A 224329-nucleotide genomic window follows, 5' to 3' on the forward strand; every position below is an offset into this window, starting at 1 on the left:
TCAATCTGATGGAGGCAATTCCTCAACTGATGTTCCCTCATCCCAAATGACTCTAGCCTGGGCCAAGCTGACAAAAAACCAAGTAGTACACCCCCTCTTCTAGATCCTGCCTACAGACTCTCTGGCACAGGTCAGAGGTCAGATGGCATCCTGGTCCTTGGTGGTGAGAGAGGACTAGGGTCTGGTGAGGAGAGAAGATCCTGCCTGGCATGGCTCCACTACCTAATGGTACTAGTGTCCATGTAGGCCAGACCCCCAGCACCCCAAGGCAGGATGGGCTGACTCTGCAAACATCTCCTGGGAACTGTCGAAGGTGATGGAGACTTCAGACTTTATTCTGAAAGCTCATCACTTGCCCCAGGTGACAATTCTTAGGCCTTAATAAGAACTAATAGTCTTAGGCACCTGGCGCCTGGGTCCCTTTCTGCTTCGTTATATGACCCTTCCTCCCATCCCATCGGCCACTTTGAATTTCTTGAGTTCATAGGACCCCTGGAATAGGTACTCTGATTAAGACAGAAACGCAGAGAGAGGTGAAACTTCCTCAAAGCCATACAGCAGGTGAGTGGAGGAGCAGAGTGGTAGGCATGGATGGGGGTCCAGACAGAAAACCACACCCAGACAGAAGGAAGCGGGGCACCAGAGAGTTGAGGTGAACCTGTGGGTAGGAGCTGTGTAGGGGATGCTTTTTTTTTTTTTTTTTTTTTAAGATTTCTACTTTTTTTTTTTAAGTTTTTATTATTTATTTTTTTAATGTGTGAATGTTGTGTCTGCATATACACCTGCGCGCCAAAAGAGGGCACCAGATCTCATTACAGATGGTTGTGAGCCACCATGTGGTTGCTGGGAATTGAACTGAGGACCTCTGGAAACAGTGCTCTTAACCACTGAGCCATCTCATCAGCCCCATGGGATGCTTATTTTTTAGTTTTATGTTTTCCTTCTCTCTCTCTCTCTCTCTCTCGACAGGTCTTGTTTTTGTTGTTTTTTGGTTTTTTTCAAGACAGGGTTTCTCTGTGTAGTTTTGGTGCCTGTCCTGGATCTTGCTCTGTAGACCAGGCTGGCCTCGAACCCACAGAGACCTGTCAGCTTCTGAATGCTTAGATTAAAGGCCTGTGTTAGTACACCCTGTGAGAGGTTTATTTTGGTTTGAGGGACAGCATCTCCTAAACAGAGTCCTGAACACTGAATGAGGCTTTCTTTGGAGGGTGCTGATCTGCCCCAGCACGTGTGAGCAACCCAGCTTCTCTGAAGGGTAGGTACCATATGCAGTGGGTGGTAATAACAGACTCAGGACCAGAGGCTACTTCCTAAACTTTACCCAGGTGCACCCTGGTGGTGACCCCGGCTCTTGGAGATTCATCTGCTGCGTGGGCAGAGGCTTTCCACTCGGCCAGGAGAGGTCTCTTCCCTTTCTGGCTGCTGGGTGTTTTGTCTGGTTCCTTCATCCTGTATCCACTCAGGGCTGGCCCTGGGTGGGCTGAAGACTTCCTGCCTGCTCGGCACTGAGGGAGTGGCAGAGAGAGGGCTCCTGCGACATCCCAGCTGGCCTGGGGTCTGCAGTCCCAGATTGGCCTCTGGGAGGGGCTCCCGACATGTTTCTTTAGATGTGTAATTGGAATCGCATGGACTTGGTAATTAGGGGAGGCAGCAAAGTGTTCTAGAAATGACTGTAATTATAGTTACAAACCAGCAGCTAAGCCAGGAGTTTCGGCGATCACCTGGGGGAACTGGCTGAGGGAGAGGGGAGATTTGGCTACTGAGCATCTCCTGTGGGCCAGATGCCTACTATGAGTGTCAGGAGCCAGACACCAGGCCCCTCCGCAGATCTCCAGGGGCTCCAGACACTCCTACAGGCCCGGAGACCATCTGGCTTCTGGCCACAGTATGACAGAGGGGAGAAGCCTGGAGAAGAGTGAGGGCTTGGCCAAAGTCACAGAGGCGTCAATAGCAGAACCAGGGTGGAACCCAGATGTCCCCTCAGCTAGAGAGAGAGCCTCACAACTTTGGTTTCTATTCTATGCCAAACTCTCTCTCCTTTCCTGATACCTCTCTCTCCCCACCAAGCTTGGCTTCCTCCTTGTCCCCTCTCAAGGGTATGGAGACTCTTGCTTCAGCTCTGAGGTATCACTTTCTCCAGGAAGCCTTCCCTGTCTCCCGACTGAGTACCATCCCTTGGGTGGGCTGTCTCCTTGAGTTTCCTGCAGGGGGCTGTGCCAGCTTGTGTGAACCTGAGAACTGGAAATTGTTTTCGGGGATTTTGTGAGCAGGTTGTTAAACACAGCTACTGTTAATAATTAAGTTACGTAAACTTATAATTAAATATATTTATATGCACTGGAAACATCATTTTCTAACTTACCACATTTTCCAATTATCTGTGCTCATAGGTTATTTGTACCTATTATGTCTGGTGGTGGAGACCCACCGAAGGCGGTGTGAGCCCACTTAGTGTTTAGTGGTGTTAGACCGGGGTCTCCTTGCCTGACGTGGTAGGAATGTTCACACTGCAGCCCCCACCCCACCCTTCCCACGCCTGATCCCAGAGAGAAGGTCGTTGAAGTCTCCAGCTTCCATTGGCTCACCTTTGACCTTGTATTCTCATAGTAGGCCTGGCACCTAGCAGGGGTTCAGAGGATTACAACAAGAGATGGGAGAGTTGTCTCTGGAGGTGCCATCAGGACTGGCTCTGGGTCCCGCCCTGCCCCTGGGGTTCTCAAGGGAGCACAGGTGAGTCCCGTGGAGGGGGTCTGTGTGTTAGGTAGGTCCTGGCATGGTGGGAGAGCTGCTTTTCCAGGCAAGGGCTGCAGGGCCCTGGATAGCCAGGTAGGTGTGGGAGGTTTTGGCAGGACTCACTGGCAGCTGGGCCCAGGAAAGGTCCTGCCTCTTCCTGCCCCAAATGGTCTGGGCAAGGTGCCACCTTCCAGAACCCCTCTTCACCAGGCCACAGCAGGAAAATGGGTGGAAAGGCTTTGGAGGTGGGCCAGCTGCCAGCATCATCTCAGGGGTGAAGGCTGCCTATGGTGCACAGGACAGGCTGAGCAGCTCCACAGTGGAAACATCCACTTGGGTACCCAGGCACAAAATTCCAAGGGGTCCCTCAACCAGAGGTAAGCACAGAACTCAGTGAAGGCAAGAGGGACAGACAGCTTGTTCACCAAGCAAGTCCCTTTTGTAAACTTGGGGACTAGCGTAGAGCATGTGCACAGGAGTGGTTCAGGAAATGTCGACCAAACCAGGAAAACAAGAACTAAACTCAGAAAAAGACTGGGCCTCAGGCTTGAACCCACTGTCACATTCATCTGACTTCACTTGGGGATTTAACTTTTTTTCTTTTCTTTTCTTTGTGTGTGTGTGTGTGTGTGTGTGTGTGTGTGTTTTGAGACAGGGTCTCATTATGTAGCTCCAGCTATTCTGGAAATCACTATATAGACCAAGCTGACCTTGAACTCACGGAGCTCCATATGCCTCTGCCTCCTGAGCGCTGGGATTAAAGGCATGTGCCCTGTACTTGGCTTACCCATTGGGGCTTTTGAGGGAACACAGGCAGGAAGGGTAGGCCCTAGGCTGGTGGGGGAGACGGTACCCCTACCACCCTCCTCCTCCTCCTCCTCCTCCTCAGACCACAGCCTCTTGGTAGCAGTTAAAGCTGCTGGCTGCCTGAACTAGGGGGATGGTAGAGAGGATAGGTCAAACCCAGCTTCACATGTTCTAGCCAGAAAGGCACAGTGGCGGGTAGCAGGTATGTAAGTGTAGGAAGGGTACAGTTGCAGAGAATGGATGGGTGGTGGTGTGAGAGGTAAGCTTGGCCCCCATGAGGCCCATGGGGTTTCGATGTGGGGGAACCAGGATTTCTGATCTTTCCTGACTTCTCAGCTAGAAGCCTTCGCCTCCTTCTGGAACTGGCTTTAAAGAGCCCCCTGGGACTATGTCTATGGAGACCTCAGCTATCTTCTCTGCCTCTCTATTCTCCTCCCTCTTTGAAGTAAGGAGCATTACACAGGCTGAGGAATGTTGTTTGACAATGGAGCTCATGTCCCACATTCACCCCAACCCTGTGTCCCCATCTTCATCTGCAGAACAGAGTTAGTGCAATTCCATCTTCCACATAGGGCTTCTGGGAGAAGCGAACGAATGAGCTAATTTTATATAAATCATTTAGAAAGCTGACTGGCCTAAGGGAACAGCCCCAAACAAGCAAACTACTATCCCAACTGTTTTGACCAAGTCCCTCACCTCCTACCTGAGTGGAACTGACCCAGGGCTTTTCCTCTCCCATTTTTTGCTGCCCTCTAGTGGAACACATCAGTATCGTCGGGGGAACACTGGTAACTTGTCTGCAGAAGCAATTTCTTTCTTCAGATTTCAATGGAAATTTGCCATTTAAGAAATGGTTGATTTTTGTATAGACTCAAGAACTCTGTTCTTTTCAACTGTAGGTTTCCAGAGGTTTTTTTTTTTTTTTTTTTTTTTTTTTTTTTTTTTTTTTTTTTTTTTTTGTAGTAAAATTGCAACAAAGAGATAGCCTTGATCCTTTTCCTTTTCCTTTTTTTTCCTTTTCCTTCTTGACATTAACAATTGACCACTGGTAAGTTTTACTGGTGGAATCGCCTGCATCCTAACCTAACTCACTTCTGTCAGCATCCTTACCCGCCATTTAAGATCCTCCAAACTCGGGAATAGCCTGCCAGGTCCTCTCAAGTTCTTTTCTTTGTATTTTTGAGAAAGGGTTTCTCTGTATAGCCCCGGCAGTCCCAGAACTCTACACCAGGCTGGTCTCAAACTCACAGAGCTCCGCCTGCCTCTGCCTCTTGAGTGCTGGGATTAAAGGTGTGTGCCACCGCCGCCTAACTCGTTCTTATCCTTTGTCCTACAACAATAATACAGCGACCTTGTGTGTTTGACTCCTGGCCTGTCAGTCAGTCTACTTTGTGCTGGAGCAGCAATTCTTGACACGGGGTATAGAGTAGAAGTCCTTCTTCCAGAGCTGGAAGGTTTGGAGCCCGAGGGTGAGGGCTCACGTCTGCAGAAGGACTTCTCGAAGCACCATGCCTTGGTGGAAGTGGAAGCGCAAGCATGGATGGGGAGGAGCAAGAGGAGCTGAACTCTGATAACAAAAGAGCCCTCAAGGCCTAACCACTGTTATCATTGTCATTATTTAGAGATGGGGGTCTCAGCTCCCTAACTACCTCTTACAGCCTTCATCTCCCATCACTGCTGCGTTAGGGATTAAGTTTCCAATGCAGAAATTATTTTTTTTGTGATGGCTAATCTTTTAAAAAATGTTTTTAGCATATGTTAATTATATATAATAATGGGCTTCATTATGACATTTCACATATGTACATATTCACATAAAAATCATTCCCATTACACTCTTATTCCCTCCCATTCCTACTAATCCCGTGTGTGTGTGTGTGTGTGTGTGTGTGTGTGTGTCCCAATGAGTTTCATTGGGGTTGTTTACAGGAGCATGGACGCCTTACCAGTGACTATAGCACTGACGAAAATGTCTCTCCCTTTCCATCAATTGTTAACCTCGTATAAATCCTTGGGGAGGGATGGGATCTCAGAAGCCCTAACCCCATGACAGGATGTCAGTGGACTCAGTCTTGTGCAGCTGATGACGTGCAGTGTCAGTTCAAGTGTACAACAGCCCTGTCACACCTGGAAGTCACCATCTCACACTTCTCCCCACCCCCAACTCTTCTTTCAGATCTCCCGTTTTCTCTGTCCCTTCTTGGGCAATGTTCTCTGAAGTGTGTGTGTGGGGGGCTGGTGTAGATGTCCTGTTTATGGCTCGACATTCAGGTACCTTGACCAGCTGTGTATTTTTAGCAACATTATTCTATGGGCAAAACCACAGTTGTTTGGAAGGCAAGTTTGACAGACACATCATGTCCACTTAGCCAAACAATAGCAGCAGCTTCTTCGCTCTGACCTCCTCAGTCACTGGCTTTTGATTGGGTTTAAAGTACCAGATGTGGAGTCCCCCCTCTGCAGGGGCCATGGCCGACATGCTACTATTGCACAGTGGGCTCATCTTGCCTGGCTGGTCGGTACTGTTGCAGGCAGGGTCCACAGCTGAGTAAGACTAGCGATGATAATTCTCCTTCAGCAGCCAGTGTTGCCCCAGTGTTCTGGCCCAAGGAAGGCTAGTCAGCAGGAAGGAAGCTCCCAGTCCAGTTCTAGCTAGATTTCTGTATTCCCTGGGGTAAAGGAGCAAGGCACTTTAGGGGTACACTCATCCACATCACAGCTTTTCCTCTGGCACCTGGTTCAGAACCTGTACACAGTAGGTGCTCAGTGAGTAGCTATGGATCGATAATGAACTCATTACAACCAGGTGAGAAGAGAAAGGGCCACCACGAAAGATGGGGGGCGGGGGAGGGGCGGGGAGGCTCTGTGCTGGATACTGGGCCTGCGAAGCTCTGTCCCCACCCCCCACCCCCCGCCCCGGTCCCTGGAGAGATGACGGGGGAGCTTGGTTATTCCTGAGTAAATCTGGGACCATGTGCTCGTGTACCTAAGGACAACAAGGTTAATGGCCACTCTTGATACCAGCTAAGATCCCGCCACACCTGCCCCGGGTTTCTGCACCTCCTCCCACGCAGTCCTTCTTTCAAAACCCACACCTCTCAGTCCATTCAGGTTCCACCCCTCCTCCTCAGCTACTCCCCCCCCACCTCGTCAGTACCCCAGCAACCCCTACATCCAATGAGGAAGCCTCTGGGCCCCGAGCTCCGCCCCCTCCACCTGCATCTGCAGCTTGTGTGGGGCTTCGTTCAGCAGCGTCTGCTTTGCAAAGCTTTAAGCTCTGTTGAGTACCATTCCGGCCCGCCCCGGGCGGTGCTGGAGGCGACGGCCTCCGGAGAGCGTGTGCAAATGTATACTTTGAGGTGTGGCAGGTTCCCCCACCTCCGGTTTCAGGATCGCCCTTTCTGGAGGTGACTTGGCCTCATGCATGCTCTCTCCAGCCGCAGGAGCTGGAGCTGGGAGCAGCTGCTCCAGGCAGCCCTCTCCAACTCCTCTTGACCCTCGCTCAGGGCATCACACATCTGGTAAGTGGGGGTTTGGGACTGCTAGGGTCGGCTTTGAGTCTACTTAGCTTTTACCGTGGGTCTAGACAGAGAAGACGATTTAGATTAAAAACAATCAAAACAAAAAACAAAGTGCGCTCTGGAACAGAGTTTTCTCTCCGATGTCCTTATCTGGTCCCGGGGAAGAACTCTGAAATAGCCTACCCTTCCTTATGGCTGTCTCCCGAACCAACAGCTTTCAGATCCCAGCTGCAGAGCATCGGAGCCCAACTCTGTTATTGTGGACATTGGCTCCACCCGGTGGCGAGAAATTGAATTTCAGCAGATCATTGTGAAAGTGAAGGAGGCAGGTAGCTGAACCCATGGCTGATATGTAAAATTAAATTAAATTATTAAAAAAAAAAAAGACAGGAGCAAACGTTTTTTGTCTCTGCCTCAGTCCTTGCTACAGACATGGCTGAAGGCTGACTCACTCCATCCCTCCATCTGGATCTGAAGGGGGCTGGCTACTGTGCTCCCGTTTCCAATGTCTGCTTTTCAAAGCCACCCCGCCCCCTTTCAGGGCACTGTCCTTGTGCCACGCAGAAATCTCTCCCGTCAACTCGTACCAATATCACCTGCTTACAAGGTAGAGCCTGCAGCCACGGAACAAGTACCAGCAACTTCTCTGTGTTCACGATGGAACCCAGGGCACGTGGCCCTCCCCTTTAGCTAGGACCTACTCTCTCAGGAGGAAAGAAATGGCCATGCCAGTGAGGATCACTTGTTTTGGGTTCTGTGCCCTTTGCAGCTTAAGCAGTAAAGAAGTACTCTGTCAGGGGACGGAGAGGTGGCTTATTGGTTAAGAGTGCTTCTCACTCTTCCAGAGGACCTGCATTGGTTCCTGGCACCCCCATGGGTGGCTCGCAATTGTTTGTAATTCCAGCTCAGTGGCCTCTTCTGGCCTCCTTAGGCACCCCTACATATTGGCATACAGAGACATATACATAAAAAATAAGTCTCAAAAAAGTAGTACTCTTGTCACATGAAGTAACATGACACTGCTTCTGGGTCCCTGTTTTGACTTGCCAAATCCTCTGCACCAAAGTATTGCTGAGGCATACGTGTGTATGTGTCTAAGGGCATGGTGTGTATGTATATGTATATGTGTATGTGGTGTGTATGGGTGTGTGGCATGTGTAAGGACACAGTATGTGTGTGGTGTGTGTGCACATACAGTTTGTGTGTGCACATACAGCATGTGTGTGTGGTGTGTGAAGGTATAGTGTGTGTGTGTGTGTGTGTGTGTGTGTGTGTGTGTGTGTGTGTGCACAGGGCTCTGGGTCTGCTCACTAAGGAGCTCACTACTGGGCATCCTCAGAGGCCCACGCCAGCATGATAATTGGAAAAGAAATGCTTGGCCCTAACATGAGAATCCTGCCCAAATGAAAACCAATAAATTTGTAATAAAACATCCAACTGTAACATTTTATCAACCTCATTAATTCTTAAATTTAGTATCCATAAACGTTTCATTACAATTGGAGGAATGTGTGGGCTAGGCTTCTCTCTCTTTGGGAAGTTCCAATTACAAAGCAGCTACTTCTAGCTGAATAGTTTCAAGAGAAAAATTATAACTATCTTAAAAAAAAAAACCACAACAACTTTGGAGCAAATTTTAGTATTTTAGCACATGCCTTGATGGGGAGGGAAGTGGTCCAGAGTTCAAATGTCCAGGGTTCCAGGGGTGCTGAGCCACCAGCATCTAAGGTGAAAAGGGGACCATGGCTGTGAAGGAGACAGGCGGGACCAGCAGGGTCTGGGGACAGGTAGAGTGGCTGCCCTGCATACTGGCAGCAGCACACTGCTGTAACCCTTCACCTCTCAAGCTGGGGAGCAAGGAGATGCTGCACAGGGCAGGTGAATGAAGATCAGTGCTCAGGAGGTCAACCCATGGGAAATTCAGCTGGGTAAGTTCCCATAGGCTGCCGCGGTGGCCGGGGCCCTGGGGCTGATCCTTAGAAGTGTCACTTGCAGAGTTCCTAGCTGGGAACATGCTCTGGTGAGGACTGTGGCTGAAAATCAGAACTTTGCTGGTACTGGGAGGCAGTGACCACCATCTTAGCTACTGGTGTGTGTGTGTGTGTGTGTGTGTGGTTGGTTGGTCACCCTTTGCCTGTAGATGTCTTGGGGACTTGGGGAAACATCAAAGGGTTATTAATTCTTGCTTTGTGGATGTTGTCACTAATGCCTACATTCTGTTCTTTATCTTTTTTTAGCTGTCACAATGTCCCTGTCACACACTTGTTCTCAACTCCAACAGAAGTTGCTTCCTCAAAGAGTCTTGTTAGGGCTTTGTAATAAATCGACATTTCCTGCCTCCCCTATCTTATTTGGAACAGTGATTCAGATATTTGAGTTCATGTTTCCTGAGCTACCATTTGCTGAGACCCCAAATAAAGTCCTTTGGCGTTTCCAGTCTCTGTGTTTGAATCAATTGACAGTTTCCAGGTTGTATCTCTCCCCCACTCCCCTTAACTTCCAAATCCTCACTCACCCCCAAATTTCTGTCAACTGCATTTTTTTTCCGAGACAGTGTTTCTCTGTGTAGCTTTGTACCTTTTCCTGGATCTTAGTCTGTAGACCAGGCTGGCCTCGAACTCACAAAGATCCGCCTGCCTCTGCCTCCCAAGTGCTGGGATTACAGGCATGCGCCACCACTGCCCAGCTGTCAACTGTATTTTATACCTCCTTTCATTTCAATTTTTCTAGACAGAGGAGTAGATCAGGGTCCACTAAGAAATAGTTCCAAAGGCTGTAGATGTAGCTCAGTGTAGAGAGCTTGTTTAGCGTGGGCAGGACCTCAGGTTTGGTCCCCACTACCACAAGAAAGAGAGACAAAGTCCCATGAGGCACAAGGTACTCATAGGGAGTCCCGGGTACTTATGGGACTAAGGCAGGATGATCATGTGAGCCGGGGTTTTGAGGTCCCTTCTCAGAAGAAAGAGAAGAAGCAGAAACAGCAGGTAATATGTAAGAGTGGAAGAGTCGCCAAAGTGGGGCTTTTTCCTTTCAGACGCGAACCGGTCAGTTGTTATAAGCCCCCTTCCCGGGCAGGAAGGCCATGCTTCATTCTTTCCTCAGGAAAGCCTCTCTACTCTCAAGGGGCCACGTGACTGTCTGCCCTAGATGTTTGCCTCATCTTGCTGTGGTGAACACCATGACCAAAAGCAACCTGGAGAAGAAAGGGTTTATTGTGTCTTACAGGTTAGAGTCCGTCATGGAGGGAAGTCGGGCAGGAGCCCAGGCAGGAACCTGGAGGCAGGAACTGAAGCAGCCATGGAGGAATGCTGCTATCTGGCTTCTTCAGTCGGCTTTTTATACAAACTAGGATCAGTTACCCAGGGGTGGTACTGCCCGCAGTGGACTGGCTCCTCCCACATCAACCATCCAACAAGAAAATGCCCCCGAGGACCTGTGCACAGGCCAATCCAATGGAGGAAATGCCTTAATTGAGTTTTCCCAGGTGACTTAGTATTTGTCAAGCTGACAAAAGCTAAAGGCGCTTGCTGTCCAAGCATGAGGGGCGGAGTTCAGATCCCCAGCACTCACACAAAAGGAAAAAAAGGCAGGTGTGATGGTGTGTATCTATTGCCCAAGTGTGGGGAGGTGAAGCCCCCCAGGGACTTGCTGGCCAGTTGAGCCTAAACAGTGAGTTGCAGGTTCACCGAGAGACCGTGTTTCAAAACAAACAACAAAATCAAACCTGGAGATGCATTTGAGGAATACATATGGTTGTCAGCCTCTGGTCTCCATTTGTGCTGTGCATACATGTGTACACACAGACTTATTCAACACACACACACACACACACACACACACACACACACACACACACACACACACACACACACACACACGGGAACTGAGTGGCAATAATAGTACAAAGGGTTTAACAGCCATATGCTGCTGCTTAGGGTTAGTAAAGCCATGCTCATCTCCAGGGCTTGTTTCTTGTTATACATCTCTGGGTCCACTCCTTTCCCTGAGTAATAACTTGTTCAGTAAGAGGGTTGCTGGGTGGGGGATGTGTGTTGGGGAGCTGATTGTGTGACTTAGTGAAATGCCTGGAGCTGGACCCATGGAAGCAAACAGGGAAAGAGACACATCCCCCCTCCCAGATTTATTTTATCTTTAATTATGATTATGTGTCTGAGTGGGTTATGTGTATATGAGTGTAGGTGCCCAAGGAGGCCAGAAGAAGGCGTTGGATCCCCTGGAGCTTGAGTTACAGGCAATTATGGGTGCTGGGAACAGAACTCCGGCTCTCTATAAGAGCAGGATGTGGGGGCTGAAAAGATGGCTCAGTGGTTAAGGGCACTGACTGCTCTCCCAAAGGACCCGGGTTCAAATCCCAGCACCCACATGGCAGCTAACAACTGTCTGTAACTCAAAGATTTGACCTGCAGGCAAACACCAATGCACATAAAATAAAAGTAAATAATAATAATAATAATAATAATAATAATAATAATAATAATAGCAGGATGTGCTCTTAACCACAGAGCCACCTCTCTAGCCCTGAGATACACGGCTTTCATTTACAGTGGGTCCAAACACCACGTCCAGACACAGTGGATGGTCATCAGATCAATGAGGTTACATATGCTACCTTGAGAACTTGTGATCTTTAAATCCTTGCCACGACCTTGAAAGGCAGGCCTGATTCGATCCATTTTGGAGATGAAAACATTACTTCTCACATGGCCCAAGTGGCTTTTCCGAGTCCACACAGTTACTCAGTGGTTGAACTATGATTTGAACCCAAGTCCATCTGGCCCCAAAAACCCCTTGTCTGTTTCATCAAACAAAACTGTGTGAGTATGTCTGCAGTCTGCTCAGCACCTTTATGCAGTGGAGGGATGCTCTCTTCTCTCTTCTTATAGGGCTCCTGAGGCCCCATCAACCACAGGGTGCTGTCTGGCCCAGACAGCAGGACCTGGGCTTGCAGACCTATCCTATTAGATGCCAGAACCCTGCCCACTGTGATTGGGCAAAGGGCTGTGCATGTGACCCAAGCTGGCCAATCAGTTTCTCAGTGAGGTAGATCCTGGGCACTGGGGAGGGTGGTCCTTCTCTGTCTGCTGAGGGAGTTCCCAGGACCCTGAGGTGGGGTGGGGGATTCCTGTGTTTCTTCTGGCTCTGTGCACTTCCTGCAGAAGGTGGCCAACAAGGAAGAAAGAACCAGAAGCGGGAACACAGGCTGAGCATTCGAGCCAGCAACTTCCTTCGGGGTGCTCGCTTCTGCCCTTGAACTTTTCAAATTGATTTCAATGAATTTTTTTTTTTTTTATGGATTCATTTTTGTCTCAGCCAGTTTCAGCTGGATTTCTGCCATGTGTTCCACAAAGAATTCTAACACGATTCTATAATTAAAAGTGTTATAAACACAGGAGCTCTTCGCCGGTGCAAAGGGAAAGGTAGCTGGAATTAGGAAAGGAACCTAGGTGGAGTAGAGGACACAGAGGAGGGATTTACCAAAAAGCCAGGAGTACAGCTGGGAACTGGGAGCCATGGGGCGAGAACGAGAGCCCTGACAGTGACCGGTGGAGCTTTGTATAGCTCTCCACTCCGTTCCTCATCTCTGGCTTCATTTTCTCCCAACTCCCTCTCCCCCCAGTAAGAACTTAAGAAATTTCTCGAAGGGACATGGGGGATAGAGCTCAGTTGGGACAATGCTTGCTTACCATGCACACAGACTTGAGTTCCATCCCCAGCACTCAGTGAACCAATGTGCCTGAATCCGGATCCTTGGGCGGTAGAAGCAAGAGGGTCAGGAGTTGGAGGTCATCCTCTGGTACACAAGTTCAAGACTAGCCTGGGTTAGAGACCCTGCCTCATAAACAAAACCAAAAAGTTCTGGAAGGGCCCATGACTGACCCAGCCATGCTGATTCCCTTGCCGTTAGAACTGTCCCTTCCAGGGAGGGAGGTAACTTGGGGCTGACTTTTGTGGCTCTGGAGTCTTTGGCATAGAAGTGGTGCTTCCCAGGAGAGAATGGCTGACAGAATGTCTACCACACAATGAAAGCACTGGTCATATTTTCTTTGTCAGCCACTGTGATACCTGCAGGGGTTCCTGGGGTCCAGACAGGTTTCCATCTCTAAGTTCTGGAGTGACAGAATGATAGCCCAGGAGCCTGACAGGGTCAGATCATCGGCTTTACTCTCAGGGAGACAGCAGGAGCCCGGGCACGTGTTCTTCACTCCCATTCTTCTCGAAGGTGGCCTAGCTTCCTGAGGCCGCTAGCTGACACACATTTGGTGCTTACCAAATCGCCACTCTTGCTAGGTTCCGAGTAGCTAGGTGATGTCACACAGCTAAGTTGTGGCCAGTGAGATGCGTGGCCTTGTGTGGGGCTTCAGGGTAGGCTGCTAAAGCGAGCTAGCTGTGTGGGAAGGGTCCCTTTGGCCTGGGCTGTCTCCCTTTCCTTTCCCTTCTTCCCCTCTGCCCCTCCCCCATCCTGTCCTCTCTCTCTTCTTCCCTTACCCCTCCCTCTTGCTTTCAACAGGTCTCCCTTTGTAGCCCAGGCTGGCCTTCTTTACTATTTCCTCTTTCCCTGGTCTATAACATGGTGAGGGTTCTGGCAGCATGGTGGACTGTGGGATGGCCTTGGGGATGCAGACTAGTACTCACATGGGGAAGTGGGTTTGGGGAGGACCCCTCACCAGTCCAGGATGGTCTATTTTTGGACTTCTTTTAAGCCAGAGACAATATATTCCTATCTTCTTAAAGTCTGTGATTTGGATTTTCTTTTAATCTACCCACATCTTATCCAATAATGCTACTTTCTTAATAGTCCTGTTGGTTGGTGTGTGTGTGTGTGTGTGTGTGTGTGTGTGTGTGTGTGTGTGTGTGTTAATTTTTCCATAAATAGGAGGAAATATTTGCCAAAGACCCCACAGCTGGACAGTGGTGGTTCTGTTAGACTCATGAATGTTTTGCCCTTTCTTACTGCACATTGGTATCACACTGTCTGGGCAGTAGGTCGAAGGCCTGGTCTCTGCCTAAATGGTGGGTTTCTGAGGGAGGGACTGGCTCTGATCTCAAAGACCTGGTGTTTGAGTATTCTGTCTGGGGACATGCCACATATGTCTGGGCTGTGGGTTTCTTATTAACAGAGTGTCATCATCAGGTGGAAGCCATTCAATGTCCCCCTGTGCATGCTGAGCTGATTGTAGTGTCCTGGATGTCCCCCAAGGAGGGGAGTGACATGGGTGACTGGTGCCACACGACTCTCAAGACTGCCACCTTCATTCCTGCCAGGCTCGGGATGGGATTCAAACAGCAGAAATGAAGCATCCTGGACCCCTGAAGAGGGTGTGCCATGCGACTGCAAAGTCTCAAAGACGGCCTGGCCTAGGGCTTGCTTAGTTCGTACGGGTTAGGGGGCTGGCATCTTTACATCTTTCTAGAAATTGGTTCTTTTGGGTGTTCAGAATGGCTGTTCAGTCTCTGGGGCAGGTGCTCAGGTTGCTAGTGTCTGTGAAGGGTGACAGAGTGACTTCAAACTCCCTGGGACGGCACCTGGGTGTGGGGATTGGCAGCTGTAGCAGCAACCTGTTGGCTGCAGACACTGCATGTCTGGAAGAGCAGGTGTAAGGATAGGAGAGGAGATGCTGATGGCCAGCACAGTTCTGTGTTGGAAAGAGCCTCGTTTCCAGGCCATCATGGGTGTGGTCTGTGCTGTTCCTCATTACTACCTGCGGCCATCTGTGCTGGTGGGTGTTTTCTGCTCTGCTGTACTATCCTGTCTGGCTGCCCACCTTCTTCCCATCCTGGCACCTAGAATTTTTAGCTCCAGTAAATGGACCACTAAAGATTTCACGACACTTGCAGCAATCTAGTGAAAACCAAGGCAGGGCTTTGGACTGGTAGAAACACCTCTTTCTGTGGAAGGAAGAGCTGAAAATATACTTGATCACCTCGGTCCTTTCTCTTGTGCGGTTGCTTGAGTGGGGCAGTAAATCTTCAAGATGCTGCTCCCTTACCTGATGGTAACTTTTGTGCTGTTGCCTCCTGGACTAAACCAACAGAGGATCATTTCAAAGTGTATTGGAGTGACCAAACCTTAGATAAACATTCCTCTCAAGCAAAAAGCAAAGAGAAAGGAATAAGGCATCCACTTCCTTCTGTGCTGTTAGTGGCGTGTGCATCGATCCTGGGAACAGTCTGTACTCTACTATCTGGACATCAAAATGTCACAGAGGTAGTTCTTTGCTCCCTCCACTTTGCCAGTGTTCATGGAGATCCATCCTTACCAAGTCAAGCTTTGTGTGTAGTGTCTTAGTGTTCGTCAGGTATAGGCCGGTGCAGGCTCAGCTGTTGTCCTTAAATGGACCACTCCTGGTGATTATGAATAGTTTTGAGTCTCACCTCCTCCAAGATGATTGCATTTTTACTTTTTACAGCTTCCTTTAAAATGCTGAATTGATGAACTTTGCTCTTTTGTGCAGTGAAGGATGACTTTGGACAATTGTTGACGCTTGCTTTACCTAGAATAAAGGTAATGGGCTGTAGTTACGGGACGCTGCTCCTACTTTTTGCTTCCACGGTCTGCTTGAAAAACTGGTTTCATTAATATAGAGACTAAGTTTATCACTTTTTAAACTTCAATTTTAATTTTTGAGACCACGTAGCCCTAGCTGACACAGAACTCGACTGTGTAGAACAGACTGGCCTCAAACTCATAGAGATCTGAAATACGATTCTGGAATATAGTCTCTGAAAGTTTGCTGTTCCGAAGTCTTTAGGGACTTGCTAACTTGAAGTGTTACAAAGAGAGCTAGACTTGATCTAAGTTGGTCCGAGTCCTCACGAGGGCAAAGGGCTTCCTAAGAATTGCTACCTGTTGGGCAAGAAAGGAACCCACACATAATGGGCATGGAAGTAGCTTCAGTGCATTTTATAGACGTCCTTCTTCCATGCGCCCATAAGAGAAACAAATCTTAAGTGGTCTTCCCATCAACTGTGGTAAACCTGCCTTGCTGGTGTGGTGGCTCATTGTGAGTTCAAGGCCAGCCTAGTTTACATAGGAAATTCCCAGCCAGCTAGGGCTACAGTGAGACTGTGTCTTAAAACAAAACAAAAACCAATAAATAAGTATCCCAAACAAAACAAAGACCTAACAGCAACTCACGTGAACTGCGAAATTCCCATTTTACCAGTAATACTGGCAGTATTTCAGTTGCCACAGATTTTACCCTGGGAGACAGTAACTGCACTGTGTCTGTTTCTTCTGGATATTTCTCAGAAAAATTCGAGAACTGTAGTGGAGAGGGAACTCGGGGTGGTGGCTGGCTTTGGTTAGCGGAGATTTTGTAACCCTCGCAGAAGCTTATTTAATCTCTTTTCTTCTCAGTAGCTAGACGCTTAGAGTAGTCCAAGTCTGTGGAATTAAACCTCTAGGGGCCAAAAATGTGACACATCTGGGAACAATTTTTTTAACCAATACTGTGAGACCCATACCTTGTGGTGTGCCCGCCCCTCTGTGTTCTCCTCCCTTCCACACTGCCGGAAACAGTGACACCCATTCATTGTCCCATATGTTTGTTTTTGAAATGTTTCTTGTGACACCTACCTTAATTGTACTTATTTTCTTGTTGTAAATAAGCCTGTCTTCCTATCTGGATTGTGTGCGTGTGTGCATGTCATACCAATTAACACCTTGGCAGTTGTAATCATTTCTTCTATTTTGTTTTGTACAAAGGGGGACATTTTTAAAAGCTAGAATCGTGGAAAGAAAGAAAAAAGTCTCTGGGGAGCTTCAGGCTTCTTCGGTATGGGTTGTTAAATATATCCACACGTTCGTGACACTCGCTTTCAAAGGTGGAGCCCAGTTCCTCTGTTTTAGAATAGGTCTGGCTTGGTGAGTTACTGCAGACACACCAGAGTAGGAGTGATGATCTGTTACCCCAGAGCAGCCTTCAGCTCTCTCTTTCAAGACTTTTGTTCTGGCCGGGAAATGGCTACCACATTGGGAAGGACACACAGCCACCCTAGAGGTGAGAAACTGAGGCCCAGGGCCCACAGCTAAGGAAAGCCAGGGGCTACTGCCAACAGCCAGTGAAAAGGCCTGCAGAAGGGCCAGGTTAAGCATAGCCTGCTCAGATGCTGGCCCCGAAGCTCTAGCTAAGCCTGGGGTGACAGGGACCCCTCACGGGGAGCTCTGAGCTAGTGCTGTATATCTTAGGCTGCTCCTGGTCGGCCACTGGTGGAAGATACAGGACGCAACCAGCGTTTCTTGTTTTAAAGCCACTAACCTTCTGAATAAGTTGCCACACATCATGAAGCACCAATCCAGCCTTGTCTGGAAGTGATGCTGGATTTCTAGAAAGAGATGTGAGGAAGCTCATTCCCGGAAGGCTCCAGAAAACTCTCCCTTGGTTCTCATCTACCTCCGCTGAACCCCAGGCTCACTCTGTGATGCTGCTGTGAGCTCCACCTATACCCACTTCAGGAGTTACCTCCACAGCAGAGGGGCTGGCTGGGAGGTCTCAGGCTTGAGCTCAGGTCAGAGCAGCTACCAAGGACAGGATCTGAACATCTCCCATTCCCTGGCAATCCAGACTCCCTCCCTGGGCAGGGGCTGGTTTTAAAAGCGCGCTTGGATGGCCCTTTCCTTCATTCTAGTATAATCAGAGAGGATCACATGACTGCCTTTCTTTGTGAAGCTCATGCCACAGTTATTCCTGGCTGACGTCATTGCAGACTCGAGGCCATTAGTGATGCAAAACCAGCCCTCTCTAGCCTGGTGTTATCAGCAAGTGTGTGGCTGGTAGGGCAGCGGTCTCTCCCTCAGGGAGTATGACAGTTGCTCATGACAAAAAGCTCATTTTTTTCTGTTTTTTTTTTTTTTTTAAAATGACTGATTTATGTTATTGGAATCTTGGGTCAAGTAGCTTTGTAGGGACAACTGTCACTGCCGCTTGTGACCCATGGCCTGATAAACACGAGAGAAGGGGTTGGGAGGACACAGTTCTTTGTGTTTGCAAGCTTAGAGATAGCTCTGTAGAGGTAGAATTTACATACCATTAATTTACCTGTTTGTCTTTTTGCTTTTTGTTATTTTTGAGACAGAGTCTCCCTCCCTACATTGTCCAGGATAGCCTATCATTATGTAGCCCAGGCTACCCTTGAGCTTGCGATTCTCCTGCCTCCGCTTTCCTAGTGCTGGGATTATAGAGATGCATCTCCATAGACTCATTTAAGGTACACAACTACTGTTTTTTTTCTTTAAAAACGACTTAGTTATTATTTTCTGCATGTGAATTTTTTTTTTTTTAAGATTTATTATGTATACAGCATGTATGCCTGCAGGCCAGAAGAGGGCGCCAGATCTCATTACAGATGGTTGTGAGCCACCATGTGGTTGCTGGGAATTGAACTGAGGACCTCTGGAAGAGCAGTCGGTGCTCTTAACCTCTGAGCCATCTCTCCAGCCCCACGTGTGAATGTGTTGCCTGCATGTATATATGGTTCCATGTTTGTGCATCGTGGTCTCAGAGGTCAGAAGAAGGGACTGGATCCCCTGGGACTGGAGTTACATATGGTCGTGAGCTGCCGTGAGCATGCCATCGAGGCTCTTAACTTCTGAGACATCTCTCCAGACCCTTCAATGATTTTCTTATATCCATGCTTTATAGCCATCAGGATATCAGTGTGAAACCATTTTCATCTTCAGTACCCTAAAACCCCCAATATTCTTTATGCATTACCCCCAGATTCTCCTAAGTCCCCAGCCTTAAGCAGCCATCAGCTTACTCGGTCTTTTATTGTGTGTTTTATTTGGTGTGTGTGTGTGTGTGTGTGTGTGTGTGTGTGTGTAGGCCAGAAGTCTATATCAGATGTCTTTTTTTGTTGTTGTTTGTTTATTTTTTGAGACAAGTTTTCTCTGTGTAGCTTTGCGCCTTTCCTGGAACTCGCTTTGTAGACCAGGCTGGCCTGGAACTCACAGAGATCCACCTGGCTCTGCCTCCCGAGTGCTGGGATAAAAGGCATGCGCCACCACCGCCCTGCCCAGATGTCTTTCCTGATCACTGTTTACTTTACCTTTTGAGACAGTGTCACTTACCGAACTTGGGGCTTACCAGTTTGGCTCAGCTGGCTGGACAGGAAGTGCTAGCCATCCTGTTTCTGTTTTCCCGGTGCTAAGGTTACAGGTACCTGCAGACAGGACCCAGCTTTTTACACAGTTGCTGGGGATTAGAACTCAGGTCTCTTATGTTGTGTGGCAAGCACCTTACCAACTGAATCATCTCCCCAGCCCCTGTGTGTGTTTTTATAGATCTTTTGTCAGCAGATAAGAAAGGGAAGAGCCGGGCTGCGGCACACGCCTTTAATCCCAGCACTCGGGAGGCAGAGCCAGGAGGATTTCTGTGAGTTCGAGGCCAACCTGGGCTACCAAGTGAGTTCCAGGAAAGGCTCAAAGCTACACAGGAAAACCCTGCCTTGAAAAACAAAACAAAAAACAAAAAACAAAAACAAAAAAAAAAAAAAGAAAGAAAGGGAAATTGTGTTCTTCAATATAAAATAGTCTAGTGCAGACGGCTGTCAGGGAGTATTGCACATGGAAGGTGTGTAGGTGTGTTTTTGATGAATTCACTTTTATCAGGTGGGCTTTGTTCTGCTGATTTAACAGCTCTCTTGGTAACTGAGGGGTGCGTTCTGGGAAGTGGTGGGTACAGGGTGTGTGGAGGGTCTAGGAGGGTAGGTATGGGTTTGGTTTGGTAGATGGATGAGTTGAAAGCCTCGCATGTGGAGGAGGAACTGACCTGCAGAGCTTGTGGTAGCTAATCTGCTAAGGTCTGGGCGTCGATCTATCATAGCTTGGCCATAGATCTTAGCTCACTGGACTCAGATTCCTCTGAGTCAGCATTACTGACCCTGAGGACTTGGTTGAGGGATAATGAGGAATCAGGTTTTAAGGTGAAATTCCTCTGCTTCTTCAAATCTCTCCAAGGACGGAGGAGATTAAAGCTTCCCTTTTTACCCCCAGCCTTGGCCTCTAACATCAGCTGGAAACCTCAGCAGAAATCTGCTGTGGCTGGGGGCCACAGGGGAAGGCCCATCCCTTGATTGGTCCCTTGTGGCTCCATGGGGACCCAGAGACCTGATCCCGGCTGTACTCTAGTGACACATGGTAGTTATCTGCCCCTTCCTAGACCTCATTTTTCTTATCTGTACAATGGGAGCTGACAGAAATGACCCTGTGACATCAGGTAACCCAGACAGCAATTTCTGGTTTGCAGGGTGTGCCCTCATAATGCCAACTGTCCTTAGTCATAGCCCAGGTCCAGCTCTCAGCAACATAGGGAAGGGAGGCTTGAGAGCCAAGTTCCAGGCCAGGAGCAACTCGGACTTGAATCCCTACTGTGTTGCTAGTTAGCGTTGTGACTCTGGGCTAGTAGCCATTTTGGCTGAGCCTCAGTTTCCTCTTCTGTAACTTAGGCAAAGGTTATGAACCTACCTGGTAAGGGAGCTGTGGGGATGAACCATGCAAACTGCCTTGCACGTGGCAAGCATCCAATCTATCCCACAGACACAGGTGAGCCGTAGGGTCCTGGCCAAGGCTGAGCAAGCCAAGTGCTCTTTCTATCTTTAATGCCATCTTCCTTGGGGTGCTGATCCCTGGGTTCCTGAATCCAGGCCTCTAGGTTTCTGTTAGATGGCTCATCTGCTACTCACAGAAAGCATGTTTAAAGAGCTTTGAAAGAAATCCAGGTCCAAGTATCTGGAAGTCAGAGTACAAGAAGCCTGTGGGACAGCTGGACCTTTAGGCAGCTGGACCACGCCCATGTCCTGCTTACTGGGGCCCATCCTTCCTTTAGTAGAGTCCCAGAGAGGTGAAGACAGAGACCCATTTGCAAATCCATTCTCCAGGGAGTCACTGCCTGTGTGTGGCCTTGGTTTCTCCTCACCCTTGTCCTGAGTCATACTGTTGCCATGGAATCACTGGAAAGAACTTTCTATGAAGGTGGTCTCCTCCTGCCTCCATGGGCCCTGGCTGCCTCTGTCCCCTGACCCAGCTCCAGCCTGCCTTACCTGCTCCCTATTGCCTCCTACCTGGCCTCTCCACTTCTCTCTGCTGTTTCCTGCTAGCCTGGACTTCCCTTATTTTGTTCAGAAGAAGGGCAGTGAGTTTCTGCCCTGAGGAGAGGCATGGGAATTCACACCTAGACAGCCTAGCCCAGGACACTCAGCTGTTCTGATGAAAGCTGAGACTGTGTTAATGGGCCCAGTCAGCTGAGAGTCAGGTGACTGCCAACCTGAATCAGTGAGACGTGACAGACTGTTGTCCTTGCTGGGACCCAATGTAATGAATTTCTGCCCCTTCCCTGCCATATGCTAGTGACAACACAGAGCTTTTCAGGGTCACAGAGTTCCAGTTACCTGCCCCCACACTCAGATTCACATTCCCCTCCCTCTCCCCCTCCCTCCCTTCCCCCTCCTCCCAATCCCTCCCATTTCTTGAGATAGACTTTCATATATCTCGGTCTGGCCTCAAATTCACAGCCATGGATGACTGTGAGCCTCTCAGGCATGTATCATTCACTGTACCTGGTGCCTCCTGCCTTTTCTTTGCAGATGTGTTCTCAGCCCACAGTGACAATCCAATCTCCTTCTCACAGTACCTCAGGAGGGCAAAAGCTGCACCAAAACTTAGCTTGAATTTAACTCACTGAGTTGGAGTTTTCTTTTTAAAGACTCTCTGTTTTTCATAAGAAAAATAACCTGTTAGAAAAAAAAAAACACAAATTTTTATTAGTCTTTTCATGGAATAACATTCAGTAAAATGAAAAACAAACAAACAAACACACAGACAGACAAACAAACCAAGAGCTAGGCATGGCGACCACACTTTCAATCCCAGCACTTAGGAGACAGAGGCATGTAGATCTCTGTAAGTTCGAGGTCAGCCTGATCTACAAAGCGAGTTCCAGGCTAGCCAGGGCTACACGGTGAGACCCTATTCAAATTGATGACAAGGATATATGTAGCTCAGTGCGTCTTGATATACGTAAGCATGAGCTGAAGAAAGAACATGCTGAGTTGGATGTGGTAGAGTGTACATGCCTATAATCCCAGTACTTGGGAGGAAGAGAAAGGTGGGTCGCCTAGGTGGGCAACACCGTAATTCCGATCCCGTTGAAAACAAAAGAAGAAAGAACATTTCCGGCACAGTGGTGCGTGCTTATAATCCCAGGACTTAGGACACCGAGGCAACAGGATCTCAAAACCAAGATGAAAACAATAAAGCAATACTTGCTAGTCAGAGCATTTTCAGAGAACTTGGAGTATGTTTTGCTTGACAAGGAGGGAAAAAAAAGAATTTCCAAGATCAGGGAACTGTTCAAGATCAGCTAATAATCAACCATTTGTAAGTTCTGGGGCCATGAGAAAGATATCTAAGGCCATGGGGTCAGCCCCTCCTGACCTGTGATCTCTGGCTATCTCTCATCTTACAGGATGTTTGTCAGTACCCGGACCCCACCTAGGGGCCAGCAGAAGGCCTTGCTTCTGTAAAACTGCAGGCAATGCTAACAAGCCCAGCTAGTGCCGAGGGCCTGGAGGCCGAGGGCCTGGAGCTGAGGTTGGAATCCAGGCAGGGTGGAGAAGTAGCTGCTGGTCAGGAGGCCTAAGCCTCCTTTTCCTCCCCTGAAGGTAGAGAGCAAACTTGCCTTTAAAGGTATCTGGAGGATAGTGGTCTCAGGGACCCAGAAGGTGGACACTGAGGTCAGAGGCCTGGAGCCTCCTGCCTGTGTTTGCTTAGCTTGACTACAGACCTTTCAGACAGAAAGTTGGAAAGTTCTTCTCTGAGTTAGGGAGGGGTGGTGTGGGCCCAGCCCTTCGGAGAGGGAGGGGGGAGGTCAGCGCTCCATCTTCTCTCTTGGCCTTGAGCTAGTGGTTATAAGTGTGGCTCTGGAGGTTAGGGGTGGAGGTAGGTGCTCAGCAAGAAGTGGCAGTCGTGGGGACAGTATGCTGGCCAAAGGGCTTTCCTTACGCTCAGTGCTGGTCAAAAGCGGCCAACCTTTCTTGAGCCCTACCTGGCAGACTCCGATGCTGACCACTGGAGGGGGAGCTAGTATCTCTACTAACAGTCCTCGCCCCTTTAAAGAGATTCCTTCCCCCAGTGACAATGGTTGGCTAAACCTGTACCACTTCTGGAAGGAGAATGGCACACACAGAATCCACTATCACCACATGCAGAATTTCCAGAAGTACGGCCCCATTTACAGGTAAGCCTGGCAGAGGGCAGAGGCAGGTATGATGGGAGGCACAGGGCTCCAGGCAGGCTGCTCATTGTTCCTCAAAAGTTCTGCTTGGGGTCTTAGACTCATGTCTGCCTTCTTTCTACCTTCGCAGTTCCTTGTGGGGAGGGGTGTGAGCAAATGCACCCCCCAGCGCCTCCATTCACTTACTATTCCCCAGATACCCTAAAAGACAAGTTGGCTATCTCTCCCTTCAGGAGAGAAGTAGGTTTAGGTCACCTAACTCCTGGCTAAGCTTCCACCCTGCTTCTGTGCCAACCTCAGCTCCAGGCCCTTTGTGACTCTGCAGTAGCTGGTTTTGTTTCCTAAGCATCTTCTAGGAGCAATCACCTTGCAGTCCATGGCTTCTGAAATCTCAGGGTCTGTGGCCTATCCTAGCTCAACAATACTTGTGGTCAGAAGTCTGTAAGCTACTTGTGGGTTTTCTCTAGGAGCTGCTTTGAGAGATGGGAGGTGCTGCAGCCGGAGGCGAGCGTTGAGGGCAGAGCATTTTACCTTCACGACAGGATCCTTACTCTGTTTTCAAGCTGTCCCTTCAGAGCACCTTATTATCAGCTGTTTTCTCAGTCACTTTCGTCTGAGCGTTGTGCTGTGTCCTTTGAAGTTAGTGTTATTACCCCCACCCTGTCCCCATTTTCTGGAAAGAGAAGGGACTTACCCAGGTCCTCAGGTCATCAGGCTGAAGCCGGTACTGGAAATCCAGTTGTGCAACACCTTGCTCCACGGTCGGAGTGATGCTGTAATTTATAGACTGGAAGGCAGCAAACCGAATAAAAGGGACTTCGGGCACAGCCCTCATGGCCCCCTCTCCCCGCCACATACTGTGAAGGCTCTTTGCGGTCTTTGGAGAACCGTTGAGAAGATGCAGGGAAGCCTGAATGAATAATTTGAGATCACATCCACCCTTCACTTATATGGTACTTGAGTAATACTAAGAATGTGACTGCTGTATATGTCCTGTGAAGCTGTTTCCCCAATGCATTGAAATTCCTCTTCTCTCTTCAAGACAATGTAAAACAGCAGTTCAGTAGTCCGGGGTGTATGGACAGCTACGTTTTGAAGACAGGCTATAAGTGAGCCTCCCTGCCCTTAGATACAATGTTCTCATGAGCATCTCTCTTTCAGGGATTCTGTTGATGTCAGATCATTGCCTTGGGCTCAAGTCTCAGAAGTGAGACTAATGATCCTGACGGCATTTCAAGGCCTTTCGGGCTGTAGCAAGTATGGGATTGGATAGTGGAAGCTGGAAAAACACTGAAGGGAGTTCTCTAGAGGCCATGAACAAACCAAGGAAGGCCATGGCTTGTGAAGGTGGGCCTGGACTTAGACTCTGACAAATGCAGTGCTCTCCAAGGGGGTTGGGGAAAAGGAGGAGAGGAAGGAGAAATTAGGAGAGGAGAAGACACACACACACACACACACACACACACACACTCACACACACATACACACTCACACACACATACACACTCACACACATATACACACACATACACACACATACACACACTCACATACACACATACACACACATACGTACACACATACACACACACACACACACATACACACACACATACACACATACATACACACATACACATACATACACACACACACACTCACACACATACACACACACACACACACACACACATACACACACACTCACACACACATACACACACATACGTACACACATACACACACACTCACACACATACACACACACATACACACATACATACACACATACACACACACACACACACACACACACACACACACACACACACACACACACACACACACACACACGGCATGTGAAGTAGGGTGATGAAATGATCAAAGAGGGAAGGAGCCCGAGACAGGAAAGAGGAAAGAGAGATGAAAGGACAGAGATAGAGAGATAGAGAGATAGAGAGATAGAGAGGGGGAGGGAGGGAGCAGAGAAGGGGGGAGAGGGAGAGACAGGGCAGCTAGGAGGGAGGAGAGAAAGAGAGAGGAAGAGGAGCTCGGAGTGGAAAAGGAAGAGGAATGAAGGAAGGGTGTCAGGAAGGGGAGAGCACAACCTGACTCGTGTCTTATGTTTGTAAGACACTTGTTTCCTTAACATCTAAATTCAGTGAATCTTTCTTAGGCAAAAGGTGGGTATAAATGAGAGGCATACTCTCCTGTGGCTTTGTAGAAGTTGCTTGTGTGTGTGTGTATGAAAGAGGTGAGGAGAGAGAGAGAGGAGGGAGGGAGGGAGGGAGAGAGAGAGAGAGAGAGAGAGAGAGAGAGAGAGAGAGAGGGCGAGCGATGTAGAGTATTGCCTGAGAACTTGGGGAGTTAGATTCTGCCTGACATCAGGAACATCTGCAAGCTGGCTTCTTCTGGGGTCACTCTCCCCAGCTGTTAGACCAATCCTCTCGCCTAGTCACCGAGTCATCTTTTGCATGTCTCTGGTAGAATCTGTTTTTTCTTAGGAGGACACCGGGTCGTATGTACACTTGGGTGTCATTGGAGGCTGTCTGCAAAGCGTTCTGTGGTCCCTGTCACCCATCATCTTCATCCATACTTGGGCCTTGATATTTTGAATGCAGTTCCGCTTGAACAAAGATTTAGTTGAAGTTTGTCATTAGGTGTACATGTGTCTCTGTAGGGGGAGATGGGTGCACAAGGGTGCAGTTGCCCCTGGAGGCCAGGAGAGGGTGCTGGATCCCCTCGAGCTATCCAACATGGGCGCTGGGAGCCCAGCAAGAGTGGGATATGCTCTTAACTCTTGAGTCATCTCCTCAGCCCTGAAGTCTTACCTTAAGGGTCCCGTCTGACTCCCAGAGCAGGGTGTCTACTCTGAATTACAGTTCTACAAGGGTCCCCTAGCCTGGAACATGGGGGAAGCAGGACATTCACTGCAGGCTGACACGGAAGTGTGCCATGACTCCAAGCCCAGCAGGACAAGAAGATTCAGCATGGAATATACATGATTGTAAATAGAAGGTTTGGGATGGGGGTGGGGCTGGTCCTGGGGTATGCTGTGTGATGCAGGGTAGTGTCCATGAAGCTGTCCCTCAGGATGAGTCACAATGGTCATAGATACATGGGTCATGTTTGGCTCTTCAGCAGCTCCGTGGGACAGATGGCACATTCATCTCCACTTCATAGATGAAACTGAGGCTCAGGAAAGTGAAGGTCCCAGCCAGAAAGCTGTGTACCGGTTGTGTGGAGAGGCCTGGCTGCCCGGGATTTTCATGGCCACGTCAAGCCCAACATCAGCCTCTTTCTTGTCTTTCTAGGGAGAAGCTTGGCAACATGGAGTCGGTTTATATTTTGGACCCTGAAGACGCAGCGTTGCTCTTTTCATGCGAGGGTCCCTACCCAGAACGCTACCTTGTGCCCCCCTGGGTTGCCTATCACCAGTATTACCAGAGACCCATTGGGGTCCTGTTTAAGTGAGTTCTGAGTGAGCCTTGTGTGTGTGGAAGGTGTTGGAGGAGAGTGACAGGGAGAGAAGGGGAGAGAGTGGGTCTTCTCATCTTCCTGTTCCATAAGGTGATGGTGGTGGTGGTGGTGGTGGTGGTGGTGATAGAGAATTGTCCTGCCAGCTTCCAGGGAAATGACAGGCTGAGGTTCTTCATGAACAGCGAAGGACTTTGCAAAGTTCTTACTAATTGCTTTAAGCATGAAGTACCACTTTGTCAAGAACCCGCTGAGTACCAGGCCTTGTGCCAGGTGTTGGCAGTACAGTGGCAAATGAAGTGGGGTCCTGACAGCCTGAAGGAGCTGTGAGAAGCAGCAGAATTCATCACTGAAATGCAGATGCTGTTTTCTACCAAATTGCTTATTGAAAAAATTATTTATAAATGGCCGGGGTCAAGCCTGAGCTTGGGCTCAAGTCCTGAATCGGGGAAGGGGTGTTTGCCCAAGGGAAACTTCTGACCACCAAGTGGATTACACTCAAGTGGCCTTGAGTAGCTTGAGTCATCTTTATTTACACTTAAACAAAGTTTTTTTTGTTTTTTTGTTTTTTGTTTTTTTTTAACCAGGGTTACATGAATAGCTTTACTATTGGCTTCTATTTTTGACTTTTAAGAAATACATCATAATTTAAGGAATTCATCGTGATCATTATGAAAGCCCCATTGTTCCCCTTTCTGATTCCCCAAATACACTTTTGCACCTCCACATAGCCTTATTCTAGACACAAAGTTCAGCATTTTTGCAGGCTTAACTAAATATCGAGACAGACACATCCTGCTCTCACAGCACTTATGTCAGCTGGCAGCTACTTGTGGTTTCAAAGTTTAAAAGTAATAGATGTGGGCACAATGCTTTAAGGGCAATATTCAAACCCAAACAGTTCTTTCATGTCTGCAAGATATGCTTTTATACAGTTCCCCTTTTCTACAAGAGGGTCCCATGTCTCAATCTCTCTGTAAAAGGCAGATGTTGATAAAGCACTCTTTTCCCATCTCACTCTACCATACTTCTTCCACGAATATAAGCTCCTGTGTATAGTAAAGATGGATCTATCCATCCCAAATTTTGCATTGCATTTTTTCCTCTTGGAGCATGCCAGATCCTACCAGTGATTCTAAACTTGGTGTCCAGGGAACTTACTCTCAACAGTTGGCACTATGTGTATTCCTGAGGCTTTCTCCCTAGTCTGTGTATGCAGGCCCTGCTCTCCTTTCCAGAATGTGAGACATGGTTAATGTTCCAGGTTGTGTTTTCTCATATGTACCTAACTGTCTCTATTGAGTCAAAAAAGTCCCCAGGATTGGGAATTGTAGTTAGTAATTCTAGATAAGAGATCTGAGAAGCATCAGCCCCCTGCTGAATCTTAGGGGAAAATATTTGAGAAAGAGCAGAATTTCCAGGGAAAATGACAGCGATTGCATGTGTGATCGACAAAGTAAAACTAAAAGCTGCTCAAAGAACCAGCAATCTCACGAGAGAGAAAAGGCCTGCAAGCTGTGTGAATTCTGCAAATTCCTGCGCTGTTCCCTGGACTACTGGTCCTTGCCAAGTGAGAGTCTGTTTCCACAGGTGCCGTGCCCTGAGGAAACCCACTGGACAGGTAGTCATATGCTGATCGGAGACTAGGCTCCATGGTTCCTGACAATATGTGTGTACACACACACAGACACACAGACACACACAGACACACAGACACACACACACACACACACACACACACACACACACACACACACACACACAGAGTTTCTTTACATAGTCAAGAACTTCTTAGAAGTTACTATGTAGACCAGGCTGGCCTCAAACTACAGACATCAACCTGCCTCTGACTCCCTTAAAGATTAAAAACATGTGCCATCACATCCAACATCATTGAAAACTGTGACTAGATCAAGGGCTGGGTTTCAGGCTTGGGGGCTCCCCCAGCAGTGAAGACATCTATGGGAGGGCAAGGTAGGTCAGGGGCATGAGTGTACAACATTCTTCGCCCCCAAACTGTAAACTTTTCTTTAAGAAGTTTTTATTCTCATTTTTAAAATTCATGTATGTGTGTGTATATCCATGTGAGTGTATATGCCATGTGTATATAGGTTGCTCTGGAGGCTAGAAGAGGGCATCGGGTCCTCTGGACTTGTTGTAAGTTGCCCTACAGGGGTGCTGGGAAACTAAATGTGTTTCCTCTGCAAGAGCAGTAAGCCATCATGCCAGCTCACAACAACATTCTTAGGAAACAAACTCCCAAATCAGGAAAAGAGCTTTGCATAAGTTGATTTTTATGTGTGTTATGAATTGTGTTTTTTATATAAAAATTACATTTATGTGTGTACATACATGTGTATGTGTGTGTGTGGACCATTGCACATGTGTGGAAGTCAAAGAGTCATGTCTCTCCTTACACCATGTGGGTCCTGGGACTTGAACTCAGGCCTTCAGGCGTCGTGGTAAACACCTTTACCTGCTGAGACTTTGTGTTGTTCCTAAACTCAGGGTTTTAATGAAATGATTCTGAGTAGCTGGCATCCCCAACACAGCGAATACTCAGACACTTTGGAAGGGTCAGTCAGCTTCACCTGTGTGGGAATGAGAAAGATGTCGGAGAGGGGCCCTCAGGGGCAAAGTTGTGCAAGGAGCAGAAGGCAGCGGAATGTGTGGAAGATGGACTGGGGGCCACTGAGAGTTACTTCAAGGGAGAGGAGAGTTTCCGGTTCTTGGTGGAGGTCAGTGGCGGTGACAGCGGTCAGAGTGGAGGGCAGTCAGGCTTTTGGTCTCTGTCTCCATCTTTCTTCCTCTCTAGGCCGGGCAGGGCAGGGAGGGAGTAGGAGACAACACTAAGTCTCCCCCAGTGGAGAAGCCGTCTATGGGAGGGCAAGGTAGGTCGAGGCCATGAGTGTACAACATTCTTCGCCTCCAGACTCTAAACTTTTCTTTAAGGAGTTTTTATTCTCATTTTCTAAAATTCACGCATGTGTGTGTATGTCTGTGTGAGTGTATATGCCATGTGTAGATAGGTGTCCCTGGAGGCTAGAAGAGGGCATCGGGTCCTCTGGACTTGTTGTAAGTGGTTGTGAATTGTAGTGGGGTGGTGGGGAGATGGTGATGCTGCCCGCTCTGAAAGCTAGAGAGTCCAGCTAGAGCCTCTGTGCCAGGCCTGGGGTCTGTGACCATGAGGTGGGACATGTGTTTCTCTAGGAGTTCGGAGGCTTGGAAGAAAGATCGAATTGTCCTAAACCAGGAGGTGATGGCACCTGAAGCCATCAAGAACTTTGTGCCCATTCTGGAAGGTGTCGCTCAGGACTTCGTCAACGTCTTGCACAGACGCATCAAGCAGCAGAACTCAGGAAACTTCTCGGGGGACATCAGTGATGACCTGTTCCGCTTTGCCTTCGAGTGTAAGGGTTTTGCACGTGGCTGGCCAGGGAGCCAGACAGTTGTGTTGATCAGCTTCTTGAACATGCCCAAAACATAGGTCCTCCATGCCACCATCCTCCAAAAGCCAGAGCTAGCTATGCCTGGTCCTTCCTACTGCAAGTCCCCCTCTCCTGGAAACAGACCTCTGAAGTTGAGCAGGAGGGAGGAAGCCTTCATGGTTGATCTGAGCTGGGTGTTAAGGACACCTAGACGTTATCCAGACTGGGTAACAGTGCATGCATATGGCTTAGTGGCGGTCATGGGACACCTATAGATTTGGGGTACCCTGGGCTTGGTATGAAGCTGGCATTCAAATTCTTCATGTGGTAGGTGAGAAAACTTGAAGGTGATTGTGATCTTTTAGCCCCAGCCAGATTGAGTCCTGGGTGACTCAGAGACTGATATCCCAAGTATCCCAGCTCATGTGTGATGTTGTGAATCCAGACAATTACAAGGGGGAAATCCCCCTTGGACAATTCCATCCTGGCTCAGGTGAAGTAATACATGCTTCCCCCAAAAGCATCCTTTTCAGGACCTCCCCTACATCCATCTGAGGGACCTGAATGCCAGCCAGAAGGGCAGTCTTCTTTCATCCCTTGGGGCTCAGGTCTCAATTTCTTTGCTGGAGGAAGCTAAGGATGAAGGAGCATTCCTGGGTGTGGTGGGCATGGGTGGAGAGGATTCTGGGAGCTGAGGCTCTCTGGGAGCTGGGTTGGAAGGGATCCTCAGCCTCAGCTTCCACCACAGCCATCACCAGTGTCGTATTTGGGGAGCGCCTGGGGATGTTGGAGGAGATCGTGGACCCCGAGCCCCAGCGGTTCATCGATGCCGTCTACAAGATGTTCCACACCAGTGTCCCCATGCTCAACCTGCCTCCAGAACTCTTTCGATTCTTCAGAACTAAGACCTGGAAGGACCATGCGGCCGCCTGGGATGTGATTTTCAATAAAGGTAAGGACTCCTCTGGCAGTGCTGAGGAAGGGGACTCACCTAACAGAGAGTGCATCTTGCTGGGTGCCTGGCCTCAGGCTGCCTCTTTGTTTCAAGATTAGTCAATGGGCACTAACTGACCATTGAGGAAAATCTCTGGTGAGCAGGGATGAGTGTCAGGACTGGAGGTTGACTTGGAGTTTTTTTTTTTTTTTTTTTTTTTTTTCCCCCTGGAGAAGGGGCAGTAAAGATGTCCAAGATGTTCCTTAAAAGAGCTCATGACTAGGGGCTGGAGAGATGGCTCAGCAGTTAAGGACACTTGTCTTAGAGCGGATAAGAGTTTGAATTCCAGGACTCACATTAGGAGACTCACAACTCCCTGTAACTCCAGTTCCAGGGGATTTGATGTACTCTTCCACAGGCCCCTACACACACACACACACACACACACACACACACACACACACACACACGCATGCATGTGTGCACACACATGATAAATACACATGTATACTTCATTTTTAAAAAAGCACTTAAAAAAACCTTTTTAAAAAGGTGCTATCTATAGAGTTGAGGGCTAGCGTCTGAGCCATAGTTGTCTGGGTGACAGGAGGCTTGAGGAGAGGGCCCGGTGTGTTGAGAAGGGAGGGTTGGATGGATAAAGCTGACTGGGGTGTGATGGAATCAAATGTCACCTTGGTCATCAGTTCCTATGTAATCTCAGGCAAGCAACCATCTCTGCCCAGTTGGTAAAGCTTGCAAATGTGGAGCACTGAGTTCAATTCCCAGGACTCATATTAATTCATAGTGGTGCTTGCTTGTACCACAGTTCCCCAGGGTTGGGAGGCTGAGACATGTGGGTTCCTGGGGTTCACTTGCCAGATACCCTAGACACCTGGTGAGCTCCAGGCTAATAAGAGACCCCACCTCAAAGAAACAAGGTGGATGGTGCCTGAGGAGCAATAGCTGAGGTTGTATCACACCTCCACATCCATGTGTGCAGGTGCACACATGGGTACGCTCGCTCTCTCTGGTGCTCTCTCTCTCTCTCTCTCTCTGGTTCTCTCTCTCTGGTGCTCTCTCTCTCTCTCTCTAGTTCTGTCTCTTTCTGTCTCTATCTCTGTCTCTGTCTCTGTCTTGCTCTCTCTCTCTCTCTCTCACACACACACACACACACACACACACACACACACAAACACAGTGGGGATGATCAAGAATTAAGTGACAAGGGCTGGAGAGATGGCCCAGTTGTTAAGAGTACTGGCTGCTCTTCCAGAGGCCTCTGGTTCAATTCCCAGTCTACATGGTAGCTCACAACTGTGTGTAACTCCAGTCCCAGGGGATCCAACACCCTCCTCTGGCCTTCATGGGCATTGCATTCACATGGTTCACAAACATACGTTACGCAGGCAAAACACGAATACACACAAAGTGAGAAGAATGTAAGAGGAAGTAAATGACAAAACAGATATGAAGGGGCTAGCGCAAACTAGAGGCTTAGTAAAATGGCTGTCTACCAAGAGGGGTTCTGGAATACTCAGCCCCTGGCACCCTCCTGCCTCCCACCTGCAGGGAGCCTCACTCTGGTCTTCCTCCCGCCCCACAGCGGATGAATACACCCAGAACTTCTACTGGGATTTAAGGCAGAAGCAAGACTTTGGCAAGTACCCTGGTGTCCTTTATAGCCTCCTGGGAGGCAACAAGCTGCCCTTCAAGAACATCCAGGCCAACATTACAGAAATGCTGGCAGGAGGGGTGGACACGGTAAGTGCTGTGGGGCCCAGCCTCCTTGGTGCCCACATGCTCCCTTCCCCACCGGAACTGCTGTTCAATACGGGGCGGGGGGGGGGGGGGGGTTGGGGGGGGGGGGCTGTCGGGGGAGGCTGGGCACTCCTGTATGATATACTTCTCTCTCTTGGTGCCAGGCCCTAAACAGTAGTCTCTTAAAGGGTGAGGTCAAAGTTCTGTCGTGAACCAAACACCGTTCACCACCCATAGGGCAGGATCTGAGACATTCATCTGTGACAGAGAGGGAAGAACAGGTTCAGTTACTCACCTGCATAGAGTTTTGGCTGTTTTTGAGATGGGGGCTTCTGTAGCCCAGAGTGGCTTTGAACTGACTATGTAGTTGAGGATGACCTTGAACTCTTGATCCTTCTGCCTCCACTCCCTAAATTTGGGGATTATAGGAGTGCTATTACCATGTTCCATTGAATAAAAATTTGACTTTTTTTTTTGAGCTGAGGATCGAACCCGGGGCCTTACGCTTGCTAGGCAAGCACTCTACCACTGAGCTAAATCCCCAACCCAAAAATTTGACTTATTTTTTTTATGTGTGTGAGTGTTTTGCCTGCATGTATGTCTGTACCATGTGAATGCCTGGTACCTTCATAGGATAGAAGACGGTGTCAGGTCCCTTGGAACTGGCATTACAGCTGCAGGCCACCCTAGCGGTTGCTAAAATTGAATCCAGGTCCTCTTAACTGCTGGGCCATCTCTCCTGCCCCATGTTTAACTTTATGCTCAGACCCAACCCAAGGCTTCTTGCGTGCTAGACAAGCATTCTACCAACCGAGCTACATTTCCAGAGCCTCTGTATGTTGGTTGTTGTTTTAGACAAGGTCTCACTCTAGTGTAAGTGGGTCTGGAATTCACTCTGTAGCGCAGGCTGGCCCTGAACTCACACCAATCCTCCTGCCTTGGGCTCCCAAGTGCTGAATTATGGTGTTCTCAGCCAAGAGACAGGAGTCTGTTAGTCTTGGGACTAACCAAGTTTACCCATGGTAATGGAACAGCACAGATGAGCGGCCCAGCAACAGACACTTGTTTTCTCAGTTTGAGGCTGGAACCAATATCAAGGTGTGGGCATGACTGGCTCATCCTGAGGCTTGACTCCTTGGCTTGAAGGTGGCCATCTCCCTGGTGTCTACACATGGGCATCCCTCATGACTTCTTCCTCTTCTTTGGACATCAGTAACTGGACTAAAGCCCACACCCACGTCCCCCTTTTACCCCACAGTCTCCTTAGAGGGCGTATCCAAATGTAGTCACTTTATGAGATATTAAGAGTTTGGATGAGACATGTGGTTTTGGGGCTGGAGGCAGGGTGATAACATGACTGTCATGTGTCACAGTGCTAGATGGCAGAGGCGTGCACAACGTTTGACCACTTGGAGAGTCGAAAGGAGAATTGTTGTTTGTGGGGGTGGCATTCGTGTTGGTCATGAGATTCCTCTCAGGGAGGTAGTTTTGATCCCAATTGTGGTAACTGGGGTGGGGTAGCCCCATCATGAGGTGATCTGCTTGCAAGATTCCGTTCTTGGAATCTTGACACCATAGAATTTCCTCTTATCTTGGTGTTTTCAGCCTCCAGGAAAAGAGATAGCACAGGCCAACTCAAGACTGATTGACCTTGTGTACCAGCTTTTACAGATGTTCTTTGAGTGATCAGATGATGTTTTTTGAGCAGAGTTGAGCAAGAATCTGACTCAGAGTTGAAGGTTGCAAAAAGACAGTAATGTGGATGGAGATAGTGAGGGTCAGCTTGTGGGCGGATTCTCCACCCCACCTCCCTTGAAAGATGCCAAACTTTTATCCTAGGTTCTGTTGCCCTTTGGGCAACTGAAGAGTTTGTTTTTTAGGCCCTGTGACACTATGAGGTGTGTCACTATCATCTTTTTGTTTTAGGTGAATAGTGGCACAGAGAGATGGGTCTGAGGCACACAGCTAGTGGAGGGGAATGAACTACCTTGTTTGACAACTATCCCTGGGCATCTGCTTTGTAGCAGGCCTCGGAGGCTCTGAGATAAACACACATGTGACCGATGTGTTCAAGGACTCTGTATATGCTTTGTGGGTAGGCAAAGGAATTTGAGGAGGAGGAGGAGGAGGAGGAGGAGGAGGAGGAGGAGGAGGAGGAACTGCCAATGTCTACAGCTCTGTGTGACTAGGGCACTGGCCATGTTTTGAAGAGGTTGTAGGAGAGATGCTAGGGTGGCTGTAGGCAGGTGGTCATGGGTCAGGCTGGAGCCTCTGGCTCCTGTTGAGGTTATATTGTTAATCCTGCATCAACTGCAGCAAAGATGGAGAACAGATCTGTGGTCTGGTTTCAGGGTGGTTGAGCCTTATTTTCTACTGCTGGGATGAATGCTGAGGTCCAGCCTGCTGTCAGTGAGTGGGTGGGTGTTTTCACAGTCACTTGGGTTGATTAACTTTTTTGTTGTTGTTGTTTTATTTCTTTTTTGTTTGTTTGTTTTGTTTTTTTTCAAGACAGGGTTTCTCTGTGTAGTTTTGGTACCTGTCTATCCTGGAACTCACTCTGTAGACCAGGCTGGCCTCGAACTCAGAGATCCTCCTGCCTCAGTCTCCCAAAGTGTTGGGATTAAAGGCCTGTGCCACTATGCCTTTGACATGGACGGACAAACCTTACAAAGGCATAAATGTGGTTTCTGGAAGCCTCTGGAGCCTGCTAGAAGAGGACAGTGGCTATGCAACTGACCTTCTATTGGTTAGGAGATAAATGAGAGCTGGTGACATGCAGGATGAAGGCAGAGGCAAATCCTGCTCTGAATTCCATTCCTTGCCATTAGCTGTGTTTTGAGACAGTGTGTCAGGTAGCCCAGGCTGGCCTTGAACTTGTGTAGCTGAGGATGACATTGAAATCCTGTCTCCCAAATGCACTAACACACACAATTTATATGGTGCTGGGGATTGAACTCCAGACCTTGTGCATGTTAGGCAAGCAGTCTAATTGACTACATCACAAGCTCCCTAACTGGACACCAAGAAAAACTTCTTTTTTCTTTTGGTTTTTCGAGACAGGGTTTCCCTGTGTAGCTTTGCGCCTTTCCTGGAACTCACTTGGTAGCCCAGGCTGGCCTCGAACTCACAGAGATCCACCTGGCTCTGCCTCCTGAGTGCTGGGATTAAAGGTGTGTGTGCTCTTAAACGCTGGCCTTTCAAAGGTTTTGCAAATAGTCTTGGATATGGGAGGTTGAGAGTAAAAGAGAGAGAAGTTCTTTAACATGGGTGATAGACACTGAGGTGCCTTGAAGTGACGGCCTTCCTGGCTTTTGCAATCCGCGTATTCCTACCAGACATCCATGACCCTGCAGTGGAACCTTTATGAGATGGCGCACAACTTGAAGGTGCAGGAGAAGCTGCGGGCAGAGGTTCTGGCTGCCCGGCGCCAGGCCCAGGGAGACATGGCCAAGATGGTGCAGTTGGTCCCACTCCTAAAAGCCAGCATCAAGGAGACACTGAGGCAAGTCCAGTACAGCCACGCCTTCCCACCCCCAGCCTCCCTGGGGAAGGGTTCCAAGGATGGGCTAGTAGAGATTAGAAATCGGAATTAAGAAGTTTGGAAGAGACAGTAAGACTGGGGAACTGGAGCTAGATCCATGTCCTGCCTTAGTTTCTCCCTGGGGTGCTGCAGTGAGGGGCTGAAATGCTCAGCTGGTGTGGGAGCCAGGGTGGGGGATATGTCCTGGTTCCAGGATCTGGGGACTATTTATCTCTGAGGGTTCTCTTTCTGCAGACTCCACCCCATCTCCGTGACCTTGCAGAGATATCTTGTGAATGACCTGGTACTTCGTAATTACAGGATTCCTGCCAAGGTAGGACTAAGGGGCTCTGCTAGTCAGATGGAGAAGAGGAGGGAGCAGGCTTCATCCAGGAAGATGGTAGTGACAGGGGGCTGCTATCTGAGCCTTTCTTCCTGATGCTGGGGTGCACTGGTGGAGCACTCAGATGCAGCAGTCTCAGTTTGTGTGAACAGCAATGGTGGTGGGCATGGTGCATAATGAATGAATGCTGGAGTCCAGGGTTACAAGATTAGCCTGACTGTATTTCTGGGTTGAGAGTAAGGCAAGGGTTGAGAAAAGCATAGGAAAACCCCATGGGTTATTCCTTGTTTTGTGTCTTCAGCCTTCATCAAGGCTTACAGAGGGGCAGGGCCCTTGTTTGAAGCTACAGTGGGCAGAGGGCCCTGCCCTGTCCTGTCCTGGGTAGCTGGGCAGCCAGCCAGGCTTGGAGTCAGGGTTCCAAGGAAGCCGGGCAAGGGCTGCACTCAGGACAGTGGGGAGCTGGAACTGCTCAGGATTTCTTGTTCCTAGATGTTGGTGCAGGTGGCTAACTATGCCATGGGCCGAGAACCTAGCTTCTTCCCCAACCCAAACAAGTATGACCCAACTCGTTGGCTGGAAAAAAGCAAAAATACCACCCACTTCCGTTACTTGGGCTTTGGCTGGGGTGTTCGACAGTGTCTGGGACGGCGGATTGCAGAGCTGGAAATGACCATCTTCCTAATCAACGTGAGTGGGGCTCTGGGACACGTCAGCACCCTGGGATTTCCACGGCCCCAATGCAGTCATCAACCCTCCTCCTTCCGTCTCAGAATCCAGGGAGTGCAGGACCAGGGCTCATCCATCTCCCACAACTCTCAGCTGCCTCCTCATTTGGATGAACCCACTTATTACCTATTGACATCCCCTGAGCATCAATCTGTCCCCACTCAGGAGGTGAGGTGGAAGAGGTTGCTCAACAGACTACTTGTTAAGGTCAAAGCCACGGAACAGAGCATGCAGGGCCCATTTAGACACAGTGAAAGGCTGAATAGTTTGTGGCATGTTCTTTAGATCATGTGTGACCTAGGGGAGACAAATTCTCCTTTCCATTTTCCAAACCTACCTCCTTCTTCTTCAGGTGCTGGAGAACTTCAGAATTGAAGTCCAAAGTCTCCATGATGTAGGAACCAAGTTCAATCTCATCCTAATGCCTGAGAAGCCCATCTTGTTCAACTTCCAGCCTCTCAAGCAGGACCTGGGCACAACCATGATCAAATAGGGTGGCACTGTCTGAACTGTAGGCTGGAGTTACATGGGGAGATGGCCCAATGGGGGCCTTTGGGCAGGTGTCTCAGTATTTCCAGAAACACCTGTTCCTTTGGGGTAGTTCTCAGCCACCTGCCTCGGTTAGCTGGGTCCTCCTCTCCTTCACTCCCTCTCCTTCTTTACTTATCCATAAAGTTAATAAACAGATGAACTCTGGGGAGTGTTTTCATTCCTATCAGAGACCTAAGGCATTCATTACACCCATGGAGATTAGCCCTGATCCCTGGTCAACAGTGGGATGAGGAACATTTAGAAAGATGAGAAGCTGTTATACAGCCCAACTGTGACCCCCACACATACTACCATTAAGGAGCTAGCAGAATCTAAGACTGCCAAGGGATCCAAATGAGGTCTGTCAGGAGAGGCTAGTACCATCAGGCCAGCAGTTACCAAAATGGACCCAGGGAGCTCTGCTGTGAGGATAGAGTGGCCAGAGACATGTGGGTAATTCCTGTCCTCCTGGTGGAACCGCATGGAAGGTGAGGCTGGTGTGGGGTTCTGCTTGGCTGATTGCAGTAGCGGTCCCTTGTGGGGTTGTAAGGACTTTCTCCTAAGGCTCCTACATCTTGGGCATGGCCATGGCTGAGGCCTGTGGTGAAACATCCAGTTAGTAAGAGGCTGAAGTGAGGTGATGGGGGAGCCTGAAGACAGAAGGCCAATAGGCTTCCCACCCTTTGCTGCCCATCCTGTGGGCACACCCCAGGTCTATTTTCTTGCTACAGGGGGATGTATTCTAAGAGTGCAGGATGCGGTCTAGCTGAGAGTTTGGTTTATATGATGTCTGTCCCTGTCCAGGTCTATCAAGTCCCTCTGGTTCTATATCTTGCCATGAGCAGGTACCAGATTCTTGTGGCCCTTGGCTACCCAAGTCTAAGTCCTATAGATAAGTGTTGAGGCTAGGCCATCTCTGAACAGCAGCCAAGCTGACCTGGTCCTTTCTAGGAAGGCTGAAAATTCTAGGTCCACTCTTGGGCCTTTTGCTTCTCCCTAGTCCATGACCCTCCTCCCATGTCTCTCTGTCCTTCATGCCGCCTTTCTATCCTCTCAAAGATGAGTCAAAATGTCAGTGCTGCAAAGGTCCTCTTTGCCAAGACAGAGAGCTCTGCATGGGATAGATGAAGAATCTGGAGTTCAGAGAGCTTTTCAGTCACCCAGAGTCACCCAAAATGCTCATGGCCAGAACCCAGGCTAGCTGGGACCCCAGCCCTCATAACTTCCTGCCTCTGACTACATTTGTACACCATATCATCAGCTCTGCCAGCTATGATGGGATATTCGAGTGGTGTCATAGGAAGGCTTTAAGTCTTTCTGTTCCCAGGAGACTCTGAAGACATAAGCCTGAGTAAAAGGATATCAGAAAGGAAAAGGTGTTGGGGACTGAGGGGCCTCTCTCCTGTCTTGCATAGAACTTGGCTTCAGGCCCCTTATTTCTGGTCTCCATGGTCTCTCTCCTCAGCACTCTCTGGGGATCATCATAGCTTTGGCTATGTAAGTACAAGGTGGTCCTAGAGAGTCCAGGACCCAAGCTGGGGGTGAAAAGAGCAGCTGATTCATTGCCAGCTGCCCTGCTTCAGGAAGGAGTCAAATGCTTATTAAGTTGTAGCATTTACTAAAGACATCTTTGGGGTGGGGATGACTCCCCAGCACATGGGGAAGGAGGCCAGCTCCAGGCTCAGGTCTTCTGCGGGTGAGAGGTCTCGATCTGGGAGTTTGAGAATCTGTTGAGCTTTGTGTCTGAGCTGGGCAGTGAGGGTTCCAGTTTGGAGGACTGCTGGGGATCCTTGGCCACTCCAGCATTCTGTGACATACAATATATAGGGCAGATAAGTACATCTCTGTTCCCAGGGTACACTGCCTCAGGGCATCTTGCCTGGCAAGTCATGCTTCTGAGGATCCAAACCCAGTAGGCTGTGGTGTCTGAATAACCTTGGAGCCCATTTTATCACTGCTGGTAATGCCCAATTTCTCTGGGTCCCTAGGACTAGATGACCTGGCAGAGGTAGTCCTATGCTCCCTGGAACCCTTCAGGTTCTGACTAGGGGCGGTGGAGCTTTGGCTGCAAAGTGCTGATAGAGGGGCAGAGAGATGGCTCAGAGGTTAAGAGCACCTACTGTTCTTCCAGAGGTCCTGAGTTCAATTCCCAGCACACACATGGTGGCTCACAACCATCTGTAATGAGATCTGGCACCCTCTTCTGTGTACATAATAAATAAGTAAATCTAAAAAAAAATGCTTAAAAAAAGTGCTGATAGATAGAAAGTAGGAGAATCAGAATCTTTGCTGTAGGATATGAAGTCCCCAGAGCTGAGCTTGCGGGGGTGAGGGAGGGGGGGCTGTGGGTGGTCTGCTTGTTCCTGGGAAGTAGGCAACATGCATCTACACCCAGTATTGATGTCATCTAGGAAGGAAGCTAAACAGAAATCTATTGCACTAGAAATTGGGTGGGAAGAGGTTCAAGGTATTCTGCCCTTGTGTGATGTCAGAGTAGAGCCAGAACATTCTAGAAATGCCTGTGTAGGCCATTTCTCATCCACAGTTATGTCCTCCTTGAGGTTCAGCACAACCAATGGGAAATGGAACATGTTGGAAGGCATTCCTATCCTTTCGGCTGAGTGAGAGAATGGAGGTCACTTGAGGATCCAGTTTGCTGACAGTAGGGACCTCAGCTCAAGACTTGGCATTCTTAGCTTAAGATCTATCCCCCAAGTTTTTTTCAGGGCCCAGTGATTTGGGTGTGGAATGGATCCCCAGGAACTTCTGTGTCAGGGTCACTCACAGGCTGGTCTATGATAATGGAGTGTGATGGGTGTCCAAAGCCATGTTGTTGCTCCTGAAGCCGTATGGCCAAGTTTTGCTTCTCTTGTGCCCAGCGGCGAGCTGAGTCCTCCAGCTGCAGACATGGAGAGGGGCGTTTGGAAAACCAGCTGTCAGCCCAGCTCCTCCCCCAGAGCTAGGACAAACAGAGTTTGGGCCTGTCCTCTGGGAAAATGCCAAACTCTGGCAGTAGTAGAGGTAAGGGGCCAAACAGGCAGCCTAAGACACAGACAGATCTCCTCTGCAGTCCGTATGGAGTCCACACTGGGCCTTCATTCACTCTGGTCACAGACTAAGGCTGCCCTGGTTACATAATGGGCCCTAATTCTGTAGCCACACACTGAGCCTTGACCCTACTTGTATACTAAGCCTTGCTCCTGGCCAGAGGCTGAACAGTGAGCCTGGTCCAGCCTGATCAACCCCAGCATCTCACCTACCTGGTTTTCCAGGGACAAGATCCGATTCTGAGCTTGTTCTAGCTTGGTGAGGAGGTTAAACTTGTCTGAAGTAGCACCAAGGAGATCCTGTGGGAGCAGACACTCATGAGATCCAAGGAAGCACAAGGTACTGCGGGAAAAACCAGCCAGGTATGGGTCAGCTGCAGATACAGAGCCTCTCTCCCGGGCCAGGGCCTCTTCCTTAAGGCCTGCTGCATAGGGCTTGATGTGCAATTTCCCCATGTTGTTTCCCACTCAAGTTAGGAGAATCTGATGTTAAAAGAATTATTTTTTAGGTGGAATCACATATATTCCAGGCTGGTCTTGAACTCACTATGTAATGAGAATAACCTTGGCTTCTGATCCTCCTGCCTCAATCTCCAGAGTGCTGGGGTTACAGGCATGCACAGGTTTATGCAGTGCTGGGGATTGAACACAGGGCTTCATATATGCTAGACAAGCACTCTATCAACTAAGCTACACCCCCAACTCACACCTAATGTTTTAACATACCAACTGCTTATGTAAAATGCACTAATGAGCTGCCTTTAATACCCAGAAGGTGGTTGAGCTGGGAGTCTTTCTGTAGATGAAGGCTCAGTAAAACAAAGGATGCCCATCTTTTTCATGCTTTACCTGTCTGTCCATGCACTGGGACATTCCATACAGAACTAACTTCCTGGAGGACGAGAACCACTCACCTGCGTCCTCTTGCCACCATAACTCCAAATACTGACTTTGGGTTTGTGTACAGCAGGACACTTGAAACAGCCTAGGCAGTGGAGTAGCCCCCGGGACACCCACCTGTGCTGGCAAGGTCTCTGTGCACTTGGAGTGGCCTGGGCCATTTGTGTCTCGTAGCCTCTCTGCCAAGTCTCCACCTGCTCCCAACTCCCTGGGATCCACCTGGGATGGGGAAAAGGGTTCTCCAAGGCTGAACCACCCCAGAAGGTTCTGAGAGGCCCAAGGTGGGAGGCGGGTGTCCAAGTGGGAGCAAGCCAGGTGGCAGGTGGAGTCAGGGTTCAGAGGTCAAGGGTGAGCCAGGGCCTTGTTCTCTCCCAGGGTGCTGCTAGATGAGGGCAAGACATTCATCTTAGGGTCACAAGAGCAAGGAGTGCAAAGTGTGAGTATGAGTGTTTCCAGTGGCCCTGGGTGCTGGGAAGCCCAGACTCTGGGCTGGATCTTCAACCTGGCCCAGGCTGGGGGTGATGGTGCGGTACACGCTGACCAGTGGTGGCAGGCTCAAGAGGCCCGTGTTGGCAGCTCTTACCGGCAAGGCCTGCTGCTGCAGAATGATGGGGGCTGACTGCTGGCGGTTCTTTTCCAACTCTGCCCGCAGCCTTGTGTTTTCTGCCAGCAGCATGGAGTAAAGATCAACAGCCACGTTCTCTCCCGTGGGGCCCGTGGAAATGCCAGAGGCCGTGAACGTGGGGAAGGCTGTGAACATGGCCACAGGTGCTTGTGAGATGGGTTTTCTTGCCCCTAAGGCCCCATTTGCCCCAGCATTTTGCCCTATTCTGCTCTCAAGCTAACAATGGCTCCCCTTTGCGGGTGGAGTCAGGTCCACATCCCTCAGGCTGTATTCGCAGGCTGTTTAGAATCTTCCTCCATTGTTTCCCCTGTGTGCCTCTCTACTCATTCGTCCTTGTATTTGTCTCTCTGGTCACTCTCTGGTCCTTGGACCTGGTTGTTGCCCTCCATAGACTCTAGCCCACATTCCAGGTGACTTAAGGAGCCCTGAGACTTCCATTGTTTTCTGAAAACTTTCAGACTCCCAGTGCCTAGCCCTCTGTGAAGACGGAGCCCAGGCATACCGAGGTGCTTGGGGGAGTCTCCACATGGCCAGGGAGACAACTGACCTGATATGGCATCATCTTAGTCTTTCCTGCCTATCAGAGCTGTCTTTGATCGACACTTGTGGATAGCTGTGGCTTACACCAATGGTGTTGTCTTTTTGCTTTGTGGAGGCAGAACAGAAAAGATGCCAGAAGGTGAGGAAGCTGAGGACTTGGGTATTGTGGCCTAGAAGGCCCTTCATATGGGGAAGTCCCTCTCTGCTCCTGTGGTTCATGGGGCCTCAACCCTAGGGGTCTGGTCTCTTCCTACTTGGCTCACTCAGTGCCCTTGTGTCCTCAGGGGCTTCCTGGCAGAAGGAGGGCACCATGGCATCTCTCAGTACCCCTCTTCCTGAGAGAGGAGAGGAGTACTCGTCTCCAGCTCACAGACACAGTAGAGCACTGCCCCCTCTTCAAGTTCTTGTGAAACTGGGGGTGTGTGAGGCTCCAGGATGAGACAAAAAGCTGGAACGTCATTTACTCTGAGATCTACCTTGGGGAGCAGATCCACCCACGTTGGGATTCCTCTGGGGCCTGTTTGCTGGTGCTGGCTCCTTCTTCTCACGGAGCCTTTCTTCCAATACTTGCTCCATTTTCTCAATCACCTGGTGACAGAGACCAAGGCTGGGCTGGCCTGACAGCTCCACAGCTGCAGCCCCTCCTCTGCAGATGACCCCAGCACCTACCTTCTCCTGGTGCCGTACAGTGTCCTCCAGGGCCTTCATCTTCTGCAGCTTGTCCTGGTACCGCTTCAGCTGAGCAGCCTGTGGCTGCTGGGCCTGGTACAGAAGCAGCAACTCCTTCTCTCGATCATTCTTCTGCAGGTGGAGGTGAAGGGGTACCTGGGAGTTACCCCAGCCACAAGGGTACATGTGGGATCCTACCGAGCCCTGCACTGCCGGCCACCTCCCCACTGTGTGCTTTCTTTCTTTCTTTCTTTCTTTCTTTCTTTCTTTCTTTCTTTCTTTCTTTCTTTCTTTCTTTCTTTCTTTCTTATCTGCTCTGGAATACTTCTCAGGACTTTGCTCGGCCCCACTGACCCTCTGGCCCTCAAGCCTTGGCTCACCCGAATCAGCTCATTCTGCAGGTGCTGCACCCTGTCTCGCAGCCTCTTTATATCCAGTTCACTCAGCAGTAGACTCTGCTTCATGGACACTGCTGGGGTGGGAAGAAGCTCGCTTGAGAGTAGATGGAGGCAAGGGTACCCCAGCTCTGGGGCTTGACGCAAGACTGTATTTTCTGTTTCCCCTCCTAAGTTGTACAGTGGGAAGGGGCAGGAGGGATGGAGGGACTCATGGGACACACAACATCTGGAGAAAGCTCCCTAGCACCCTGACAATGAGCAGTGTGAGCCCCAGGCTATGCTCAGCCCCAGAGCCTGGGCCCCAACAGGTGTCCAAAGGCTCACCCAGGCTCTCCTCTTCAGCTCTGCTCTGCTCTTCTTCCATGCTCTGCTGGGTCAGTTGGCTCCTCAGCATACGGTTCTCCTCCTCCAGGATGCCGGCTTGCTTCCTCAGTGCCAGGATGTCCTCTGCCATTTTCTGCAAGGCCCGCCGGTAGTTGTTCATCTCCTAGGATCCCAGAATCCTCAGATGAACTCTTACCCCATGCCCAAACCCCCAGGATCCCATTCTACATCTGCACCCACAGTAAGCCACTTTTTTTTGGTTTGTCTGTTTATTTTACTTTTTCTTCGAGACAGGGTTTCTCTGTGTAGCTTTGCGCCTTTCCTGGATCTCGCACTGTAGACCAGGCTGGCCTCGAACTCAGAGATCTGCCTGGCTCTGCCTCCCGAGTGCTGGGAGGTGTGTGCCACCCTGCAACAGTGAGCCACTCTTAACTCTGTGAGCAGTGTCAGCCTTGTGCCCCAAGCCTTAGAGATTGCTCAGAAGAGTGGTTGGACATGGCCCCCATCTCTCCTGGAAACATTAGGACAGCCACAGTAATGTGTCTCCTCAGGGACCACACAGATTCATATGACACCAAGGGATCCTAGGGTTCAGGAATCAGGTAAAGAAGCCTGCAGGCAACAGACTCAAAGGATGGAGCCACATTTCCAGTTTCCAGTTCTGAGTAAACCCTATCTACTTCTTCACCTTCTCCCTCCTTAAGCTTCCCCCTCTAACCCAACTCCTTCCCAGGAGGAGTCTCAGACTGTCCAGTGAAGCTACCTGGGGGCTGACCTACCATCAGCTTCCCAAACCGCTCAGCATCCAAGAAGAGATACCAAGCAGACTCTGGAGACTCGGGTAAGATCTCAGGGTTAAGGTCAGGATCCAGATACAAGATGGGGGAGATGCAGGAGGTGGGGGCAGGAAGCTGACTTAGGTTTGGAAACTCAGTAATCATAGTGTTGATGTTCACTGGGCTTCCTCACACCCCAAGCCTCCTGCTAAGAGCTTTGTGTGCCTGCATTCAATCTCCAACAAGCCTATGGGATAGGTACTATTAATTGCCCCCACTTAACAGAGGAGGAAACTGAGGACAAGCCCCAGAGAAGCGAGCAGCCTCAGTGTCGAGAATAATGGGCAGTAAAGTCAGGGTCTGAAATTGAAGCCTACTGGTACTTGAGTCTGTTTTTTGTTATTGATGTGTTTTTTTTTTTTAAACAAAACTAAAATCTGCCCATGTGTGTATAGAACAATTGAGCTACATTTTTTTGTTTTGTGCATTTTATGTGTGTGCGGGTGTGCCTGCTTGCGTACATGTGTGTGTTCAGCCTTGGATGTCAAGCTCATGAATGAGATCCACTCCTTGGAAAGGGGCAATTTCTCATTGGCCTGGGCTCATCCATTAGGCTAGATTGGTTGGTCAGTGAGTCCTAAGGGTCCTTCTATCTTCACTTCCCTCATGCTGGGATGATAAACATTCAGTTACCAGGCCTGACATTTACATGGGTGCCGGGCATCAAACTCAAGATCCTGCGCTTGCAAGGCAAGCAAGCACTTTACCTACTGAGCCATATCTGGAGCCCTGGGTTTGCTTGCCAATCGGATTCTGTACTGTGGTTACAAGTTTCAAGTACACAGTGCCTTAAGACAAAATATATTTAAGAGAGAGAGAGAGAGAGAGAGAGAGAGAGAGAGAGAGAGAGAGACAGAGAGAGAGAGAGAGAGAGAGAGAGACAGAGAGAGAGAGAGAGAGAGAGAGAGAGAGAGAGAGAGAGAGAGAGAGAACTCCAAGATTCAAGCCAGAAAGGTCCTGGAAGAGCAGGGCTCAGAGCTGGGCTTGGGGGTGAAGAGGGAGGAGACCAGCGTGCTCTCTGAGTTGCCTGTGGACTTCCAGGCTGTGGGAAACCTTGCTCCTGTGGGTCAGTCTCACAGGCCTAGCCTGATTCTCAGGCCCCAGAAAGGACAACTCTACAGCCAACTCTCCCCTGGTCTCCTGCTGCCTGGTGGGGGAAGGTGTGAGCCAGTTACATCCTAGCTGTGGTCTCCCACCTGCTGCGTGGTGGGGCGCAGTTCTGGGGGAGGGGTCCCCAGCCAGCAGGATCTCATCAGACACCACTTGTCATCTGTCATGCTGTCTCATCTTCTGGCTATGGTCCCTCTGTCTCCTTAGCCTCTGCTGCGGCTTCCTCAGGTCTGCACCCATCTGGATCCTCAGCCGGGGTGCTAACTGGGACCCTGGACCTGGGACCACACACACACTCATGCACACTCATGCACACTCATATACACACTCATGCACATGCACATACTTGGAGTCAGAGACATGTGTGGAGCTCATGACCCCCTGGAGGCCTGGGTGTTGCTGTGAGCACAGGTTGGGCTTGGCACATGTTGGCGGTGTGTGTGTGTGTGTGTGTGTGTGATGACACTATTCTCAGTCTGTCTCGTCTCTGCTTCAATGGCTGTTACACTCAATAGACCTTTTCCCCCTTTCCTTCTTACTACCTAGGCCTTCTGGCTCCCCTTCTGCTGGGTGGCCTTCACTTTATGGCACGTCCCGTGACTGATTGAACCCAGGGCCCAGGGGTTGGCTGGAGGAAGTCTCTGCTATTTCAGAAGAGAGGATCATCTCCTTCCTTCCCTAGCTGCTTCAACCTCTTATCACGATTCCCTGATTACGACAGCCCCAATGGGGTTAGTGGCTTCTAAGGTGATTGCCGTAACACACACACATTCCTACGTACATGTTCAAGAATGCACCATTCAGCAGTTTGTAGTCTTACACTACGGCTTCTCTAGTGTCTGGTCTAGTTGTATGGAGTGTCCTAGAATTAATTGTCCTGGTACAGAGAGAAGGCCACACTCTATTGTGAAATGAAGAGATCACGTGGGAAGTTAACACAATCTTAAACTTCACTGGGATGGGATGTGAGCATGCACATATGAGGAATTTTGGGCAAGAGGTTGCCAATCCCTTGGTCCATCCCATAGGGTCTGGTCAGCCCGCTTCTCATTCAGGGAATTATCATTTTTAAGATTCCACCGTTCCCCATTTCTGCAGCTCTGGGATATGAGGGAATTAAGCATGGCTCTGTTAGGTATACCCTCCCCCATAGATGAAGAAAACAGAGATCATAAAACAACAAAGTAGAGGGCAGAGGGAGAGGCTGGCTTCTGGTGAGGTGGCCCCCTGCCTCAGCCAGCAGGTCCTTCTAGAGGAGGGTCAGTGGGTCCTGGGGGCTCCACCCCTTGAAGACTAGCCTCATCTTCCTCCCTCGGCTCTTAGCCAAGCCCTGCCTGTTCCCTGGGAGTGGGGCCTCCCTAGGGAGACAGTGTGGGCTCCTGGCTCATCCTCCCTACTCCAGCCGGTGCTGTTCCTGTGGGAATCTCAGCTGCCCCCCCCCCCCCATTTGCATGGCCACGCAGGGACCTTGGCAGCACAGCTGGGCTGGTAGACCACAAGGCTCAAGCTGGCAGCCCTGACCTCTGGCCACAGAGGTCTGCAGCCAGGCTACTCTCAGGGCCACGGTCTACGTCACATTCCAGCCTTGAAAACACACAGGACACCATGCTTCAGATTCTCCTTATGATCTTGCTCTCTAGTTACCTCTTGGGGGGAGGACAGGCACGTCCTCAGAGGCCCTGACTCAAATTCCACTATGCCTGACCCCAGGACCCTTTGCACTCTCCTTACCCACTGACACCCTCCACTAGGATCCCAACCCTCAGAGCCTGCCAGAGTGAGAAATGTCAGAGCACCACGTTCTAGTTTTCCCCTGCCCAGGAGTATTGGCGGACTTTGCCACAGCCACAGCATCCTGTGGGGGAAAATGTCAGAGCACCACGTTCTAGTTTTCCCCTGCCCAGGAGTATTGGCGGACTTTGCCACAGCCACAGCATCCTGTGGGGGAAAATGTCAGAGCACCATGTTCTAGTTTTCCCCTGCCCAGGAGTATTGGCGGACTTTGCCACAGCCACAGCATCCTGTGGGCTCAGCAATGGGGACACTTAAGCTTCAGTGTCCTCATTTGTGGGATGAAAAATCAGCCCCAAGAACTAGTACAATATGAGGGCAATAGAAAGGTTAGCCCTGGCCCTGGCACTAGGGTGCCTAGAGATAGTAGCTCTCTTCCCGGAACCACTTTAAGGTGCTTGAAAGCATTCCAGAATGGCCCTGGGCACTGGGCCCAGAAATTCTTATATAATGAGTCCCAGTTTACTGGACTGAAGCCCATTTCCACAGAGGAGGAGGGTGGGGGCTCTCTGAGCCCAAGGGAGATGTTTAGACTCTGGTCAGAACTTATGCTGAAGTCTGAAGCACATCACCCAATGGGGGGACCCTACACACACCTGGCTGCCACCAATTATGTAGTCCGAAGGGCCCTTGTACCATCACTATACTGATAGGGAAACTGAGGCTGGAAGTGGTGTGCCCCAGAGACTATCACAAAGCATCACGATAATTCCCTTGGGTGGTCAAGGCTTGCTGAGGGCCACTGTGTACAGTTCTGGGCCACGTGGATCCTTGAGCAGAGCTAAGCTAGACTGTTGTCTCTGCCCACAGATGTTCACCTCTCCACCGAGGGGCTGGTAGACGCTTGCCATGTCTGTGGTAGGAGGGGCTTCCTGTTCCCAGCTTAGGAAGCCTGGAAAGCTTCCTGGAGGCAGCAAGGACCCAAGCTTCTCTGAGGATATGGGTGGTACCTGGAGGGAGGGGCTTCCAAGCCCAGGAGAAGTCGTGGAGAGGGGAGAAAGGGTGGAGGAGAGCAGCAGAGAAAGCTGGAAAAGTAGCCTGGCCTCTGCTGCAGGAAACTGAGGCAAAGGAGGTGGTGGGTGGCGAGGAGCACTCAAGACAGGGGGAGGGGAATGGGGGGTGTCGAGGGGAAGACAAGCAGGATGAGTCAGGTGTCCAAGCCGAGACCATAGGACTACCTGAAGAATGCTGGGGCTGTGGACAGTAGTATGAGGCTGAGCAGGGATCTGGGTTCACTAGGCTTGCTTAACCACCGCCCAGCCTCAGCCCCCAGGGCCCCTGCTCGTGGGCACAGGATACTGGTGTGTGGTTTGCCTTTGCTGCCGCCAGAGGGCAGCCGCCTCCTGCCGATGCTCAGTTTTCAGTCTGTCCCAAGAAGAGGACAAGGCTTCCCGAGAAGCCCTGGGGCTAGTCTTGCAGAGAAAGCTTGAGTATTAGAGGGTTTTGCCACCTAGCCCCACCAGCACACACGTCCCTTCTCCAGATGATCCAGCTGTCCTTCTAAGATCCACCCTGTTTATGATGGGTGTCCTCTGCTGAGAACCATCTATAGAAACCAGAGAGGTGCAGTGACTTGCCTGAAGTCACACAGCAATTCTTGAACCTCAGCAGGGTCCTTTGTTAGCTCTAGGGCAGATTATGGGCCTGAGGCATGGGGTAGGGCTTCGAACAAGACCTATAATGAAGCTAGCTCAACTTCTCCCACAGCTGCAGACTCTTGACGCTAACCCTGGTGCACACAGCTGGGAAGGAGGGGTGGTGGGTTAGAAAGCATTACCCACACATACCCAAATCTTTGCCAAGAGAGAAAATTCTTCTACCCAAGTAGTATGTTCTGTGAACACTCAGCCCAGATGGAAACCTAGAGGTCCCAGGTGCCTGCGTGGATGGACGCTCTCCCCTAACGCTTAACCCTGAACTCAATTCTAAACGTAAGGGCTTTGGGTAGCCAGATTCTTGCCTCGTTTCCCCTAGTTGTAACCAGTCCGAAGGGGAGGCCATTCCACTCTCCTTGCTGAGGAAGAAGCCAATCCAGGGGAGGAAGGGCTGGATGGTCTTTTGCTTCATTCCTAAGGGACACAGGTACAACTGGATGGCTGTGAAGAGCGTGTTCTGTGGAACTCAAGGAGCGAGGAGGCCTGGCTGGAGAGGACCTGAGTGCTGCCATGGCCTGACTCTCTCCAGCTAACCACCATGGCTCCCAGCTCCCAGGCATCTATTCTGCTCTACACTGCCAGCTCCTCCTCCAGGCACTCTTCCGTTCTCCAGTGCTGGTCCTCTCAGCCTTCTGCTCTGATGGAACAAGAAGGCGGCTGAAAATGCCTTACTTTTCCTCTCCTGGAGAGGTGGAGTCTACGTGGGCCTGAGTCAGGCCTCTCCCTACCTACCCTAGGCAATCTGGCCCTGGCCTTGGAGACCCCTAGGAGGTGGGAAATGCTTGAAACTCCGTCTCCTCCTCTTTTTCCTTTCTTTCTCTTTCTTTCTTTCCTTCTTTCTTTCTTCTTTTTCTTTCTCTCTCTCTCCCTTCCTTCCTTCCTTCCTCTCTCTCTCTCTCTCTCTCTCTCTCTCTCTCTCTCTCTCTCTGTGTGTGTGTATGTGTGTGTGTGTGTGTGTGTGTGTGTGTGTGTGTTTGTCTGCCTCATAAAGCCCATTGTTTTCCCAGAGAGAAGCCCAGCAAACCAGGGGAAGAAGGAGCCATGAGAACAGCCCCACGTCATTCCCGTTGAGGGCACATTTGACCAGCAGCCACCTCTGACCCACACCCAGTGTGGCACTGCTGACTTCCAGGGAGCCCCCCCCCCCCCCAACAGCTACCCCGAGGCCTGATAGACTTCTCTGCCTTTCTGCCTCTGTCAGGTAGCCACTGCTCCTAAGACCCTTGCCATTTTTGACACATTAGCGCTCCTGTGGGTCCCTCAGGATGCCAGAGACCTTCTTTGCTAACTTTGTATTTATAATACTTTAAAAAGGAATGAATCTCATTTCTTTGAAATAAAATGGGGCCCTTCAGCTTGTACAAACCGATCTTGAGAGCAAGGAACTGGGAGTCCACTCCAAGGAACCAGGATGGGGGATAGATGGTCTGAGATTGGCTGAAAGAAGCTAGTGATGTCCCAGGGGTTGAAGTGCAGTGTGGCTAGGCAGCCCCTGTACTCACAGGAACATCTGGTTCCACTGGAGTCCTGATGCCTCTGTCCTTCGTCCACCCAGAAAAACAAAAACTCCCTACACACCGTGGGTAGGATAATTACCATAGAACCAAGTGGCCTCAGAAGCTCTATTCACTTCCACCACCAGAGGGCAGGCAAGGGACCTTGAACAGCCCATTGCCTGGGTGGAAACACTGAAGCTGGGAGCTGGAGATCAGACACTAGGTGGTGGCCTACAGGAGGACTGTAATCCAGGACTCAGAGGGCCGCACTGGGGAGGGCTGGGGCTAGGACCAGCTCTGCAGCGGGGCTTGGGCTGGAGGTGAGAAAATCCTTGGTGGAGGAACAGCCTCAGTGAGTCCCTTTTCTACCTGTGGGTCGCTTTCACTATCTGGAGCGTCCCTAGCTTCCCAATCTGAACTCAGCTCTGTTAGGTTCGGGAGGTCCCTGTCCTTGGAGAGCTGCCAGGAGCAGTGTGGGTACTTGCTGTGCAGAGGATGCCACTCACCTCTGGAAGTACAACTGAGAAGCAAGAGGCAAGAGAGGCATCTCTGGCCAGGCAAAGGCCAGGACCACGAAGTTGGAGCCAGAGCTAGTGCAGACATGAGGGTCAGACATCCAGCCTTCTGTTTTTACCCTTTGCTCTGAGGTCCCCCTCAACTTCGCCCAGTCTTTAAGGTCCTACTCTGGCCCCCTTCCTCCAGGAAGCTCCTGGCAACTAAAGGGTCAGAGCCTGGTCTCTGTAGGGTCAGAGCCTGGCCTCTGTAAGGTCAGAGCCTGGCCTCTGTGGGGTCAGAGCCTGGTCTCTGTAGGGTCAGAGCCTGGCCTCTGTGGAGTTAGAGCCTGGCCTCTGTGGGGTCAGAGCCTGGCCTCTGTGGGGTCAGAGCCTGGCCTCTGTGGGGTCAGAGCCTGGCCTCTGTAAGGTCAGAGCTTGGTCTCTGTAGGGTCAGAGCCTGGCCTCTATAGGGTTAGGGCCTGGCCTCTGTAGGGTTAGAGTCTTGCCTCTGTGGCAGAAGTGGGACTTGAGTGGATAATATGGGGTTTTGGCTGTGAGTATAACTGGATCACGGGCTGGAGGCTGCAAGTGCCAGGACTTCATAGCACACAGGTGGACTTAATATCACACAGGTGGATTACATATCACACAGACTCATTTCACACAGGGGGACTCATAGCACACAGGCGGATCACATATCATATAGGTGGACTCATATCACACAGGCAGACTCATAGCACACAGAGGGACTCATCACGCAGGCGGACCACATAGCACACAGGTGGACTCATATCACACAGGCGGATCACATATCACACAGGCGGATCACATATCACACAGAGGGACTCATAGCACACAGGCGGACTCATATCACACAGGGGACCTCATATCACACAGGTAGGCTCCATATCACACAGGGGGACCTCATATCACACAGGTGGGCTGCATATCACACAGGCAGACTCATAGCACACAGGTGGACCATGCCACAGAGCTGGAGCATGCCTGGCTTGCCCATCCTGCCCAACTAACCAGGGTGGGTTGTGTCTAAGGGTGCCAGCCCCAGGAGTTCTGCTGAAGCACAGAGAGCAGATGGGAGCCACAGTGGGATCTAGACTAGAGGGCTGCTCATTCCTCCAATCATTTCCCTTGACTGACAGCTGGGCCTCTGCACCACGACAAACCCATGCAAAGTGCTACTGCAAATAGCCTCCCCTGATCTATGAAGGGTGCCCTCCTGGGGGCAGGGACACAGTGGCTTCTTTATTCAGCCCAAGGTTAGTTACAGCCCAGGAACAAAAGAAGTGCGTTTTCTCTGTCCTGCTCTTTTCCTTCCCAAGCAGCAAAGAAAGCTTTTGTGCCTGCCTTCCTGAAGCTCCAAGGGGCTACACGGCCTTGGCCTGCATCTGACTCCAGCCCCTGTCTAATTAGCCCCCACAGGAGCCAGGCTGCCTGAGCAGGCCAGGCCAGGACCATGGGGCTGGGGCTGGAATGGGCACAGAGGTGTGTGGAGCTTTCTGCAAGATGCCATCTAGCTTCCTGCGCCCTCCTTCTCCAGGAAGACCCTGGCCACCTAAAAGCCAGCATCCATCTTCCTCTGAGATGTGCCTCTGCTGAGAGCAACTCGGATCTGACCTGGCCCTTGTCCTCAGGCCGGGGAAGTCTAGGGCTCAGGGTGCTTAGGGGGCTGCCGAGGGCACAGAGCTCTCCCCCAGAGTGATTCTGATCAAGTCACAAGGAATCCTTCCCTGCCTGTCACCTCTGTTTGTTTTCCCTGCTTTCAGAGAGAGGCTGTCTCTGATTGTGTTCACAGGGTGGGGCCAGTACCCGGTTTTCCCTCTGTCTTTCCCTGCTGCTGTCCCCTACTGCCGGGAGCCTGTGCTGCCTTCTGGACCGGAGCTCTGGGGTTCTGATCACATGCTTTGGCAGCTGGGGTTAGAGTGAGAAAGACCACCATCATTAACCCCACTCCACCGTGCCAAGCCCTGGCCTGCGGCTAGTCGGCATCCTCTTGGATGCCCCTTCTGATGTCTCCACATTTTCCCCAAAGCCCACACCTGAGTCTGGCAGCACAGATTGAGGTCTGAGGCTAGATCTTCAAGATACCATAGCTAGGATTCAAGTCAACTGGAGACAGTGATCACTTAAAGGGATTTCTCCATCAAAGCCCCATTTTCCTCCCTCCTGGGTTTTGAATGTGGGCTCTAGCGGCCTGGGTTGGGACTGGAGATCCCATCCGAGAAGAGGACCATCTAGAAGTGGTGGCCTGGCCCTCCCCTACCTTGCCTCCTACTCACATAGACTCTGGGAATGCCTTTGCTGGTTGCCTGGCAACATACCCCTACACACCTGCAGCCTGGAGGAGCTGACCCATCTCGCGGAGCCAGAGGGTATGGGGCAGACTTACAGAACAGCTTTCAACTAGGCCCAGGGCAACCTTGGGGGCTGGAGGGGCTGGAGGGGCTGGGGCCCCTGGCTCCCCCATCTGTGTTGATAGCAGTTCCGTTCCCCAGGATGGGTCCTCAGGGACTGTTGCTACAACAAATGTCTGCTTGGTGACTGGGCCCAACCCTGAAGCTAGCGGGAGATAAACTATGGGGCCTCTTTCGTTTGTTCTGGGGTGGGGGACACTTGGCTAGGGTGATGGAATCAGGCTAGGCTCACTCCTTGGTCAGGGAATTGCAAGGAAATGACAGGCCTGGAGAGAGCCGAGGGGGTCCTTCAGGATCTTAGGCTTCTGATGCCACTACGTAGAGACCCTCCCCTCACCCTGTTCTCCCAGTCTGATTGTCCCCTTTCTGTCTCCACTTTGTCCGCTTCTCAAGCCTCTTTTTTCCCATCAGCCCCAACCCTTGCCTCCCTGAATCTCCCTGTACTTTCCCCCAGTCGCCTAAGCTGGGCTCACCCTCCTCCCACACCACACCCATGGCCCCAGGATCCACCAGCTCTGCTTTCCTGATGGTCTGGACAAATTCCTTTCCCTTTAGTTCAGCGCAGACATGGGTGGATGTTTTTGAAAGGAACTCTCTAGGAAGCAAAGGGAAACAAACCCAAACACCCCAGCCCAGCACCTAGAAACGCAGTGTCACGAGGCAGGGCTATCTACTGCAGCCACCCGAGGCTGGCTGCAGATCCCTCCCTGGGGCAAGAGCCTGGTTACACAGACCCCCTCCTAGAGCATGGGACAGGGTGGCGGTGGTGTTGCTGGTTAGCCTGTCTATCCCCTGACATGTGTGGCTTAAAGGTTTTTATGCTAGTATCCCATCAGGAACCAACAAGATGCCTTGGCAGGAACAGGGACTTCATAAAGATGTAGTACGAGTTTAATGAAGGAACAGAGGACTGTTAGGGTTCTCTGGAACCTCAGGGTGGCACAGAATTGTCTCTGAGACACCCCTACTTCAGAATCTCTATTCTTAGGGGCCTCTGTCTTCTGTCAATATTGCTGGCATATACTAGAATGAGGGAAGACTTTTTCTGGTGTGCCGGCTTCATTTTTCTTAGTGCAACGGGGATGGGCGAAGACATTGGACAATCCACCCCCTTGGTAGTCAAGTTGGCCTGGTGAGGTGGGAAGACCATGGGCCCTGCTACTAATTCACTTAGACAGGTCACTCAACACCTCTGGGCCTCAGGTCCGTTCTGTGAGATGGGCATCACTGCACCCCTCAAGTGGGGCTGTCGGTGGACTGACTACATGAAGGTGTGAAGCTCTGGGTACACTCCATGGCACCAAGGAGTGGTTCCTGAAATAGCATTTCTCTTTTGTGGGACTCATGAGGGACTCTGGAGGGCCCAATACTTCCCAACAGGGAAGTGAATATGAGGCTTGGTGTATGGTCACGTGCCTCCCTGACAGTAAGTCACCCAGCAGGCACTAAATACAGGCTCAAAACCACCCCTACCCTTCCTCTTGGCTTCTCCCCTCCTGGCTGCTGCCTCCTGCTGTGCACCTCTGTCCTCCTACAAATCCAGGGCCAGAAGCCCAGGAGAAGGGCACTGTGCCACTGATGGCTACCCCCTCTCCAGCCAGCCTTCAGCTGTTGTCCCTGAGGGGCCCTGGACCCCTTGTCTGCCTCACTGCCAATCGATCGAATGTTCTGCCATCCTCGGGCGTGCCATGAATTTTTCATCAAAAGCCTGTAGACTTTGGGAAACGCACAATTAGAAGCACCATCAATAATGTACCACGTGGAGGCATCCACAGGACGTAGCCAGGCCCCAGACGTGACTGTCTTCCAGTCTGCTCTGGCAGGAGGCAGGGGGCCCTGAGTGTACCCTCAGGGGGCCCAACTCTGGATACAGAGCAAGTGCAGCTGTTGTGAGAGAAACAACCACACCCTTGGCTGCTGGAACCAGCTCCTGGGAGCCCAGGCCAGCCACAGGAAGACTAGTCTGATTTGGGGTGTTTTGTCAGTTAAAGGAACACTGAAGAGTACCCTGAGCTCATTCCTTGACCCACATAGCATGGTAAAATGCAGTTACAGGAAGACTCTGGGTGGGTTGCATTTGTTTTTGTGGACCTAAGGAGTGGTTTTCTGGGATCCTAGGAAGTAGGGCAGGGGCGAGGTTAGGTTGAAGAAGCAAGGGCAGGGAGACTGGAGATGCTGGTGGTGCCTCCCACAGCCAGCTCAGCCCTCTAAGAACTCCAAGGTCAGAAGGCTGTGCTGTAGCAGGGATGTAGCGAGGCACACCTGTAATTCTAGCACTTGAGAGGTAGTGGGCAGGGGGAAAGGTGGAGGCTACCTGGACTACACAGAATTCCAGGCCAGCCTGAAATACGAAATGGGATCCTATCTTAGCTCAGTCTATTCAGATAGAGCAGTTCAATGATGCCACCTCGTCTCAGTTCTCTGGGTGGAATGCTGGAGCCACCAGGCCATAGCCTGGCCTGCCCCATCCACCCAGAGGAGCTGTCCAACTCTAGGCCCCTGGGCTGCCCCTTGCTCAACTGAGTTGAATGTGGCTTCTTTGGCCTTCCTAGTCCTGTGACCCAAGTGTCCCTGTTCTTAGAGCAGGGACCTGTCAAATGCTGTGGGGAGCAGAGCTGGAACCAGGTTGGAAGTCCTGTCTCTCGGCTCCTAGGATGCCTGTGCTCTCTGATCACTGGGTGTGAGAAGGGGGCTTCCTTTGCAGGGCTAGGATCCAGCCCGCTGGGGTCAGGTTGGGGAAAGGGCTACAAGGACCTTAGGCCAAGTTTGGCTCAGCAGGGTGGGAATCTGGGGAGGCGGGGGGGACAGGAAACCACGCTTTTGTCTTTGGTGATCCTGGATTGACCTTCCCTGAGTTGTAGGAAGAGGGTTGCTTGTCTCTGCTCTGCAGCCCATCTGAGGGGGAGGCAGGCCCAGCAGCTCTCGATAAGGACACATGAAAAGCACAGATGGTACCAACAAGTGCAAATTAATTGAGCAAAGCCTGTGTACACAGGCGCTGTGAACAGGCGGCTGATGGGGGTGGGGGGAGGGGCTGAGGGGGGAGAGGGCAGGGAGCAGGGAGAAGCCTTAACGAGCACTTATCGATGCCTCACTGGATCCACAGCCCAGAGCACAGTTATTGACAAAGCCTGTCTATAAATCTCCCAGCCATGTCTCCAGAAGCCTTAATTATGGGGCCTCATTACCCTTCACACCTCTAGGCTCGAGGGGACCATCGTGGACAGGGGTGGCTGACAACACTGTGGCTGACCTGTGACAGCCTTGCTGAGCCTTTCTGTGAAAGGTGCCCAGCTGGGATGACTGGAACAGTTTAGGGATAGGTATCCAGCGGAGCAGGTGGGATTCAGCCTCCTAGGCTAAAGCCAGAGAGCTTTAAACTCCTGATCCAGTTTGTCCAGTTACTGTGGACTCCAGGGAATATCTCCTCTCTCTGTGCCACATCCATAGCTATTCTGGAAAGCATGAGTCCTGGGGCCAGAGGGCAGATATACCTGTTCTGAGTCTGCTCCTCCTGGCTCCCAGGCAGAGGGTGCCTCCTTTCAATGGACCCTTCCAAGACTGGCTAACAGATGCTCAGTGGAGCCAGGTTTCACTCACATCCACTGTAGCACCAGCTGCCCATGACAGCTGAGCTCTTCCCTGCCACCTTAGCTCACCCACCAATCCACATACATACCACCAGGCTCAAGGGGATCTTCGGATCACCAAAGAGCCCAGATATTTGGCCAGGGCTCCTTCCCCCAGGCAGAGAGCAGGCAGATACCACCAGGATCCCTCACTTCCACAGCCCCTGACCCAGGCTTTCTCTCTGGCCAGATGCCTCCCTGGAGACAATAGGTAGGAAACAACAACCACACAGCTTCACAAGAATAATCCAAGGTGAAGGGGTAAAAAAAATAGCCCCCAGTTAAATCCTGGGCAGCAAGGTCTCCCAAAGAGAATGTGCAAAGGAACTAATGAGTGGCTGACCATCCCCGCAGGAACACAGCTGCCATCCCCCAGGTCAGGTAGGATGTGGCCCTACACCAAATCATAACTCAAAACATGTATGTATGTATGTATATAATATATGTATAGATCGTGTATATATCACATATGAGACATATATGTATAACTTGACTCTACTTCTTGGTCTGAATTTTATAGATGATAGTATCTGTCACAGTGTTAGAAGGTTGGATATGCTTGCTCCACAGGCTTCCTTAGAGAGATCCATGGAGTACTGCCCGAGGTGTCCTGTCTGGGTTGGGGATGGGGCATGTCCCACTCACCTCCCGGGCTGTCCCATCCTTTACCTGGACTGCCTTTTGAGGGCTATGAGTCTACCACCCATGTGTCTTCAGGTAGCTCACCTTTCCTGCCTCCAGCCCAGGCCCCAGTTGTCTCAGCCTCGTGCCACTGAAAGCCCCCGTTTCCTCTGGGCTATCCACGGCTTCACATAGTGCTTCAGTTTTTGGTGTCCTGGGCAATGCTTCTAGAAATCTTGTGTCCACCTTGGCCTGTTGTGGTTCCAGCCCAGGACTCAAGGGTCCCTTGAGAGCTCCCTCTTACCTGGCCTGTCACCCAGCCTCTTCTGGCCACCATCCCCCTCATGCCTCACCTTCCCTACCCCTGAGAGTCTTCCTGCAGCAACCCTTCCAGTGTTACCCCTGCTAAGGTGTGAGGGTTAATCTGAGTGTCAACTTGACAGGATCTAGAGTCACCTAGGAGATGCACCTCTGGCACGTCTGCGAGGCAACTTCTAGATTGGGTTAATTGAGACGGAATCCCCCTAATGATGTCACCATCCCTTGAGCGGAGCATTCATCTCTTTCTGACTCCTCACTGGGGGTGTCATGTGACTTGCTGCTTCCTGTCCTTGTTGTCATCAACTGTATCCTCAAACTACACCTTCCTGCCTAAAGTTGCCTTTGTCAGGCATTTGACCACAGCAATGGGAAAATAACTAGTGTGTTAGGTCCCGCCTCCTTCCCAGGCAGTGACACCCGGGGCCCTTGTGTAAGCACTGCAAGTGAGGGAGGGGCTTAATGGGCATCTTAGTCAGGTGACTACTGCTGTGATAAGACATCAGGACCAAAAGCAACCGGGGAGGAAAGGGTTTATTTCGGCTTATATCATCCAGGAAACCAGAGCAGGAACTCAAGGCAGCAACTTGGACCCTGGAGCTGATGCAGAGGCCATGAAGGAATGCTACTTATGGCTTGCTCAACCTTCTTTCTTATATGACTCAGACGACCTGCCCAGCGGTCACTGCCCACTGTGGAGTGGGTCTTCCCACATCAATCATTAGTCAAGACAATATTCCCCAGTCTTGCCTACAGGCCAATCCTATGGAGGCATTTTCACAATTAAGATTTCTTCTTCCCAGCTCTGTCTAGATTTATGTCAAATTGACCAAAAGCCAGCCAGCATAATGGGGTAGCTTGTTTTGCCTGGGGATACCCTCCTTGGGGTATCAAGGAATGGTCCCTGACCATCTCAGGCCCAGGTCAATGTTATCAAGCTGGCTTGGTGTCCTGCCTCTGTGCCAACCTCTTCCTTCCCAGCGGCAGGTTCCCCTAAGTCAGGCAATCAGAGTGGAGAGTGCAGAGTGGGGATGAATAGATGTTCCAATTGAGCAGCTGACAATTGTCATATAGGTCTTGGAGAGCAAGAGACAAAGCCTGGTCCTCCAGATCCCTTCCCCAACTGTCCCCTGCACCTAGTGCCAGGGGCTTTTCATAACCCATAAAGCCCTTTCCAGGCACCCAAGACTCACACAGCCAACCTGTGGGGCATTATCCTTATTTAACAGTTAAAAGGATAGAGATTGCTTGGAGCTCTGGCTGGAGGCCAAGCAGGCAGCAGACACCCTGGGTCGGCAAGCTGCTGGCAGGGTATTTGATGTTTGGTGGGGTTCAGGGAGCTGTTAGATATGAGTAGGATATTCTGGGTTCTGGTGAGGGCTTAGGTCCAGACTTCAGAGCCTTAGGGACTCCCCAGGCCGAGCTGGGGGGGGGGGGGCAGTGGAGGACCGAGAAAGATGGCAAGCGGATTTGGACATCTGTGCTTTGCACAGGCTGTGTCTCAAGCAGGAGGGGGTCCGATGAGAAGGGGGCTCATCTGGACTCAGTTCCCAGGTTTCCTGAGTGTCCCCCATCCCATAAAGAAGGGGGACAAGGGGAATGCTTTCATCTTCAGCCTCACAGCCCACCACCAGCCAAGTAGAGATCAAGAGGGGTCTCTCCACCAAGCCTGATGTGGAAGCTGAGATGCCTCCAGTCCCCCTAAAACAGCCACTTGAGGTCCCTGAGTGCAGTCCCCGAAGCCCACTATGCTGTGGAAGATTTGCATATCTGAGAGCAAAAATAATTCTGTGGCTGGCTTAGCAGCACAAGGCTGGAGCCCCCTTTTGTCTGTTTGAGTAAGAGCTGGCTAAGGGCGGAAAGATAATTAGTCCCCTGTGGGCAGTGCCCCCCCTTGAAGATTTAAAGATGCAGCCTATATACCCTGTGCACACTCCCGCAGTCTGCTGTCTACGGGATGTCTGCATCGGCAGGAGCCGATAAATGGGCATTTTATCTGATTAAACTGGGAGTGAACTGGCTGTTCTCTATTATCTGTAGGTTTGATTGGATACTTAGCACTGTGTGTGTGTGTGTGTGTGTGTGTGTGTGTGTGTGTGTGTGTGTGTGTGATTTTCCGGTCTGCATCAAGAGAAAATTGGATTGTACTGAATAGCATTTAATCTGAGTTCACAGGCACACACCCTAATAGAGTCATGGAGCTGAAAGGAGGGACTGGGGACAGGTGGATCCTTAGCCCTGGACAACAGGGGCTTCTGCATGGGGACTTCTGTGCGTGAAGGCAGCCCTCCTTTTCAGTCCTGTTCTGGTCCTCCTCAGAACACAGCCCTTCCTGCCTGGTGAGGAGTAAGTAGGACCACCAGATGTGCCCACCCAGAACCTGGGCCGCCTCAGCCCTGGGAATTCCCTCCTGCCGCTGGTCCCATGCTCCATAAGGTAGCAATGTACCCTTATGCACACAAAACAGGTTGTGGGCTGAAACAAAATGGAGTGAGAAGAAAAGGGGGCCTGGGAACTGTGTCCTCCCCACTACCACACTCACTGCTAGGGAATCCAAGCATCGTTTGAGGGCTGGCACAGAGTGCATTGGGTAAGGCAGGGGACAGAAGCTATTCCATAGTTGGTTGCTTCACCCCATTTGTAACTGAACATTGAGGTGTGGGGGCCTCTCCTGCTTTCATGTGCTCTGGCCTGGGAGGGAAGAGGAGCACACAGCAGCTCTCTATCCCAGATGGGCTGGAGGAGGAGGATGTGTGTCAGGATCCAGACCTCTGTGTTCAGAGTCGCTAGGCCTGGCTGGCTCTGGCTGCTATGGGATCAGGCTCTGAGCTAGAGCCCCGGATCTGAGTTTGTCGAGCCTGGTGGTGGGCCTAGTAGGTGACAAGATGGGGGTGGGGTAGCTACCTGCACAACAGTGAGTTGAAATAAAAATTAAATGAGCTATGACTAAAAGTTTGGGGGCTGAAGTTTAGTCTGTATGAACACATATTATGCTTGGCATTGTATGCTTATTAGCATGAGTATGAGGAGAGCTGGCGGCTTGCAGAAAGGGACTGGTCCCAGTGCCCAGGTCAGCAAATCTCATCCCAGCTATCCATGGGTCTAGTACACGTGCCTCTTTGAGAATTGCTGACTGAGCCTTAGGAACCAATGACCTCACTTCTCTACCTTGTTTCCTGTGGATGCCACACCCTTGCCTGCCCACCTCCAGTTAAGCAAGGGCAGGATGGACCATGGATTGGAGTGTCAGGCAGTGCTGGCATCTTGCTGAGAGCAAAGTTAGAGGCTGATCCACTTGCTCCAGCGTCATTAAGCATGGTGGAGGGCATGCTATCAAGCCCAGGCCCTTACCTGATCCAGAGAGGGGAAGGCCAGCGGGGGTGACTGCCAGGTACAAGTCTCCCCATGTCCCCCTCATTCAGAGCTCTCTCTGAGGGTAATTTCTCCTGCCTCTGAGGGCCCTTGGCCTGGGTGACCTCTCCTCCTCAGCAGCTCTCAAACAGATCTTTCAGATACTTGGGCCAGGTCCTGAGCTGGCCAAGCCATACCAAGCCAGCAGCTTTTCACTCCTCTGCCTTATACCTGGAAGACTTCCTCTCTCCCTCTGAGTGGGCTCTGTTCTCTCCATCTCACAGACAGATAAAGAATGGATGAGCTTGGAAGGCCTGATGGGGGCTTTTGGGGAGATCTTTGCCAGGTGCAGGGCAGCAGATTCCTCTTACAGGAACAAACTGACCATCTCTTTGCAACCAGTGAAGCCAGATCCATCACAATTTTCACACTGCAACCATTCACACTTGGCTTCTGTTCTCCTTCTCTGCTGTCACAGTGACATCTGCCCCCACCCTGAGGCGTATGAAGTGTGCCCTGCCTGACAAGCTAGTGGGGTTAAGGCTAGATTCCATCCTGAGAGAAGACTGTTTCCTGGTTCCTGTCATCCCCCACCCCCCATTTCCTGTGTGTCCCTCTGCTCGCCTGGGGCTTCTGAGCACAGGTATCCTTGGATGGAATTACCTTTATGTGACTATCACTTGAGGACGAGCTTCTGGAGAGAGGCCTGGGGGAGCTGTGCTGTCTGAAATATCCCATGAGCACACTCATCATTACCAGGTCTCCTGGCTGGTAGACGGCTCTTTAGAGTCCCCGTGCACTGCAGCCCGCTCTCAAAAGTGCTCTCAGAGACCTCAAAAGGTAAGTGGGAAAGACTGATTCCTTACTTTAACATCAGAGCAGTGATTTCTCAAAAGTCACATAACTCTTGGCAGCAACCCGCTAGAACTGCCTAAGGTAGTGATGGGTTCCTTGGAGTGAGGTCGCAAGACCTGGCACCAAGAAGGTGCTAGAAAAGCTGGCTGAATGAATGAATACACATGCTAGACCTTGAGGAGGTGAGAAGCAGCTGAGGGACATGGGGGAGGGGAGATCTTGAAGTTTCCAGTCCCAGAATGCGTGAAATCCCTTCTGGACTCCTCGAGCCTGCTTGTACTGGGTTCAAGTCATCTTTCCCTCTTGGTCCCGGAGGTCCCTCCTTTTGCGCAGCCTTTCCCAGGCTGACACACTTCTCTGGGCCTCTGTAGGTTCTCCCTGGCAAATCACTGCAGAGACTTCTCCAGGCCACCCCCAGTGTCTTTAGGTCCAAGAGAGGGTATAAATGGCAGTTCCGTGTATGTCCTCAATAACCATCCCTGGGCTTAGGAGGGAACCATGAAGCTATTTGATATTTGGCCCTCTGGAGGATGTGTGACTTCACCCACTGTTTGATACAGTCACTGTAGGGCAGAGAATGCTGGGCCTTTGGGTATCTAGGAGTCAGCCTAGTGGTGTGGGTGTGGCTTTCACCTAAGTGAAGGTCTTCTGCCTCCCTGGTTAGTTGGATCAAACCCCTCCAGTGGGCAATAGCTTTCAAAGCTGGACAGCACCGGGTTTCCACCCAGCTCTAGGGATGGAGGTTGGGAGTGAGTGGGAGCGGGGGAGGGGAGCTGGCCAGCAGGGAGCCTTGCTCAGCCTACTTGCTCCCAGCACACACCCACCGAGAGACAATAAATCGACAAACACTTAATCTCTCTGCAAATTGAAATGCAGCCGTAAATATCTGGTGCATCCCAGTAGCTGAGTTATGAGTCTCGTTTATTAATCTCTTTAGTCTCAGGTGATGGATGGAGAAGGAGAATGGCCCGCCTGAGACGCGGGGTAAGGGGGTGCGGGGGGGGGGGTGGGGTGCGGGGGAGCACGAGAAACTGCGGGCAGGGGTCTGGTGACAGGCTTTCTGGAGTTAGAGTCACTGGGATGGGGGGGAGCCCTGGAGATTTGTGTTGGTTCTTTTCAGCCCTCAAAGGGTCCTACAGCCTGAACCCTGGGGCTGTTTTCATTGCCCTACTGTCCACACGCTTGTTAATCTTCCCCTCAGCCTCAAGAGGGCGCAAGGAGACAATATTCTTTTCTTTTAACAATGAGGAAACCAGGATCAGAGAGGTGGAATGATTTCTCTAGTCTCACACAGCTCTGGAGGTAGACTTGAGACAACCTGTAAGAGCTGTGGGTGTCAGGAGGAGCTGAGTCTGAACGAGAGACAACAGGCCCCCACGTGGGATGACAGCTCCACTCCTCCCTTTCCAGCCTCTCTTTCCTCCTTTCTTCTCTCTGCCTCTCCCGTTCCTCCAAGGCTTGGTAATTCTCCCCCACCTCCCACTGTCTATGCACGCCTCTCCCTCCCTCTCTTTCCTCTCTCCTCTCTTTCTCTTTCCCTCCACCTCTTCGGTGTGTGTGTGTGTGTGTGTGTGTGTGTGTGTGTGTGTGTGTGTGCCTGCAGTCTGAACTGAGGAGGAAGCGGAGGGAGGCACAGGAAAGAGAAGAAGCTGCTGAGGTCTCAGCCAGCTGGGGACTTTTGCACATTCTGTGCATTTATTTTTAGAACCCCTTCCTCTTGATGCCAGCACACAGGGCTCCTGGCTAGGAAGAGCAGAAGCTCAGGGCCCTGAGATGACCTCCAGCCTGGAAGAGCAGGGCCTGGAGGGGCCTTTGTAAGTGCACGGCGGACATGCACCTAGAGGTCCGGGGCAGAGAACTGGGTATGTAGGGTGAGAAGAGCAGAATGACCAGACAATGAGAGACAGAGAAGCTGGGGGGCAGTAGAGACTGAGGTGAGAGGGATGGAGAAACAGCTTTGTGGAGGGGAAGAAGAAGATGGCTGGTAGCTTGGGCATTGGAATCTGAAGGACACTCAGCCAGGTCTATTTGACACTGAGGTGAGCTGGGTGGCTCATGCTCTTGGTTGTCCCTCTCCTCTGTTCTTTGTCTCCATGGTTCTGCAGGGTTTGGGTCCCCAGGCAGAGGTGGTAGTGGTAACAATGGCAGATGTCCTCTCAGGGCCTGGGGATCTTCCTCTTGACCCCTGTGATACCTCTGTGGTACTCACTCAGCCCAGGGTACCTTGGGTTGAGGCTCTCTTTCCATGGAGGTTTCTCTTCTTGTTACCTGTGTCAATAGAGTCTAGGGGAACACTGTGTCTCCCTCTGGTGACCACAAAGGTCTCCTGCTTAGGGTGCATCACCTGCCACCAGGTGGTGCTGAGGGAGCCAAAGTCAGCTTTGAACCTCGCTCACCTGGGTGGGGTCTGGGGCCCAGATGGAGGCTCCAGCTACATCACAGAGAGAACTAGGGCTCATCTGCTCCAATGTCTTCTGCTGGCAGAAGCAGGAACTGGGTCCCAGAGAGGAGGGCTGAGTTCAAGGTTACTTCAAGGAGCAATGAGAGAGGGAGACAGAGAGAGAGAAAAAGAGAGAGAGAGAGAGAGAGAGAGAGAGAGAGAGAGAGAGAGAGAGAGAGAGCAGGGCCCAGCATGGAGCTGCCCTGTGGCCGTGGACTAGGGAAGGAGGCAGAAGATAAGAGGGACTCAGAAGGAGGCAGGCTTGGAGCAGGGGCATTTCCACGGCATGGAGATGGCCAGGCTAGATTTGCCCAGAGTGAATAGGGAGATTGGTTGCCTTTGGGGCATGCAAAGCAGGAACAAAGGCTTCGGTTCACAGGCATCTTTGCAACATGACCAGCCTCCCTTCTCAAGGCTTCGCTGGTCTCCTTTGCCCAAGGGAGCAGCTCTCCCATGTTACAGACAACCAGGGCACAGGGACATGAAGTGACAGAGCCGGGCAGGTGCAGCAGACACCCCTCTGTGCCAGCCAGGGAGGGTGGCCTTGGCCTGGGGAGCCTGACCTCCTGGGCTGAGCTGCACCCCTTCAGCTGTGTGCCTCAGGTGAAGCCCCCGTGGCCTTCCTCTCCACGTGCACACAGGGCCCTCTCAGGGGGAGCTGCCCTGTCACTCCTAAGAGCGGTTTAAACAGGACAAGGACAGCCAGTGACTTAAAGAGACCTTGGGGTCGAGGAGCCTTGTAGTCTTAGGAAAGGAAAAGAAAAGCTTGGGTTTGGGGGTGGGGCAGGGACGAGGGGATGGGAGGAGGGAAGGGAAAGGCTTTCAGAGAGAGAATGAAAGAAATGAGTTATTCCAGCGTGGGGAGCTTAGAAAAGTCCACTGAATCTTTTAACAACCCTGTCAATTATTCATTTTCTAGTGTGCGGGCCCTCTGGTTGGCCTCAGAGCTGCTGTGAGCAGGGCAGATGGAGGGAGGGATGCGAAAAGAAATAGAGAGGAAGGGAGGGAGAGAGTGGGGGTAATATCAGAAAGAACTGGGAATATGCAAAGACAATGGCATGCATGTGTATATGTGTGTGCATGTGTATGTGGGGGGGGCAGGGAGAAAGAGAGAGAGCAAGTGAGAAATGGTGGGGTGGAGGGCAGTGGAAGGGAACAACCCTGCTTGAACCTCTGCGTGGAAAAGACACTGAACCTTGTCTAAAGCCTGGTCCTCCTCCTTCAGGAAGCCTTCCTAGGTCCTCTCTCCTTCTCCCCTCCTGCAGGAAGGTCCTTTGTCTGGATCATGTCCCCTGCTTGGCCATGTCTAACATGTTCAAGCTTGTCTGCTCTGTGAGACTGACAGTCTGTGGCTGTTCCTTTGTGAAGGGGGATCTCCAGTTTTCAGGCCTCAGTCCCCTCTTTTGCCCCCATGTCCTCACTGGATGTAGGATGGGGCACTCACTAGCCTGATTCATCCTAAGCTTCTGACTAGTCTCATGGGTCTTTGTGAGTGGAACTCCGCCCCTCTGAAGACTGAACAGCCCCCCTCAGCTCACCTGCTGTGGTGGTGGCATCAGGAACACTAGCTAGCTAGAGTGAGGTGGCTCAGCTGTTTATGGGATAAGGAAAAGATGCTGGCAAAGTGGGTCTTGGGAGAACTGTCCCTTTCAGAATGATCCAGGAGCTCAACATTTCCAAAGAAATGTATGTTCTGGGCTGCTGCTCATCAGGGATGCCATTAATTCCCTTATCTCTGCCACGGGTCCTCCTGTCGATCTCAGTGGTCCCACCCAGCACTGAGCTTTCTCCTGCTCTGAGAAAATGACTGCATTAGAGCTAGGTGTCTGGGGATGGGAAGAAATGGCTGGGCTTAGTAGGAGTCCCAGCTGGGGTCTGTGTGCTGTGAGGGGCAGGGAGCATTGCACACGAGACCACAGACCACATCCCCTCTACCTGCTCCTCTGTCCCCAAGGAGCATCTTCCCAGAGAATGTTCAATTTTCAGTGCTCCCAAGTAGACTCGGGAGGGAGCCAGAGATAAAGTGGATTTGAGACTCTGGGGAACGCTTGGCGACACTAGACAGAGACCGAGGCGCCACGGAAGTCAGGTGATGCAGAGAGGCCCAGCCAAGGCCACAGAAGAGAGCAGAGGGGGCCATTCATTCATCCTCGGGACACTGCACAACAACTGCTGGGCCTCAAGGCACCCTGCCTCACTCACAGGCTCTGCTGATGACACTCTCTGATACAAGTCCCAAGTCACATACCACATGATTGTGTCACTGCTGCTCGGGTGCCTTGGGGCTCCTCAGGTATCTGCTGCTATAAGTCAGTGCCTTGAACCTCAGGTGCTGTGCCTGTGCTCTGTCCCACAAACATGCCTCCCTGCCCTAGAGTGCTGGGTGACGTCATCGTACATCAGCGCCTATTGCTATGCAGCCACACTCCTGGGCTCCATGGCTGTGTTCTGTTGCTTGTCACTGCGTCTCTTGGTTACATGAGTTCATCCACTGCTATGTAATTTCCTTTGGTTGCCATGGAACAGTGACCCATGGCTGCACAGCTGCCTGTGATTGGCATGGAACTGTAGACTGTTGCTACCCAACCGTGTTCTGTTACTTGCAACAGGGGTTTCTCTCGGCCACGGGAAGGTGTATGGCTGGGTCCTGCCCTCATCTTTCTGAGCTCTGGCCTGTCGGTGTGTAGGATAGCAGCTAGGAGAAAGTGATGGCACAGGGGCTGGGGAGAGAGCAGGAGCAGCCAGAGAGTCCTGGTGCTGTGTTGGAGGGCCGAATCAGGCATGGGAAGATAAAGGCTGAGGTCAAGAGTCACGAAGGAGGGTTCGAGGTTAGCATGGGTCTGGAGTAGAGCGGAAAGGGCAGGAAAGAAGGCCAGGGCTACTGCCTTTTACAGGGCATGGAAGGTGGGTTAGCTCACCACAGGCCTCTGCAGCCACCCAGAATTTTCTAGATGCTACATAGCATGGATTGACAAGGCCAGGGAGCCTTGAGCAGGTATCATATTACTTCTGGACCAGGTCATAGACACCGTGGGTAAAATGAAAACAGGTCACAAATGGTGGTTAATCTTGTTAAGAAATTTTTTTTCTAAAGGCTGATCTTAACTTCTCAGGCTGTGTCTAATCCCCCTCATTTGGTTGAATCCTTAAGAAAAAGTCAAAACTAACTGGCTGTCTATCTGTGTGATACCATCCTTCCTGACATTTAAAGTCAAGTCCTCAAATGTCCACCCATCAGATCCATCCTACCCTGAAAGGCCCTTTTCCTCCTTCTCTCCCATTCATTATTATTCTCAATCAATTTCATAGATGCAATGAGCCTCCAGTCCATTCCATCCCTTTCTATGTCTCCCACCACAGACAAATGCACATCATTAAGTTATGCGTGTTTACCATTGCATATGAGCCTGGCTCTCAGACTTGCTGCCCTCAGCTTAGATCTTACCAGAGAGCCCCTACCGTTCCCAGCTGTGGGGTGGGGCTTGGCACTGCTAACTCCTTGCTCACACTATGTCCAGGCTGTTCAGGTAGGGTCTGTAGCTCTGCTGTCAGAGGTAGTGTGACTAAGGGTGAACTCTGCCCTCTGGGGTTGGGTAGGGCCGAGGCTTGGTTGGCTCACCCCAAGGCAGTGGAACTCACTGACACTGTTTGGTGGTAACTAGGGTGGGCCACCTTTCACCTTCTCCTTCCTTCCCATCTGCCCTTTCCTGTAGTGGCCCTTCACTTTTACTCACTGCCCTAGCTTTTTAAAACCAACTTCCTTTACTGCTTTGGGTCGGGTTGTGCAGGTTGACAGGAATTAGTTTACTGCTGTTCCGAATCTCCCCAGGCCAAGAGACCTGTATCTTTATTTTCAATGCAACTGATGTTTGGGCTAAAGGTTGCTCCTGAGTCCTCTTCTCTACAGGGCAAAGGCGGAGTGTGTAGACCAGAAGTGTTTCCAAGAGCTGTTGCCCAGACAGGAAGGCTCCACTATTGGGGAGGGTGCTCCATGTGGGGGCCTCTTGGGTACACCCAACAGACAGCAGCCTTTCCTATTGTCTGATGGGACACGTTTCAGAAAGGTGCCAAGTGCCAAGGGTGGATGAGGAGACTGCCAGTAGAGAAGGGCAAGTCCTCGGGAGGAGACCTGAGGATTAGGTTGGTGGCTTTGCCTGGGGCCTTTCCTTGGGGTCTTTGGAGCAGCATTTGCTCATGGGATCCACTGTGGAGGGCTGTAGGAAGCCACATATGGACTCTCTCATGGTCACTGACTGGGGTGGTGATGCCTCCACTGGGGACTTCAGAGAGATTGTCTTTTGAATATATACTCTTTTGCTGTCTGTACCAAGAGCCTGAGACTCAGAAGAGACCCATCCTGAGGCCAGGCACCAAGATCAAAAACAGGTACCTTGCCTGAAAATAGTGTCCTTTTTTTTTTTTTTTTAAGTGCATCTCAACTACCACTTTAACAAATTACAGGTAGTTTCTTGGGGGCTTTCCATGGCCTGGGGGACATACTCTGAGCTGGACATGACTGAGCAAGCATTACAGGAATTCTCATAAATCCCATGAGAGCCCACAGGTGAAGAAACTGTGAAAGGGAGTCACACCTTCCTCCCACCAGCTCGTCTTTGGGGGTAACTCGCATGCAGAGTGTGCCAAAGGGGTGGTCCACTTGCCACCTGGGGGTGAACTCAGGGGTGGCTCCATCCCTATTGCCCCAGGACAGTACACGTTCTCCCTGTCCTAGGGAGAGGCACTCACCATGTCACGAAATGTCTGAGGCTCCTCTGCTTCCTGAGAGGAATCTGAGGAGCTCATGGACCAGGACTCACGGATGGCACCCAGATTCTCATCTAGGATCTTGGGGTTCAGAGTGGGCAGAGCCTTGCTTTTGTTTGGTGTCAAGAATTTTTCTGGCCTCTGGAAAAAAATGGAGACTTTGAACCGGGCCTTCCATGGTGCCTGCTAAACTCCAATCTTCCTGGCATCGCTCAGCAGGCCCTGCACACCTGCCCTCTCTACACTCCCTGCCACCTGCCCCTTGCTTACTGGGTCCCAGACACAGTGTCCTGCAGCTCCTCCAACAAGCTAAGTGATTCCCTGCCTCGGGACCTTTGCATCTGCTTCTTTCTCTACCCAGGGATCCTTACACAATTGCCCCTTGCCATCATTTGGGTCTGGCACATGTATAATCTTTTTGGAGTAGCCTTGCCCTTTGACACAGAGACCACACTCCCACTCCAAAGTAACCCCATCGTTCATAGCAGACCGTTTTACAGTGTTCACAGCAATTACTCTATGAAAACACCTTTCAGACAGTGGGTTTGCTTATTGACGCTCCCTGCCTTTTCCCAGTGTTCACACCAAGACTGAGGTTTCATGTAAGCAAGGGCGCTATTATCCCCAGCTTCTTTCTCACGGTAGCTGCTCAACAGATGTTCATAGGTGCTCACTCAGTGAGTCCGCCACCACCGGCCTCCATACCCAGTATAGTGATAACTTCTACAATGTCCCGCTCTTTTCTCCCCCTTCCCATCTCACCTCTACCATCACTCAGTTTGATCAACTCCTTAGAGGGTCTCTCTGTACTTTGGTGAACCCTTCTTCCTCATGACCCTCTTTCCTCTCCCTCCTCCTCCTTTGGGAAGCCCTGTGCCTCTGTCCTCTCCTGGCCAAGGGTTTTCTGGGGTTTTCTAGTCCAGCATTGGCTACCTGTGCTTTCACATTGCTCTGCGGTTTTGGGCTAGTTTGCTATTTTTGTTTTTCCTAATAAAACTTCATGTTCCTTGGACTTAGGGACATGTGTCAGCGGTCTTTTTGTGGGGGTGGTCACTTTAAGACTTGTTTGGGGGTCTGTGAAATGGCCCCACAGGTGCTTGCTGCCAAGTCTGAAGATGTGAGTTTGATCCCTGGGACCCAGACAGTGGAAGGAGAGGGTCCTCTCCCGTCCCCTGACCTCCACATATGCACCATGGCACATGTTGACATGTACACACACACACACAATAGATGAAAGTGTACTGATTGCTTTTAATTAAGGAAGTGTTATTTGAAACCCATTGTTAGCCCTACCATTCTCCAGTTAGTTCTACGGTCTCCTGGTTTTCAGAGGCCTCAATGTTGGAATCCTCACTCAGCCTCAGTGCAGACCTATTTATTCACTGGATGGTGTCTTGCTAGAAGCAAACAGAGCCACGGGCACAATGCCAAACAGGAGGGATGTGCTCGGGGCTCTGGGTGCCCCAGTGTCTAACAACTGGAGTGAGGAGGGTGCCTGTGTACCTCACTTAGTAGACACTACATGGAAACCTACATACCTGGACTACATAAACTGAAGGCTCTGCACTCCAACACTGAGGTGTTTGCAATGGTTTCTTTATGTGTCATACAGTTTGGGGTTCAGAGATGCATTATAACACAGGGCTTCTATGTCAGCAGAGTTGGGGGCACTCACACACATGTGGAATCACCTGGGACATTCTAGGCCCCAATCTCTCTCTTTTGAGTGGGTATAAAGTAGGTAATTTCTAAGAGAAACATCTATAAATGCTCTTGGCATGGAAGAGGGATGCATTTGGTAACCTGAGGCTGACTTCAGCAGGCCATTTAAATCTGTGAACTCCAGTCCAGCTTCCTGCCTCATCTTCTCCTGTTTGAAGGAGGGTAGGATTCACTTAGATGTTTCCCAAATGACACCGAGTCTTCTATGGCCTGGAAGTGCCCAGCGCAGTATCCCACTCACACAGTTTGGGGTTTTCTAAGTGAGTGTTTGGGTAAGTATCACATCCGTCTCCTACTCAGAAATTTTGAACACTTGGGGATGGGAAGTTAGTTCAGAGGTTAAGAGCACTGGCTGTTCTTCCAGAGGATATAGGTTCTATTCCTGACTCCCAGCAACCACGATCTGTTAACAGCCCTCTTCAGACTTCTCCGGATACTAGGCATGCATGTGGTACATAGGAATATATGCAGGCAAAATATTCATACACATAAAAAAATCTTTTTTAAAGTGCTGAACATCAGACTGACTACAGGGATAGCTATGGAATGCTTATTGGGCAAAATGATGATGGGTGGGAGGTAGAAAAATAAGGAATCACCAGCTGGGGCAAAAACCACCTCCCTAGTGACCAGGTGGGTCCAAGCTCGGGTGAGATGCTGATTCAGGACCTGTAATGACATTTCTCCTCATTTCCAGGCAGAAAGCCAATCTCAATGCCCTGGATTTCATAGACTGCCATCTAATCCAGTTAGAGGAGGAAGGAGGAGTAATGAAATCAAAAGAGGTCTCCAGAGGTGGCCCAGTCATTACAGAAAGCAGGGACAATTGCCAAGGGAGTCACCTCCCCCACTGCCTGTCTCCTTGCTGTCCACCCTGTATGGTCCCAGGACCAGCTAGGCCAACTCGGTGATGTGGAACTGATGTTTTGGGGTCAGAGTTACACACTCACCAGATATTTTTAGGCAGATTCTGATACTATGTATAAATTCCTTTAATTTCATAACAGACAAATTAAAAATGAGACTCCCAGTCCAGAACAGTGACTTCATCTCACCAGTGTCTGCTGGGCAGGGGAGTATTCTGAGGAGGAGGGAAGGCAGGCCGCCGAGAAGGAGGGGGCAGAAGAGAGGCAAGCCTCCTGGGTGAACTGCCTATTCAGGCCTTGTTTGGCTCTGCTAACTCCATTCTTTTCTGTCTGCTCACCCCACAAGCTTGTTTATTTGCTTTTCTATTTGGCAGGCCTGCTGGGGCAGCATGGGGCTGACAAGTGGCCCCTCAGTCTGTAGCTCCGTGGTGGTAGCAGATCCTGCTTCATTAGGACCGTAATTGGGGACTGACTTTGAAAGCTCAAAGAGATGCATGGCCATGCACCAGCTCAGACACAGCACCCAACCCAGCCCCTGTGCTGTGCCAGCCAGCGGCTGCACACCACGTGAGAAACATGGTGGGAGGAGATGTCCAGCAGGCACTCTTACCAGCAGAGTGGGGTCTGTTGAGACAGGCTGGGCCAATGGCATTCCAAGCTGGCAGCATTTGAGGTCACCTGTCTCCCCTCCCTACCCTCAACACCTCTGCTGCCCTCCTCCCTACTCCAAACCCTAGATCCCTGGTCATGCAAAATGCAACAGCTCCTGCTTGCCCTGGCAATTACAAAGCAACCCGGCTGCAGCTGCTGTCCCTGGTGCTGAAAGTGCCCGCCTTCCGGCCAGCCCGCCTCTCGCCCCGCCTTGAGCTTTCTTGGTGGGGGACACAGGCTCTTAATTCAATTAGCTGGCCCTGAACCCTCCCCAGGGAGCCTGGAGCGGAAACTGACAAATTCTGTTTAACAAAGACATTTGTCCCCCCGCCCTGCCAGGCGAAGGGCTCTGCTCTCCTGTATCCCGCTCATTAGGTATCTAACAAAGTGCGTCCCAAGAAATCTGCTTCCAATCGCTAGTAATTCAGGAGGCCTGATACAATTTTCTCCCTGATAAGGGTGGCTCGCCCGCTGGCAAGCACCATAATGAGCCCTGTGCAGCGGCTCCCTGATCAGTCACTGCTTTGTCATTTCCTGTGGGCTGCAGTTGTAGGTTCTTATCTCTTCAGCTGTAGGCGAGGCTCAGACAGCAGGCCCTTCAAGAGGGCTTGTCTCCCATGCATAGGGCCAGCCTCATTTATGGCATCCCGAGGGCTGTTGCAGCTGTGGCAGGTTTGAGTATCTAGGTCGCTCTCCCAGCCAAAAAGGGCCCATGTGTTAATACTCAACGGATCCATGATCTATCCCTCAGAAAATGGTGTCAACACCCCCCAAAAGCAAGGGCCAAGAATGGGGGTGGTAAAGATTTTATTTTTTTAAATTCTGTTGGGGTGTTATGATTAAAGAGAGCCATGCCTGTGGCTTAGTGGGTTGGCTGTGGGTTCATTCACTCTTACGGGCCAGAAACCATTTTTTTAACCTTCATTTCATCAGCCTCTGTTTACATCTGGACAGAACCACACACTACTGCTGCTCAAGGATTTTCTATCATTGCCCATCACTTTTTGGCCAAGTCTAAACCTTGTGTCCTGGCACCCACCCAGTCCTTCCACAATCTGGGCCGCACTTACAAGTCCAGGGTCACTGTTACTACAGCGTCCCTATGTCCCACAGCCTTCATGTCGTTGTACATACTGATCTCTGATACACCTCTGCTTTCCCAATTCCCAAGCCACTATCTGAAGTAGGACTCCAACCATGCCTCTGGGTGACACTTCCCCTAACCCTGTATTCTCAGTGTAGCATCTCACGCTGGATGCTCAGGTGGTGATGATCTGTTGGAGTGCTTTATTGCTAGGTACAGGAGAGGGCCCAAATAAGTAGGGCCCTAATGAAATTATACGTGTGTGATCTCGCCTGGGCCAGGGATCCATTTGGCTTGGCTGGAAGACTAGGCTAGTGCAGTCTGGTTTTGTGTTGGGAGTCCCTAGGCCAGCTCTCACTTTTTTAGAAGTTTTTCTAGAAGCCTCTACTCTCTCTCTTTCTTCCTCTCGCGTCTTCAACCAACAAATTATGCATTGAACTCGTAAGGAAAGCGGCACAGAGGACATTCCAAACCTCCAGTTTCCTCAGCCTGCCCAACATCCTGACTTAGGACATTACTTCCTGAGAGGTATTTCAGGCTCATGTTCTCAAGGCAACAATGGCACCGAGGCTGGTGATAAATTTGAGATGAGTCTATATCAGGCCTCCTGAATTGCTTGCACCAGAAGCAGCCTGGATCTTGGTCTCAGAGTCAGAAGCAGGTCTTTATGTATCCATTTCTTCTATAGCTCCAGCTCCAGTCAGGGAAATTCAGCAAATTTGACCTCTGGAGAGATTACCACCTTTTTTATTTCTTCATTCTCAGAAAATTTTCTGTGAGAGCTGAGAGATGGCTCAGGAGGTAAAGGTGTTTACCATCAAGTCTGACAACCTGCATTATAGCAGACTCCTGAAAGTTGTCCTCAAACCTCCGCATGCATGCCTGCTGTGGAACACAATCATGCACACACACACACACACACACACACACACACACACACACACACACGCACACACACACACACACACCCCAAATGTATGGTGGAAATTGCTGTGAAAACAAATGAGGGGCTGGTGATGTTTATCTTCAGCCCTTGACAAGGCTTTTGATGTCTGCATGAGCAGAAAGCTGGTAGAGCAGCTGTCATGAGGGGCAGGTGCTGAGTGATGGATTAGTGGGGTTCTGGTATTCCCTTATCCCAATGCCCTGCCCCCATCTTTCAACTCAGTATGCTTGTCAGCAGCTCTGGTGCACAGTGCTGAGAGCTCCCTTCCAGAGTGCTTGCAGGATCCTGCTCTGGGTCTCAGCACAGACCCCAGCTCTCTCCTCAGCACCCATTACCTTCCTGAGAATGCAGGATTACAACTCCCATTACAGATGAGAAAAGGAAAGCTCAGAGAAGATCCAAACCCAGGTCTGAAGATGTGTACTGTGTGTGTCTTGACTGTAATTGTTGGTGACTTGGACCCTGAGATAGCAGACAGGGAGGATTCTCAGTGTGTCATAAAATCAACATCTAGAGTGACCTTAAGCCTAGAAAATGAGCTGAGATGAAGGTGAGGTACCACAAGCATATTTTAGCACGTCTAAGCATGAAAGAGCAAAAGCACCAGGTGAGGGTGGGCTGTCCTGCTCAGGTGCTGTAGACTGGACTCCATACTTCAGTGGCCCTTACTGCCTCAGAAGGATTCAAACTAGCAGCCTCCAACTGCACGAAAGGAGAGCATGTGTTTAGCAAAGGAGTGATGGCCTTGTGCCACCCAGTACTGCCAATGGCCCTTCACTGTCTTGGAGGTCATTTTAAGAGAAGAGTGGTCAAGAATTGATAAACAGGAGTCAGAAGTGAAGTGTGTGAAGGGCCCGTCAAGGGGGAGGGCTGCTTTAGCCTGGGGAGGGTAAATAAACTGTTGTGGCAGATGCATGCATGTAATCCCAGCCCTCAGAAAGCTGAAGCAGTAGGATCATAAATTTGAGGCAGCCTGGGATACTTACTGAGACACTCAGTGTTTCAAAAATAGGAAAAGAAACACCAAAATTTGCAGATGCTGGGAGGCCTGATGTGAACATGGAGCTGAGCTCCCTGGAGATGGGCTGGGGAAGGAGAAGACAGGCCAGTGGGAGGGAACAGAGAGAGGATGAAAGAGGTTTACAAGGAGCTATAGAGACCAGAGAAAGTTCCTGTCAGGAAGTGAAGGAGCTCCTGTCACAAGAAGCAGGCTTGGGCTGGAGAGATGGCTCAGAGGTTAAGAGCACCAACTGCTCTTCCGTAGGTCCTGAGTTCAATATCCAGCAACCACATGGTGGCTCACAACCATCTGTAATGAAACCTGGCGCCCTCTTATGAATACATAATAAATAAATAAATCTTAAAAAAAAGGAGCAAGCCAATAGACTCTATAGAACCGTGTGTGTGTGTGTGTGTGTGTGTGTGTGTGTGTGTGTGTGTGTGTGTGTGTGTGTGTTGGAAGAAGTACTAGAATCCCTCCTCTCTGAGGTAGGCTGTATGAAAAGAGTAACATGGGAGACAAGAGACTGTGGTGTCCATATCATCCTCAGAGCATACAGCACCCATGAAGGCAACTCCAGAGAAATGAAAAGCAGGTGGGAAGCTTGGGAGAAGGGTGATGAGCTCTGCCCCAGATCTTGTACCTGCGACCCAAGGATCAGGGTGGCCTTGGGGAAACCGAGGCTTTCTTTTATCCCCTGTACCTGGACCTCCAGATTGGACCTGAGCCAGTAAGGGAAGGATGCTGTGAGAAAGAGAGGCGGGACAGTGCTTTCTGTCTCCTGCTGTCTGGACTGAGTAAGGACAGAGAGCACAAGGGACCTCAGGGAAATGCTGCAAGGGGAAGTGTTCCTTCTCTGGGCTCCTCTCCTCCTATGATGGTGTTTTCAGAGATGGACTCCTTGAGGGTGGGAATAGAATCTTCCAAAGGACAGGCTACAGAGGACAGAGCCTTGGATACCGGCTGTCCAGGCAGATGAGTTTGGTGGGGAGATGGAGGCAGTTTTGGGTCAAGATTTCTCTAAGGACCAACCCAAAGCAATCACATGGGGCTTTCAAAAATTAATTCAAGGCTTGTCTGATTATACTTGTCCTCTGCCTTGTTTCTATGGTCATCTGGCTGACTTCATTCTGGGCTGGTAGCCAGAGAAGACTTTGTAATGAAGGCACCAGGAGGGCCCTTTTGTAGCCTCAACTGTTGCCCTACCATACTTCCAGGGAGAGGGAAAGGGAATGGAGGGCCAATGGGACTGTGTCTGCCACCTGTCTCTTAGAGCAAGACCTCAAATGCACCTCCTTGCATGTGATTCCAGGCATCCAGTGGCTTCCAAGTCTTCCCCATGTCCTTGGATATTGCAGGCTGAGCAGGGGTGGCCACACACATGAGAAGCCTGATCTCTGCCTGCCCGATGTCCCTCGACCCTGGTCAGCCACTGAATCTTGAATCCTAACCCTAAGAGGGGGAAATGTCCCTGAGACCAAGGTGTTTGCGTGGTCCAGTCCTGCCTCACTTCTAGGGAAGTGCATTTCCTGCAGAGGTGAGAATGGGCCCGATGAACACCTACTTTGTGCATGCCAGGGAGATCTGCTCATCTTGGGCTGCTCTTCAAAGAGGCTGCTAGGGAGCTGGAGGGCACCCAGGATGTGGTGGGATTATTAAAAGTAGGCAGGCTGCCTCGCCTGGAGAAGCAAAGCCTTTTGGGGGTGAAAAACAACACATTCCCCTCTTCAAAGCGAAAAGGCTGAGATCAAAGGGAGAAGGCAGGAGGCCAAAGGTCGACTCCTGTCTGTCTGTGGAGTGGCCAATGGAGTGTCTATGTCCTCCAAAGTCTACCTTCCTAACTTCCTGGAAAAGAGGACCCAGTGCATGTATTCTAGTTAATGTACCTGCACGTTTTGCTCAGGTACTCTCTCCTCCACATACAACTCCAGCTTCAGACAGATCACCAGAGGCAGCAAGCATCCACAGAGAAGCAATACATCAGGGTAACCACAACCCCACACCCCCGCCACTGACAATCCCCTCTGAAGCATAATATCCCAAGCTAGAGATAATGCTTGCTAATCACTGAGCCGACAGGCTGTGTTAGCTGATCAACCTGCCAGCATGCCTGCTGGCTGATGATGCCATCCATGCAGAAGGTTTGCTGGGGTGTGCTGCAGCCACAGAGGGCAGAGCTAGGAGCATAGGACAAAGTGAGACCCCAGAAACAGGAGATCTCAGTGTGAGGGAAGTTTCTGTCTCTCAGAGTCAGCTGCTGTGTCGTGGGGAGGGGCTGCTGCTAAGGAGACCTGTCCTATCAAAGCAGGAGAGAGGATAGGATGACTACGGTACTGGATGTGGCCAAGGATGTTCCCGTCAGGGGGAACTCTGCTGTCTCCTTTTGGATATCTCATCACACTCTTGTCCCTGAGCTCTGAGAGTGGGTGGTACATACGGTGGGTATGGCAGACTGAGCTTGCCAAGTGTCTAAGGAATAGACCAGTTTGTGCTGAACCTTCAACCCTCAGGCTGGGAGCACTTCCTCTTTATGCCCCTCCTGGCCATGTGCAAGGAGTTACCCAAGGATGGACTGGTCAGTTGTGTTGGCCAGGTGTCCCAAGACATCTACCACCTCAAGCCCCTCTAGGCAGCTGGAATGCACACAGGACTTTGGCACTTTGTTCCTGGTGGTGACTCTTGGAGATTTCAGGCTGTGCTGGCAGGAATTAATGGGTGGTCCTTGTTCTGATTCTGCCATCACTGGCCCATAAACTGCACATGGAGAAGCATATCATGGACCACAAAGCTGAAGTCTCCTCTAAGGTGGAACATTGGATGGAAGGATCCTGGCCTCTCGTAGTAGCTAAGCTCCAACTTCACTCAGATTGTTTACCCAGGAATGCCAAGTAGCCTTTCCAGGGACTCTGGGTTTGAACATCTCAAGGGTCATTAGGCTGTATGCCACTAACCAGTATCTACTCATGAACCTGTGTGTTCATTCTAGTCTCTGTCTCCTGATGTCTATAAAGGGAAGGACTTTTTCTTTTTTCTTGGTCTTGCTTAATATACTATCCCTTAACCCCAGCACATAAGGGTTGATGCATATTGTTTGCAAGTGTGTAAGAATAATGATGGGGGGCTGGAGAGATGGCTCAGAGGTTAAGAGCACTGACTGCTCTTCTAGAGGTCCTGAGTTCAATTCCCAGCAACCACATGGTGTCTCACAACCATCTGGAAGGAGATCTGGTGCCCTCTTCTGACCTTTAGTCATACATGCTGTATACAAAATAAATAAATATATCTTTAAAAAAAAAGAATAATGATGGGGATACAGGGAGATTTACCTGAAGTACCACCTGACCCCTTCACCAATTCTCAACACTCTTCTTTTAACTCTTAGTGGGACGAAGGCAAAAGAGTTAGTGTCTATACTAGGTGAGGGTCATGTTCAAAATTAGTTGAATTAAATTAATGTACCTTGAGGAACATGGGCTTTATAGCCCCCAGGACATGCCCTCACTTCAATCCACAAGGTCACATGGTGAAATTCTTCACCTGCCCAGTGTCTGGCATGTAGGAAATTCTCTAGATGTGTATAGCATGACAGATGTCATATACTCCTTATATCTGTATAGCATAGAGATGGCTGTCATTGCTGCAAGGTCCTGATAATGAGTCCACTCACACCAGCATTACCACAGTCACTTCCCTAAATCAATCTTCAACATTGTAGAGTCAAAGTGAGTCACTTATTGGTCAGTACTCAGATGGAGTCACCAAGGAACAGCTGAGCTACAGAGAGATTATGTGTGTGTCAACACAGGTGTGAAAATTTCTGTCATTTTACATCTGTCATTTTACTGTGGGTGTGTGTGTACTTATGCATGAGGGTGTAGAAATGTGTAGAACCTCTGTGTACAAATTCTTGGCTGCTGGGTCTGCAGTTCTGCTAGTACAATTTTTTTTTTTCTGGTGCACACCTAATCTTGGTCTCTTTTCTTTTCCTTTCTTCTTAGAAATCCATTACTAAAAGGCTCCCCCCCCCACCTCCAGGGGAAGGGGGCTAAGGAAAGGGGAAGCTAAAATCACAAGGCCCAGATCAAAACACTCAGCAGCTAAATGAATTCGGCAGCGTTTTCCCGCATGACTTGGAGGGATAATTTAGTGAGGCCGCCAGCTGGAAGGAAAGGGATTAATTCTGCACTTAGCGCAGTTCCAGTGAATAATTCATCACTGGAGACCTTTGTGCCCAGCCTCTGGGCAACAGGGGACATGTCCTACCCACCTGCCTGTTGCCTGTCTGTCCCCGTCATTCTCCTAGCCAGGGATACCTAGCTCTCTCTCCTTCCTCTGGTTGCAGAGTGCATGTGTCTTGGGGCAAGGCAGGAGGCAGAGGGAGATGGCAAGAGACTAGCAGTGGCTACTGACAGATCCTAGACCCTGAGATGGCCCCAGAAGCCTGGCATACTCTTCTCCTTTCTTAGGATTAAAAAAAAAACAAACAATTAAAATAGTTATGATAGATGACGCATGTGTGTGTTATGAGTTTGTGTGTGTGTGTGTGTGTGTGTGTGTGTGCTCACACAACTTTGTGGCATCAGTTCTCCCCACATTTATATAAGGTCTGAGGATCCAGCTCAAGTTGTCAGGCTTGAGCCATCTCAGCAGTCCTGGGTCTCTGTGGTGTCTCTCAATGGGTTTTCTTATTTTTACATTTGATTTAGCGGTGAGTACAGGTGTGGGTGCCATGAGCAGAGGTTAGAGAGATCTGGAGGGAATGATGGTGAACACCACACTGGGCCTTTTGTGCTGTCATTGTCCCAGATATTCTCCTCATACCACACACCATGGAATTCCCATGTTCTTCATGGATAAGGACATAAGGCTCTGAACTACCTTATAGCTGTTAGATTTTTTCCCTGTCCTGAGAAGCTAACAACAGTAGATTAGCCCTTGATCAGCTCTTGAAAATATCCTGGGTTCAAGGTCAGATTGCCCACACCCTAGTCCCAGAGAGGGAAGAGAAGAGGTTTCAGTGGGTGGCTTTCAGCTACACTAGATCCATGACCTGCATCAAAGCCTAAGTGGAAGTGGATAAAGGAGCAGTGGCCAACCCCCAGGCAGGGCTTGCCTGGCAACCTTTCCACTTGGACCGACTCTGCCGTGGCAAGCAGGATCCCAAAACGGGTCCCCAAGCCGCTACACCTTAATATTTAGAATTGCCAAATAGAGAGCCATCACTTCCATGATTCTATTGGGTTGTATGACACAGCAGACCCTGAGACGAGATGATGATCCAGCTCTTTTAAAAGCACAGAGTCTTCTCTGGATGCGACAGAAGCGAAAGTCAGAATTTCAGAGTGTGCTGGGGACTAGCTGTGCCTGCTGGCATCACAGTACAGGGACCGTGGTAAGAAGGCATGTGGGCGGTCTCCAGGAGCTGAGAGCACCCTGGCTAGCAGCCAGCAAGGAATCTGGGCCACCATTCCTACATCACAAGGAACTTGGTCCTGCCTGTACCCCCAAAAGAACCCCTGTCATCTTCACAACACTCTGACCCCCAGTTAAGCAGGTGTGGGTTAGGTTAGGTTGCGTCAGAGGTAGACTGCTGGGCCTTTGTGGCCCTTTGTTCTTGCCTCTTCCTGATCACAGCACTCTGACTGACTTCCTGGGGCCTCAGACCCCCTCAGAAGTTCCCAACTAAGCCAGAAGACTCTTCCTTCTCCCTGGCCCCAGATGCTGAAAGTCAGCCCCTGATAAGGACATTGTCACTCACTTGAGGCTTATGGGAGCTGACACATGTCTGACCTTTCCAGGCCCCCACTCTTACCTCAGAGGAAAGAAGTTGGAAGGAGAGATTCACTGTGGGGGGCCCTCCACTGATGGTTTTTAGGTGGGTGTCCTAGGGAAGAGAAGGGGCAGTGAGTCTACATGGCCAGGCCAGTGCAGGCAAGACCTCTCAGGTCCAGCTCTTGTTCTGACTTCTCCGGGAAGAAGGAGGGTACAGAGGAGTGTGGGAGGGATGCCAGAGCTGGCCTTCTGCCTCTGTTCCAGCAACGCCTCCACTCGGCCCTTCTCACTCCGTTCAACACCTGACTGGCACCTCCACGCTCGTCTTCTGGCAGAGCAGAAGTTCCTGCTTGCTGTTATGTCAGAAGTATTTAGGGAAATGGTGGCACAGAAATAGACAATGATGCTGGGTGTGGTGGCACATGCCTGTCGTCCCAGCACTTGGTAAGGGGAGACAGGAGGATCAAGAGCTCCAAGTCATCACTGGCTATATAGCAAGTTTGAGGCCAGAGACCCTGTCATATGTACATATACATATATGTGCATATATGTATGTGTATATATATGATGATAAAAACAGTAATGATAAAACTATTTTCTTCCAGTGAGGATTGAACCTTTGGCCTCTTGCAAGCTCACATACTAGGCAAGTGCTGCTCTTCCACTAAAGCTACATCCCAAGCCTTGTTTGTTTTTTTTTTTTTTATTTTTTTTATTTTGAGACAAGGTCCCCACACTGGTCTCAAAGTCATTCTGTAGCCCAGACAAGCCTCAACGTTTCCATCCTCCTGCCTCAGCTTCTGGGGTAGCCAAGATTTACAGGCCTGCACCACCAGGCCTGACATTGAGAATCTATTCTAAGTGCTTTATGTATTTCCTGACCAACTTCCATAGCAACCCTGTAAGCATGCTTCTCTCTCTCTCTCTCTCTCTCTCTCTCTCTCTCTCTCTCTCTCTCTGTGTGTGTGTGTGTGTGTGTGTGTGTGTGTGCACGTGTGTTTATGTGCGTGTGTATTATAGACAAGGAAAGTAAGACATGGATGCTACTATTTTTCCTACAGAAGGGAGTACAGTCACATGTGAGCTGGCAAGTGGTGAACCAGAATTTAAGCTCTGTCAGTCTGCCCCCAGAGCACGAGTATACCCCTCTGCTTATTGTGTTCTGGACGTGTGGACAGAGATGACAATGAGGTCTAGAGAGGTTGTCATCTGTCCCAGGTCCTATAGGAAGATGGAGTAGGGGAATCCTTGGGCTCAACTCTGGGAAAGCCTTACCCTTACTCCCTGGGGCCCCAGGTTTGCTTTCCAGGGGCTCACCCTGGTTTGTCTCTCAAGCTCTCTCAGGTAAGACCTCAATCTTTGGTGTTCCTCATACCTACAGGCTTCCCTAGTGGGCACCCCCACAGAGGTTGTTAAGAAGCCACATTCAGCTGGTGGTGGCACATGTCTTTAATCCCAGCACTCCAGAGGCAGAGGCGGGAAGATCTGAGTTCAAGGCCAGCCTGGTCAACAGAGCAAGTTCCAGGGTAGCCAGGGCTACACAGAGAGACCCTTCTTGATGCCTCCCTTCCCCCCACCGTGTGCCCAAAGAAGGCATATTACCTTCTATAGGTGTGGCCATGGGGCAGGAATAGGGTGGTGCCATGTAGGGGACCAACTAACGGTCAGGACTTACAGTGATGGGGAGCCGCTCCACACGCAGCCCTTTCAAGTCTTTTCCTGCCAACATCTTGTGGTAGAGACGAGATTTTAGTGGTAGCACGGAGACACCCAGGGGCTGCTTGAGGGTCCATGGTTCACTGCTCTTCACTGTGGGAGGAAGGACCAACTGAAGCTCCTGTTAAAAACTTCCTGTTCCTACCGCCCAGATTCTTAGATGGGTTTGTAGGCATTCCCTGGGCTGCATTCTTGGTGCTGGACATGCAGCTCTCTAGGCTCTCAATGCCCCTTGTTCCCTGCCTCCTGTTTCTCTTGCACACATGCACTGCCTCTTTGTTTCTTCAGTGAGCTCTAAGCAGATTCTATATCCATAGCTATTTTTCTGGATGGTCCTGTCTCTGTCCTCTGGGGTGTGTGTGTGTGTGTGTGTGTGTGTGTGTGTGTGTGTGTGTCTTAATTTAGATTATGGGATCTGGACTTGGGATCCACTGGTCCCTCTACCATTCTCCAGTACACTCTCTTCTCACTGATGGATACTAATGATGTCCAGGTAGGAACAAGCCCACATTTCCTGGCCTGTGCTCTGCAGCTGCCCTATGGCCATGGATTTAAACTAGACCTTCTTCTATTCTTCCGCCTGTACTGGGGGCTTCCTGGCTCCTGGAGGCCCTTGGGCAGTCCTTACAAGAGGCATTGGCAGGTGGGCCAAGCATCCCTTAATAGAACTCTCCTAATGAATTCTGCCCTGATGGGTCACTGGGCACTTACTTGAGGCAGAAGGGTAATACTCTAGCACCAGGGCTGTGTCCTCTGAGAAACTAGTGGCTCCATCTCGGCCTTGGAAGAGGAAGGACTGGTTCCATAAGGGCTGCTCTGGGGGTCCCCCAGGCTTGGACAGCTGGAAGAATGTGGGAACAGGTGTGGCATTATACCTTCTTCCAGATTTGGTTGCATATATATATGTATATATGTATATATGTATATACATATATATCACTTACATGCCACAAGTATTTGTCCCAGTTATAGAAAGTCAAGAAATAGTGAATAAAAGGAAGGGGAAACACCTATATTCTTACATTAAGACAACCACTCAGAGCTCCCATCCACTCCGGAACTCCCATCTGGACCAGAGGTGAGTGCCTGGGGTTGTAGTCAGAGAGGCAACCACCTCTGCATCCTACCCCTGGGCACCAGCCATCCCTGGAGGACCTGCCCAACTTGACCATTCGTCAGGCCCTTCGGGAAGGCTCCCCTTTTCCAAGACTGCAGGCAGACCCTGCAATCTCCACACCCTGCCCCCACACCCATTTGCACGAGACCCCAGCCACTTCCTGAGACTCAGAGTCCAGCCCCCCAGCTCCTATCTGGCCAGCACTCTCATCTGGACCAGAGCTCCCATCTGGCCCAGAGCTTCCATCTGGACCAGAGAGAGGCTCCCTAAATCTGTCAGCTCTGTCTGGACCAAGTACACTGATAAGACCAAGAACGAATCCACAAGGAGATGGGCAGATGCCAAGGCAGAAGTACATACAACAAAATAAAGAGCAATACAGCATCACCAGAACCTAGCCCTTCTCCAACAGCTAGACCTGAACCTCACAGAATGGAAGAATCAGAAGAAAACAACCTTATAAGTAACATCATGAAGAGGCTAGGACGTTATATAGAAGAAATAAAAAAATAAAGTGGAGGAACAGACAAACAAAAAATGGGAAGAACACTATAAAAAACTAGAGGAAAGGACAAATAAAGCAGAAGAAAACAATAAGTCCCTGAAAGAAAATCATGAAAAAGCAATGAAACAGATGAGGGAAACAGTCCAAGACCTGAAAAGGGAAATAGAAAAAATGAAGAAGACACTAGCAGAGGGAATACTAGAAATAAAAAATCTGAGTAAATGAACAGGAACTTCAGATGCAAGTATAACCAAAAGAATGCAAGAGATGGAACAGAGGGTCTTTGATGTTGAAGATACAGTAGAAGAAATAGATTCATCAGTCAAAGAAAACACTAAAACCAATAAAATCATGAACCAAAATGTCCAAGAAATTTGGGACACCATGAAAAGACCAAACCTACGAATAATAGGGATAGAGGAAGGAGAAGTATACCAACTCAAAGGCACAGAAAATATATTTAACAAGATCATAGAAGAAAACTTTCCCAACTTAAAGAAGGAAACGCCTATGAAGATTAAGAAGCCTATAGAACACCAAACAGACTAGACCCCCCAAAAAAGTCCCCTCACCACATAATAATTAAACAACTAAACGTACAGAATAAAGAAAGAATATTAAGGGCAGCAAAGGAAAAAGGCCAAGTGACTTATAAAGGCAAATCCATCAGAATAACACCCGATTTCTCAATGGAGACTTTGAAAGCCAGAAGGACCTTGACAGATAAAATGCAGACACTAAGAGACCATGGATGCCAGCCTAGACTAATATACCCAGCAAAACTTTCAATCATCATAGATGGAGTGAACAAGACCTTCCAAGACAAAACCAGATTTAAACAATACTTATCTACAAACCCAGCCCTACAGAAAGCAAGGAAAATTCCAACCTAAGGAAATCAGATACACCCATGAAAACACAGGCAACAGATAACACCACAGCAGTAAACCCCAAAGAAGAGAAGAACACACACACTACCACCAAAAAATAAAAATAATAACAGGAATGAACAATGACTGGTCATTAATATCCCTTAATATCAATGGACTTAATTCACCTATAAAAAGACACAGACTGACAGAATGGATACGAAAACAGGATCCATCTTTCTGCTGCATACAAGAAACACACCTCAAATTCAAAGATAGACACCTCCTAAGAATAAAAGGCTGGGAAAAGACATTCCAATCAAATGGTTTTAAGAAGCAAGCTGGTGTAGCCATCCTAATATCCAGCAAAATAGACTTCAAACTAAAATCAATCAAAAGAGATGATGAAGGACATGACATACTCATTGCAGGAAAGATCCACCAAGATGAAGTCTCAATTCTGAACATTTATGCCCCAAACACAAGGGCACCCACATATGTCAAAGAAACATTACTAAAGCTTAAATCACATATAAAACCTCACACATTAATAGCGGGAGACTTCCAACACCCCACTTTCACCTCTGGACAGATCGGCCAAATTGAAACTTAACAGAGAAATAATTGTCTTAACTGATGTTATGGCTCAAATGGATTTAATCGATATCTACAGAATATTCCACCCGAACAAAAAAGAATATACCTTCTTCTCAGCACCCCATGGAACCTTCTCTAAAATCGACCACATACTTGGCCACAAAGCAAATCTCAACAGATACAAAACAATTGGAATAACCTCCTGTGTTTAAAGTTAGATTTCAACAACAACAACAAAAAACTACAGAAATCCTGCAATCTCATGGAAACTGAATAATGCTCAACTGAATCACCAGTGGGTCAAGGAAGAAATAAAGAAAGAAATTAAAGACTTCCTAGAGATCAATGAAAATGAATACACCACATACCCAAACTTATGGGACACTATGAAAGCAATGCTAAGAGGGAAATTCATAGCACTAAATGCCCACATAAAGAAGCTGGAGAAATCTCATGCTAGTGACTTGACAGCACACCTGAAAGCTCTTGAACAGGAAGAAGCAAAGTCTCCCAGGAGGAACAGATGCCAGGAAATTATCAAATTGAGAGCTGAAATCAATAAAATAGAAATAAAGAGAACAATACAAAGGATTAATGAAACAAGGAGTTGGTTCTTTGAGAAGATCAACAAGATAGACAAGCTCTTATCCAAACTAACCAAAAGACAGAGAGAGAGCATCCAAATTAACAAAATCAGAAATGAAAAGGGGGACATAACAACAGACAATGAGGAAATCCAGAGAATCATCAGGTCATACTTCAAAAATCTCTACTCCACAAAACTGGAAAATCTAAAAGAAATGGATAATTTTCTGGATAGGTACCACATACCTAAGTTAAATCAAGACCAGATAAACCATTTAAATAGTCCAATAACCTCTAAGGAAATATAATCAGTCATTAAAAGTCTCCCAACCAAAAAAAGCCCAGGACCAGATGGTTTCAGTGTAGAATTCTACCAGATCTTCAAAGAAGACTTAATACCAATACTCTTTAAATTGTTCCACACAATAGAAGCAGAAGGAATATTACAAAACTCCTTCTATGAGGCTACAATTAACCTGATTCCTAAACCAAAAAAAGATGCAACAAAGAAAGAGAACTACAGACCGATCTCCCTCATGAACATTGATGCAAAAATACTCAATAAAATACTGGCAAACAGACTTCAAGAACACATCAAAACAATTATCCACCATGATCAAGTAGGCTTCATCCCAGGGATGCAAGGGTGTTTCAACATACGAAAGTCCGTCAATGTAATACACCATATAAACAAACTCAAAGGAAAAAAAAACCCACATGATCATCTCACTAGACGCAGAAAAGGCATTTGACAAAATCCAACACCCCTTCATGATAAAGGTCTTGGAGTGATCAGGATTACAGGGAACATACCTAAACATAATAAAGGCAATCTACAGCAAGCCAACAGCCAACATCAAATTAAATGGAGAGAAACTCAAAGCAATACCACTAAAATCAGGAACAAGGCAAGGCTGTCCCCTCTCCCCATACTTATTCAATATAGTACTTGAAGTTTTAGCCAGAGCTATAAGACAACATAAGGAGATTAAGGGGATACAAATTGGATAGGAAGAAGTCAAGCTTTCCCTATTTGCAGATGACATGATAGTATATATGAGTGACCCCAAAAATTCAACCAAGGTACTAATACAGCTAATAAAAACCTTCAGCAACATAGCAGGATACAAGATCAACTCAAAAAAAAAATCAGTAGCCCTCCTATATACAATAGACAAACAGGCTGAGAAGGAAATCAGAGATACATCACCCTTTACAATAGCCACAAATGATATAAAATACCTTGGGGTTACTCTAACAATGCATGTGAAGGACCTATATGACAAGAACTTTAAGTCCCTGAAAAAAGAAATTGAAGAAGATGTCAGAAAATGGAAAGATCTCCCATGCTCATGGATAGGCAGGATTAACATAGTAAAAATGGCGATCTTACCAAAAGCAATCTACAGATTCAACGCAATCCCCATCAAATTACCAACACAATTCTTCACAGATCTGGAAAGAATAATACTCAACTTCATATGGAAAAAACAAAAAACCCATGATAGCCAAAAGAATTCTGTACAATAAAACAACTTCTGGAGGCATCATGATCCCCGACCTCAAGCTCTACTATAGAGCTACCGTAATAAAAACAGCTTGGTACTGGCATAACAACCAACATGTGGACCAATGGAATCAAATTGAAGACCCTGACATTAACCTGCACACCTATGAACATATAGTTTTTGACAAAGAAGCCAAAAATGTACAATGGAAAAAAGAAAGCATCTTCAACAAATGGTTCTGGCATAACTGGATGTCAATGTGTAGAAGGCTGCAAATAGATCAATATCTGTCACCGTGCACAAAACTTATGTCCAAGTGGATCAAAGACCTCAACATAAATCCAGTTACTCTGAACCTGATAGAAGAGAAAGTAGGAAGTAGTCTTGAATGCATTGTCACCGGAGATCCCTTTCTAAATATAACACCAGTAGCACAGACACAGAGAGAAACAATCAATCAATGGGACCTGTTGAAACTGAGAAGCTTTTGTAGAGCAAAGGACACAGTCAACAAGACAAAGTGACAGCCTACAGAATGGGAAAAGGTCTTTACCAACCCCACATCTGACAGAGGGCTGATATCCAGAATATATAAAGAACTCAAGAAATTAGACATCAAAATGCCCAACAGTCCAATTAAGAAATGGGCTATAGAACTAAACAGAGAATTCTCAACAGAGGAAGTTCAAATGGCTGAAAGACATTTAAGGAATTGCTCAACATCCCTAATTATCCAGGAAATGCAAATGAAAACAACTCTGAGATACCACCTTACACCTGTCATAATGGCTAAGATCAAAAACACAGAAGACAGCCTATGCTGGAGAGGATGTGGAGCAAGGGGAACTCTCCTCCACTGCTGGTGGGAATGCAAGCTTGTACAGCCACTTTGGAAATCAATATGGCGCTTCCTTAGAAAATTGGGAATCCATCTCCCCCAAGACCCAGCTGTAGCACTCTTGGGCATATACCCAAGGAATGCTCAATCATACCACAAGGGCATTTGCTCAGCTATGTTCATATCAGCATTGTTTGTAATAGCCAGAACCTGGAAACAACCTAGATGCCCTTCAACTGAAGAATGGATAAAGAACATATGGTTCATATACACAATGGAGTACTACTCTGCAGAGAAAAACAATGACATCATGAGGTTTGCAGGCAAATGGATGGATCTAGAAAAAATCATCCTGAGTGAGGTAACCCAGACTCAGAAGGACAAACATGGTATGTACTCACTCATAGTAGAATACTAGATGTAAAACAAAGATGACTAGACTGCTACACAACTTCAGGGAGGCTACCTAGAAAATGGGACCCTAGGAAAGACACAGGGATCACCCAATGACAGAGAAATGGATGAGATCTATATGAACAACCTGGACGACAGTGGGAGTAATGAAGGGCAACGTTTGAGGGAAAGAAAGCTTAGGGGAGCAGGAGATCCCAGCTGGATCAAGAACAGAAAGGGAGAACGAGGAATAACAGACCATGATAAATGAAGACCACATGAGAACAGGAATAGGCAGAGTGCTGGAGAGGTCCCCAGAAATCCACAATAATACATCCTCTGTAGACTGCTGGCAATGGTCGAGAGAAAGCCTGATCTGACCTAGTCTGGTGATCAGATGGCCAAACACCCTAACAGTCATGCTGGAACTCTCATTCAATAACTGATGGAAGTGGATGCAGAGATCCTCAGCCAGGCCCCAGGTGAAGCTCCAGGAGTCCAACTGTCGAGAAAGAGGAGGGACTGCAAGAGCAAGAATTGTTGAGACCAAGATTGGAGAGGCACAGGGACAAATAGCCAAACGAATGGAAGCACATGAAGTATGAACCAAAGGCTGTGGAGCCCCCAGCTGGATCAGGCCCTCTGGATACGTGAGACAATTGAATATCTTGAACGGTTTGGGAGGCATCCAGGCTGTGGGACCGGGACCTGTCCTTAGTGCATGAGCTGGCTGTTTGGAACCTTGGGTTTACACAGGGACACTTTGCTCAGCCTGGAAATAGAGGACTGGACCTGCCTGTATTGAATCCATCATGTTTAAATGAATCACCAGGGGAGTCTTGGCCCTGGAGGAGATGGGAATGGAGGGGAGGGGATGGGAGGGAAGGTGGGGGCGGGGGTGGGAGCGGGAGCGGGGAGGACAGGGGAACCCATGGCTGTAGTGGATAGGCATCTACATGGCTGATGTGTAAAATTAAAACACAAATATAATTTTTAAAAAAGTTAAAAAAAGGAAAAAAAAGACAACCGCTCAAGCTGGGCAGTGGTAGTGCATGCCTTTAATCCCAGCACTTGGGTGGCAGAGGCAGGCAGATCTCTGAGTTTGAGGCCAGCCTGTCTACAGGGCAACACAGAGAAACCCTGTACTGAAAAAACAAAAGCCAGCCACTCCATACCACCGTGTTCCCAATTTCTGTGCATATTTTATGCATATAATTGCCACCCTGCCCTTTTCCACTTACAATCAAAACGTAAGCACAACCACAGTCTCAAGAAACTCTCATTACTTGTGACTTTAGTAACTTCAAGATATTCTGCATGTGATGGCATAGACCTATAATCCCAGCACTTGAGAGTTCGAGGCAGGAGGATTAAGGATAACTTGGGCTATATAAAAGCTGAAGGATGCCTCAGCTATATAGCAAGTTTGAGGCTAGCCTGGATTATGTAAGACCCTTTTAAAAATCAAAATGGAGCCCACCTTCCCCAGAAGATGAGTTGTCATGCCCAACTGACCTGATTTTTCTTTTTTTAAAAGTTTTTAATGTGTGTGTGTGTGTGTGTGTGTGTGTGTGTGTGTGTGTGTGTGCCACAACACATATGCAGAGGCTGAAGAACAATTTGCTTGAATCAGCTCTCTTCTTCCATCATATGGTCAAGTATGGCACCATATTGTCAAGTGTGGCAGCAAATGCCTTAACCCCCTGAGCCATTTTGCTCTGCCATTTTCTGATTTCTTCCCCCTGACAAAACTGTGCTGGATGCTCTTTGCCACATACTCCTGTATCCCAGATGATTTTCTCAGTACAAACAGCTAAAGTACTGCTCAGTGAAATTCTTTTCATGCTCTAACGTACTGGCTAGATGTGTGTGGTGTTTTCACAGTGTTGTACCAACATCCACAGCCCCTTTCTATTCCATACAAGTTACCCCAGCCCCGTTCAGAAGGCCACACAGGTCTTCAGATTCCAGAACCTGGCTTTATCTGGCCTCAGGCCGTTGGGGACTCAGGTGATGTGAAGACACTGTCAGGCAGCAGCTGGAGCACACACATGGCTTGGAAGATGAAACGTGACAGCATTGACTAATGCCCAGATGAGGGAGACTCTGGGTAGTCCAAAACCCTCAAAGGAAGCAGGCCTAGAGGAGAATCTGAAGGAAGATGTGACAACGTGAAAGAAGAGGAAAGGGGCTTCTAGGTGGGAAAATGACCAGCCAGGCCACAGAGTGTGAAGGTGGTACCCAACTCAGCCCCGTGAGGGACCCTGGAAGGGGGTGGGGGAATTCATGGAAAATTCACATAAATGGCAAGGTGGGAAAACAGCCTAGAACTCTTAGTATGAAGCCCTGCGTGGTCTCAGCATGGTCTGCCTTGCCTCTGCCCTGTGAGGGGCCTGTCAGCCACAGCGGCAGTGGTCCTACCTCCTGCTCCCCTGAGGGGATTAGCAATCACAGGAAAAGGTCAGCACAAACACTCCAGGAGTTACTGAGGCTAGATGGAGACGTCTGCTCCTCCTGATTGGCTGGGGCCCTCACACCTGTCACACTTAATGGGCTTGCTGGTGTCCTAAGGAGTCTTGCCCAAGGCTCGGCTGAATCTTTCCCTGTCCCCAAGGAGATGGTTTGTGGTCAACTCAGGGACAGATGAACACTAGGAGAGCGCTGGAGTCATGGACACATCCCCAGACACCGTGATGGAAGCTTGGGGATAGCCACCTGGCGAGCACTCTAGGCCCCAGAAGCCAGTTGTGAGTTCTGTGGAGCTTGGTATTGATTTATCAGGATTGATCCCCACACTATGACACTCCCATATACTGGGTATCAGAGGAGGGTATCCACATTGCCTAGACCAGCTGCCAGGCCCCACGGCCCTCAGAGAGGAGGTACTGTGACTTGGTTTCCTGGGGCCTCATTTGTTGCCCCTATCCTGGGAAAGGGTTATCTGATGGATACTAGCTGTCTGCAGTGGGACTTATTAACAGATCTACATGGAGTCTACATGGCAAGAGGTGGTAAGTGGCTGCTTGCCCAGTGAGGGACATCCTTTTCCCTGAATGGGTTCCCAGAGTAAGTCCTCCAGGAGAAAGCCTTTCATACCCAGAGTTTGGGAGGGTGAACCATACATATTCTCTTTCTCCCTCTCTCTTACAAAAATGAGTGTGTGTAGGACTCAAGGTTAAATAACAATCTATTATCAGCCCTGTGAAGCTGAGCGTGCTGTGGCTGGTCTGCATGCTGTGCAGGGGTGAGGGGGGGGGGTGGGCATAGGGTAGACATAGCCTGAAGATGCTAATCGGAAAGGCTATGGTGGACTTTGGAATTAAGGAATATGATTAACCCTCAGCTGTGATCTTCAGAAAAGCCATTAACCCTCTGCCACTGAGGCAGACCTGCCTTCCCTGGGGACAGAGCCTTCAATCCATGGGCCCTTGTCCTGTCTCCTCCTCCTGTTTCCTCTGGGCTCACCCTCACCCTCACCCACTGCTGTCTGTCCTGCCTAGGCACAATGGAGTCATGCTGAAAGCAAGGGCTGCTGGCGGCCGGTGCTGGCTGGGGCTTCCAACAAGCTAGGACCCTTGGCTCAGGGCCCAGGGACCACTTTAAGCTTATTGTTTGGATCACAGTGGGTCCCTTCCCCTCTCTGGAACCTAGTATATTTTTTTCTTTTTCTTTTTTCTTAAATGCTTTGTGCTTCACCCGTTGAAAGCCTTTTGCAAGGTTGAAGGAGACAATGGATATTTTTCTAGTACGCAAAAGTTCAGGTTGACTTAACTTAGCAAATGTTGCCTGGGACACCACGACAGACACTTGTATGTAGGGTACTGCAGGGATTATGGGAGAGCTAGAGGCCGACTCCGTCCCTTTAGAGTATACACATGCATGTGAGCAAAACCCACTCACTGCTGCCATCATGCTGAGGCCTGAGCAAGTTATCGTGGTAGCAATTAGGATACACGAGGAGAAAGCCACACCTCTTATCTGGGGCAGAGGGTTGAGGTCAAGGTTGGAGGGGAGAGAGGACAGATGCAGAGAACGGTGAGTCTTCCCTGAAGCTGGGTGAGAATTGAAGCGATGAGGTCTGTGTCTGGATGAACAGCACATAGCTAATGGGGGCTTGGTCCCGTGTGTGGGAGGTTTGAAGGGGCCAAGGGAAGCCTGTGGTTCAGGGCAGGGCATGCCTTACTTGCTTCTCAGAGAACAAATTAGCAAGGCTGGAACAGGAAGGCTGCTGCAATGGCCTAGGCAAGAAAGGTAGCCTTGAGTGAGTCCAGGGTGATGGGAAAGACGGAGAGAGCTTGGGAAGACTGGCTGTGGGGATGGGACAGGGAGAAATGATGGGCACAGGTGGCTCTTTCCATCCATTTGTTTCCTTCTTGGGAGTTATGTCCCAGCTCTGCAGGTTGTGAGAGTTGTAGGAGCAAGCAGGTGGGTCCAGCATCCAAATCTACACCCAACCAGACGGGTTTGACCCATCGCTTGACTGATCAGAGCTCAGGTTTTGCTGTCCTCACCAGGGGGAGGAGTGGAACAGACTGGAGTGACCTGATGCATTCTGTCCTCCTTGCTTCACAGCCAAAAAGTAGAGAGCCCTCTTATGCAGGTGCCTCCTTTCTTCATACCTGCTGGCTTGGGCTATCAGCGAGCCAGAACCACACACCCCTCAGTGATTGGCTCAAGGAAGTGCTTGTGACCTGATTCTGGCCAATGAGACCAGAAGGAAGGTTGGTGGGAAACTTAGTGGGAGGGGTTAGTTGCCAGTGTCTCATAAAAACCTAGCTCTTTACTAGCCTTTGATCGGATCTGGGCCAGAAACCTAGAACATTTTGCTCCCAGGAGCAGTTAGTTGCCCAAATGGTCGTTGCTGGGTGTTAGAAGTCATGTCCTTAAAGGTGATTACTGTGTGGCATCTAATGCTGAGACTACTTGTGATGTACAGCAGTAGATGGGTCCATCTGAGCTGGGGTTTCTGTAGGGTTCACCACAGACATCAGGTGTAATGATAAGGCTGGCCTCAGGCAGCGTATTTATCATAAAGTGTGTGAAGCTCTGCAGGGGACAGAATGGACTCTTAGCCTGCCTTTTCATTCTAACAGCCTAGTCAATAGGTCTGGAGGAATCATACAGTTTGTCAAAGGTCATACAGCTAGCAAGCTACAGAGCTAGATGCCACCCTAGGTCTGCTGGGTCTAGTAGCCCCTGCGCAGGGGTTTGTGGGAAACTCACAGTGCTCCAAGATGTCAAAGAGGACCAGACTTAGAAATTATCTGGTTCAGTCCCCAGTCCATCAACTGTAAAGATGAGAGATGAGGCTCAGGAGGGGCAGGGCAGGGGACTGTGTGCTCTCTAGGCCCAGGGTTCCTGACCAGATTCCCTTCATTTCCCAGCCTGTTCCTCTCTTGTTTTCCCTGCTGGCCCCTGGGCATCTCCGCACAGGCTACATGCAGCTTCACACTTCACCCAGCTGCCGCCATACTGGGTGACCTATAGCAAGTGCCTTGCTGTTGCTGGGCTCTGGCCTTGAGTCTCACTTGTGAGAAAAGTGCTGGGGAGGTCTGTCGTGAGGAGTGCTTCCCCATTCGTGTGGAGTTAGGCAGTGGAGATAGCCACTGGTCAGGCCTGGAGAGGCTCACTCATTAAAGCAGGCAGTACCTCCTGCCCCTTGGGACGGCTGCTGATTGGTTCATAATTTCCCGTGCAAATGCAGGGCCGTGTGTGAGATGACTCTGGGGAAATCAGGCTGAGGATTGGTTTGGTTTTGAAGCTGTTCCCCATGATTCCCCTTTATCCCACACTTCCCTGCCTACCACCACCCCTGCCTGTGTCTGAGCCTTCTTCAAAATCCTGCCTTTAAATGAAAGCCAGGGCTCCAATAGCGTGTCTTGTTCTAATTTTAGTGGGCAGATGACAGGAGGGACTTCCAAGAACACCCTGTCTTCCAAGCCTCCTCCATTATGTGCAGCAAGCTCCCAGTGGCATGCAGTCTGGAGGAGGTTAATCTGGCCATTTCCTGGGCCCAGCCATGACTTGTGCACCGTTTTCCCCCATCCTTAAACATATGCCTTCCTGCCCATCCCCAACATGCATACACCTTGTGTTATACCATATACTATACAATACAGGTGTTTTCACTGCCCTGGACCAACCCTTTCATAGCAAAGCATCAAGACCAATGCAATGGTGAAAGGGCTCAGTGCTAGAGACTTCGGTCAAGGCTTGCCACCTGAGTTTGATCTCTGGAACCTAAATGAAGCCAGTTCCACAAAGCTGTCGTCTGACCTCTACATGCGTGCTGTGGTATAGAATGAATTAAAACGGAAAAAGAAACCAAAAAGTGATGACAAAGGTGGCATAGTGTCACATGCCTATTTTACCAGGGCTGGGAGGGTAAGGCAGGCAGATGGAGTCTATAAGGGGACCCTGTCTCAAAAACAAGGTGAAGGGTCAAGACTTGCCTTCCCTAGCCATCCAGACATCAACATTCCTCTTCTCTGATTAAAAATGTATTACGGGGGTTGAGAAAATGGCCAATTCTGTAAAGACCTTGCTAAAGAGCTGAGCTCTGTTCTCAGTACACATATAAAAAAGCAGGCAAGGTGGTGAGCACCTGGAATCCCAGCACGGAGAGGCAGAGACAGGAGGGTCCCTGGGACTTGCTGGCTAGCCAGTCTAGCTGAGTCAGTGAGCGCCAGATTCAGTGAGACACTCTGTCTCAAAAAATAAGGCGAAGAAAGGCTGGCAAGATACTTCAGTGGGTAAAGGTGTCTGCTGCCAAGACTGATAACCTGAGTTGGGACCCCTGGAACCCATATGGTGGAAAGAGAGAACGGTCCTGTAAGTTGACCTCTTGACTTCCATACTTGTTCTGTGGCATGTGAGCACACATTCCTCCAAATCTCAAAAATACAAAAACAATAAGTAGAAAACCCTGGATATATTGACCTCTGTTCTACACACACACACACACACACACACACACACACACACACACACACACAAACATGCACGTCAAACATGCACGTCCACACAATATCCCAAGTGTTTCATGCCTGCAAGTCAGAAGTAGCCTCCTGCTCTCTCATCTCCCCAGCCCTTGATAGCATTATTGTAGACCTTGTCCCCATGGCTGTTGATTTAAGGTGCCCCATGGCAGGTGGAATCCATACTATTTGTCCTTTGTGTCTCCTCTTCCTGGCCTGTCACAGCTCTGGTAGTCCCTGCTGGCTTGTTACTAGATTAGACATGATCTGGGCAGATATTTAGTATCTCTGGGAGTCTCAAGGGCAGGTTCTGTGTAGCACACAGGAGCAGATTCTGGGCAGCGGTGAGATGTAGCAAATGCCTCTCAGTGGTCAGCTGAGCTGCAGCTGACGTCATGAAGAATGAATGTGTCTGTTTCTAGTATACTCCAGTGAGGGGCCGTGGTTGGGAAGGAGCCATACCTGAGGACACCCGTTCTGACTGACCCGAGGCACATCAAAGTTCATTGGTGATGAGATAGGGACAGAAATCTGGGTGAGGGGCAGCCCCACAGAAGCAGGGTCCCGCCTGGCCTGGCTGGCCCTGGAGAGGCAAGGAGACAGGAGTTGGCACTTTCTGACCTGTGGCCAGCCTGGCAGCTGGGACTCACACTTGAACTCTGGGTTTGAGGTGTCGGGGAGAGTACAGGGACCCATCTCATTTAAGCCAGGACCTTGTAACAAGCACGCTGGTGGTCTCTGGCCCCAAGCCTTGGGAAGGCTCATCTTAGTCAGGAGATAACAGCTGTAGCTCTCAGGCTCCCTTAGCAGTGACTTGAGGTGACCTTGGCTGACCTTATCTGAATTCCTCTTGACTTGTGGGAATCCTAGCTTATGCTTAAAGGATAAAGAGCCTACGGGGTAAAGTGCACACATGCGTGCAGTTTGGGCCCATTGGTATATTATCACCGCAGCAGGACATCGATAATCTGCACACCTCCAATAGGAAAGTGAAGTTTTGGGGGTATAAAAACTCCTCAGAGCTGTAGATGAGTCAGGTGGTCAGCTTGGGTAGTGACAGGCAGACAGCTGACTTCAAGACATGTGCTGTCACAGAGAGCACACGTTGCCTGAAGAACAGCCCCTTCTTTAGGTTAAACTATCCTGATTCCTTTCCTGAGGATTGACTCTAAAGGAGGTCTGGAAACAGTGGGGGACAAGTTGGGACTGGGGCAGACACCTCCAGGAGGCTGAGAGAGGACACTCCCAGGTAGGACTAATGTACCAAGGTGGCATTAGGTCATCTACTTTGGGGACCAGCAGCAGCAGGAACCTTGGAACCTTGAACCTGACAGGGAAAGGGGACCATGAGATGGTGAGCTTGGGATGGGAGGTTTGTCTGAGGGGGCATAGGTGCCCCTGGGCAGGGAAAGGGGCCTCCCTTGGGCTCCCTAACACCAGCTCCTCCCTGCTCTTTGGCCCTACATGCTCGGGAATCTCAGGGGAGAACCTCACTTTCCCTTTCCAGGGCTCAGGATCTTCTGGAAGAGAAAGACAAAATCTGCTATGGGAAGCTCACTAGAGCCTCAAGTCAAGGTGTGTGGGGAGCTTAGAGGGAACTTAGGGGAGCAGAAATTTCCCCATCCCAGCTCTCTGCCCTCCCCTCCCTCCTAACCTGCACCCACTTACTTAAATTCAGTATAGTTGGGAACCACCCGAACGATCACCACCATGGGGTTGGGGCTGTTGACCAAGGGTTCATTGACTCCCCGAAGGAAGACCTGGAAAAGAGAAGAGGAAGCAGGTGAAGGCTCATGGCTTATGGCTCTCCCTGAGCCACAGTCAGCCCCCCTCCCATCCTACCTCTGACAGCTCTCCCATCCCTACACCTGCCATGATCACATGATCATCATGCCGCTACCATCCCTGGGACCTGCTCCTCCCTGTCCCTGCTTCCCTTGCTTCTTGCTCTGCTCAAGGCTTCTCTACTTCAGGAAGTCACCCTCTGGGTCTGACTGGGGCAGGTGCCCCTGGTTTTCCAGGGGCATTCCTGGAATTCAGCTGCCCTGAGGGACAAGGTGTACAAGCACGAGTGCAGGCCTGGGAGGAGGTCCAGACAATTACTGGGGCAAAACTCTGGTCATGGGTCCTCCCAGGTTACAAGCGGGGGTTCTCTGATTAGACTGTGGTATGAAAGGACATGCTGTAAACAGGACACTAAGCCCAGGAATGGTTTCCCTAATTGTGCTGAGTTTCCCAGCCCATTGTCAGAGGTCGGATGGGGCACTTTTTGATTTGAACAGTCCGGGTGCCTATTCACCGCAGGGCTTTTCCCAGCAAATGATGGGTGAGAAGGCAAGCCTCAGTGTCAGCATTGCCTGGGCAGCCCTTATTTCACAGTCTTGCTATGTTGCCAAAGCTTGTAGGTGTTGGCCTGTCTGCTCCTCTGCCCACATCCCCTGCCAGCCCGCAGATCCCTCTTTCTCCTGTGGTCTTTTCCTCTCCTAACTTCTTGCTTCTGCTGTAGCACATACCAGTTCCTCTCCCTGGGCCTCCCCACCCCCATCCTCTGCCAGTTTATCCTGACAGCTGCTTCTCCTACTCTAAGTTCTGTGGCACCATCCCTGGTCCCATTTTCTTGGTTTCTGCATTTCTCCTCTGTAGCCATCAATCATCAGAATTGGAGCTTCTCAGCTCTTATTTACTTTCTAATTGATATGACTGGCATGCGCAGAAACACACATCCTGTTCACTGTTGTATTCCCCCGCTTTTAACACAGAACCTGGCCCGGGGGTTGGGGGAGTCAACAATGTTTGTGGCATTAAAGAGGGAAAGGGAGAATGACAGAGAGGTGCTTCTGTGCTTCTGGGTGTTAAGGAGAAGGATGGAAGAATAGAGAGTCCTGGGGACAGAGTGGGAGAGACATGGTGGCCTTAGGGAGGGTGAAGTTGGACTGGCCTCAAATGATGGCTAGTCCTAAGGAAAAAAGGCAAGAAGGGCAGGGCCCCTGGACACACCTGGGGGGTCATTCCCTCGATAGGTCTGCCCCAGCTGGGGAACCTGGGCCAGACTCAGACCCTCTTTAGGCCTCAGTTTCCCAACCTGTGCATTGAGAGTCTGGGTCTTTTAGCTCTGACATCCAGAGGGAAAAGAAGTCCAGGGGTGGGGCTTGCTCTGGATATCTCCCTCACTTCATGACCATCCTCTAAGGCCTTTCTGTCTGGGCCCATCTCTGCTGGCCTGCTGGTGGCTAACTCCACGAAGGTGTGAACTGATAAGCATTTAAATCATTCTTAGTGCCTTTTGGCTCTCAGTGGGGCCTCCCAGTGAGCCTCTGATGTCAGTGGAGAGCTGGCATGCTCTATTGCTCACAGGAACGCCAACAGGTATGAAGGCTGAAGGCAATGGTCTAGGTGTGTCTGTAGGGGATGGACAAGTTACACCCGTTGTGTGCTGACTCTGTCCAGGTGTGAATGAGACAGTTGTACCACACCCGCTCGTGACAGCCTGGTGAGTAGCTGAAGCAATTTCTTTTCTCACTGTGTCTCTTGGTCTACCATCAGTAACAGACAGGTGCTCCTGTGGCTGTACCTGCGACATATTCGGGAGGAAGGTCTGTGCCGATCGGGGTGTGGGTGAGTGGGCTGCTGGGGGCAGGGAAGCTCAGACTCGATAAGACAAGCCGGAAGACTGAGGCAGGGGTGGGCCAGGTCCACAGTGCCGGGGATGTGGACCCTTCCCTGGATGAAGCTTGTGGACAGCAAAGCCATCTTGACTTTACTCTTCCTTGTTCCATATGTTGGAGTGACTGGCTGTTCTAGAAAGGAGCCAGATGGAAGAGAGGGAAGAGATACCAGCTGACACCCAAGGGGTAGCTGCAGGGAAAGCAGAGAGGTTGTCCAGGATCTCTGGGCTCTTAAATCAGACTCATTTGGGTCTCAGTGTCCCTGGATGTGACATGGGACTAGAGATCAGCTATTACCCTGCCAGGCTCATGGTGCCCCATGGCAAGGGATCAGACCAGGTCTGCTGGGGTAGGAGAAGGGTAGAGTCAGAGTCCTGTGGATCACACACAGGCTTCTGTGGACGTGAATCTGTTGCCTGGGCCACGTCTGCCTCCAGCATCAATCATTCCTCCTGAAGCTGTCCTTGGTCTGAAAGGTGAAAGATCATGGTATGGCCCATGCTTGGTCTGCCCAATGGATGAGGTGTTGGGAGAATGAGTGAGTGAATGAGGTTGAAAATGTTCAAGCAGTAGACCAGCCAAACTCCAGGAAGGGTCAGGGAGATGACAGGCTTGTCTGGGAGTCTTAGGCCCTAGGTCATGGGTCATAACCCCAACAGGGAAGAACAGGACTGAACACAGTCAGGAGCTGGACCATGGCATGGAAGATGGACTTTTTTTGCTCCTAGGAGTGCAAAATCCAAGGGAGCCTATGTTGCTCCCGGAAATACACAGCAGGCACGTGAGGAACATAGATATCACTCAGTCCCTTCTTCCCCCATCCAAGGGTAATATAGGAAGGAGAGACCTGGGCACTTTTGTCCCAATCAGGGATTGTCTTCACAAACTCGACTATTTTGTTGATGTTTTTAATATTTTAAAAAATTTATTCTTATTGTGTGTGTATAGTATGTTTGTGTGTGGGAGATGTGCTTGTGCCATGGTGTATGTGTGCGTGCATGTGTGTGTGTGTGTGTGTGTGTGTGTGTGTGTGTGTGTGTGTAGGCCACAGGACAACCTTGTGGAGTCAGTTTTCTGTGTGTATTTCAGGGATTGAACTTAGGTCATCAGCTTTGCCCAGTAAACACTTTACCCACTGAGCCATCTCGCTGGCCCCACTGTGGCTGATTTAGAAAGGTCTCGTTGCTTTTGCCCTTTTTGATTCCTTCCCGAAGCACCTCTGCTCCATCCTCTCGGGCCATTCAGAGGCAATCAAGGGCTCCACCTGTCCCCACAGTCCCCCAGTCTCCCAGTGCTGGTACCTCCAGAGCTGTATGGTCACAGCCAATGTATTGGGGTAGTAAGCTGCCCTTCCGAACCACGGTGGCATAGAGGCGGGTCTTGGCCGTGGCGTCATCAGCTTTCTCAGACTGCATGGGGTGAAGACAGGGTGGAGACAGAAGATACACAGGAAGGAGAATGTCTGAGGGGCAGAGCCTGGTCATAAATCCAGCCCTGTGTGGACACTTGCTTATCATTACACCACTGGGACTCCAGCTGTAATTAAAGCTCATGGTCCCTGGGAGCCCTTCCAAGAAGATCAGCCAATAAATCTCCCCTTTTCCGTTTGAATATTTCATTGCCCTCGCAAGGACTACTGCCCGCCTGCACTCTTGGTGACAGTATGATAAGGGGGCCTGGGGTCTAAGTGGTTAGAGGTCTAGGAGCCTGGCAGATGTTCCAGAAGACAGATCTAGGGCTACCTCCAGGATCTCTTGGGGTCTTTGCTTTCCTGCCTGCCCTGATGCCCCTTCTGTCGTCCTGGAGCCCGGGGAGGATAATGATCTCTGGCACCATAGTTGAAGAGTTGCTTGGCAGGAAGGTGAATGCCAAGGCCTAGGGGAAGGAGTAGGGATGGGAGCTATACACACCGAGTTTTTCCCATGTGCCAGCACGTTACCCATCACCACACTGGAGCCTGTCCAGAGGTGTCTCGTTTTGCCTTTGCTAGGGAGCAATGGAGGTCTGGAGTAAAGTGGCTTCCTATGGGCGCACAGCTAGTAAGAGGCAGACCTGGGACAGGGGCCCAGACAACCTTCTCTCACATTGCCCTTTTCTTTGGAAGGAAAGGTTCTGAAGTGGATGTTGGAGAAGAGCAAAGGGATGCTTCTGCACCTCTGTGGCCCAGGCCCAGGCACTCAGGAGGTGCTTAATAAATAACTGAGCAGTGAGAGTGACTCCCCCTTCACCAGTCAGCACTAAGGAGTCTAGTCCAAGGTTGAGAGGCTGGAATTTCTACTTCTAGGTTGGTGTTCAGTTGTCCCCCTGACAGGGTTCATTCTGAAGAATATTTTGCCTACCAAATTTATACTCCATATCTCTGGCTTGGAAGAAGCATGACCTGGGCCCACCCTCAACTCTATTCTCAGAGACCATTTGGGGATATCAAAGCACTTACTTCCCATCAGATCTCCCCTACCCAGCCAGAGGTTAACTCACAGCCCAGGGCTTGCTTGGGCTTACCTTTTTAAACTCAAAGTGGTATGGATGGAATACACGCAGGTATTTAATGGGGATTTCATAGGACACCAGCTCCTCCTTCTTATTGTTGTCCATCACCTTGAGGATGACACCTGGAGAGAGTGGGGATGGGGAAGTGATGGGAGACAGTGAGAGGCGAGGAACATTGCTGAGCCAGCCAGATAACGGAACACATGGAGGAAAGCGTGCCTTTCCTTGTGTGGCCATTTTCATAGAATTAAACACTCCACTTCTGGAGGGAGGAGGGAGGCTCGTAAAAACTCAGGAAAACTATGCAATAAAAAGGCTCAGAAAATTTCAACACTCACAAGCCCCTCTCTAAAATGACAACAGCAGTCCACAATTACTGGTAGAAGGAGACTCTGGAGGAGCTGCCTGCAGGCGGGGGCCAGAAGCTCCACAGATGTAGCTTTTGTGAGTGGCCTCCCATGCTGAGGGTGAGCTTTCCAGTGATACCGCTGCCTTTGAGTCACCCATGCTCATGTGACGGCACTGGACAGTTTTTGTCAAGTTGGCGCAAACTAGGGTCATGTGGGAAGAAGGACCACCAGTTGGGGAACTGCCTCCATCATACTGAATTGTAGGCATGTCTTTGGGACATGTCCTTAATTGCCAATTGATAGAGGGGGCTCAGGCCACTGCGGGTAGTGCCATTCTTAGGCAGATAGGCGTGGTCTGTATAAGGAAAGTAGTGAGCAAGCCGGTAAGCAAGTTCCTCTATCGATTTTGTCTAAGCTACTGTCTTGAGTTCCTGCCTTGGTTTCCCCTGATGATGGACTGTAAAATTTCTTCCCCAAGTTGTTATTGGCCAATGTTTTATTACAGCAAAGGGGAAGGGAACTAATAGAATAACTTCTTCCTTAAAGTAACCTAAATAAACCTTCTGGTCCATCAAGCTAGACTCGAGAGGAATCATTAGTTTGTCATGGTACACCACCTGGGAGTAAACACATTGGTTTCCCCAGGGAAAGTCGCACAACACATGTACATGTAGAGAACACATATGTGCATATAACCCCCCAGGCATTACGTACATGTAGGAAACACACATGTGCCTATAAAACCCCTGGCATTATCTGCATTTCTATCCACGGCAAGACTCCATGCCATGTGCTGTTAGAAGCTCCAAAAGTGAAGAACCTCTGAGCCCCAGAATGGTCACATAGGACCAAGGCCAGTCCCATGAGGCAATAGACATATGTGAGCACAGTCTTACAGGCAAGCAGTAATAGTGCCACCTGCAGGACTAAGACCCCTTCCCTTAGTCATTGGCACTCACACCAGCTCTTCAGGTGGGACAGAAAGGAGTGTGTCCTATATGTTTCAGGGAGGGAAACAGAGGCCCAGTAAAGAGAAACAATCTACTCAAGAAAGCTCTCAATATAAGAACCTATAAAAGTCTACTCCGTGGGGCTGGAGAGATGGCTCAGTGTCAAGAGTACTAGCAGCTCTCCAGAGGACCTGGGTTCAACTTCAGCACCCACATGGCAGCTCACAACATAGGAAACTCCAGTTCCAGATCTGATGTCCCCTTCTGGCCTCCACAGACACTGCATGCATGTGATGCACAGACAAAACACCCACACTCATAAAACAAAAACAATAACTAAAAAAGCCTAGTCCAAGTAAATTCAGTACTTTTGGGAGGGAGGTTGAAATTTATTTATTTTCATTTTTTTTTTTTTTTTGGAACGAGTGTTTGCCTACATGTATGCATGTGCACCATTTGAGAGCCTTGTGCCTGCAAAGGCCAGAAGAGGGTGTCAGATTCCCTGGAACTGGAATGTGGTGTGGTAGTTTGAATATAATTGGCCCCCTTTAAATTCATAGGGTGTGGCACTATTAGGAGGTGTGGCTATGTTGGAGTACGTATGACCTTGTTGGAGGAAGTGTGTCACTGTGGAGTCAGGTTTTGGGGTCTCATATATACTCAAGCCATGACCAGTGTCTCAGTTCACTTCCTGTTGCCTTTGGATCAAGATGTAGAATTCTCAGCTCCTTTTCTAGCACCATGTCTGCCTGCATGCCATCGTGTCCCACCATGATGATAATATGGACTAAACCTATGAACTGTGAGCCACCCCAATTAAATGTTTTTCTCTATAATAGTTGCCGTGGTCATGGTGTCTCTTTATAGCAATAGAAACTCCAACTAAGACAGTAGTTGGTACCGAGGACTAGGGTATTGCTGTGATAGGCCTGATAATGTTTTTATTTGAAAGAATATGGATCTTGGGGCTGTGGATTAGAAAAACAGTTGAATTCTTTAAGTGCTGCTTAATGGGCCATACTGGTGGGATATAGAAGACAGTGGTGTTGAGTGTGATTTGATGAGCTGTGGGGGCACAGCTCAAGATGTTTCAGAGGAGAAGAATATTAATATATGGAGAATAATATTAATATGTGGCCTAGAGAGAGTTCTTATGATATTTTGGTGAAGAATGTGCCTGCTTTTTGACCTTGTCTGAAGAGTGACTGGGGCTAAAGTGAAGAGTTTTGGATTAATTCCATTGGCAGAGGAAATCTCAAAACAGCCTAGTATAGACTCTGTCGTGTGGTTATTAGTGGTAACTCTAATGAAGACTTATAATGGCAGGTCTCTGAGTTTGAGGCCAGCCTGGTCTACAGATCCAGTTTCAGGACAGCCAAGCTTAGGCAGTGAAAGAAACAGAAAGCTGTTCAAGATGTAACTGAACAAGGGAGCCATGTTCCAGCCCCAGCAAGCAGCAGAACCTAGCAGCTTCAGCCCTGTGGTTCTGGCTTTAAGGATAGAAGAGAGAGGTAATGGAATATTCCTCCATTATTCCTCAGCAACTAAGGAGAGCCGCTAAGGCCAAGCATGTGTCAGGGGTATCTCTGAATGGAGGCCTAGAGAGGCCATTGCATGAAGCTCTGAAGTTGAAGCCTGGATTGCCTTGGAGACCTGAAGATGTTGGAGATGCCAGAGCTGTGGGATACCTGCTGAGGAGAGCTGCAGGCAGGGAGTGGAGCTGGCCCAAGAGAGGGACGTGGGCTGCAGTGAATGAGGCTGAAAGGGGTTTAAGTTCTGGAGAGCATTTTGACATCAGACACGGAGATGCAGAGTTTGGAGTTTGCCCAGCTGGGTTTTGGTCTTGCTTTGGTTTAGTATTTCCTCATTGTGCTCCCTTCCCTGCATTTTGGAATGATAATGTATATCCTGTGCCTTTTAAATTTTTAATTTTGATTTTATAAGGGGATTACAGTTAAGAGACTGCATGAATCTCAGAAGAGTCTTTGAACTTTGGACTTTAAAACATTGTTGAGACTGTGATAGACTGTGGAGATTTTTGAAGTTGGATTAAATGCATTTTGCCTTATGATATTGTTACAAGTTTAAGGAGGTCAGTGAGTGGAACTTGGTATTTTGAAAGTAATTGACCCTATAAGCTCATAGTGGGTGGCACTGTTAGGAGATATGGCTTTGTTGGAGTAGGTATGGCCTTGTTGGAGGAAGCGTGTCATTGTGGAGGCAGGTTTTGAGGTCTCATATATGCTCAAGCCATGCCCAGTGTCCCAGTTCACTTCCTGTTGCCTTTGGATCAAGATGTACAATTCTCAGCTTTTTCTCCAGCACCATGTATGCCTGTATGCCACCATCTCCCATCATGATGATAATGGACTAAGCTTCTGAAACTGTAAGCAAGTCATTCCAATTAAATGTTTTCCTCTTTAAGAGTTGCCATGGTCATGGTGTCTCTTTATAGCAATAGAAACTCTAACTAAGCCACCGCAGATGTGAGCTGCCAAGTGGCTGCTGGGAACTGAATCTAGGTCCTCTGCAATAGCAGCAGGTGCTTTTAAACACTGAGATATGTTTTCCAGTCTCTACTCCAAAGAAATTAGAATGAAGATCAACATACCATTTAGTAAACACTTCCCAGAAGACCACATTGTCTCCTAAAATCAGGATAAACTTTAAGGAGAAAGCCAGCATCCTGGAAATGATCATGGTGCCCACTCATGAACACCTGCTGTGTTCCAGGCATGGTGATAAGTATACAGCTATTATTCCTATGAATTCTTATGGTAATCATCATCACCTTTCTCTCTAAAATATGATCGGTGGCACTCAGAGGGGCCATGGAACTGGATCAGCAGCACAAGCTAGGAGGTGGGCGGCAGTAGGCTGGATTCAGTGACTTGATGCATTTTTCCATTCTTGGAAATCTGTGATTCTTTTTTTTTTTTTTTTTGAGAAGAAGGAAGAGATGGGGAATGAGGAAAGAGAAGAAGGATAAAGGAATGGGGAGGGAAGATAGAGCTAGAAGAAGGAGAAGCTAAAAGAGATACAGAGGAAGATGGGCTAGGGAGGACAGGAGTATGCTTGAGGGCTGCCCTTCCCGAAAGCACATTTAAGCAACATGGACAGCTGCTGCCCCAGCCCTGTCACCCCTCCCACTCGCAGTGGGGTGACTAGAGGGTATGAAACATTCTTTCTTTCTCAGTATTCTTCCTTACAGCCACCCTGAACACACACAGAGGGGAAGCCACTTGCCAAGAGTGGGCTTCACGGGACGCATACCCAGAAGGAAAGAGACACTGGAAAGTCCTGCAATTGACCAGAAGAAAGTATAACACCTCCAGGATTGGAAGTGAGCAGGTCCATGTTCTCTTATCTTCTGGCCTCTAGGAAGTCATTTAGCCCCTCTGGGCTTCTGTATAACATTAATACTTTATTACCAAACAGAAAAGAAAGAAATCTTATCCAATTCCTAATGTTTCTGAGGAAAGACTTATGAGTGAGGACCTCTCTCCCCACTCCCCCTGCCCTGCCCTGGCTCTCACCAGTTCCCCCTTGCTAACCATCTGCAGCTCTTCACACACTCACCCATCCCTGAGCAGAACTGGGAAGATTCTGCAGGGGGTCCCAGAACTCCCAGCCAAGATCCGACAACAGTAGCCCAGGAAGCTGTGAACACATACCCACTCCCCTTGGACTCTGAGTTCCCCAAACTAATCAGGATTTCATGAGACCCAGCATCTACCTATCTTGAGACACCGTTTTTGTAGGAAGCTGGCCTTGGGCTGTAACTAGGGGAATGGACACTCACACCTTCCATGATCTTGTCTTCTTGTTTCAAACATGCTTCATCAGCTTCCTGTTTGGGCACTGAGCCCTTCGGCTTCCCACCACTCCTTTCGTGTGGCCAACAAGCCATTCTGGCTGCCCGCCCACTTTGGCCTTGACCCAGGGTCTAAAAGTGCCCTTTGCTTTTCATTACATGTTCTTCAGCTACCTCCCCGCCCGAGTCCTCTTGCCTCTTGGCCTGGCCCCCAATTCCCTACCCGCTGAGGATATCACCACAGCAACCAGTTCCAACTAGGTTCCAACAAGCGGCTTCAATCTGTAAAGAGGTGCCTGCCAATATTCTCGGATTCATGTGGCCTCCTCACCCTCCTGTTCCTCTTGTCTCTGCTGCAATTGTCCTGCCTCTGGCTACACAAAAGACTCAGGACTACTGACCTCATCACACCCTTCCTCATCTCACCCCAGTTGTGCATGGCAGAAGGCAGGGTCCATCACTACTAACTCACACACGCACACACACATACACACACGCACGCGCGCACACACACGCACACACACACAGAGAGAGAGAGAGAGAGAGAGAGAGAGAGAGAGAGAGAGAGAGAGAACAACACAGACAGCAATACTATGCAATAGCGTTCACATAAACACACAAGCCAGCACACAGACCCCCACAAAGGTGTGAGTGTACAAGCACATATGTGTATCCGTGTGAAATCCCAGGGTGTTTTTTTTTCTTCTCTTCCATATCTTCTCAAACCATCCCCACAGCTCCACTTCTTCCTTTTTACAGGAAGGAAACTACAGCTAGCCTTCTCCCTGTACGTGGGAACCCAATGTGTTACCTCTCTCCCGCCCCCCTCCCCCAGTTTCTTGATAGTCAGCTTTTGCCTCTGTGAGGTGAACAAGGAGGACAGTAAATCTACCTGCAAGAAGTGGGGATGCTGATCTGACTAGCTGAGTTCAGGGACACGGCAGGGGACCTCTGCTCTGTGCTGCCAGTGCTCCAGGCTGCCCAGTGTCAGTGTTCCCAAGCTGCCTAGTGTCAGTGTTCCCAGGCTGCCCAGTGTCAGTGCTCCAGGCTGCCCAGTGTCAGTGCTCCCAGGCTGCCCAGTGTCAGTGCTCCCAGACTGCCCAGTGTCAGTGCTCCCAGACTGTCCAGTGTCAGTGCTCCAGGCTGCCCAGTGTCAGTGTTCCCAGGCTGCACAGTGCCAGTGCTCCAGGCTGCCCAGTGCCAGTGCTCCCAAGCTGCCCAGTGTCAGTGCTCCCAGGCTGCCCAGTGTGAATGCTCCCAGGCTGCCCAGTGTTAGTGCTCCCAAGCAGTTCTGGCATCGGCAGTCAGTACTTCAGTATGCCCAGCCCAACCTCTCACTTGGGGGTAGACATTAGATGGTCTCACAGTGAGAAACACACAGGCCTCACTTGCAAGTGTGTGTACTGGTACCTGGTCCAAGACGAAGGGAGGACTAGCCAGGGGCAAAGATCCCATCTAGCTAGAGGCATTAATCAAACAAGCCCCAACTCAGCTAGAACCTGGAGCTCCAGAGATCTGAGATGCCTGGTCTGTCAATGCTTACCCAGCACGTGTGTTATTTCAATTCCCTAGACTCGGTATTCTCTTCCAAGTAGCATAGCTCCTCTTAGGAGGAGGTGACTCTAATGACGGACGCGTGGGGACACGCCACAAGACTATAACGTGCCATTTCAGTGGGACATGGCAGTAATAACAACCATGAAAATAATAACAATCGTCATAAAAAATGATAAGCTCACATTGTCTGGAAAATTCATTTATGTGGAACAACTCATTTTTCTAGCAGGCTGGGGAGATGAGGCGTGATAAGATTATGATTCCTTTTTTTAAATGCTTTTATCGGAGTCCAGGGAGGCGCTCATGTGATCTCCAGCTGTGTTGGGAGGAGGTTGCTTTTGCCTTCCCTGGCTGTGGGGCCGTGTTTACTGCACCTCCCACATACCAGCCCCCAGCCCCCAGTCTCACCTTCTCGTCCTGCATCCTCTGCCTGGATCTCCACTTTCACTGTGTCCCCCCAGATGGGTGCTCTGGTGGGTTCTGAGGTCACAGAGGTCACTGCTTTGGGGCTGGGAGCGGTGGCTTCCTCTGATGTGGTTTTTCTGGAGAGGAGGGGCAATTGAGTTAGAGGGAGGCCCAATGAATGCCAGGCCTCTCCCCTCAGCTGTCCTGCTGGGTGACCACACCATCTCACTGGCCACTACGGAGGCCTTTGCTTAGGCGCAGGAGCCAGAAGCTCGAAGTGAAAGCAGAGCAGATGTCACATCTGTCTGATTTCCTGCCCCTTGCCAAAGAGGGCTCCTGGCAGGTGCCTATATGAGAAACCCCATCTGGACTCTCTTCTCTGGAGGTCTGTTCAATGGGAGAATGCTTCTGGGTAACAGTTGTCCCTGTACCACCCACCTAAGCTGCTCGCTCCTGGCTTTCATTTCTCTAAGTGTGTGGCCCAGAGTTTCAGGCTGGCCCCGACGCCTCAGTTCTGAACCCCTTCAGTGGGGTATACTATTTCCCTACCCACAGAATTCTGGGGTGGACACTGGAAGCTGGGCATAGCGCAGGAGAGAGAGAGATTCGTGGTCCTTGAGCACTCAGGCTCTCAGGGCAGGAGAAGCACAGTATAGCCCATAGGTGTGGGAGACGAGTCTTCCTGAGACCCAGGGTCCCTAGACAGCTCAATGAAAGAGTTAATATCCGTGTGTTATTTTCAGCCTGTAAATGGTATTGCTACAGTGACTGCCGCAATTATGGGTGAGCAGTCTTCAACCCCAGCCTTTAGGAGGAGAGCTACACCACACACCCAGCAGGGGAGGTCTGGTGCACCTCCCCCTCTGTCATGCCTTTGTCCTATCTCTGTGGCCCTGGCTTACTGAGGGTGCCCCAAGAGCTCTTCCTGACACTCTACGTCCATCCATCTGTCCATTCTCTCTCTTAATAGCTACACTGGCAAAGCCAGAGACTTGCGAGCTCCCAGGCTTTGCCATGAGCCCACCGCACTGATGCAAATGCACAGAGACGCTTCAGCCTCCCGCACTGGGGCTCTGTACCTCTGACAGAGGCAGAGGAAGACAGCAGAGTGGCGGTGGAAACGTGGGTGAACTAAGGACACGGGAAGGAAAGCAGGCCCTCCTCCATGGCACACATCACAAATCTGCCCCCGCACAGGCTCTTCCTTGGGGGCCTCTTAGGGATTTTCAAGTGACTCCATGTGCGTAGAAAATATCAAGCCAAGGGAGTGGACTTGTGGCCAGTGACAGGGCTGAGATCAGAACCCATGACCTGTCTCTTGACAGCCCATCTTCTCCCTCCAGCTCCTGCCCTCTCTCCTCCTCTATTCATGCTTTAGGGGTTTTGCAGGAACAAGTCAGAGTTAAAAGATGTGGCAAGTTGGAGCTTTCCCTTAGGACCAGAAAGAGTTAATTCTCCCCCAGCCTAGCCAAGGGGTGGTCAGGGTAGGTGAGTGAGATGAAGGAAAAGGGGGAGGGAGGCCCAGGGGAGAAGGTAGGGGGCAGTGGAGGAAGCTTTTAGCAGGTGGGAGAGTCTGTCAGGGTAATGGCTTTTCCTGGCACAGCTGACTGACTCCTTGGGGCCTTGATGAGAATCTAGAACTGGAGTTGGGGGTGGAGAGAGCACTCTGATTCCTCCCAGAGTGGAAGCAGGGGACCAGTTGACTCCTGAGTCCCAGTCCCAGTCCCAGTCCTGCACTGGGATCTTGGCACTTGGCCCCAGGCTAGCAGCTCAGGTCTCCTGGTACAATTTCAGGGCCCAGGGCCCTCTCTAAGACCGACATCCCTTTCAGCTGTCTACAAGGCTCCTCCCTCCCTATCTCCAAAGGCTTGCCCTTGCTGAACAGCCTGACAGCTGCAGCCAGGGGCTGGAGGGACGGGTGCCTGTTTTCTCAGGGCTTAGAGCTAGCTCAGTCTCGGCAGGATGGGACTGGGCCTGGGTGAAGAGGAGGAATGCAGGTACTTTGGGCCCCAAGCTATAGGAAAATGTAACCCCTGCCCTCAAAGGCCCGCAGGTCCCCAGGATAGAAGAGGAGTGTTTCTGACAAACTCCAGGCCTCTAAGCCCGTATTACCTGAATATCCCATCCCAGCACATGCGAGGGGCCAAGTGCAAGCACAGCTGTGAGTGGGAGGCATTGAGAAGCTACTTGCTTTTTGGTTTTTGTTTTTCTTGTTTTGTTTGTTTGTTTGTTTTCCTTCAAGGTCATGACTAAGGGAAAATGCAGTGCCTGCTTCCCACCGGCTACTGCTGCGGAGTGGAGATGTGGAAAATGAGCAGACATGGATGGAGGCCGAGAGCGCATCTGCACCCTCCCCTCCCCCACCCTGCCACAGAGAGAGAGAGAGAGAGAGAGAGAGAGAGAGAGAGAGAGAGAGAGAGACATGTGTGTACATACATGTTGTTTCAGTTTGCATGCCCCACTATATCCAGTCTCTCCCCGCCACCTGCATTTGTGTATGTGCATGTGTGTGCATGTATGGATGAGTGTGCACATAGGAATATGGAGGGCAGAAGTTGACTGTAGGTATCTTCCTCTTTCTCTCTCCGTCTTTTTTGAGACGGGATCTCTCAGGAAAGATTTGGCTAGACTAGCCGGCATCCTCCTGTCTCAGTATCCCCAGCACTGGGGTTACAGGCAGTATGGCTTTTTACATGAGTGCTGGGGATTGATCTGAACTCAGGTCCTCATGCTTGCTCAGCGTTACAGACTGAACCATGTCTCTGGTACCTCTTCACCTTCTCCATCCCTGTGCTTACTTCCATGGCTGGCTGTTAGCCTCCAGCTGCCTCTGCTGTCTTTCAGAACCATCTGAACCTATCTCCCCATGTGCCCCACAGTCCTGTGGACCTCCCAGTCCTTTTAGAACCTCAAAGCAAACTGCACGGGGAGTGTTGTCCGTGTCCGCACCCCTGCGGCCCCCCCCCCCCCCCCCGCGCTTATCCAGAATGTCTATCCCAGGACAGCCCACCAGGAGAGCAAAGCAAAGGGGAGGGCCCCAATTCAGTCTGTTCTGGAGACCTAGAAAGCTCTTAGGAGGAAGAGGCCTAAAGCAGAAACACCCGGAGGGAGGCACTGTAGCAGGCCCTGAGAAGGATAAATGAAGGACAGATCTTTAGATGGGTGCATGGCAGACTAAAGGTCCTGCTAGCTTTCAGAGAGGCCCACTATGACTCTGTTGATGGCTCTCCTGGAGGACCCAGAGGGAGGTGGGAGACAGGTTCAGGCTAGGTGTCCTTGAGGTCAACTACCAGGTATGTGGTTGGGCCTGACTATCTTGAGAAGACCAGGCAACCCTTGCCCCCACCACGCCAGGCTCCTTCAAGTCAGCCTCAGAGCCAAGGACACCGGGTTCCTCAAGTTCTAGGGGGCAAGTGGCAGCCAGACTCCCAGGCCTCAAGTCTACCGTCCTCCTGGAACGCACTTATCAGCCTGAAGACCTCTCTCCAGTCTTCTGCAACAGGGGTAGGAGCTACAGAGCCAGCCTCTGCAGAGTGGGTCAACGGTTGCATTCCTGTCTCTGAGCTCACCTACCAGGGCTAGCAAGGGAAGATGTCTGGAAAAGGCAGGGATCACAGAGATGTCCCCAGGAAGAGGACCTTTCCATGGGGAAGGCTTGCAGACTTGTAGGAAGTCAGGAGCTGGCTCGTGGCAAGTCACAGGAGGGGCAGGCTTGGGCAGTCAGGCTTTTGGGCCTCCTGAATGAGTCCTTTCTGGAGTTTTCTTTATTCCAGGCCCACCTTCAGGGTCCTTTGAGGTCACATAAAGGAAGGGACAGCCATGATTCTTGTGGCCTCGGCTAAGCCACATGGAACTCCGAGGCAAGAAGCTATGCCCAGGGAATCATTAAAGAGGAGAGGGGCTGATCTGAGACAGGTAGAGTCCAATCCAAAGCCCCTTCTCTTTCCTCTCTCATTTCAGACCCAGCCCAACAGCCAGACCCCCATTTCATGTATTCCCTCCTCTGACTCCAATGCTGTTCAAGTCCTTGTGGGCTCCAGGCTAACCAGAGTCTGTCACTTAGGGCATAAATGGAGCTGTTATCTTCTGCAAAGTGATGGGCTCTCATCCTGAGTTTCATTGATTAATTACAGACTAATGAACCATCACTAATTGCTGATGATATAACAACAACACCTGGAGGGTCTCTGTGGTTGGTTTTTGTCAACTTGACATAAACTTAGACATATCTGAGAAGAGGGAATCTTAATTGAGGAATCTCCTCCATCAGATTGCTCTATGGAACACTTTCTTGATTGCTAACTGATGTAGGAGGGCCCAGTCCACTGTGGGCAGTGTCATCCTTGGGCCTGGAATATATAAGAAATGTAGCTGGAAGCCACAGAAAGCAAGCCAGTAAGAATCATTCTACCATTGGTTTCTGCTTAAGCACCTGCCTTGAGTTCCTGCCTTGGCTTCCCTCATGATGGACTGTAACCTGGAAGCTGAAATAAACCCTTTGTTTTCCAAGTTGCCTTTGGTCATAGTGTTTATGGCAACATGGAAGCAAACTAGGAGACCTTTCATCCACAGGATGACTCTGGAACTAGGAAAGTACAAGCTGAGGTCAGGGATCCCCTACCAACAGGAAACTAACTCTGCCATCTATAGGAAGTGACTTAGCTTTAGGAACAGAAAGGAAATGTGGTTAAGACAAAAAGGTCTTTAAAGTTCAAGTTGGGTGTTGTGGTGCATCTCTGAGAGTCCACACTTGGGAAGGGATTGCCATAAGTTTGAGGACAGTCTGGTCTATATAGTAAGTTCTAGGCCACCCAGTGCTCCATAGTCAGACTCCACCTTAAAAAGCCAAAAATTAAAAAAAAAAATGGGACTTTGACTCTCCACCTCATTCCTTTCCACTTTAGCTGTTCTTAGAGGAACCCTTCATGGGGGTGGAGATGTCATCTCTTTTCAGAATTCAGTTAGCTGGGTGGACCTTCCCATGTGGTTCAAGAGGGAACCGTGGTCCACAGAACAGAATGTCTGAGGTAAATTTATAGTCAACCCTATGTACTGGGCATTGTCATATCCTCTCTCTTCTGGAAAAGGAACTTCCCTGTTTCCCAAAGATGCTCTCTGAGGCTGGGTACAGCACTGGGCCAAAGACAGCATGCTGCCTGCCTCACCTGCAAGCCTCAGGGGGCACCTATCCTAGGTCATCATGGTGAGGCTCTCAGAAGTCACCTTCTTAGGATAAGGAGGCACCAAAATCCTGTGTGGGCAAATGACGGTCCCTGTGACAAGCTGGGGTTCTGAGTGAGACAACTTGAGAAGGTCTCATGTCTTGAGATCCTCTCAACAGATCAATCATTGACAGTCCGCTCTCCTAGCATCCCCTTGCCTCTATAAGCAGCCTCAGTACAGGGGGACCCAGGCCAAACACTGAGGTGAACTTCCCAACCTTAGAATTCTTCCTGAGTGTTCAGATTTATTATTCCCAGGTCTGAGGTCTGGGGTATCTCCTTGCCCAAATGCTGGGGACTGGAGCCTGCTCAGATGTTCTCTGGGAAGACTGTGGACAGAGGACAAAGGGGTGGAGACAGTGTCACCTTACCAGCTCCTTCCTCCCATGTACACTACTGACTTCAGGAGCAGGGACCTGACAGGCCATGTCAGATGCTCATATCTTACTTCCCAGTCTTGGCCAGTGGGTCCCAACTTCTAGTGAATGAGGACAAGAGATGATTGTGGGAAGGCATATGGAGGTAGCTTTTTTCCTGAAGCTCTGCTGGGCACCCTTGGCTCAAATGCTGGGACCCTGCCTGTACTGCTTCAGCTCCTAGCTCTGCCCTGGAAGCAGAAGGCAAACTCAGATCCCAAGGGCTGTCCCAGTTGACTGTTCTTAAAGTTGGGGGGAAACAAAGCCTGGCTATAGGGACTGGACCTCTTCAGGGGTCCAGCCCAGATCCTGGCTTCTCTGTTCTCACAGGGCCTCATAGCTAGATCTTGGCTCTGGTTTTGCAAGACACGCAGACCACCTTCTGAGTCTCCAGCCACAGTTCTGAGCTAGTCTTTGGACCAAACTCCTCCAACACCTTCACAGCACCCAGAACACTGTCCTCAGGTCTTGAGATGCTTGGGAAGACTGGGTCACATCTACCAGCCCCTCCCTCATTCTCTTAGCCCCCTTCCTGTGGAAAGAGGAGAGGAATTTTACCCTTTATCCTTTCCAGAGATAAACCCCACAGCTTTCTGAGGATTCTGGGCTGGTCCCACTAAAGGCCAGAGGAGGTGGATTGGGGTTCAGGTGCACAGCTGTTGATTTGAGTCTTGGCTCCTGGCTCCACTGCTGTGGATCCAGACTTGTTCTTAAACATTTCTTCCACTAAGGTGCCCTGTAGCTAATGGTACCAGACAGGGTGAGGAAGCTCTGTCCACATGTCCATTCACTGGGCTGAGGGGAGGCACAAGTTGGACCCAGAACTTCTAGCGCTTTCAGGGTGCAGTGTGAGGATGCCTGAGGAGGAAGAGACTCCAAGGAGAGAAGGTGTGCATAGCAGAGGCCACAGTGGAGCTGGAAGCAGTATTTGCAGGTGTGGAGGCTAGAGGAAAGCCAGAGGCAGAAAAGGGTGTCTGGCCATCCTGGAAATGAGAAAAAGGGAGGCTTCAAAGAGGGATGCCTGCTCACACAAGCCAAGGACAGCTAGGGGAGACTCTTCTGGGAGGAGAAGACTAGTCAGCACAGCTGGACGTGGCATTGCATCTAAGCTGCTTGGGGAGGGGAGAGCTATGAGGGACCACTGCAGAGTCTAGCTGACCAGGCCTGTTTGGCCTGCATTGTAAGCTCTGGGTTTCACACAGAAATCTAGATTTCAACACAGTGTAGACAAGCCCCAATTCCCCCAAATCAGAAATCAGCAGGCAAGTTGTTGGGGTGGGAGGGGGTGCTCTGATGGAGCCAGGGCCCTTGGCTTTGCCAGGCTCTGCTACACCCTATTACATCACACACCAATGACCTCAGGGTTCTGTCACAGGTCTGGCCCTGAAAGTATGAACTTTGGCATTGTTAGTGAAGTCCCTTCTGATGGAAGCTGTGTGGCTGGGAGGAGGGTGACAGACACAGGGAGGAGGCAAGGACAGGTGGAGCTGAAGTGGGACCCAGAGGCCTCTGCCAGGTGGCTTCCCTCTGTCTGCTATGCACTACACCACAAGACACCCATTTCTGAAGCCCACAGGGCCCAGCTAGGGCAGAGAGAATTCAAAGTTTAGAGGGGGAAGCCCAAGCTCTCAGCAGCCCATGATGTCTGGGGAGGGAGTAGCTTGGTAGGGACTCTCTGCACATGCTCAGTAAAAAAAGCATCATGTGCCATGGACTCCAGAAAGAGTCCCCCTGCTCTGCTACTTGCCCTCTTCCCAGGCAGCATTGCTTCTGCTGGGCAGCATTGCCCCCTTGGCTGTTTCTCAGGAGACTGGTGACCCGGAGAGGGCTCATACTGTCAGGGCTGAACGTTCCATTTCAGAACGAAGCCTCAGGGGCCTTGTGCTGAGCTGATGGGGGAACATCTGGAAAGACTGTAGTGTCTGGCTGGGGTGGGGGTGTCCCAGGCAAGCCCCACTTTAACCACTGACACCAGCTGTGTTTACAGTTCTGGGACACTGGGAGGTTCTCACAGAACAAAAATTTGGAGGCTCTTAGCCTCGAGAGTAGAACCATATGGAGCAGGTGTGGGCAGGAAATTGGGCTACAGGACCAAGGCCTTCCAGAATGATGGAGTCCCAGGGCCCATCAGGATCTGTTCCCCAGCCTTGTCTCTTTCCCCAGGGGCATCCTTCTGGAAGACAAGGATCTCTACTAGAGTCGGTGGTCAGATAGGAATTGTTACCTTTATCTGCGCTATTTCAGGGCCAGCCAAGAACCTCAGTCCAGTCCTTCCTTCTCCAGGGCCTCAGATTTGTTGGCTACTTGGAAGGGACAATATCACTTCCCTCCCAGGGCCCCGCTGTTAGGAGTGTATAGGGAACTGGATTGCTGGTGAGCTTAAAACAGGACAAAGTTACACATGGGGGCCACTTTCTTCTTGGAACTGTCCCCCAAGTATGGTCACTGTTAGTGTTCATTTTGCTAAGCTCAACCCTCTGGTTGAGGCGAAGGTCACCTATGAGTTATCCTGGACTTCTGCCTTCTCTGCTTAGATTCTTCTCCTCTGTGGCCCTTTGGCTATAGGCAGGCGGGTAGGTCCAGAGCACAGGTGGTCGCTGCATCACTTTGGAAGGCTGTTAGGGCCTTGATGCCAACATTCCTCCTCTAAGAGGGGGAACTACTGCAGAAAAGGTCAGTTCAGCTGGGAGATAGGAAGGACTTTGGATTTTAGAATCCTGGATCCTCGCCTGGGGACCTATTCGCTGTGTGACCTCAAGGATCCTAGAAATGCTCTGAGCTGCAAGATGTCCATATGTAAGATGAGGCCTGGAACCTACACACGCTCTGGGCACATATGCCTTGAACACGCGGTTCTTTAACTTGCCTCTTACTGGAATCTTTACTCTCTACTTCCAATATCCTTTCTAATCAGTCACAAGGGACAGAGCTATCTGTGACCAAGATCAGGCTCAATGTGGACCAGGGTCAGGGCTCACTCCTGACTATGACTGTCTGACTCTGACCTATTTCTCACCCTGAGCTCAGCTAAGCCAGGCCTGGCCACATGCACAGAGGAACCACCCAGGCTGGCTCTGCCCCACTCATTAGCTCAGGGCAGCAGGCAGCCCAGGCAGCAGCTGGCAGCACTGGCAGTCCTTCCTCAGACTTTGGCCAGGGGTCAGAAGCCACAGGCTATCTCCTGGTGCTCCCCCATCCGGCCCGCTGGGTTACCCCCACCTGTCAGGACCATTGCCTTCCTGGTGCCTGCTGGGCTGTGACTGACAGGTTCCTCTGTGCCAGGCTGGGAGATAGGTTCTGGACACTGGACAAGTTAGGGGAGACCTGGGGCCTGGGCACTGGCCCAGCAGACCTGGGCGTGGAATCTGCCTTGTGCAATACAGTTAGGCTCTAAAGAACAGACAGTTTCCCAGGCTAGACAGCAAGCCAGGCTACCAGACTTGGACCAACATGGAGGCTGGTGCTCATATCCTGGTCCATGGAAAGACTGACTTTGAAGACCAGAGACTGATTTGCAGTCACACTGGAAGGCAGGGGCAGTGGGCCAGACTCTGGGTCTTCCTGATTTCTTTCCACTGGCCTGGGGCTTTTTTTCTGGTGGGTTTCATGTGCCCAGTGTGAGTGCTGGCTGAGGACTCCTTACTCTGTTTTGCATTGGACCTGCCAGCATTGCCCATTGCCTGACTACTATCTTCAAGGCTCTCTAAACATTCCCACATGAGGCATTCAGGCATGGAGAAGTGAAGCAACTTTCCCAAAGTTACACAAAGTGAGAACAGCATCCATCCATCCATCCATCCATCCATCCATCCATCCATCCATCCATCTATCCATTCATTCATCCAGCAATTACTAGCTTCCAGCTTTCTACATTTCATAGGTTTTGTAGTGGGGGAAGGAACAGTGAACAAGAGACCTGGTGGTTGCTCCTGGAATCAGTGGGACCTGCCAAACAGCAAGTGAATAATCACATAAAGTTAGAGCTGTATCACTGTGGAAGTCTGTAGTACTGTGGGGGTATGCAATGGGGAGATGCTGGCCTGGGAGATCAGGGGTCTCTTCTTGGAGGAGGTGAGGTTGGAAGAGGAGTGTAAAGGCTTGTGATGGTAGGGTCAGTGTTTCCTCAAGAACTGGAGGACTCCCATTATGGCTGGAGTAAAGATAGAGAAGCAGGGTCATGCTGCTAGGAAGCTGGAAGCGCCAATGAGTGAAGACTCAGCCAAGCTAGGCTGGAGTTCTCTTCATCCTGGGAACAGTAGGGAACTATGGGATCACTTTGGTACTTTGATGCTACAGTAGCAAAGGGAAACCTGCCCTAGAAGGAAATTGCCAAAGTGGCAATGTTCGCTGTACCTAGAGCAGGTGAGAAAACAATACTAAGTGGTGGAGAGATGGAGAGATGTGGCCAAATTCAAGAGATAAGGCCAAATTCTTAGAAGCAGATTGAATGGGGTGGGATGTGATTCCTGATGCCAGGATGGTCACAAGATGACATGGAGAATACTGGGGATGAATGGCCTTGGAGGAAACTAAGGTGGGCCAACATTTAATGCTCTTTAGAAGACATGAGGGCAAGGCCAGGGAGAAAGTGAGAGTAGGGTATCTTGGAAGCCAAGAGAAGAAAAGCTCTAAGGACAGTGAGTGGTCACTAGAGACCAGTGCTACTGGGGGACCACACAGATGAGATGACCTTGGATGTAGTTGAGGTACAGTCCCCACACAGATGAGATGACCCTTGGATGTAGTTGAGGTACAGTCCCCACACAGATGAGATGACCTTTGGATGTAGTTGAGGTACAGTCCCCACACAGATGAGATGACCCTTGGATGTAGTTGAGGAACAGTGCCCACAAGGGACTCAAGAGAGAATTGTTGCTATGTGGTAGTGAGTGGGATTGGAAGGCAGCTTGAATAGAGACTGGCAGAACCATAAAACAAGCCACTGGACCTGTTGGACCAGACAGCTGTGGTGACTGGACTGGCTGGGGCTAGTGTCTACAGAGGGATGAGATGGCCTGAACCCTTTGTAGCTCCTGATAATGACAGATGAGCGACTAGTTTGGGCCTTCATGCCCCACCCTACCACCTCAACTATAAACCTGCCTGCTGGGAAAGCAATAAAGCCAAAGATGACAGAAAGAATTTGAGACACAAACCCCAGGATCCCCACCCTGGTCTGAGGTGGACCAGTATGGACAGGCAGAACACAGTACGCCAAGCTGGATGACTAGACTCAGGACACCAGAAAACATGGTAAATGCTTAGAGTAAGAAGTTATATATTCTGGCCTTATTTAGGTATAATTGAAAAGTAAAAATTTATATTAGACGTGTATACCAGGATTTGACATACTCATCTACTATGAGTGATACCATGCAATCAAGCTAACACATCCACCACTTCACAGTTGTCCTTTTGTGTATGTGGTGAGAATGCTTAAGACTCGCCACATTTAAAGTCTACAATATAATATTAACTACAGTTGCTGTACTGTATAGAAGATTCCCAAATGTATTCACCTTATAAATGGATGTTTGGACTCTCAGACTGACGTCTGTTTTCTACATCCCTAGACCCTGGTACTACTCTTTTCCTCTCTGTTTTGTGAGTTCAGTGAGATTCCACATTAAAAGAAATAATGTGATATTGGTCTTTCTGTGCCTGGCTTATTCGCTTAGCATTATGTCTTCCATGTTAGAGGAAGTTACCTATGATATGTAATTTCCCCATTCAATGATGGGTAGATGTTTAAGTTCATTCTATATCTTCATGTGATGATGCTATAACAATACAGGAATACAGATATTGCTTTCCGATACTGACTTCATTTCCTCTGGAAATGTATACAGATGTAGGATTGATGGTTCTATACGAATCCTATTTTTAACATTTGAGGAGCTTCCACAGTGCTTCCCACTGTATGAATTTGCATTTCTAGTCATGGTTTAGAGAGATTTCCTTCTTCCCACATCCTCACCAATATTTGCAATTTTTGTTGCACTTAATTAATTTTGTGTATCTGAGTATTCCCAGGGTGGAGCAGCACATATGCTGTGGTGCATGTGTGGTCAGAGTACAACTTGTGGGAATCAGTCCTCTCCTACATGCGGGTTCCAGGATTGAACTCAGGTCATCAGACTTGGAGATGAACACTTTTACCTTCTGAGTCATCTCAAGTGCCCCAATGCTGGCTACTTCTTGTCTTTCTGATAACAGCCAACTGAACAGGTATGGGTGGGGATGGCCTACAGTTCTGATTTGGATGCTTGTGGTGATTAGTAATGTTGAACACCTTTTCCTACACCTGTCACGCAATTGTATGCTTTTTCTTTTTCTTTTTTGAAACAGTTTCATGCAGTGTGGGCTAGCCTTGAATTTACTGTGTAGCCAAGGATGATGACCTTGAACTTGTGATCTTCCTCAGTGGCCAAGTGCTGATATTACAGGTGTGCCATCATGCTAGCTTTATGTGGTGTGGTGCAGCACCCAGGGCTTGGCATATGTTAGGCAAGTACTCTACCACAAAGCTATGCTTCCAGCCCTCTTTGCCTGTTTTACTTTCCTTGGATTTTATTGCTGTTTGTTTGTTTTGAGAAGGAGTCTCACTGTGTAGCCCTGGCTGTCCTAGAACTCACTCTGTAGCCCAGGCTGGCCTGAACTCTCTGAGATCTGCCTGCCTCTGCCTCCTGGTAGCTGGGATCAAAGGCGTGTGCTATCATAGCAGGGCCCTTTTAAAATCAAGTTGGTTTTCTGGTACCAGGGTGTGTGAGCTCTCCATATGCTCTGGGCATTGACTCCTCGTTAGATGTGTGGTTTGCACGTGTGTTAGACCATTCTGCTTCTTTAAGTCAATGGTGGTTTTCCTTTGCGACACAGCTTTTCAGCTTCTTGTCACCCACTTATTTATTTTGCTTTCATTGCTTATACTTTTGATGTCAAATAAAAAGAAATCATTGCCAAGACCAATGTAAGGATCCTAGGGAAAACTGTTTACTTCTAGATTTTAACAGTTTCAGATTTTACATTCAAATGTTTATAATTAAAAAAAAACATACATTGAAATATGCATATGAGAAAAGACTTTAGTGGACTTTGCTACTGCATACTTTGTTGTTCTATATTGTAATCAGATGTGGGAAGACTGTGTGATTCTTCCCAGGGTCTAGAGCCAGCTCCAGGGCTTGGACAGTTCTTGGTTCTCCCTCTGCGATTCCTACCTGGGGCTGGGGGTTAGCACTGAAAGCCATCTCTGGGTCCTGACAGCTGGGCCTCCATTCCCAGAAGCCCTCCCTTCTCCTTCCATTTGCATCTCATTAGCACCACTTGGAGTGGCTGGCAGCTCAGCCTGGAGCTCTGGGACCAGGCTGTAGCCTGGCACAGGCCCTGCTCCCATCATGAAAAGGGAAATAGGCATGCACGCCTCCCACTTTCGACCCTACATGCTGTGCCCTAGGGTCAGAGGGACTAGGATGTTCTCAGCTCTTTACACTCCCATCCAGGCTCGTGTTCCCTAGACTCCCCTCCCTTGTGTGTTCCTATGGCAACAGGGTGATGGTGCAGGGGTCTTGGAACAACACAGTCATCCAGCTACCCTCCCCTCCACAGCCCAGGCTGGATTGGTGACAAGCAGGGCCTCAATCTCCTGAGATGATCAGTGATAATTGGTTTATGGAAATAGCTGAGAAGCTGAGGTACATTCCCAATAGAAACCAGCCTCCCGCCAAGCCAGCTTTCTGCCACCTGTCCTTTCCTGGTTAAGAAATGGAGTTGGGGGAGGGGAGGGCAAGAAGCTGGGCTGGGGCTGGTGGGGTTTTTCTGGGCAAACCAGGCAAGAGCTTCACCTGTTGTTCTTCAGCACAGCCTCTATGCCTTGTGGGAGAGGGCGTGTGAGAAGGGTTGCTTGTCATCCTAGCCAAGCTTTGCATCCTCGGCCCCTTAGTCTGTGACCGTGTTGGGTGCACTGTTGGAGAAATGGGAGAATGAGACCCGGGGGTCTGCAAGAAGCCTCCATTTTGGGAACAGACAAGAAACATACGTGTTACCGTTGCTAGGGGATCTACTCTGGTAGATCTGGCTGTCTAGAGGAGGAGGTCTGAGGAATGCTTTGAACGCATGAAGATTTAGTGGCTGTGCACACGAGGGCTGGGGCCGGCATTCTCCAAAGGGACTGACTGAGCAGTGGGCAGGAAGTGCCTGGAGCAGGCAGGGGTGCAGGCAGAGGGGTGTCAGGCAGAACTGTGGGAGGTGGCTGAAGCTAATTTCCCTCCAGTGGGAAAGCTGGCTGGCTATAGTGTTGCTTCATGTGCTCTTGGAGGGGACCTGAGGCTCATGAAGTGGGGGCAGCAGACAGGGCATGTATGGAGGGGGGGAGGGAGGGAGGGAGGGAGAGAGAGAGAGAGAGAGAGAGAGAGAGAGAGAGAGAGAGAGAGAGAGAGATGGGCCCACAGCGGGTGGCTGTAAGCAGCACAACCTCTTGAACCCCCAAAAGCCAGGAGAGGCAGACTCCAAGTCTTTCTGTGACAGGAGAGTAAGGAAGGACTTCAGAAAGCTGCCTAAAGATTAAAGTAGGCAGAGAAAGACTGGAAGCCATTCCCCACCCAGGCTTCAGGTAACAAGCAGCATCCCAGAAAAAAAGCCCATTCTATATAAGGTGGGAGGTAAATGACCAGAGGAAGGGAACGATCCCATGCTGAGTTTTTCATGTTTGCCTCCAGCTCACTAGCCCATTCCCACTCTTAGGGGCTGTTTCTATTTCTAAGCATGTGGCCCTAGTTTAATTTTTCCCCCTAAGACAAACTGGAACTCAAATCTGTGCTTAGGACATCTCCCCAACCATCCCCACCCCACACTGAGCCCAGCATAGACACTATAGATGAGGCCCTGCCCTTGTGAGGTCAGGCCCTGCTCAGCCCTGGCAGCAATTACCACACAGCAGGGGACAGAGCAGGCCTCTCTTTTGTACAGCCTTAGCATGACATCTCTGGGTACCACAGTTCCTTCGGGAGCTCAGTTTCCAAATGTTCATCAGATGGTTTCTGTTCACAGACCCCAGCCCACCCCTACCCCAGCTTCTGCAGCAACTTACACTGCCACATAGGGCCACGGCTCAGAGCCGTCCTTGCTGGCAGGAAGGTTGGTAGCTCCATGCAGAGTGACCGTGACAATCTCCTTATTATAGGGAGCCAGGTAGTTGGTGTCAGGATCTGGGTCCAGGGAGATATCCAGGGGGCCCCCTGGTTCTTCAGGAACCTGTGGGGAGAGCCAGAGCTAAGTGGACTCTTCGGATAAGCTGCTCTCTACTATCACCCATAACCTCTACCAAGACTTTGGAAGAGACAAAAGTCAGGAAGAAATTCCATAAAAACCACTGAGGGTGGGGCACATTTATGATCCTAGCCCTTAAGAGGTAAAGGCAGGAGGACCAGAAAGATCAGAAGTTCAAGGTCATCTTCAGCTACTCCAATTTGAAGCCAGCCTCGGTTACATGAGACCTTGTTGCAAAACAACTCATGATTGTTCAGTGAATTGGCTCACCCTTTGCTGTGTAAGCCTGATGACCTGAGCTGGATTCCAGAAACCCATGGTGGAAAGAGAAAACTGACTTCTAAAATAGTTTCCTTCTGATTTGCACTCACACACATACACAATAACAGTAAATAAAACACAAAAGGTCAAATTGAAAAAATACAAATTTTATGTTTTAAGTAAGTCTGTGATTTTGTGTTGAACTGTGCTCACATAGTCTTGGCTGCGAGAGCCTGCGTACAGCCTGTGGGCTGTAGGCTGGGTGGGCCTGACTGTCTATTCCTCCCAGTACCTTTTCCTCTCTGTAACATCACCCTGCTTCCTGAACTACGGAACAGTAGCCTAGGAAGCCATTTTCTCCCTTGCTCTGTCTCTCACACTGCGTATCCTCCAGGGTCTCCCTTGCTTCTTTCCTGGCCTTTGGTGTGTCCCCTACTGCAGCAGAAGTCAGGCCACCCTAGCTGGCAAGCACAGACCCTCCAGAAGCTTCTGCAGGTGCCTCTGTCTGTAACTCCTCAGTGCCACCTGCGCCTCAGGTCCTAGTGGCTGCCACCTTACTTCTTTCCTCCACCTCACCTCAGGTCACCTGTGTCATCTCATACCTGTCCTACAGGACACCGAGGACTGGGGCCAGGCAGGAACCACCACTCTGCTCCATTCTCCTGCCTCCTCGCATGGGAAAAGGAAACAGCGTAGCTTACCCTGGGAACATTTATGAATGCCACTTAATCAGATTCTCAGAGCCATGGTACTACATGGGTGACCACAGCAGGAGCCACAAACAACCCCCTTATTCATCCCCGGCTCCCCAGCCCTTGTCCTGGTATTCCCTTTGCCTGGGCAGCTTTTTCCAGAAGACTCTGAACCCCGAATCCCTACCATATCCCTCACTTGCTGTAGGCTGTGGTCCCTGCCTCACAAGTTGTCTCATTAGGAGGTGAGAACAGGGCTTCCCAGCCCTAGACATGCCAGTTCGGTAGAGACCTCCTCTGCCTGTGACTGAGGAGTGAACCCGCTCCCTCCCCCAGCAGGGCCTGTCACCATCTGCAGAGGTGTTGATGAGAGTTGCCCGCCCCCCTGCATGGCAAGTGTGGGTGGGAGGGAGGGGAGCCCTGCTAGGTGGGGGAGGGGGAGCATTCACTGACTCCTCTAGATCAGAGGACTTCCAGCACCCTGCTTCCAATGTGTGCCCTGCCTGCCACACCCTTCGGTCATCCGGGACTTGCTTTCCTGTGTTCTGATTGTTCGGGGGTAACAGAAGCTCACAAGCCAAGAGACTTAGGTCACAGCACCTTTGTCCCTTCTGAGATGCTTCCTCTCGGAGCCTGTCTCCCTGCACACCAGTGGGAATGTCTAGAATGATTTGCGGTTCAGCTTTCCCAAGGCTTGGCGTGTCTAAGGTTCCGTGAAGTTAGGCTAGGAGAGGGGAGTAACTTCCTTTGTACTGCCAGATGGACATCCTTGCTGCTGTGAGGACACAAGCCTGCCATGGGTGGGCACCGCGGGGCCACAGAAGTCAAGGCTCCTTCCCATGGCAGTTGTCTAAGGGTCTCTATGACTCCTTGGCAACCCTGGAGGCCACAAGGCCACGGCTACGTGCAGGGACTGGCTATCTTCCTTCCCCATCTACTCCATGCCTGCCTCTCAGGACAGCCTTCCAGGAGACACAGCTTACAGAAGCGCTGTTTGTGCTTTGTTTTGTGTGCTTGAGGCCAGCTGCTAGACAGACATCTCATGGTGAGGCCTGCAGGCATGGAACCCAAGGGCATGCTGGGCCTAGGACCAGGGAGGATGGGCCCGAGGTATGGCCTGTAGGGGGCAGACACGAGATGAGCCAGGGCTGCCAACCTTCATTTTGCCTCATTCCTTCCTAGTGGTGTCCTTGCATCAGGACCAGAGTCTCTGCCCCTGCTCATAGAGAGAGAGAGGGAATTATGGGTAAAGGTGCTGATCCTGGGCAGAGAATCTTTTTCCACGAGAGCAGAGCTCCAAGCCCGTCACAGCCTTTCAGGCCCCACTTACTCTCACCCATGCAACACTGTTAAGACACAGATATCAGCAGACTACAGTCTCACAGACCACACACAAGGCGCTGGTGGTAAGCACAAGTCTGCCAGTTTCCAAGCCGAGTTCCCTTAGGACTCAGGCCCTGGGAAGGCTTGGAAGCTGCTAATCCCAACATCTTGTCCATCCATGCAAGTAAACTTGTCCTCCACAGGTCAGGAGCAGCCTGCAGATGTCCCAGAATGTTCATTGCTTGGGACAGTGTTGGGTGTGTGAGGAAGGAGAGGGTCGTGAGTAGGTGATGGGACCAGTAGCAGATGAGTCACAACTCCAGCAGGCTTCAGGTGGTTCTACTGGGGAGAGGGTAGAATGAGATTCACTCCATCCTATCTGCTCTTCCAGCAATCTGGGGAGCCATGGGAAGCTAAGAAGCCTGTATCTCTCTCCCAGAAAGGTCCACATCTGAAAGCACACCAGCTAAAGAGGGTGAGCTGGGCCCTCAAGAGGGATGCTGGGCTGAGAGGGTCTTGTGACCCTGATATGCCATTTGGGCAAATTATTAGACTCTAGTGAATGTTGGGCTTAAAAAACGGTCTCTCAGGCCGGTGAGATGGCTCAGCAGGCTAAAGTTATTCTTGCTGCGTAAGCCTGACGACCTGAGTCGGATCCCTGTAACCCATATAAAAAGCCAGGTGAGGTGTCATGCATCTGTAATCTTAACACTGCTGAGGCAAGATGGAGGATGGCGACAAGAAAACTGCCCAGGCACTCACAGGTCACTACCCTGCATGTGGGATGGACAGAAACCACAAGAGAGCTCTTGCTTCAGAACAAGGTAGGAGAATGCCAGTTTCTAAAAGTTATCCTCTGAACTCTACACACACCACACACACCACTATCACCACCACCACCACCACCACCAACAACAACAACAACAACAAAACAAACAAACAAAACCCCAGTATTTCACAATCCTCCTAATTTTGATGACCCACCTTGCCTGGGTATTAGGAGAGCTGGTAAAACCCCTTTATGTTGAAGACAAGGACTCAGGATATGAGACCTCTCCACTCTTTTCATGCTTCTTCATGCTGACACGTTTCCTGGGTTACTGTGCCTGCCCCTAGGGCTTGCAGCCTCAGGATTGACTGGAAATAGCAAGGACTTGGAGTGTCTGACGCAAGAGCACCTTTTCACACCGTGACCCAGGGCTGAGGTGCAGCTCAGTGGGAGAGCGCATACTGAGCATGTACAAAGCCTGAGGCTGGATCCTTAGCAACACACACACACACACACACACACACACACACACACACACACACACACTTAAAAAGTCAGAAACCATAGGGAAGATAACTGATAGGTTTGACTACAGTTTTTAAAAATTCAGGCTGGGGAGAGAGCTTGCTGGTTCTCGGAGAGCCTGCCTGGCATGCACAAGACCTTTGCATTCAATCTTCAGCACGGGGAGGGAAGCCTTACAGTGTGGATTATAAGCAGGCTTGGTGGCTCCTGCCTGGGATCCCATCACTTAGGAGGCAGAGGAAGGGGGATCACCACACATCTGAAGGATTGCCTGGTCTACATGAGTTCTGGGCCAGCTAGGGCCGCATAGTGAGACCCTGTATCAGAAAGCAAAGGAAAAAGAGATGACGAGAGAAAGCTGCATCAGTAAAACAGAATTAACGTTTCTAAGAAACAAAGAGCACTGAAATTTAGAAATATTACCCCAGGAAAAAGGTCAGGCACCGAGGAATGGCAAAAGAAGTTAAAATGAGGGGGCTGGGCATGGCTCAGTGGGTAAAGTGCTTGCTAGCACAACTTTATTGAGCACCTACTATATGCCAGGTATGGTTCTGAGCACTAGGTATACAGGAATAATCAACAAGAAAATAAAAAGGGGCAAAAATATAGAAAAATCGAAAACAAGCATGTGGGGCAGAATTCAGATCCCCAGCACCCACATGAAATCTAGGCACATGGCAGCCTGACTCTGTGATCCCAGTGCTGGTAGGGTTAGGGTGGGGGATATAGAAAGGCATCCTAGATCCCTGGAGCTCAATGGCCAGCCATTCAGTGAGCTCCAGGTTCACTGAGAGACCCTGACTCAAAAATTACAAGGAGCGGGGGTGATAAAGGAAGACATTCGATGTCTGCTTCTAGCCTCCGTGCATGCACACATGCACACATACCTGCACACACACATGCACACACATTAAGGAAATACGAATATATGATAGTGTAGGGCAGGCATCCTTAGCATGCCCCACTGCCTCTGGTCTGTCCTGACAGATAAATGACACAGTCCTAGGTTTGGCTGGTTGAGAGGTAAGCGAGCCCTTATGTTGAACTGTTGGCGTTTCATGGCTCTGGTCCCCTCCCTGGCAGGTCTCTGCTGCTCTCCCACAACTCTTTATTGAGATCCTATCTGTCTTGTGCACTGTTCTGAGTGTTGGGGATACAGCAGCAACCAAAACAGGCTCCTCCCCAAACCCCTTCTTTGCAGAAGGTCAAGCTCTGTGTTCAAGGTGAAGGCGAGGATGAGGCGAGAGAAGAAGGGAGAGCCATACAACCAAGGATGGTAATGGTGGCTGATGGTCAACATCAGTGGGCGCTCAGGCAATGGCGGGCCAAGTCGGCCTTTGAGAACACTGCATTTCATCTCTGACAGCCTCAGGGAACTGAAGCCCAGAGAAGGGATCTTTTGGTCAGCATCGGAGGATGAGGTCACACAGCTGTTACAAGCTCTGCCCCAGCCTTACCTTTGTCCTTTGTCGTCCCATCCTCTTGGGGGCAGGATTGTTCACTTAACAATCTTGGGGGTTGGGGTCAGCACTGGGTCTTGGCAGGTGATCACTCAGTCATCGGTTGGCCCTGTCAGACAGCTGGCCCAGGTGCCTTGAGTCTTTGCCCATCAGTGTGGTCCCATGAGTGCCACACACTGGCTTTGGGGGCTAGACCGGGAAGGGGAAGGATGAGTGAGTGTATGCAATCTGGATCTTCCTCAGAAGTGAGAGATTTTGTGGGTGGAGATGCTTGGGGGTATTTGGGCCATGACCAGCTAAGCAGGGAGTTGATTCCTGGCACCCTTAGGAGGGTGAAGTGGGGTGATCCTTGCTTTGCCCAGTCCTGGGAAAGTACAGAGTTTTCCATTCAGTCTGATCTCCTAGGCAACACTGTATGACATCACAGGGCAGAATCAGTCACACAGATGCAATACAGCAGGGTGGAGTCAAAAGCCCTCCTCTCTTTCCTCAGAACTGCCTGGAGTCCAGTTCCCGCTTTCCGGTTCCTGCTGCCTGTGACTGGCCCACCGCACTGTGTGCCCAGTCCCTTGTAGTTCCTAGAACAGCCTACGAGACCTAGTCACTGCCCTCAGAGAAGTCGCCATAAAGTTCTATTGCTCTTGAATCAGTAGCCATCTAGCCTCTTTGGGTATTTAGAATCTTCCTTCTGCCTAATAAGCACAGCTGGGGAGATGGCTCAGTGGATAAAGTACTTGCCTTGTGAGCCTGAGGACCTGAGTTCAGATCCCTAGCACCCATGTAAAAATCAGGGCACGGCTGCATGCATCTGTAATCAGCACTGGGAAACAGTGGTAGGTGGACCCTGAACTCGCTGGCTATCCTAGATGGTGAGGCCCAGATGCCATGAGAGAAACCACCTCTGGCTGAGACTGAGACGCCGCTCATCTGCACCCCAGATCCTTTCTTCCTTTTCCACTGTTCTGTGCTTCCACAGGTGACCCTTGGCGATGACCACACTGGCTTCTAGTTGGGCTGGGCTTCCTTGAGGTGCCTGCAGGGATCTGGGGAACTTCATCCCTGCACCCAAGGCCACTCAGGCTGCTGTCCCAGAAAGCTGCCCTTTGGGCTGAGTTCATGTTCCCAACTCTTGCCCTTCAAGCCTGGGGTCACAAGGTTGCTTGATCTGACAATCCCCCTCTTGTTCCTCTTAAACCCGGGGCAGCTGAGTCCATCTTGTAGGTCTGTGCTCACACTTGACATCCTACAATCCCCGCCGTCATCATCCTCTCCCAGGCATCTTTGTATACCCCAGCATTTAATGGACACGTACTGAGTGGGGGCTCTTCCCAGCAGCTGTATAACTGGCTCAGTTAAGCCTCACATTATGATCCTTGGAAACAACCTTTGCCACTCTCTTCGTCAAATGAAGAGGAGATGCTCTGAGGAAATCGACCTGCCTAAGGTCACCCGGCTCTGAAGATAGAGCTGGAATTTGAATCCAGGCCGGCTGGCTGGGAAGTCTGTAAGCACAGCCAGCAAGCCCTGTAGCCTCTCCCTGTTCTTTGGGAGAAGGAGATGCATTCTCCTTACTTCTCTTTCAAAATCAGGGAACTGTGGAGAGCGCTGTTAAGACCAGACACAGCTATCTGTGGGTTGTTTTTGTTGTGAAGGTTTGGTGCTGGCAATTGACCCTAGGCCTTGGTAGACAAGCCCTCTGATATGGAACCACTCCTCGGCTCTTCCTAACCTTTTGAATAGGGCAGGCAGATGGCTCAGGACTGCCAGCTAGATGGTGACATCAAAAAAGAACAAGCTGGTGTGTCTTGGAAGCTCATCTGAACAGAGTGGCCTGGCATCTGGAGGAGGCTGTTGGTACCCAACACTAACAGATCGTTTGTCCCTGTCCCCCAGCAGGTAGGTGCAGGACCACTGAGCTGTGGCTGGTAGTCTTAATGTGGCCCTGGTCCAGTTTGGGTCAAGCCCTGTGGATGCTGGCTGCAATGAGAGGACCTATTGGCTGTTTAGGCCACAGTTAGCAGGGGAGGGTCTAAGAGACTGCTTCCGTCTCCCTTCAGTCCCTCAGTATGCAAAGGGAACCTCAGTAAATGGCACCTGGGCTGAACTGGTGTATTCATGTTTTATTCCAGGCCATCTTGGTGACAACTTCTGTGGCTGTCTTGTGGCCCCTTGTTCTAGTGGCCTCTAGTCCCCAGGACAATTAGGCCAAGCACTACAAGTGAGCAGGAGAAACTTTAGCTAGAAAACATACGATATCTTGAAATCAGTGGGGCCCTGTTTGCTCTAGCCGCTCTGACCTTAGTAACCTCAGTGTCCTCATCACTAAGCAGCTGTGTTGACTGACTCAATGTAGAGGGACAGAGAGTATTAGACAAGAAAGTGGAGGCCAGGAGGAACTGGGCAGCCCAGAGAAGATTTCCCTCTCATTTCTACAAGTTTATGTGATAGAGGGCAGCCACGGCCCCTGGCTTTGCCTCCAGCAGACACAGGGGTGACCTCAAAGAGAGTGGTATTCATATCGGCTGGTTCTGCCTCCATCTGCTTAGCAGGCACATTGATTGATCGCCCCATTGGAAGATTCTTCTCAGTGTTGAGTAACCAGAGCTCCCATCGAGGGCAGCTCAGGTCCCACTGTCAACTCATAAATCACTTTGCTAAAGATGCAGCGTGGCTTTTGAACATTTTTCTTTTAAAAGAATCGATAACTCGTTAACAAGTGATTGAATAAAGGGTAAGCAAGGAAGCTATCCTCAATTCCCTTCCATTAGGAAGGGGCAGAGGTGGTAGGTAACCTGCCAAGGTGGAAGGTGTCTATTTAGCAGGAGGCTTTTGTGGATCAACCAGTCTTCAGCATACTTTTGTGTCCTCTCAGCCCCACCTCTTCCACCAGTCTGGCCTGCATGCCCCAAGAATGTCTGTCCACCTCTCTCCCTCCACCCCTATGCTCCAGCCTCCCCTGAGTAGGCAATGTTTCTTCAGCCTTTGGGACCATATGTATGCTGCTCTATCTGTCTGACAGTCTTTGCCGGCTGAAATCATAGACAGTTAACCACCACCAAATCTTCCCTGAAACATGACCCCACTTTCATGTTTTTCCCACATAATTGTATCAGATCCACAACCCATAGACATCCCCACCAGAGCTCATGACCCACTATTTACTTCTCTAGGACAGGGTCTGACTACCTTGAGGGCAGGAACTATGTCTGGGGAAGCTAGGTCTCAGGGGCAGCACAGCAGAAAGTCTGTATCAGGTAGGTGCTCAGTGAGGGAGGAGATACATTAGCATTGAACACCCCCCACTTCTACATTAGCCTGGGATAGTGATGCCTGTTTCTCTAGTGTGGTACCCCTTGGTGCCTCTCTCCCCACAAGAGTGGAGAGCATTTGCAAATCTCAGAATGACTAACATTCAGTGGATACCTAGAATATCACAGAATAGTTCTATGTGCTTTGTATAGATTAATCCTCTCTCTAGTTCCTATGTATTTGTTGGTGTTGTTTTGAGACAAGTCCTTGCTATGTAGCCCTGGCGGGCCTAGAACTCCCTATATAGTCCAGGCCAGCCTCAAACTTGTGGTGCTTGTCTTGCTGCTGCTTCCTGAGTGCTGGGATTATAGGTGTGTGCCACCCATGCTGGCCCTGTAGTTCTCATTTGAAAGACAAGGGAGCTAGAGCTAGAAATGTAGCTCGATTGCTAGAGTGTTCGCCTAGCATATACAGCTGCATAAAACTGGGCAAGGTGGCACATTCCTGTGATCCCACCACTTAGGCCAAGGAGGATATGAAGTTCAAGGCTACACAGCATGCTTAAGCCTAGGCTGCGTTACATGTTAAAAGGAGGAAAAGGAGGGAGAGGAAGAGGAGGAGGAGGAGGAGGAGGAGGAGGAGGAGGAAGAGGAGGAGGAGGAAGAGGAGGAGGGAGAGGAGGAGGAGGAAGAGGAGGGAGAGGAGGAGGAGGAGGGAGAGGAGGAGGAGGAAGAGGAGGGAGAAGAGGAGGAGGAGGAAGAGGAGGAGGAGGAGGAGGGAGAGGAGGAGGAGGAGGAGGAGGGAGAGGAGGAGGAGGAGGAGGAGGAGGGAGAGGAGGAGGAGGGTATTGAAGCCACACTAAAGAATTTGCATTCATCACAGCACCCTCCCTTACTGAAGTGCTTATAGGCAACCTGGGATTAGTGGGGCGTTAGAGCGCAGAGCACCCACCCCAGGATAAGTCTAAAGGCTGGCACTGCAGCCAGGCTACAACAGAAGGTCTGAGGAGCTCCAATTAGAGGAAACTGCTTATTCAGGCAGCCTGAGCCTGGAATGGCTCTCTCTTAGACCTCCAGCCCAACACTGGCTACTCCTGACCGTGTTGCCTGCTGCCTCCGCTAGAGAGCAGAGCCTTTGGCCCTAATCTCATTTGAGGCCATGAAATCACATTTGCAGTGTGTTAATGCAGCATGGAGCTGGCCCAGCTGTCTTGTCTCCTGGCAGAGAGAGGAGTCTAGAAAGCCATCTCGCTGGGAGGGAAGTCTCTTCAGGAACATCAGGAGACAGAAAGCAATTACTCTATAAGAGGAAGATTAAAATAATGTCTACACTCGCCATGCTCACCCAATTCAGCACCATTCAGCAGCAATGACTTGCGGCACGCTTTCTGCTGTGGGGAGATGGGGGAAGGCATAACCAGGCCCTCACCTGCCCCCAGCTCACCACCTCCCCAGTAGTCTCCAAGTCCCCCAAAGAAACCACCATCTCCAAAGCCCCGTGTCTTTGCCCAGCTGTCCTCTGCTTAGAACATAGCCTCCAGCATTGTCTCTGCCAGTAACCTGCCTGAGGATCCAGCTTCCCGGGCTCCTGTTCTGTGCTTCTATGTACTTCACAACTGATCTATACTTCTGTCAGGGCATCTTCCCCAGTCCTTATGACCCAGGAATGGAGCTGCATGGGTGAAGTCCCACAGCCGAAGGTCAGCAGAACTAGAACTTTCCATTACCTACCTTCCTACTTTACTATTGTGACTATATATATATATGTTCACGTCCATTGATTCAATCTTTGATTAAAAGGTTTCTTCTAAGTCTCATTAAAAATATAGTAAATGTATATTATTAAATTAAATATATATTTTAAAATATGTTTTTAAACCTTTGGAAAAAGTTTCTAGGGTTGGCATGCTTGACGTGCTCAAGGACTGGGCTCAATTTCTGGCGCCTTGAGAATACTAAAATAAAATTGCATCTGCACTGACTGTATGGACTTTTTGAGTTTCCAAACAATACAGTGCAACTATCTACATAGTACCAGTGTTGCGTTAGGTACTGCAAGAAATCTAGAGATGAGTTAAAGAACCAAGTGCTGCTGCATACACTTGTAATCTGAACATTTAGAAGGCTGAGACAGGGGGATCATTAGTTTGAAGCCAGCCTGGGATGTCTAGTAAGACCCTATCTCTTAATAATAATAACAAATTTAATTATTATATTACATATTGTAATGTATTATATTTAATTATTATAAAGAAAGATTCTACAGGTTCTGTGCAAACACCATACCATTTTACATAAAGAACTTGGGCATCTACAGATTTGGGCTTTGAGGGGTCCTTGGAACCAGTTCTCAGGATACCAAGGGCAACGGTATCAAGCTTCTCTTCTGTTTGTTTAGCTCCAGAGGAAGCTGATTTGTGCACCCTCCTTACCGGATAACTTTGTGCTCACTATGTTGCTCTTGTCTGCCTGAGGGTTCTGAGAGGCTAGACCTGGCTCAGGACCAGGGATCAACAAAGCCTGCCTCCTGCAGGTGGCAGGTCAGGGTCCTTCAGGACTAAAGCCAGGGGACCTTCCAAGTTGTCTATTTTTAAGGAGTTTGGGGGAGCCTGTCTCCTCCAAGAAGCCTCCCAGGACTGCAGGGAAGCCAGCATGTCACTCAGTCTCCACAATCCTCTTTCGAAGGAGGTATTATGGCCCTTCTACAGACGAGGAAACAGAAAAGTAACATGACTCCCTCAGGAAGGGGAGGAGGCGGTGAATTGGAACTCAAGCCTGAGTCTAAAGTCTGGCGGTGGCACTTTGTTGGTGTAAACACACACATTCTTCAGGCGGCATATCGGAGGGTTTACTCATGTGCTGGGAATTTTTATGCAACGTTTCTTCTAAGTCTCATGAGCCAGTTCTAGTGAGCCACGAGGTTTGTCCTGAACTCTGCACTCTGACAAGCCCAACTTCACTCCAGCCTGATTCTCAAACCACTCAGTGCCCCTCCCTGTGGGGGTCAGCTGTACACTGGGTAACCTGTCTTGGCTGCTCTTGGTGTGATATATCATATCATATCATATCATATCATATCATATCATGCCACCAGGAAGCAAACTACTTCGTTATGATCCTATCCCAAGGGCTAAGAAAGTAATTAGGGCTCCCTTTCAAGGGACTGAGGTGGAGCTTGCAAACTGTGAGTCTGCCTGGGCAGGGTGCAGCTGGTCGTCCCCTCACCCCTACCCTGGTGCTGACTGCTAGAGCAGAAAGTCTGGAACATGCTATGGAGAGCAGGATTCCAGCGTGGCCTTTGCTGCTGACTCTGCAGGACCTTGCCTCCTCCAGGGCTTAGTTCCCTCCACAGAAAGTGTACACTGTCAAGGCCACCCTGTGCACTGTCTAAGACCAAGGTGACGCTCTAATGCAATGGTTTTCCACCTGTGGGTCGAAATCCCTTGGGTTGAACGACATTTTCACAGGGGTTGCATATCAGATATTCTGCACATCAGATATATTTACATTATGACTCATAACAGCAGCAAAATTACAGTTATGAAGTAGCAATGAAATCATTTTATGGTTGGGGGTCATCACAACATGAGGAACTGTATGAAAGGGTCGCAGCACTAGGAAGATTGAGAACCACTGCTCTAACGGGCTTTGTGGATGCCCAGTGAGTTCTGCCTTTGTCAGCCTGGCTCAGAGTAGCCTCCAAGACAGAAATCCCAGACTTCCTGGAGATGCCACCTCCTCTTCATCCCCTTAGCATACCTGCAACTCTCTAGTTCCTGACTTCTCTCTACCAGCCAGCCAGGCCTTGCCCAACTCTATGTCCTGCCTCTCCACCGTGCTCTTTCTGAGTGCTCCATCAGAACCCTCTTTCTTCCGCCCCATCTGTCCTTGAGGCAAGGCTCAACCATCTCCCCATGTCTGTGAGGGGCTTTATTTACACTGTGCAAGCCTCACACCCTCCTCATCGATAGGCACCACTGTACCCATTGTTCGGCTGAGGACTATGAGGCCCAAGGAGGTCAGTGACTCCATCTGAGTTGTAACTGTTCAGATGGAGCTGGGAACTGAGGTTCAACGTCTTCTGAATCCTTCAAATGCCGCTTTTCTGCAGTCACCTGAGTCCTTGGGGTTCACTTAGAGATATTGTGGGTTTGGAAGGTCACTGCCAGTGCCTCCTATGTCGCTGCTGGGCCTACCAGGGTGTTTCCCCAAGGGCTGGACACACAGAAATCCAGTCTGCTGCTTGGGAGTGTGAACAGAATGAATGACTGGGTGGGCAGATGGATGAATGAATGGCTGAGGTTGGACCACAGTCACACAAGGCAGGCTGTAGGCACCACATGGAGAAAGGACACCCCTATGCATGCTCCATTTATCCTGGAAAAGGGACTGATCTCTGCTGGACCGGGCCTCTGCTGGCCCTGAAACTTTGCAAACCCAACCCAGGCTGAGGGTGGCTGTGCTGACCTCTGCCTGGGAGGCCAACCCTCACTGAGACCAAAGCAACCAGGCTGTCAGCTTTCCATACTGCCTGCCCCCATTTGCTGTCAGAGTTGTATTAAATACCAGTTTCACACAGCGCTTTAATCTCACCTCATACATCACACATGCCATGTCCCCAAGCCTCTTAGTCACTTGGGAGAGATTGTGTTTGGGGGATTTGTACAGAGATGAGGCCAGGAGGCATGAGTCTAGATGTGGAGGCATGTGTGTGTTTCTTGTGAACTTGTCTTTGTGAGAGGTTGTGGAGTGTTTCTGTATACCTATAAACACTATGTACATGTTTCTGTGAGCCCAAACATCTGTGAAGGTGACTGCAGGAGATGAGAGGTGGGGCCACCTCTCTCTCTCTCTCTCTCTCTCTCTCTCTCATGTAGGCATCCAGGAGGTGTGAGTCAGCACTAGTCCTTGCTGGTGGGTGAGGGGAGAGGCATCGAGGAGGCGGGCCAGCAGGGCCATCTGCTCTGCTCTGTTCCCTTACAACAATCTGCTAAGGGAACTACTTCCCAGACTAGCACCCCTAGCACCCAGACTGGCCCTCTCTCCACCCCGCAGTCTGGTATCTGACCCAGGGATGTGGGACTCACAAGTCCATAGCACCCCTCTTTGGGGAGACTGGTAATGAAGACCCAGGCTAGAAGGAGCACTCTTGTTTTCTAGGTGCAGAAATGGAAGCCTGTACTACCTGCTTGTTCAGCACAGGTTTCCCTGTGAGCTTGCTACTGGAACAGCTGGCTTTCCCTAAAACACCTTCTGCAGCGCATACTGGCCATCTCACTTCCATTTAAATCTTCCCAGCAGCAGCGGACATAGGAGTTGTTCTTACCCATTTCACAGGTGGGGAAGTGGAGGCTGAGAAAGTCCTGTAACTTGGACAAGGTCAAGATGCTGCTAGATAAACCAGAGGTTAACCTGCATCCAGGTCATTTTGACCCATGTGCCTGCCTGTCATCGAAAGCTGGCTGCTCTGTCCACTCGGCTGATAGATCAGGGGCCCCACAACAGGAATCCAGGCCTATAGAGACAGCTTGAAGATCAGGCAGGGTGAAGGCAGAGGTGCAGGCTTGTGCAGGGACATGAATACAGGACCCCTACAACTTATGCATCTTTGAGTCTCATCCAGGATCATTGGGTGGGACCCCTGGGTCCTCCCTAGAGGATTCCTTGAATAGGAACTATTTCATTGCTGGTGGCCAACAGGCCATTATGGGAAAAGTCAGGCCCTGGCTCCTCCCATTGGTGTGTGTGTGTGTGTGTGTGTGTGTGTGTGTGTGTGTGTGTGTGTGTGTTGGGGGAGGGGTGGAAGTGCTCTCTGTCCCATCCTCCCCAGGGCCAGAACCGGCTACTCCACTGCTCTGCCAGCAGCGGACTTACTGCCATAGAGACAGGCAGCAGCCCTCCCTGGGTGGTGACAGCATTCTCTGAGAACGCCTCGACAGTGCCTTTGTTCCTCAGAAATAAAAGAAAATCGAGCTACAAAGGGAAACCTCAGGTAGCTTTTAGCAGGGCTCAGCTGCCTGGGGCAGAGTGTGTTTAAGCTGGAGGCACTTGTCACTGGAGCTTGAGGGGAGCCCCTCAGACCCCGCCCAGCCCCTATGTAGTAAGAGGGGCGGGAGGATGGAAGTCCCGTGATCACGTTTACTTAAGAAAAAAGCTCTTTCAAATAATGGCAGAGGAGGGAAAAAAAAAAATCAATGAAAATTGATAGAGAATGTAAAACAGGGCTGTGTCTGTGTGTGTGTGTGTGTGTGTGTGTGTGTGTGTGTGTGTGTGGAGAGAGAGAGAGAGAGAGAGAGAGAGAGAGAGAGAGAGAGAGAGAGAGAGAGAGAATGAGAATATGAGAATTTGTGCTGGGGCCCAAACTGACCTGCTTGGGGCTCCAGGCCCAGGAAGGTGGGGGCGGGGAGTCAATCCCTGGCACGTGCCTGCAGAGGGGCGCTGGTGGCTGGGGGAGGGGTGGCAGCTGAGTCTCTAACTCGAGTTAAGAGAGAGATTAATATATTCAATCTGCTCCAGGGTAATTGAGGGAACAATTGGAGTGTTTTTCTAAAGCCCATAAAGCTGCCTCATTTGCAAGGAAGAGCTAGCTGCCTTGCTGCAGTCTGCAGATTTGACGGAGGCAGAAGAGGCTGAGAAGGGACAGGCTTTGGGATCCCAGTACGAGCAGACTGGGGGGGGGGTGGGTGGGTCAGTCGCAGCAGCCAGGGCAAGGGGCTTGGCAGTCCAGTTCTAACCTGCTCTCTCCGCTGCACCTTCCAACGCTTCCTTTTTGTACTTCCAGAATTATTTCCTCAACCCCATCTCCCAACCTGTGAAATGGGCCACAGCATTCCTCTGTACCAGGGCTGTGGCAGGTGGCAACTTTGAACGGCCAGGGAAGCGGGCTGGCACTGCGGGACGGGGGCGTGAACAAAGAGGTGCCCAGGTTTCCCTCCCCACCCTCCGGGCCAGACCCCTGAGAGTGAATGGGCAGTAAAGAGTGGAGTTAATGAAATCCGCATCGTGGGCCTCTCCCGCTTGAACCACTCCAGTCTCCAGGGCAATGGGAATAGCACATGCAACAGCAAGCAATAAAAGGCATAATGAATTTCAAAGCAGCTAGGAGAAGGAGAGTGAAGATCGGCAGGGCTCTGGCCTGCAGCTGGAGGGTTCCTGGGCTAGCGGAAGTGCTGGCCGCTCTAGCCGGAATCGGGACTAGGAACAAACAGGCTGAAGAGGGGTGGGGAGAGGGAGCGAACAAAGGGAAAGGAACAGTGACTCCACGGACGTGTAGGGACAGAGGGGAGGGGTGAGGTAGCAGGCCACTCCGCTCGCTCCGTGGCGGCTCGGTTCGCCTCCACTTCTCCTTAATAAAAGCCCCCAGCTTGTTAGCGCCTGAGCCACGGTCAGAATCCACAGGCTTAGAAGCCTGGTGCTTCGCATTTGGTGATTGCTTTACTAGCTTTTTTTCCCTTTCTTCCTTTCCCTGTTCCTCCGGGGCAATACTACTACTACTACTACTACTAAAATAAATAAAATAAAAAGGTGTTTTAAATGGAAGAAATAAAAAAAAAAATTGAAAGCGTCTTTTAAAAGGCTCCAGGGAAACAGAATCATTTCCACGAAACAAAACTGTGATTGTTTGGGAGAGGAGACTGCGGGAGGATCCCACCACACCCTCTTCCCCTCTTCCTCGGGAACCACGGGGTCTGGCAGGAGGAAATTGAGGTTTGCAGTGGCAGGAATCCCAAGGTGGCCCCCAGAGCTGCTAGCAAGGAATTAAACTCATGTTTCCAGAAACTCCATCCCTGGGAATTTCCAGCCCAAAGTTTCCCTCTTCGACAGCCCTGCCCGCGGGACGAAGTCCCTGAACTTTCAGGGATGCAGTGGCCTTTGAGGGACTAATGGCTCAGGACCCAAAGTCCCTTCCCTCCCCCACCCCCCCAGGGGTATAATTTGGGGGAGTTGGTCAGAGCTCAGACTTGCCTGCCCTTTCTACCCCTTCCCCCCAGAGCTCCTTTGTCTGGCACTGCACAGACCATCTACCGCTTTTCTGATCACTGCCCCTTCTTCTGGGCAAGGACCATGATTAGTCATATGATCTCAAAGCTGCCAGAAGGTGAATCTGGGCAGTACCAGGTGTGGGCAGACATCTAAGGAAGCCCCTGTGCCCTGGGGGAGGGTGACAGCCAGCGGCTGCAGAGAGAGAACCTGAGGTAGCTTCTGCCTGTGTGCACCCAGGATCCTCCTATGTGAGTCAGAACACCCGCGAGGGACCTCCACCTTCAGCCTCTGGCTGTCCATGTTGGAAATATTCATGTCGACAGTTCCTGCTAACCGCCCCCACCTCCAGGGAAATATTAGCTCAGAGCTACTGCATTTGGTGTGACCCGTTAGAGAGAAGTGACCTGTGCACCATGGCCAGGAAGCAGAAGGATTCAGACTCAGTCAGCAGACATTCACACTGAGCCCTGGTCCTGGTCACTCACTGAGCCCTCTCCCTGCCACCCAGTTAGATACCTGCCTTCCCTTCACCCCATTGTTCTGTTCCCCCCACCCCCATGCCCTTCATCTGCTGTGGCTTGGGAAAAAATGGCACACACTATGTAAAGCAAAAAACACTCATGAAACTAAAGGTCTAAATTGAATAGATTGTTGAGACACCTGGGACCAAAGGGCTGAGAATAGCCTGGAAGGAATGAAATCCATGCTGGTAAGGCTTCCTGAAGGAAATGGCCTCTGTCTCTGGAGCCCAGAAATCCGTTCCTAGACTTGAATTGAATTTTGCTGCAGTTGTGCTGGGACCCCAAAATGAAATTCTCTGTTGTCCCTTCTCCTATTCACTGCCTACCTCTCTCCAGTTCCTTCTCTTCCTCTTCAGTTCTCAACTAGAAAGCCAAGGGAAGCCCCCTTCTCCTGGGTTAAGTCCCCCCTTCCTTATGACATCCTCTTATCTGGACATCCTTCTCCCTATCCACAAGGCAGGGAGACAGTATGGCTATGAGGGCCCCTATGGTTCTAGGCCACAGGTCCAAAGAACCACTGGGCTCCACTAGCCTTTTGTGTCCTGCCTAGGCCTCCAAGTGACAAGAGGAGACCCTGCCTTCCTCAGCCTGAGCTGCTGGCCTGTCTAACTACAAGCATGTCCCCTGTTCACAAGGAGCCCTCCATTGTCTGTGGCACTGTCATTAGGGCTGTGATTGCTGACCCCCCACCCCCACCTAAGGAGAGCGATTTTCCTCTCCCTTGAAAGCTATTTTCTTGTCTTGGTAGAAGCAGACATCTGACACTTTAAGAGGGAGTGTGGCGCAGAGATGATGGCTTTAAATAACAGAAATTAGAGCTGCTGAGGTCCAGGCAGCCATCTCGCCAGCCCCCTCCCCACAGCAGTCCCAACCTCTTTCACCCCCATTTTCCACCATAGCCTGAATGCACTGTCCATGTGGCCCAGGCTTGCCAGGCCGTGCTGGAACCCGAAGAACAGAGACAGCTTGTTCCTGGGTTCCGAGCCTCCTCCCTAGATAGTACTGTTACACTGCGGGGTGGGGCCCAGGCTCTGGACACAGGGAGCTTTCAGATTCACCTAGGCTACCCATCTCATTTCACAACAGAACGGAATGGAGCTGAGCACAGAGGGGGGCAGGAAGGTGTGGTAACTGATTCAGAAGTGAATGGACAAAGATTAGAGGGGGCCATGGAGTAGGCCAGGAGGCCTGGGCAAGAGCGGCTGCTCCTGGGTCCCTGTGACATGCTGCCTGCTTACTTTACCTAAAATCCCTTCCTTACAGACCCCTCCCGTGCCTCCCTTTTGCCTTCAGAATTGAACACCCCCTCTGTTCTTTGCCCTTTGTTTTAGTCCCTCTCACTTCTTCTCCATTAGACATCTCCATGACCAACTCAGTCTACCTCCCGGGCACTGCTCAGTGCCAGCCTAGATTGTGTGCAAGAGAGAGAGAGACAGGGACAGACAGATAGACAGACAGACACACACACAGAGACAGACAGACAGACACACACACAGGGGGGGGCAGGATAACTGTGCCTTTGGAGTGCCACCTCAACTTGTCCCTCTGCTGCCAGCTGAATCATCCCCTGCTCTTTGCTAGCTTATACTAGACCTCACTCCTGGAACCTTCTCCCCTAAGCCTAAAATTGCCACCCCTAAACCTCACCCACCTTGTGTAGATCTGACACAGCCAAATATGGAATGGAGGGATAACTAGGGAGATGAGTGGAGAAGGGACGGGAGACTCCTCTCAAATGACACATCTTCTGAGAAAGCCTTTCCTGGACTTATACTCCCTCTTCAGAACATTCCTGCCAACCTTGAGGACCATGTGTGACACCCGTATTGTATCCAACTGTATTGTATCTAGCACACTCCATGCTTAGGGGCTGACCTAGCCTTGGATTCCACAAGCTACTGTGTTCTGATTCCCAGTAAATGTTGAGATTTAGTGGAATCCAGAATCCTGGGTGTGTTTTCTCCATCCGTGAAATGAACTACTGCTTGCTCTGTGAATTCTCAACTGGACATGATGCCTGGATGCAGAACATGGCCATAGTGGGAGACCTCCCCCAAATAGACTAGCACCCTTCACCTGAGCCTTATGCTGCCAGTGTCCTGGTTCCCAGCTAAGTTCTTCCTGGTCACTGTTGGAGCTGGATGGGCTCACAGAAAAGATTTCTGCCCTGTAACTCAGGACCTCCCTCAAAGTCTGCTGAGAATGTAGGAGATTGAGGTTGGGGACCTTAGGGCTTCAGACAGCTGGTTTAAGCCAGAGGCTGTGTCCTGAGCAGGGACCCAGGAGTACCCACCTGTAGCTCTGGATGTAGTGACATCGGTTCTGGCTGGCTGAGCTCCACAAGGCAGTTTGAGACAGAAGACCTAGGGGCTCGGTGCACATGGAAGGCCACACTGTAAGTCAGGCCCCCACAGTGACGGGCTGTGGGGTCCTCACTAGCTCGGAGAAGAGCCAGGTTGCCACAGTAGCGATACAGGTCCTCATGCTCCTGTGCTGTGAGGTTCATTCGGGGCTCATCTGGTCGTGGATAGATGGGAAAGATAGCCTCACCCACCCTCTGGGCCACATGTCCTGAAGATCCATCCAGCCTCAGTGCTTCTATGCGCAGATGTGCATCATTCTGCCCATCATTCTTGCAGAACCCTGGGTGGAGAACATGGGTTTGAATATGGCCTCTGGGGTCCCCCTTCCTCTTTCAGGGAGTAAGAAGGACATCCAGGGTCCTGGGGCAACTTGAGCTCCATCCAGGTCTACTTGACTAGGATTTCTCTTGTGGGTGACCCCTCACTCAAGGTTCTTTCCCTTTACCTATGCTTCCTGTGAACTCACTAGAGTGAGGAAGGAAAGGCTTATAGCCTAAGGGAATTATTCTGGGTCCTGACACCACTGTGGATCAGGGTAGAGTTTGGCCAGTCCCTGATTTATGGCCAACCATAGTCTTGGACTTACACCAGGAAGCATACCTGGATAACTCTCATTCATTCCAAGCCTGAATCTTCTAAATCACTCAGCTATTTTTGACTTAGAATTCCTGCCTCTTTGTACCCAGTCTGGAAGCTCCCAGAAGGCAAGACCAGGGTCTCCTATCCATCTGTGTCTGTCCATTCTCCATTCCTATAACCAGCAGGTGCTTAGGGGACTTCTAGCATTATTCCATGTTCACTGCAAAGACTAAACGTGCTTTGGGTTTACTTCTTTCAAATTCATACCTCCCCTTTAGTTCCTCTTCACCCTTCCCCACTGTGAGAACAGTGTCAGCATCCCATGGTACACTGAAGGAAGCAGGGCTTTTACAGGGCCAGTATTTGCCCAAGGTCATACAGTCACACGGGCAGAGCTTGGAAATCCATCCAGAACTCTGCACATGGCTCTCCCAGGTCCCTTGGAGCTTCCCAGGGTTCTGACGAGGTCTAGGGCAGAAGTCCCAAGGACCCTGCTTCCTCCCCAACCCGACACCTCTTTGTACCTTTGGGCAAAGTAAAGATAAATTTGTTCCTGGTGAAGGTGAGGCTCTGGTCAGTATCCTGCTGCTCAATGACCTCAGTGACAGCAGAGCAGGCTGGGAGGGGGTCCCCATCATTGACTTGCAACTGCACTCCAGCCCCAGAGCCTGCCTGTAGTGGATTCTCAGCTGACAGCCTCAGGGCATATCTGCCCTCCTCATTAAACCCCACACTCAAGACCTCAAACTCCAGGTCCAGTGTCATCTCTTCAGCCTTCAGCCTCTGGCTCATCAAGGATGCAGGGAGGTGGAGATCAGGACCTCTGAAGGCCATGGCTTCAGCCAGGGTCAGAACTCCAGGCAGAGCTCTGTCCTCTCTGGCTCACAGTCCCATCCTAGTCTGAAAGCAGACAGATTGGGCCATTAGGGGCCACACCCCACCCTTCTCTGTTTGTTTGAGAAGGATCCAGGCAACAAGCCAGGAAACAGCCTGAACTGGGGGAACAAAAGCAGCAATGATTTCTTCCCATTTAGCATTTGATCTTCCAGCAAATATTTATTGAGAACCTACTGTATATGAGGCACTGTCTTAGGCATCTTGAATACAGCAGTGAACCGAACACACATTTCTGTCCTCCGCCCCCCACCCCTGCCGAAGCCTGTCCTCTGGTGAAGGCAGCAGGCTGAGAAGACAAACATGACACTTGGAAACAAATGGCCAGGGCTGGGAAGCTAGTTCAGTCTTGCTGTAAGTTACTTGCTGTACATGCACGAGAACCCGAGTTTGATTCCCAGAACCTATGTAAGCTGGGAATGGTGGTGCATGCTTATTACCTCAGCACCAGGAAGGTCTATATAGGTAGATCCCTGGAGCTGGACTGTCAGCCTAGAAGAATCAGTGAGTTCTTGTCTCAAAGAATTCTGTATAAGGTTCCTGAGGAATAATGCCCGAAGTTGATGGCTGGCCTCTACATGTGTACCTGAACATACGTGTGTACTCATAAACACACACATATACTCTTAAACCTATACACACAGTATATGCACACATACACACACCACCACCACCATCACCTCAAGTTCTCAAGTATAAGAGGAGATGATATATTCTATGCATTCTATAGAAAAATGAGGGGCATGTGGGTATGTGGTATTCAGAACTCTCTACTTCTCGGGAGCATGTCTCTACATGAGAGTCCTTAGTGTGGATGTGGGAGAGGCCTCAGGGCAGGGGAGTGTCCAATCAGTATGTGTTTCTGCAGCCAACTTACCTTAATCAAGACATACAACTTTACTTTACAGAGAACTTGGTCTCTCACACCAAGGTTGTCAATCAGGAAGCTGTGCTCCCTGGACCTGGGTTTCAATGGCAATCAGAGGATCCTGGACACTCCTCAATAAAGACCAAGTCTACTGCCACTACAACTACCTTACCACTATCACCATTACCATTATCATTATCATCACCACCACCGACATCATCACCACCACCACCATCATCACCACTATCATCATCATTATCACTACCGTCATCATCATCATCATCACCACTATCACCATCATTATCACCACCACCACCACCACCACCACCATTACCACCACCACCACCACCACCATTACCACCACCACCACCACCACCATTACCACCACCACCGCCATCATCACCACCACCATCACCACTATCACCATCATTATCACCACCACCACCACCATCACCACCACCACCACCATCACCACCATCATTGCCTACTGTGGCCAGCATAGTTGTGGGCATCACAGGGACCTGGAAAGGAGGGGTAATGGTAGAAAGAGATCCAAGACTCTGGGTTCACATCAAGAACTTTTAAATTTTTTTCCCACGGTTGTTTTCTATATTGTTTATCTAGCTACTATAAATGACATCACAAGTAGAACTTGAACAGTCTCTTTGACCTCCTAATCTGAGTTCTTCTGCAGTTCCCTGAACATGTGGTCTTGATTTTGCCCTGGAGGACACTCCTCCCAGGCTTTATCTCCTGCCCACTGCTTTCCACAGTCATGGGGCCACATCTGGTTCAGGGTTTGTGCTTGAGGGAGGAACTTCAGACCATCTAGACCCCAATAATTACCACCATTACCACCACCATCACTGTTACCGTCACAGACCATCACCATCAACAAAACTGTTATCACCACTACCATCACCCCCACCATCTTTATACTTCCCAATATCAATAATACCAATATCACTGCCCTTAGTGATACTTTCCACTGAGCAGTTTCTGGGCACTAGACATTCTTTTTGATCTATAAGGTGACATAACTATTTCCTGTTTTCTAGATGGAGAATGTGAGGCTGAAAGAATGTTCAGACACTTGTCCCAGATCAAGTGGCCAGTGAGAATTGAGGTCTGAACCTAAGGAGTGCAGTCTAGCTACAAACTCCTCTACAAAACATGTCCTAGGATCAACCCAAAAGTGTGATACCTTCTGCTGGGGAAATTCCTGGAGCTGTAGAAGGAGAGTTTTGAGTCTGTAGAGGATGCTTATGAACAGTACAGCTTACATGCAGAACAGTTCACTTGCAGTTGGCCATGTTGGCTGAAAACATTTTCATGAAGGAAAAGACACTGTTTTGAAGATGGCTACTGGCAAGTCCAGCTAAGGGCCCCAGTATATGTGGCAGGTTTCCTTTACAACTGTTAAATTCAGTTTCTTCATGTTCCTGAAGAGACACTGGGGAAGCGTTCTAGTGATCCCAGCATGTAGGTGATGCTCAGTAGATCCCTTCTGTGTGATGGGCAGCAGTGGGGCAGGTAAGCCATTCTGGAACTCTAGTGGTCTGGAACTCTGTAAGCCTCACAGGGAAAAGGCCACAGAATGACTGTTTTGGGGAGATGGTGGGTGGCAGAGGCTTCCTGAAAACCCACATGTGGCCAGCCGTGGACTGGAAGCTGGGTTTGTCTCTGCCAGGCCTGTCCTGAAACTAAGTGCCTTGGTACAAGCAGCTCTGTTCCCTCATATGTCTGAAGCCACTCCCAGAGAGGTCACAGATGAGAAGCCATCTTGCCTGCCCCAAGACCCGCTGACCTCTGCACACTGTCCCCTACCACCATGCTCCAGCAGGCAAGGCAAGGCCTGTCTGCAGAATTGTGTCTTCCCTGCAGAACTGCCACACTCTCTGCTGCCCTCTCTGTCTGTTCACAAAGCCTCTGAGGTGGCTTGTTGGCTTCAGCGTGCTTTTAGGACCCTCTGCTATCTGGCATCCCGTTCCTTTCCAAGTATCCCCTTCCCGTTCTGTCTCTAGGGTAGGCTCACTTTGGTGTGTGTGTGTGTGTGTGTGTGTGTGTGTGTGTGTGTGTGTGTGTGTGTGTATGTGTACATGCCCAAATGTACTTAAAAAACAAACAAACAAAAACTAAGTTGATGGGACAGCTCAGTGGGTAAAGGCAAACCTGAAAACCTGAGTTTGATTCCTGAGGCTTGCATGGTGGAGGAGAACCGACTCCCCTAAAATTGTCCTCTGACTTCCACATGAGCCCTGTGGAACATATGTTCACTCAAATACACAGTAAATAGACAGACAGACAGACAGACAGATGTAATAAAAATTTTCAAGGAAAACAACAATAAAAACCGTGGATCTGGGGATGTAGCTCCGTTGCTAGGATTCTTGCACCTTTGATTTCAGCACTACATGAAGATGAGTGTAACCTAGGAGGTAGAGGCAGGAGGATCAGATGTTCAAGGTCATCCTTGACTGCACATCAAGGTTGAGGTCAGCCTGGGCTACAGGAGGAAGGGAAGCAACAGCACCAGTGGCTTTAAAAATGACGCAGACAGATGCAGACAGACGGATAATGCTTTCAGAAGTACAGTTCGGGGGTGTTCTGTGCTCCTTGCTGTATAATCAAGCTCTCAAACTCTCTATCTCATAAAATAGAAACTGTCCCCCATTAAACAGCAGGTCCCTCCCCCCAGCCCTCTTTCCCTGGCAACCTTACCTTCTGCTTCCTGGGTCTGGATGCCTGTTGGACCGACCCACTCCAGGTGCTCCCATGAATGAAGCCTCACAGTACTGTCCTTTCAGACTGGCTCCCTTCCCACAGGATAGCATCCTGGGGAAGGCTCAGATTGGCCCAGGCCAGGTCCATCCTGCACCTTTGCACTGACTGCCTTTGCTGGTGCTTCTGCAGCCTGACAAAACCTTTACCTTCAGCCCCTCCAGGGATGCTCTCCTTGGCTATCCTGTACCCTTTCCTGTCCTGTTTCAAATGATGACCTACCCATCCTCTATTGACATTTCTTTAGGGAACATATGATGGTTTGTGTGCCCAGGTCAGTAATAGGGACCAGGAAGGTGGTTAAAACACCATGGAGTGAATGAACGAGTGGATTAGTTGATAAAGACAACTTAGCCAGAGCTGAAGAGCTGTTAAGAGCACTGGCTGCACTTCCGGAGGACCCAGATTTGATTCCCAGCACCCACACGGTGGCTCACAATCCTCTATAACTCCAGTCCCAGAAAATCCAACCCCCTTTTCTGGCCTTTGTGGGATCTGCATATACTTGAAGCACAGACATACATGCAAGTAACACACCCATGCACATTATTATAATAAGAAGAAATTAAAGACAACTCAGCTTCTATTTGAGGCTATTTCATCTGGATTCCATCCAGAGGTAAAGGAGCTTTTGAACTCAACTTGAGGCACTTTGGTGTGCCCAGAAGCCTTGGTGGGTGGGAAGCCGTGACAGACTACATACTACGTAACAGGACAGGAGGCAAGACCACTTGATGCTTAGAATTCTCAGAAGAGTTCTGGCCTCCATCCTGCAGAGATGGTCGTAGCATCTTAGCTGTCAGGACTGGAGGACATCCACATTTTACACTTGGAGAAACTGAGTTCAACCATGACCAGAAAGACTGGTCTGGACTCCTATCTTTAAGAGCTTTCAAAAAGCTCAAACCTCAGGTGAGGCAGTGCTGGGGCGGCAAGGCCTGTCCCCTTTGAGTGTGGAGGAAGGTGTAGGAAACCAGCAGTCTCAGAAGGCTGACAGCAGTCCCAGCATGAAAGCCTTAATGGGGCCCTGGATTCCCCTTTCTTCTGCAGAAGAATGGCCACTCAGAGGCTGCTGGGGTCTGGAAGGGCCTGGGCCTGTAATTAGCCACCTCAAAGGGCCTCTTCCTGTTTCCCACAATGACTCTTTTCAGCCTGCCTGCCAGCATCCAGGGGGCTCCTGAGGGCTCTTAGGCCCTCATCTCCAGGCACCTACCTTCCACTCCCTCTCCACCCACCCACTCTTGGCATCTGCATACAGCTGAGTTCTCACCAAGAGCAGAGACATCTGAGAGTCCCCTGGAAGTGGCTGGAACCTGTGGCTGAGACACGCATCCCCTTCCATCAGAGGAAACAGGCCAGAGAGAACAGGTGGGTGGGGAGGGTAGGCTCAGGTTTCCTAAGGCCCAGCCTGTGGGATTCATAGATCACCCCATCTCTCCACAGGCCTGTATCCTGCATCCTTCCAGCTCCTTTAAAGCCTCCCTTCTTCTCTAGCCCATCCTGTTCCCTTCAGGTCTGAGTATCACAGGCTCACAGGGCGACAGGATGGCAAAGGGAAGCATGGCAACCAGTTTGTCGCATATCACAGACTGAGAGTCTAGGCGCCAGGTCAGGAGGGCTTAAACTTATAATCACTCAGCTTATAGGTGACAAAAAAAACACTGTCATTATAGAAGCATGGTCCTTTTCTTCATGGAGGGCCCGGCTCCCTGGAAACTGTCTCCTGTATGGTACTTGTAAGCCTGTCCCCCTCAGACCCCGTCAGGCCTCTGTGGCCCCAAGCTCAACAATGAGCAATTCAGAGGTTCCATAGTCATTCCTGAAATCTTCTGTCCTTGGCTTTGGTATGGTAGGAGTTGTGGGAGTATGTGGCAGCTGCAAGGGAGAGTCTGGGCCTCACCCCTGCAAGCCTTTTCATCAGCTTTGCCTGTGAGGGCTAAAGTTCCTGGGGCAGCAGAGTCAGCAGCACTGGCCTTTGGGAGTCTGACTGCTGGCTGCTGGGTGGCCCAGCAGGCTCCCAGGACCCAGTGGTGGTCAGCTGGCTCATAATTGTAGACTGGAGGCCTGCAGACTCTAGGCCTCCAGGAACTCCTGACAGACAGAGCAGGTAAGCTGCAGAACTGAGCAGGAACTGGGTTGGGTAGCAGGGGCAGTTGGTCTGTTAGGGGCCAGATGGAGGTGGGTGGGGGCTAAAAAAACTCCTATCTGAAACCTTTGGGAGAGGGAAGCAAATTTCATAGGGCAGGAAGGGGGATGGGGTGTGTGTGTGCCATAGAGTTAGAAACAGGATGAGGCATAGCAACAGTTAGGAGAGGCATGATAGGCTGGAACATGGGAAAGTGCTTACCCTGAAAGTGGGAGGACTGGAATTTGATCCTTAGAATCCACATAAAAATTCTGGGTATTGTGGCATGCATTTGAATTCCTGCAAATCTAGTTAATTGTTGAGTTTCAGGCCAATGATAGACAAAGGAGGTAGGCAGCACACCTGAGGATGATACCTGAAGTTGCATACTTCTACACATGAACACACAGAGAAATAGAGAGACAGGGACAGAGAGAGACAGAGGCAGAGATGCACACACACACACACACACACACACACACACACACACACACAGAGGTGCACACATATGCACACACACAGGTACACACACATGCATATAAATAGAAAAAAAAATGGAAAGACAAGAACACAGTCTAAATCAGGCATAATGGCTCATACCTATAATCCTAGCACTCAGGGGGGCAGAGTCAGGAGGATTGCTACAAGTTCAAGGCCAGCCTGAGCAACCAGATATTATTTAGAAATAAGTTTATTCCACTGAAGCATCTGGACAAAGCAAACTTTTTTTTTTTTTTTTTTTTTTTTTTAAATCAAGGATGATCTCAGAAGAGCAAACTCACTGAGACCAGAAGTGCATTTGTTTTTTATTTTAATCAGGTGACAACTGTGTGTTTTCCTCATCCACTGGGGTCTGACCTCACAGTCTTAATGCAATTGGCTGGTCTGAGAAGAGCTGGCACACTGGAAATGATGGAAGGGGAAAGTGATCACTGCTCCAGGCCATCACATTCCTGGAATACAGCAGCAGGCCTTTGTGTAAACAAGGGGTCTATTGGATAGCGTGTATGGAGAATTAAGACATTTGCGTAAGAGTCTTATAAGGTGGGGAAGATCAAAAGATTTGGATAATTAGTCGTAAGTACAAGTTTTGCAGTATTTGATAGAAAAGACTCATATTTGGCACTTCTTACAGAGAGAAGAAAGAAGTAAAGGAGCGGGGGAGGCAGAAAGATGAGACACAGTGCTAATGTTCAGGATAGAGAGACTGATGGACAGGGACAGACAGCCAGGTGGGATAATGAGATGGAAAGCAAGTTTACTATTGGAGATGGACAGACAGCTGCACATGGACAGTAGGCAGACAAGGTGTTGAGAACTATGGCCCAGGCCCACCACTTGGATTAGTGAGCTGAAGGGGTCTTCCCCTTATCCAGAGTAGAGCAAGTCCATGCTATAGGAAGGGAGATTCCTGGGGATAGAGCAGTGGTCTGTGAGTGGAATGGGATTGAGGGAACGGTTGAGTAGGAGTCTCTGACCTAACTTTTCCCTCAGTTCCTGACCCTACTACTTTGCAAGATCTCTGGTGTTAATTCTCCTTTGGCTGTGAGAAACCATGGAACCATATGAATATTCAACTTTGGTCTAACCTCAGCTTAGGCTCCATCTTTGCAGCTAACTTACTGCCCTATTCTGCTTAACTCATGACCTCTGCCTCTAAGTCCCAAAGGACTTCTTGAGATCTAGCCTTCCATACTGTTCTAGCCTTCTGGAAGGAGGAAGATGTAAAGAAAACATCCTTCTTTTAAAGACACATCCTAAGAGTTATACACAATACTTTTTCCATTTCACTGACTAATGTTTAGTCTTAGAGTTTGCATCTAGCTGCAAGAGAGCCTGGGGGATGAGCAACACTGGCTGAGAGTGGAGTCCACTCCATGCAGCTCCATTACTAGCTCCTTACTCACATCAGGCTTCAGCACATCCTTAGTTTCCTTTCACTTATTAAAAGATTATACACATGATAAATGTTTGAAGTAAAACCCCTTCTGTCAGGTTTTTGCCCCTCCCTCACGTGTTGAGGATGAATGAGGCAGGAAGAAAGGAAACAAGAAATGGCCCTCTGCAGCCATCTGCTTCCCAGGCACCATTTAGGACACAGGACACCAATATGTGGACATTCTCTGGCACCTGAACTGGCATATCTGATGTCTGGTATCTCTCTTTGCAAATAGCTTGCTTGGTGGTCAGTGGAAGACAGCCAGTGGCTCCCCTGTTAGGACTAGCCTGGAGATGCTTTTTGCTTGTTATCTCTCCTGGGTTAAAGAGGAAAAACCCCTATATGCAACCTAGAAGAGACTCGCATAAGCCAAAAGGCAAAGGAGAAGGAAATGGAGGCATAACTGTCCCCTTAGTGAGACCCATCCTTCTATACCTCAAAGCTCCACCCCTCCATTCAGAAGTTCACAGACTCACTGCTGAACTTTCTGGCTTTCAGATTCCTAAATTCAGAAAGCCCGACATCTCTACCTGCCCTCCTCCTGCCACACACACACCTGCTAAGATTGGGCTTTCGGGTCCTGCTGGCTGGGGGACTCTCTTTAGCTCTTTGACTCCAGTAAATAGTCCTTGAGGTTCCTCCTGCATCTTTTTCTTAATTCCTTTATCTAGGAGACCAAGAACCTGCAAAAGGATGCCTGTGGCACATGACAACAGTGTGACCACTCTGAATGGTTTGCTGTATGCCTGCCAGCTTCACCTATTATGTCCTTACCCAAACACACATGCATCTTGTTGTCCAAAGCACAAAACGGGATGGCGATTTCTGTATCGCTCTACCACTGACAGAATGGTCACTGCTCCCAGGCAAGATGTCTTGGAATCTGCCATATTGGGAAGTGCCTTGTTTATCACAGTGAAAGAGTTCATCACTGTAGACTATCAAAGCTTTTTGATGCATACGGGGCTTATTGATGTTGGTTTTCCCCTATTGTAAACAGCCTTGGGTTTCTTTTCTCTGCTTATCCATGGAAGTGGCTTCACAGTACCTTAAAGTAGGGCAGGCAAGGGCTACTCTTTTGGCATATGGTTTAATCTTGTCTACATACTAACAGTTCTCCCAGAAGAGGCCATCAGCAGGCTGACAGCTTCCCAGCAACAGCCTTGGGCTGTTGGCAGTCTCTCTCCATCTCTCCCAGCTGGACAGCTGAGTACTTCACACCTGGGCATCGCCCACAATCTCTTCTCCTGGCTACTGAGAGTTTATGGCCCCCAGGCTGCCCAACCTGATCGACTGCAGCAACTTTCTCTTTCCAAAAGGAGACTCCCCTCTCTAGGTCTTTCTCCTGAAAAGCCGGACTCCTTTCTTGTCCTAGCCCTAGCCCACTGGTTCCTTACTCTGCCTGTCACAGCGAAGGGTGTAGTATGTTTTCCTTCCCCATGCAGCTGCCCCCCCGCCCCCCGCCCTGCGCAGGACGTCCCTTTCAGGAAGATGAAGGAGTGTGGTGAGCAGTGTCAGGGTGCTGGGGATCTGATTTTGTCCCCATTGCCTCAGGAGTGTGCAGAAATGTACTAGGGTGATGAATGGTACCAGGAGCCTTGCAGCCTCTTTGTGAGGAGGGAAGAGGAAGGTCTCTGAGGGGCTCTTTGGCTTCCTTCTAGAATGGCTCATTCCACAAATTCCAGCTTCATCAAAGTGTGGTCTCCCTCCTCCCTACCCCATGGTAGGGCCCTCAGCCCAGCTGGGCAACAGCAGGGTGCTGATCAGTTATTAAAAGCTGAGCTGGTGGCTGGGCTCAGTACAATTCATCAGGCGATGGCCCCCTGGGAGTGATGGATGATGACAAATGAGAGTTAGGAGGGGCGGTCCCTGAGCTGCCCATGGCCACAGCTGGGGAAACTCAGCCATCAAAGCCTGGGGTTCTCCAGTGGGGGTGATTCTAAGGGCCAAGGGGATCAAGTTTCGGGCAAATGGCTTAGGGGTGGAGAGACTCCACTATAGGAGACATGAAGCCCTGTGTGTTGTGTGGGGCCCCAGCAGCTCAGGGGCACAGAGCTGAGCTAGACAGGGGTAGGGGGAGGTAGGCCCCTCTGCAGGAAGGAGGTGGGCAGGAGGAGGGGCAGGATTGGAGCTGGGAGGGGGCTGCCTTCCGGGAGAGCAAACCGTGCTACTTAAAGCAGGTGTGGGGATCCTTCTCTGGACAACTAGGGTGACCTCACAACCAGCCTGTCTCCAGGACCCAAGCTGAGCCTCAGAGAAGAGGGCTGTAGTTGATCAGGAGCACTCTGCGGTTCTCCAGATCAGTCAGAGGAGTGGAAGGACCCCGGAAGGGGATGTCAAGGGAGCGCTCAAGGTGAAGTGGGCTGGAGCCAACCTGGAAAGCTGGGTAGGACTCTGACTGGGAACCAGGATGTGGAGGCTGGAAGGGCCAAGAGCAGAGGCAGAGCCATTCTGAGGGACCAGATTGCAACTGTGGACATGGCAGGGGACTGGGAAGTGAGTGGGGGCTTGAAAGAAAATACGAGAATGTTGCAAAAGTCACATCAGATCAGGACCCAAGTTCTGGGACAAGAGATGGGTGGAAAACCCCTGTCCTGTGGTCCGCAGGAGATCTGCCAGCAGTCAGTGGTTAGCTCAAAGATCAAGTCAGCTTCTTAAGTCTGTACCATGGTGGTGCCACCCATAAGGGGAAGGAGACTCCCAGACTTTAGAGCTGTGCAAATCTTCATGGCATTTGTATGACTCCAAATCTGAAGGCCGGGAAGCTTGAGTAGCATCTGGAAGTCACTGGAAGTTGAGTTTCCCATCATTCCTCCCCTGGTCTGTTCCAACTCACTCCCCTGGGAGAGGAAGAATGTGCCACTCCCTTGGGACAGCCAGCTACCCTCTTCTGCTTCACCTTACCCCAACTCAGCACATGGTGGTATAGGTGAGGAGGCATAGAATTCCAGGGAGGCATCCCATGATGCTCTGACCCTCCTGTTTGGCAGCGGAAGAAAGAGATAAAGAACACCCACATTAACTTCTCTCAAGCTTGGCAGCCAACAGACCTGCTCCCCAGCCCACTGTGTGGAGCCAAGATAGTTTGGCTCCTGGGTGTGCTGGGGTTGTTTGATGATGATGATGATGATGATGGTGATGATGATGATGATGATGTGTGTGTGTGTGTTATGTACAGGTAGGCAGAGCCCCAACACTCTGCCTTCTTGGAATTGACTCTGCTTTTCTGTTTACCTGCATGATCTCTGGGTGGCCACCACCCAGCCCCACAGCAGACTGAGGCACCCAATGGTCCCTGTATCTTTCTGTGGGGTTGGGGGTGTAGGTAAGTTTTGGGTGCTGTGGGACTTAGGATGTGCCATTGAGTTTAGAGTCCAAGGCTGGCATAGGCGGGTGGAGAGTGATGGGGGTCTGTGGGCTCTGATTGTTGCTCACAGGGTTTGGGCCTTCTTTCTCCCTAGAGTTTTGGGGTGAGTGTGTATGCTTATGAAGTTCTGAGTGCCTCAGGGGACACACTGGTGTTCTGGGGGTTATCGTGGAGTTACTGACATATAGGAGTACTGCTGAGATTCAGGAAGTGCCTTGGAGTTTTGGGGGGTCCTTCTGAGGTTCTGTGCTGCCCTCGCTCCTGGAATCTTGCTGTTGGTTCCTTCTGAGCTTAGCACTTTGCCCTTTGAAGATTTTGATAACCGCAGGCACGCACGTGGGCCTCTATTCTTGGACACAAACATTCCTCAGGTTTAATCAACTTTGAACAAAAACACCTAGAGGAAGGAAGCCTTATCCCAAAGCTTTTAAGGACCAGCACCATTCCAAGTGACAAGGTTTCTCCCTGTCAAGCCCAGATGGCCAATGGCCTCAGCTGGAGGTGGTCTGGACACTTTGACATCAGCCTCATCTGGATCATCAGAGCTCACACAGGCTAAGTGGGAGGGCAGCTCTACCCTCCCTTGCTCCCTGCTCTTTGGGCCTCCTGCATTCTGTCTCTCGGCTTCTTAAGACTCTTCATTCTTGTGGCCGTGCCTAGACCTCTCTGACCTCAAGGCCCTGTTCCAGAAAGCCCCCAAGATTGCTTTTCTTCCCTTGCCTTTCACTCTGCTTGGGCCTCCACAGTTCTTTCTAGCAGTTTCCTCTTCTCTCTAGCACCCTGTCCTGAGGGCATAATTCACCTGCTGTTCTTCTGGGTACATAGGCCACTATGGAGCCAGCTCCCAGGAGCAAGCTGGGCCTGTTGCCAGGATTTTGCAGAAATCCTTCAAGGGCACATCTTAGCATTCCTGGATCCCAGCCTTTCTCCTTACTGGCTTGCCCATGTGGCTAGGCCATTTATTCCCATCCTCTCAGAGCTAGTCATCTGGTTTGTGGGTGGGAGGACCATGCTGTTCTTGTTTCGGGCTGAGGAAGAACCTTGGGCTTAAGAGGTGGCTTTGTCTTCAGCTGGTGGCACATGGTTATCCATTAATCATGTATCGTCCACGCCGGCCCCATCAGAGTGGACGGGAGGGAGCCAGAGGGTAGGTAGAAATCATGGGGGGACCTGAATAGCCATAGCCAGGCTCTGTGGCTTTGCTTTGATATGCTTTGATATGCTTGCTACAACAAGGTCTGGCCTCCACATTCTCAGGCCATGAAGTCACTAAGACAGTCTTGGGAGAGAAGCCACATAGAAAAATCTGTGGGCTGGATGCCACAGAGGTGGGGCTAAGACCCAACTGGAGTAAGGAGTCACTCAAGGCAGCAGGGGCAGAACCAACCCTTGGGCACAGGTAGTCTGCCTCTCCCTAAATGTTCCTACCCACTGCCATGTGGGAATCTGTCCAGCTTCGCCTGCCAGTGCTGCCCTGCCTCACACACTAGCCCCAAGGCTGCTTCTAGGTCCAACAGAGAAAAACAAAGTTTATACTTTCCTTATCCCTGCCAGGGAGGTAGGGCTGCCATCAAGGTGGCTGCTACATCTCCCTAGGGACAAGGGAAGTAGTAACTTGGGGTCTGGGGCAGCATTTACAGGAATCTCCTCTGAGGGAGCAGATGTGGTGCAGGGAGGTGGGGTAGCGACCATGCCTGGCCTTGGCAAGGAGCTCTCTATATGGCTTCACCCTTGAGTGGACAGAGGCTCCTTCAGGCAGCCTGATGGGGTCCCTCCCTCCCTTCCCTCATGTCTAGGCTGCATATCACCTGCTCATTGAAGCCTCTGCACACCAGTCTGCCTGAAATAGCTGGCTATGCCCTACCCATCTCTCTTTCCCGCCCCCACTGTATTTCCCCCTCAGCTCTGATGGCTCACAGTGAGCTCTCTTTCCACCTCCCTATATGCTAAGTCTCATGGGATGACCCTGTCCATCCATCACCAGCTGAGACATGACTGCCACATAAGATATTTGGAATAAGTGAATTAACAAGGCTTGGGAGGTAGTGGTGAACCCCTCTAAGACAGGACAAGGTTGACAGGTAGAGGTAGCCAACCGGGAGCATCTATCTTGTTCAGGCAGCTGGCCACTGTCTAGGACTGAGATCTCTTTGTTAACGGCATCACAGGAAGCAGGGTTAAAATCGGTAGGGGCTGATTGCTCTCTACGCTGAGTGTCTGTGACCCTTGAGAGGTGAAGGGCATGCTAGGCTGTGGCACTGGGGCAAAGGGCTCCAGCAAGCTTGGCATGTAGCAACCTCATGACAGAGGTTCATGAGTATAGATGAGCTTCCGAAACAAGGAGCTTTTTTGCCAGATTGTTTCTAAAGTCTCTGTGGTCTCGAAGCCAGACATTGTCCTAAGGAGAAGAAAGAGAGCAGGGAAGGAGAAGCAGGGCCCTGCCCCCGGAGAGCCTTCAGCAGGCCTGAGGGGCAGGTTTCCAGTGTGGGCTCCTGTGTTGTGTCTGAGGAAACTCTCAGCACTTCTTCTGTGGGATCAGGAGAGAAGTCGGAGCCATCTTCCTGGAACACAGGTCCTTTGGGTAGGAGGCAGAGAAGGTTCATAGGGTTCAGGCCCGCATCCAGCCTGATGGGCTTTGCTAGCAGTGCAGAGGAGAGCTTGTGGGACAGAGACCCTGTCCATCCTGAGCTTCCTTCTGTAGTGAGCAAGCTCCTGTCTGCTCTGTCTGGGCCTGCTGACCAGCTGGTGTCCTTCAGAGCTCTACCCAAAGGTGATTTTCCTCCTAATCCTCTTCACTTCCACTCCTCTTTTTCCAAAAATAGTTGCCTTGGGGCTAATTAGGACACCCTATGGCTTCCCACTGCAACCCTTGGGCTCTGGGGGTGATTCAGTACATATGTTAATTGGCTATTCTCCTGAATTGTGATCTCTCTCCAGTCCCAACATTCAGAACAGTACTGGCACATAGCAGGTGGTCAGTAAGTTTCTGTTGAAAGAATAAATTAATGAATGCTTTCCTTTTTAAAGGAGGGGGTGTCAGGTAGCTCTGTAGCTAAAGATGTTTGCCACCAGGGCCCAGTGACCTGTGCTCCGTCCTCCCTAGGACCCACATGATGGAGAGAGAGAGAGTCAATTCCTATAAGTCACCCTCTGCCATGGCATGTGCTGTGTCCCGACCCCCCCCCCCCCAACTACACACACACATTAAATAAACGTAACAAAAATGTTTTTAAAGCCTATCTGGGCAAGGCCATGGCCCGAATCCTTTCAGCGTCGGTGCTGGGAGGAATGTGGAGCACTGCAGGGCTGGGAGCCCCGGAGTGTTGGGTCCCAGCTGAGAACAGCTCTCGCTCCTCCCTACAGGCTGGGCTGGGGAAGGGAGGGGGCAGCCAGGGGTCCAGCTCCTCTGGGAGGAGAGGAAAACCCTCACCCCTTCACCCGGGCTGTGAGCAGAGCAGCAGGCAGGCAAGGTTCATCTTCTCGCAGGTCTGGTTTGAGTTTGAAGGACTCATTTCCGCCTGTGGGGGTGTTATCTTCTTGTGAAATCAAGTCGTAAGAACAAAAAGGTTTCCCTAGTGTAACACGTGTATTCTCCCTCATATATACTCAGGAGACCATGTGGGTAGGTTCCTCCCTGTCTCTGTGGCCAGCATCAGTAGGGTGTTGTCCTAAGCCCACGATGCCGGGCTCTGCAGAGGGGCTGTGCCTAGGGGAGAGAGCTCGGGGCAGGTGCTAGAGGGAGACATGTGCATGGTCAGCAGCCATCCATCTTGGGGGCTCAGCAAGAATTATGGTGTGTTCCCAGCACCGAGGCTGAAAAGGTAAAGGGCCTGGCCAGGGGCAAGCGGACACTGGGGGATGGTCTGAAGGGAACCTTGGCAAAGAGGGGAGGGCTTGGGCTGGACCCCAGAGCAGGAGGGGTGGGGAACCCAGCTGTGGGGCAGACCAAGCGGAGCCGGCCACAGCCCGCCCACCCTTTCATCTCTGCAGCTCCTTCCTCCTAGGTCCCCCTTTCTACTCTGTCTGTAGGTCCATCTGGGTGGGCTTGGGGCGGGGAAGGAAGGGGTCTGTGCAGGCAGTTTGCACTGGGGAAATCTTTGAAAGTGGACCAGCTGGTAGCAGGTCAGTTGGCCCACAAGGTGCTTCAGCAAGAGCCTGGAACTCTGACCCTGTCAGACTGAGCAAGATTGGGTGGGAAAAGACAAGAGGAGACTCCTGAACACCTCCCTCCCTCCCACCCACCCCCACTACCCCACCTCCCAGCCCCCGCTGCCAGCCCTCCCCTGACCTGAAGTCCCAGATGGCTTTTCCCAGAGAGCTAAAAGCAAGAAAGTAACCTTTGGGATTAAGAAGAAATGTTCCTTTGTTTCTGGTTTTCTTTCTTTTAAGCCTCTTTTCACATTTGTATGCTTTTTTTTTTCTCTTCTTTTCTGTCTCTCCCTTGTCTGGGTTCAAGGAAGAAAAGTTGGAGCATGGCGTCCCAGGCAGCAGAGGATGGGAACCAGACCTCCTCCGGGATGACAGATGATTACAGCAGCTGGTACATTGAGGAGCCTCTAGGGCCTGAGGAGGTGCAGCCAGAGGGGTAAGTGTGGCATTTGGCTCAGTTAGCCATCAGAATGGATTATGGTAGAAAGGTTGCCCAAGATGGAGGCAGAGAGCCCCTGGGCAAGTATTTAAGATTGGCTCTCCCATTTAGCTGATGTGTAACAAACACTAGGCAAGTCACAGCCTCTCTGGGTTTCCAGCAGTCTCTAAGACCCGAGAACAACAGCTCCTGAGCCATTATTAAGGTCTTGAGGCCATCTGGCCTGTAGCCAGCCAGGATGGGGAGCAGTGCGGGTGTCACAGACCTCTCTGGTGACAGGTATATGGTTTGTACAAGCATGGGAGAGTCAGAAACCCTAGGAGGAAAACCTGGGAGTCCCTGAGGAAAGCTGTGACCCATCTCTGGACCACTCTGAGTAGAGTTTAGGGAGTTATGGGAAGAAAGGAGGTCTGGTTCTTGCACCAAGTGCACAGGTTAGCCCAAGGAGGGTATGCATGCAGTTCAACTCACCCTCACCCCACCGGTGTCCTGAGAATCTTGGCCTTGACCCTTCCTATCTGTTTAGTATGGGCACTGAAGTTTTCTGTGGCATGGCACCCCTCTCCCCTCAGTCCCTCTGCCTCCATGGCACCCTGAGCTCAGCTCTCTCCTATTGTTCCTGGCCCCGGCTCCATCTGAGGGTTTTTGAAGAGCTGGAAAGGTAAGGCAGAGAGGTGGGGGTGGGGTGAGATGCGGTGGAGGGGAGGTACTAAGCCAGATGTGTGCACATCTGTTCCCCATTAAAATTTGAAACTGGAGAAGGAAAAATGCTCAAGTGTTTCCCCAGAGGCTAGGGCTGTGGCATGGCTCAGTTGGGGTCACCCAGCAGGAACTGAGGCCCCACCCAGGTCTGAGGGAAGGAGCTGTAGTTTGGAGGACTTAGGGTTCTGGCCACTTGCAGAAGAAGTCTGTGGTCAGCGAGGCCCCTCGTGACTCCCCCTCTCCCAGCCTCCCCAACTCTGCCATGCAGGCCTGGACTAGACTCTCCTAGGAAACCAAGCTCCTAACTTGGGGTGAGGACCCAATCAGAAACTGTGTCCTTGTGAGTGTCAGGGACCAGCCTGGAACTAGTGCAGGAAGCCAGGTGCCTGCAACTAGTTCTGTGGTTGGGGAAATCTGTGTACAGGCTCAGAATAAGGTGAGTGCATGGTGGGAAATTCATCTGCATACAGGTGGCTCTGCAGAATGAAGGGGATTATTGCAATCTACTTATTTAGAAAAAAAAACAAGTCTAGACACAAGCCCACCTCTTTCCTCCCACCTCCCAAAGATGAGAACGGGAAGCTGGGAGTATAGGGGATTCCCTAGGAGATGAACTTGAGTTCACCTCTCCCTATGTGAGTCAGACACCCCAGGGGTATGCTACATCAAAGCTTTGAAGAGTTCCAGGATGCAGACTTAGTGTGCACGCTAGGATGGAGCTAGGGTGGGGCCTCAGGGTCAGGATGGACTCAGCCACAGACTTTTAAGCTTGAGGCCTCTGCCTTGCACAGGCGGCCTCCACAGCGCCTCCTACACCAGCTTTAACCTTGCCCTGGCCTCCCTCTGGACCAGAAAGCTGAGAGACTTGCTTAGTGCCGGCCACACTGTCTTCTCCCTGCTCAGGCTCTTTCCACACCCCGGGGCTGCCTCCTCCACTCTTTTCCTGTGGAGATGCCAACCATCTGTCCAACTCAAGCCCCAAAGCACTGTAAAGGTCACCTTTTCATTGCTGTGATCCGATTTTAACCCTTCCAACCTTCTTCTCAGAAGCGTGGTGGAACTTTCTCTCTCCTCTCTACACTCTTTAGTACCTGCTCGCGTCTCTCCTGAGAGGGAGCGCCTTGCCCTCGCTTTGGTAACATCTGTTATCCTGTCCGACCAACCACACAAAGCCTGAGTCCCCACCCATCCCCAGTGAACACACTAAACTAAGGTGTCAGGAACCTTATGTTCAATAAGGACCAGAGGTTCCCCAGAGAGGGCCCTAAGGTTTCCAGGGTTTGAGGTGGCTTTTAGTTTGATGTGGGCTCGTGAGAACATGGCCAAGTTATTCAAGGGACAGCGTGCTGCATCCCAGTCCTGGCAAGGCTAGATGCACTGGGCTGAGCAGAACTAGACCCAGAGAAGGGTTTAGGGACTTGAGTGGTACTCCTGAGGCCCTGAGGCTGGTCAGAGCCCTGCCCATCCTGCACATTGCGCTTGGGAGTGAGAGGCTATGAGATCCAAGCTCACACAAATAGATATTCCCTACACTCCTGCATGGCAGGCATGTTGCCCATGGGAGCAGCTTTGCTGGGGCTAGAAATGGCACAGGAAAGACCCATTTGACCCCTCCACCTCAATGATGAGCTCAGGAAGTCCCCAAGAGAAAGCCAGCAGATGGTCCCAGGGCTCTTCACACCTCTTCCTTACACAGCAGGCAGATGCCTAAGAGGGTGACCTAGCCTCCCTGCCAGGAAAGCCAAGCCATAGCAGACTCCCTTCAGTTCTACCCTTTCCCCAACTCCTCACTCTCCTCCCCCACCTCCCCATCCCACACATGCCACACCCCCATCCTCCCAGGCCTCACTCACCTTGGAAACCTCCCTCTGGCTCTCAGACCCAAGCTGGGCATTCTAGAAAACTAGCCCAGTCCTGGCACCCATACTGCCTGCCCGCTTACCCGTCTTTAGTGGAAGCTTCCTCTGCCACATGACCCAGCCATGGAAGTTGTAGTGTTTGTGGTCCTCATTGAGCCCTTTATTCCCACTGGCTTCCTTCTGTGCTTAACCTCTGCCAGTCCCCAGGGAGCCTCTGTGGTGATGAGGAAAAGGGACACTTCATTTAGTGTGTTCCGCTCAGCAGGCACAGGGCACAGAGAACGGTACGGCCTGGATTTCTGATGTATGTCCTTGTGTAGTAACACAACCTGTTTTGCTGTCCACCAAAGCTTTTAATGAGATGGAATGGGGGAAAGAGAAAGGCATCAGGATCAAATCAGACAGCACTAAATGCTAGACTATTTGATTCAGAGGTAGACCCCTCTGTTCTGCAAAGGGGTCTATGAGGCTCAGGGCAGTCAGGAGTCCCCTAAAGATGGATGACGAGAATCTTGGAGGTTTGGGTGAACAAGACTAGATATTCAGACCAAGCTTGCATGCTCTGTGTTTTCCCAGACTCTCCTGTCTCTAACCCTATGCATGGCACAGGACCAGCTCAACACAGGGGTATGGGGGTCCAGACTGACCCTGAAAAGCAGAACTAGGCAGGCTGGGGTAGGGAGAGAGGGAGGGAGATGCTGGTGAGGCCTCCTCTAACCCTAGAGCCAGCGAAACCTGTGGCTCCTTTGTTCCACAGGGTGAAGCCGCCCTGCCAGCCCAGTGTACCACCTGCCCTGCACCATGCCTGCCTGGCCTCCCTGTCAGTAAGTCCAGCCTACCTTGCCACCTGCTGCCAGTCCAGGCAGAGGAATTTGTTTTCTTATTTGGAATGGTGATGGGGACCTAGTGCTCCCAACCCAGAGGTACTGGTCAAATCCAACCTCACAGACTCGGTCATCTTTTAGCCAGTCCCCAGTATGTCACCTGAGCACGCGCTGGGTGGGTGAGGAGCATTTTGAGACCCAAAGGGACAAGTCTTGGAACTCAGACCTCTGGGAAGCCTGACCCCCAAGCCTTCTTCTTCCAGCTCCTGGCTCTGCTCCTGCTGGCCTTGCTGGTGAAGCGTCGCAGGCTTTGGACACGCTGTGGTCACTGCAGGCCCGGACTGCCCAGGTTGGTGCTAGACTCTGGGAAGCCCCGCTTGAGGCTCAACTGACAAGGCTCCTCAGGGAGGGTGGGTGACATTTTAGATGCTTTAAAGCCAGCTCTGACTTCAGAAATACCCTGTCTCTCTCAGTCTAGAGCCCTCCCGACCCAGCGTTCTTGGCTTAGGCAGGCGGGTATAACAGGAGGTGGAGAGGCTGCTCCATCAGTCTGAGTGTTCAGGAGATGGAGAGAGGGGAAGGGAAACGGAGGTCCTGGTAGGCAGCCCTCAGGCTTAGCGTGGCCTAGAGTGGCCCATTACCCCCTGATGTTATCCCAGTCTGTTCCCTTGAGAACATCCTGGGATCATGATTTGGGATCAATTGCCCCGCAGCCCCTGTGGCGGCAACTTTCCTTTTTCCTTGGGCCGTGCAACTCACTTCAGAGAGTGAGGCCGGGGCCATTCTGAGGGCACAGGACTGGGCTGGCTGAAGATGGAGACAGCAAAAGTTAGGAAAGGTGGCAGGTGCTAGTCCCCTGGGAATTGGGATCTTCCGTGGAAGCAGCCTGAGATGTCTGGCGCAGGGGGACATCTGCTTTGCTGGGGAGTAGAAGGTGCGGGGATGGGGCTCCTAGAGGACCAGGGCAAGCTAGAGCAGAGAAGCAGAGACCAAACGCCTGAGACTGCCGTGCCCGCTGTCTGCCCTCTGGCCTGGTCCACACCCAGGCCAAGGAGGCAGTCATTGCACAAGGATGTTATGACTCCCTGTGTTCTCTGAAGGCCTGCCAGCCCAGACAGACAGATCTACTCCCGTGGAGGCGGCTGTTTCCTGGAGCTCCTTGGGTGGGTGGAGCACAGAAAGCTTGTTCCCACCTGCCTTTTGCCTCAGGGCCCAGCTCAGGATGGGTGCGAGGCCCACCACAAACATGCTGGCAGTGAATGAAGGAGCGGTGAAGAGAGACCTCCCGTCTGTCTCCCCTTTGGATGGTAGACTGAGTCATGGTTTAGAGAGCGTAGTGTTTGAGGGGATAAAGGCTCAAGGACTGAGCGCTTTCCTTGTATCCCTTCCCTGTCTATGGCAGCCCTGTGGATTTCTTGGCTGGGGACCGGTCCTGGACGGTGCCCACTGCCGTCTTTGTGGTCTTCTTCAGCAATCTGTGCCTGTTGCTCCCCAATGAGGACCCGCTGCCTTTCCTGAGCCTCAAGACAGCATCCAGCCCAGGTATCTTGTGCAAGGGATCCGGGGGCTGGCCTGATGGGACAAGGTAGGGTGGGGTCCTGGTTTATTACGGTTGGCTGGGGAGGTGACGGCAACAGGAACATCTGCCAGTAGGGGGTACTCTGGCCGCAGAATGACCTCCTTAGATCAACAGTCTCCACAAAGGGTGGAAAATATTAATAGCTCTAGTTTACAGTAGAGAGAACGAAGGGTCAGAGAAGAAAGCAGTGATAAAACGGTACTTAGTTTGCTGAGTACTTACTCAGACACCATGCCAAGCACTTTTTGATTTGTCTGTGCTGAAACACTGGCTCTTTCCTTTCCACAGATGGGGAGACGGAGACATCAAGAGGTAACTTGGCTAAGCTCACAGCCTTTGCTCGAGGTTTAGCAGAGCGATCTCTCACCTGCTGAAGAAGCTTTGACCCACGGAGGGGCTTGGAAGATAGACAGGAAAGAGCTTCAGGGGGAGTGGTCCAGGCTCTCGGTCTTTCTCTCCATCAGTGTCTCTCATTTGTTCCACTTTCTAGGGTCCTGGAAGCTACTGGCCCTGCTCTACTATCCAGTCCTTTATTACCCTCTGGCAGCCTGTGCTACGGCAGGGCACCAAACTGCATACTTACTGGGTACTGTGCTATCCTGGGCCCACTTGGGAGTTCAGATCTGGCAGAGAGCTGAGTGTCCTCAGGACCCCAAGGTAACCCTGACTCACAGTGGCCTAGGGCAGAAGGGTGCACCTGCTCGGCTCCACCTCTGTCCACACTCCGGGCTCTCCCACTTCCCTCCATTATTCTCAGACTCTCATGCCCTTCAACCATGTCTGTGCCAAGCTTGGCTGCTGTGGGGTTGAGGCCTGGGGCAGGGATCTGGGCCCTGTCCTCAGCAGCTTTCAGCCTAGGAGGGCAGAGTGGAGGACAAGGGAGCCTACAGCACCCCTCCCCTGATTTCCAAGTCTTCCTTTGGGCAGGGAGAATAGACAAAGGAAGTGCCAAGTATGGAAATAGCATCAGAAGCCAAAGGAGAATTCTAGAACCCAGAACAGCTTCACTGGCTACTGGCTGGGACTGTGAAGTTCCTCAGTCCAGACCCAAAGAACAGTAGTGCATCGGCTTTCTAGCCAGACAACCCAACTTCACAGCTTCACAACTTCATTCATTTTTTCAGTCACTCACTCTTCATTCATTCATTGATTCATTCATTCATTCAAGAAACATTTTTGGACCTTGAAATATACCTGTGGACAAAATAAAAAGTCCTTGGCCTTCTAGGAGCTGTCCTTCCAGAAGAAGAGACACAACCCACAGCAAGGTGATGTTGCCTAAAGCTAAGTGCCCAGAGAAAAGAGTCATTTGTCTGAGACTCAGTTTCCCCATCTATCAATAGAGTTGACAACACCAATGTCTCCAGGAAAGTGAAGATTAGGAAATTTTTTTTTAAAATCAAGTCATCATGGATCCCACCTGAAATTCCAGCTCTTGGGAAGCTGAGGCAGGAGGATCACTAGTTTGAGGCCAACTTGGACTACACAGTGAGATCTTGTCTCAAAATAGAAAACAAAGATACTGAACACCAAAGACTAAGAAGCTTTTTTGCTAAGGGACTTGCACATTGTTCACCACTTAGAGCTTGGCACACTTTATGCTCTCAAGAAAAACACACTGAATTGAAAAATCAAATAAATATGGAAGGAGCTGACCCAGGGAGGTCTCATATGGGTGCTGGGGCATGTACTAGACAAACTATACTAGACAAAATTAGGTCTTTGTCTAGTTTTTTATTTATTTAACTTAAAAAAAATGTGTATGAGTGTTTTGTTTGCATGTATGGACACATGCATGTGTACCACATGCCTACAGTGCCCATGGAGGCCAGAAGAGGGCACTAGATCCTCAGACCCAGAGGTGCAGACAGTTGTGAACTGCCATGTGGGTGCTGGAACCAAATCCGAGTCTCCTGGCAGAGCGGCCAGTGCTCTTAAATCCCCTGGAAGAGCAGCCAGTGCTCTTTAAACACTGAGCTATCTCTCCAGTCCCGCTTTTGCTCTAGTTTTTAATAGTATGTGTCCTAATATCCTGGGAGCACAGAAACTGGGAAATTGGGTGGCTGGTTGCAGGCTTCAAAGGAGCCCATGGGAGTATAGGAAGGGATTGTGTCACCTTATTTGGGTTCTGTTTAAGCCATTAGGGCACAAGGTGGGGAGGTGACCCAGTCTGGAGGCCCTAGAACCAGAAGGCTTACCATGGCTCCCTGGCCATCCCCAGGGCCCTGTATGGGGTGGGAGGGATGTGGATCCTGGGAAGAAAGCAGAAGGTAGGTCTGACTGAGTGTCTGTCTGTCCAGATCTACAAGTACTACTCCTTGCTGGCCTCCTTGCCTATGCTTCTGGGCCTCGGGTTCCTGAGTCTTTGGTACCCAGTGCAGCTGGTGCAGAGTATCCGTTACCAGACCGGAGCAGGCTCCCAGGTAAAATGTGGACCAGAGCTGCCTTCCCATGTCTATGTCCCCTGTGTTTTAAAATTTCACCTTTTTCTCTATGCATCTGTGCATGTTCCTGCCTGTGTGTGTGTGTGTGTGTGTGTGTGTGTGTGTGTGTGTGTGTGAGAGAGAGAGAGAGAGAGAGAGAGAGAGCAAAGTCAGAGGACAACTATTGTGAGCTCTCTTCTTCCGTTATGTGGGTCCTGAGAATCAAACCCAGGTTATCAGGCTTGGCCACACCTTTACTCACTGCCAGCCCAGACAAAAAATTTTTTCAGAATAACTGTTTTGTGCTGTCCTCTATCCCTGTCCCAGGCAAAGGCTGGGCCAGGTTCTTGAAGGTCCCAGGGTGCTCATAGGAGCTACTCCACAAGGCTGAGGAGGTTTTATCTGTTGGTAGAACGCTTGCCTAGCATGCATGAGGCCCGGGATTTGGTCTTGAGCATCAAGTAAACTGGGCATGGTGGCTCCCAGAACTTAGGAGGTAGAGGGAGAAGAACTGGAAGTTCAAGGCCAACCTAGGATAGAAGAGATAGTGTCTTGGCTGCCTTTAACCCCACTTCTCAGGAGGCAGAGGCAGGTGGATCTCTGAGTTCGAGGCCAGCCTGGTCTACAGAGTGAGTTCCTGGACAGCCATGGCTACACAGAGAAACCTTGTCTCAAAAAACAAAACAACAAACAACAACAAAAAAAACCCCAATCTACCAAACAAACGAACAAACAAACAAACAAGAGAGAGAGGTTGTCTTTAAAAAATAAAAACAAGAAAGGAAGGAAGAATTGTTGAATTGTTTGGCGGGATGGATACTATCCATGGATCCCTCATCACAAGACAGCATCATGGAAAGATAATACCAATTTATCAAGAAGCTTCTAAGGCCCTCCCCTGTGTCAGGTGCTGGCTGGAATTTGGGACTTCAGAATCCACTGACTTGGACCTCCTGCAGGCACTGCCCTGAGATGGGTACCACAGCAAACCCAGACAGTGATGCATTGAATCTGTAGCCATAGGAATGTAGATGCGGAGGTCATGAGACCTCCTAGGGACTGGGGAGGCCAAGGTGAGGGCCCAGATGGGGTGAGTAAGGCACAGGGTAGGGGGTGGGGGCATGGGCAAAGAGATGGGAGAGAATCCAGCTGTAACCTCAGCCTGGCTGAGTATCTGTGGGCACAAGCATGGACTTGAACAACACAGCCGTACTGTTGCCACCCCCCACCCCTGCCCCCAGCTGGCCTAGGTCAGGTAGCTGAGGAGTAGGACCACCCAGGGTTGTGTTCTCCTGGATGCATACTGTTTGGGGTACAGATCAGCAGGGGGACTTGGTAGGCACTGAGCTGGAGTTGAGGAGAAATGGAGAGGAGAGGGGAAGCCTGTGGACCCAGGAGGCCTATCTAGTCCAGGAGGCCCCTGCCTCCTGGTTAGGTTCCAGATCTGCTATCCACAAATAGCAGGACCCTAAGTGCTCACTACTTTTGCCTTCCTGATGTTTATATTCTCTCTACAAAGCCTGGGGTCCCCCAGAAGACACAGTGGTCTGAGTACACATACTTCCACCATCTCTCAGGCTTTCTTCTGCCATGCCTCCTTTCCATGGCAAACCTCTCCTCCAAATTTTCAGAAGAATTAAACCCTCTTTGGACATTAGTCAGAAAGATTAAAGCCACAAGAGACTCAGTCGAGCTTTGAGTTGACCCATTCCTACCCTGGGTCCCCAGGTTGCTATGGCAACAGGTGACCATTGCCTGTATTCTCCCACTGATCCAAGCCGAGGGTCACCCCACCTTCGCCTGGGTCTCTGCCACTGTGCAGGCAGCTTAAGGCCTGGAATGTGGTTTAGGTAAATCCCATTACCCTGTGATCTCTCCTTAGTAAGCAGTAGCAGGAGGGGAGCCTAGGGTATATGCCCTAGACTGGCACCATCATGTGTCCTAAGCAGCAATGAGCCCGTGAGACCCAGGCTTCCCTTGGCCCCAGTCCTGTCTGGAAGAGGCCAGAAAGCCAAGATCTGACTAAGAGGGGGATCTTGGGAAGGACTTCCCAGCATTGCTGGCTCTGTTATAGAAGACTGAGTGGTATGTATTTGTGGAGAATGTAGCTTTCCAGGGTATGGCCTTTGTCCCTATGGTCATAGGTCAGTCTCCCTACACTCCACTACCACTGTCCTAATCAGGTGGCATTACAAAAACCACTGGTGTCCATCCATCTATTCAGTGTCCTTGGCCAGGGCCCCAGGGACAGCTGGTGGCAGATCTCAGCCATTCCAACAATTGTCCACACAGGGGCTGCAGACCAGCTACTCCGAGAAGTATTTGAGGACCCTCCTCTGCCCGAAGAAGCTGGACAGTCGGTAAGGTCTGGGCATACCTCAGCAGGCAGGAAGATGAGGTTCTGGGAGCCAACCCTGTGTGGGAGGATGCTATAGAGGAGGTTCCTGTTAGTGGCATGGTGCTGGGAAAGATAGTGACCCAACTTGGATGTGGCTGTGGAGCAGACGGCTTTGCCTGAGGTTCCACCTACCTGGATTTGTCTGCAGCTCCCACCCCATCTTCAAGCACAATCTCCTGTCTCGGGCCTGGGCCTGCTTCCAACACTCCATCTACACTCCACAGCCAGGTATGTGGTACGGTGGAGGTCCAGGGTTAGGCTGAGCCCTTGCCCAGAGAAGCTGGTGGGAAGGGTTAGCTCATTCCTTATATGTAGGCACAGTTGTCAGTGTCCTGGACAGGGGACACCCTGGCCTGGCCTGGAAGGGATGGGACCAGAGGCTGGGTCACATTGTTCTCCGCATGCCTTCTTCCGGTCACTGTAGGATTCTGCCTGCCCTTGAAGCTGGTGATCTCAGCCGCTCTGACAGGAACAGCCACTTACCAGGTGTGTCCTGAGGTTGCAGTTCCCTCTGTCCCCAAAACCTCTGCCCTTATCCCCCAAACCTGGAACAGCTCAGGGCCCAATCAGGTTCTCCAGGTATGCCCCCTTATCCAGTCAGCTGCTCTGCACCTCCTGGAAACCCTAGCCTACCCAATGGGCAGGATGCCGGTCCTCAGCAGGTTCACATAACAATTCACAAGTTTCAAAGTCAACATAAGCATGGATTTCAATTGTATCTCCATTGTTTACCTCTGGGGTGAACTTGGCCAAGTTTCTCCACCTTCTTGAACCTTTTAGCTCATCTATAAAATAGAAGAAATAAAACCACTTTTCTGTGTTGGGAAGATTTTATGAGTTGCCATGTTGGATAAATCACCATCACCTAATTAGCATGACTCTCAAAAACAAATAAACTACAAGAGACTAGACTGTAGCTTAGTGGGTAGAGTGTCTGCCTACATATATGAAGCCCTGGGTTAATCCCTAGCATCAAGTAAACACATGCCTGTAATCCCAACACTTAGGAGGTAGAGACAGGAGGTTCAGAAGTCCAAGGTCTTCCCCAGGTACAAAGCAGGTTTGAGGCCAGCTTGGACTAGAGGAGACCCTGTCTCAAAACACAAACAAATAAGCAACAACATCTAAAAACAAAAACGAAAAAAACAGTGGAAAAGTTCGAAATATCTCTCTCACACTTACCCCTGTGGTGTGTGTGCGTGTGAGTGTGTGTGTGTGTGTGTGTGTGTGCCAAAGGACAATTCCCAGAATCATTCCTTAGTTGCCATCCACCTTGTATGGATGTATGGTCCTTATCAACCTTTATTATATGTATGTATGTATGTATGCATGTATGGAGAGACAGGACCTCCCACTAACCTGGAGCTTGCCAAGTAGGCTAGGCTGGCTGGTTAGCAAGCATCAAGGATCTGCCCATTTCTGCCTGGGGATTATAAGCAGGAAGCACCATGACCAGCTTTTTATATGGGTTCTGGGAAATCAAATTCAGTAAAATGCACCAGGTACTTTACTGACTGAACTATTACCCCAGCCCCAAGTTGGAAATGTTTATATTCTGAATCTCAGGTAGATAGACAAGTAGAGGTAATTAACTAGGGACAGCTGTATGGAGGCCTATCCTTGGGCTCCTGGGCTAAAGTTAAACATTCATGTCACACTCTGTTTGAAGGCAGAAGGACCTGCTCTCAGGAGAGTTGGGGGCATGTGGCTGCAGCCTGGTACAGTCTCCTCTAGTAGACTAGGGCACACTTTTTTTAGGGTGGCAGGGGCTGATATGCGCACAGCTGGTCCCCCACCCCAACCTCATAGTGGGGCTTTTCCAGGTGGCCCTGTTCCTGCTGGTGAGCGTAGTGCCTACTGTGCAGAAGGTAAGGGCAGGGATCACCACAGATGTCTCCTACCTTCTGGCTGGCTTTGGGATCGTGCTCTCCGAGGACCGGCAGGAGGTGGTAGAGCTGGTGAAACATCACCTATGGGCTGTAGAAGGTGAGCTTGCCTGGTGTCCCTCAAGGCCATAAGGAGACGGGGGACAGGCTACTGGACCTGGTGATAGCCTGCCATGAACACACAGGATGCCTTTGGTTATGCCCCCTGTCTGCTCTGGGTCTCCACATCTCATCTCAAAATGGGGGCAGTTGGAACTTCCACATCTCTGCAGCATACGGTCCTTATCAACCTTTATTATATCTTCCTCAGCCCCAGTGTCTTTGACCAACTCTCTAGCTGTAGTGACAGAGAAGCCCATGGCTGTGTGACTTCAGGGTGGGAAGGGAGAAGAAGACACGTATGTGGGATGGGGGCTGGGATTTATGGGTAATCCTCTTGGCACAGGCTGTACCTGGCAGAGCACCTGCCTTCTCTTCCCAAATCCTTGTTTATCTGGACTATCTCTCCCCCCCCCCCACACACACACCCCATGTGATGAGCCTCAAGCCAGGGAACAACGTCAGCTACCCCTTCTGTGGTCTGATATGGCTTATAGTTACCTCCCTACCCAACCCCTACCCTCTCCCAGCATCTTTGTGGGAGACACCTGGGGAGGGGTCAGACTCAGGTTGTACAACCAAGCACAATTGATAGAATGTAGGTCTCCTGCAGCCCAAATTAGGGATTCCTTCCACCCTATCATAAAGCCTGATAGTCATGAATCCATGGGACCTGTACCATTGGTCCACTTGAGGTTCCCTTGTGGAAATGAGCATTCTGGCTTTGGAGAAATAGCATGCAATGGTTCGAGCTAAGTTAGGCTGCTAATTGCAGATGGAGGTGTGGCTGCTTTGCATATTTTCCTGACACCATCCCAGGGCATGTTGGTGGTGTAGGGCAAAGAATGGGTAGCATATAGGAATAGGAGCTGTCAAGCCCTCCCTGAACAATTCCCATGAGAGACCCTGTGGGCTTGCAGTGAGAGTCTAGAGTGAGGCTGGCAGGCATGTAGGTTGAAAGCGTGTCAGCTACAGCCACAAGATTCTTACATATGTATTCAGAGCTCTCTATCCACCATTACAGAGACTGTGAACCTGACTGTCTCAGTGTCTGTGTGTGTGGTCAGGGGTGTGCAGGAGATAGTTGAGAAGAAGGGCCTTACCCAGAAGAGATAGGTAACAGTCACTACCACCTTCATTATGGTCAGCACTGGGCACGACTCTGTGTTCCGAACAAAGTGCAGATGGGTTTATGGCCAAGGTCATTCTGGGAGGTGGGCCACAGCATCATGGCCATCAGTGAAGCTTGTGATTGTCACAAGGCCCTTTTGAGGGCCAGCCACATGGGGAGCTACAGGCAGAGATGCCAGGTAGGAATCTCTCATTGCAGGGGTCATAGAAATGTAAGTAACAAAACCAAGGTGAAGGCCAGGTCTGTGGCTGCCCTTCTCTTTCTTGGCTATCATATATCATGGGGAAAGAGGGGGCTGTAGAGGGTGTCAGCTCATGCTGGACCTAAGAACTGGAGCTGGGGCCCAGTGGTTTCCCCTTGGAGTGAGGTGTAGGGGTTAGAGTCTGTGGAAGATCCTCTAGCCCCTGTTTTCCCTGGCTTTCTCTCTCATCCAGCATGCTACATCTCGGCTCTGGTCTTGTCCTGCTCATTAACCTTCCTGCTCCTGCTCCGTTCCCTGGGGACTCACAGGTCAGTGACAGGCCCTGACTCTCCAGTCTAGAGGTGGGGCAGGGGATTTGAGAGATCCCAATCCAGGGTAGAGGGAGAAGCCTCTGTAGACCAGTTTGCCACAGAGCACCACCCCCACCACCACCTGTTGACTGTATGTGGTGGGAGGAGAAGGTGGGCCTTGCCTGCCCCAGGCATGTGTGGTTGTCCTTGAGATCTGTGAGTCGTACCAGGCATGATACATTGCCAAGAGGTTTGCCTGTGAGAAGGTGCCCTGGGAGGGCTGGTAAAGAAGAATCCAGTTCCAATGGTGGAAGAGGCTGGGGCTGAGGGATGAAGGGTACCAAGGGCAGGAGTGACCACATGAGTAAAAGCAGAGAAGTGGAAGATGGAGGGTGAGCAGGTACCCCAGAAGGTGGAGGGAGGTTGTTCTGAGAAATGAGCAACACAGAGGACTGGTTCACCTACTCTGGACACTCAACAGGCTTCAGCGTTCCCACTCAGGGTCTTAGACCACAGAGTTGGCCCGACTTGCCCTGGCATTTGAGGCTCTCTGTCTTGCTTTTCTCCCTGGAGGCCCAGCTAGGTTCTAATTCCATCATTCCCAGTGATGGTTGAGGTTGTGCCTCCATCTGGGGTCTCCTAAGACTGCACAGACCTTACCTCCTCTGGAAGACCGCTCCCAGACTGTTAACCTCCAGGCTCCTGAAGCCCTGGGTTACCATTTAGAGGTACTATGTTGTTCCCTGAGGTCACTGTTCTCAACCCAGGGCCAATCTGCAAGCACTGCACCGAGGAGCTGCCCTGGACCTGGGTCCCCCACTTCAGAGTTCTCGTCCCTCTCGCCAAGCCATAGTCTGCTGGATGAGTTTCAGTGCCCATCAGACAGCCTCCAGCTGCCTTGGTGAGCCCCCATTGCCATGCTCCTAGAGCTGGGCCCCGGGGGGAAGGGTGGGTACTTGGCAAGGGTTTTTCTGGGCTGGGCAGGACAAGAACATCTGGATGGCGATTTAAGAGCCCTCAAAAGGGGAGCCCTCCACATGAAGGCACACCTGGGTGATTGTGGACAAGATGGATCTGGGTCTGGATGTAGCACATTCAGGATTGTACACAGCTGCTTCTGTAAGGAAAGGCTGGCCATAAAACACTGCCTCAAGATGAAGAGTTCCTCGTTCCTGGGGATGTAAGCAAAGTTCCATGGACAAGTGAGGGCTGCCCAGCAGTGCTGCCTGAGAGAGTCTAGTCAGATGACCCTCAAGGACTTTTCTAGACCATGTCTCAAGTTCTCTCCTTAGACACCACAATGCACAACACACTTAAACTGTGAAGGGCTTGGCCTCTCCTGCAAGTCCAAAGTCTAGACCTGGCCTTGAGATCTCCCATTCTCACCCAGGTCAGGAGGGAAGGTAATGTAGGATGGAGGAAATAGTAGAACTAAAAGTTGTAATTTCATCTTGGCCAACCTTAGACCTTCCAAGCCCGTCTGTATACATCATAGCCACACTAAGCACCCACAGGTGCTAAGCTCTGATTCACAGGCACGCACATGCTCGCTTAAAAGGTAATTGGTGCCCCAAAACTCAGGATCAAGTTGGGGGCAATACCATGGATTCTGAGGCTACTGGAGTCTTACAACAGCTCTCCAAGGCAGGGACTAACATCCCTATTTTATAGAAGAATCCAAGGCTTAAGTAGTGACATGGAATGGAAGTGGCCACAGAAGCTTGCTAAAGCGCAGGGTAAGCTGGCTCCCACAGAACCTCCTGTCTGTCCCCTTGTCCCTTCTGCCCCCTACAGGGCTCCTGGTGCAGCAGGTCATCTTTTTCTTGGGGACCACCATCCTGGCCTTCCTGGTGCTCATGCCTTTACTCCATGGCAGGAACCTCCTGCTCCTCAGATCCCTGGAATCCACGTGGTGAGTGAAGCAAAGATCGGGGGCTCTGGGACTTTCCAAAGGGACCTCTAATGACACCCCTTTCCTCATCCTACCTACATACAGGCCCTTCTGGCTGACTTTGGCCTTGGCTGTAATCTTGCAGAACATAGCAGCCCGCTGGGTCTTCCTGGAGACTCACCATGGTTCCCCAGAGCTGACCAACCAGTAAGATGGCCCCTGAGTTTGTGGTTCCCTCAGGTCCCAGATGCTCCTTTCTGTAGATTTTGCCTTCTAAAATGCCTCTTTCCTAAATGTCACAGACCCAACCTCCTCCCAGGAGATTTTGGGGGTGGTAAGAACCCACAGTCTTGCAAACCCCAGGCCTAGGGCATGGTAGACACACACTCTGCCACTGAGCTGTTTGTCTATCTCTGCCAGGAGCCTTTCATGCTTTGAGAATCACTGGTGTACTCTTCTCCACAAACTCCTCCTCACCTTGGAGCAAGGATATGGGAAAATCTTGGCTCTGAAGAGGAACTGGAGTTTGTGGATGGGGGGATAGGACAGAGGAGGAAGAAGGTGGGAACATCAGGGTCACACAGATATAGGTGGAGGGCTGAGGGGATGGCTCATTCGGTAAAGCACTTGCTGTGCTAGCATGAGGACCTGAGTTCAGTTGGCCCTCAGCGCCCACAAAAATGGTGGCACACGCCTGGAGGATCCTCGGGGCTTGTCGGCCAACTTAGTCTTGCCAAATCGGTGGGCTCCATGTTGAGCAAGAGATCCTGTCTCAAAAAACGAGGCAGAAGAGTGACAGAGAAAGACACCTGCAAAGTAAACTTTGGTTTCCCTGGGAGGTCAAAAGCCCACCCAATAAATGTCAGTCGCTGGGTAACAGCAGTGCCTGTGGGCATGGCGCTGTGACCCTGGCCTGGCACAGGACTCTAGGCGAGGCTTGCCTGAGCCTTTCTCCTCTCTATCCTCAGGCGCATGCTCTGCATGGCCACTTTCCTTCTCTTCCCGATCAACACGCTGGTGGGAGCTATAGTGGCCCTGTGGCGGGTGCTTCTTTCTACCCTCTACAACACTGTTCACCTTGGCCAGATGGACCTCAGCCTGCTGCCACCCAGAGCAGCAACCCTGGATCCAAGTAAGGTCACTAGGCAGGGACAGGGGGGCTGAGCTGTCCAAGTGGCTGCCCCACCCTAAGCTCTAAGCAGATCTGTGCACGTAAGCTTCCGCACTCACATGCAGCAGGTGTGTGAGCATTGCCAAGGCCCTGTGGTGTAAGGCTGTGTGTGTACACTGCCAGGGCTCCACAGGTGTGTGCAGTGTGTTTGCTGAGAAATGCCAGAGCCGCTTGGTGCAAGACAAGCTTGGGAGGCAGGGTGGGTGTGGTGTATTCTAACAAGGGTGTCAGGGCCTGTGTGCAGTGTGTGTGTGTGTGCCATGCTTGGTCGGATGCCAGTGTGTACACATCTCCCTAGATGCCTCTTGCTGTTTCTGGGTACCTCTAGTCTTCCATGGGCTCCTCACACCTCAGCATTCTGTCCCCAACCTGTCCTAGGCTATCACACATACCGAAACTTCCTGAGGATTGAGGCCAGCCAGTCCCATCCAGTAGTCCTAGCCTTCTGCACCCTGCTCCTTCATGCGCCAAGTCCTCAGCCCCGGCCCCCACTGGCCCCTCAGGACAGCGTCAGACCAGCAGAGGAAGAAGAAGGTACTTCTTTGCCTGGGCAGGGGATGTAGACTCCCAGTTTCTCAGGAAGGAGTCACAGGAGACCTCTCCAAAATAGAGAGCAGCAGGAAGTCTCCCATCTTCTGTCCTTCAGCTTTCTGCTGTCATCCTTCTGACTGGGTCTCAGGGTGATTTTTTTCTTTAATACGGACTTGCACACACACGTACCTTATATGTGCACAGAAAACAGAATGAGTATCCTGGTACTCCCCTCCTGGAGAACACCACCTCCTTCTCTGCCCAGGAGGTCTATGGTAGGGGACATTAGGCCTGCCCTTACCCCCTCAACCCTCACCTCCTGTTGCTAGCCTGACTCTTGTAGTTCCTTACAGACCTCATCCCCCAACCCCCCCTCCACCAGCAGGGTGGCATGCTTCTGCAGCCCAGCCTTGTGCCATTCCCTAGCTGGTAGCTAGAACTCCGGCTGTGCCTGGAGGTTTCAAACCCCTCTCAGGTCTGTGGCCTGTGGAGGCTTGGTTGGGACTCACCCAAGATCTCTCTCTCTCTCTCTCTCTCTCTCTTTCTCTCTCTCTCTCAGGAATGCAATTGTTACAGACCAAGGACCCGATGGCCAAGGGAACAGGACCTAAAGGCAGCCAGAGCAGGGCCCGCTGGGGCCTGGCCTATACGCTGCTACACAACCCAAGCCTGCAGGCCTTGCGGAAGGCAGCCCTGAGTGGTGCCAAGACCAATGGCACCCAGCCCTGAGGGTGAGGAAAACCACACCGTGCTGCTCTTATGTGCTGAGGCACATTCCTGTCTACCACCCTCCCTCCTGCTCATGTCCCTCCTGCTCATGTCTGCACTTCCCCACCCCCACAGCAAGCTCAGCCAGCCAGCAGATCCTGTGGGATCAGGGGACTGGAGTCGCTGTGTCTACACCACCAGCCTCAAGAGGACTTTGGTCTGTGCTTGTCCACCAGGCTCCCGGCTAGGGCTCTAGAGAAAACAGCTGGTGGGCCCTGATCTTGGAACTGGCAGAGCAGAGGTATTTAGGCCTCTCCTCCCCACACTGGCTCTGCCATCAGCTTGCCGGGCCTCAGTAAGGCCCCTCTTGCTCCCTGCTGGTGATGAAAGGTCTGGGTATCTCCCATCCCAGCTGGCCCCACCTCAGCCCCAGCCCTCCCACCATGAAGGTGGAGCCTGTGTGGGCTTCCTCTCTGGTCAAGCTTTCTCCTTCCTCTCTCCCTACCACCCTTCCCTACGCAGCCAAGTCAGACTCCAAGAGGCCCCACTGAGCTGCCCATTCCAAGAGCTACATATTTTTGTAGTTTTAATGCCGTTAGTTGTCATGAAAGGAGTTAGTGTACTCCCAGTAATAAATGTGCCCCTGAGGAACATTCCTCCTCACAGGGGAGGGCTCTCAGGGGAATCACTACACTGTCAGTAAATCTAATCTGAGCTTGATTTGGGGGAGCAGGGGGCACTTGGGGTGCTGGGATGGATACTGGGTGAGGATAGAGAGAACCCCCAGTTTGGTGTGATGATGGCTGGGCATGCTACAAGGCCCTTCCTGGGCAGGGTAGATGCTGGACTTCCAGGTTTTAGAGAATGAGCAGGAACTCTTTCTCCCCTCTCTTTAACTGGGGAGAAGAGGCTGCAGGATGATAGAGGTGCTAAGGGATAAGGAAAGACACAGAAGGGGGAGAGGTGTCATTCAGAGCAGAGGAAGATAGGCAGTGGACCAAGGATGCAGAGGGACAGCAGAGATGCAGACACACTGGGGTCTTGGAGGAGAGGGAGGATGTATGAATCAGAGAGATGCTCTAGATGTGGTTCGCCATGCCTCCCCACCCTGTTTGGGTCAGGGAACCTCAAAATGCCCGTTTATTCCCAACTATAGATCAAACACATACATGGGTCACCAGAGGTACCTCCTGGCCCTCCAACCCATGATCTGGGCCAAAGAAAGCATGCTCTAAGTCCTCCTCAGCCTACTGCAAAATATCTTTATGTGGGGGTGTCAATAAGTCACAGTCACAGGAGGAAAACTCTGATTCTGCCTCTGGCCTTAACAAGGAGACAGTCACAGAGAATATAATCTGGCTGGGTCACAAGACAAGGGGTCAAAGGAAGGAGCCTGCTTCACGCTGAAGATGGGAGAAGATCCAAGAAAACAACTTGGAGGAGGTGATGTGGAAAACTGATTCAGCCAGATGACGATCAGGAAAAGGGTATGTTGGGGAGGGGTGGGCTTAGGATACGTACAGATGAAGATGACCTAGCTTCTTCACAGGCATCGTAAGAGGACGAAGATAGGGGAGGTCCACATGGGAGCAGCCAGTGGAGGGTTCATGGCTGGGAATTCACGCTATACACTGAGAACAGTGCAGGCCACAAAAGACCAAAGCAGAGGAGTAGCTAGTTCACTTGGACACAAGAGTTCCCATGTTGTTCTGCCTCAAGTGGTAAGTGAAAGGTGCTAGATGGACCTTCAGGATGTCCAGCCTCCTTAGTGGCGAGTGGAGCAGGGATGCTGGGCTCTAAGACAGAACTGTCAAGTCTAGATCAGTCAGATGGACCTTTAGACACTACTTTTTCTTCGTGTTGTTTTTTTCAGGAGATAGGATCTCACATAGCCTGGGCTGGCCTCAAATTTCCTATGTAGCATAACAATCTGGCCTCCCTGACTTTGTTTCCTGAGTGTCCAGATGACAGGCACGCACCACTATTCCAGGGCCTCATGCATGCAAGGCAAGCACACTGCCAACTCAGCTACATTGCCAGCCCTCTGTCATTTGATTTCCAACACACCTGAAACGCAGAGATGGGCAGTAACTTACCCAAAGCTCCATCCTGGTGCTTTCCCTCAGACGTGAAGACACTCTTGACCCTGGATGATGACTGGCTGATGGCTAACAAGGACTGAACATGAGCCACAAGTCAGAGAAGGACTCGGGAGAAAGGAGGTCTCACATGTGGACCCCAGTGTCGGGGAGGGGCTGGCCAGCTGCCAAGCTCACAGCTGCTCCTCCAGACTCCTCAGCCTCCTGCTTTCATTCTGCTGAGTCCAGCAGTCCTGGGGCTGGAAAGAGGGGCAGGCCTTCCCCTGAAGGTCACTGTCCCTGTGTGCACACATCCAACCTTTAAAGGCGGGGAGTAGGGAGACATCTCTGACCCAGCGTAGGCCTGGAGTTCTGCAGCGTCTATACTGGCAGGCCTGTATATAATCTCACACTGTGGCTAGCCCCCAATCCCCAGTTCTCCCTTAGGTCAGAGGTTTCTACTCTGCTGGAACATCCCTTCTGGGGCCATTTCCTCTTTCTAGATGGAAAGCTGGAGTGTACCATTATTCCCTGTCCCCTTCCTCCAGGCTGTCTTCAGTTTCGTCCTCATCCTCTGTCCCCCATCCTTCAGCCTCGTTCCTTGCTCTTTCCCCAGATGTCCCCAACTCTATTCCTCTCTCTTCCGAAGACTCTTCTTGGGTCTTCAATGCAGGCTTTTCACCTCACCCCTTTCCAAAATGCAGAAAGCGATGCTCACATTCCATCCCGTGAGCTAGTTTGGAGATGGAAAATCTACAGTTTGGCTCACATTAGGACCCACTGATGGGTCTGGGCTCCTCTCCCATGCCGCTGGAAACCCCCTGCACTTATGTCCAATGGGTTCCTGTCGTGTGCCGGCACATCTCTCACGTGTGGCCATCCCATCCTCTCATAAGGACTCTGATCCCAACAGAATTCCAGGCAGACAAAGGGGAGCATCAGAAATGCTGTTTATTTTTTTTTCTGCTACCCCAAACTGGCTAGCCTCTTTGGAGGGGCAGGCTACTGGTGCATACTTGGAAACAAAGGAGGGGCAAGTCAGGCTGTGGGATGTGGGATAAGAGAACAGAGAGGCCCAGCCAGGGACAATTTCCACATTTCATCAGAGGGTGTTAGGAAGACAGGGAGAGCATTTAGCCTTCCCAGTCTTTGCCTGAAGTACTTCCTCTCCAGATCCTGTACTGGCCACTCCAGGCTCCTTTCCAGACCAGCCCTGGTGCCCACCTGGGTGGCCTCCCCAAGCTCCTTACCTCAGTGCTGAGAACTCTCAAAGTGGGCCAGGGTAAGGGCATTATCGTTGCCCTGTTAGCATGCTGCCCCTGATAGGAGCATGGGCAATGCTGTTAGCAGCAATTAGTACCAGAGATGATGAGTTCTGAGATACAGTTCTATGCTAGTTGCTAGCTCTGAGCAAATCAACAAGTCAGTATAGTGAGTGGCCTGGAAGAGCTTAGAAAGGGAGGTAGGAAAATGTGAAGTCCCCAGGCCAACCTCAGGCCTCACCAACTCTAGACTTCACCGTACTTAGAAGGAACATTGGCAGGGTCAGGAGGAGTTAGGAAGGCCCTGGGGCTGCTCCAGCCAGCCAGGGCAGGGTGTGGTTAGAAGCAGGCAAGGAAGAGAACAAGCAAGCTTTGGCTTAGCAGAAGCAGGCCCGAGAGCTGCTGTACAGGCTTCCCTTCAGCTGCTATTGCAGCCTCCGGGGCCCCAGCACGGCTGAGGTAAATGATAACCACATTGTCTTCGGGTCCAGATGGCTGTACCTCGTTGTCAACCATGTAGCAACCCTTACCCTCCACTGCTTTGCCGTGGAACCTGCGCCCCAATGCACCCTCTCCCCCATCACCTGGAGTGGCCAATGCCACATTCACAGAGCTCTCGGCACTGCCTAGCTCATTGGTGGCCAGACAGGTATAGGTGCCCTCCTCTGGCTTGCCAAAATCAGGGATAAGCAGACTACCATTGGCAAAGGCCTGGAAGCGTGGCCGCCCATTGGTTATAAGGGTACCAGGTAGGGCACGTCCATTAGTGCCTACATTAGGACTGGTAATCTCCACTGTGCCACCATTGGTGTGGATATGCCAGTGAAGCTGGGGGGCTGGCTGTCCATCCACATCACAGTGGAGCACCAACACAAAGCCAGGCCGCAGCTCAGCTCCATCCTGGCTGGGCTGGTAGCTTAGTTGCACTGAGGGTGCTGAGCAGGGAAGGGGTGGCAGGCGGCTCAGTGGGGTGCCCTTCAGCACATGTGGTGAAGTACAGGCAATGTTGTCCTGTTCTGGGATAGACATTGCTGTGGCCAGGGCCCATGTCTTGAACCACACAATGCCGCAGGTGCAGTCAAAAGGGTTGTCATTGATCTGCAAGTGGGACAGCGCCGTGAGTGGCGCAAAGGTGCCCTCGGCCAACGTGTGCAGGCGGTTGTGATTGAGCTGCAGAGAACGTAGGGCATGGAGGCTTTGGAAGGCATCCTGAGGGATGAAGGCCAGCTCATTGCTGTCCATCTTGAGCAACTGCAGAGCGCTAAGGTTGTGTAGGTCGCTCCAGGCAAACTCAGAGATGAGGTTGTGGCTGAGGTCCAAACTCTTGAGCTGGCTCAGGGCGGCCAGGGCACCAGCAGCCACCGAGCGGATCTCATTGTGTGCAAGCCACAGCGACTGCAGTAGGGGGACCTCCCTGAAAGCTCCCTTGGGCAGGCCTGGCAGCCTGTTGGCTGAAAGGCTTAGTGTGGTCACATTGGCTGGGAAGCCCGGTGGTACCACTTCTAGGTCACGATAGGCACAGTCTGCAATCTGGAAACCATACTTCTCCCCACAGTCACAGGACTCCGGACAAGCTTGCACCAGGTTCAGGAGAACAGCCCAGCAAAGCAGGCACAGTGCCTGCATGGTACCTCCTACAAGGAAGGACATGCCACCCAGATGAGCTTAAGGATTCACAGAAAGGACTTATCCCTCCTCAGACCCCAACCATTAGAAGGCCCTGCATAATCCAGTCAGACACTACCACCTAACCCACCACCCTCACTCCCTAGGAGAAGAAACTGAGGCCCATAAGCGGGCTTGGACTTGCCAAGGTCGTGTAGGCAGGCAAGGTGAAGACAGGATGGAAGTCGACCCCAGCTTTTCCTCTGCACAGAGCTCTTTCTGCCTCAGCCTGTTGCTAGCTGACTTTATGACTTGAAATCTGTTTTCCAGCCACCCCCTCCCCCAGCACTTCACAGAACCTCCCTTCTGCCCTCCCACATCCTGGCCACAGTCCCTCCCACTGGAGCCCCCCATAGGTATGTTTTGCTGCCCTAGTCCAGACAAGGCCCCTTGTGCAAGTCACACACACCCTCCACCCTCCTCCTACTCTGTGGCCTGTTCTGTTCAAACTACCCCAGGCAGCTGCCTAAATAAACCAACCAGGACCTCTCAACTAAGGCCGGGGGCCAGTGGCTCATCCCAAAAGCAGCTGTGAGTTTTGGAGTTGAGACTCTCCGAGCAGATGCTCTCTGGATGGCTCGGAGAAAGGGCCTGTTCCAAGTCCGTCAAACTCACAGGGATGGAAGAACAAAACCAGCCAGAGCCTAGCAGACCTCCACCCCCGACTCCCTCACCCCCAGCTCTGGGGGCTCCTTCTTCCCTGGACTTACCTCCAAACTGCGCTCGTAAGATGTGTAGAAGCAAAGCACCAAAAGGACCAGGACTGCCAGGCGGGCCCAGGGTACTGGAGGAGAGGGCTGGCTGCTTTGCACACCCCGCTGCCCAGGCTGTCCAGGGCAGTACTGAGCAGGGGCTGCAGGGAAGGATGTGTGCAGCCTAGACGCTTTTCAACAAAGCAAAAACAAGCTTCGGCAATAGGGACCCTGCTTCATAAATGACACCAGAAACTGGAGGGGAAAGGGGCCAAATTGTGGGTTGTTCATGTGCTCTCTCTCTCTCTCTCTCTCTCTCTCTCTCTCTCTCTCTCTCTCTCCAACTTCCTTAAAGTCACAGCACTATCTGGGCAGGACCCAAGAAAAGATGAGGCCAGAAAGGATCTTTTTTTTTTTTTTTTTTTCCTAATGGGGGAAGGGTGAGAAACTGGATCTCATGGAAAGTGGGAAATTTGTAACCTCGCTTCCAACAAGGAGAAAGCAGCGGCTCCTTCCTCCCCTCCTGGCTAAACTGCAGTTTGTGTGCACAGCTGAGTGTGTGCTGTGGCCTTGGCGGGGGGGGGGGGGGGGGGGGGGGGAGGGAGGGTGTGCAGGGGGGGGAGCGGTATTGCTGTGTGTGGATGAGGCTGTATGTTAGGGACATGCAGTAGGAGACACTGTGCTCAGCGAGTTTGAGGGTGCTTGTGTGTGTGTCTGTGGGATGGTGTGTGTGCCTGTGCGGATATGAATTAGTCTCTTTGTGAGTGTGTGTGTGTATGTATTCTTGTGTGTCTCTCTTGGTGTGTGCGCGCGTGATGGGATGTCTCTATAAGAAACTGAGGGCCAGAGTGTAGGGAACAGCCACCAGGCTCCAGCCCCTGGGTGAGAAACCAAAATGTTAGGCGGTTCTTTTTTTTTTTTTTTTTTTTTTTTTTTTTAAAGTAAATCTATCCTGCGTTGCTGGGCAGGGAGCTCCCAGGGCCCTAGCTGAGCCCCACACTGGGCTGGGCGCATGTGCAGGCAGGATGAAGGGATGACAGCATGCCTGACAGAGAGCAGAAATCAGCCTTGGCAGAGATGTCACTGGCTGGGGATTCTGGACACCCTGGCTTGCAGACAAAGATGCTCCATGGTCCAGGACCCAGGACTCAGAGCAATGTTGAGGGGCCTCGCTTCAGGATCAGTCCCTGTGGCTCTGTTCCCACAGTGTTTAAGACCTGTCGTAGATGCCAGACAGTGTGGCCAGCTCTGCCACTTCTGGGATCTACCATCCCACACTGTCTCTGGGGAGGGTATAAGACCTTTCTCTCCAGACAGGAAGGGCCGTGGATAGGAACGGAGCGAGGAAGAGGCCAAGGAGCGACTCAACTTACCCGCTCAGCAGGGCCAAGGGAAAATGGGTATTGTCAATGACTGAAAGTCTACAAGGAGCCCAACCCCGGCCACTCACACCCTCTGCCTGTGAACACTGAGTCTGAGGCGAGGATATTATTGTAGACTCCTTTAGATGTGCCCTTCTCTGCCCTGCCCCCCTTCTCTCTATCTTGTTTATTGTGTAGAAGGGTTTGGGGCAAGTCCTGAAGTGGATGGAATGAGCAGAGGGTAGAGGCCTACATAACCAGATTCAACCACGCAGGGAAATCTGTGACCTCCGAGTCTGTCAGGGGCAACATCACGGAGACTAGGGCTTCACTAGGTTTCTCAGAACACAGCTGCACACACTCTCACTGAACAAAGCCCATGTCATCAGCTCTACCTGCAGGGCCCCCCAAGGAGCTCACAGTCCCCACCCTATGCCATTTCTCGAAAGCCCACCTAAGGACAGACCAACCATCCTCCCTCCCCTTAACTCTCCTGCTACAGCTGCTTCCTTCTGGCACAGACAATAGAAATCAAATGACGCACGCCTGTAATCCCAGCACTCGGGAAGCAGAGGCAGGCAGATCTCTGTGAGTTTGAGGCCAGCCTGGGCTACATAGTCCCAGGACAGGCAGGCTGTGTACAGAGAGACTCTGTTTCAAAAACAAAAACCAAAACAAACAAAAGAAGAAGAAGAAAGAAATAGAAATCACCTCACCATGCAGCTTTCTGAGGCCCCAAGTCTGGGGTTGTTCTCTTGACTAATTGTCCTCACTGCCCCCACCCCCCTCTTGCTCTGATGTACAGTTATTTGTGCTTCCATAGGTAGATGGCTTGTCTTGCGGGCTGCTATCGAACCAGGCACCCAGAAGCCCTTGGGTGAATACAAGAGTTGGCGGATCATCAGATGTCACAAGGGAAAGCGTTTTAAGGTTCATCTATTCTCTTCCTTGTGGCACAAATGGAGATTCTAGGCCAGAAGGAAGGAGGGACGTGACCAAGGAAAGTTCCTTACAATAAAGGCATTTCAGGAAAGGTAGAATGGAATGCAAGGGAGCCACACTTTTCAGGGATGGGGCTTCATCACTAGCAGTCCCAGGAACAGCAATCCTGACCTCCTCACTCTTCCACCAGCAAAGCTCTCGATGATAGTCAAACCCTGGACCCAGAATTCTGTTTCAGAACAGCTCTGAAGGCTGAGGGCAGGAGTAGCAAGTGGGGAGGGCCCACTCGAGCAGAAGAGACCGTGTGTGTAGTCACTGATAGCTCTGCATTAACTGAGGTCCAACCAAGGCCATCAGGGTAGAGCCGTGCCTCCTCTGCCACCCAAGGGCCACTGCTCAGAGTAGACCTCATATGACCTTCTGTGTGTCTTCACAATGGGATATGTAGACCACCCCCAGCAGGGCACTAGGAGCAGTTTATAGTTGTTCCAGGGCACAACCTCTTCAAGTAACTGTTTCCTGTCCCACTGATGGTCCCAGATGAAGCACTTCCTGCAAAGGACACTCCAGAGGATACAATCCAGGAGGCCTCATTCTCCTCCAAGCCTGTTGCTAGCTCCCTGCCCACCACTGGGGCCATCAGGTCAGAGTGGGCCCTAAGAGGATATGTGAGACCTTGACTGTCACCCAGAGGCCCACAATTGGAGAGCCTTTGTCCAATCCTTGGGCCCCCTATGGCATCTTGGTCTTCAGCAGCTCTCAAAGGAGGGACACAGAGGAAGGGAGAGGGCAGAATGACCCCCCCCCCCCATCCCGCCAGCCCTGGTCCCAGCCCCAGGGTTCTCTGACAGAAGAGTGGCCTGCCCTGCTGTGCCTGCTGGCCTTTCTAGGCTGCAAGACTGTCACGGCTACATCTAAACAGCTTCAGTGACAGTTGGTCAGGTCGGCTCTCACTTGTCCCATAGCGGTTCCTTCCTCGTTCTGCAGACTCAGCCTTCCCTCCCGGCTCCCACTCCCCCCTTCCCTCCTGTCCCGCCACCTCCAACTAAGGCGGCCAGTCCCACACCAGCTGTGGCTGCTCAGCCGGAAGCCCCCACCTCAGAGAGGCCTGTAGGGGCCTCTGAACCATGCCAGGCCACATCAGCTTTTCCTGGAAGGCAGGAAAAAAAAGATCCCAAAGAGAAAATGGAGGTGTAAGGGAGGGAGGCAGGGGTGAGAGTAGAGGCAGAGCCAACAGGGAAGAGAAAACTGGGGAGAAACAGAAACAGGGGGATGGAAATGTCTCGGAGAGAGGTTAACAGAAAGTCACAGCCAGAGTGAGACATGGGGTGTTTGTCTGGGGAGGGGGGTGACCCCGGGAGAAAGGAAGTCGGGAGGAGGCAGGCCCGGGAAGAGATGGAAAAGGGCTGGAGTCTGAAATAGACAAGGTGTGCCGACACAGTGTCACAGTGCCCCGTGGAAGGGCAGAGCTGGTCTCTGACCCACACCAAACGCTTGGAGGACCCTTGCGGGGATGTCAGCTCACTACCACTGGAATCTGTTTCACCCATGAGTCTCCAGGGAGAAAAGAGGAGGTATGGAGAGCCCTGGGTTGTCCATGACACACAGGGCTGTGTTTAAATGGGGCTCTTTCTGTTGGCATGCATGTGAAAGGGGAGCTTGCTCCCATGTGCATGTGTGTGAGTCTGTGCCCTAGAGCAAGCAAGAGTCCATAGTGTGCACACTCAAGACTACGAGGGGAAAGCAGAGCCCACTTAGTTTTCTCTACTGCATCTGCCTCTACCTGGAGACTCCCACTGACTCCAGCCTGACAGTACATGGGACAGACTTTCCCTTTGCTCCTTACCCTCCACACTCTCTCCCCACCACTCAGCTGTGAGTTTCTTGTTTTGACGCCTCTAACTTGGAAACCGGGCCTGGGGTTGCCCAGCTCTGGCCGCTGCCTCAGCTTCACCAGGATTCTCAGTTAATGCATGCTTCTATGACAAGGTTTCCTCACTTCCTGCCTTTCAAGAGTTGTTCAAATGCAAGCTCCCCAAAGGGCCCTTTCCGAGCACCTTATACACACAGCTTTTTGTCACTGTGCCTCATCTGTCCTTTCCCACTAATCTTTTCTAAATATTTCCTGTCTATCTCTCCAACCTAAGTGTGAGCCTCACATGGGTGGGGACATGATTCTGTTCACTGCTGTCCCCCAGGGCCTGACAAGGGCCGGCCATTCAGTAGATGCTCAGTAAAACGCCACTGGCCTCTAATGGAAAGCCTTTCCCAGACCTCTTCCATCACAGGGAACAGCTCAGCCCAGCTCTTCTGTACCACTGCCCTCCTTGTCACTGCCGGCTCGAGTCTAACTTCTCTTCTGTCCTCAGGGATGTTCTGAGCAGCTCAGCTCACAGGGACACATTTCACACAAATCATTTTTTCCTTCTCTCCTGTACTGGCTAGCTTTACATCAACCCGACACAGCTAGAGGGAACCTCAATTGAGAGAATGCCTCCACCAGTTCAGCCCTGAGCAAGCCACGAGGACTCCTCCGTGGCCTCTGCCTCAGCGCCTGCCTCCGTTTTCCTGCCCTGTTTAAGTTCCTGCTCTGACTTCCCTCAGCAATGAAATGTGGCCTGAGAGTTGTGAGCTGAAATAAATCCTTTCCTCCAAGTTGTTTATGATCATGGTATCTTCTCATTGTAACAGAAATCTGAACTCAGATACCCACACTGGAGCTGGGCAGTCGTGGTGCACGCCTTTAGTCCCAGTACTTGGGAGGCAGAAGCAGGTGGATTTCTGTGGTCTGGATTTCAGCCTGGTCTACAGAGTGAGATCTAGAACAGGCACCAAAACTACACAGAGAAACCCTGTCTCGAAAAAACAAAAAACAAAAAACAAAAAAAAGATACCAACACTGGTCCTAAAGATTTCAAGAATACAGGCCCAATGGTCTGCAAGGTGGCTCAGTGGATAAAGATGCCTGCCCTTAAACTTGACAACCTGAATCTGAGCTTCGGGACCTACATGGTGGAAGGAGAGAACTGACTCCTGCAAGTTGTCTTCTGACATTTACACAGGCCTGTTAGGGGTATGCATAACCAGCCAGGTTTCTATGTGGGTGAGAGCGACAGTCTAGCTTTGTGGGCAAAGCCAAGCCTGGAATGGGAGAGCAGGAACACACCATCTGCTGGGCTGGGAGAAAGTAATGGACTTGGTGGTTGGGGCTTGGGGACAGTGAGGGATAAGAGGAGAGAGGGGAGTGGGGGTCAGAATAAGAGTCAGGAGAGGTGGAAACATCGAGATCTGTGATTGGAAGGGCTGGGGCCAGCTGTGAGAAAGGCCAACCTGTCACCGACAGTAGAGGAACGTGGTAGAGCTGACACATGCTCGTCACTGATGGGTCAGGCTGCAGTCTGTTCCCATGCAACACTGCTTTCCATCCGCAACCAGACACTGCTGAAATCAGAGCTTGGTTCCTCTCAACCCAGGAAGCTGTGAGGAGGTCCAGGGTGACATATTTTTTTTTTTTTACAGAGGAGAGGGGAGTACCTACCAGGTTGGAGACAGAAAGAGGAGGGAGACCTGGTTGAGCTGCTGGGCGAAGCGGGAGAGGACAGGACAGCAAAGCTGTGATGACTTCAGCTCAAGGGCACTGGACATGAAGAAGGAAAGATGGTACCTAACCTGCCTGGGGAGGTGGCACTGGCTGCAGAGACTTCAAGGTGGCCACCAAGGCAGGACAGCATGATGCACAGCCACTGAGTGTGTGGAAGCTCAGAGAAGGAAGAACATCATTGTTGCAGAATGAAGATGTGTCACATTTGTTTATGCTGTGGACATTTTGTTTAATGATGCAAAGATCGGTTGCATTCTTTAATGTTTAACTCTGTGAAGCTGTGTTACTTTGCTTGTCTAAAACACCAGACTGGTCTAATAAAGAGCTGAACGGCCAATAGCGAGGCAGGAGAAAGAATGGCGGGGCTGGCAGGGAGAGAGAATAAATAGGGGGAGAAATCTGGGAAGAGAGATCCAGGAATGAGCAAAGGAGAAGGGGAGGAGGAGGCGACAGGGTGAGACTTACATGCTCTGAATAAATATATGTTACATATCCTGTAAGTTGCCTAGGAGTTTTTATTCTTCCTTCTTGACAAACACACCTCCACAGCCAAGTTCCAGCTTAGCACTTGCAAAAGAGAACAATTGAATGAAGGAGGAAGACAATGTGAAGACACAGGGGCGGGAGGATGGTAAATAGAGAGGAAGGTAGCTGGAGAGGGATGGATGCATTCACAAGTGATGAAACCCTACAATGGCCATCAACCTGCTGACCCTAGGGAGAGGCAGGGAGCAGATTCCACCCTCCACAGCCCATAGGATGGACCAGCCCTGAGGACTTCTTGACTGTAGTCCTCACATTCAGGCCTATGATACAGTATGGTTGTGTCATTTAAGTCACCTAGTTTGGGGCCTGTCCTTGCGGAAAACACTCTATGGAAAGCAAAGTTTCATTCCACTTATATAATCTTTCACCCCTCCTTAGCCCTTCTCATTTTGCTAGTTAAGATATTTGGGGGGCAGGGGGCTGAAGAGATGGCTCCGCAGTTAAAAGCACTGGCTGTTCTTTCAGATGACCCAGCTTCAATTCCCAGCACCCATATGGCGGCTCACACCTTTCTATAACTCCAGTTCAAGGAGGATCAGACACCTTCTTCTGATCTCTGAGGTATACCAGGTGTGTCTTGTGTACCACAGACATATATGTAAGCAAAACACCCATGTACATAAAATAAAATAAAAAAAATTTTAAATGTAAAAATATTCTTGGGGCAGGTGAGATGTCTCAGTTAATAAAGGTGCTTGCTGCTAAGCCTGATGCCCTGAGTTCAAGCACCATAACCCCCATAGAGGGAGAGAACCGACTCCAGCAAAGCATCCTATGACTTCTACCCTGCAGTCATGGCAAGTCCACACCCACACACATGCATCCACACATACACACAAATAAACAAATAATTATTGATTGTCCTGTTGGTCACATTTGAGCATTAAGCAATGCAGGTGTGTGCAGCAGGACTTCGCAATCCACAGAGCTGGGTGCACTCTAAGGCTTCCTGCTGTAAGAAACTTTTGCTTCTCTCTTACCTTTTATTCTTCTATAATTAAGTCACTCATAGTCTCATCTGTACATTGTAAAGGATGGTAATATTTATATGATTCTAAAGTCTCAAGCACAATGGTTTCATTTTGTTCATAGATTCTAATAGGTTTTTGTTTTTTATCAATAACCTAATATTACATCCTCGTGTCCATGTGAGCACAGTCCATTACCACGGCTGAGCTAAGGACCGTCCAAGGATTACATTTCCTCCCCTCCTGATCCAGCATTGGGATGCCATCAAGGTCAGATGGATTCAGTTCCATCAGTTGCTTAGAGGTATGAGAGTCTCACTTGCCTTATATTTGGGCTACGGCTTCCTTGGAAGAGCTTCTGAGGTACCTGAAGTTCTAATTGCTTTCGTTATTCTTATTGTCAAGAGAATAATGAACAGGCCTTCACCAAATGCTAAAAATAACCCTGGCTTTGTGTGCAGTTCCTTGTGCTGACTTCATCTGGTGCAAAAATCACCTAGTCGCTTGCCGTACTGACATTGCGAATGCTTGTTTTCACTTCTCAGGCAACTGAAGGTGCTTTAGAACCCCCAAAGGTATTTTTGAAAAATCCTTCTGGGTTATAGAACCACAAGTGCATGCTCGCCGCCCTCCTCCTCCTCCTTCTTCTCTTCTTCTTCTTCTTCTTCTTCTTCTTCTTCTTCTTCTTCTTCTCTCTCTCTCTCTCTCTCTCTCTCTCTCTCTCTCTCTCTCTCTCTCTCTCTCTCTTTCTCTCTCTCTCTCTCACTCCCCCCGCCTTTCTCTCTCTGACAGGCTTATATAGCTTCAGACCGGATATTTATCTGAGGCTGACCTTGAACTGCTGATCTTCCTGCCTGCTTGCCCACCCTCTCTTTAGCGTGTGTGACCCATGAGGCTGACCCAGTGGCAATTCCTCTAACAGCCTCAGGAATTCTTCCAGGTTTGGTTTTTTGTTTGTTTGGGTTGGGTTTGATTTTGACAGAAGAGAACTAGAAAACAATGTATTAATTGCATCCATATTTTAACTTCTCTGTGTACGTGTGTGCATATTCATGTGTATGCAGGTGCACACGTGTGGGGGGAGGTGCACACGTGTGGAGGGAGGTGCACATACATGGACATGCATGAGAATGCCAGAGGACTATCTCAGCTGCAGTTCCCCATGAGTTATCTACCTTGGTTTTTGTTTGTTTGTTTGTTTTTATTTTTGAGACACAGTCTTCACTGGCCTGGAGCTTGCTTGGTTAGCCGTGGAACATCAGGGATCCACCCAGCACTGCCTCCCCAGAACTGGGATTGTAAGTACATGCCACCACACCTAGTTTTTTGTTTAGTTTAGGTTTTTTTGGTTTTTTGTTTTTGTTTTTAATGTAGGTTCTGTAGATCTAACTCAAGTCCTCATGACCTGAGTTTACGTTACAACTACAGACTAGGCTACGTCCCCAGTCCTTCTGTCCTTTTTCACAGGAAATTACCAGAAATCTTATCTAGTGTTCTTTTCACATCTAATTTGTGCCAGGTTCTTTGTACACACAACTGAGAACCACAAAAGCAGGCACTTTATTGCCCATTCTAGAGAAAAGAACAATGAAGTTCAGGTTAAAAAATTGCTTAGCTTCCTCTCAGTAAGGAACAACAGACCTTCTTTCAAAAGCCCTCACAGGGTTGGGGATTTAGCTCAGTGGTAGAGTGCTTGCCTAGCAAGCACAAGGCCCAGGGTTCGATCCACAGCTCCACCAAAAAAAAAAAAAAAAAAAAGTCCTCATGGCTCCCATACCTGGCACTGTCAATGAGGCCAGAAACCTGTGGTTAAACAAGAACAGGTGAGGAAAAGATCCAAAGAATGTGTGTGTGTGTGTGTGTTGTGAAACACACCAAGCCCTCAGAAGCTCCTATTGGAACCTCAAACTTCTGTTGCTGTGTTTCAAAGGGGGAACCCATTACTGTTATTCCGCTAAATGGATATGACAATACATCTCCTAATGACTTATTGCTGCACCCATAAACAGGGCGTCTCTCAGCCCTCCTCAGAGACACTTCTATCTGCGGTAGATGGTAATTAACACAGACATCTACAACTGGTCAATGTGCAGAGAATAAAAGACACCAATGTCTTCATCACATCCCTCCCTGTCCTCGAAGCCCAGGGATCTATGTGGAAGAGAAAGTGGAAAGATCACAGGAGCCAAAGATGGTGTATAACTTCAAAACTGAGTTTCCTAGACACAACAAGACAGATGCACATAGGAACTCGCAAAGACTGTGATAGCATACATAAGACTGAAAACTGAAGCCAGACAAACTCCCAGCAAATCTCACCTAGCTGAGGAGCTTCCAGCACTCAACTGCCCATGGAAGGGGGGAAGCCACTTTTCTTTGGAAGTGTAACACCTGATGTGGAAGTTTGAACGAGAAAGCTCCCAACCAAGGAGGCTCATATGTTTGAAAGTATGGTAGCTCCCAATTAGTGGAACTATTCTAAAAGGATTAGGAGGTGTGGCCTTGTTGGAGGAGGTGCCACTGGTGGTGGACTCTGAGGTTTCAAAAGTCCATGCCAGCCCAGTCTCATTCTCTCTCTCTCTGCCTGCAACTTGTGGAATCACATGTGAGCTCCCAGCTACTGCTCCAGCACCATGCTTGACTGACTGTCTCCATGCTCCCTGCCAAGATGACCATGTAAACAAGCCTCCAATTAAATGCTTCCTGTTATGCATTGCCTTGGCCATGGTGTCTCATCAGAGCAATAGAACAGTGACTGAGACACCTGGTATATCAATCACACTCCAGGGCGTGCCTCACCTCTACGGAGGAGTTCGGGGGTGGGGTGAATATGAACAAAACACATTATAATGAAATTCTCAAACAATGAATAAAAACATTCTCTTTTTGAATGAAAGAAATAGGGGACCAGAATCCAAAGTCGTGTCTCTCTTCTCAAGCTCTTGTCCCTCCATATTGAAGAGGGGCCATACAGACTAGATGGGATTAAGAGCAAAGGACACAAAAAGACTTGAACCAAATCTTGAGCTCTTCAGAGGGTCAGTGGGAGCTGGAAGCGGGAAGACCAGATAGTCTAGTGGCTTTCTCTCTCTCTCTCTCTCTCTCTCTCTCTCTCGTGTGTGTGTGTGTGTGTGTGTGTGTGTGTGTGTGTGTGTGTGTGTGTGTGTCTGGGAGAAGACACAGGTGTGTGGGTGTGGGATAAGAGCTAGAACTTAGGACTCTGACGTCCAGTGCAGATAATGGATAGAAAGTGGGAACGGTGGTGGCAGTGGGGAGGGGGGCTGTCAAAAGAGAAGTGTGGGAGACAGGGAGAGACAGTGTGGAAGGACAGAAGTGAGACGTGGGAAAATGACAGGCGGGCCAGGGTGAGCAAAGAGAACGCTACCCAGACCGAGAGAAAGAACATGGTGATGTCCACTAAAGGGTGATAAGGGGTCACAGTACACACGGCCTCTTACTTGAGTGCACTGACCACTTCATGTCATCCATTTCACAAGCACCCGAGGGCTGCTCTTAAGAGGTCAGTGGGTTCTTGGGGGGGAGGCAGGGACCGAGTGCTGGCTGCCTTCACAGAGCCTGGATGTCACTCTTGGAGAAGAGCTGCCCCAACAAGACATCCCCCCCCCACACACACACACAAATCCTTTTCTTCTTTCCTTTTGAAATCCAAGGGAACTTTCAGGGCTGTGGTAGGAGCCCCTGGGGTCTCCTGTGAGACCCTGTGAGAGTCTGTGTCCACCCCCACCACACTGCTGCTCAGCCAAAGCCGACTCTGCCCGATGTCACGCACATTTTTGGGAGATCTTTTCCACACCTGTTCCTACTCTTCGATTTCATGGGAAGAATTTCCTTTTCTTGTTTTCTTCATGTCTGCCTTCCATGGGAGACCAACAGTTGTGAGTGCCCATCAAAATGACTGTGTAAGGCCCTAAGAACAGCTGAAGAGGATCTAAACGAGCAAGATTCAGGGCAGCTTGTACACAGCTGGTGGGAAGGTAAAATGGTCTAGTTGCCTCAGGAAATAATGTGGGAGGTTTTTATAAAGCCAAACATACACTAATCATGCAACCCACTAAGTCTGCTCTTATGATTCAAGAAAAATAAAGACACGTGTTCGCACACACAGACACCTGTATGCACATGCTTACATAACATAGTCTTAGTCACAAACACTAGAAACCACAAATGTCCATCAGCTAGAAAATGGATAAAAGATACAACAGAGAAAAGGTGAAGCTGCCAGCTTGCACAGGGGACCGAGGACATCTCAGAAGTGTGGCGCATGGGGCAGGGTCACCAATGTTTCAAATGACAGGCCAAAACAAAGCCTGTGTGTGGGGGCACATGTCTGTAACCCAGCATTTGGGAGCTGCATAGTAAAACCTGTCTCAGCAACAGGGCCACCAGCAAGAAGCCTCAGCGGGTAAAGGCAATGGGTAAATGGCAAGCCTGATGACCTGAGTTTGATCCCTGGAGCCCTCAAGGTGAAAAGAGAGCCAGCTCCCAAAAGTTCTCACTTAACTCACATGTGTCCACATGTACACAAACTTTTAAAATGTAATTTTAAAAAAATCCTAAAGGACTCTCTTTAAAGAAAGAGAATCCAGAACAATCCATGCCATGCTCTTTCTATATTTTTGAATTTGATCTTAAAAATGTGAAAATAGCCGGGTGGTGGTGGCACACGCCTTTAATCCCAGCACTCAGGAGGCAGAGGCAGGTGGATCTTTTTGAGTTCGAGGCCAGCCTGGTCTACAGAGCGAGATCCAGGAAAGGCGCAAAGCTGAACAGAGAAACCCTGTCTTGAAAAAACCAAAAAAAAAAAAGTGAAAATAAATGTTGATTTGGAATTATATATCATATACTATTTGCTATGTAATATATAATTATTTGCCATACATAGCAAAATATAATATATAATATGTAATATACATATTAATAACATAATATACATACTGATTGTCATTTGTAATTAATATAGCTAGTTGAATAATATATTTGAGAAAACACCATTTTTTAAAGAAGACTTACTTATTTTCTATTTTTGTGTATGAATGTTTTGCCTGCATATATGTATGCGTGCCACATACATGCCTGGTGCCTTCAGAGACCAGAAGAGGGCATTGGAGCCCCTGGAACTGAAATTATAGATACTTAGGAGCCATTATGTAAGTGCTGGGAATCAAAGCCAGGTCCTCTGCATGAGCAGCCTGTGCTTAACTGTTGAGCCGTCTCTCCAGCCCAGAAAAATAATGTACTTTGATACGGTTTCTATCCTCTCTTTACAACTCCTCCTGGATGTTTAAATCTTACAGACTAATTCTGTAGACCAGGCTGGCCTCAAACTCACAGAGCTCCATCTGCCTCTGCCTCCAGAGTGCTGGGATTAAAGCTGTACACTATCACTGCCTGGCTCAGACTAATTCTTATAAAACACATAAATGTGAGATTTCTAAAAAGGAAAATATAAACACAATGGGACAGATTGAACAAACCTTTACATTTAATAAACAAAACATACATTTGATGATCTTCAAAAACCACATGTTGCTTTCAAGAGACTTCCAGTCTTCCAGAACTTCTTTGGTTGCCATGGCACCCAGGACACCAATCTTCTATGTAATAGTGAACACAAATAGAGGTAAATGTAAAATTCACTATCACGTGCAGCTCTGCTCTTCACAAGCCCTTAGAGCTCTGACTCCTAGTGTCGTGTGGAATGACATCAAATTAATATCCTCTTGGCAAAAGCACCTGAGCATGGAATTCTGGGATTTTGTCTACCAGGCTCTTAGACCTTTGGCCATCCATTTTGGCCTCTCCATAGATGATTCCTATTTTCTTTGTTGCTAAAGGCCTGTTTTAGAGCAGTCACATTAGTAGACCAGTTGCTTGTCAATTGAGTTTTTTTTTCACATCCATAAATTCATCATTCAAGCTATCTATGTCTAAACTGGCCATCATTCCAAAGTGCCTCAAAGGACATTTGGTGTCATCTAAGGTAAGCCACTTGATTCAGGGAGATGGATGAAAAACACGGAGTCATTTGAATATGTGAAACTGAAATTGAATATAAATAAGTTGCAGGTTTCCTTCTGACAAAAAAAAAAAAATATTGAGCTGGGCAGTGGTGGTGCATGCCTTTAATCCCAACACTCAGAAGGCAGAGGCAGGCGGAGCTCTGTGAGTTCAAGGCCAGCCTGCTCAACAGAGTGAGATCCAGGACAGGCACCAAAACTCCACAAAGAAACCCTGTCTTGAAAAAAAAAATATATTGGAGAGAATGTGGGGAAAGAAGAACCCCTTATTCACTGTTGACGGGAGTGCCTATTAGTACAATCATTATGGAAATCAATGTAGAGGCTCCTCAAAAAATTCTGCAGTTCTAGGATGCCAAAAAAACTGCATAGCCCACCACAGAGACGCTTGTACATCTGTGCTTATTGTTCCTATGTTCATGGCAACAAGGAACTGGAACCCTGCTACGTGCCCCCAGCAGATGAATGGACAATGAAAATGTAGTATAAATGCACACAATTGAATTTCATTCTGCTGCAAGGAAGAACGAAGCCATCAAATTTGAAGAAAATGGATGGATATGGAAAATGTAACTCCAAACGAGGTATCTTAGCTACTTTTCTATTGCTATGATAGAAAACCATGACCAAGGCAACTTACAAAAGAAAGTATTTAATTGGACTTGTGGTTCCAGAGGGTCAGGGTCCATGATGGTGGAGCGCAGACATGGGGGAGGTAGAAACAGCCGAGAGCTCCCATCTCAAACCAGAATGCAGAGAAGCTGACTCAAAATGGTGAGTCCTTTGAAACCTCAAAGCCTGCTCCCGGTGACACACTTCCTCCAACAAGGCCACACCTCCTAGTCCTCCCCCAACAGCCACCAAGGGGGACCAAGTATTCAAACGCCCTAGACCTATGGGGCACATGTACATGAAGTATTCCTGTGTCCACCCAGACCAGGCCAGGCAGGACTGGAGAAACTTCAGCTACAGGAACGTCTCATTCTGACTACCACATGAGGAGACCCAGACTCAGAAAGACAAAACCTGATGTTCTCCCTCACGTGTGGATCTCGGCCTATAGTGTATACACCTAAACACGTGTGAGTATAGGTAAAGCCTAAGGAAAAAAATCTAGAAACCTGATAATATTCTGCAGTGAGGAAGATGAGACATGAAATGGGGAGAGTCTGGCAGCGGCTACAAGGGACGAATGGGAACGGCGTGAGGGGGATGGGGCCGGAGGAGACTCACAGAAACACGTTGTTACAAATGCCACAGTGGTATCTAACATTATATCCTGATTTTTTTAAAAAATTAAGCGATAGATTTTCTGAAGAGGTTGAAAAAGTCCTATTTAACTTAGCTGTCCTTCTCTGGTGATTTTGTTGTTTTGTTTCAAAGGAGTCTTATTTCCAAGAGTCAGTCTCTCTGTCTCTCTCTCTCTCTGTCTCTCTCTCCCAGCAGATGAGGTTTTGTCAGGTTCATCCCTTGTCCTCTCAGATCACAGAACAGTCTTGAAGAAATGGCATATCACTTCCATTTGGCATTGACCTTTCCCTGCAGTCTCCAGCCGCCCATGTGTTTCCACACTAGAGAAAGACATTTCCTTTATCCTAACCTTTGAAAAGCTGACTTACAGAAGGCCAATATTTTAGCATCTTTTCTACAAGACATCTCATATGCATATGTTTCAGAAAGATATCTCATTCTACTTCCAGAAATAAATTTAAAAAAATCTCACCAAGTGCTTCTGTGTGCTTTTGGGAAGCTGAAAAGTGACCACAGACCACATTACCAAAGTGTCATCTCACAGGTTATTACACATCTTTTCAGTATTATGTATTATGTAAAAGGCATAGCAGATGGTCAGCAGGTGAGTTTTAAATCTTTCTTGGGTTGAATTCTATAGACTGAGTGGAGTTTTTCAGTTTATATTTACACCCCTTGCCAAAAATACAGGTAGATGAGCAAATTCTAGCTTGAATTAGAGTAAGTTGCCAACCTTTTATTTTATTTTTTTAAAATAGGGTCTTGCGGAACTCAGGTCGATATCAAACTTGCTAGGTAGCAGAGGATGGCCTTGAACTCCTAATGCTCCTGCCTCCACCTCACAAGTTCTGGGATTATAGATCCGTGCCATAGCAGACAGTTTTTGCAGTGTTGAGGATCCTGCTGTGATAAAACACTCACCAAAAGCAACTTGGGGGAGGAAATGATTGATTTCATTGAACACTTTGTAGGTCATTGGAGAAAGTCAGGGCGGGAACCTGGAGGCAGGAACTGAAGCAAGGCATGGAAGAATGCTGTTTACTGCCTTGTTCTTGCTTAGCCTGCTTTCTTATACAACCCAGGCCCACCTTCCTAGGGACACCATCACCCACAGTGAGCTTAACATCAATCACAAATAATCAAGAAAATGCCCCACAGACAGGCCCATAGGCCAAGCTAATGGAGGCAATTCCTCAACTGAGGTTGTTTCTTCCCAGGTAAGTTCAGTTTATATCAGACTGACAAACACTGACCAGCATAAACTTAAAAACTGTTTTTCAAATGAAAGCATCCAGAAGCTCAGCTATGGCAAGCATGTCTTCATTGCCATAATTCAACCCACTGCTTACTGCTCTAGAGCATGCGTGTTTGCTGAAATAACTCACAAACCAGGGAGGGACGGACCCAGGTATTATCCAAATGTCCCCTTTCGTTCCCTCACAGAGCACTCTAGTTGCAACCTGTAAATCCTTTTACTATTACTCCATTTCCTAGATCATCAAAGGAGCAATATATTAAGGAGAGGTCCTTGGTGTGATGTACTCAGGTACGAAGGCTGGCCTCTGTTGTCAACGGTGCATTAGTGCCTTTCTGAATGACACAACCAAAAAAAAAAAAACAAACAAACAAACAAAAAAAATCCTCATTATTCTAGCTTGTCTGTTTGATTGATATAGACGTAACTATCTCAACCTAGATGACCAAGATTCACTTCTGCATTAGTGAACAGACCTCTCCCTGCCGGGCCAGGGCTGCAGCACACAACCCAGGTTGTACTCCCCCACCACAAGGATGGCAGACAAGCATCTCTTGGGGCAAAGCAGGAGTGTGCCACCTCCCTAAGCTGGAGCTAGTTCTCAGGGTGACTTTTCTAGACTGATGCACAGCTATTCAGCCGTGCAAATGGAAAAAGTGGGAGGTGATGCAATCATCGTGCGGGGCCTGGCTTTAAACGTGACTGAGAGAAAGGTTCCTGGAGGCTATGGGTGATCTCGGGGTTTCACTACCATAAAACTCCCTGCTGGGGGTGGGTGAGGGTAGGGAAGGCAAGCAGATTCCTCCTAGGATGCAGCCTACCTCGTGGCAGAGGGAAGCAGCTGGGCACACAGATCTGATGGCTCCTGCTGTCAGCTATCCATGGGAAGGCCTGTGTTCTGTTTAGTTCCCAGGTTTGCAATGGTGCTGTGTGTTCCGTGTGCCAGCCTGGGAACAAGCAGGCAGAAGTCTGCATCTGAAATTTTTTCCTGGGAAAGATGGGCCACCAAGCCGTAGGTTAGTCACAGTAAAGCCAGTGAGATGTTAGAAATCTTTGGCCTGTAGCCCAAACCCCAAAGATCATCTGGCTGAAAGGGAAGTGCCTCCCATTGCTGGGGAATTACATTGGTCCTAGCACATCGATGACAGGGAAGGGGTAATCAGGTAAGAATGGACTTAAATGATTTCTTAACCAAAGGGGAGAGGGGCTCATTGATATTAAGAAAATACGACCATAACAATTCTTAAAGATGCACACAGGCTTGCAAAAGCTTTCCAAAAAGACTAATTACTTAAGTGGGGAAGACCAGGGCTGGGGCATGTGATGCATGTGACTAGCAACATGTATGTGTGCCCAATTTGCTTTGCCCAGCCTGGGTTTTGTTTTTGTTTTTGTTTTTTTGCCCCAAGTGGGATATTGGTTCTGTGGAACAATGTCATTTTTCCATGCTTCTGGAGCAGAATTAGGGGTACCAGGAAGCTAGCAGAGATGCCTGGCTTATTAGAGGGCAGATATGAATCCAGAAATAGTGCAGAGCTGGCCAGGAGTGACAAAGAGATAACAAGATACAGCGAAGCTGCCAGGGCTGGGGACAGCCTGGTCGCTGGGTCTGGAAGGAGAGAGGGGGTGGGGGGAGGGGGGAGATTTTCGTTGACTTAGCTTTTTCAGGACAGCCAAGGCTTAGCTCAACTTCCTGCCTGTCACCAGGACGAGCCAAGTGCTGAGACTCTCCCTCTTCCCCCCCAAACACACACACACACACACACACACACACACACACTCATGCACCTACACACACATGCACTCACACATGCACACACACACACTCATGCACCTACACACACATGCACTCACACATGCACACACACACACTCATGCACCTACACACACATGCACCTACACACACATGCACACACACACACACACACACACACACACACACAGTGACAAGAACCTGGATGAGGTAGTAGATAAGGAGAAAGCAAGGCAAGAGCCAGCAGGGACCTTGAGTCATTGGCAATTTTTTTTTAAAATTTCTGAGCAGTTATTTTAGCTTCATGTGATGCTGTCACAGTTAGCCATATGGACTCAGTTACTGTCAACCAGTCTCCAGCTGCTGGAGCAGCAAAGTTTCAGAGCTCTGCTCTAGCTGGGCCCGTAATCCTCACTACACAAAAGGTGAGTAGGAGGTGGAAAGGTCAAAGGCCTGCCGGGCTGCAGAGTGAGCTCGAGGCCACCAGCCTGTGTGACTTAGTGAGACTGTTTCCAAGTAAAATTTAACAAGCTCATGGGGAGGTAGCTCAGTGTCTAGCATATGTGAGACCTTCATACTCATTCAGTCCCTAAAATTAGAGAGAGAGAGAGAGAGAGAGAGAGAGAGAGAGAGAGAGAGAGAGGAAGAGAGAGGGAGTTCTATGGGCTTGACTCTTAGAAGTCACGCCAATTTGCCAACCTAGTGGACCCTAATGACTGCCCCCATTTCTCCCTACAGCAGAGTGTATGTCCAGAACCTTTGGTGGTGACAGTTGCAAACTGGTGCAAGGATGGACCAGGCACAAACTCTCAGCTTCCTTCTCTGTCTATTAAATCCAGAAAGTCCTTCCTTCCTCCCTCCCTCCCTCTCTCCCTCCCCCTCCCTCCCCCTCCCTCCTTCCCTCCCTGTCTCTCCCTCCCTCCCCCTCCCTCCTTCCCTCCCTCCTTCTCTCTCCCTCCCTCCCCCTCCCTCCTTCTCTCTCCCTCCCTCCCCCTCCCTCCTTCCCTCCCTCCCTCCCCCTCCCTCCCTCCCCCTCCCTCCTTCCCTCCCTCCCTTCCTTCAATACATATTGAACACCATCTACGGTTAAGTTCCAGGAAAGAATGGGGAACCTTATGGTGTTCTGACCATAAGGCTCAGCCGCTGCTGCTTTCTGAAGTCATCCACATTTTCATCCCCAGAAAACAGTAACTGTGACACCATTTGTCAACTTAAAAACAAATCTGTGCTTAAACAGGAAGACGTTATTAGAAAGAGAGCCTGTTGCAATATGCTGGGCACTCCCATCTTAGAAATCTGAGAACATCCCAAAATCAATTTAAAAAAGGATTTTGCTTTTCAGTGTGAAGGAGGGATGAGCAGAAAGGAGCAAAGTCTTTGGAGGGAAGCTGGAAAAGCAAGGGGAAACAATAGGATGGCCCAGCTGTGGCCACCAGTTCCCTGGAGAGGCTGATGAGAAGTGGCATTGCTCTGTGTTCTGTGTGCTTGCTTTGGCCTGAAGGAAGCAGGGCCTGGGAGCCTGGGTGAGAGGAGTCTGCAGGCCATCAGAGCAAGGGAAGTGGGTGAGAAACAGGCGGTTGTGAACAGCCGGTCACCTTGGGAACTGACGCTTCCCACAAGTGTCCGATGGGTAGCTGATTAGACAAAGTGACTGCTGATAGATTATGTTCCTCAGCCTCACTCTAGGAACCCTCTTTTCACACACCCACGTGCAGATGGACCCACGGGGCTCCCTTCCTGCCGAGATTCTGATTGCTTTACTCTGTATTTTATAGTTTTCTAGGCCATTCAGCAGTAGTTCCCTTATGATGGGGGGAAAATGAACCTAATTATATCTGAAGCACATCCAATAGCCAGAGAAAAATGAGGAAACCAGTTCCACTATAGTCCTTTGTTTCTTGAATAAGAAAGGGCCCAAAGAACAGAAACAAGATGTGTAGCAATACAGATCAGGATGGGGTGGGGGTGGGGAAACATAATCAAGTGGGAGGGCAGGGTAGACAGAAAATTCAAAGTGGTTCAAATTCATCAACACGTATCTTTAAGCATAGTAAATTATAACTCCATTGTTATCCATGGATAGAAATGCATTCCACCTGGAGTTCTAAAATCCAGTTAGATATGCTCCACAAATATTTCCTTCTTTTTTTTGGGGGGGGGTGTTTCATATTTCCTTAATTTATTGCTATATGACAAATGCTCCCAAAGCTTGGTGTTTCAATAGAAGTGGCCTGTGTGTTACTTTTCAAATTTCTATGGGTTTGGTGATCCAGGCAATTCTGCTGGCCTTGCTAAGCTGGTCATAGTGTTGCTGTGAGCTGAGCACTCAGCGGGCCAGAGAGTCTCAGATGTCCTCAGTCCATGCCTGGCTGTTGGTAATGGGCACCTTGTTCTCTCATAAAAAGTGATGCCTGGGAGTGTTCTCCTACCCACTGGATCAAATCAGTGGGCATCAATATATGTAGTTTGGGATGCAGAGACAAAATCTAGCATGAGGAAAATTGTCTTCTCATCATCCCAGTGTGCCAATGTGTCGGGAAAGTGCTCAGTTCTCACGGAGGCTTTGTCAAATCAAGCATTGCTCTATCAAAAATGTAATCAGGATTGCTAAATAAACACCTTAAGATACTAGGGGAGTATGGCCTCAAATCTAGAATTCCACGCCCAGCCACACCATTAATTAAAACTGAGGGTGCTTTTTAAGTGAGAATCACATGAAACAGTGTTGGTCAGAATCTCCATGTCTATGGGGCACAACGTCATGACTGTAGTAAAATTGCAGCTTGTGGTAGCACACACCTTCAATCCCAGAACTCGGGAGGCAGAGGCAGTCAGAGCTCTGAGAGTTCAAGGCCACCCTGATCTACATAGTGAAACCCTGTCTCAAAACAAAAGCAAAAATCAAGCAACAAACCATACACATACACACACACACACACACACACACACACACACACACACACACACCCCACACACACACCAGGGTGGGGGGATGGCTGGAGAGATGGCTCAATGGTTATGACCACTGTGCTCTTGCAGAGGACCTGAGCTCCCACAAGTGTCTTAGAGCTCTTTGTAACTCCAGGAGACCCAACATTGTCTTCTGTCTTCTGCAGACACCAGACACACATGTGGTACACATACATGTATGCAAGCAAAACACCCATATGCATAAAAATAAATAATAAGTAAGTTAAAACACACATCCCCACAAAACCTTTCAGGTTGTACCTTGGTGTGGTGGCACATGCCTATAACTCTAGCACTTGAGAGGCTGGTGGAGAAAGGTCACGGCCAGTTTGAGGCCAGCTGGGTCTACATAGAGTTCTAGATCCACCAGGGCTACACAGTGAAATCTTGACCACAAACAAACTTGTGTGATAACACACACCTGTAATCTCAGCATGTAGGGGATGGAGGCAAGAGGATCAGGAGTTCCAGGTCATTCTCAGTGATATAGGGAGTTTGAGACTGGGCTACATGAGACAAACACAAAATCTACAAAATACACACACACACCACAAAACCCTTCAAGTTGACACCTATGATGCTATGTATCTTATTAATCTCAGCTAATAATAACTGATTTTGATCAAACATGCTAAAGAAAAGCCTGAATTAGTTTTTTATTTTGTTGTATGGAAAGTGCTACAGGGCAGGGTCTGGAGATGGAGCACTAGCTGGCGTGCTTGAGACCCTTGGTTCAATCCCTAGTACTGAGAAGAAAAAAAACCAAAACGGAACAGGACAGAGTCATTACTGTCAAGAAGCAGCTTTGTAATTTGTCAATTTACTAGGCTGAGCTGAGCTGTTTCTCAGAGTTCCTCTTCTGGAATAATTTTAGTTGGTGTGGTCACAGAGACATTTGGGAAGGCCGAAGAAGAGAAGACAGCTGTCTGGGTGCTTCTTGCCCGGTAACCTCCTCAGTGTAGCGGGTCTGAAAATGATCCACTTTTTCCCAGAATCCTTTTCCGGTGTCCCCGACACCTGAGCCAGGTGTGCGTCTAGTTATGGTGTGCGTCTAGTTATGGTGTGCGTCTAGTTATGTGAAATGGGTGCCCACTTCTCCAGCAAGAGGCCTGCATTACCAAAGCCAGAGAAAGTTCTCATCCGTCCTGTGGGTTCCAGCGTGTGTTCTTTAAAGACATTTTTTGTGATGCATAATTTTCTACTTTTGATTGTTTAATGATTACATACACTTATTTTAAGTCTTACAAATCAGAATCCTTACCTGCTTCATTAAAAGACAGAGTTGGGGCTGAAGGCCCAGTGGTTAATGTACTTGCCTGGTAACCATGAAGACAGGAGTTTATCAGATATCCAGCACCCCTGGAATTTGTACTTCTGCAGGAAATTGGATACAGTAATAGGAATGAAGAAAATAAGCAAACAAGAAGAAGAGAACGTTGTACAAGAAAAGAAACTGGAGTGTAGGTCTACACAGGGGCCAGCTGCGAATAATGTTTGCATAATTATCATAATGACAACTGTGAACATCGATTTAAGCAATAATTGCAATTTAATTATACTAGAAGGAGGAGGAAGGGAAGTATTGAGTGTGTGTGTGTGTGTGTGTGTGTGTGTGTGTGTGTGTGTGTGTGAGAGAGAGAGAGAGAGACAGACAGACAGACAGACAGACAGACAGACAGAGAGACAGAGAGTCAGACACAGAAAGAGAAAGAATTAATTCTTCATTCTCCACAGGAAGTCAATATGTCAAATTCAACACTTTAAAAAAATCCAGGAAAGCATGTCTTTTTTAATATGGTAGGAAAGAGCGGAGGTGGGAAAAGTTGAGAACGGTTGCCCTGGGGAACTGGAATCAGAGGAGAGGCACAAGGGCTGGATTTTTTCCTTAGAGAAATATTTGATTAAAAATAAATTTTAATAATAAAAAGGATGTATTAGGCATACATTATAAAACAAAGAAAATGAAAAATGCAATCTTACCATCAGAAAAAAAAAAGAACAGATTTATGGTAAAATCACACACAACAGAAGGGGATGACACACATGTGAGAAGACACTGTGGCCCTCTGGGATGTCACATACCTAGGTATTCACACAATACAGCTTTGAAATGCAGAAATGTGAGAGAAAACCACATCTGGGTGTTCTGTGTCAAGCTAGGAAGACAACTTCAGGGCCACTCCTCAGATGCTAGATACCTTTTCTTTTTAAAGCTTTTCTTACAAAATTTATTTATTTTATTTGTACTAATGTTCTCGAATGCACTCAAGGGCTGTGTGTGCCTGTGTGTGCCTGTGTGTGTGTGTGTGTGTGTGTGTGTGTGTGTGTGTGTGTGTGTTCATGTGCCTGTGCTTGCTCTAGCTTGCATACAACACGTGCACACAACACAGAGACCAGAGGAAGTATTGGGTCTCTTGGAACAGGAGTTACAGACTGTTGTGAGCGGCCTTGTGCATGCTGGTATCTGAACCTTGCTTGGCCTCTGCTAGAGCAAGTGTTCTTAACCTTTGAGCTGCCTCTACAGCACCCCTCCTTTTTTAATTTCTTTGAGACAGGGTCTCTCATTGACTGGAGCTGGATGACTAGGCTAGAGTTCACCCCTCTCCCTCAGCACTGGGATTACAAGCACGCATCACCACACTCCACTTTTTTACATGGGTTGAATGGATCAAACTCAGGTCTTTGTGTTTGTACAGTGAGCACTTTACCAACTGAGCTATCTCCTCAGCTTCAATATTAAAAAAAACAACAACAACAACAAAACTTTTTATTATGCCAAGTTGCCTTTGAACTTGTTCTGTAGCTCAGGTGGCTTTGAATTTGTGATCCTCCTGCCTCAGCCTCCTGAGTAGCTAGGATTTAGGGTCTGTGCCACCCTGCTAGCCAAAGTGGGAGATTTTAAATAAATCTCCCAGAGGTCCACAAATCAGACAGAAAATAAGCAAATATATGAGTGATTCAGTAATAATTAAGTAGCTTGATCTTAAAGCTTATCTAAAATATTTTACCCAATAGTAAGAAAGTATATATTCTCTTCAAACACACATGAAATTAAAACAAACAAATCAACTAGTTCACAAAAGCAATCACTTAAATTGAAAACACAGAAAATACCACATGGTACCTTTAGTATGAATCTTAAAAGGTCTTATTAATGAAATCAAACCCGAGGCCAGGTTATTGGGGTGAATGCTGGAAGATCAGAGACACAGAACAAGCCACAGCTATCTCACCTTGCTAGTTCCTCAGGTGATCCTGTTTCCTCAGGCTAGAAGCTTCTGAGTCCTCCTCTACATGAATCTCAGCTGAACTGTGTTGCTCCAAAGCCTGAATGCTTCTCCAGCCAAATGCTTAACTAACCAAATGCTTGACTAACTACATGCTTTACTCACTTAGTTCCTGGTCCTCATGCCTTATATACCTTTCTCTTTCTGCCCCCACTCCCTGGGATTAAAGGTTGGGTTTCTGGTATTAAAGGCGTGGGTCACCGTGCTTAACTGTTTCTAAAGTGGCCTTGAACTCAGAGATCCAGCTAGCTCTGCCTCCCAAGTGCTGATTAAAGGCGTGCACCACCACCGCCCAGCTTCTGTTATGGCTTACTCTTCCCATTTTCTAGCCACCATTTCTGGCTCTGTTCTAGTGGCTGTCTGTTCTCTGACCCCAGATATGTTTATTTTGGGGAACACACAATATTTCAGGGAACACAATACCCACCACAGGTACCTTCACAAACCCACAAACCATACATTATAAAATTAAAATTTCTTTAAAAAAAGAATAGCCAGCTGGGGGCATGGGCGGGCACGCCTTTAATCCCAGCACTCAGGGGGCAGAGGCAGGTGGACCTCTGTGAGTTCGAAGCCAGCCTGGTCTACAGAGTGAGTTCCAAGATGGCCAAGGCTATACAAAAAGACCATCTCTCTCTCTCTCTCTCTCTCTCTCTCTCTCTCTCTCACTCAAAAAAAAAAAAAAAAGAACAAAAAAAAGCAAGATGGCTCAAGGAGTGAACACGCATGTGCCGTCAGACCTGACGATCTGAGTTCAGTTCTAGGGACCCACATACCAGGAGGAGAGAAGTGGCCCCCAACATACACGCACACATTAACTAATCAATGTACTTTTTAAAAGATTGGCCAATAGCAACAGTTCACAAAATCATCTTCCTGAAAGATTAAAAATATACTTGTAAAAGTCCTTGGCTAAGGGACTGGAGAGATGGTTCAGTGGTTAAGAGTACTTATTGCTCTTACAGATGACCGGGTTCAATTCCCAGGACCCACTTGGTGGCTAACAACCATCTTTAACTACAGTTCCAGGGGATCCAAAGCCCTCTTCTGGCGTCTAGGAGCACATAATACACACACACACACACACACACACACACACACACACACACACATGACATTATGCAGATATATATGCAGGCTATACAGCTACACGTATGAAATACATTTTTAAAGAGTGTATACTGTTCTTGCAGAGGAGCTGAGTTCAGTTCCTGCCATACAAGTCAGGTGGCTCACAGCCACCTGTAACTTCAGCTTCAGGGGATGGATACCACAGCTCTGACTTTCAAGGGCCCCCAAACACACGCACATATCCACACACAAACACATAATTAAACATAAAACACAACCTAAAAATAACCTTGGCTTCAAGAGGAAATTCAAACTAAACTGATAAACTTTTTGTAGTAAAACATGCATGAGATGATTTTCCAGATATTGTACTTTATTTTGAATCAGAGTCCAAATCCCTAATGTTGAATTATTTTAAATGCTCACTGGAGTTTTTAGCAGCGAGCAGTACACATCAAGTAATTTTAACCACCCTGAGACACACATTCCATTCGTCTCTCCATCTGTCTCCAGAACTCCATCAGTCACCACATACTAACATCTTTGAAACTTAAACTCTTTGAAACATAAAACATTACATAGTAAAACCTGAACAAAGTATTGAAATAATGTGCAGAAAGTTAAAAGTGCTTGCTGCTCTTCCAAAGGACTGGAGTTTGGTTCCCAGCACCCATGTCAAGCAGTTCACAGCTGTCTGTAACTCCAGATCCAGGGAATACAACACTTCTGTCTTCTTTTGGCACCTACTCTCATGTGCACATACTCACATGCACACACACACACACACACACACACACACACACACACACACACACCCCTACATGTAATTAAAAGTAATAAAACAGAACCTTTTAAAAAATAAATAGATGATAGAAAGGTCTCATCAGTAGCCTTCGACAAATCTGCTCCTAAGCAATAAAAGTTTTTATAAATACCTGAATTCTCAAGGAGCTAAAAAAAAAAAAAAAGACAGAGAATAATAAACTCAAAGAAAATAGAAAGAAAAATACTGACAAGATAAAAGCCAGACATTGATAAGCTAGGCAAGGAATAGAATTGATTGACAAACACAGAAGTTGAGTCTTTCCAACAGTCCACAACATGAGAATCTTTTTTCATTAAAAACAAAAAACAAAACAAAACAAAAAAACAAAAACAAAAACAAAGACAAAAAACAGCAAGAAAGAGGAAACACCAATGAACCACATTCGGAGAAGTCATGAGCACATGTGCCTGTGAATAAATCAAGTAGGAATTGGTCCAGGCAGGGTACCTCACCCCTGTCAGCCCAGCTCTTGTTCTCAGGACGCTGACACAGAAGGGCAGACTGCTCCACATGAGATCCTGTCTCCAAATGTAACTGAGAGTTGTCTCAGTTAACATTTAAGTTGAGTGTGCTGGCTCCCACCTAGAATCCCGGCACGTGATGGCTGAGGCAGGAGGACTTCCATGAGTTTGAGATCAGTATAGGCCACATAATGAATTCAAGACCAGTCTGGGCTGCAGAGTGAGACTGTCTCTAAAAAGAAATACTGGCGAGATTCTGCCTCCAAAACGAAAAACAAAACCAAAGCTGAGCATGGCGATACAGGCCTTAAACCCCAGCACTGGGGAGCAGAGTTCAAGGCTAGCCTGGTCTACACAGTGAGACACTGTCTCACAAGTAAAATAATAATAATAATAATAATAATAATAATAATAATAATAATAAAACAATATGATAGAATTAAAATATCTTAGAAAATCAAGGAAAAAATAACACTTTTTTAGAACTGAATTCAGCAAAGTTGTAGGATATAGGAACAACATGTAAAAATTTTTGCACTTTTATATACTAATAATAAACACGTGGAAACTGAAATTTCAAACAATCCATTTTACAATCACTCCCAAAAGGAAATTGTATATATATTATATATGTATTATATACATATATATATATATATATATATATACACACACACACACACATATACACTGAGACTTTTTTTTTTTTTTTTTTTTTTTTGGTTTTTCGAGACAAGGTTTCTCTATGTAGCTTTGCACCTTTCCTGGAATTCACTCTGTAGACCAGGCTGGCCTCGAACTCACAGAGATCCGCCTGACTCTGTCCCCTGAGTGCTGGGATTAAAGGCATGCGCCGCCGCCGCCGCCGCCGCCGCCACCACCACCCGGCAACACTGAGACTTTATACAGTCTGTAATTATGAAAATTTTCAAGATCAAAGTTGACCTCAATAAATAGAAAGACAGTATCATGCTTGTGGATTTTGAGGTTCATGCTAGTAAAGATGTCTGTGGGTAGACACAGCTCTATGCAAATCTCAGCAAGGCCTTCTGTAAACAGACTGCTTATTCTACAATATATAAAGGCAGACACTGCCTTCAGAGTAGCTAAAATAGCCTCGTGGTAGGCAAAATAAAGTGGGAGGCATCGCTGCACCTGACATTTGGGTTTACTTTCTACAGCAATCAATACAGTATGGAGGATTACCCACAGAGCTCGGTGGCTGGGCGGACTGGAGAACCCGGAAGCTGTCCCACCCACACCTGCCCAACTGATTTCTAACAAAGACACGGAGCAGCTCAGTGGAGGAGAGACAGCTTTTCAACACACAGTCCTTTCCACCATTCTGCAAGCCTCACACACACACACACACACACACACACACACACACACACACACACACATCAACTGGAAATAGATCAGGGATGTAGATAAAATCTATAACTTTAAATCTTTAATGGAAAAAAAAATACGGAAGGGAAAATCTTTAGGCAAAGACTTCTCAGGCATAACAGCAAAAATAAGGAAACTTGGTCAATTTGATCTCATAAAAGTTAAAAAGGCTTATTCTGTGAAAGATTGGGCAAAGGGATCAAAAGACAAGCTGCTGAATGGGAGAAGATATTTGCAAACTGTGTATCTAACTGGTGTGTGGTTAGGGTTTGTAAAAAGCTTTCCAAGTTCAAGCTGAACACATCACAAACAATCCCATTAGAAAATGACCGCAGGCGTGAGCAAGTTGTGTTTTAGGACCGGTCTTTCCAGCCAGCAAGATGGTTCACTGGGCACAGCTCTCTGTGGCAAGCCTAACAAGCTGAGCTGGAACCCACAGAAAAGACAGAACCAATTCCTGAAAGTTGTCCTCTGACCTCCATGGGCATGCCATGGTGCATGCATGTGCATACACACACTCGAATAGAGAAACAAACATACCAAGATCTCCAACATCTTGAGCCACTAGAGAACTGAGAGTTAAAAACCACAATGAGGCACTGGTACACACCTACCCAAAACAGCGACAACCCCAAATGCCGGTGATGATGCAGAGGAACTGGATCACACTCACTGGAACAGGTGCAACCATCCAAAGACACACATGTCTTCACCAAGTGCAGTGATGCATCCCTGTAAACTCAGAATTCAGGAGGATCATAAGTCTGAGACAGGCCTGGGCTACACAATGAGTTCCAGGCCAGCCTAGGCTACACAGTGAGATCCTGGCTCAAAAAACAAAAAACAAAACAAAAAAAAAACAAACATAAACCAACAAGCCCGGTGGCACATGCCTGTGATCTCAGCATTTGAAAGGCAGAGGCAAGAGAATCAGAAGTTCAAAGCCATCCTCAGCTTCAAAGTGGTACAGGAGGTCCTTTCTCAACAAACAGCAAGCAAAGATGTATGTCTTAAATCCTGAAACTCATGAAAGTGTTCTTATATGACAAAGGGTAACACTGAGGTCACAAAGAGGCTTGTCAGTTGATTTTAAGTAGGAAAATTGCTTCAGGACTCAGTATAATCAGAGATCCTGGTGAATGGATACGGGATGCTGAAGGGAGCACCAGAGAATGGATATGACAGCGGAAGCTGGAGACACAGGGGAGCAGGAGAAACGCATGCAGACGCTGTCATCTACTTAATGACAAAGGGCTAAAGAGTTCGGAGTGGGAAAAAAGATTGGGCCACCTTGAGATTTTCAAGGGGGAAAAGTTGGCTCCATTCACTATACACACCAAACAACTTGCAGATGGGCTGCAAACATGAATGTCAAATAATGCATTCAGGATAAAATGAGAGAATATTTTGAAGACCTTGGGCAAAAATTTCCAAAACACAGACTGAAAAAGTACTAACCATGGGAGGAAAATTTGACAGATTGGAATACATTAAAATGAAAGCCAACTCCATAAAAAGACATCATTTAAAAATTAAAAAAAGAGTCAGGCCGATCTCTGTGAGTTTGAGGCCAGCCTGGTTTACAGAGTAAGTTCCAGGACAGCCAGAGTTGTTACACAGAGAAACCCTGTTTTGAAAAACCAATACATACACAAATAAATAAATAAATAAATAAATAAAGTAAGTAAGTAAGTAAGTAAGTAAGTAAGTAAGTAAGTAAGTAAGTAAATGAAACCAGAGACAAGGAAAAAGCATTTTAAATACAAAGGATTCATTACCAGAGTTTATAACTGACTCCTATGTAAGAAAAAGATAACCAGGGGCTGGGGATGTAGTAGGGCCAGTAGAGTGTTTTGGCAGAGTGCCCAAAGCCCTGTGCATAAAAGCCAGTTTTTATCCTCGGCACCAAATAGGGTGCTGTGGTCCATGCCTGCAATCCTAGTACCTGGGAGGTCGAGGCAGGAAGATCAGAACTGCAAAGCCATCCTTGGCTGCATAAGGTGCTTCAGGCCGGCTTATAGTACATGGAACCCTGCCTAAGAAGAAAAGGAAAGGACTAGAAAGATGGCAGACCAGGTAAAGAAGACCTTGCTTGCAGCCAAGCCCGATGAAGTGAGTTTAAACTCCAGCACTCACATGGTAAAAGTAGAGAAACACCTCCCACAAGTTGTCCTCAGACACCAATATGTGCTCCAAAGCACATGCTTGGGCTAAGTAAGAGTGAAAAAAAAAATTAAAGGAAAAGAAAGACAGATACAACCCAATAAAAAGGGAAGAAAGACACTTTGTAAATTTGTTTTTAATTTTTTTTTGAGACAAAATCTGGCTAAACATAGTCCTGACTGGCCTTGAAGTTACAGTGGGATTTTTGCATAACAGAATGGACAGTAAACACTCACACTTTCTTAGTCATCAGCTGTAGCAGGAATCTTAAAAAGTCTTATTAGCAGAATCAAACCTGAGGCCAGTTATTGGAGTGAATGCTGGAAGATCAGAGAAGTAGAACAAGCCACAGCTACCTCACCTCGCCAGTTCCTCAGCTGATCCTGTTTCCTCAGACTGGAAGCCTCTGAGTCCTCATCCAAATGGATCTCAGCTGAACTGTGCTGCTCAAAGCCTAAACGCTAAACCAGCCAAATGTTTCTAGTTTCTGGTCTTCACGCCTTATATACCTTTCTGCTTTCTACCATCACTCCCTAGGATTAAAGGCGTGTGCTACCACTGCCTATCCTCTATGTTTAATATTGTGGCTGTTCTGTCTCTAACCCCAGATAAGTTTATTAGGGTGCACAATATTTCGGGGAACACAATACCACCACAAACAGCTAATGCCAATTAAAATCACGACACAGTACTACTACCCACCCAACAGAACTCCTAAAGCTCAGAGCAGACAGAAGCCACAGTAAGGACCCTCCAGGCTGATGCAAGTTAAACTGATAAATCCAGAAAAACTAGGAGTTTCTACTGAAGCTGAGCATAGACACATCACATAACTTCAAAATTCCACCCCTACAGAAATGCATAAATTTTCCAAAAGACACGAAGAAAGTGTTAATAGCAGGGTTCTTTGTAATAGCCCCCAACAGGAAACAGCACAGGTGTCCATCAACAACAGGATGAGAAATGACAAGGGGTAAGAATGGAAGACCCGTAGGAATTCCCGGGGACCTGATGCTGAGCAAGGGAAGCCGGACAAAGAGTTCCAGTGCAGGCTAAGGGTCTGCAGGGCAGAGGTTAGGATGCAGAGGGGAGGTGGTGGGGGGAGAGGAGATCAAAGAAGACGAGGCGGCAGCCCAGGGTGGTCATTTTATTTCTGTTGATCTGGGTGCAGGCTGAGCAAGTTTTTCTCATTGTGGCGATAGGGTTTTTTGGTGTTTCTTGTTTTCGTTTGTTTGTTTTGTTTGTTTGTTTTTACATTATGCTGGTTAAGGAACAATGCACTTTATGATTGGACCTCAAGAACACACAGTGCCAAATCCACAAAATCAATAGGGAAAATGAAGGAAATCGTAAAACACGTCTCTCAGATGTGGATAGAGCAAGCACACCACACTAAAAATTAGAGGACATGTAACCAATAACATAACAAACCTAGTGAACATAGGAAAAATCGCAAATTCAAAAGGTCAAGGCAAATGTTCTTTTGTCTGTGCAGGTTTGCATGCACGTGTGTGTACGTGGAGGCTGGGGGCCACCTGGGATGCTGTTCCTCCGTGGCTTCTACTTTGTTTTGTTGTTGTTCGTTTTGATACAGGGTCTCTCATTGCTTTAGCGGTCTGCATGAAAACTAGGATAGCTGTCCAGTGCCCAGGGACAGGCCCATCTCTGGCTTCTCAGCACTAGGACCACAAAGGTCCACTGCCATGCCTGGCTTTGGTATGTGGTCTCTGGGAATGGAGCTCAGGTATTCATGTTTGCATGCCAAACACTGTAGTGACTTAGCTGTCTTCCCAGGGCCAAGACAAACATTCTTTTCAAACTTGAATGAACATTTACAGAAATTGGCTATGTATTATTCCTTGGAATAGGTTCTAGCAATCACCAAATAATGAGCAATGTGCAACTGCTATTCTGTGACAACAATGCACTGAAATTAGTATTAAAGACGTGATTTTAAGATGACAGAAAAACGATACATTTAAAAATGTAAAAGCATGCAGCTAAATTATTCATGAACCCAAGAACAAATCTGGTAGGAATGAAATATTTAAGACGAAGTGGCAAGGCAAACAGTAGCTATCAAGACTCGGGGGTCTGTAGCAGTAGTCCTTAAGAGGACACTAATAGCTAGACACATGAGTATTAAGATTAAGAAAACTTAAAAATTCATGAATTAAGAACCAAACTCAAAAGGTAAACATGGAGAAGAAGATGAACTGACCAGACAGTTGGTTAATCTATGTACCAACCGCAGAGAGAATCGCCACACGGGTACAGCAGGAACCAGCAGCCTCCAGGGTTCTTTGGTGGCACTCATGAAGGTGGCTGGAACCCTCTGAGCCCACCTAGTAGGAACTAGTTGAGCCTGTGTCCCTCCTACACTCCACCTTGCTGGACTTCTTTCAGCTGACCCCAGGCTACAGGCCAATTCCCCATGGGGTCTTCACAGAGTAATGGCTGCTGGGGCAAGACCATGGCTGTGCATGCCTGAGATCTCAGCATTCAGGAAGCAGGAGAGGTAGAGATCTTGAGGCTAGTCTAGGCTACCCAGTGAGATCTTGTCTCAAAAAAGAAAAGAAAAAAGAAAAGCCCACAAGACAAACAAAACCAGCTCTGCTGGATTTCCAGCCAGTGCCTTGTTCTGGGGACTCTTGGTAAGACTGGCACCTGTCAGTGCTGTGTTCGGTCACCATCTGATTTATCTTACAATATCCTAGGGCCACTGTAGCTAGAGGTGAGGGAGAGAGAAACCTTAGAAATCTGGTGGGGTAGGGATGCTTTCGGGAGCACTTGGGGAGGCTGAAGAGAACCGCATGGGAGCTCCCCGAGTGGGGTGGTGGTGCTCACTATTGTAGGACAAAAGTGCATTCATACACTACCCATGCAATATAATAAAATGCCTTAGAAAACGTCTAAAGGAAATGTAAAGTGTTAACTATGGCTTTCATTGGCTGGGGAAATCATAATTTATTTTCAATGCATTTCTGTAAATTGTAAATCAGTTTTCTCTATCCCTTCTGTCCAAACCCACAGTAGCCACTGGCGTCAGGTAGCTGTTGAACACCTGAGATGTGGTTGATGTGACTGAAGGGCTGACATTGTGATTGTATTTCATTTTAATCAACTAAAGCCAAAACCAACCACATGTGGCTGGCGGTGCTGTCTTGGACAGGGCAGATCAAAATGAGCACAAGTAACTTTGTCTCTGCATTCCCAAGGATGTGTTTGTTTGGTTGGTTCATTTGGTTTGTTTCCTTTCTGTTGAGACAGAGTCTCACTGTGTAGCTCAGGATAGCCTGGAACTTGATGTGTAGATCAGACTGACCTCAACCTCACAAAGATCTGCCTACTGCCGCCTCTCGAATGCTGGAATTAATCAAAGGCATTCACATTCAAGTTTAAGGATTATTTATCTGTCTTTTGTTTTGTTTTGTTTTGTTTTGTTTTGTTTTGTTTTGTTTTTCAAGACAGGGTTTCTCTGTGTAGCTTTGCGCCCTTCCTGGAACTCGCTTTAGAGACCAGGCTGGCCTCGAACTCACAGAGATCCACCTAGCTCTGCCTCCCGAGTGCTGGGATTAAAGGCATGCGCCACCACCGCCCGGCTATTTATCCATCTTTAAAACTTGAGGTACAGGGGTCTGTGGAGGGGGCTCAATGGATAAAGTGCTTGCAGCATGAAGACATGAGGACTGGGGGCCAATCTCCAGAGCCCACATAAACAGCTGGGCAAGAGTGGTAACCACCAGAAAGCCCAGCACATGTAAAGTCAGGCTAACTGGAATAAGCTGGCTAGCTAGTCTAGCTGCAAACTCTGGGCTCAGCTGGAAGATCCTGCCCCAGTAAATAAAGTAGAGAGTAATGGAGGAAGAGCCAAGCATCAGGTTTGGTCCTCTGCATGTGCATATGTGCCATAAACATGCAAGCATGCATACACACACACACACATGCTTAAAAATTGTCGTCTAATAAATACAATGGAAGGCATACATCTAAAGTGCAACTTAATGGGTAACTGTCGCTTAGATCAAGATCTGCTACATGTCTGGCACCTCAGAAGTCCCCTCAGAGCCCCTCTTAGTTTCTTCCAACATTGTTTTTCTTTCACCAGCCTTTACCTGCTTTAAAATTTGCTGTGAGTGACATCATACATGGCTTTCTCCTTTGTGGCTCGCTCCTTCACTTGGCACGATGACATCAATGCTATGCACAGCTACAGTTAGTCTTTTTCATGTTTGAGTAGTATTTCATCATAGACCACAGGTTATTTTCTCCCCTCTACTGTCTGGGGCTATTTTGAAGAAAGACACTATGGGCTTTGGGTGTATATCCAAGAGTGAAACTGGTATGTTATGTTGTAAGGTCTTGTTAACTTTTGCATACTGCCAAGCATTCTCTTAAGAGGTGACAATCCCATTCTCAGTGACAATACAAAGGTACTAGCTCAAGCAGGAACTTCATATTTATCTTTTTAAAGGATATTTTGTGTTCATTCTTTGATAATATCTACACCAACTACCCGCTTCCATTTCCCTGAACTTCCCACAGCATCTCCTCCTCCTCCTCCTCCTCTTCCTCCTCCTCCTCCTCCTCCTCCTCCTCCTCCTCCTCCTCCTCTTCTTCTTCTTCTTCTTCTTCTTCTTCTTCTTCTTCTTCTTCTTCTTCTTCTTCTTCTTCTTCTTCTTCTTCATCATCACACACTGAGTCCAGTTAGTGCTGTGTGGATAAGCATGGGCAACCCCCAAAGAAAAATGACTCCCCCTACCTCAGCAGCCATCAAATGCCAATAACTTCTCAACAAGGGATGGAGCCTCATAATCGCCCCCTACCCGTCCTGGAATTATCAACTGGCTTGATTTTAACCAGAACTTGTGCAAGTCACCACAGCTATTGTAACTCTGTAAGTGCAGCCACCATTTCATGTCCCAAAGACAGCATTTTAGAACGCTCCACCCATACTGTGGCTCTTACATCCTTTCTGCCCCTCTTCTGGAAAGTTCCCTGAGCCCTGGGGTTTGAAACAGATGTCTCATTTAGGGCTGCACACTCAATAGTCATCTTTTCCTCTACACTTCGACCAGTTATGAGTATGTATTGACCACTGGTTACTTCAGTTTCTCTGATCGAGATTGAGAGCAGTACTAATCTATGGGTTCAAACATAAATATGAGGGGGCAGTTGGACAGCATGTACCCATTCAAAGGCCTATGAGTTCCTCAGCCATGGGAGTTTGACCCGGTTTGGAGTACCAGGCACAAATGCCCTTCTGTGAAGCAGGACTCAAATCCAATCAGAAAACAGCTGGTTACCCCCATAACAACCAAGCCACTACTGTATTCAGGGGCACATCTTGTCTGGTGGGTTGGTATTATAGCATGCAGGGTCCACCACTGAGTAAGTCCACTGGTGATTTTTCTCCCCCATAGGCCTGGAATGTCACCTTTTGGTATCATGGAAGTCAACAGGGAAGAAATTTCCAGGTCAATTCCAGCTTTATTTCCCTATGTGACCTCACGAAGTGTGTGTCATCTTCAGCAGCAGGGTCCTACTAACAGATTGCAATGGGAAATCGGGAGCAGTGACAATAGACTGAGCAGGAATTAGTTTTTAAACTTTTGTTTTGTGTAGACAAGGTCTTGCTGTGTCACTCAGACTAGCCCAACATTTAATATGTATCTTAGGAATGCCTCAAAGTCATAATCCTATTGCCTTGGACTTAAGTAGGCATTGGGTATTGTTTTTATTGTCAGAGACAGACTGATATTTTGAGAAATAAAAGACAGCAAGATAAATTTTTCCCTAGGCTAACTCCATAATTATCAGTAAATTTAACAACATTTTGAACATAGTATCTTCTATAAAAATCTAATTAATAGAGGAATCTGGAGGAGTTCAGCTTGATGGATCAGAGAACCAGACAAACATCAACTCTGATAATCACCAGCTGTGTGACCTTCAACAAATTGCTAACCCTCTCTGTTCTCTGGTTTCTTTGCATGTCTACTGGAACAATGATATTGTCACAGGATTGCCATGAGGATTAATAAAATGGTTATTGTAAAGCAGAATATGGCCCTGGAATTCAGGAACATGGCAAACATTCAACCAGCTTTGGCTACTGATGGCATTATTATTATTTGTGTTAATAGTAGGTAGTGACTGCTAGAATATCTAGTCTAAACACTTAGCGAATCACTGTAATTAAAACACTTCTGGTAATTGGTTCCCCGTCCTTATCCATCTCCTTCAACACCGATCAGTTCTTCCTCATTGCTGTGACCCTGGCAGCTTTTCCCTCAGACGGTTCGATACTTGGTGTGGCTTCTAGAATCAATTTGAGGGCCAGTTCACTCGAGAGCTGCTAAGAGAAGATGTAGCTAGTTTGCCAAAAGCAAAGCACTTCATACGCAAGGGAGTAAGTTCAAGCCATAAACAGCTGATAAAAATATAAGCATTTCTATCCTCCTTGCTCCATATGGACTAAAATTTAGTTATTAAACTTACATTCACATGTCCGAACAAAGAACACCGCTAAGCACAGTTTCGAAAGCATCTCATCTTCAAACGGCTTACTTTCCCGATGTGTGACATAAAGCCTTCTCGACTGACTTAACCCAATTTGTTTCATTTTGTTTTCTACTTAGCACGGAGTATTTGAATGGCTTTAAAAATGTCAAGTCTTCTTAAGAATGCTGGGCATATTTTGAACTAATGTTAATACTGTCAGACACTTCGGAATGCAATCTGTTCTCCAGGCCAGTCGCAGTACATCTTTTCATTTCAGGGTGACGCTGTTCCCTATTGAGCCCTAAGGAAAAATCCTGTCACTAAAGGTACAGGTGTAGGTGGGTGTGTTTCAAACACAATCAATTAATTGATGTGTCATAAATGGAATGGCCCTGTTTCCTCCACTCCCAGCTCTCCAGCTTGGTTTGTCGATATTTTTTGTGTGCTGCAGATGTATGAGAGAAAGGCATCCATTAGGTCAAATGTGACATTTTCTTGTCCCTACACAGAGCCTTTGTTATGTCCTGACACCTGGGTGTAGCTTTCTCTCAATATGCACTTAGTCTCTGAGTCAGGGGCTCCCATTTTCCCTGCTCAGTGTGCTCATGTGGTGTGTCTCCCCACCCCGACGGCAAGTCATGGCTTCTGTCCTCTCCCTGAAGAGTGCCATACCTGAGCTCTCCCGTTAAGAAACCTTGAGTGAGAGCCGCAGCCCCCCCCCCCACACACACACTTTACCTACCAAAAGCATTGCTCTGCGAACTAGAAAGAAAAATGACATTTCTCATCACTGTCAGGTAGTAACAACCTCCACATTTTTGGCCTTCCCTGTTTGTCGAGACATTAATTCGGTTCTGGCTGCCATCCTGCTCTCACAGATTCTGGCTGCATTCTGGGCACGGATGGCTCTGGGAGCAGAGGTCCCCACACAAGCTCCTTCCTTGCTAGAGAACCCTGATGTCCTTTGTTCCTTCATATTAATGGTCCTCTGGATGGTCTCATTCTGGCTGATCCCCAGGAAACACTTGTAGGGGCCCTCCTTTCAAATCACCTTCTGCGACCGGTTTCTGATTGAATTCAAGGCCACATCCTGGGTGTCTGGTTTCTATAGTGTAAAGAATTACTGCTCCTGACATAATGCTCTGAGTTCTGAGGCTACTGCTGTCATATTGCATTTTCTGACCATTTTCCAGGTCCCTCAATACAAAACTGCGCACACACACACACACACCAGACTCTATCCTCATGTGACATCCTTATACATTTTATGACCACACGCTCTGGGAAAATCAGGGCTACCACAGCACCCCAAGCATGTGGATGTGCTCAAAGAAGGTGGGTTGAGTGAGGTGCTGTGGAGCTCTGGAGTGGGGGATAGAAGTGAGGACTACATCTCCATCCCCGACAAGTCCTCACAGGGGCAAAGTTGGTGACAAAGTCAAGTCAGATGGGTGGCAGCAGAGATAGACACACTTTAAAACCTGCTCAAAAACTGGCTCATTGGTGGCGATGGTGGGTAAATAGTGAGCTTATCCCAGCCCTGAATGGCAGGTGGATTCACAAATTAAACCTCAAGTGGGTAGCTGAATTAGAATAACTTGTGAGAGAACAAGGGGAAAAGAGAGAAAGATGGAGTAAAATTGATATGGAGCTTTAGAGGGAAGGCAGAAGCTAAGAACTGTTCTACGCATCTGCAAACATTGGAACAGAAACAGAGAGCTCCTGTGAGGGCCCGTATCTATGTGCAGAGCCAGCAGAAAGCTGCAGCATCCTGGCCCCTGGCCTCCACACCTAGTATCTGGTTCCATGGGCGGAGCCTGCAGACCTTGCGCCTAGGGAGCACCAAGGCTAGCTGAGTAGCATCTGTTCATCTGATTGGCAGCATGGCCCCAGCAAAGAATTGAACTCTGAGCTCCCCCTGTTCCTTCTCCACTGGGCATCCAGGCTTTCTAGGGGTCTTAAGAGAACACCCAATCCTTGAGATAGAGAGGAAGAGGAAGTAGCCCTTTTCCCACTACAGATCCATGACCAGATGACTCGGAGGGACCAAAACCATTAAACGCTCACTGACCCAGCTAGACCTGTATCCAGGTGCAATCTTGTGTGAGGATCATTGAATCAGTCCTGGGAATTAAGCCAGTCCTCGTCCTTACCCAGACATGGGAGTAGTCTTCCTGAAAGATGGCACTCCCAGCAAGGATCAGGCTGCAGGGCAGGGATTTCGTAGGAAGTTAGAGTGGAGCCTGAGGCTAGGATGAAATGCTGGGTGTCTGACCCGGGCCTGTTCTGCATCCTACACCGGTCCAAGTAGATTAGTACGTATGGTAGCAGGAAGGATTAGGAAGGATGAAAGTTTTATCTGCTCCTCTCCTGTCTCTTTTTTCCTCTTCCATCTTCCTTCCCAACTACATCCTGACCTTTCCGGGCACAGCTGAACCCACTGGAAGCCCAAAGCCAGCACTGTGGCTGAGCAGGAGCATGGCATCCAATCTTGATGGCTCAGTCTCCCAGTCTCCACTTGAAGAACAGTGAAGTCCGTGTGTTTCAGACCTGATTCTGTTGTGCACCTCAGTATCCCCTAGAAGCTGCCCAAGCATCACCATCGCTGGTTAACCACTCCTACCCACCTCAGAAACACACACACACACACACACACA

The 224329-nt window shown here is 49.6% G+C and overlaps 4 protein-coding genes, 1 long non-coding RNA gene and 1 pseudogene across 7 annotated transcripts; 4 read left to right on the forward strand and 2 right to left on the reverse strand.

Annotated features, from left to right (window-relative positions):
* The first annotated feature begins 6785 nt into the window (after positions 1 to 6785).
* Positions 6786 to 9497, forward strand: LOC118587802. Its single transcript, XR_004945473.1, has 2 exons — positions 6786 to 7061; positions 9299 to 9497. It is a non-coding gene; the product is annotated as an uncharacterized LOC118587802 (long non-coding RNA).
* A 467-nt stretch (positions 9498 to 9964) lies between these two features.
* Positions 9965 to 15196, forward strand: LOC118587592 (annotated as a pseudogene).
* A 7861-nt stretch (positions 15197 to 23057) lies between these two features.
* On the forward strand, positions 23058 to 38206 carry LOC118586570 (cholesterol side-chain cleavage enzyme, mitochondrial). The gene is made up of 9 exons (XM_036191622.1): positions 23058 to 23317; positions 26629 to 26784; positions 30002 to 30201; positions 30968 to 31171; positions 32757 to 32914; positions 36247 to 36413; positions 36687 to 36765; positions 37264 to 37461; positions 37853 to 38206. The coding sequence occupies exons 1-9, from the start codon at positions 23058 to 23060 to the stop codon at positions 37991 to 37993; spliced, it is 1563 nt and encodes a 520-aa protein (XP_036047515.1). The 3' UTR covers positions 37994 to 38206.
* A 1506-nt stretch (positions 38207 to 39712) lies between these two features.
* Ccdc33 (coiled-coil domain containing 33) lies at positions 39713 to 146163 on the reverse strand. The gene is given in 21 exon segments (XM_036194365.1): positions 39713 to 39838; positions 40817 to 40930; positions 41292 to 41378; positions 41993 to 42053; positions 42055 to 42197; positions 42562 to 42716; positions 43644 to 43731; positions 43813 to 43944; positions 44193 to 44284; positions 44535 to 44697; positions 70309 to 70467; positions 84043 to 84176; positions 84795 to 84924; positions 97935 to 98055; positions 99141 to 99232; positions 103640 to 103749; positions 110707 to 110840; positions 125427 to 125590; positions 144464 to 144580; positions 144681 to 145030; positions 145854 to 146163. Coding segments are annotated over 21 exon segments (2982 nt in total).
* Positions 146164 to 160757: 14594 nt separating this feature from the next.
* On the forward strand, positions 160758 to 180274 carry Stra6 (signaling receptor and transporter of retinol STRA6). 2 transcript variants are annotated; one of them, XM_036193345.1, is made up of 20 exons: positions 161075 to 161124; positions 161760 to 161888; positions 165210 to 165276; positions 165540 to 165625; positions 166679 to 166818; positions 167144 to 167167; positions 167346 to 167512; positions 169156 to 169278; positions 171571 to 171638; positions 171825 to 171904; positions 172101 to 172162; positions 173500 to 173662; positions 175228 to 175303; positions 176053 to 176186; positions 177080 to 177197; positions 177282 to 177383; positions 178145 to 178308; positions 178726 to 178881; positions 179438 to 179609; positions 179722 to 180222. In XM_036193345.1, the coding sequence occupies exons 2-19, from the start codon at positions 161776 to 161778 to the stop codon at positions 179605 to 179607; spliced, it is 2013 nt and encodes a 670-aa protein (XP_036049238.1). In that variant the 5' UTR covers positions 161075 to 161124; positions 161760 to 161775; the 3' UTR covers positions 179608 to 179609; positions 179722 to 180222. The 2 variants fall into 2 exon arrangements, with proteins under 2 accessions (XP_036049237.1, XP_036049238.1); XM_036193344.1 differs by having other exon boundaries at positions 160758 to 161124; positions 179438 to 180274.
* A 2323-nt stretch (positions 180275 to 182597) lies between these two features.
* Positions 182598 to 185573, reverse strand: Islr (immunoglobulin superfamily containing leucine rich repeat). 2 transcript variants are annotated; one of them, XM_036193081.1, is made up of 2 exons: positions 185302 to 185573; positions 182598 to 184560 (listed from the first exon to the last, which is right to left on the reverse strand). In XM_036193081.1, exon 2 carries the CDS (start codon positions 184550 to 184552, stop codon positions 183266 to 183268), a length of 1287 nt encoding a protein of 428 aa, XP_036048974.1. In that variant the 5' UTR covers positions 184553 to 184560; positions 185302 to 185573; the 3' UTR covers positions 182598 to 183265. The 2 variants fall into 2 exon arrangements, with proteins under 2 accessions (XP_036048974.1, XP_036048975.1); XM_036193082.1 differs by lacking the exon at positions 185302 to 185573 and adding an exon at positions 184737 to 184860.
* Between the last annotated feature and the right edge of the window lie 38756 nt (positions 185574 to 224329).

Source organism: Onychomys torridus, chromosome 7 (genome assembly GCF_903995425.1).
Source record: "Onychomys torridus chromosome 7, mOncTor1.1, whole genome shotgun sequence".
NCBI lineage: Eukaryota > Metazoa > Chordata > Mammalia > Rodentia > Cricetidae > Onychomys > Onychomys torridus.

Excerpts from the sequence above, each read along its gene's own strand:
- LOC118586570 (XM_036191622.1), top strand. The coding sequence starts at position 23,058 with ATGCTGGCCAAAGGGCTTTCCTTACGCTCAGTGCTGGTCAAAAGCGGC. Across the intron at positions 32,915-36,246 it reads TGGCAGGAGGGGTGGACACG|ACATCCATGACCCTGCAGTG; the intron begins GTAAGTGCTGTG and ends TATTCCTACCAG. Across the intron at positions 36,414-36,686 it reads AGCATCAAGGAGACACTGAG|ACTCCACCCCATCTCCGTGA; the intron begins GCAAGTCCAGTA and ends CTCTTTCTGCAG.
- Stra6 (XM_036193344.1), top strand. The coding sequence starts at position 161,048 with ATGTGCATGGTCAGCAGCCATCCATCTTGGGGGCTCAGCAAGAATTAT. Across the intron at positions 165,277-165,539 it reads CCTGCCTGGCCTCCCTGTCA|CTCCTGGCTCTGCTCCTGCT; the intron begins GTAAGTCCAGCC and ends TTCTTCTTCCAG. Across the intron at positions 167,513-169,155 it reads AGTGTCCTCAGGACCCCAAG|ATCTACAAGTACTACTCCTT; the intron begins GTAACCCTGACT and ends CTGTCTGTCCAG.
- Islr (XM_036193081.1), bottom strand. The coding sequence starts at position 184,552 with ATGCAGGCACTGTGCCTGCTTTGCTGGGCTGTTCTCCTGAACCTGGTG.